Below are 288,358 nucleotides of genomic sequence, written 5' to 3'. Positions count from 1 at the left end.
TGACCCCTACACTACATAAACACCACTGCACTACCATAAACTCTAAAACACTACCCCAGCACAACTCCCTCACAACACAAACACCACTGGACTACCCTAAACCCTAAATCTACCCCAGCATGACCCCTACACTACCCAAACACCACTGCACTACCCTAAACTCTAAAACACTACCCCCAGAATGAACCCCTACACTACCCAAACACCACTGCACTATCCTAAACACTAAAACATTACCCAAGCACTACCCCCTACACTGCACAAACACCACTGCACTACCCTAAAACACTACCCCAGAACTACCCCCTACACTACCAAAATACCACTGCACTACTAAAAACTCTAAAACACTATCCCCAGCACAATCCCCTACACTACACAAACACAAATGTACTACCTTAAAGCCTAAAACAATACCCCCAAAACGACCCACTTCACTACCCAAACACAACTGCACTACCCTAAACCCCAAAAAACGACCCCCAGCACGACCCACTACAATACCAAAACACCACTGCACTACCCTAAACCATAAAACACGACCCCCTACACTACATAAATAACCACTGCACTACCCAAAACCCTAAAACACTACCCCAGCATGACCCCTACACTACACAAACACCACTGAACTACCCTACACCCTAAAACACTACCTCCAGCACGACTCACTACACTACCTAAACACTATTGCACTACACTAAACCCTAAATCTACCCCCATCATGACCTCTCACACTACACAAGCACCACTGCACTACCCTAAACACTAAAGCACTACCCCAGCACAAACCCCTACACTACCCAAACGCCACTGCACTACCCTAAACCCTAAAACACTAAACCCAGCATGACCCCCTACACTACCAAAAACCACTGCACTACCCTATACCCTAAAACATGACCCCCTACAATACACAAACGCCACTGCACTACCCTAAACCCTAAAACACTACCCACAGCATGACCCCTACACTACATAAACACCACTGCACTACCATAAACTCTAAAACACCACCCCAGCACAACTCCCTCACAACACAAACACCACTGGACTACCCTAAACCCTAAATCTACCCCAGCATGACCCCCTACACTACCCAAACACCACTGCACTACCCTAAACTCTAAAACACTACCCCCAGAATGAACCCCTACACTACCCAAACACCACTGCACTATCCTAAACACTAAAACATTACCCAAGCACTACCCCCTATACTGCACAAACACCACTGCACTACCCTAAAACACTACCCCAGAACTACCCCCTACACTACCAAAATACCACTGCACTACTATAAACTCTAAAACACTATCCCCAGCATAACCCCCTACACTACACTAACCCCAGTGCACTACTATAACCCTTAAACACTACCCCCAGTACAACTCCCTACACTACCCAAACACCACTGCACTACCCTAAACCCTAAAACACTACCCCTAGCATGACCCACTACACAAACACCACAGCACTACCCTAAACCCTAATACACTACCCCCAGCATGACCCCCTACACTACCAAAAACCACTGCACTACACCATACCCTAAAACATGACCCCCTACACTACACAAACACCACTGCACTACCCTAAACCCTAAAACACTACCCACAGCATGGCCCCCTACACTACATAAACACCACTACACTACCCTAAACCCTAAAACACTACCACCTACACTACACAAACACCACTGCACTACCATAAACTCTAAAACACTACCCCAGCACAACCCCCTCACAACACAAACCACTACACTACCCTAAACCCTAAATCTACCCCAGCATGACCCCCTACACTACCCAAACACCACTGCACTACCCTAAACTCTAAAACACTACCCCCAGAATGAACCCCTACACGACCTAAACACCACTGCACTATCCTAAACACTAAAACATAACCCAAGCACTCCCCCTACACTACACAAACACCACTGCACTACCCTAAAACACTACCCCAGAACTACCCCCAACACTACCCAAATACCACTGCACTACCATAAACTCTAAAACACTATCCCTAGCATAACCCCCTACACTACACTAACCCCAGTGCACTACCATAACCCTTAAACACTACCCCCAGTACAACTCCCTACACTACCCAAACTCCACTACACTACCCTAAACCCTAAAACACTACCACCTACACTACACAAACACCACTGCACTGCCATAAACTCTAAAACACTACCCCAGCACAACCCCCTCACAACACAAACCACTACACTACCCTAAACCCTAAATCTACCCCAGCATGACCCCCTACACTACCCAAACACCACTGCACTACCCTAAACTCTAAAACACTACCCCCAGAATGAACCCCTACATGACCTAAACACCACTGCACTATCCTAAACACTAAAACATAACCCAAGCACTCCCCCTACACTACACAAACACCACTGCACTACCCTAAAACACTACCCCAGAACTACCCCCTACACTACCCACATACCACTGCACTACCATAAACTCTAAAACACTATCCCCAGCATAACCCCCTACACTACACTAACCCCAGTGCACTACCATAACCCTTAAACACTACCCCCAGTACAACTCCCTACACTACCCAAACTCCACTGCACTACCCTAAGCACTAAATCTACCCACAGCACGACAACCTACACTACCAAAACACTACTGCAATACCGTAAATCCTAAAACACTACCCCTAGCATGACCCCCTACACTACACAAACACCACTGCACTACCCTAAACCCTAATACACTGCCCCCAGCATGACCCTCTACACCACCCAATCACAACTGCACTACCTTAAACCCTAAAACTCTACCCCAGCTTGACCCCCTACAATACCCATACACCACTACACTACCCTAAACTCTAAAACACTACCCCCAGCACAACCCCCTAACAACGCAAAGACCACTGCACTACCCTAAACCCTAAAACACTACCCTCAGTACAACTCCCTACACTACCCAAACTCCATTGCACTACCCTAAGCACTAAATCTACCCCCAGCGCAACCCCCTACACTACCCAAACACCACTGCACTACCCTAAACCTTAAAGCACTACCCCTAGCATGACCCCCTACACTATACAAACACCACTGCACTTCCCTAAACCCTAAAGCACTACCCCCAGCACGACCCCTTAAACTACTGCACTTCTCTAAACCCTAAAACAGCACCCATAGCATGACCCCCTATATTACACAAACACCACAGCACTACCCTAAACCCTAAAACGCTACACAGAGCAGTACCCCCTACACTACCCCAACAAGATTGTATTACCATAACCCCTAAAACACTACCCCCAGCACGACCTCCTACACTATACAAACACTACTGCACTACCCTACTGCTCTACCCAAAGCCCTAAAACACTACCCGCAGCATGACCGCCAGTACTACCCAAACACCAGTGCACTACCCTATACAATAAAACACTACCCCCAGAATGACCCCCTACACTACACAAGCACCACTGCACTACCCTAAACCCTAAAACACTACCCCAGCACTTCACCCTGCTCTACCCAAACATAACTGCACTACCCAAAACCCTAAAACACTACAACCAGCATGACTGCCTCCACTACCCAAACACCACTGCACTACCCTAAACCCTAAATCTACCCCCAGCACAACCCCCTACACTACACAAACACCACTGCACTACCTTAAACCCTAAATCACTACCCCCAGCACGACCCCTTTCAGTACACAAACACCACTGCACTGCTTTAAACCCTAAAACACTACCCTCAGCTCGACCCTTCACTACCCAAACACAACTGCACTACCCTAAACCCAAAAACACTACCCCAGCATGACCCCCTACACTAACCAAACTCCACTGCACTACCCTAAACCCTAAATCTACCCCCAACACAACTCCCTACACTACACAAACACCACTGCACTACCCTAAACCCTAAAATACTACCCCAAGCACGACCCCCTAGACTACACAAACCCCACTGTACTACCCTAAACCCTAAAACACTACCCCCAGCACGACCCCCCTCACAACACAAAGACCACTGCACTAACATAAAACCTAAATCTACCCTCAGCATGACCCCTACACTACCCATACACCACTGCACTACCATAAACCATAAAACACCACCCGCAGCATGACCCCCTACACTATACAAACACCACTGCACTACCCTAAACCCTAAAACAATACCCCCAGCATGAACCTCTACACTACCCAAACACCACTGCACTACCCTAAACCCTAAAGCACTATCCCCAGCACGACCCCATAAACTACTGCACTTCGATAAACCCTAAAACAGTACCCCTAGCATGACCCCCTATACTACACAAACACCACGGCACAACCCTAAACCCTAAAACACTACCCCGAGCAGTACCCCTACACTACCCAAATTAAGCTGCACTACCCAAACCCCTAAAACACTACCCCCAGCATGACTTCCTACACTACACAAACACTACTGCACTACCCTACTGCACTACCCAAAACCCTAAAACACTACCCGCAGCACGACCCCCTACACTACCCAAACACCACTGCACTACCCTAAACACTAAAACACAACCCCCAGCATGACCACCTGCACTACCCAAACACCACTGCACTACCCTAAACAATAAAACACTACCCCCAGCATGACTCCCAACACTACACAAGCACCACTGCACTACCCTAAACCCTAAAACACTACCCCAGCATGACACCCTGCACTACCAAAACATAACTGCACAACCCTAAACCCTAAAACACTACCACCAGCGTGACTGCCTATACTACCCAAACACCACTGCCCTACCCTAAGCCCTAAATCAACCCCCAGCACAACCCCCTACACTACACAAACACCACTGCACTATCCTAAACCCTAAAACACTATCCCCAGCTCCACCCCTTCAATACCCAAACACAACTGCACTACCCTAAACCCAAAAACACTACCCCCCAGCTTGACCCCCTACACTAACTAACCTACACTGCACTTCCCTAAACCCTAAATCTATTCCCGCACAACCCCTTATACTACACAAACAACACTGCACTACCCTAAACCCTAAAACACTATCCCCAGCATGACCCCCTTTACTACCCATACACAACTGTACTATCCTAAACCCTAAAACACTACCCGCAGCACGAACTCCTTCACTATCCAAACACAACTGCACTACCCTAAAACCAAAAACACTACCCTTTGCAAAACCCCCTACACTACACAAAAACCACTGCACTACCCTAAACCCTAAAACATGACCCCCTACACTACACAAACACCACTGCAGTACCCTAAACCCTAAAACACCACCCCCAGCACAACCCCCTACACTACACAAACTCTACTGCACTACCCTAAACCCTAAAACACTACCTCTACACTACACAAACACCACTGCACTACCCTAAACCCTGAATCACTACCCCCAGCATGACTCTCTTCACTACAGAAACACCAGTGCACTACCTTAAACCCTAAAATACTACCCCAAGCACGACCCCCTAGACTACAGAAACCCCACTGTACTGCCCTAAACCCTAAAACACTACCCCCAGCACGACCCCCGTCACAACACAAAGACCACTGCACTAACATAAACCCTAAATCTACCCTCAGCATGACCCCTACACTACCCATACACCACTGCACTACCATAAACCATAAAACACCACCCGCAGCATGACCCCCTACACTATACAAACACCACTGCACTACCCTAAACCCTAAAACAATACCCCCAGCATGAACCTCTACACTACCCAAACACCACTGCACTACCCTAAACCCTAAAGCACTACCCCCAGCACGACCCCATAAACTACTGCACTTCGATAAACCCTAAAACAGTACCCCTAGCATGACCCCCTGTACTACACCAACACCACGGCAAAACCCTAAACCGTATAACACTACCCCGAGCAGTACCCCTACACTACCCAAATTAAACTGCACTACCCAAACCCCTAAAACACTACCCCCAGCATGACTTCCTACACTACACAAACACTACTGCACTACCCTACTGCACTACCCAAAACCCTAAAACACTACCCGCAGCATGACCCCCTACACTACCCAAACACCACTGCACTACCCTAAACACTAAAACACAACCCCCAGCATGACCACCTGCACTACCCAAACACCACTGCACTACCCTAAACAATAAAACACTAACCCCAGCATGACTCCCAACACTACACAAGCACCACTGCACAACCCTAAACCCTAAAACACTACCCCAGCATGACACCCTGCACTACCAAAACATAACTGCACAACCCTAAACCCTAAAACACTACCACCAGCGCGACTGCCTATACTACCCAAACACCACTGCACTACCCTAAACCCTAAATCAACCCCCAGCACAACCCCCTACACTACACAAACACCACTGCACTATCCTAAACCCTAAAACACTACCCCCAGCTCGACCCCTTCAATACCCAAACACAACTGCACTACCCTAAACCCAAAAACACTACCCCCCAGCTTGACCCCCTACACTAACTAAACTACACTGCACTTCCCTAAACCCTAAATCTATTCCCGCACAACCCCTTATACTACACAAACAACACTGCACTACGCTAAACCCTAAAACACTACCCCCAGCACGACCCCCTTCACTACCCAAACACAACTGTACTATCCTAAACCCTAAAACACTACCCGCAGAACGAACTCCTTCACTATTCAAACACAACTGCACTACCCTAAAACCAAAAACACTACCCTTTGCAAAACCCCCTACACTACACAAACACCACTGCACTACCCTAAACCCTAAAACATGACCCCCTACACTACACAAACACCACTGCACTACCCTAAACCCTAAAACACTACCCCCAGCACAACCCCCTACACTACACAAACTGTACTGCACTACCCTAAACCCTAAAACACTACCTCTACACTACACAAACACCACTGCACTACCCTAAACCCTGAATCACTACCCCCAGCATGACTCTCTTCACTACACAAACACCAGTGCACTACCCTAAACCCAAAAACACTACCCCCAGCACGACCCCCTACACTACCCACACAACACTGCACTACCCTAAAACCTAAATCTACCCCCAGCACAACCCCCTACACTACACAAACACCACTGCACTACCCTAAGCCCTAAAACACTACCCCCCGCACAACACCCTACACTACCCATACATAACTGCACTGCCCTAAACCCTAAAACACTGCCACCAGCACGTCTCCCTACATCACCCAAACACACTGCACTACCCCAAACCCTAAATCTACGCCCAGCACAACCCTGTAGACTACACAAACACCACTGCACTACCCTTAACCCTAAAACTCTACCGCAGCACGACCCCTTCACTACTCAAACACCACTGTACTGCCTTAAACCCTAAAACACTAAGCCAGCACGACCCCTACACTACACAAACACCACTGCACTACCCTAAACCCTAAATCTACCCCCAGCACAACCCTGTAGACTACACAAACACCACTGCACTACCCTTAACCCTAAAACACTACCGCAGCACGACCCCTTCACTACTCAAACACCACTGTACTGCCTTAAACCCTAAAACACTAAGCCAGCACGACCCCTACACTACACAAACACCACTGCACTACCCTAAACCCTAAATCTACCCCCAGCATGACCCCCTACACAACACAATCACAACTGCACTACCCTAACCCTAAAACACTACCCAAAGCACGACCCACTTCACTACACAAACACCACTGTACTACCCTAAACCCTAAAACACTACCCCCAGCACGACCCCCTTCACTACTCAAACACAACTACACTAAGGTAAACCCCAAAACACTGCCCCCAGCACGACACCCTACACTACCCAAACACCACTGCACTACCCTAATCCCTAAAACACTACCCCCAGCATGACCCCCTACTCTACCCAAACAACACTGCACTACCATAAACCCTTAAACACTACCACCAAAATGACCCCCTACACTATACAAAGACCACTGCACTACCCTAAAAACTAAAAAACTACCCCAAGAATGACCCCCTACACTACACAAACACCACTGCACTACCCTAAACCCTAAAACACAACCCCCAGCATGACCCCCTACTCTACCCAAACAACACTGCACTACCATAAACCCTTAAACACTACCACCAAAATGACCCCTACACTATACAAACACCACTGCACTACCCTAAAAACTAAATCACTACCCCCAGCATGACCCCCTCACAACACAAACACCACTGCACTACCCTAAACCTTAAATCTACCCCAGCATAACCCCCTAAACTACACAAACACCACTGAACTACCCTAAACCCTAAAACACTACCCTCAGAATGAACCCCTACACTACCCAAACACCACTGCAATACCCTAAACCCTAAAATACTAACCCCAGCATGACCCCCTACACTACACCTGCACCACTGCACTACCCTAAGCCCTAAAACACTACCCCCAGCACGACACCCCACACTACCCATACATAACTGCACTGCCCTAAACCCTTAAACACTGCCACCAGCACGTCTCCCTACACCACCCAAACACACTACACTACCCTAAACCCTAAATCTACACCCAGCACAACCCCGTAGACTACACAAACACCACTGCACTACCCTTAACCCTAAAACACTACCCGCAGCACGACCCCTTCACTACTCAAACACCACTGTACTGCCTTAAACCCTAAAACACTAACCCAGCACGACCCCCTACACTACACAAACACCACTGCACTACTCTAAACCCTAAATCTACCCCCAGCATGACCCCCTACACAACACAAACACCACTGCACTACCCTAACCATAAAACACTACCCAAAGCAGGACCCCCTTCACTACACAAACACCACTGTACTACCCTAAACCCCAAAACACTACCCCCAGCACGACCCCCTACAGTACCCAGACACCACTGCACTACCCTAAACCTTAAAACACTACCCCAGCATGACCCCCTACTCTACCCAAACAACACTGCACTACCATAAACCCTTAAACACTACCACCAAAATGACCCCCTACACTATACAAACACCACTGCACTACCCTAAAAACGAAAACACTACCCCCAGCATGACCCCCTCACAACACAAACACCACTGCACTACCCTAAACCCTAAATCTACCCCCAGCATAACCCCCTAAACTACACAAACACCACTGAACTACCCTAAACCCTAAAACACTACCCCCAGAATGAACCCCTACACTACCCAAACACCACTGCAATACCCTAAACCCTAAAATACTAACCCCAGCATGACCCCCTACACTACACCTGCACCACAGCACTACCCTAAGCCCTAAAACACTACCCCCAGCACGACACCCTACACTACCCATACATAACTGCACTGCCCTAAACCCTAAATCACTGCCACCAGCACGTCTCCCTACACCACCCAAACACACTGCACTACCCTAAACCCTAAATCTACGCCCAGCACAACCCCGTAGACTACACAAACACCACTGCACTACCCTTAACCCTAAAACACTACCCGCAGCACGACCCCTTCACTACTCAAACACCACTGCACTGCCTTAAACCCTAAAACACTACTCCAGCACGACCCCCTACACCACACAAACACCACTGCACTACCCTAAACCCTAAATCTACCCCCAGCATGACCCCCTACACAACACAAACACCACTGCACTACCCTAACCCTAAAACACTACCCAAAGCACGACCCCCTTCACTACACAAACACCACTGTACTACCCTAAACCCTAAAACACTACCCCCAGCATGACCCCCTTCACTACTCAAACACAACTGCACTAAGGTAAACCCCAAAACACTACCCCCAGCACGACCCCCTACACTACCCAAACACAACTGCACTAAGCTAAACCCTAAAACACGATCCCCTACACTACATAAACACCACTTCAATACCCTAAACCCTTAACCACTGCACCAGCACAACCCCCTAGACTACACAAACACCACTGCACTACCCTAAACCCTAAATCTACCCCCAGCATAACCCCTAAACTACACAAACACCACTGAACTACCCTAAACCCTAAAACACTACCCCCAGAATGAACCCCTACACTACCCAAAAACCACTGCAATACTCTAAATCCTAAAATACTAACCCCAGCATGACCCCCTACACTACACCTGCACCACTGCACTACCCTAAGCCCTAAAACACTATCCCCAGCACGACACCCTACACTACCCATACATAACTGCACTGCACTGCCCTAAACCCTAAAACACTGCAACCAGCACGTCTCCCTACACCACCCAAACACACTGCACTACCCTAAACCCTAAATCTACGCCCAGCACAACCCCGTAGACTACACAAACACCACTGCACTACCCTTAACCCTAAAACACTACCCGCAGCACGACCCCTTCACTACTCAAACACCACTGTACTGCCTTAAACCCTAAAACACTACCCAGCACGACCCCCTACACTACACAAACACCACTGCACTACCCTAAACCCTAAATATACCCCCAGCATGACCCCTATACAACACAAACACCACTGCACTACCCTAACCCTAAAACACTACCCAAAGCACGACTCCCTTCACTACACAAACACCACTGTACTAACCTAAACCCTAAAACACTACCCCCAGCACGACCCCCTTCACTATTCAAACACGACTGCACTAAGGTAAACCCCAAAACACTACCCCCAGCACGACTCCCTACACTACCCAAACACAACTGCACTAAGCTAAACCCTAAAACACGATCCCCTACACTACATAAACACCACTTCAATACCTTAAACCCTTAAACACTACACCAGCACAACCCACTAGACTACACAAACACCACTGCACTACCCTAAACCCTAAAACACTACCCGCAGCATGATCCCCTTCACTACACAAACAACACTACACTGCTTTAAACCCTAAAACACTACCCCAGCAGGACCCCTGCACTACACAAACACCACTGCACTACCCTAAACCCTAAATCTACCCCCAGCATAACCCCCTACATTACCCAAACACCACTGCACTACCTTAAACCCTAAAAAACTACCCCAGCATGACCCCTATACTACCCACACACCACTGCACTATCCTAAACCCTAAAACACTACCCCCAGCATGACCCCCTATACTATACAAACACCACTGCACTACTCAAACCCCTAAAACACTACCCCCAGCACGACCCCCTTCACTACCCAAACACAACTGCACTACCCTAAACCCTAAAACACTACCTCCAGCATGAACCTCTACATTACCCAAACACCACTGCACTACCCTAAACCCTAAAGTACTACCCCCAGCACAACGCCATAAACTACTGCACTTCGAAAAACCCTAAAACAGTACCCCTAGCATGACCCCCTACACTACACAAACACCACCGCACTACCCTAAACCCTAGAACACTACCCCGTGCAGCACCCCTACACTACCCAAATTAAACTGCACTACCCCAACCACTAAAACACCACCCCCAGCATGTAATTTCTTTTGTCGAAGCACACGTGAAATCAGTAATAAATGTCTCTTGTAATAACCACGAAATAGAAAATAATTTGTGTGGGCTTCTCTTCTTCTTTATTTTCGAGTTGAATCTTCAAAAAATCTTTAATTTGTAAACATTCCTTCACTCCCCAACGCGTTTCGTCGATAAGGGATTAACCCATACGACTTCCTCATGGCTGGAAGTAATAAACAATGCAAATTGGAGTACAAAAACCTCCTTATTCCATTCTTAATAGCCCACATTACTTCCATGTGCAAAAGGAAATAAACATGCTGTGTGATTTCACACTCTTAGTAACCCATGTTTAACACGTTTTTATATTCTTTAACAATTTTACCTCAAAGATTAAATATTCATTACACCTGCTTAGCCACCATCATGAATGTGAGCATTGAACAATTTCAGTGATGGCACCAGACATGCGGCACATGCTATAATATCAAGCCTGAATAAATAGTCTGTACCCTATTTTCTTGTAACTTTCTCCTATAAAGAAACAACCACGTAAAACCGCATTACACACTGCGGAGCACATGATGCATAGGCTGGACTTATCACCACATTTGACAGCACAAACATACCTTCATATACTGTTTTATTATCTTCAGTAGTAATTGTTGATCATATCCAAATTGGGTTGTTGGCGCTAACCTGAAATATAATTCCACAATCTAAGTAAACTCCATCCTGTATTATTTTTTATCCAAGGTCAAGCAACAAAATTTCTAACCATCTCATAGTTACTACTTCTCACCTGATTCTTTGTCTTGTTTCTCTGATAAACCGCAATCGTATTCCCAATCTTTCACCATAAGCATTAGTCATTCAGTCCTCCACAATCCCTGCAGTACGGAGATCTAAAGGATTACATAATCAGAATTCTTCCATTCAAAACGTTCTTAATAGTCAGAGTCACATAAAAGCCGACACTGTCAAAGCTCTCCCACTTACTTTCAAAACACCATGGACCCCGGATACAGGAACACATCCGTGTTTGCTGTTACCGCGTTTGTTTAAACCAACTATGGAAACGAACAAGGTGACTTGCGTTATGGATAAGTTACCAGCGCCATTTTGGATAGGTCTTACACTAATGTATTTGAATCGGAAGAATATCAAACCATATTAATGACTGAGTAAAACACTTCGACCGTTCTGATCCTGCACCATAATTGTGGAAGGTATACTCCCGCTCGCTATCTATTGTATAAATCACCGTCCAAGACATGCCAATGAATTCATGCGCCTCCCGTTCGTTCACGATAAGAAACTAACGAAATAACTTGTTTTGGCATGCCCAGACGGGCGCCATTAAGGCCGAGTATAATATTTATATAATATTGAGGGAAGTTTCATAAAGCGATCATTATTCTTTCATTCTCTATGAACCACCAAATAAATGACAACTACTATTTATAATTAAATAAAGTTTCCAACGAATAATATCACAACAACAAAAGTAATTGCAGTCCAGCCTCCTCGGGCGGCATATTGATATCTTGTCGCCTCATAAAAGAATAATCATCCTTTAAACACAAAATTAATATTCAGCAACATAATACCCTGTTGTTTGGCCTTTCTCTAAAGCCATAAGCTGTAATATTCTTACAGACATTCTTTACGAACCTTAATCACCAATAATGCTAATCCACTCTCACTATACCATAACTACTACAAAGTTCTTCAACCTATGGTGTAACATATCTACACCATTCTTTTTTAAAGTAAGTAAACGTTTATTGTTTAGTTAATTAAAACCATAACAAACGATTAAAAGAAAAATTGTCCTTTACAATAAAACAGATAAAAATTATTTCCAGACGCAGTTTAAAAAAGCAGAATTTCTGAAAATACCATGAAATTTTAACAATTGTACATCAGTAATTCAGTCATTAATATAAAAGGCCTATTTGTTTAGATATTTCATATTGCTTTCAATCGCTTTTCAAAAGCTATCAGGAACTTTATCAGTTTGCAGTTAATTATGGGGGATGTTGAGTCCAAAGCACCAATAATGGCAGACCTACAGGTACGTAGTCTCTTGGCCCTGAAAATGTGCTTTAAAAAGTACGTACGTTCCTGATTCAGGGTCTTACAGTGGCATACAATGTGGATTAAATTTTCTTTTGTAGTGCCGCATAGACGACAGACAACTGAGTCTGGTCGTTTCCAGACCGGTTCGTCTGCAAGAGTTGGTAATTTACCGAATCTCACGGCCATTAGCCTCTTTTTGATGAAAACCGAATATGTTGTTTCTAAGTAGGCAGCCGGTGTGAGTGTTTTATAACTGTTAATCACGAACCAAGAATGGGAGCGGTCTGAAAAGATGGCTTTGTCAGTAATTAATGAATGAAATTTAGCCCCCTTTTTTAGTGCCTGTTTAAAGAAAATGTATGGCAGATCTTTATCCCATAGTTTGGCGGTGCATGTTTGCTCCAGAGCGCAAGTCAGATATTTATTAGTGGCTGAGTTTTGTTGGTTTTCTAATTCCTGCCACAAAAATCGGTTCATAGTATTATTTGTGGAATTCATTTTAATCCGGTACCATACTCTGATGCTTGTGTAAAGTCGTCCCAATGACTCATTCATTACGCCAAATTCTAGACGCACCTGAGCAGGTGAAGCTGAGCTCGGTAATTTTAGGACCTTCTTGTAGATTTTTGTGATGAGGTTGTTTAAAATAACTGCGTCCTTGCCATGCATTGCTACGCTAGCATACGCTAGGGTAGGAAGAACTTTGGTGGCCATCACTGTCAATAGGGGAGTAAACGAAGGACCTTCCAATTTTTTTGCAAGTATACTTAAAGCAAATATTAGGGCTCCTGCTCTTTGCGTCATGTATTTTTTTTGAGCGTTTAAATTCAGTTTGTCGTCGATGTAATAACCTAAATATTTGTAATTTGATACTCTTTCCAGGAGTTTTCCTTCAAGCGTGATATTAAGATGCGCAGATCTGCGGTTGGTTATTAACATTGTCTTTGTCTTGGACAGGTTAAAAGCTAGATTATTTGCCACCAGAAACTCCGATGTTACAGCTAGTAGTCTAGACAGGCCCACTTTGGTTAGGCTCAGAAGCACGATGTCATCGGCATAAGCCATATGAGTGAGTTGGAGGTTGCCAAGTTTCGGTGCATGAGCATTACAGTTGTTTAATTTGCCTGAGAGGTCAGAAATGAATAAGTTAAATAGTTGTGGTGCTAGGACACAACCCTGTTTTAGTCCGATCGATGTGTAGACTTTTCTTGATAGATGTGACCCGTTCCCTAGCTTGATTTGTGTCCAGGTCTCTGAGTAAAACAGGAGTAGGCCCCTAAGTATCTCTTCCGGTATGGCGTATCTTCTTAACTTCGCCCATAGTAGCTTACGGTCAACACTGTCAAATGCTGCCTGCAGGTCAATAAAGCAGAGGTTAAGATCCTGTTTAGCATGCAGGCATTTATCTGCTATCATGGTTATTGACATTATGTTTGACATAGTTCCAATTCCAACTCTAAATCCAGTCTGGTTAATTGGGATCATTGCTTTATCTTCTGCCCAATTTACCAGATCTTTTAAAAGGAGTGATGCGAAATATTTAGCTTCTATGTCCTGGAGTGTTATTAGACGATAATTTAGAGGATTAGCTCTATCTCCTCCTTTGTATATGGGGGTGATGATAGAGCCTTTCCAACTTTCAGGAATGCGATTACAGTTTTGAACATCTGCAAAAAGTTTTTCTAGCGATGGGGCCCAAAATTCTGGTGCTTGTTTAAAGGCGATTTGCTGGATACCGTTTGGTCCCGGTGCCCCATTACTTTTACCCTTTCTAATAGTGGTGATTATCTCCTCCACTGAGTAGGCGCCAACTATAGTCGTGGAGTGTACCGAATTCCTTGAGACCGTTGTCGTTGGGTAAATACGGCATTGATCTTTGCTATTATTCGTATAGGAATCCCCCGAAACGAATTGCTGCCCAAGTGCCTTCATTGGGTTTTCTTTAAATTTTAAAGACAAAAATGTTGCCCATTCGGATTCTTGGATATTTGATGTTAGTACGTTTCGTGGTCTTATTAGCTGGTTTATAGTTTTCCAAAATTTATTTGAGTCTTGAAGTTTAGTACTGGCCAATAAATTGATCCAGAATTCATTATTCGACTCCCTTTTATGGTCCCAAATCTATTTTTATATAACTTTCTTTGAGCGAGAAAGGTTTCCAGATAGCTCCGGTCGTTAATGTTTAGTTACAAGTTTTTTTGCCTTCTTCGCAATGCCCTTCTTAGTACTTGTAGCTCCAACGGCAAGATCTTTCTTGGGTTCTCTCTCTTAGCCCCTATTTTAAATGATTTCATTTTTGCCTGTAGCTTCTCTGTAAAAAGGGACCAGGCTTGGATTTTATCCGTTGTTACACTTTCCAGCTCTTTCAATATAACCTCAATTATTATAATCCAATGCTCCTCGTTCAAGCTATTCCAATATATACGCTTTAGGTTAAGTGTACCTAGTTGGCCCTGTAGGGAACAGGCAGGTTGAAGTGTTTCTGCAAAGGAGTTGAGTTTAAGATGTTGCTTCCCGTGATCACTCATTGGTGTATATTCTATGTAAAAGGTAAGTAAGTGGGGGATCAATTGAAGACTAACAATGGTAAAGTCCAATATTGATTGGGTGTTTGTCCCATAATATGTTTTTTTCGGGGGCTGGTCTTCCTCTGTCCTGCCATTCAAGACTCGCATGCCTAGGTACTTTTTTGTTTTTTCTGGTTTGTAAATATTGGATACAAGCTAGTACATGAAAGGGAGTCCTCTTTTTTTTTGTTTCTCGCTTTCCGTTCTTTTTTCTTTTGTCTTTTTGTTAATATTTGTTTTATCGGCTCAGCAATAATGGACTCCGTCGTTGATTTTTCCTTGATGTCGTTAGACTCTGTATTATTCACGGACTTAGATGGCTGTTCTTCACTCATTTTTGCGCAGGACTTGTTGCTGCCTGTTTGTAGACGCTCGGTTATGGTGATATTTGGGCCGTCTGTGTCTCTTTTGCGGATAATGGCTTGTTTATTTAAATTAATGATCTGTTCCAGGACCATTGGTAGAGTACTCATTTTGTCGAGAATAGGGCCACAAGGACAGGATGGTTGCAAGTCGATGGTGTTAGCTTGGGCTCTTTTGATTAAGGTGTTAAGATGATCTAATTTCGTGTTTATCCCAGCTATGTAGGAGGCGATTATGTTCATTAGATCAATTTGGATATCCAGCTTATCAGATTGCATAATTAACGTAGCCGTCGCTGTTTGTAGTGCTTGCAGGAGGGGAACGACAAGAATCGGGGACCCTTCGCCTTTATGTGAATTTGTGTCTGCTTCATGTATTGACGGTTTCATGTGCTCCATTTCGTTTTCTGATGAGGCATGTACTCCGGCAAGGTCCGTTAGTCCGGATAAGAATCTATTTTTGCTCAGATCTAGTGAGTGTAATGCCTCATTCTCCTTGAGCTTTGTGGACTCTATATTAGGTAGCCCCTGGTACGACCGATTGGCAAGGCCTTTTTCATCCAATAGATCTCTGACTTGAGATGGGCCTGTGTTCGACCGTAATTGAAAAGGCTCATCAAAGCTAGAGTGGAATAAATGGGTATGATTTTGTTGTAATATGTCCCCACTATCCGTACTTAATGTAGGAGGTCCACATATTTGGCTTTCTCGAGAGTTTTGTTGTTCGACGATGTCTAGGTCCTCATTGCTCGCTGTATGTATTAATGCTGATATCGTGGAGCTTGCTTCTCTTTTAGGCGAATTTTTTATGTGCTCATCGTTTTGTTGGTAGACCTGAGCTATAGTAACCGGACAGTCTTTGCTGGATAGTGCAGCTTGATTCACGAATGCTTCCACCGGCCAGTCGATTCCTTCAAGGTCTTTTGCTGGGACCATTGGGGTCAATAATCCCACAGCGTCTGCTATTGAAGAAAACAGTGCTGAGCCCGGATCTTTCAGGAACTGGAGTCGTAAGTCCTGTGAGGAGTTTTTGCTCGTTTTTGACTTTTCAAAGAAGGTGGTAATTGGTGAAATTAAGGGATTTTGTAAGGTGTTATTTGCCTTGTTTACAGTTGTTTTTTCAATTCTTCTCCTTTTGGCTGTACTTTTAAGAGTTGTTGACTTCTCGCCTGGGGCTTTTCTTACTTTGCCAGATCTCATGTTTAGGCCGGAGAGGGCTGGAGACACCTACGGCTAGGGTCTCACAGCTTCTCAACTATGCCCGGCGGCTTTCGCCCTGTATCTACACCATTCAGATCTTCATAAAACAACTAAAATGACCCGGTAACAGCTGAAAAAAATTTCTCAATGGGAGGTGTTAACGAAATCCCAAATGACCAATCACACATGATTCTACCTTACCTTTATTCTCTAACATTCAACTCAGAACCATTCGCTTAGTCACAGACCTGATCATTTACTCGCCTAGGAAGTACTGTAACTCTCGGTCATAATTAAGACCATCTTCCACGGCCCTCAAGCGCATGATCCATCTCGCCTCATGCCTCCGCAGTGTGAGTTCTCTATTACCTCCCCGCGCTTCCATCTTCACATGTTCAATACCACAGAATTGAAATGATTTATGTACATCTTGCGCTGTACAGTTATGTATATGTTCTGCAATGGGATACCTCTGATCATTATTCTTAACAGCTCTCCAGTGTTCACTAATCCTATCCTTAAGAGCCCTTATTGTGCTACCCACATATATTTTCTCACATTTACACATAATCACATACACAACATACTTTGTGCTACAGTTAATGTTGGACACAATATCATAGATTCGTTCTCCATTAAACTGAAATTGCTTCGTTTTGTCCTTAGCATGCTTACACATGCCACAATGGCCACACTTAAAGAAACCTTTACTAAAATGTGAAAGCCATTGTTCCTTCTTAACCTCTACTGGGTAGCTTGGACTCAGGATTGTGCCTAACGTTCTGCCTCTCCGATAAGTAATCTGTGGTTTATCTGACAGAAACTCTCGTAATGTCTTATCCGCCTTCAGGATATGCCAATGTTTAGACATACTTTTGTACAAAATAGTACTAATGGGAGTATAATCTGTAATCATTCTGATCATGAGTGACTTATTTCTAGGTTTTTGGGATTTTAAGGTGGATGCGCATTTTATCTTAAGTGCTCTCTGTGTTGCTAGCTCCAAATCTCTTTTACCATAACCCCTTTGAGTGAACCTCCTTTCCATATCTTCTACACATTCCCTGAATTGACTATCCTCACTACAGTTACGCCGTGCCCGTAACATTTCTCCATAAGGGATTGCCCTGATCTGATGCCTGGGGTGTGCACTGCCAGCATGTAAAATAGCATTACAGGAAGTGGGTTTCCGATACATCTTACTGCAAATTTTGTCATTGTGTATGAATAATTCTACATCTAGAAATACCACATTAGTGGAGCTCATGCATGAAGTAAATCTTATATTCATAGCATTGCTGTTCAAATAGTCAATGAATCCTCTCAATTTTTCTTCTGTTCCCGTCCATATCAGTATACAATCATCAATGTATCGTCCCCAATACAAGATGTCATCATTCCAGTGTTTACCAGCAGGGCCCCATATCACTGTCTCCTCCATCCAGCCCATAAATAGATTTGCAAATGCCGGAGAAAATCTTGAACCCATTGCTACTCCTTGGGTTTGCCTAAACCATTCCCCATTAAAAAATAATTATTAGACAATATTAAGTCTGTCATGGTTAATAACATCTGGGTGTGTCCCCATTGGCTTGCTGGCTTTTTCATAAGAAAATACTCAATGGCTTTAATCCCTAAATCATTAGGTATACTTGTATAAAGTGATATGACATCCAACGTTACTAATTTCATACCAGATTCCCGCGTGATATCACCCAGTATATTCAGGATGTGCTTGGTGTCCCTAATATACGATGGCAGATTCACTACCAACGACTGTAAGTACACATCGACATACTGAGACAAACGCTCTGTTGGTCCTCCTATTCCTGCCACAATGGGCCTCCCTGGTGGAAATGGGAGGTCCTTATTAGGCCTGGGCGAAAATTTCGTTCCGTTCGCGGAAATTGCGATAATTTGACATTTTCGCGTTCCGCGGAGAGCGCGAAAATGTCAAAATTTCCGGTTTCCGCAGCTTGGGGATAATTTGTTTCTTGCTCGCGCTGTAAATTAATACATTCTCGCGCTCGCGCGATCGCCTTACCTGAATCCCTGCGTTCGCCGACAAGTTTTCTTGATCCGGTCGCGTTCTCCATGAGATGTATTGTTTTTAGCCATTTGAGCTGTCTCGCGACAGTTCGCGCCCGCAATGACGTCATGCGTCGCGTGATCACGTCTTTCTTCTCGCGATCATGCACCGCGAGACAACTCAAAACAAGATGGCCGCGCCCGCAAGCAACCACATGGGTAAGATGGCGACCCACAACCATGCAGAAAATCTCGCGAACATGCTGGAAAAAAACTTCCACATCTTCGCGATATTTCCGCTTGTTTGCGATAATTTTAAACATTTTCGCGATAATTTGCGAAAGTTAATTTCGCAAATTCCGCCCACCCCTAGTCCTTATGAATTTTTGGCAATGTGTATAGACAAGGATATCGTGGACGGTTCACCTTTAAATAAAACAATTCTTCATCATCTAAGAGACCTTGATAATGCCAATTCTGTAACATTCCATTAATTTTTGTGATAAGAGAGAACATATGGTTGTGCGAAACTCTTTGATAGTTTTCTACATTATTCAATTGGGAATAAATCTCACGATCATAATCAATCTTATTCATTATAACAATGTTACCCACTTTATCTGCCTTTCTAATAATCAACCTGGGGTCTTCTACTAGTGTCTTGAGTGCCTGACGTTCATTTATTGATAAGTTATCCCCACGATGTTTAAAAGAAGGGCTTGACTTCCGCATACCAATCTCAAGATCATTAGTAACTAAAGTATCAAAAATCTCCACATTGTTACCACTGATTAAGTTCGGGGACCATCTTGACTTTTCTTTCAAACCACTTGTCACTGATAGATCTGGTCTTACATCTAAGTCCTCCAATACCTTCCCAATAGTAACTGGATCTTCCTCTAATTCCGTTATAGAGAGTAAAGTCACTGTATCCTGAATATCCGTGATCGTCAGTACATTTGACATTGGATCACAAATTTGTGAAATACACTCTTTATTAGGTTTAGGATTCAAGGCAAAATGTTTTTTCAACTTTAGTTTTCTAACAAACCGAAATAAATCTATCTTGGTGTCACAAATGTCTCCCTTATAATATGGACAGAAACCCAAACCTTTTTTCAAAAGCATTATCATATCATTTGTCAGGGTTTGATCTGAAAGATTGATAACTTCCACTTCTCCTACTTCTGATGTATTTAATCCTTCTTGTTCCAAGAGCGAGTCTTCATTCCTATTTTGTCCCCTTCCGTTCCTACTTCTCTTGCCCCTCCTTGTTTTCTTGTATTGTCTACTCTTTTGACCTGTTCCCTGTTCCCTCTCTTGATGCGATTCACTTCCTGTAGAAAGGAGGAATTTCCCAAAGGGCATGGTTGCCTATTAATAGTACTCGGTCCACCCTCCACATCACTACCACTCGTTGGTATTGTGCTCAGTGATGTATTACTAGAGCTGGTGGACGGCGTTTCTGTTATCTTTCTATTTTTGTCAGTTACAATCAGATGGTCATTATTTTTGGAGAAAGTAAAAACGCTCCCATTATTACAATCTACTTCGTCCCTCTTAAGCTTACGTGCCTTCCTTTGTTTAACATCATTTTGATGATTTATTAGAACCCCTTTTAAGATCTCATAATTCTTTGCTGTTACCTCGGGCATATTGAGAGATGCGATTTCACCCTCCAATTGAGCAATCTCCAGCTATAAACTTTTCACTTTTCTTTCCGCGTTTTCGATCAGAATTTCCATCAATTTAACTGAGCTAGATGTAAGCTCCTTCTCCCAAATTCCAAGGAGATCCTCGTCCAGATCATCGTAGGTTGGGATGATCTGGGAACGAAGAACCCTTGGGATCCTATTTAGTTTTAAATACTGTTTGAGCGTGGTGCCATCCCACCATTTTGACATTTCTGAACGCCTCAATCTCTCTAATCTTATAAATTTATTTCTCAACCCCTCATTCTTGGGTTGATTTGTTTCTCTTATATCTTCTGTTACTGTATTTCCTTTGCACAGATTATCAAACAACTCTGCAGCCAGTCTGTCTCTGTCCAGATTATCACTCATTTTGATAATTTAAAGTGTTTGTGGTGCTGCAACCCTTAATTGGTACAAATTAAAGTGGGTGTCAAGGGAAAGAACGCGCAACCTGCAAAATTACACAATCTTTAACTGTACGAACAACAATTTACAATACGGTGCATTCAAATTGAGGTTTAAACACCCCAAACCCTCAAAAAACAATCAAAGATTGATTCATGTAATTTCTTTTGTCGAAGCACACGTGAAATCAGTAATAAATTTCTCTTGTAATAACCACGAAATAGAAAATAATTTGTGTGGGCTTCTCTTCTTCTTTATTTTTGAGTTGAATCTTCAAAAATTCTTTAATTTGTAAACATTCCTCCACTCCCCAACGCGTTTCGTCGATAAGGGATTAACCCATACGACTTCCTCAGGGCTGGAAGTAATAAACCATACAAATTGGAGTACAAAAACCTCCTTATTCCATTCTTAATAGCCCACATTACTTCCATGTGCAAAAGGAAATAAACATGCTGTGTGACTTCACACTTTTAGTAACCCGTGTTTAACACGTTTTTATATTCTTTAACAATTTTACCTCAAAATTAAATATTCATTACACCTGCTTAGCCACCATCATGAATGTGAGCATTGAACAATTTCAGTGATGGCACCATTCCCAGACATGTATTATGCCACCCCTGGTCTGGCCTTCCAATCAGACACAACTGGCTGATCACTCAGCTGGGGCAAGGTCGTGTAATCACCCCTTGCTTAGATATAGTATGCCTATATCTACCCTTATATATAGACACATGTGTACCTATCAGTCACTCCTATGGCAGGCCTTGACAATCCTGGAGGCAGAGTGCTTGGTAACATGTGAGATGGTGCTATAGCATGAGCTGAGCCTGTCTGCAGCTTTCAGAACCATGTCCTTATAGCTGTTCTATGATATAGCCTACCATATACTCTTAAAGTGCCTTATAATCTTAAACGGTTATGGTAACTATGGTTTGGCTTTATCAAAACATGTCGTGTAAGGTGTCTAACACTTTGGAATAATACCCCCATACCATTTCTGGTGATGAGGATATTATTCCTCCCTTCTAGAGGGAGAGACATGTTAAAATCCTACTTTGCTGTTTAACTCTAACCAAAGCCTCAGCATCACAAAATGGATGCTGCTGCCACAGACACGAGTCTGACCTCCTGCTGCTGGGAGTGATCCCGGCAAGGGAGCTTTGGACAATAGGTTTCCTGCTTGGGGAGGTGCTAGCACCTCCCCAGACAGACTTTAGTGTATTGGGGCAGGGAGGGCTGAAAGGAATGAGACATGCCTGGGGCACACAAGGTGTCCCATGCATAGTCCAGTTCAAACCGGTGCTGGGGCACTCCAGCCCCAGTCCTGGCGCGAAACTGGACAAAGGGAAGGGGGTGTAACCCCCTCCCTCCCAGGTCCCACCCATAAGGCGTGACCTAGCAGGTATCCCAGCCCCCCAGATTAGTATAAGAGTGGGAGTTGGGCCTCAAGACTTTGGATTATCCTGAACCTGCAACTTGAACAGAAACTCTGGACCTTCGACATTCGACGAAAGAAGAAGACTGAAGAATCTCCCTTGTGGCCAAGGAGTGGCTACCCTGTGCAAACAGGCACCATCAAGAGACTACCCTTTGCTTTGCTGAAGTTCTACGAGGGACCGACTGCAGAGCCCGACCAGAGCCTTGACTTCCAGACTTCTCCGACCCTGATCCACATCCACAGCCGTGCTGAGATCCGTGGAGGCGACGAGAGACGTGGGACCGGCTACCTGGGAAAAGTGGCTAGTATCTTCAAGCGCAGCTTCTGAGGCACCCTCGAAGTTGTGCACCGGGGATTGAGAAGCCCCAACCCCAAGCACCATCTGCACCGAAGATCAGCCCCCCACACTCCACGAGTCCTGCGTGGGGCCCTTCTGCATTTTCCTGCTTGCCGCGTCTGTCCGGTTGCTTGCCCGCTGGCTAGTGGCCTTTGAGACGACGCACCCTGAAATCTTCAGTGCTGGTTTGGCTCCTCCAGACTGGCTCCCGCTTCTCTGCCAAGGAGAAGCACCCCAGACCTTCCTGGTCTGCACCAGAAGCAAGTCCTCCGTTCTTCGTGGGTTCCGCTTGCCAAGGCTTGGTGAGTCCTAGTCCAACTTCGACACTGCCGACAGCAAGAGCCTTTGTGGGACAGTTCGCCTCCTGGTCCTGGTTGTCCTCGACGTTTCCTGGTCCTCGTGGCTGCAGCGACAAGCTTCACCTTCACCTGCAATCTTCACGACATCGCCTGGTTCCTTCCTGGTTCCACGTGGTCACTGGCTAGTGACCTTGACTCTGTCCCTTCTGCTTGCAGGTCTCCTCTCCTCTTGATCCCAGCCTTGGGATCCACCGGACACTCTGCACTGACTGCCTGTCAGCAACTTTCCTTCAGGCATCCATAGAAGTCCACGACGAAACCCGACGCAAGTTCACACCTATGCACCCGCAGCCCATGGGCTAGGTAACTTGGGTACTTCGGTGCTCACAAGGGTAGTGACTATCCTAGGGTCTAGTTTCCGAGTCTCGACTTTCTAGCTATACCAGAAGTGTCCTAAAACTGCTTATTTCTAACTGCTAGTGATTCTATTGACTTTTACGCATTACACGTGAGTGTTTCCACTCTGCACCTGAATCCGGTGGGCCTCCCACTTCCCACCTGTTGCTAGTGTAGTGTAGCCCCAGCGATTCCCTAGGCCTAGGCCTATCCTATTTCCATGACAGTGGTCCTTATACCACTTACTTAGTATATGGTTTGCGTGGCCCCTAGGGCCTAACTGTATTACTTAACTGTGTGACTTAATGTATGCATAAATAAGACTGTGTTGTACTTACCTCTAATCTCATAAAGAGTGCTGAGGGTTTGACTAGAATAAATACACTTTATTTTATATATATATCTGTTGTGGTGTCCTTTCATTTGGTATTCAAGGGGTTATATATGGTATCACAGCTGGCTTCACATGCCATTCAGAGTTTAGCCTAAGACTGCTCTTGTCCATGCTACCACTAGGATAGCTGGTCTATAAGGTTGACTTTACAACCAATCACCATAAGGGTATTTGGACTGATATAAGGTGTACACTAGAACTAGTGACATCATACATCAGGCCAACTTTTCACAGGCTGGACTTATCACCACATTTGACAGCACAAACATACCTTCATATACTGTTTTATTATCTTCAGTAGTAATTGTTGATCATATCCAAATTGGGTTGTTGGCGCTAACCTGAAATATAATTCCACAATCTAAGTAAACTCCATCCTGTACTATTTTTTATCCAAGGTCAAGCAACAAAATTTCTAACCATCTCATAGTTACTACTTCTCACCTGATTCTTTGTCTTGTTTCTCTGATAAACCGCAATCGTAGTCCCAATCTTTCACCATAAGCATTAGTCATTCAGTCCTCCTCAATCCCTGCAGTACGGAGATCTAAAGGATTACATAATCAAAATTCTTCCATTCAATATGTTCTTAATAGTCAGAGTCACATAAAAGCCGACACTGTCAAAGCTCTCCCACTTACTTTCAAAACACCATGGCCCCCGGATACAGGAACACATCCGTGTTTGCTGTTACCGCGTTTGTTTAAACCAACTATGGAAACGAACAAGGTGACTTGCGTTATGGATAAGTTACCAGCGCCATTTTGGATAGGTCTTACACTAATGTATTTGAATCGGAAGAATATCAAACCGTATTAATGACTGAGTAAAACACTTCGACCGTTCTGATCCTGCACCATAATTGTGGAAGGTATACTCCCGCTCGCTATCTATTGTATAAATCACCGTCCAAGACATGCCAATGAATTCATGCGCCTCCCGTTCGTTCGCGATAAGAAACTAACGAAATAACTTGTTTTGGCATGCCAAGACGGGCGCCATTAAGGCTGAGTATAATATTTATATAATATTGAGGGAAGTTTCATAAAGCGATCATTATTCTTTCATTCTCTATGAACCACCAAATAAATGACGACTACTATTTATAATTAAATAAAGTTTCCAACGAATAATATCACAACAACAAAAGTAATTGCAGTCCAGCCTCCTCGGGCGGCATATTGATATCTTGTCGCCTCATAAAAGAATAATCATCTTTTAAACACAAAATTAATATTCAGCAACATAATACCCTGTTGTTTGGCATTTCTCTAAAGCCATAAGCTGTAATATTCTTACAGACATTCTTTACGAACCTTAATCACCAATAATGCTAATCCACTCTCACTATACCATAACTACTACAAAGTTCTTCAACCTATGGTGTAACATATCTACACCATTCAGATCTTCATAAAACAATAAAATGACCCGTTTACAGCTGAAAATTTTTTCTCAATGGGAGGTGTTAACGAAATCCCAAATGACCAATCACACATGATTCTACCTTACCTTTATTCTCTAACATTCAACTCAGAACCATTCGCTTAGTCACAGACCTGATCATTTACTCGCCTAGGAAGTACTGTAACTCTCGGTCATAATTAAGACCATCTTCCACGGCCCTCAAGCGCATGATCCATCTCGCCTCATGCCTCCGCAGTGTGAGTTCTCTATTACCTACCCCCAGCGTGACTTCCTACACTACTCAAACACTACTGCACGACCCTACTGCACTACCCAAAACCCTAAAACACTACCCGCAGCATGGCCCCCTACACTACCCAAACACCACTGCACTACCCTAAACACTAAAACACAACCCCCAGCATGACCACTGGCACTACCCAAACGCCACTGCACTACGCTAAACAATAATACACTGCCCCCAGCATGACCCCCAACACAACACAAGCATCACTGCACTACCCTAAACCCTAAAACACTACCCCAGCATGACACCCTGCACTACCCAAACATAACTGCACAACCCTAAACCCTAAAACACTACCACCAGCACGACTGCCTATACTACCCAAACACCACTGCACTACCCTACACCATAAATCAACCCCCAGCACAAACCCCTATGCTACACAAACACCACTGCACTATCCTAAACCCTAAAACCCTACACCCCGCTCGACCCCTTCAATACACAAACACAACTGTACTATCCTAAACCCAAAAACACTACACTCCAGCATGACCCCCTACACTAGCCAAACTCCACTGCACTTCCCTAAACACTAAATCTACCCCCAGCACAACACACTATACTACACAAACAACACTGCACTACCCTAAACCCTAAAACACTATCCCCAGCACGACCCCATCCACTACCCAAAAACACAACTGTACTACCCTAAACCCTAAAACACTACCCCAGCACGAACCCCTTCACTACACAAACACCACTGCACTACCCTAAACCCTAAAACACTACCCCAAGAATAACCCCCTACACTACACAAACACCACTGCACTACCCTAAACCCTAAAACACAACCCCCAGCATGACCCCCTTCTCTACCCAAACAACACTGCACTACCATAAACCCTTAAACACTACCACCAAAATGACCCCCTACACTATACAAACACCACTGCACTACCCTAAATCCTAAATCTACCCCAGCATAACCCCCTAAACTACACAATCACCACTGAACTACCCTAAACCCTAAAACACTACCCCCAGAATGAACCCCTACACTACCCAAACACCACTGCAATACCCTAAACCCTAAAATACTAACCCCAGCATGACCCCCTACACTACACCTGCACCACTGCACTACCCTAAGCCCTACAACACTACCCCCAGCACGACACCCTACACTACCCATACATAACTGCACTGCCCTAAACCCTAAAACACTGCCACCAGCATGTCTCCCTACACCACCCAAACACACTGCACTACCCTAAACCCTAAATCTACGCCCAGCACAACCCCGTAGACAACACAAACACCACTGCACTACCCTTAACCCTAAAACACTACCCGCAGCACGACCCCTTCACTACTCAAACACCACTGTACTGCCTTAAACCCTAAAACACTAAGCCAGCACGACCCCCTACACTACACAAACACCACTGCACTACCCTAAACCCTAAAGTTACCCCCAGCATGACCCCCTACACAACACAAACACCACTGCACTACCCTAACCCTAAAACACTACACAAAGCACGACCCCCTTCACTACACAAACACCACTGTACTACCCTAAACCCTAAAACACTACCCCAGCACGACCCCCTTCACTACTCAAACACAACTGCACTAAGGTAAACCCCAAAACACTACCCCCAGCACGACCCCCTACACTACCCAAACACCACTGCACTACCCTAAACCCTAAAACACTACCCCCAGCATGACCCCCTACTCTACCCGAACAACACTGCACTACCATAAATCCTTAAACACTACCACCAAAATGACCCCCTACACTATACAAACACCACTGCACTACCCTAAAAACTAAAACACTACCCCCAGCATGACCCCCTCACAACACAAACACCACTGCACTACCCTAAACCCTAAATCTACCCCCAGCATAACCCCCTAAACTACACAAACACCACTGAACTACCCTAAACCCTAAAACACTGCCCCCAGAATGAACCCCTACACTACTCAAACACAACTGCAATACCCTAAACCCTAAAATACTAACCCCAGCATGACCCCCTACACTACACCTGCACCACTGCACTACCCTAAGCCCTAAAACAATACCCCCAGCACGACACCCTACACTACCCATACATAACTGCACAGCCCTAAACCCTAAATCACTGCCACCAGTACGTCTCCCTACACCACCCAAACAAACTGCACTACCCTAAACACTAAATCTACGCCCAGCACAACCCCGTAGTCTACACAAACACCACTACACTACCCTTAACCCTAAAACAATACCCGCAGCACGACCCCTTCACTACTCAAACACCACTGTACTGCCTTAAACCCTAAAACACTACTCCAGCACGACCCCCTATACTACACAAACACCACTGCACTACCCTAAACCCTAAATATACCCCCAGCATGACCCCCTATACAACACAAACACCACTGCACTACCCTAACCCTAAAACACTACCCAAAGCACAACCCCCTTCACTACACAAACACCTCTGTACTACCCTAAACCCTAAAACACTACCCCCAGCACGACCCCCTTCACTACTCAAACACAACTGCACTAAGGTAAACCCCAAAACACTACCCCCAGCACGACCCCCTACACTACCCAAACACAACTGCACTAAGCTAAACCCTCAAACACGATCCCCTACACTACATAAACACCACTTCAATACCCTAAACCCTTAAACACTGCACCAGCACAACACCCTAGACTACACAAACACCACTGCACTACCCTAAACCCTAAACCTACCCCCAGCATAACTCCCTAAACTACACAAACACCACTGAACTACCCTAAACCCTAAAACACTACCCCCAGAATGAACCCCTACACTACCCAAACACCACTGCAATACCCTAAACCCTAAAATATTAACCCCAGCATGACCCCCTACACTACACCTGCACCACTGCACTACCCTAAGCCCTAAAACACTACCCCCAGCACAACACCCTACACTACCCATACATAACTGCACTGCCCTAAATCCTAAAACACTGCCACCAGCACATCTCCCTACACCACCCAAACACACTGCACTACCCTAAACCCTAAATCTACACCCAGCACAAACCCGTAGACTACACAAACACCACTGCACTACCCTTAACCCTAAAACACTACCCGCAGCACAACCCCTTCACTACTCAAACACCACTGTACTGCCTTAAACCCCAAAACACTACCCCCAGCATGACCCCCTACACTACCCAAACACAACTGCACTAAGCTAAACCCTCAAACACGATCCCCTATACTACATAAACACCACTTCAATACCCTAAACCCTTAAACACTGCACCAGCACAACACCCTAGACTACACAAACACCACTGCACTACCCTATACCCTAAATCTACCCCCAGCATAACCCCCTAAACTACACAAACACCACTGAACTACCCTAAACCCTAAAACACTACCCCCAGAATGAACCCCTACACTACCCAAACACCACTGCAATACCCTAAACCCAAAAATATTAACCCCAGCATGACCCCCTACACTACACCTGCACCAATGCACTACCCTAAGCCCTAAAACACTACCCCCAGCACAACACCCTACACTACTCATACATAACTGCACTGCCCTAAACCCTAAAACACTGCCACCAGCACATCTCCCTACACCACCCAAACACACTGCACTACCCTAAACCCTAAATCTACACCCAGCACAAACCCGTAGACTACACAAACACCACTGCACTACCCTTAACCCTAAAACACTACCCGCAGCACAACCCCTTCACTACTCAAACACCACTGTACTGCCTTAAACCCTAAAACACTACACCAGCACGACCCCCTACACTACACAAACACCACTGCACTACCCTAGACCCTAAATCTACCCCCAGCGTGACCCCCTATACAACACACACCACTGCACTACCCTAACCCTAAAACACTACCCAAAGCACGACCCCCTTCACTACACAAACACCACTGTACTACCCTAAACCCTAAAACACTACCCTCAGCACGACCCCCTTCACAATTCAAACACAACTGCACTAAGGTAAACCCCAAAACACTACCCCCAGCACGACCCCCTACACTACCCAAACACAACTGCACTAAGCTAAACCCTAAAACACGATCCCCTACACTACATAAACACCACTTCAATACCCTAAACCCTTAAACACTACCCCAGCACAACCCCCTAGACAACACAATCACCACTGCACTACCCTAAACCCTAAAACACTACCGCAGCATGATCCCCTTCACTACACAAACACCTCTACACTGCTTTAAACCCTAAAACACTACCCCAGCAGGACCCCTACACTACACAAACACCAATGCACTACCCTAAACCTTAAATCTACCCCCAGCATAACCCCCTACATTACCCAAACACCACTGCACTACCTTAAACCCTAAAACACTACCCCAGCACGACCCCCTATACTACCCACACACCACTGCACTATCCTAAACCCTAAAACACTATCCCCAGCATGACCCCCTACACTATACAAACACCACTGACCTACCCAAACCCCTAAAACACTAACCCCAGCACGACCCCCTCACAACACAAACAACACTGCACTACCCTAAACCCTACATCTACCCTCAGCATGACCCCCTACACTACCCATACACCACTGCACTACCATAAATCCTAAAACAATACCCCCAGCATCACCCCTACACTATATAAACACCACTGCACTACCCTAAACCCTAAAAAACGACCCCCAGTACAACTCCCTACACTACCCAAATTCCACTGCACTTCCCTAAGCACTAATTCTACCCCCAGCCCGACCCCCTACACTACCCAAACACCACTGCACTACCCTAAACCTTAAAACACTACCCCTAGCATGACCTCCTACATTACACAAACACCACTGCACTACCCTAAACCACTACCCCCAGCATGACCCTCTACACTACCCAAACACCACTGCACTACCCTAAAACCTAAAACACTACCAAAGCACGACCCCATATACTGTGCATACACCACTGCACTACCCTAAACCCTAAAGCACTACCCCAGCATGACCCTATATCCTACTGCACTTCCCTAAACCCTAAAACACTACCCCTACCATGACCCCCTATACTACACAAACACCACAGAACTACCCTAAACCCTAAAACACTACCCCCAGCATGACCCCGTACACTACCCTAAAACCACTGCACTACCCTAAACAATAAAACACTACCCCCAGCATGACCCCCTACATTACACAAGCACCACTGCACTACCCTAAACCCTAAAACACTACCCCAGCATGACACCCTGCACTACCGAAACATAACTGCACTACCGTAAACCCTGAAACACTACCACCAGCATGACTGCCTACACTACCCAAACACCACTGCACTATCCTAAACCCTAAATCTACTCACAGCAGAACCCCTACACTACACAAACACCACTGCACTACCCTAAACCTTAAATCACTACCCCCAGCATGACCCCTTTCACCACACAAACACCAATGCACTGCCTTAAGCCCTAAAACACTACCCCCAGTTCGACCCCTTCACTACCCAAACACAACTGTACTACTCTAAACCCTAAAACACTACCCCCACCATGACCCCCTACACTAACCAAACTCCACTGCAATACTCTAAACCCTAAATCTACCCCATCACAACCCCCTACACTACACAAACACCACTGCACTACCCTAAACCCTAAAACACTACCCCAAGCATGACCCCCTACACTACACAAACACCACTGTACTACCCTAAACCCTAAAACACTACCCCCAGCACTACCCCCTTCACTACCCAAACACAACTGCACTACCCTATACCCTAAAACACTACCCCAAGCACGACCCCCTACACTACACAAACACAACTGCACTACCCTAAAACCACAAACACTACCCTCAGCAAAACCCCCTACACTATACAAACACCAATGCACTACCCTAAACCCTAAAACACGACCCCCTACACTACACAAACACCACTGCACTACCCTAAACCCTAAAACACTACCTCTACACTACACAAACACGACTGAACTACCCTAAACCCTAAAACACTACCCCCAGCACAACCCCATACACTACACAAACACAACTGCACTACCCTAAACCCTAAATAACTACCCCCAGCACGACCATCTTCACTACACAAACACTAGTGTACTGCTTAAACCCTTAAACACTACCCCCATCACGACACCCTTTACTACACAAACACAACTGCACTACCCTAAACCCAAAAACACTACCCCAGCACAACCCCCTACACTACACAAACACAACTGCACTACGGTAAACCCCACAACACTAACCCCAGCACGACCCCCTACACTACCCAAACACAACTGCACTCAGCTAGACCCTTAAACACGATCCCCTACACTACACAAACACCACTTCACTACCCTAAACCATTAAACACTACACCAGCACAACCCCCAGACTACACAAACACCACTGCACTTCACTAAACCCTAAAACACTACCCGCAGCACGACCCCCTTCACTACACAAACACCACTAAACTGCCTTAAACCATAAAAAGCTAACCCAGCACGACCCCTACACTACACAAACACCACTGCACTACCCTAAACCCTAAATCTACCCCCACCATGACCCCCTATACTACCCAAACACCACTGCACTACCTTAAACCCTAAAACACTGCCCCTAGCATGCCCCCTACACTACACATACACCACTGCACTACCCTAAACCCTAAAGCACTACCCACAGCATGACCCCATAAACTACTGCACTTCCCTAAACCCTAAAACACTACATGCGGCATGAGCCCCTACACTACCCAAACACCACTGCACTACCCTAAACCCTAAAACACTATACTCAGCATGACCCCCTGCACTACCCAAACACCACTGCACTCCCCTAAACAATAAAACACTACCCCCACCATGACCCCTACACTACACAAGCACCACTGCACTACCCTAAACCCTAAAACACTACCGCAGCATGACACCCTGCACTACCCAAACATAACTGCACTACCCTAAACCCTAAAACACTACCACCAGTACGACTGCCTACACTACCCAAACACCACTGCACTACTCTAAACACTAAATCTACACCCAGCACAACCCCCAACACTACGCAAACACCACTGCACTACCCTAAACCCTTAAACACTACCCCCAGCACGACCCCCTACACTACCCAAACATCACTGCACTACGCTAAACCCTAAAACACTACCCCCAGCACAACTGCCTACACTGCCCAAACACCACTGCACTACCCTAAACCCTAAATCTACCCCAGCAAAACTCCATACGCTACACAAACATCACTGCACTACCCTAAACCCTAAATCACTACCCCCAGCACGACCCCCTTCACTACACAAACACCACTGCACTGCTAAAACCCTAAAACACTACCCCCAGCATGACCCCCTTCACTACCCAAACACAACTGCACTACCCTAAACCCAAAAACACTACCACAGCACAACCCCCTACACTACCCATACACCACTGCACTACCCTAAAACCTGAAACACTACCCCCAGCATGACCCTCTATACTATACAAACACCACTGCACTACCCTAAACCCTAAAACACTAACCCCAGCATGACCCCCTCACAACACAAACACCACTGCACTACCCTAAACCCAAAAACACTACCACAGCACAACCCCCTACACTACCCATACACCACTGCACTACCCTAATCCCTAAAACACTACCCCCATCATGACCCCTACACTATATAAACACCACTGCACTACCCTAAACCCTAAAACACTACCCCAGTTCAACTCCCTACACTACCCAAACTCCACTGCACTTCCCTAAGCACTAAATCTACCCCCAGCACGACCCCCGATACTACCCAAACACCACTGCACTACCCTAAACCTTAAAACACTACCGCTAGCATGTCCCCCAACACTACACAAACACCACTGCACTACCCTAAACCCTAAAACACTACCCCCAGCATGACCCTCTACACTACCCAAACACCACTGCACTACCCTAAACCCTAAAACACTACCAAAGCACGCCCCCTACACTACGCATACACCACTGCATTACCCTAAACCCTAAAGCACTACCCACAGCATGACCCCATAAACTACTGCACTTCCCTAAACCCTAAAACACTACACGCAGCATGACCCCCTACACTACCCAAACACCACTGCACTACCCTAAACCCTAAAAGACTATACCCAGCATGACCCCCTGCACTACCCAAACACCACTGCACTACCCTAAACAATAAAACACTACCCCCAGCATGACCCCTACACTACACAAGCACCACTGCACTACCCTAAACCCTAAAACACTACCCCAGTATGACACCCTGCACTACCCAAACATAACTGCACTACCCTAAACTTTAAAACACTACCACCAGCATGCCTACCTACACTACCCAAACACCACTGCACTACCCTAAACCCTAATCTACCCCCAGCACAACCCCCTAGACTACACAAACACCACTGCACTACCCTAAACCCTAAAACATTAACCCCAGCATGACCCCCTATAGTACACAAACACTACTGCACTACCCTATAACCTAAAACATGATGACCCTCTACACTACAAAAACAACACTGCACTACCCAAACCCTAAAACACTATCCTCAGAACGACCACCTACACTACACAATCACCACTGTACTACCCTAAACGCTAAAACACTGCCTCCAGCACGACCCCCTTCACAACCCAAACACAACTGCACTACCCTAAACCAAAAAACACTACCACAAGTACAACCCCCTACAGTACCCAAACACCACTGCACTACCCTAAACCCTAAAACATGACCCCCTACACTACACAAACACCACTGCACTACCCTAAACCCTAAAACACTACCACCAGCACGACCACCTACACTACAAATACACCATTGCACTACCCTAAACTGAAAAACACTACCCCCTACACTACACAAACACCACTGCACTACCCTAAAACCTAAAACACTACCCCGAACACAACCCCCTACACTACACAAATACCACTGCACTACCCTAAACCCTTAAACACTACCCCCAGCATGACCCCCTATACTATCCAAACATCACTGCACTACCCTAAACACTAAAACACTACCACCAGCACGACTCCCTACTCTACCCAAACACTACTGCAGTACCCTAAACCCTAAATCTACCCCCAGCACAACCCCCTACACTACCCAAACACCACTGCAATACCGTAAACTGTAAAACACTACCCCCAGCACGACCGCCTTCATTACACAAACACACTGCACTGCCTTAAACCCTAAAACTACCCCCAGATCGACCTACTACACTACACAAACACCACTGTACTACCATAAACACTAAATTTACACCCAGCATGACCGCCTACACTACACAAACACCACTGCACAACCCTAAACCCTAAAATACTACCGCAAGAACGAACCCCTACACTACACAAACACCACTGTACTACCCTAAACCCTAAAACACTACCCCTAGCACGACCCCCTTCACTACACAAATACAACTGCACTACCCTAAACCCTAAAACACTAACACCAGCATGACCTCCTACACTACCCAAACACCCAGCACTACCCTAAAACACTAACCCCAGCATGACCTCCACACTACCCAAACACCACTACACTACGCTATACCCTAAAACATGACATCCTACACTACACAAACACCACTGCACTAACCTGAACCCTAAACCCTACCCACAGCATGACCCCCTACACTACACAAACACGACTGCACTACCCTAAACCCTAAACCACTACCCCTACACTACACAAACACCACTGTACTACCCTAAACCCTAAAACACTACCCCCAGCATTACCCCATACACTACAAAAACACCATTGCACTACCCTAAACTCTAAAACACTACACCCGGCATGAGCCCCTACACTACCGAAACACCACTGCACTACCCTAAACCCTAAAACATTAACCCCAGCATGACCCCCTACACTACCCACACACTAATGCACTACCCTATAACCTAAAATATGACCCCCTACACTACAAAAACACCACTGCACTACCCTAAACCCTAAAACACTTACCCCAGCACGACCCCCTTCACAACCCAAACACAACTGCACTACCCTAAACCGAAAAACACTACATCTAGCACAACCCCCTACAGTAACCAAACACCACTGCACTACCCTAAGCCCTAAAACATGACACCCTACACTACACAAACACCACTGCACTACCCTAAACTCAAAAACACTACCCCCTACACTACACAAACACCACTGCACTACCCTAAAACCTAAAATACTACCCGAGCATAACCCCCTACACTACACAAACACCACTGCACAACCCTAAACCCTTAAACACTACCCCCAGCATGACCCCCTACACTATCCAAACATCACTGCACTACCCTAAACACTAAAACACTACCACCAGCACGACTCCCTACTCTACCCAATAACTACTGCACTACCCTAAACCCTACATCTACCCCCAGCACAACCCACTACTCTACCCAAACACCACTGCACTACCCTAAACTGTAAAACACTACCCCCAGCACGACCGTATTCATTACACAAACATACTGCACTGCCTTAAACCCTAAAACACAACCCCCAGCTCGACCTACTACACTACACAAACACCACTGTACTACCCTAAACCATAAATCTACACCCAGCATGACCCCTACACTACACAAACACCACTGCACAACCCTAAACCCTAAAACACTATCCCAAGCACAAACCCCTACACTACACAAACACCACTGTACTACAATAAACACAAAAATAACTACCCCCAGCATGACCCCCTTCACTACACAAACACAACTGCACTACCCTAAACCCAAAAACACCACCCTCAGCACGACCCCCTACACTACCCAAACACCACTGCACTACCCTAAACCCTAAAACACTATCCCCAACACTACCCAAACACAACTGCAGTATCCTAAACCTTTATACACTACCCCCAGCATGACCCCCACCACTACACAAGCACCACTGCCCTACCCTAAACCCTAAAACACTACCACCAGCATGACCTCCTACACTACCCAAACAACCGGCACTACCCTAAAACACTAACCACAGCATGACCCCAACACTACCCAAACACCACTACACTACCCTAAACCCTAAACCACTACCCCTATACCACACAAACACCACTGCACTACCTAAACCCTAAAACACTACGCCCAGCATGATCCCCTACACTACAAAAACACCACTGCACTACCCTAATCTCTAAAACACTACACTCAGCATGTCCCTCTAAACTACCCAAACACCACTGCACTACCCTAAACCCTAAAACACTACCCCCAGCATGACCCCCTACACTTCACAAACACCACTGCACAACCCTAAACCCTAAAACACTACCCCAAGCACGAACCCCTACACTACACAAACACCACTGTACTACTCTAAACCCTAAAACACTACCCCCAGCATGACCCCCACCACTACACAAGCACCACTGCACTACCCTAAACCCTAAAACACTACCACCAGCATGACCTCCTACACTACCCAAACAACCGGCACTACTCTAAAACACTAACCACAGCATGACCCCTACACCAACCAAACACCAGTACACTACCCTAAATCCTAAACCACTACCCCTACACCACACAAACACCACTGCCCTACCTAAACCCTAAAACACTACCCCCAGCATGACCCCCTCGCAACACAAACACCACTGCACTACACTAAGCTCTAAAACACTACACCCAGCATAACTCACTACACTACCCAAACAATACTGCACTACCCTAAACCCTAAAACACTACCCCAAGCACGACCCCCTACAAAACACAAGCACCACTGCACTACCCGAAACCCTAAAACACTACCCACTGCATGACCCCCTACACTACGCAAACACCACTGCACTACCTTAAACCCTAAAACACTATCCCTACACTGCCAAAACACCACTGCACTACCCTAAACCCTAAAACACTACCCCCAGCATGACCTCCTACACTACACAAACACCACTGCACAACCGTAAACAATAAAACACTACTCCCAGCATGAGCCCCTACACTACCCAAACACCACTGCACTACACTAAGGCTTAAAACACTACCCCCAGCATGACACCCTCACAACACAAACACCACTGCACTATCCCTAAACCCTAAATCTACCCCCAGCATGTCCCCTACACTACACAAGCACCACTGCACTACCCTAAACCCTAAAACAGTACCCCCAGCACAAATCTCTACACTATCCAAACATAACTGCACTACCCTAAACCCTAAAACACTACCACCAGCACGTCTCCCTACACTACCCAAACACCACTGCACTACCCTAAACCCTAATCTACCCCCAGCACAACCCCCTAGACTACACAAACACCACTGCACTACCCAAAACCCTAAAACACTAGCCCCAGCACGACCCCCTTCACCACCCAAACACAACTGCACTACGTTAAACCCAAAATCACTACCCCCAGCATGACCCCCTACACTACACAAACACCACTGTACTACCCTAAACCCTAAAACACTATCCCCAGTATGACCCCTACTATACACAAACACCACTGCACTACTCTAAACCCGAAAACACTACCCCAGCACAACCACCTATACTACCCAAACATCACTGCACTACCCTAAACCCTAAAATACTACCCCCAGCACGATCCCCTACACTACACAAACACCACTGCACTACCCTAAACCCTAAAACACTACCCCCAGTACTACCCCCTACTATACACAAACACCAATGCACTACCCTAAACCCTATAACACTACCACAGCACGACCCCCTACACGACACAAACACCACTGCACTACAGTGAACACTAAAACACTACCCCCAGCATGACCCCCTACAGTACCCAAACACCACTGCGCTACCCTAAACCCTACAACACTACCCCAAGCATGACCCCTTACAATATATAAACACCACTGCACTACCCTAAGCCTTAAAACACTACCCCCAGCATGACGCCCGATACTACACAAGCACCCCTGCACTACCCTACACCCTAAAACACTACCCCAGCACAAAACCCTACACTACCCAAACATAACGGCACTATCCTAAACCCTAAAAAACTACCACCAAAACGTCTCCCTACACTACCCAAATACCACTGCACTGCCCTAAACCCTAAATCTACCCCCAGCACAACCCCCTAGACTACACAAACACCACTGCACTAACCTAAACCCTAAAACACTATGCCCAGCATGACCCCCTTCACTACACTAAATCCTAAATCTACAACAGCATGACCCCCTACACTACACAAACACCACTGTACTACACTAAACCCTAAAACACTAGCCCCAGTACGACCCCCTTCGCCACCCAAACACAACTGCACTACCCTAAACCCTTAAACACTACGCCCAGCATGAGCCCATTCACTACACAATCACCACTGCACTACACTAAACCCTAAATCTACCCCCAGCATGACCCCCTACACTACACAAACACCACTGTACTACACTAAACCCTAAAACACTAGCCCCGGCACGACCCCCTTCATTACCCAAACACAACTGCACTATGCTAAACCCAAAAACACTACCCATAGCACGACCCCCTACACTACCCAAACACCACTGCACTACCCTAAACCCTAAAACACTACTCCATACACTACACAAACACCACTGTACTTCCCTTAACCCTAAAATACTACCCCCAGCATGATCCCCTACACTACACAAACACCACTGCACTACCCTAAAACCTAAAAACTACCACCTACACTACACAAACTCCACTGTACTACCCTAAACCCTAAAACACTACCCCAGTACGACCCCCTACTATACACAAACAGCACTACACTACCCTAAACCCTAAAACACTACCCCAGCACTCCCCCCTACACTACCCAAACACCACTACACTACCCTAAACCCTAAAACACTACCCCTAGCACGACCCCTACACTACCCAAACACGACTTCACTACCCTAAACCCTAAAACACTACCCCCAGCATGACTCCCTACACTCTACAAATACCACTGCACTACCCTAAAACACTACCCCAGTACGACTCCCTACACTACCCAAACTCCACTGCACTACAATAAACCTTAAATCTACCCCCAGCATGACCTTCCACTCTATACAAACACCACTGCACTACCCTAAACCCTAAAACACTTCCCAAGCACGAACCCCTACACTGCCCAAACACCACTGCACTATCATAAACCCTAAAAAACTAACCCCAGCATGACCCCCTACACTACCCAAACACCACTGCTCTACCCTATACCCCAAAACATGAACCGCTACACTACACAAACACCACTGCACTATCCTAACATTTAAAACACTACCCCAGCATGACCCTCTACACTATACAAACACCACTGCACTACCCTAAACCCTAAAACACTACCCTAAGCACGACCGCCTACACTACACAAACACCACTTTAATACACTAAACCATAAACACTACCCCAGCATGACCCATTCACTACCCAAACACAACTGCACTACGCTAAACCCAAAAACACTACCCCAGCACAAGCCCCTACACCACCCAAACACCACTGCACTACCCTATACCCTAAAACATGACTCCCTACACTACACAAACACCACTGCACTACCCTAATCCCTAAAACACTACACCCAGCACGACCCCCTATACTACACAAACACCACTGCACTGCCCTAAACCCTTAACACTACCCCATACACTACACAAACACCACTGCACTGCCCTAAACCCTAAAACACTAACCCCAGCATGACCCCATACACTTCCCAAACACCACTGCCCTATCCTAAACCTTAAAACACTATCCCCAGCATGACCCTCTACACTATACAAACATCACTGCAGTACCCTAAACCCTAAAACACAACGCTAAACACGACCCCCTACACTACACACACACCACTTTAATACACTAAACCCGAAAACACTACCCCAGCACGACCCATTCACTACCCAAACACAACTGCACTACGCTAAACCCAAAAACACCACCCCAGCACAAGCCCTTACACCACCCAAACACCACTGCACTACCCTATACCCTAAAACATGACTCTCTACACTACACACACACCACTGCACTACCCTAATCCCTAAAACACTACCCCCAGCAGGACCCCTACACTACACAAACACCACTGCACTACCCTAAACCCTAAAACACTACCCCCTATACTACACAAACACTAATGCACTAACCTAAACCCTAAAGAACTTACCCCAGCACGTCCCCCTACACCGCACAAACACCACTACACTACCCTAAACCCTAAAACACTACCCCAGCACGACCCATTCAATACCCAAACACAACTGCACTACGCTAAACCCAAAAACACCACCCCAGCACAAGCCCCTACACCACCCAAACACCACTGCACTACCCTATACCCCAAAACATGACCCGCTACACTACACAAACACCACTGCACTATCCTAAACCCTAAAACACTACCCACAGCATGACCCCCTACACTACACAAACACCACTGCAGTTCCCTAAACCCTAAACACTACCCCATACACTACACAAACACCACTGCACTGCCCTAAACCCTAAAACACTAACCCCAGCATGACCCCCTACACTTACCAAACACCACTGCACTATCCTAACCCTTAAAACACTACCCCAGCATGACCCTCTACACTATACAAACACCACTGCACTACCCTAAACCCTAAAACACTACCCTAATCACGACCGCCTACACTACACAAACACCACTTTAATACACTAAACCCTAAAACACTACCCCAGCACGACCCATTCACTACCCAAACACAACTGCACTACGCTAAACCCAAAAACACTACCCCAGCACAAGCCCCTACACCACCCAAACACCACTGCACTACCCTATACCCTAAAACATGACTCCCTACACTACACAAACACCACTGCACTACCCTAATCCCTAAAACACTACCCCCAGCACGACCCCCCACACTACAAAAACACCACTGCACTGCCCTAAACCCTTAACACTACCCCATACACTACACAAACACCACTGCACTGCCCTAAACCCTAAAACACTAACCCCAGCATGACCCCATACACTTCCCAAACACCACTGCCCTATCCTAAACCTTAAAACACTACCCCCAGCATGACCCTCTACACTATACAAACATCACTGCACTACCCTAAACCCTAAAACACTACGCTAAACACGACCCCTTACACTACACAAACACCACTTTAATACACTAAACCCTAAAACACTACCCCAGCAAGACCCATTCACTACCCAAACACAACTGCACTACGCTAAACCCAAAAACACCACCCCAGCACAATCCCCTACACCACCCAAACACCACTGCACTACCCTATACCCTAAAACATGACTCTCTGCACTACACAAACACCACTGCACTACCCTAATCCCTAAAACACTACCCCCAGCAGGACCCCTACACTACACAAACACCACTGCACTACCCTAATCCCTAAAACACTACCCCCAGCATGACCTCCTACACTACCCAAACACCACTGCACTACTCTAAACCCCAACACACTAACCCCTGCATGACCCCCTTCACTACCCAAACACCACTGCACTAGCCTATACCCTAAAACATGACCGCTACACTACAAAAACATCACAGCACTATCCTAAACCCTAAAACACTACCCCCCACCATGACCCCTACACTATACAAACACCACTGCACTACCCTAAACCCTAAAACACTACATCCTACACTACACAAACTTCACTGCACTATCCTAAACCCTAAAATACTACCCCCACCATGATCCCTACACTATACAAACACCACTGCACTCCCCTAAACCCTAAAACACTTCCCCAAGCATGACCCCCTCAAAACACAAACACCACTGCACTACCCTAAAACCTAAATCTACCTCCAGCACGACTTCCTACACTACCCAAACACCACTGCACTACCCTAAACCCTAAATCTACCCCCAGCACGACCCCCTACACTACCCAAACACCACTGCACTACCCTAAACCCTAAAACACTACCCCTAGCACGACCCCCTACACTACCCAAACACCACTGCACTACCATAAGCCCTAAAACACTACCCAATGCACAACTCCCTACATTACCCAAACACCACTGCCCTAAACCCTAAAACACTACCCCCAGCATGAACCCCTACACTACCCAAACACCACTGCACTACCCTAAACCCTACAAAAACGAAACCCCCACCCCATGCCCAATCCCCCTTACCTCTCACTCCTCATGGTTCCTCTCTCCTCGTGGTTCCTGCTTCACGTGGTCTCTGAGGGGCGGTGCACGTCGTTGTGAGGAAACAGAGCAGCACGTGGATCATCTACATGTTTTTTAGAATGCATGTTCATTTACTATACCTACCTTTTCAACAAAATTTGTGGTAATGCATGCGTTGTAATGGTATTGCGCAGTAAAAAGGTCATTGTAACGGCTGTTTACCGATTGAAGCTGGCCCCTGTTCTTCAGTGAGTCGTTTATTTGATAAATTAGGAGGAAGGAATGTGTTTTTTTTACCGAAAAGTGCATTCCCGGCTGTTGTATTGTGAAAGTGTCCGCGTGGCCTGGTTTCTCTTCCTGTGAGAGAGTGGAAGAGTCTGTTTGGATCTAAAGGAGTTCTGTTGTTGGAAGGGGCCGGCGCGACACGTCATCAGAAAACACAGCTAATGGAATGCATCCTCCCTGAAGTGTGGAGCAGTGCCATGAGAGGTCAACGAGTGTGCGTCCCACCGCAGTATGACCGTACCGCGTGACCCATGTGCCGCCTCCAGGGTACGGGAGGCAGAAGCGGCATCACAGGTTCTCTTGAAGACCATTTTAGCACTAATTCTACATTTTGGAACTAGCTAACTATAACACGCGCCCCCCCATGCATTCAGTAAGACACATTTAATCACTCACTTATACAGTCAGTCACGTACCTACTAAATCCTCCATACAGGCACTTATACACCCACTCATTCTTCAATACAGCTTGGCATATGTATAAAATAAATGTAAACTTTACAGAAACACACAGTCACTGGATAATATCATCAGTGATGTCATTTGACATGTCATCAGTGATGTCACTGACCATGTCATGCATAATGCAATATGTGACGTCATCAACAGTGCATTGCGGGGAAGCGAAGTTATAGTTAGCTGAACTAACTGTAACGCCGGAATTTCTATGGTTTTTGTGAGAAGTTGTCCTGGCATATGCTGGTCACTAGTTATAGTGGCCACCTTGCACCAGTCCAATTCGACCCTTATGGTAGATAGGTTTAAGACAACCTTTTAAAGAAAGCTATCCTAGTGGTAGCTGTGGAGAGCAGCCTTCAGGCTAAGTCTCAGAGGAATGTAAAGCAGCTTGTTTTACCTTATAATCTCTTGAATTACCAAATGAAAGGACACCACACAGGTATATATATCAAATATATATGTATTTATTTCTAGACACACTCTACTAATCCCTTTATGAGATTAGAAGCCAGGAACACATTCAAATATCAATGTTTCACAATAAGTTAAGCACAATTATGGATAGGGCCCTAGGGGCGTACCAGACCATATACTAAAAAAGAGGTTTAGGAAAGTCGACTTGCAGAATGACAATTCCTAGGGCCTGTAGAATCGCTGGGGCTTCACTAATGCAGCAAAAGCAGGTAAGTAAAAGACCCACGGGAGACGCGTGCAGTGTGAGAACACAGCCGCGGGTTCCCTATTGATTACAATGGAGCAAGTCGAGGTATGATTTTTAAAGTTTTAGGGTACTTCGAGGAAGTCTACAAGCAAGCCACTTACAAGGTAAGTAATTCGAGGGCCAACACACACTAGGGCACCGGAGTGCATGAGTTACCTCACCCAGGGAAGCCGGGTGCATAGGTGTCTTTTGGTGTCGGCTCGCGTCGCTGTTTTCTATGGAGACCAAAGAAGATTTGCTGCTTGCGGCGACTGAAGAAGTGTCCGGTGGAATCCAAGGCTGGATTCGAGATGTAGAAGACCTGAAAATTGAAGGGACAGTGTTCACAGTCACTTGCCAGTGACCCGGGGCCAGGAAGATGGATGCCCACAGATGTCGGGTGTTTTCAGGTGATCAAGGGTGTTTTGACTCTTCGCTCACGAGGTCCAGGAGAGATCGATGATAACCAGCAGCTGGGTTCAGAGTGAGCCACAAAGTCTGCAGCTGACTGCGGAGTCGGCAACCGGATTGGAGCCAACGAGCCTTGGCAACAGCAAGTCTTGTAGAAAGTGAATTTAGTAAATAGTGCAGACCAGCAAGGTCTGGGGGACTCACCCAGCAAGGGTGAGTGATGGCAGGCCTGGAGGAACCAGGGGAGACCTTTGACTTGATAAGAAAGTCTTCGGGGGACCCACAAGCCAACGGGCAAGGGATCGCAAAGACGCCTCTTGAGGAAATGCTTTACAGGAGCTGACGGTCACTCGGGATGGGGTAGGCCTCTCATTTTCACTGCGAAATCTGCTGGAGGCAAGGTCCACAAATGGTCCAAAGCACAAGTTTGTAGAGTGTCGTGAAGGGGTTGCACTCGACAATAGTGCACGGTTCCCAGGTATTGCGGTTTCTCGTCACTCGTGGGGTCCACTCGCCTCAGCTCTGCTGGGGACTCACAATGGCCATCGAGAAGTCAGGAAATCCACTTCCAGGGCTACAGGGACTTCGGACTCTGGCGGGAGCGGGAAAGTTTGCGACCGTTGATTCAAGTTTTGGTGCCTGCCAAGCAGGGGAGTCACTCCTTGACTCCAAGGGAAATTCTTCTGTCTTCCAAAGGTAGTGGAACGTCGAAGGACCAGGATTCTTCTTGTAAAGTGTCGTCCAGGGTTATCTAACTTGCAATGGCAAGGTGTTCCTATCTTATAGTAAAAGAAAGGGAGGGACTAGCTCTATGACAACTCCTCTAGGAGGGTCAGGGGGGTGGGTGGTTACAGCCACTTCCCTTTGTCCAGTTTCGCACCAGAGCAGTGGACTGGTAGCCCCTGAACCAGTTTGAGCTGGCATATGCACAGAGGAGCCTACTGCACCCCCAGTGCAGCACTTCAAAGCACTCTAAGAGTGCGCCCACCCAGCTCCAATACACTAAATCCTGTCTGGAAGGTGGTGACACCTCCCTGTGACAGGATGCCTATTGTTGGGCTTCCTCCACTGCGAGTTTCAGTCAGCAGCAGGAGGGCAGCCCAGTGTCTGTGCTGGTGGCATCCATTTTGTGGAGCCAGGGCTCTTTCAGATTTCTACCGTGTCTCCACAGTGGGTACATGTCATCCCCTCTAGAAGGGTGGGATCAGACGCCCACAGCAGGTACTGGTGTGGGGGTATGTTTCCAAGATGTTTGACACCAAACACGACATGTTTTGATGCAGTCATTCCAAAGTTAGCATTAACCGGGAGGTTATAATGCACTTAAGAGTATATGGTTTAACCGCATCCACAAACAGCCACAGGGAATAGACCCTGCCAGCTGCAGAGGGGCCCTGCTCAGGCAGAGGCACCCCCTCACATTGTAAACCAAGCACCCTGCCCTCAGGATTGATAGGACCTGCCATAAGGGTGACTGATTGGTTTATATGTGTGTGTATGGTGAGATATAGGAACCTATACATCTGTGAGAAGTGCTAACACTACCTCACCCAGGCTGCAGTAGCAGGCCTGAGGTGTCAGATTTAGTCTGCTTCCCAGGGGTGGCATAATACATGCTTCAGCCCCTGGTTGGCCTGTAAAGTACCTATGCCCTTGGTACCTAAGGTACCATATACTAGGGACTCATAAGGCACCACAGTAACCAATCACCAGTGCATCTAATATGCACTCCAAATCGTTTAGAGAGAACAGAGAGACTGGGGCCCTGATTAGCAGGGACCCAGTCTGACTATAGCCAGAAACCAGTGTTAACATCAGAAAAAAAGTGGGGGCAACATAAGTGCAGATCCTACTCTCCTACAGTTTTCATACAAGTGAAATGTCCAACTAACTATAACGTTCCTGAAACCTATGGATTTTCCAGTGAATATATATATATATATATATATATATATATATATATATATATATATATTGCACAACACTATTTTGCACTATTTTGTCACACTATGCACTTTTTTATTGTTATTTATTAGTACAGACTTAATTGTATACAGTTACATTGTAGGCATAAGGCCTGGCTTGAATGGATCGGAAATAGAATGTTGTTTTGGCAGTTACTATTATTGACCATCATTTGGCGAGAATTAGACCACATTTGCACTTGCAATGTAAATTTGGATAATTATTTGTGTCTATCTCTCATATTTCCTCACCAGTTGTTTTTTACATCGAAGATATTAGTTATTTATAGCATGTATACTGAACAAAGTGGATAGCAGAAGCAGCGTTACTCTTGAACCCAAAATTAGTAAGAGCTTAAGTCCTTTTTGTGCATCATTTTATTTTTATAAATTTGTAGAAAAAATATATATATCAATATTTACAATTGCATATTTTGAATTTGCTATTCATATAAAAATTAATCACAGTTCTTCAAATAGTTTGACATGTGTGGAAATATTTGACACAGTTAACATGGGAATTCTCCTCAATGTAAACAGAAATACAAAGGTTACACATGTGACAAGCAAATGTTAGGCAAAGGGTTGAGCGTTGCTATGGCCTTAGGATGTATGTGGATACATCCTAAGGCCATAGCAACGCTCAACCCTTTGCCTAACAGTCCTTGAACATTTGCTTGTCACATGTGTAACCTTTGTATTTCTGTTTACATTGAGGAGAATTCCCATGTTAACTGTGTCAAATATTTCCACACATGTCAAACTATTTGAAGAACTGTGATTAATTTTTATATGAATAGCAAATTCAAAATATGCAATTGTAAATATTGATATATATATTTTTTCTACAAATTTATAAAAATAAAATGATGCACAAAAAGCACTTAAGCTCTTACTAATTTTGGGTTCAAGAGTAACGCTGCTTCTGCTATCGAATCTATCTTCCTAAATCTATGTTTCTTCGCATTCAGTTCTTTCTTACCCTGATTTAGGAAAAACAATTAGGGGTAACCCTCTGTTCTTCACACATATACTGAACAAAGTGGATCATTGACAATTTGTACTGTCCTAGAATCAAGATAAACCCACTAGTGTCTTTATTTTGTTCATACGGTTTTGCGGTTGCTGATTTGCCATAGAGTTTAGGGCAGTGCAGTGGTGTTCGGGTATTGTAGGGGGTCATGCTGGGGGTTAAGTTTTATGGTTTAGGGTAGTGCAGCGGTGTTTGTGTAGTGTAATGGGTCATGCTGGGGGAAGTGTCTTAGGGTTTAGGGTAGCGCAGTGAAGTTCGGGTAGTGTGAGGGGTCGCGCTGAGGGTAGTGTTTTAGGGTTTAGGGTAGTGCAGTGGTGTTTGTGTAGTGAAGGGGTCGTGCTGGGGTAGATTTAGGGTTTAGGGTAGTGCACTGGTGTTTGGGTAGTGTAGGGGGTCATGCTCGGGGTAGATTTAGGGTTTAGGGTAGCGCAGTGGTGTTTGTGTAGTGTAGGGGGATGTGCTGGGATAGTGTTTTAGGGTTTAGGGTAGTGCAGTAGTTTTTGTGTAGTGTAGGGTGTCGTGCTGGGTGTAGATTTTTAGGATTTAGGGTAGTGCAGTGGTGTTCTGGTAGTCTAGGGGGTTGTGCTGGGGGTAGGATTTTAGGGGTTAGGGCAGTGCAGTGATGTTTGTGTAGTGTAATGGGTCATGCTGGGCGAAGAGTCTTAGGGTTTAGGGTAGCTCAGTGGTGTTCGGGTAGTGTAAGGGGTCGTGCTGGGGGTAGTGTTTTAGGGTATAGGGTAGCGCAGTGGTGTTTGTGTAGTGTAGCGGGTCATGTGGGTGTCGATTTAGGGTTTAGGGTAGTGCAGTGGTGTTTGGGTAGCGTAGGGGGTCGTGCTGGGGGTAGATTTAGGGTTTAGGGTAGTACAGGGGTGTTTGTGTAGTGTAGGGGTCATACCGGGGGTAGTGTTTTAGGGTTAAGGGTAGTGCAGTGGTGTTTATGTAGTGATGGGGGATGTGCTGGGATAGTGTTTTAGGGTTTAGGGTAGTGCAGTAGTTTTTGTGTAGTGTAGGGGGTCGTGCTGGGTGTAGATTTTTAGGATTTAGGGTAGTGCAGTGGTGTTCTGGTAGTCTAGGGGGTTGTGCTGGGGGTAGGATTTTAGGGGTTAGGGCAGTGCAGTGATATTTGTGTAGTGTAATGGGTCATGCTGGGGGAAGAGTCTTAGGGTTTAGGGTAGCTCAGTGGTGTTCGGGTAGTGTAAGGGGTCGTGCTGGGGGTAGTGTTTTAGGGTATAGGGTAGCGCAGTGGTGTTTGTGTAGTGTAGCGGGTCATGTGGGTGTCGATTTAGGGGTTAGGGTAGTGCAGTGGTGTTTGGGTAGCATAGGGGGTCGTGCTGGGGGTAGATTTTGGGTTTAGGGTAGCACAGGGGTGTTTGTGTAGGGTAGGGGTCATACTGGGTGTAGTGTTTTAGGGTTTAGGGTAGTGCAGTTGTGTTTGGGTAGTGTAGGGGTACTGCTGGGGGTAGTGTTTTAGGTTTTAGGGTAGTGCTGTGGTGTTTGTGTAGTGTAGGGGGTCATGCAGGGGTTAGTATTTTAGGGTTTAGGGTAGTGCAGTGGTGTTTGGGTAGTGTAGGGGGCACTGCTGGTGGTAGTGTTTTAGGGTTTAGGGTACTGCAGTGGTGTTTGTGTAGTATAGGGGGTAGTGCTGGGGATAGTGTTTTAGGGTTTAGGGTAGTGCAGTGGTGTTTGGGTACTCTAGGGCGTAGTGCTGGGGGTCGTTTTTTAGGGTTGAGGCTAGTGCAGTGGTGTTTGTGTAGTGTAGGGGGTAGTGTTTTAGGGTTTAGAGTAGTGCAGTGGTGTTTGTGTAGTGTAGGGGGTCATGCTGGGGGTAGTGTTTAAGGGTTTAGGGTAGTGCAGTGGTGTTTGTGAAGTGTAGGGGGTCGTGCTGGGGTTAGTGTTTTATGGTTTAGGGTAGTGCAGTGGTGTTTGTGTAGTGTAGGGGGTAGTGTTTTAGGGTTTAGAGTAGTGCAGTTGTGTTTGGGTAGTGTAGGGCGTAGTGCAGGGGGTAGGGTTTTAGGGTTAAGGCTAGTGCAGTTGTGTTTGGGTAGTGTAGGGAGTAGTGTTTTAGTGTTTAGAGTAGTGCAGTGGTGTTTTTGTATTGTAGGGGGTCGTGCTGGGGGTAGTGTTTTAGGTTTTAGGGTAGTGCAGTGGTGTTTGTGTAGTGTAGGAGGTCGTGTTTTAGGGTTTAGGGTAGTGCAGTGATGTTTGGGTAGTGTAGGGGGTCGTGCTGGGGATAGTGTTTTTGGGTTTAGGGTAGTGCAGTTGTGTTTGGGTTGTGAAGGGGGTCGTGCTGGAGCTAGTGTTTTAGGGGTTAGGGTAGTGCAGTGGTGTTTGTGTAGTGTAGGGGGTCATGCTGGGGGTAGTGCTTTAGGGTTTAGGGTAGTGCTGTGGTGTTTGTGTAGTGTAGGGGGTCGTGCTGGGGTAGTGTTTTAGGTGTTAGGGTTGTGCAGTGGTGTTTGTGTAGTGTAGGGGTTCGTGCTGGGTGTAGTGTTTTAGGGTGTAGGGTAGTGCAGTGGTGTTTGAGTAGTGTAAGGGGTCGTGCTGGGGGTAGTGTTGAAGGGTTTAGGGTAGTGCAGTGGTGTTGGTGTAATGTAGGGGGTCTTGCTGGGGGTAGTGTTTTAGGGATTAGGGTAGTGCAGTGGTGTTTGAGTAGAGTAGTGTGCCGTGCTGGGGGTAGTGTTTTTGGGTTTAGGGCAGTGCAGTACAGAGGTGTTTGGGTAGTGTAGAGGGTCAAACTGGGTAGTGTTTTAGGGTTTAGGGCAGTGCAGTGGTGTATATGTAGTGTCAGGGGTCATGCTGTGGGTGGTGTTTCAGGGTTTAGGGCATTACAGTGGTGTTTGGGTAGTGTAGGGGTTTGTGCTGGGGTAGATTTAGGGTTTAGGGTAGTGCAGTGGTGTTCAGGTAGTGTAGGGGGATGCTGGGGGTAGTGTTGTAGGGTTTAGGGTAGTGCAGTGGTGTTTTTGTAGTGTAATGGGTCATGCTGGGGAAAGTGTCTTAGGGTTTAGGGAAGCACAGTGGTGTTTGGGTACTATAAGGGGTCATGCTGGGGTTTGTGTTTTAGGGTAGCACAGTGGTGTTTGTGTAGTGTAAGGGGTCATTCTGGTGGTAGATTTTGGGTTTAGGGCAGTGCAGTGGTGTTTGCGTAGTGTAGGGGGTCGTGCTGGGGATAGTTTTAGGGTTTGGGGTAGCGAAGTGGTGTTTGTGTATTGTAGGGGATAGTGTTTTAGGGTAATGCAGTTATGTATCGGTAATGTATGGTGTCATGCTGGGGGTAGTGTTTTGGGGTTTTTGGTAGTGCAGTGGTGTTTGTGTAGTGCAGGGGGTCATGGTGGGGGTAGATTTAGGGTTTAGGGTAGTAAAGTTCTGTTTGTGTAGTGTAGATAGTCGAGCTGGGGGTAGTGTTTTAGGGTTTAAGGCAGTGCAGTGGTGTTTGTGTGGTGAAGGGGGTCAGGCTGGTGGTAGTGTTTTAGGGTTTAGGGTAGTGCAGAGGTGTTTGTGTAGTGTAGGGGGTAGAGTTTTAGGGTTTAGCATAGTGCAGTTGTGTTTGGGTAGTGAAGGGGGTCATGCTGGGGGTAGTGTTTTAGGGTTTGGAGTAGTGCAGTGGTGTTTGTGTAGTGTAGAGGGTAGTGCTGGGGTAGTGTTTTTGGGTATAGGGTAGTGCAGTGGTGTTTGTGTAGTGTAGGGGGTAGCTTTTTAGGGTTTAGCGTAGTGCAGTTGTATATGGCTAGTGAAGCGGGTCATGCTGGGGTTAGTGTTTTAGGGTTTAGGGTAGTACAGTGGTGTTTGTGTAGTGTAGGGGTAGTGCTTGGGGTAGAGTTTTAGGGTTTAGGGTAGTGCAGTGGTGTTTTTGTAGTGTAGGGGGTCGTGCTGGGGGTAGTGTTTTAGGTTTTAGCGTAGTGTAGTGGTGTTTGTGTAGTGTAGCAGGGTCGTGTTTTAGGGTTTAGGGTAGTGCAGTGGTGTTTTAATAGTGTAGGGGGTCGTGCTGGGGATAGTGTTTTTGGCTTTAGTGTAGTGCAGTTGTGTTTGGGTTGTGAAGGTGGTCGTGCTGGAGGTAGTGTTTTAGGGTTTAGGGTAGTGCAGTGGTGTTTGTGTAGTCTAGGGGGTCATGCTGGTGGTAGTGCTTTAGGGTTTAAGGTAGTGCTGTGGTGTTTGTGTAGTGTAGGGGGTCGTGCTGGGGTAGTGTTTTAGGTTTTAGGGTTGTGAAGTGGTGTTTGTGTAGTGTAGGGGTTCGTGCTGGGGGTAGTTCTTTGGGTGTAGGGTAGTGCAGTGTTGTTTGTGTAGTGTAGGGGTCATACTGGGGGTAGTGTTTTAGGGTTAAGGGTAGTGCAGTGGTGTTTATGTAGTGATGGGGGATGTGCTGGGATAGTGTTTTAGGGTTTAGGGTAGTGCAGTAGTTTTTGTGTAGTGTAGGGGGTCGTGCTGGGTGTAGATTTTTAGGATTTAGGGTAGTGCAGTGGTGTTCTGGTAGTCTAGGGGGTTGTGCTGGGGGTAGGATTTTAGGGGTTAGGGCAGTGCAGTGATATTTGTGTAGTGTAATGGGTCATGCTGGGGGAAGAGTCTTAGGGTTTAGGGTAGCTCAGTGGTGTTCGGGTAGTGTAAGGGGTCGTGCTGGGGGTAGTGTTTTAGGGTATAGGGTAGCGCAGTGGTGTTTGTGTAGTGTAGCGGGTCATGTGGGTGTCGATTTAGGGGTTAGGGTAGTGCAGTGGTGTTTGGGTAGCATAGGGGGTCGTGCTGGGGGTAGATTTTGGGTTTAGGGTAGCACAGGGGTGTTTGTGTAGTGTAGGGGTCATACTGGGGGTAGTGTTTTAGGGTTTAGGGTAGTGCAGTTGTGTTTGGGTAGTGTAGGGGTACTGCTGGGGGTAGTGTTTTAGGTTTTAGGGTAGTGCTGTGGTGTTTGTGTAGTGTAGGGGGTCATGCTGGGGGTAGTATTTTAGGGTTTAGGGTAGTGCAGTGGTGTTTGGGTAGTGTAGGGGGCACTGCTGGTGGTAGTGTTTTAGGGTTTAGGGTACTGCAGTGGTGTTTGTGTAGTATAGGGGGTAGTGCTGGGGATAGTGTTTTAGGGTTTAGGGTAGTGCAGTGGTGTTTGGGTACTCTAGGGCGTAGTGCTGGGGGTCGTTTTTTAGGGTTGAGGCTAGTGCAGTGGTGTTTGTGTAGTGTAGGGGGTAGTGTTTTAGGGTTTAGAGTAGTGCAGTGGTGTTTGTGTAGTGTAGGGGGTCATGCTGGGGGTAGTGTTTAAGGGTTTAGGGTAGTGCAGTGGTGTTTGTGAAGTGTAGGGGGTCGTGCTGGGGTTAGTGTTTTATGGTTTAGGGTAGTGCAGTGGTGTTTGTGTAGTGTAGGGGGTAGTGTTTTAGGGTTTAGAGTAGTGCAGTTGTGTTTGGGTAGTGTAGGGCGTAGTGCAGGGGGTAGGGTTTTAGGGTTAAGGCTAGTGCAGTTGTGTTTGGGTAGTGTAGGGAGTAGTGTTTTAGTGTTTAGAGTAGTGCAGTGGTGTTTTTGTATTGTAGGGGGTCGTGCTGGGGGTAGTGTTTTAGGTTTTAGGGTAGTGCAGTGGTGTTTGTGTAGTGTAGGAGGTCGTGTTTTAGGGTTTAGGGTAGTGCAGTGATGTTTGGGTAGTGTAGGGGGTCATGCTGGGGATAGTGTTTTTGGGTTTAGGGTAGTGCAGTTGTGTTTGGGTTGTGAAGGGGGTCGTGCTGGAGCTAGTGTTTTAGGGGTTAGGGTAGTGCAGTGGTGTTTGTGTAGTGTAGGGGGTCATGCTGGGGGTAGTGCTTTAGGGTTTAGGGTAGTGCTGTGGTGTTTGTGTAGTGTAGGGGGTCGTGCTGGGGTAGTGTTTTAGGTGTTAGGGTTGTGCAGTGGTGTTTGTGTAGTGTAGGGGTTCGTGCTGGGTGTAGTGTTTTAGGGTGTAGGGTAGTGCAGTGGTGTTTGAGTAGTGTAAGGGGTCGTGCTGGGGGTAGTGTTGAAGGGTTTAGGGTAGTGCAGTGGTGTTGGTGTAATGTAGGGGGTCTTGCTGGGGGTAGTGTTTTAGGGATTAGGGTAGTGCAGTGGTGTTTGAGTAGAGTAGTGTGCCGTGCTGGGGGTAGTGTTTTTGGGTTTAGGGCAGTGCAGTACAGAGGTGTTTGGGTAGTGTAGAGGGTCAAACTGGGTAGTGTTTTAGGGTTTAGGGCAGTGCAGTGGTGTATGTGTAGTGTCAGGGGTCATGCTGCGGGTGGTGTTTCAGGGTTTAGGGCATTACAGTGGTGTTTGGGTAGTGTAGGGGTTTGTGCTGGGGTAGATTTAGGGTTTAGGGTAGTGCAGTGGTGTTCAGGTAGTGTAGGGGGATGCTGGGGTAGTGTTGTAGGGTTTAGGGTAGTGCAGTGGTGTTTTTGTAGTGTAATGGGTCATGCTGGGGAAAGTGTCTTAGGGTTTAGGGAAGCACAGTGGTGTTTGGGTACTATAAGGGGTCATGCTGGGGTTAGTGTTTTAGGGTAGCACAGTGGTGTTTGTGTAGTGTAAGGGGTCATTCTGGTGGTAGATTGTGGGTTTAGGGCAGTGCAGTGGTGTTTGCGTAGTGTAGGGGGTCGTGCTGGGGATAGTTTTAGGGTTTGGGGTAGAGAAGTGGTGTTTGTGTATTGTAGGGGATAGTGTTTTAGGGTAATGCAGTTATGTTTCGGTAATGTATGGTGTCATGCTGGGGGTAGTGTTTTGGGGTTTTTGGTAGTGCAGTGGTGTTTGTGTAGTGCAGGGGGTCATGGTGGGGGTAGATTTAGGGTTTAGGGTAGTAAAGTTCTGTTTGTGTAGTGTAGATAGTCGAGCTGGGGGTAGTGTTTTGGGGTTTTTGGCAGTGCAGTGGTGTTTGTGTGGTGAAGGGGGTCAGGCTGGTGGTAGTGTTTTAGGGTTTAGGGTAGTGCAGAGGTGTTTGTGTAGTGTAGGGGGTAGAGTTTTAGGGTTTAGCATAGTGCAGTTGTGTTTGGGTAGTGAAGGGGGTCATGCTGGGGGTAGTGTTTTAGGGTTTGGAGTAGTGCAGTGGTGTTTGTGTAGTGTAGGGTCTCATGCTGGGGGTAGATTTTAGGTCGAGCCTACAGCAGCGCATGCGCTGTTGCTCGACTTTTGTAAGTGGGATTTAAAAGTGCTTCCCACCGGCATTTGTTGGCCTAATGCTTGCGTTCACGCTCGCGTGAACGTGCAATTACTTTCACTTTGGGCGCTGCTGCACGTGCAACACTCGCGTGTTTGCGCGCGTGCGCCCACGCCTCTCTCTCCCGCTGCAGGCCCCATCTTTGCATTCCCCGCGACGAATGCTTGTTCAAAATGTGCAATTGGCTGGCATGACATCATACCTGTATATTTGTTTGCTTTAATTTGGGGGCACCACTACCATGAAGTAAATATATTCTAGCAATGAAAAGGCCAAAAGTATATATACCTTTTATTACAAGATACAGAGACTGGGGTGATGTGTACAATGGTTGCATAATTACCTCTTTGGAGTCTGGAAACAGTTGCACAGCAGGAGAACGCAGAAAGCATCCCATGTCTTTATATATCATATAGATGCAGGTGCAAAGAGAATAGTGAGATGTTTTATGCTCTTGCTCAGAGTGACGTGGTGTCATGACTCTAAAGACTTAGGGGTATCAACTGATCCATATTATCTTAATATTGGCAATCAATGCGGTATCACACCAGCGCATTTGCATTTTTAGTGTGTTATGCAATCACAAGCTTTGCCTCTAGCCTCCAAGCTGTCTCTTCTCTCCGCACGGCAGACAGCTTTTCGTGCCTGGAAATTTAAAGGAAAAATAATCGACCTAAAGCTTAAAGTAGAAACCAAGAGAACTCCAGATTACCTTGCAACATTTTGTGGGTATTTTTGTATCATTCCTGGTCTGCGTTTCTTCTCGTTTTTCCAGAGCGAGGAATTATCTTTATTCTCTCGACATGTATTTGTGCATGTGTGTTCTGTGTTGTGCTTTCTGTCTCTGGTTGAGCTGCAGGCTATCATTAGGGAAAGCAGCAGGAGATGAATGAATTCCGTGAATCTTTGAGGTGTTGAACGATTCGATAGGTCCGTTGACTTGTCAGTCATTCTGACACATTATTCTACGGGTAGTACCTGCGCATTTAAACCTAGGCTAGTAGTGTCCTTTGTTTTACCTATGTAAGAATGTACTATGTCCAGTTCGATAAAACAGCTCAGTGGACTACAGCACCCACTGCAGAGGTCTCTGTAATCTGGAAAGCTCTGGGTCCACTCTTTACAAGGCTGAAAACAATGAAAATATTAGAATTGGGTAATGGTAACACCTACTACTGCAGGGGCCTGATATATATGTAATACAGCTCTAAACAACGACTCTGCTATTATTGTTATTATAATTAGCACCATGGTTTGGGCAATAACACTGGCATTTGCTCTGTATTACATTTGTTAGAGGTGTGTGTGATCTTTCGAAACTACCTACTTGTGTGTGTATTTTTTTTAAAAATACAAAATATTCTGCTGTGCAAATTGCTTAGCTGGAAAACATTTAAAAAAAACAAGCATTTGCAATGCAATAGGTCTCGCAATGACATTATTTTGAGCTATTGACATTGTAAATGGCAATGCCTTTGAAAAAATGAAAAGGCTTTGTTATTTACAATACCAAAAGCAACACCTATTGCATTGCATAGCACGGCGTCCGTGAAGACAGCGCCGCGCTTCTTAAAGTAAAAAAAAAACAAGTGTGTTGGGAAGGCAGAGAGCATTGGCATAGCCAATAGGGCTTGCTTTTGGGACCTTGTAAGCTTTTAGTTATGCAGCACAATATCCTTGGTGCAACAACATCAACCGTTGCATAGCTAAACACTTATAAGGTCCCAAAGGCGAGACCTATTGGCTATGCCAATGCTTGTTTAGGGTTGAGGCTAGTGCAGTGGTGTTTGTGTAGTGTAGGGGGTAGTGTTTTAGGGTTTAGAGTAGTGAAGTGCAGTTTGTGTAGTGTAGGGGGTCATGCTGGGGGTAGTATTTAAGGTTTTAGGGTAGTGCAGTGGTGTTTGTGTAGTGTAGGGGGTCATGCTGGGGTTAGTGTTTTATGGTTTAGGGTAGTTCAGTGGTGTTTGTGTAGTCTAGGAGTAGTGTTTTAGGGTTTAGAGTAGTGCAGTGGTGTTTGGGTAGTGTAGGGCGTAGTGCTGGGGGTAGGGTTTTAGGGTTGAGGCTAGTGCAGTGGTGTTTGGGTAGTGTAGGGGGTAGTGTTTTAGGGTTTAGGGTAGTGCAGTGTTGTTTGTGTAGTGTTGGGGTTCATGCTGGAGGTAGTGTTTTATGGTTTAGAGTAGTGCAGTGGTGTTTTTGTAGTGTAGGGGGTCGTGCTGGGGGTAGTGTTTTAGGTTTTAGCGTAATGCAGTGGTGTTTGTGTAGTGTAGGGGGTCGTGTTTTAGGGTTTAGGGTAGTGAAGTGGTGTTTGGGTAGTGTAGGGGGTCGTGCTGGGGATAGTGTTTTTGGGATTAGGAAAGTGCAGTTGTGTTTGGGTTGTGAAGGGGGTCGTGCTGGGGGTAGTGCTTTAGGGTTTTGGGTAGTGCTGTGGTGTTTGTGTAGTGTAGGGGGTCGTGCTGGGGAAGTGTTTTAGGTTTTAGGGTTGTGCAGTGGTGTTTGTGTAGTGTAGGGGTTGGTGCTGGGGGTAGTGTTTTAGGGTGTAGGTTAGTGCAGTGGTGTTTGGGTAGTGTAAGGGGTAGTGCTGGGGGTAGTGTTGTAGGGTTTTTGGTAGTGCAGTGGTGTTTGTGTAATGTAGGGGGTCTTGCTGGGGGTAGTGTTTTAGGGATTAGGGTAGTGCAGTGGTGTTTAGGTAGTGTAGGGCGTAGTGCTGGGGGTAGGGTTTTAGGGTTGAGGCTAGTGCAGTGGTGTTTGGGTAGTGTAGGGGGTAGTGTTTTATGGTTTAGAGTAGTGCAGTGGTGTTTTTGTAGTGTAGGGGGTCGTGCTGGGGGTAGTGTTTTAGGTTTCAGCATAATGCAGTGGTGTTTGTGTAGTGTAGGGGGTCGTGTTTTAGGGTTTAGGGTAGTGAAGTGGTGTTTGGGTAGTGTAGGGGGTCGTGCTGGGGATAGTTTTAGGGTTTGGGGTAGTGAAGTGGTGTTTGTGTAGTGTAGGGGATAGTGTTTTAGGGTAATGCAGTTAAGTTTGGGTAATGTATGGTGTCATGCTGCGGATTGTGTTTTTGTGTTTAGGGTAGTGCAGTGGTGCTTGTGTAATGTAGGGGTCCTGCGGGGGGTAGTGTTTTAGGGTTTTTGGTAGTGCAGTGGTGTTTGTGTAATGTAGGGGGTCTCGCTGGGGGTAGTGTTTTAGGGATTAGGGTAGTGCAGTGGTGTTTGAGTAGTGTAGGGGGCCGTGCTGGGTGTAGTGTTTTGTGGGTTTAGGGCAGTGCAGTGGTGTTTGCGTAGTGTAGGGGGTCGTGCTGGGGATAGTTTTAGGGTTTGGGGTAGTGAAGTGGTGTTTGTGTTGTGTAGGGGATAGTGTTTTAGGGTAATGCAGTTATGTTTGGGTAATGTATGGTGTCATGCTGCGGATTGTGTTTTTGTGTTTAGGGTAGTGCAGTGGTGCTTGTGTAATGTAGGGGTCCTGCTGGGGGTAGTGTTTTAGGGTTTAGGGTAGTGCATGGGTGTTTGGGTAGTGTAGGGGGTTGTGTTTTAGGGTTCAGGGTAGTGCAGTGGTGTTTGGGTAGTGTAGGGGGTCATGCTGGGGGTAGTGTTTTGGGGTTTTTGGTAGTGCAGTTGTGTTTGGGCAGTGAAGGGGGTTGTGCTGGGGGTAGTGTTTTAGGGTTTAGGGTAGTACAGTGGTGTTTGTGTAGTGCAGGGGGTCATGGTGGGGGTGGATTTAGGGTTTAGGGTAGTACAGTTGTGTTTGTGTAGTGTAGATGGTCGAGCTGGGGGTAGTGTTTTAGGGTTTAAGGCAGTGCAGTGGTGTTTGTGTAGTGAAGGGGGTCAGTTTTGGGGTAGTGTTATAGGGTTTAGGGTAGTGCAGTTGTGTATGGGTAGTGTAGGGAGTCGTGCTGGTGGTTGTGCTTTACAGTTTAGGGTAGTGTATGGATGTTTGGGTAGTGTATGGGGTCATGCTGGGGTAGTGTTTAAGGGTTTATGGTAGTGCAGTGGTGTTTGTGTAGTGTAGGGGGTCGTGCTGGATGTAATTTTAGGGTTTAGGGTAGTGCGGAGGTGTTTGTGTAGTGAAGGGGGTAGAGTTTTAGGGTTTAGCATAGTGCAGTTGTGTTTGGGTAGTGAAGGGGGTCATGCTGGGGGTAGTGTTTTAGGGTTTGGAGTAGTACAGTGGTGTTTGTGTAGTTTAGGGGGTCGTGCTGGGGTCGTGTTTTAGGGTTTAGGGTAGTGCAGAGGTGTTTGTGTAGTGTAGGGGGTAGTGTTTTAGGGTTTAGCGTAGTGCAGTTGTATTTGGCTAGTGAAGTGGGTCATGCTCGGGGTAGTGTATTAGGGTTTAGGGTAGTACAGTGGTGTTTGTGTAGTGTAGGGGGCAGTGCTTGGGGTAGAGATATAGGGTTTAGGGTAGTGCAGCGGTGTTTATGTAGTGTAGGGGGTCATGCTGGGGGTAGATTTAGGGTTTAGGGTAGGGCAGTGGTTTTTTTGTAGTGTAAGGGGTTGTGCTGTGGGTAGTGTTTTAGGGTTTAACTTGGCAGTGTGTAGTGAAGGGGGTTATTCTGGGGTAGAATTTTAGGGTTTAGGGTAGTGCAGTGGTGTTGATGTAGTCTAGGGGGTTGTGCTGGGGTAGATTTAGGGTTTTGGGTAGTGCAGTGGTGTTTGGGTATTGTAGGGAGTCGTGATGGTGGTATGTTTTAGGGTTTAGGGTAGTGTAGTTATGTTTGGTTAGTGTATGGTGTCGTGTGGGGATAGTGTTTTAGGGTTTATGGTAGTACAGTGGTGCTTGTGTAGTGTAGGGGGTCATGATGGGGTAATGTTTTAGGGTTTAGCGTAGTGCAGTGGTGTTTGGGTAGTGTAGGGGTTAATGCTGGGTAGTGTTTTAGGGTTTAGGGTAGTACAGTGGTGTTTGTGTAGTGAGGGGGGTCGTGTGTTAGGGTTTAGGGTAGTGCAGTGGTGTTTTGGTAGTGTAGGTGGTCATGCTGGGGGTAGTGTTTTAAGGTTTGGGGTAGTTCAGTGGTGTTTGTGTAGTGTAGAGAGTCATGCTGGGAGTAGTGTTTTAGGGTTTAGCGTAATGCAGTGGTGTTTGGGTAGTGTAGGGGGTCATGCTGTGGTTAGTGTATTAGGGTTTAGGGTAGTTCAGAGGTGTTTGGGTAGTGTAGGGGTTCATGCTGGGGGTAGTGTTTTAGTATTTAGGGTAGTGCATTGGTGTTTGTGTAGTGTGGGAGTTCATGCTGGGGGTAGATTTAGGGTTTAGGGTAGTGCAGTGGTGTTTTATGTAGTGTAGGGGGTCATGCAGTGGGTAGTGTTTTAGGGTTTAGGGTAGTGCAGTGGTGTTTGTGTAGTGTAGGGGGTCATGTTTTAGGATATAGGGCAGAGCAGTGGTGTTTGGGTAGTATAGGGGGTCATGCTGGGGTTAGTGTATTAGGGTTTAGGATAGGTCAGTGGTGTTTGAGTAGTGTAGGGGTTCGTTCTGGGGGTAGTGTTTTAATATTTAGAGTAGTGCATTGGTGTTTGTGTAGTGTGGGTGGTCGTGGTGCGGGTAGATTTAGGGTTTAGTGTAGTGCAGTGGTGTTTTGAAGTGTAGGGAGTCGTGCAGGCGGTAGTGTTTTAGGGTTTAGGGTAGTGCAGTGGTGTTTGTGTAGTGTAGGGGCTCGTGTTTTAGGGTTTAGGGTAGTGCAGTGGTGTTTGGGTAGTTTAGGGGGTCATGCTGACTGTAGTGTTTTTCGGTTTAGGGTAGTGCAGTTGTGTTTGGATAGAGAAGGGGGTCATTCTGGGGGTAGTGCTTTAGGGCAGTGCAGTGGTGTTTGTGTAGTGAAGGGGGTCATGCTGGGGGTTGTGTATTAGGGTTTAAGGTAGTGCAGTGGTGTTTGTGTAGTGTAGGGGGTTGTGCTGGGGGTAGATTTAGGGTTTAGGGTAGTGCAGTGGTGTTTCGGTATTTTTGGGAGTTGTGCTGGTGGTAGTGCTTTAGTATTTAGGGTAGTGCAGTGATGTTTGGGTAGAGTAGGGGTTGTGCGGGGGGTAGTGTTTAAGGGGTAAGGGTAGTGCAGTGGTGTTTGGGTTGTGAAGGGGGTCGTGCTGGGGTAGTGTTTTAGGGTTTAGGGTAGTACAGTGGTGTTTGTGTGGTGTAGGGGGTCTTGCTGAGGGTATTGTTTTAGGGTTTAGGGTTGTGCAGTTGTGTTTGGGTTGTGAAGGGGGTCATGCTGGGGGAAGTATCTTAGGGTTTAGGGAAGCACAGTGGTGTTCGGGTAGTGTAAGGGGTCGTGCTGGGGGTAGTGTTTTAGGGTTTAGGGTAGCGCAGTGGTGTTTGTGTAGTATAGGGGGTCATGCTGGGGGTAGATTTAGGGTTTAGGGTAGTGCCGTGGTGTTTGGGTAGTGTAGGTGATCGTGCTGGGGATAGTTTTAGGGTTTGGGTAGTTCAGTGGTGTTATTGTAGTGTAGGGGGTCTTGCTGGGGGAAGTGTTTTAGGGTTTAGGGTAGTGCAGTGTTGTTTTTGTAGAGTAGGGGGTCAAGCTGCGGGTAGTGTTTTAGGGTTTAGGGCAGTGCAGTGGTGTTTGTATAGTGTAGGGGGTCATGCTGCGGGTAAAGTTTCAGCGTTTAGGGTAGTACAGTGGTGTGTGGGCAGTGTAGGGGTTTGTGCTGTTGTAGTGGGTCATGTGTTAGGATATAGGGTAGAGCAGTGGTGTTTGGGTAGTGTAGGAGGTCATGCTGGGGTTAGTGTATCAGGGTTTAGGGTAGTTCAGTGGTGTTTGGGAAGTGTAGGGGTTCGTGCTGGGGGTAGTGTTTTAGTATTTAGGGTAGTGCATTGGTGTTTGCGTAGTGTGGGTGGTCGTGCTGGCGGTAGATTTAGGGTTTAGTGTAGTGCAGTGGTGTTTTTGAAGTGTAGGGAGTCGTGCTGGGGGTAGTGTTTTAGGGTTTAGGGTAGTGCAGTTGTGTTTTTGTGGTGTAGTGTGTCGTGTTTAGGGTTTAGAATAGTACAGTGGTGTTTGGGTAGTGTAGGTGGTTGTGTTGGCGGTAGTGTATTAGGGTTTAGGGTAGTACAGAGGTGTTTGTGTAGTGTAGGGGGTCGTGTTTTAGGGTTTAGGGAAGTGCAGTGGTGTTTGGGTAGTGTAGGGTGTCGTGCTGGTGGAAGTGTTTTGGGGTTTAGGTAAGTGCAGTTGTGTTTGGGTAGTGAAGGGGTTGTGCTGGGGTAGTGGTTTCGGTTTAAGGCAGTGCAGTGGTGTTTGTGTAGTGAAGGGGGTCGTGCTGGGGGCAGTGTTTTAGGGTTTAGGGTAGTGCAGTGGTGTTTGTGTAGTGTAGGGGGTTGTGCTGTGGGTAGACTTAGGGTTTAGGGTAGTGCAGTGGTGTTTGGGTAGTCCAGGGAGTCGTGCTGATGGTAGTGCTTTAGTGTTTAGGGTAGTGCAGTGATGATTGGGTAGTGTAGGGGGTCGTGCTGGGGGTAGTGTTTAAGGGTTTAGGGTCATGCAGTTGTGTTTGTGTAGTGTAAGGGGTCATGCTGGGGGTAGTGTTTTTGCATTTAGGGTAGTGCAGTGGATGTTTGTGTAGTGTAGGGGTCGTGTTTTAGGGTTTACGGTAGTGCAGTGGTGTTTGGGTAGTGTAGGGGGTCGTGCTGTGGGTAAACGTAGGGTTCAGGGTAGTGCAGTGGTGTCTGGGTAGTCCAGGGAGTCGTGCTGGTGGTAGTGCTTTAGTGTTTAGGGTAGTGCAGTGATGATTGGGTAGTGTAGGGGGTCGTGCTGAGGGTAGTGTTTAAGGGTTTAGGGTCATGCAGTGGTGTTTTTGTAGTGTAGGGGGTCGTGCTGGGGGTAGTGCTTTAAGGTTTAGGGTAGTGCAGTGGTGTTTGTGTAGTGTAGGGGTCGTGTTTTAGGGTTTACGGTAGTGCAGTGGTGTTTGGGTAGTGTAGGGGGTCGTGCTGGGGGTAGTATTGTATGGTTTGGGATAGTGCAGTGATGTTTGGATAGTGCAAGGGGTCGTGCTGGGAGTCGTTTTTTAGTGTTTAGTGTAGTGAAGTGGTGTTTGTGTAGTGTGATGGGTCATGCTGGGGGAAGTTTCTTAGGGTTTAGTGAAGCGCAGTGGTGTTCGGGTAGTGTAAGCGGTCGTGCTGGGGGTGGTGTTTTAGGGTTTAGGGTAGTGCAGTGGTATTTGTGTAGTGCAGGGGGTCTTGCTGGGGGAAGTGTTTTAGGGTTTAGGTTAGTTCCGTTTTGTTTTTGTAGTGTAGGGGTTCAAGCTGCGGGTAGTGTTTTAAGGTTTAGGGTAGTGAAGTCGTGTTTGTGTAGTGTAGGGGGTCGTGGTTGGGGTAGTGTTTTAGGGTTTAGGGTAGTGCAGTGGTGTTTGTGTAGTATAAGGGTTCGTGTTGGGGTAGTGTTTTAGGGTTTAGGGTAGTGCAGTGGTGTTTTGTAAGTGTAGGGGGTCTTGCTGGGCATAGTGTTTTAGGTTATAGGGTAGTGCAGTGGTGTTTGTGTAGTGTAGGGGGTCATGCCGGGGTTATTGTTTTAGGGTTTAGGGTAGTGCAGTGGTGATTGGGTAGTGTAGGGGGTCATGCTGGGGGTAGATTTAGGGTTTAGGGTAGTGCAGTGGTGTTTGCGTAGTGTAGGGGGTCACGCTGGTGGTAGTTTTTTAGGGTTTAGGGTAGTGCAGTGGTGTTTGTGTAGTATAGGGGTACGTGCTGGGGTAGTGTTTTAGGGTTTAGGGTAGCACAGTGGTGTTTGTGTAGTGTAGGGTGTCATACTGTGAGTAGATTTAGGGTTTAGGATAGTGCAGTGGTGATTGGATAGTGTAGGGGGTCGTGCTGGGTGTAGGATTTTAGGCTGTAAAGCAGTGCAGTGGTGTTTGGTTAGTGTAGCAGGCTCATGCTGGTGGAAGTGTTTTAGGGTTTAGGGCAGTGCAGTGGTGTTTGGACAGTGTAGGTGGCTTGTGCTGGTGGAAGTGTTTTAGGGTTTAGGGCAGTGCAGTGGTGTTTGTGTAGTGTAGGTGGTCGTGCTGAGGATAGTGTTTTAAGGTTAAGGGTATTGCAGTGGTTTTTGTATAGTATACTGGGTCGTGTTTTAGGGTTTAGGGTAGTGCAGTGGTGTTTCGATAGTGTAGGAGGTCGTGCTGGGAGTATTTTTTTAGTGTTTAGGGTAGTGAAGTGGTATTTGTGTAGTGTAATGGGTCATGCTGGGGGAAGTGTCTTAGGGTTTAGGGAAGCGCAGTGGTGTTCAAGGAAGTGTAAGTGGTCTTATGGGGTTAGTGTTTTAGGGAAGTGCAGTGGTGTTTGTGTAGTGTAGGGGGTCTTGCTGGGGGAAGTGTTTTAGGGTGAAGGGTAGTGCAGTGTTCTTTTTCTAGTGTAGGTGGTCAGGCAGGGGGGTAGTGGTTTAGGGTTTAGGGTAGTGCAGTGGTGTTTGTGTAGTGTAGGGGGACGTGCTGGGATAGTGTTTTGGGGTTTAGGGTAGTGCAGTGGTTTTTGTGTAGTGTAGGGGGTCGTGCTAGGAGTAGTTTTTTAGTGTTTAGGGTAGTGAAGTGGCGTTTGTATAGTGTGATGGGTCATGCTGGGGGAAGTGTCTTAGGGTTTAGGGAAGCGCAGTGTTGGTTGGGTAGTGTAAGCGGTCGTACTGGGGCAGTGTTTTAGGGTTTAGGGTAGTGAAGTGGTGTTTGTGTAGTGTAATGGGTCATGCTGGGGGAAGTGTCCTAGGGTTTAGGGAAGCGCAGTGGTGTTCAAGGAAGTGTAAGTGGTCTTACGGGGGAAGTATTTTAGGGAAGTGCAGTGGTGTTTGTGTAGTGTAGGGGGTTTTGCTGGGGGAAGTATTTTAGGGTATAGGGTAGTGCAGTGTTGTTTTTCTAGTGTAGGTGGTCAAGCAGGGGAGTAGTGGTTTAGGGTTTAGGGTGGTGCAGTGGTGTTTGTGTAGTGTAGGGGGACGTGCTGGGGTAGAATTTTAGGGTTTAGGGTAGTGCAGTGGTGTTTGTGTAGTGTAGGGGATCTTTCTGGGGGAAGTGTTTTAGGGTTTAGTGTTGTGCAGTGTTGTTTTTGTAGTGTAGGTGGTCAAGCAGGGGGTAGTGTTTTAGGGTTTAGGGTACTGCAGTGGTGTTTGTGTAGAGTAGGGGGCCGCACTGTGTGTAGATTTAGGGTTTAGGTTAGTGCAGTGGTGATTGGATAGTGTAGGGGGTCGTGCTGGGCGTAGTGTTTTAGGGCAGTGCAGAGGTGTTTGTGTAGTGTAGGTGGCCCTGCATTAGGGTTTAGGGTAGTGCACTGGTGTTTGGATAGTGTAGGGGGTCATGTTGGGAGTAGTTTTTTAGTGTGTAGGGCAGTGCAGTGGTGTTTGGATAGTGAAGGGGGCTCGTGCTGGTGGAAGATTTTTAGGATTTATTGCAGTGCAGTGGTGTTTGGGTAGGGCGGGGGCTCGTGCTGGGTGCAGTGTTTTAGGGCAGTGCAGAGGTGTTTGTGTAGTGTAAGAGGTCGTGCTGGGGGTAGTGTTTTAAGGTTTAAGGTATTGCAGTGGTGTTTGTGTAGCGTAGGTGGTCCTGCATTAGGGTTTAGGGTAGTGCACTGGTGTTTAGATAGTGTAAGGGGTCATGCTGGGAGTAGTTTTTTTGTGTGTAGGGTAGTGAAGTGGTGTTTGTGTAGTGTGATGGGTCATGCTGGGGGAAGTGTTTTAAGGTTTAGGGTAGTGCAGTGTTGTTTTTGTAGTGTAGGTCGTCAAGATGCGGGTAGTGTTTTAAGGTTTAGGTTAGTAAAGTTGTGTTTGTGTAGTTTAAGGGTTCGTGCTTGGGGTAGTGTTTTAGGGTTCAGGGTAGTGCAGTGGTATTTGTGTAGTATAGGGGTTCATGCTGGGGTAGTGTTTTAGGGTTTAGGGTAGTGTAGTGGTGTTTGTGTAGTATAGGTGTTCATGTTGGGGTAGTGTTTTTGGTTTTAGGGTAGTGCAGTGGTGTTTTGTTAGTGTAGGGGGTCTTGCTGGGGGTTGTATTTTAGGTTATAGGGTAGTGCAGTGGTGTTTGTGTAGTGTAGGGGGTCGTGCCGAGGTTATTGTTTTAGGTTTTAGGGCAGTGCAGCGGTGTTTGGGTATTGTAGGGGGTTGTGCTTTGGGTAGTGTTTTAGCATTTAGGGTAGTGTAATGGTGCTTGGGTATTGTAGGGGGTCGTGCTTGGGGTAGATTTAGGGTTTAGGGTAGTGCAGTGGTCTTTGTGAAGTGTAGGGGGTCACTCTGGTGGTAGTGTTTTAGGGTTTAGGGTAGTGCAGTGGTGTTTATGTAGTGTAGGGGGACGTGCTGGGGTAGTGTTTTAGGGTATAGGGTAGTGCAGTGGTGTTTGTGTAGTGTAGGGGGTCATAGTGTGAGTAGATTTAGGGTTTAGGATAGTGCAGTGGTGATTGGATAATGAGGAGGTCGTACTGGGTGTAGGATTTTAGGGTGTAAGACAGTTCAGTGGTGTTTGGTTTGTGTAGGGGCCTTGTGCTGGTGGAAGTGTTTTAGGGTTTAAGGCAGTGCAGTGGTGTTTGGACAGTGTAGGAGGCTTGTGCTGGAGGAAGTGTTTTAAGGTTTAGGGCAGTGCAGTGGTGTTTGGGTCGTGCGGGGGTCGTGCAGGTGCAGTGTTTTAGGGCAGTGCAGAGGTGTTTGTGTAGTGTAGGAGGTCGTGGTGCCAGTAGTGTTTTAAGGTTTAGGGTATTGCAGTGGTGTTTGTGTAGTGTAGGGGGTCGTGTTTTAGGGTTTAGGGTAGTGCAGTGGTGTATGGATAGTGTAGGGGGCCGTGCTGGGAGCAGTTTTTCAGTGTTTAGGGTAGTGAAGTGCTGTTTGTATTGTGTAATGGGTCATGCTGGGGGAATTGTCTTATGATTTAGGGAAGCGCAGTGGTGTGCAGGTAGTGTTAGGGGTCGTGCTGGGGGTAGTGTTTTAGGGTTTAGGGTAGTGCAGTGGTGTTTGTGTAGTGTAGGGGGTATTGCTGGGGGAAGTGTTTTAGGGTTTAGGGTAGTGCAGTGCTGTTTTTGTAGTGTAGGTGGTCAAGCAGGGGGTAGTGTTTTAGGGTTTTGGGTAGTGCAGTGGTGTTTGTGTAGTGTATGGGGACGTGCTGGGGTAGTCATTTAGGGTTTAGGGTAGTGCAGTGGTGTTTGTGTAGTGTAGTGGATCGTACTGTGTATAGATTTAGGGTTTAGGATAGTACAGTGGTGATTGGATAGTGTAGGGGGTAGTGCTGGGCATAGGATTTTAGGGTTTAGGGCAGTGCAGTGGTGTTTGGGTTGTGAAGGGGATCGTGCTGGTGGAAGTGTTTTAGGGTTTAGGGCAGTGCAGTGGAGTTTGGGTAGTGTAGGGGGTCCTGCTGGGTGCATTGCTTTAGGGCAGTGCAGAGGTGTTTGTGTAGTGTAGGGGGTCATGCTGGGGGTCGTGTTTTAGGGTTTAGGGTAGTGCAGTGGTGTTTGGATAGTGTAGGGGGTCATGCTGGGAGTAGTTTTATAGTGTTTAGGGTAGTGAAGTGGTGTTTGTATAGAGTGATGGGTCATGCTGGGGGAAGTGTCTTAGAGTTTAGGGAAGCGCAGTGTTGTTCGGGTAGTGTAAGGGGTCTTGCTGGGGGTAGTGTTTTAGGGTTTAGGGTAGTGCAGTGGTGTTTGTGTAGTGTAGGGGGTCTTGCTGGGGGAAGTGTTTTAGGGTTTAGGTTAGTGCAATGTAGTTTTTGTAGTGTAGGGGGTTAAGCTGCGGGTAGTGTTTTAAGGTTTAGGGTAGTGAAGTCGTGTTTGTGTAGTGTAGGGGGTCGTGCTTAGGGTAGTGTTTTAGGGTTTAGGGTTGTGCAATGGTGTTTGTGTAGTATAGGGGTTCGTGCTGGGGAAGTGTTTTAGCGTTTAGGGTAGTACAGTGGTGTTTGTGTAGTATAGGGGTTCGTGCTGGGGTAGTGTTTTAGGGTTTAAGGTAGTGCAGTGGCATTTTGTTAGTGTAGAGGGTCTTGCTGGGGGTAGTGTATTAGGGTATAGGGAAGTGCAGTGGTGTTTGGGTATTGTAGGGGGTAGAGCTGGGGGTAGTGTTTTAGCGTTTAGGGTAGTGCAGTAGTGTTTGATAAGTGTAGGGTGTTGTGCTGGGGGTAGTGTTATAGCGTTTATGGTAGTGCAGTGTTCTTTGTGTAGTGTAGAGGTTCTTGTTTTAGGGTTTAGGGTAGAGCAGTTTTGTTTGGGTAGTGTAGGGGGGTCCTGCTGGGGGTAGTATTTTAGGGTTCAAGGTAGTGCAGTAGGGTAGTGCCGTGGTGTTTGTGTAGTGTAGGGGGTCATGCTGGGGGAAGTTTTTAGGGTTTAGGGTAGTGCAGTTGTGTTTAGGTCGTGTAGGGGGTACTGCTGGGGGTAATGTTTTAGGGTTTAGGTTAGTGCCGTGTTGTTTGTGCAGTGCAGTTTGTTATGCTGGGGGTAGTGTTTTAGGGTTTAGAATAGTGCAGTGGTGTTTGGGTTGTGAAGGGGTCATGTTGGGGGTAGAATGTTATGATTTAGGGTAGTACAGTGGTGTTTGTTTGTGTATACGGGGTCATGCTGGGGGTATTGTTTTCGGGTTTAGGGTAGTGCAGTGGAGTTTGTGTAGTGTAGGGGGTTGTGCTGTGGGTAGTGTTTTAGGGTTTAGGCTAGTGTAGTGGTGTTTGTGTAGTGTAGGGGTTAGTGCTGGGGTAGTGTTTTAGGGTGTAGGGTAGTGCAGTACAGTGGTGTTTGGGTAGTGTAGGGGGTCGTGCTGGGAGTAGTGTTATAGGGTTTAGGGCAGTGCAGTGGTGTTTGTGTAGTGTAGGGGGTCATGCTGCGGGTAGTGTTTCAGGGTTTAGGGTAGTGCAGTGGTGTTTGGGTAGTGTAGGGGATGTGCGGGGGTAGATTTAGGGTTTAGTGTAGTGCAGTGGTGTTCAGGTAGTGTAGAGGGTCATGCTGGGGATAGTGTTTTAGGGTTTAGGGTAGTGCAGTGGTGTTTGTGTAGTGTAATGGGTCAAGCAGGGGGTAGTGTTTTAGGGTTTAGGGTAGTGCAGTGGTGTTTGTGTAGTGTAGGGGAACATGCTGGGGTAGTCATTTAGGGTTTAGGGTAGTGAAGTCGTGTTTGTGTAGTATAGGGGTTCGTGCTGGGGTAGTGTTTTAGGGTTTAAGGTAGTGCAGAGGTATTTTGTTAGTGTAGAGGGTCTTGCTGGGGGTAGTGTTTTAGGGTATAGGGAAGTGCAGTGGTGTTGGTGTAGTGTAGGGGGTCATGCCGGGGTCATTGTTTTAGGATTTAGGGCAGTGCAGTGGTGTTTGGGTGTTGTAGGGGGTTGTGCTGGGGGTAGTGTTTTAGCGTTTAGGGTAGTGCAGTCGTTTTTGGGCAGTGTAGGGTGTTGTGCTGGGGGTAGTGTTATAGTGTTTATGGTAGTGCAATGTTCTTTGTGGAGTGTAGATGGTCTTGTTTTAGGGTTTAGGGTAGTGCAGTGGTCTTTTGGTAGTGCAGGGGGTCGTTTTGGGGGTAGTGTTTTAGGGTTTAGGGTAGTGCAGTTGTTTTTGGGTAGTGTAGGGGGTCCTGCTGGGGGTAGTATTTTAGGGTTTAGGGTAGTGCAGTAGCGTACTGCAGTGTTGTTTGTGTAGTGAAGGAGTCATGCTGGGAGAAGTGTTTTAGGTTTTAGGGTAGTGCAGTTGTGTTTGGGTAGTGTAGGGGGTGCTGCTGGGGGTAGTGTTTTAGGGTTTAGGTTAGTGCCGTGTTGTTTGTGCAGTGCAGGGGGTCATGCTGGGGGTAGTGTATTAGGGTTTAGAGTAGTGCAGTGGTGTTGGGTAGTGTAGGGGGTACTGCTGGGGGTAGTGTTTTTGGGTTTAGGGTAGTGCAGTTGTGTTTGGGTTGTGAAGGGGTCGTGCTGGTGTAGAATTTCAGGATTTAAGGGTAGTACAGTGGTGTTTGTGTGGTGTACGGGGTCGTGCTGGGGTAGTGTTTTAGGATGTAGGGTAGTGCAGTACAGTGGTGTTTGGGTAGTGTAGGGGGTCGTGCTGGGGGTAGTGTTTTAAGGTTTAAGGTATTGCAGTGGTGTTTGTGTAGCGTAGGTGGTCGTGTATTAGCGTTTAGGGTAGTGCAGTGGTGTTTGGATAGTGTAGGGGTCATGCTGGGAGTAGTTTTTTAGTGTGTAGGGTAGTGAAGTGGTGTTTGTGTAGTGTGATGGGTCATGCTGGGGGAAGTGTTTTAAGGTTTAGGGTAGTGCAGTGTTGTTTTTGTAGTGTAGGGGGGTCAAGATGCGGGTAGTGTTTTAAGGTTTAGGGTAGTGAAGTTGTGTTTGTGTAGTGTAAGGGTTTGTGCTTGGGGTAGTGTTTTAGGGTTTAGGGTAGTGCAGTGGTATTTGTGCAGTATAGGGGATCATGCTGGGGTAGTGTTTTAGGGTTTAGGGTAGTGCAATGGTGTTTGTGTATTATAGGTGTTTGTGTTGGGGTAGTGTTTTAGGGTTTAGGGTAGTGCAGTGGTGTTTTGTTAGTGTAGGGGGTCTTGCTGGGGGTAGTATTTTAGGTTATAGGGTAGTGCAGTGGTGTTTGTGTAGTGTAGGGGGTCGTGCCGGGTTATTGTTTGAGGTTTTAGGGCAGTGCAGTTGTGTTTGGGTATTGGAGGGGGTTGTGCTGGGGGTAGTGTTTTAGCTTTTAGGGTAGTGTAATGGTGTTTGGGTAGTGTAGGGGGTCATGCTGGTGGTAGATTTAGGGTTTAGGGTAGTGCAGTGGTCTTTGTGTAGTATAGGGGGTCACGCTGGTGGTAGTGTTTTAGGGTTTAGGGTAGTGCAGTGGTGTTTGTGTAGTGTAGGGGGACGTGCTGGGGTAGTGTTTTAGGGTTTAGGGTAGTGCAGTGGTGTTTGTGTAGTGTAGGGGGTCGTACAGTGAGTAGATTTAGGGTTTAGGATAGTGCAGTGGTGATTGGATAGTGTAGGGGATCGTGCTGGTTGTAGGATTTTAGGGTGTAAGGCAGTGCAGTGGTGTTTGGTTAGTGGAGGGGCCTTGTGCTGGTGGAAGTGTTTTAGGGTTTAGGGCAGTGCAGTGGTGTTTGGGTAGTGTAGGAGGCTTGTGCTGGTGGAAGATTTTTAGGGTTTAGGGCAGTGCAGTAGTGTTTGGGAAGTGTATGGGTCGTGCTGGATGCAGTGTTTTAGGGCAGTGCAGAGGTGTTTGTGTAGTGTAGTGGGTAGTGCTGCGGGTAGTAATTTAAGGTTTAGGGTATTGCAGTGGTGTTTGTGTAGTGTAGGGGGTCGTGTTTTAGGGTTTAGGGTAGTGCAGTGGTGTTTGGATAGTGTAAGGGGTTGTGCTGGGAGTAGTTTTTTAGTGTTTAGGGTAGTGAAGTGGTGTTTGTGTAGTGTAATGGGTCATGCTGGGGGAATTGTCGTAGGGTTTAGTGAAGCGCAGTGGTGTGCAGGTAGTGTTAGGGCTCGTGCTGGGGGTAGTGATTTAGGGTTTAGGGTAGTGCAGTGGTGTTTGTGTAGTGTAGGGGGTATTGCTGGGGGAAGTGTTTTAGGGTTTAGGGTAGTGCAGTGTTGTTTTTATAGTGTAGGTGGTCAAGCAGGGGGTAGTGTTTTAGGGTTTAGGGTAGTGCAGTGGTGTTTGTGTAGTGTAGGGGGACGTGCTGGGGTAGTCATTTAGGGTTTAGGGTAGTGCAGTGTTGTTTGTGTAGTGTAGGGGGTCGTACTGTGTATAGATTTAGGGTTTAGGATAGTACAGTGGTGATTGGATAGTATTAGGGGGTCGTGCTGGGCGTAGGATTTTAGGGTTTAGGGCAGTGCAGTGGTGTTTGGTTAGTGAAGGGGATCGTGCTTGTGGAAATGTTTTAGGGTTTAGTGCAGTGCAGTGGAATTTGGGTAGTGAAGGGGGTCGTGCTGAGTGCATTATTTTAGGGCAGTGCAGAGGTGTTTGTGTAGTGTAGGGGATCGTGTTGGGGGTAGTGTTTTAAGGTTTAAGGTATTGCAGTGGTGTTTGGGTAGTGTAGGGGGTCGTGCTTGTGGAAATGTTTTAGGGTTTAGTGCAGTGCAGTGGAATTTGGGTAGTGAAGGGGGTCGTGCTGAGTGCATTGTTTTAGGGCAGTGCAGAGGTGTTTGTGTAGTGTAGGGGGTCGTGCTGGGGGTAGTGTTTTAAGGTTTAGGATAATGCAGTGGTGTTTGTGTAGTGTAGGGTGTCGTGTTTTAGGGTTTAGGGTAGTGCAGTGGTGTTTGGATAGTGTAGGGGGTCATGCTGGGAGTAGTTTTATAGGGTTTAGGGCAGTGAAGTGGTGTTTGTGTAGTGTGATTGGTCCTGCTGGGGGAAGTGTCTTAGAGTTTAGGGAAGTGCAGTGGTGTTCGGGTAGTGTTGCTGGGGGTAGTGTTTTAGGGTTTAGGGTGGTGCTGTGGTGTTTGTGTAGTGTAGGGGGTCTTGCTGGGGGAAATGTTTTAGGGTTTAGGGTAGTGCAGTGTTGTTTTTGTAGTGTAGGGGGTCAAGCTGCGGGTAGTGTTTTAAGGTTTAGGGTAGTGAAGTCGTGTTTGTGTAGTATAGGGGTTCGTGCTGGGGTAGTGTTTTGGGGTTTAAGGTAGTGCAGTGGTATTTTGTTAGTGTAGAGGGTCTTGCTGGGGGTAGTGTTTTAGGGTATAGGGAAGTGCAGTGGTGTTTGTGTAGTGTAGGGGGCCGTGCCTGGGTTATTGTTTTAGGATTTAGGGCAGTGCAGTGGTGTTTGGGTATTGTAGGGGGTTGTGCTGGGGGTAGTGTTTTAGCGTTTAGGTTAGTGCAGTAGTGTTTGGGTAGGGTAGGGGGTTGTGCTGGGGGTAGTGTTATAGTGTTTATGGTAGTGCAGTGTTCTTTGTGTAGTGTAGAGGGTCTTGTTTTAGGGTTTAGGGTAGTGCAGTGGTCTTTTGGTATTGCAGGGGGTCATGTTGGGGTAGTGTTTTAGGGTTTAGGGTAGTGCAGTTGTGTTTGGGTAGTGTAGGGGGTCCTGCTGGGGGTAGTATTTTAGGGTTTAGGGTAGTGCAGTAGGGTAGTGCAGTGGTGTTTGTGTAGTGAAGGGGGTCATGCTGGGGGAAGTGTTTTAGGGTTTAGGGTAGTGCAGTTGTGTTTGGGTAGTGTAGGGGGTACTGCTGGGGGTAGTGTTTTAGGGTTTAGGTTAGTGCCGTGTTGTTTGTGTAGTGCAGGGGGTCATGTTGGGGGTAGTGTTTTAGGGTTTAGAGTAGTGCAGTGGTGTTGGGTAGTGTAGGGGTACTGCTGGGGGTAGTGTTTTTGGGTTTAGGGTAGTGCAGTTGTGTTTGGGTTGTGAAGGGGTCGTGCTGAGGGTAGAATTTTAGGATTTAGGGTAGTACAGTGGTGTTTGTGTAGTGTACGGGGTCATGCTGGGGGTATTGTTTTAGGGTTTAGGGTAGTGCAGTGTAGTTTGTGTAGTGTAGGGGGTTGTGCTGGGGGTAGTGTTTGAGGTTTTAGAGTAGTGTAGTGGTGTTTGTGTAGTGTAGGGGGTCGTGCTGGGAGTAGTGTTTTAGGGTTTAGGGCAGTGCAGTGGTGTTTGTGTAGTGTAGGGGGTCATGCGGCGGGTAGTGTTTCAGGGTTTAGGGTAGTGCAGTGGTGTTTTGGTAGTGTAGGGGTTTGTGCTGGTGTAGATTTATGGTTTAGTGTAGTGCAGTGGTGTTCGGGTAGTGTAGAGGATCATGCTGGGGGTAGTGTTTTAGGGTTAAGGGTAGTGCAGTGGTGTTTGTGTTGTGTGATGGGTCATGCTGGGCGAAGTGTCTTAGGTTTTAGGGAAGCGCAGTGATGTTCGGGTTGTGTAAGAGGACGTGCTGGGGGTAGTGTTTTAGTGTTTAGGGCAGTGCAGTGGTGTTTGTGTAGTGTAGGGGGTCATGCTGGGGGTTTTGATTTAGGGTTTAGGGTAGTGCAGTGGTGTTTGTGTATTGTAGGGGGACATGCTGGGGTAGTGTTTTAGGGTTTAGGTTAGTGCAGTGTTGTTTCTGTAGTGTAGGGGATCGTACTGTGGGTAGATTTAGGGTTTAGGATAGTGCAGTGGTGATTGGATAGTGTAGCGGGTCATGCTGGGTGTAGGATTTTAGGGTTTAGAGCAGTGCAGTGGTTGCGTAGTGCAGGGGGCTCGTGCTGGTGGAAGTTTGTTAGGGTTTAGGGCAGTGCAGTGGTGCTTGGGTAGTATAGGGGGTCATGCTGTGGTTAGTGTTTTAATGCAGTGCAGAGGTGTTTGTGTAGTGTAGGGACTTGTGCTGGGGGTAGTTTTTTAAGGTTTAGGGTATTGCAGTGGTGTTTTTGTAGTGTAGGGGGTTTTGTTTTAGGGTTTAGGGTTGTGCAGTGCTGTTTGGGTATTGTAAAGGGTCATGCTGGGAGTAGTGTTTTACGGTTTATGGTAGTGATGTGGTGTTTGTATAGGGTAGGGGGTCGCGCTGGAGGTAGATTTAGGATTTTGGGTAGTGCAGTGGTGTTTGTGTAGTGTAGGTAGTCGTGTTTCAGGGTTTAGGGTAGGACAGTAGTGTTTGGGTAGTGTAGGGGGTTGTGCTGGGGTAGTGTTATAGTGTTTAGGATAGTGCAGTGTGCTTTGTGTAGTGTAGAGGGTCTTGTTTTAGGTTTGAAGGTAGTGCAGTGGTCTTTGGGTAGTGCAGGGGGTTGTGCTGGGGGTAGTGTTTTAGGGTTTAGTGTAGTGCAGTGGTGTTTGGGTTGTGTAGGATGTCCTGCTGGGGTTAGTATTTCATGGTTTAGGGTAGTGCAGTAGGGTAGTGCAGTGGTGTTTGTGTAGTGTAGGGGGTCGTGCTGGGAGAATTGTTTTAGGGTTTAGGGTAGTGCAGTTGTGTTTGGGTAATGTAGGGGGTACTGCTGGGGTCAGTGTTTTAGGATTTAGGGTAGTGCCGTGGTGTTTGTGTAGTATAGGGGGTCATGCTGGGCGTAGTGTTTTAGGGTTTAGAGTAGTGCAGTGGTGTTGGGTAGTTTAGGGGGTACTGCTGGGGTAGTGTTTTTGGGTTTAGGGCAGTGCAGTTGTGTTTGGGTTGTGAAGGGGGTCGTGCTGGGGTAGAGGTTTAGGATTTAGGGTAGTACAGTGGTGTTTGTGTAGTGTAGGGGGTCGTGCTGGGGGTATTGTTTTAGGGTTTAGGGTAGTGCAGTGGTGTTTGTGTAGTATAGGGGGTCGTGCTGGGGGTAGTGTTTCAGGGTTTAGGGTAGTGCAGTGTTGTTTGTGTAGTATAGGGGTTCATGCTGCGGGTAGTGTTTCAGGGTTTAGGGTAGTGCAGTGGTGTTTGGGTAGTGTAGAAGGTCATGCTGGGGATAGTTTTAGGGTTTAGGGTAGTGCAGTGGTGTTTATGTAGTGTAGGGGGTCTTGCTGGGGAAAGTGTTTAAGGGTTTAGGGTAGCGCAGTGGTGTCCCGGTAGTATAAGGGGTCATGCTAGGGGTAGTGTATTAGGGTTTAGCGTAGCGCAGTGATGTTTGTGTAGTGCAGGGGGTCATGCTGGTGGTAGGTTTAGGGTTTAGGGTAGTGCAGTGGAGTTTGGGTAGTGTATTGGTTTGTGAGGGGGGTAGATTTAGTGTTTAGGGTAGTGCAGTAGTGTTTGGGGAGTGTAGGGGGTCATTCTGGAGGTAGTGTTTTAGGGTTTAGGATAGTGCAGTGGTGTTTGTGTAGTGTAATGGGTCATGCTAGGGAAAGTGTCTTGGGGTTTAGGATAGGGCAGTGGTATCCGGGTAGTGTAAGGGGTCATGCTGGGGGTAGTGTTTTAGTGTTTAGTGTAGCACGGTGATGTTTGTGTAGTGTAGGGGGTCTTACTGGGGATAGTGTTTTAGGGTTTAGGGTAGTGCAGTGGTGTTTGTGTAGTATTGGGGGTAGTTCTGGGGGTAGTGTTTTAGGGTTTAGGGTTGTGCAGTGGTGTTTGGGTAGTGTAGGGGTAGTGCTGGGGGTAGTGTTTTAGGGTTTATGGTAGCTCAGTGGTGTTTGTGTAGTGTAGGGGTTCATGCTGGGGGTAGTGTTTTAGGGTTTAGGGTAGTGCAGTGGTGTTTGTGTAGTATAGGGTTTCGTGCTGGGGGTCATGTTTTACAGTTTAGGGAAGTGCAGTGGTGTTTGTGTGGTGAAGGGGTCGTGCTGGGGTTAGTGTTTTAGGGTTTAGTGTAGTGGAGTAGTGGTTGGGTAGTATAGGGGGTCGTGCTGGGGGTAGTGTTTTTGGGTTTAGGGTAGTGCAGCTGTGTTTGTGTGGTATAGGGGGTCGTGCTGGGGTAAGTGTTTTAGGGTTTAGGGTAGTGCAGTGGTGTTTGGGTAGCGTAGGGGGTCGTGCTAGGCATGGTGTTTTAGGGTTTAAGGTAGTGCAGTGGTGTTTGGGTAGTGTAGGGGGTCATGCTAGCGGTAATGTTTTAGGGTTTAGGGGAGTGCAGTGGTGTTTGTCTTTTGTAGTGGGTCGTGCTGGAGGTAGTTTTTTAGGGTTTAGGGTAGTGCAGTGATGTTTGGGTAGTGTAGGGGGTAGTGCTGGGGTAGTTTTTTAGAGTTTAGGGTAGTGCAGTGATATTTGGGTAGTGTAGGGGGTTGTGCTGGGGGTAGTGTTAAAGGCTTTAGGGTAGTGCAGTGGTGTTTGTGTTGTATAGGGGGTCGTGCTGGGGGTAGTGTTTTAGGGTTTAGGGTAGTGCAGTTGTGTTTGTGTTGTGTATGGGGTAGTGTTTTAGGGCTTAGGGTAGTGCTGTGGTGTTTGTGTAGTGTAGGGGGTCATGCTGGGGGTAGTGTTTTAGGGTTTAGAGTAGTGCAGTGGTGTTTGTGTGATAAATAGGGTCATGCTGGGGTAAGTGTTTTAGGGTTTAGTGCAGTAGTGTGGTGTTTGGGTAGTATGGGGGTCGTTCTGGGGGTAGTGTTTTAGGGTTTAGGGTAGTGCAGTGGTGTTTGGGTAGTTTAGGGGGTCGTGCTAGGGGTAGTGTTTTAGTGTTTAGGGTAGTGCAGTGATGTTTGGGTAGTGTAGGGGATCATGCTAGGGGTAATGTTTTAGGGTTTAAGGTAGGGCAGTGGTGTTTGTTTCATGTAGGGGGTCATGCTGGAGGTAGTGTTTTAGGGTTTCGGGTAGTGCAGTGGTGGTGGGTAGTGTAGGGGGTAGTGCTGGGTGTAGTGTTTTAGAGTTTAGGGTAGTGCAGTGATATTTGTGTATTGTAGGGGGTTGTGCTGGGGGTAGTGTTTAAGGGTTTAGGGTTGTACAGTGGTGTTTGTGTAGTATAGGGGGTCGTGCTGGGGTAGTGTTTTAGGGTTTAGGGTTGTGCAGTGGTGTTTGTGTAGTGTAGGGGATATCAAAGAGCGTTTTGAGGTATCAGAGGCTAACCAAATAGGTATACAAGCATCTTGCTCTGTACTAGCTCAGAAGCTGGACGAGGTTACGACTCGTACAAAAATTCTGGAGGAAGAAGTTAGTGCTGTTAAACAGGATGTTGTGAAAAACACAACTGAGATCTCTAATCTGGGTAAAGAAAACCAAATGCTAATAGATGATATAGAGAGAATTGAGAATCATTCTTGTAGGAATAATATAAGATTCTTAAAAATTCCTGGAAACGAAGAAGGGGCAGACATGAAGACTTTTATAATCGCCCTTCTTCGGAAAACGATTTTGAAGGATAAGGGGTAGATAAATCTTGAAAGCTAAATACAGAGGGTGCACAGAGAGCCGTTTCGACGTAACCCACAGTGAACCAAACCTAGAAAGATTTTGGTAAATTTCCTTTCCTATAACATCACGGAGGAGATACTTAGTACTGCTTTAAAAAATGGCCCGTATGTGGTTAATGGCTACTCCTTTCTGGCTAGGTCTGATGTTTTTAAGGTCACAGAACAAAAGCAGTGGGAGCTAGGCGGAAATATGGAAGAGCTTAGAAGGCTGGGAGCGAAAGTGCAGTTAAAAAACCCCTCTATGCTCTGTATAATGTGGAATAATAAAATGTATAACTACCGCTCAGTGGAGGATGTAGAGGGATTAATAAGTAGAATGAGCAATGAGAATGCGTCAAAGTAGAAAATAGCTCTCTTGCTCTCCAGCACTCTAGCAATGTATTAATAAGTAGTGCGTTATTTCCCCCGGATTGTACTCCTATAGGCATTATTATGCCTAGCAATGTAGGGAGGGTTCCTCAGGGGGCACAGTAGTGGAGGGGAGGGTGGTGGTGGTGGGGGAGCACGGGTTGGGAGCAATGGTGGAAAAAAAAAAAAAAAGTTCTCAACACCTTTCATGCAGGAATGTCTTTTCAGTACAGGACTGAAACTAGGAAGAGAATCTATTAAGAAAGATGACTTCGATTAGCATCCCGAGTATCAAAATTCTTACTTAGAATTTCATTTGAATGGCATGAGGTCTAAACCTAGGCAGAGGAGGATACTCGAGTATCTAAAAAATAGCCAGGCACAGGTAATATTGTTACAAGAAACGCACCTCATAGCAAATGAGAGTAAGGAGTTGTTTGGGAGGTGTGGCTGGGTCCAAAATGTTATTGCCTCAGATCAACTATTTTGCTGCAAGGGAGTGGCTAATTTGATTAAGACCGGTTGTGGAATAGAAATAAAAGAGTCAAGTACAGACAGTTCAGGTAGGTGGGCGTTAGCCCGGGTAAGGTGGGCTGACATGGATTTTTTATGTATCGGATATTATGGTCCTAATGAGGATAATCCTCAATACATTGTTAACCAAGAATTGAGGATGGCAGCAATTTCAGTTCCCGTAATCGTAGGTGGCGATTTCAATATTCTGTTAGACCCTGTGTTAGATCGGTCTACAAGAAGAGAGAGTATATATGTCCCTAGAATGAGGAACGCTCTGAAAAGCATGATATGCGATTTCAACTTACTTGATGTATGGAGGCATTTGAAGGGTAAGACAAGGCGTTACACGTACCATAGCAAAAAACATCACCACTTTTCAAGACTTGATTATTTTCTAGTTGATAGATCCTTTTCAGCAAATATTAAGAAGATCACTCACCAGTAAAGGTAACCATGCAAGCTCTCTGGAAAGCGAAAGTGGAAAGGTCAAAAATTATATAAAAGAGCTAAAAAGTGAAACAGGAGAAAAGCTTGATAGTTGGGATTCTATGCAGGAGCACATAGCTACAATATTTTCACAGCTATATACAGAAAATATCATTGCTGACCTCACAAAGACCAGATGTTGGCTTAGTACACTCGATCTTCCGTCACTGAGTGAAGAAGGAAAAGATATTCTAGAAGCCCCAACAACAAAAGAAGAGATAAAAGGAGCAATAAAAAAGTCTAAAAATGGGAAGGCGGCAGGGCTCGATGCTCTCCCGGCAGAAGTACACAAAAATGTAATGGGTCATGCTGGGGGAAGTGTCTTAGGGTTTAGAGTTGCGCAGTGGCGTCCGGGTAGTGTAAGGGGTCATGCTGGGGGTAGAGTTTTAGGGTTTAGGGTGGCACAGTGATGTTTGTGTAGTGCAGGGTGTCATGCTGGGGGTAGGTTTAGGGTTTAGGGTAGTGCAGTGGTGTTTGGGTAGTGTAGGGGTTTGAGTGGGGGTAGCTTTAGGGTTTAGGATAGTTCAGTGGTGTTCGGATAGTGTAAGGGTCATTCTGGGGGTAGTGTTTTAGGGTATAGGGTAGAGAAGTGGTGTTTGTGTAGTGTAATGGGTCATGCTGGGGGAAGTGTCTTACGGTTTAGGGTAGCACAGTGGTGTCCGGGTAGTGTAAGGGGTCATGCTGGGGTAGTGTTTTAGGGTTTAGGGTAGTGCAGTGATGTTTGTGCAGTGTAGGGGGTCATGCTGGGGGTAGATTTAGGGTTTAGGGTAGTGCAGTGGTGTTTGGGTAGTGTAGGGGGTCGTGCTCTGGGTAGATTTACGGTTTAGGGTGGTGCAGTGGTGTTTGGGTAGTGTAGGGGGTCATGCTGGGGGTAGTGTTTTAGGTTATAGGGCAGTGCAGTTGTGTTTGGGTAGTGTAGGGGGTACTGCTGGGGGTAGCATTTTAGGGATTAGGGTTGTGCCGTGGTGTTAGTGTAGTATTGGGGGTAGTTCTGGAGTAGTGTTTTAGGGTTTAGGGTAGTGCAGTGGTGTCTGGGTAGTGTAGGGGTAGTGCTGGGGGAAGTGTTTAAGGGTTTAGGGTAGTGCAGTGGTGTTTGGGTAGTGTAGGGGTTCATGCTGGGGGTAGTGTTTTAAGGTTTAGGGTAGAACAGTGGTGTTTGTTTAATATAGGGGTTCATGCTGGGGTAGTGTTTTAGGGTTTTGGGTAGTGCAGTGGTGTTTGTGTGGTGAAGGGGGTCGTGCTGTGGTAATTGTTTTAGGGTTTATTGTAGTGGAGTGGTGTTTGGATAGTATAGGGTGTCGTGCTGGGGGTAGTGTTTTAAGATTTAGGGTAGTGCAGTTGTGTTTTTGTGGTATAGGGGATCGTGCTGGGGTAAGTGATTTAGGGTTCAGGATAGTGCAGTGGTGTTTGGGTAGTGTAGGGGTCATGCTAGGGGTAGTGTTTTAGGGTATAGGGTAGTGCAGTGGTGATTGGGAAGTGTAGGGAGTCGTGCTAGGGTAATGTTTTTGGGTTTTGGGGAGTGCAGTGGTGTTTGTCTTGTAGGGGGTCGTGCTGGAGGTAGTGTTTAAGCGTTTGGGTTAGTGCAGTGGTGTTTGGGTAGTGTAGGGGGTTGTGCTGGGGGTAGAGTTAAAGGGATTAGGGTAGTGCTGTGGTGTTTGTGTAGTGTAGGGGGTCGTGCTGGGGGTAGTGTTTTAGGGATTAGGGTAGTGCAGTGGTGTTTGTGTGGTGAAGAGGGTCGTGCTGGGGTAAGTGTTTTAGGGTTTAGTGTAGCGGAGTGGTGTTTGGGTGGTATAACGGGTCTTGCTGGGGGTAGTGATTTAGGGTTTAGGGTAGTGCAGTGGTGTTTGGGTAGTGTAGGGGGTCGTGCTAGGGATAGTGTTTAAGGGTTTAGGGTAGTGCAGTGGTGTTTGGGTAGTGTAGGGGGTTGTGCTGGGGGTAGTGGTTTAAGGTTTAGGGTGGAGCAGTTATGTTTGTGTAGTGTAGGGTATCATGCTGGGGGTAGTGTTTTAGGGTTTAGGGTAGTGCAGTGGTGCTTGTGTAGTTTAGGAGGTCGAGCTGGGGGTAGTGTTTTAGGGTTTAGGTTAGTGCATTTGTGTTTGGGTAGTGTAGGGCTAGTGCTGGGGGAAGTGCTTTAGGGTTTAGGGTAGTGCAGTGATGATTGGGTAATGTAGGGGGTCATGCTCGGGGTAGTGTTTAAGGGTTTAGGATAGTCCAGTGGTGTTTGTGCATAGTAGGGAGTCATGCTGGGGGTAGTGTTTTAGGGTTTTTGGTAGTGCAGTGATGTTAGTGTAGTGTAGGGGGTGTGCTGGGGGTAGTGTTTTAGGGTTTAGGATAGTGCAGTGGTGTTTGTGTAGTGTAGGGGGTCGTGTTTTAGGGTTTAGGATAGTGCAGTGGTGTTTGTGTAGTGTAGGGGATCGTGTTTTAGGGTTTAGGGTAATGCAGTGGTGTTTGGTTAGTGTAGGGGGTTGTGCTGGGGTTAGTGTTTTTGGGTTTAGGTTAGTGAAGTTGTGTTTGTATAGTGAAGGGGCTCACGCTGGGGGTAGTGTTTTAGTGTTTAGGGTAGTACAGTGGTGTTTGTGTAGGGTGGGGGGGTCGTGCTGGGAGTAGTGTTTTAGGGTTTAGGGTAGTGCAGTGGTGTTTGTGTGGTGAAGGGGCTCGTGCTGGAGGAAGTGTTTTAGGGTTTAGTGTAGTGGAGTGATGTTTGTGTAGTGTAGGGTGTCGTGCTAGGGGTAGTGTTTTAGGGTTTAGGGTAGTGCAGTGGTGTTTGGGTAGTGTAGGGGGTCGTGCTAGTTGTAATGGTTTAGGGTTTAGGGTAGTGCAGTGCTGTTTGTCTCGTGTAGGGGGTTGTGCTGGAGGTAGTGTTTTAGGGTTTAGGGTAGTGCAGTGGTGTTAGTGTAGTGTAGGGGTGTGTGCTGGGGGTAGTGTTTTAGGATTTAGAATAGTGCAGTGGTGTTTGTGTAGTGTAGGGGGTCATGTTTTAGGGTTTAGGATAGTGCAGTGGTGTTTGGGTAGTGTAGGGGTCATGCTGGTGGTAGTGTTTTAGGGTTTAAGGAAGTGCAGTTGTGTTTGGGTAGTGTAGGGGTCATGCTGGTGGTAGTGTTTTAGGGTTTAAGGAAGTGCAGATGTGTTTGGGTAGTGTAGGGCATAGTGCTGGGGGTAGTGTTTTAGGTTTGAGGGTAGTGCAGTGGTGTTTGTGTAGTGTAGGGGGTAGTGTTTTAGGGTTTAGGGTAGTGCAGTGGTGTTTGTGTAGTGTAGTGCGTTGTGCTTGGGGTAGTGTTTTAGGGTTTAGGGTAGTGCAGCGGTATTTAGGTAGTGTATGGGGTCGTGTTGGGGGTAGTGTTTGAGGGTTTTGGGTAGTGCAGTGATGTTTGTGTAGTGTAGGGGGTAGTGTTTTAGGGAACAGGGTAGTGCTGTGGTGTTTATGTAGTGTAGGGGATCGTGTTTTAGGGTTCAGGGTAGTGCAGTGGTGTTTGGGTAGTGTAGGGGGTCGTGCTGGGGTTAGTGTTTTTGGGTTTAGGTTAGTGAAGTTGTGTTTGTATAGTAAAGGGGGTCACGCTGGGGGTAGTGTTTTAGTGTTTAGGGTAGTACAGTGGTTTTTGTGTAGGGTAGGGGGTCGTGCTGCAGGTAGTGTTTTAGGGTTTAGAGTAGTGCAGTGGTGTTTGTGTGGTGAAGGGGCTAGTGCTGGAGTAAGTGTTTAAGGGTTTAGTGTAATGGAGTGATGTTTGGGTAGTCTAGGGTGTCGTGCTAGGGGTAGTGTTTTAGGGTTTAGGGTAGTGCAGTGGTGTTTGGGTAGTGTAGGGGGTCGTGCTAGTTGTAATGTTTTAGGGTTTAGGGTAGTGCAGTGCTGTTTGTCTCGTGTAGGGGGTAGTGCTGGAGGTAGTGTTTTAGGGTTTAGGGTAGTGCAGTGGTATTTGGGTAGTATAGGGTGTCGTGCTAGGGGTAGTGTTTTAGGGTTTAGGGTAGTGCAGTAGTTTTTGGGTAGTATTGGGTGTCGTGCTAGGGGTAGTGTTTTAGGGCTTAGGGTAGTGCAGTGGTGTTTGGGTAGTGTAGGGGGTCGTGCTAGGGTTAATGTTTTATGGTTTAGGGTAGTGCAGTGCTGTTTGTCTCGTGTAGGGGGTCATGCTGGAGGTAGTGTTTTAAGGTTTAGGGTAGTGCAGTGGTGTTTGGGTATTGTAGGTTGTAGTGCTGGGGTAAGTGTTTCAGGGTTTAGTGTAGTGGAGTCTTGATTGGGTAGTATGGGTGTCATGCTGGGGGTAGTGTTTTAGGGTTTAGGGTAGTGCAGTGGTGTTTGTGTGGTGTAAGGGGTCGTGCTGGGGTAAGTGTTTTAGGGTTTAGGGTAGTGAAGTGGTGTTTGAGAAGTGTAGGGGTCATGCTAGGAATAGTATTTTAGGGTTTAGGATAGTGCACTGGGGTTTGTGTAGTATACGGGTAGTGTTTTAGTGCTTATGGTAGTGTTGTGGTGTTTGTGTAGTGTAGGAGTTCATGCTGGGGGTAGTGTTTTAGGGTTTAGGGTAGTGCAGTGGTGTTTGTGTAGTATGGGGGTTTGTGCTGGGGGTAGTGTTTTAGGGTTTAGGGTAGTGCAGTGGTGTTTGTGTAGGGTAGGGGTTTGTGCTGGGGGTAGTGTTTTAGGGTTTAGAATAGTGCAGTGGTGTTTGGGTAGTGTAGGGGGTCATCCTGGGGGTAGTCTTTGAAGGATTAGGATTGTGCAGTGGTGTTTGTGTAGTGTAGAGGGTCATGCTGGGGGTAGTGTTTTAGGGTTTAGGGTAGTGCAGTGGTGTTTGTGTAGTGTAAGGGGTCGTGCTTGGGTAGTGTTTTAGAGTTTTGGGTAGTGCAGTGGTGTTTGTGTAGTGTAGGGGGTAGTGTTTTAGGGAATAGGGTAGTACCGTGGTGTTTGTGTAGTGTAGGGGGTCGTACTGGGGTTAGTGTTTTATGGTTTAGGGTAGTGCAGTGGTGTTTGTGTAGTGTAGGGGGCTATGTTTTAGGGTTTAGGGTACTGCAGTGGTGTTTGGGTAGTGTAGGGGGTCATGCTGGGGGTAGTGTTCTTGGGTTTAGGGTAGTGCCATGGTGTTTGTGTAGTGTAGAGTGTCATGCTGGGGGTAGTTTTTAGGGTTTATGGCAGTGCAGTGGTGTCCGTGTAGTGTAGGGGGTCGTACTGGTGGTAGTGTTTTAGGGTTCAGGGTAGATCAGTTAGGTTTTTCTTGTGTAGGGAATCATGATGGGGTAGTGTTTTAGGGTTTAGGGTAGTGCAGTGGTTTTTCGGTAGTGTAGGGGGTACTGCTGGGGTAGTGTTTTAGGGTTTTGGGTTGTGCAGTGGTGTTTGGGTAGTGTAGGGGGTCATGCAGGGGGTAGTGTTTGAGGGTTTAGGGTAGTGCAGTGGTGTTTTTGTAGTGTATGGTGTCATGCAGAGGGTAGTGTTTTAGTGTTTAGGGACACGCGTGGCACTGACTTCCTTGTGTGATTGACTGACTGATGACTGCAATGACGTGGGATCGATACAACGCTTGACGTGGAGCGCGAAAGCGAGAGCGGACGAGACGAGAGCGGACGCGGATGCGAGCGTGAGCGCGAGAGCTGACTGAACGAAGCAGAAAGCGCAGAGGGCATGTGGTCCGCGAATCGCAGAGGAAACATTGTGAATAAGAGCTGAAATTGTGTGTGAAGCGAGGAGCCAACCCTGGGGGCAGCGCGAGTGTCAGCTGGTATTGCCGGTACCGCTAGGGAAGCGCTGTATGCAGCTGGGTGCCCGCGTGCCTTCCAATAGTCCTGTTTTTTGTGGAGCAGGTGGGTGTGCCTGGGTCCCTGGAGCAGCAGCGGTGAGGCATAGGGAAATCTCTAATCCCTCAAAAATCCCCGAGGAGACGCTTGCCTCAGGGGAAAGAGTGAGGACTGGGCAGGCGTGAGTAAAAGCTTTTTATTGGCAAGGACTCCATTGGCAAAGAGAATTAATCAGCCAGCGGCTAAACCAGCGCCAAGTAGAAAACTATGGTCGGTCAGTCAGCACACAAAAATTGTAAGTTCTTTTTTTTTTTTTTTTTTTTTTTTTTAAATTAATTTAAAAAAAAAAAAACTGTGGTTGAATATAGAAAGTCTCAGGAAAAGCAAGAAAAAGCGGGTAATGAAGGGTTAAAATGAACTGGTGCACCTGGAATTGTTTTGTGAAAGGAGGTAGAGCCATCAACCGGAGAGTTTATTCTGCTTAGTCGGACAAATCTAAGGAGTAGATGTAACTAATAAATATTACTGAATAGATAAGGAGGATTCCGGAATGGCGCCAAGAAAGATAAAACCAAGGAAAATTTGTAAAGACGCACCAAAACAAATCGAAGAGACTGAGGTGACGCTAGCAGATGAAGGGCCAGGAGCGGCGGCCATGAATACTCCAGTGAAAAATGATGAAAGAGAGTTGAGGAAAATCATAAAGAAACCAACTGCAGCTAATAAATCACAAGGTTGTGGGACAAAAAGTGGTTTAGTGTCCAAATCAATAAAGGACTTTGTGGGGAAGCACTTAAATAGGACACTTACTCCAGGAAAATCCCAAGACCAAGAGAGTAATATGGAGCTACCAAGTGTAGAGGAGATTGCGGAGATCGTCGATTCCTTCCGCACACACAGTGACTTAAGCCATATCATCCCCCCCATAGTACCATGACTTTCATCTTCGCCCCGGATTTTTTCCTCGTTAGAAGATGAGAATAAGATATTGGTAGGGAATGGGTCTATTGACGGGGGGGGCCCGCATTGATTTGTCAAATTCGTTTACAAGAACCACACTTGACAGAAGTACGGAACACCTAGGAAATCAAACCCAAAGCCTATAGTCTCCCTAAATGAAATCTTACGGAATGGTACGTTGGGCTTAGATATTACGACATCGCCTTCCGCCTCTATGCTGGACATTATGCTGATGTTACAAAAAATTTAGCAAGGGCTGTTAGAAGTCTCTGTGTTAAATAATACCCTATTAAATAATCATGAAATACAATTCAAAAAAATGATAGAAGAACTACAGGGGATAAGGGGACAGATACCTACAATGATTAGACCCGTACAAGACCCCTTAAATGAATGTCTTATTGAAGGGAACAGAGAGGCTACCATGGAGGGTTGTGCCCAGCATGATGTATATATTTCCAGATGGCCGATGCTGGTAAGGAGGCGGGGAGATTTCTATCGGCCAAATTACCAGAACTTTAGATACCCTCATAAAAGATCTACTTATAGATAAAGAAGAAAGAAGGGCCCAAAAAAAGAGAAGGGCAAGGAACTGCAGATTAGAGAACAAATTTATAAAAATGAAATGCCGCAAAATATGAAAAGGGAAAGAAGGCAAATAGCGAGGCTTTCTGACTATGGAGGAGTTGAAGCGGATGTAGAAGGGAAAAGGGAACCATGCAAATATATCCGTAATTCTTGTAGGGAGATGGGGTGCCCCAAAATGAATAGAAATAAGTTAGGATGGAAAGAATCCCCTAGTAGTCCAGTAGTTGGAGGAAGTAGAGTGAACATACTTCCAAGAAAGAATTAATATCAGGGAAGAGGTGATTGGGACTCAAAAACCGCAGGTAAGAGCAATAAGAATAAAATGTGGATATATTTTAAACCAACCGATCAAGTGACGGGGAGGAAAAAACAAAGGAAGATAGTCCCTCTAAACCGCTCCCAGCTCTTATTTTCTTTTTCAAAATGTCCAAGTCTAAAAGAAATTGGTACAAAGAATTTGAGACAGGTAGGGTTTAGCAGTAACATCAAAGGTATTGAATACACAAAGGTCCTAGTCTACTCAGGTGTTGTTAAGGCAGCTATTCAAGAAAGCTGAGAAGGTGATATTAAAAGAGGGTATAAGGATAATTTCTGAAGTAGAAGTCGAAGAAGGGAAACAGCGAGAGGGAGGTTTTCTGAGATTCCATGCAGAGTTGGGGGAAAGGCAGGTGAAGTTAGTAGCAGGGGGGCGTGGGGAGAAGGCTAATATTAACATAGCAGTAGAGAATCTAGAGCCTAATAAAAACTGGGGCAATTGGGGATCGGACAATAGTATCCTAAGTTCAGGCTCATGGGTTTGAATGAGTCAGGATGTCTTAGTGAGATCGACTAGGATACCGAGTTGCCGCATAGCCTGAGATTACTTTCATGGAATATAAATGGGTTGGTAGGACAAACAAAGGTGGATAGTCTAAATCACATTGCAAAATATGTTGATATCATCTGCTTACAGGAGACATGGCTATGCAGCAATACCCCAGTAGATGAAGGGTTTGCACAAATTTATAAACCAGCCAGCAAAATTAAAGAATTTGGACGTACTTCGGGCGGGATTATGACCCTCATGTCAACCAGGTTAGTGAAAGAGGTCAAGTCAATTAGTTCACTACGTAAATGGTTGTTGGTCTGTAAGGTATCTTATCCAGGCACTGAAGGCACCGAAGGGAAGGATGATTATTTAATCCTCATAAATATATATATACAATGGAGTTCCCAAAAAGGATACGAAACAGAAATGGGGCTCTTCAAAAAGGATATAACCTATTTAATAGAAATGTATGGGAAGGACATAATGGTGATAATGGGTGATTTTAACCACAAATTAAACTTTGGAAAGTTAGATCGTTGGTTTGAGGAAATTTTGAGCTCTTATAATATAGGGTCAGCAAAATACCCCACATGTCTAACCACCAATCAAGATGAAGCCATAGGGAAGTTTCTGGGCTCTAAGGGATTAATATGTTTAAATGGTAGGAAGGACCCAGATCGACCGGCTACACAGACTTTTAGAATGGGCAATCAACAGTGTCCTATAGATTATATTTTTGTTCAAGCCTGGTACTATGCAATGGTAAAAAAGTTCCGGGTAATTAAGCGTAGGGACAGCTACCACAATGCTTTGTATTGTGAATATTTAGGGGGGTCAATAAGTATATGTGAAAGGGTGATCCCCCAAAATGTGGAATATCCAAAGTGCCTGACTACAAAATTGACGGAAGAATATGTAGAGAAATTGGTAAGATTTCAACAAAATTTAATGAAGGATAGTGTTGAAGGTCATCAGGTAGCATGGTACGTGGAAAAAATCGCACAGGCTGTGCAATGTCTTAGAGTGTATTTAAAAGAAAAAAAACGGTTAAGGTAAAAACACAAGATAGTAAAGGAAGGCCGAGGTGGTTTAACCCTGTATGTCTGAATAAAAAAAGGTATAGTTATGTAGATCCAGGGAGCACTCCTTGTGAATGATTATTTCCGAAAACTGATATAATCAAGTTTTTTCGGCGGTGCTGCAGCTGAGCATTAGTTGTCCACTGATGCTGAGGATTAATGTAGTTATAAACAAGTATGAACTTGTATGCAGCTGTGCACTATTCACCTGGTGTTGATCCTAACACCTCTTGTTATGCCAAATAATACCAAATGAACATTATATAAATGCACAAATACTTAACATTGGCTTCTCAACAAAGCGATTGCTGTTGTTTATTTAACACGCAGTAATGATAAATAAAGTTTTCCAAATTGAATTGTTAAAAAAAATAGTGCATTCATTTTCCATAAATTTGGTGCTTTATACAAATATGTTAGTCATTCACATAAATGCATCTGTTATTTGCATGGCCAATGCATTTCGGAACCTTACGGTTCCTTCTTCAGGGGCCAATCTGCAATAGAAACATAAAACATTCCTGTCAGTTTTAATATCATGGTGGTTCTGGCTTTGTGTACGATTCTAATGTTTTGTTTGAAAGTCATACCTGAAAGGTCAGAAATTAGTGTGCCAATACCAAATGTTCTGAAAGAAAACATAAAGTAAATAATGTGAAGGTCATGGTGACCGCGTCAATAAAGTGCTCAGTAAGAACGAAAGAGATGAGGATCTGAAGTGCTGGGCTTACCTTCGCGTTGAGATCGATAATGTATTTAGAGAACCCTGCGTGGTGCAAATGAAAAAACGTACTGATGAATGGGAAATGACATGTATCTGACAAGAATGAATGTGTCTTAGATACCGTGAGGGAAATGAACGAAAAACGAAACAATCTTACCTCAAAGAGGTGTAGTTCAAGTTTGCTCTGCAAAAAAATGTAAAACAACGTGCGGTGAGCGGACGCTGTTAAAATCTCCAAGAGGATACAGATCTATGCTAAAGTGGCGAATGAAAAGCTTACCGGTAGTGATATTCGTAAACGGGGTGTCTAATTTCTGCCAAAAGCGTGGATGTCGATATGCCGCGATACGAGCTAATGAAGCCGTCAATGTGAAAAAACATGAAATAGAAAGCGGACTGAAACCGTCTCCCTGAAATTTCTATACTCAGGGCGCCATATTAGAGAGGGGATAAAACAAATGTGCTACTACAATATAGAACGAAAAAAACATCTCAATGACGGTGAGTGACCAGTACTAGCTAAGGATTTCAAAACATAGTTGTGAACGTCACAAGACACGTGCCAAACGGCACTTCTAATGCTGCTGATTCAAATTGCTAAATTAATGCGCCATCTTGGAGGGGAGTCAGATACTTTATAATACACGAGTGTGTGAAGCTTAATCAGATGGAACGAGACAGATAAAAAATAGTGTAACTGTGTGCTCTCAAATAGTGGCCTTAATCGATGATGACGAACACTAAAAAAAGCTGAAGATGATATTATGTGTAAAGAATGCTGATGCAGAACCTAGATAAAATGAAAGAAACGGAAAAAGTACACTTAAGGTCAAAATGGTGACCTACACTCACGTACAATAAAAATGAAGAAAAATGAAGAAAAAAGAGAATAGTATGTCAGTCAATACATCTGCAGCACACATATTGTTTGTACCGCATCGGTTAGTTATTGAACTTTCTCACACCTCCATTACAACAGGACAAGCTATGAAACACTTCATATACACCTTCAACATACCATTACACTATTCTCTTTTTTCTTCATTTTTCTTCATTTTTATTTCATCGGAATTAGTTCTTATAGTATTCTTCCCGTTCTTTATTGTACGTGAGTGTAGGTCACCATTTCGACCTTAAGTGTACTTTTTCCGGTTTTTTCATTTTATCTAGGTTCAGCATCAGCATTCTTTACACATAATATCATCTTCAGCTTTTTTTAGTGTTCGTCATCATCGATTAAGGCCACTATTTGAGAGCACACAGTTACACTATTTTTTATCTGTCTCGTTCCATCTGATTAAGCTTCACGCACTCTTGTGTATTATATAGTATCTGACTCCCCTCCAAGATGGCGCATTAATTTAGCAATTTGAATCAGCGGCATTAGACGTGCCGTTTGGCACGTGTCTTCGTTCACAACTATGTTTTGAAATCCTTAGCTAGTACTGGTCACTCACCGTCATTGAGATCTTTTTTTCTTTCTATATTGTAGCAGCACATTTGTTTTATCCCCTCTCTAATATGGCGCCCTGAGTATAGAAATTTCATGGAGACGGTTTCAGTCCGCTTTCTATTTCATGTTTTTTCACGTTGACGGCTTCATTAGCTCGTATCGCGGCATATCGACATCCACGCTTTTGGCAGAAATTAGACACCCCGTTTACGAATATCACTACCGGTAAGCTTTTCATTCGCCACTTTAGCATAGATCTGTATCCTCTTGGAGATTTTAACAGCGTCCGCTCACTGCACGTTGTTTTACATTTTTTTCCAGAGCAAACTTGAACTACACCTCTTTGAGGTAACATTGTTTCGTTTTTCGTTCATTTCCCTCACGGTATCTAAGACGCATTCATTCTTGTCAGATACATGTAATTTCCCATTCATCAGTACGTTTTTTCATTTGCACCACGCAGGGTTCTCTAAATACATTATCGATCTCAACGCGAAGGTAAGCCCAGCACTTCAGATCCTCTTCTCTTTCGTTCTTACTTAGCACTTTATTGACGCGGTCACCATGACCTTCACATTATTTACTTTATGTTTTCTTTCAGAACATTTGGTATTGGCACACTAATTTCTGACCTTTCAGGTATGACTTTCAAACAAAACATTAGAATCGTACACAAAGCCAGAATCAACATGATATTAAAACTGACAGGAATGTTTTATGTTTCTATTGCAGATTGGCCCCTGAAGAAGGAACCGTAAGGTTCCGAAATGCATTGGGCATGCAAATAACAGATGCATTTATGTGAATGACTAACATATTTGTATAAAGCACCAAATTTATGTAAAATGAATGCACTATTTTTTTGAACAATTCAATTTGGAAAACTTTATTTATCATTACTGCGTGTTAAATAAACAACAGCAATCGCTTTGTTGAGAAGCCAATGTTAAGTATTTGTGCATTTATATAATGTTCATTTGGTATTATTTGGCATAGCAAGAGGTGTTAGGATCAACACCAGGTGAATAGTGCACAGCTGCATACAAGTTCATACTTGTTTATAACTGAATAAAAAAAGGGCCATTCGTAAAATAGAGCGAGGTCAGAGGAAATGTTATGATCATGGGAACTTAGAGATCCTGCTCAACCTGAAGAAAGAATATAAATCCTTAGTAAGGAAGCAGAAAAGGATTTTCAAAGAAAAATGTTGGGCAAATTTACTCGAGACAATAGAAAATATTTGTGTTTGGGTAGTGAAGGGGGTCATGTTGGGGTAGTGTTTTAGAGTTTAGGGTAGTACAGTGGTATTTGGGTAGGATAGGGGGTCATGATGGGGGTAATGTTTTAGGGTTTAGGGTACTGCAGTGGTGTTTGTGTGGTGTAGGGGGTCGTGCTGGGGTAAGTGTTTTAGGGTTTAGGGTAGTGCAGTGATGTTTGGGTAGTGTAAGGGGTCGTGCTAGGGTTAGTGGTTTAGAGTTTAGGGCAGTGCAGTGCTGTTTGGGTAGTGTAGGGGTACTGCTGGGGGTAGTGTTTTAGGGTTTAGGTTAGTGCTAAAGTGTTTGTGTAGCGTAGGGGTAGTGCTGGAGATAGTGTTTTAGGGTTTAGGGTAGTGCAGTGGTGATTGGGTAGTGTAGGGTGTAGTGCTGGGTGTAGTGTTTTAGGTTTGAGGATAGTGCAGTGGTGATTGTGTAGTGTAGGGGAAGTGTTTTAGGGATAGGGTAGTGCAGTGGTGTTTGTGTAGTTTAGGGGGTTATGCTGGAGGTAGTGTTTTAGGGTTTAGGGTAGTGCAGTGGTGTTTGGGTAGTGTAGGGGGTCATGCTGGGATGGTGTTTGAGGGTTTATGGTAGTGCAGTGGTGTTTGTGTAGTTTAGGGGGTAATGCTGGAGGTAGTGTTTTAGGGTTTAGGGTAGTGCAGTGGTATTTGGGTAGTGAATGGGGTAGTGCTGAGGTAGAGTTTTAGGGTTTAGGGTAGTGCAGTGGTGTTTGTGTAGTGTAGGGGATAGTGTTTTAGGGAATAGGGAAGTACAGTGGTGTAGTGTGTTGGTAGTGCTGGGGGAAGTGTTTTAGGGTTCAGGGTAGTGTAGTTATGATTGGATAATGTAGGGGGTCATGCTGGGGGTAGTGTTTAAGGGTTTAGGGTAGTGCAGTTGTGTTTCTGTATTGTAGGGGGTCGTGTTTTAGGGTTTAGGGTAGTGCAGTGGTGTTTGGGTAGTGTAGGGGGTAGTGCTGGGGGTAGTGTTTTAGAGTTTAGGGTAGTGCGTCATATTTGGGTAGTGTAGAGGGTCATGCGGGGGTAGTGTTTTGGGGTTAAGGGTAGTTCAGTGGTGTTTGTGTAGTGTAGGGGGTCTTGATTGGGGTAGTGTTTTAAGGTTTAGGGTAGTGTAGTGAGTGGTGTTTGTCTAGTGTTGGGGTTCAAGCTGGGGTGGTGTTTTAGGGTTTAGGGTAGTGCAGTGGTGTTTGTGTAGTGTATGGGGTTGTGCCGGGCTACTGTTTTAGGGCTTAGGGTAGTGCAGTGGTGTTTGTGTAGTGTAGGGGTTTGTACTGGGAGTAGATTTAGGGTTTAGGATAGTGCAGTGGCGTTTGGATAGTTTAGGGGTCGTGCTGGGGGTAGGATTTTAGGGTTTAGGGTATTGCAGTGGTGTTTGGGTAGTGTATAGGGTCATGCTGGGGGTATTATTTTAGGGTTTAGGGTAGTGCAGCAGGGTAGTGCAGTGGTGTTTTTGTAGTGTAGGGGGCATGCTGGGGAGAGTGTTTTAGGGTTTAGGGTAGTGCAGTTTTGTTTGGGTAGTGTAGGTGGTACTGGTAGGGGTAGTGTTTTAGGGTTTAGGGTAGTGTCGTGGTGTTTGTGTAGTGTAGGAGGTCATACTGGGGGTAGTGTTTTAGGGTTTAGGATAGTGAAGTGGTATTGGGTAGTGTAGTGGGTGCTGCTGGGGGTAGTGTTTTAGGGTTTAGGGTAGTGCAGTGTTGTTTGTGTAGTATTTGGTTAGTTCTGGGGGTAGTGTTTTAGGGTTTAGGGTAGTGCAGTGGTGTTTGGTTAGTGTAGCGGTAGTGCTGGGGGTACTGTTTTAGGGTTTAGGGTAGTGCAGTGGTGTTTTTGCAGTGTAGGAGTTGTGCTGGGGTAAGTATTTTAGGGTAGTGGAGTGTTGTTTGGGTAGGATAGGGGGTCGTGCTGGGTGTAGTGTTGTAGGGTTTAGGATACTGTAGTGGTGTTTGTGTGGTATAGGGGGTCATGCTGGGGTAAGTGTTTTAGGGTTTAGGGCAGTGCAGTGGTGTTTGGGTAGTGTAGGGGGTCGTGCTAGGGGTAGTGTTTTAGGGTTTAGGGTAGTGCAGTGGTGTTTGGGTAGTGTAGGGGTTCATCCTGGGGGTAGTGTTTTAGAGTTTTGGGTAGTGCAGTCGGCTTTGTGTAGTGTAGGGGATAGTGTTTTAGGGAATATTGTAGTGCTGAGGTGTTTGTGTAGTGTAGGGGGTCGTACTGGGGGTAGTGTTTTAGAGTTTAGAGTAGTGCCATGGTGTTTATATAGTGTAGGGGATCATGCTGGGGATAGTGTTTTAGGGTTTAGGGTAGTGCAATGGTGTTTGTGTGGTGTAGGGGTTCATGCTGGGGGTACTGTTTTATGGTTTAGGGTAGTGCAGCGGTGTTTTTGTAGTATAGGGGTTCATGCTGGGATAGTGTTTAAGGGTTTAGGGTAGTGCAGTGGTGTTTTGTAAGTATATGGGCTCATGCTAGGGATAGTGTTTTAGGGTTTAGAGTAGTGCAAGGGTGTTTTAGTAGTGTTGGGTTTCATGCTGGGGGTAGTGTTATAGGGATTAGGGTAGTGCAGTTGTGTATGTGTATTATAGGGGTTCATGCTGGGGTAGTGTTTTAGGATTTAGGGTAGTGCAGTGGTGTTTTGTTAGTGTAGGGGGTCATGCTAGGGTTAGTGTTTTAGGGATAAGGGTAGTGCAGTGGTGTTTATGTAGTGTAGAGGGTCTTGCTGGGGGTAGTGTTTTAGGGTTTAGGGTAGTGCAGTGGTGTTTGTGTAGTATAGGGGTTCATGTTGGGGTAGTGTTTTAGGATTTAGGGTAGTGCAGTGGTGTTTTGTTAGTGTAGGGGGTCATGCTTGGGGTAGTGTGTTAGGGTTTAGGGCCATGCAGTGGTGTTTGTGTAGTGTAGAGTGTCATGCTGGGGTAGATGTAGGGTTTAGGGTAATGCCGTGGTGTTTGGGTAGTTTAGGGAGTTGTGCTGCAGGTAGTGTTTTAGGTTTTAGGGCAGATCAGTGGTTTTTGTTTAGTGTAGGGGGTTGTGCTGGGGGTAGATGTAGGGTTTAGGGCAGTGCAGTGGTGTTTTGGTAGTGTAGGGCGTTGTGCTAGGGGTAATTGTTTAGGGTTTAGTGTAGTGCAGTGGTATTTGGTTAGTGTAGGGGTCATGCTAGGGGTAGTGTTTTAGGGTTTAGGGTGTGCAGTGGTGTTTGGGTAGTATAGGGGTTCGTGCTGGGGGTAGTGTTTTAGAGTTGTGTGTAGTGCAATGGTGTTTGTGTAGTGTAGGGGTTCATGCTGGGGATAGAGTTTTAGGGTGTAGGGTAGTGCAGTGGTGTTTGTGTAGTATAGGGGTTCATGCTGGGGTAGTGTTTTAGGGTTTAGGGTAGTGCAGTGGTGTTTTGTTAATGTAGGGGGTCATGCTAGGGGTAGTGTTTTAGGGTTTAGAGTAGTGCAGTGGTGTTTGAGTAGTGTAGGGGTTCATGCTGGGGGTAGTGTTTTAGGATTTAGGGTAGTGCAGTGCTGTTTGGGTAGTGTAGGGTTTCATGCTGGGGGTAGTGTTTTAGAGTTTTGGGTAGCGCAGTCGTGTTTGTGTAGTGTAGGGGGTAGTGCTTTAGGGAATAGGGTAGTGCTGTGGTGTTTGTGTTGTGTAGGGGGTTATGCTGGGGGTAGTGTTTTAGGGTTTAGGGTAGTGCAATGGTGTTTTTGTAGTGTAGGGGTTCATGCTGGGGGTAGAGTTTTAGGGTTTTTTAGTAGTGCAGTGGTGTTTGTGTAGTATAGGGGTTCAGGCTGGGGTAGTGTTTTAGGGTTTAGGGTAGTGCAGTGGTGTTTTGTTAGTATAGGGGGCTATGCTAGGGGTAGTGTTTTAGGGTTAAGGGTAGTGCAGTCGTGTTTGTGTAGTGTAGGGGTTCTTGCTGTGGGTAGTGTTTTAGGGGTTAGAGTATTGCAATGGTGTTTGTGTAGTATAGGGGTTCATGCTGGGGTAGTGGTTAAGGATTTAGGGTTGTACAGTGGTGTTTTGTTAGTGTAGGGGGTCATGCTGGGGGTAGTGTTTTAGTGTTTAGGGTAATGCAGTGGTGTTTGGGTAGTGTAGGGGGTTGTGCTGTAGGTAGTGTTTTAGGTTTTAGGGTAGGTCAGTGGTTTTAGTGTAGGGGGTTGTGCTGGGGGTAGATGTAGGGTTTAGTGCAGTGCAGTGGTGTTTGGCTAATTTAGGGGGCCGTGCTAGGGGTAATGTTTTAGGGTTTAGGGTAGTGCAGTGGTGTTTGTGTAGTGTAGGGGGTCGTGCTTGTGGTAGTGTTTTAATGGTTTAGGGTAGTGCAGTGGTGTTTGTGTAGTGCAGGGAGTCATGCTGGAGGTAGATTAAGGGTTTAAAAGGGGGTGGTGATGGACGGACCATCAGAACCAATCAAACACTCACACCCAGTCATCAGATCTGGGTTTGATCCATCACCGTTCTTTAGCCCACTCTGCCACCCCAGTTCAGACATGGCCATATGCAAATCAGTCTGACCCTGTGCCCCCTTTTGTACAGATTTAGGGTTTAAGACAGTGCAGTGGTGTTTGTGTAGTGAAGGGGGTCGTGCTGGGGGTAATGTTTTATGGTTTAGGGTAGTGCAGTGGTGTTTGTGTAGTATAGGGGTTGTGCTTTAGGGAATATGGTAGTGCTGTGGTGTTTGTGTTGTGTAGGGGGTTATGCTGGGGGTAGTGTTTTAGGGTTTAGGGTAGTGCAATGGTGTTTTTGTAGTGTAGGGGTTCATGCTGGGGGTAGAGTTTTAGGGTTTTTAGTAGTGCAGTGGTGTTTGTGTAGTATAGGGGTTCATGCTGGGGTAGTGTTTTAGGGTTTATGGTAGTGCAGTGGTGTTTTGTTAGTGTAGGGGGCTATGCTAGGGGTAGTGTTTTAGGGTTAAGGGTAGTGCAGTCATGTTTGTGTAGTGTAGGGGTTCTTGCTGTGGGTAGTGTTTTAGGGGTTAGAGTAGTGCAATGGTGTTTGTGTAGTATAGGGGTTCATGCTGGGGTAGTGGTTAAGGATTTAGGGTTGTACAGTGGTGTTTTGTTAGTGTAGGGGGTCATGCTGGGGGTAGTGTTTTAGGGTTTAGGGTAATGCAGTGGTGTTTGGGTAGTGTAGGGGTTTGTGCTGCAGGTAGTGTTTTAGGTTTTAGGGCAGGTCAGTGGTTTTAGTGTAGGGGGTTGTGCTTGGGGTAGATGTAGGGTTTAGGGCAGTGCAGTGGTGTTTGGCTAATGTAGGGGGTCGTGCTAGGGGTAATGTTTTAGGGTTTAGGGTAGTGCAGTGGTGTTTGTGTAGTGTAGGGGGTCGTGCTTGTGGTAGTGCTTTAATGGTTTAGGGTAGTGCAGTGGTGTTTGTGTAGTGCAGGGGGTCATGCTGGAGGTAGATTTAGGGTTTAAAAGGGGGTGGTGATGGACGGAGCATCAGAACCAATCAAACACTCACACCCAGTCATCAGATCTGGGTTTGATCCATCACCGTTCTTTAGCCCACTCTGCCACCCCAGTTCAGACATGGCCATATGCAAATCAGTCTGACCCTGTGCCCCCTTTTGTACAGATTTAGGGTTTAAGACAGTGCAGTGGTGTTTGTGTAGTGAAGGGGGTCGTGCTGGGGGTAATGTTTTATGGTTTAGGGTAGTGCAGTGGTGTTTGTGTAGTATAGGGGGTTGTGCTGGTGCTAGAGTTTTAGTGTTTAGGGAAGTGCAGTGATGTTTGGGTAGTGTAGGGTGTCGTTCTGGGGGTAGTGTTTAAATGTTTAGGGTAGTGCAGTGGTGTTTGTGTAGTGTAGGGGGTCGTGCTGGTGGTAGTGTATTAGGGTTTAGGGTAGTGCAGTGGTGTTTGTGTAGTGTAGGGGGTAGTGTTTTAGGCTTTTGGGTAGTGCCGTGGTGTTTGTGTAGTGTAGGGTGACGTGCTGGGGGTAGTGTTTTTGGGTTTAGGGTAGTGCAGTTGTATTTGGGTAGTGAAGTGGATCGTGCTGGTGGTAGTGCTTTAGGGTTTAGGGTAGTACAGTGGTGTTTGTGAAGTGTAGAGGGTCGTGGTTGGGATAGTGTTTTAAGGTGTAGGGTAGTGCAGTGGTGTTTGTTGAGTGGAGGGGGTCAAGATGGGAGTAGTGTTTTAGGGTTTAGGGCAGTTCAGTGGTGTTTGTGTACTATAGGGGGTCATGCTAGGGGTAGTGTTTTAGGGTTAAGGGTAGTGCAGTTGTGTTTGTGTAGTGTAGGGGTTCTTGCTGGGGGTAGTGTTTTAGGGGTTAGGGTAGTGCAGTGGTGTTTGTGTAGTATAGGGGTTCATGCTGGGGTATTGTTTAAGGATTTAGGGTAGTACAGTGGTGTTTTGTTAGTGTAGGGGGTCATGCTGGGTGTAGTGTTTTAGGGTTTAGGGTAGTGCAGTGGTGTTTGTGTAGTGTAGGGTGTCAAGATGGGGTAGTGTTTTAGGGATTAGGGTAGTGCATTTATATTTGTGTAGTGTAGCGGGTCAAGCACTGGGTAGATTTAGGGTTTAGGGTAATGCAGTGGTGTTTGGGTAATGTAGGGGGTTGTGCTGCAGGTAGTGTTTTAGGTTTTAGGGCAGTTCAGTGGTTTTTATTTAGTGTAGGGGGTTGTGCTGGGGGTAGATGTAGGGTTTAGGGTTTAGGGCAGTGCAGTGGTGTTTGGGTAATGTAGGGGGTCGTGCTAGGGGTAATGTTTTAGGGTTTAGGATAATGCCATGGTGTTTGTATCGTGCAGGGGGTCATGCTGGAGGTAGATTTAGGGTTTAGGGTAGTACAGTGGTGTTAGTGTAGTGTAGAGTGTCAAGCTGGGGGTAGTGTTTTAGGGTTTAGGGTAGTGCAGTTATGTTTGGGTAGTGTAGGGTGATGTGCTGGGGGCAGTGTTTTAGGGTTTAGGGTAGTGCAGTGGTGTTTGTGTAGTGTAGGGGGTCGTGCTAAGGGTAGTGTTTTAGGGTTTAGGGTAGTGCAGTGGTGTTTGGGTTAGTGTAGGGGGTAGTGCTGGGGGTAGTGTGTTTGGGTTTAGGGTAGTGCAGTAATGTTTGGGTAGAGTAGGGGGTTGTGCTGGGGGTAGTATTTAAGGGTTTAGAGTAGTGCAGTGGTGTTTGTGTAGTGTAGGGGTAGTGTTTTAGGGTTTAGGGTAGTGTTGTGGTGTTTGTGTAGTGTAGGGGGTTATGCTGGGGATAGTGTTTTAGGGTTTAGGGTAGTGAAGTGGTATTGGTTTGTGTCGGGGGTACTGCTAGGGGTAGTGTTTTAGGGTTTAGGGTAGTGCAGTGTTGTTTGTGTAGTATTGGGGGTAGTTTTGGGGGTAGTTTTTTAGGGTTTAGGGTAGTGCAGTGGTGTTTGGTTAGTGTAGGGGTAGTGCTGGGGTTGTGCTTTAGGGTTTAGGGTAGTGCAGTGTTGTTTGTGTAGTGTAGGGGTTATGCTGGGGTAAGTGTTTTAGAGTTTTGGGTAGTGCAGTCGTGTTTGTGTAGTGTAGGGGGTAGTGTTTTAGGGAATAGGGTAGTTCTGTGGTGTTTGTGTAGTGTAGGGGGTCGTGCTGGGGGTAGTGTTTTAGGGTTTAAAGTAGTACAGTGGTGTTTGTGTAGTGTAGGGGGTCGTGTTTTAGGGTTTAGGGTAGTGTTGTAGTGTTTGTGTAGTGTAGGGGGTGCTGCTGGGGATAGTGTTTTAGGGTTTAGGGTAGTGCAATGGTGTTTGAGTAGTGTAGGTGTTCGTGCTGGGGGTAGTGTTTTAAGGTTTAGAGTAGTGCAGTGGTGTTTGAGTAGTGTAGGGGTTAATGCTTGGGGGTAGTGTATTAGGGTTTAGGGTAGTGCAGTGGTGTTTGTGTAGTATAGGGGTTCATGCTGGGGTAGTGTTTTAGGGTTTAGGGTAGTGCAGTGGTGTTTTGTTAGTGTAGCGGGTCATGCTAGGGATAGTGTTTTAGGGTTAAGGGTAGTGCAGTGGTGTTTGTGTAGTGTAGGGGGTTGTGCTGGGGTAGATGTAGGGTTTAGGGTAATGCCGTGGTGTTTGGGTAGTTTAGGGAGTTGTGCTGCAGGTAGTGTTTTAGGTTTTAGGGCAGATCAGTGGTTTTTGTTTAGTGTAGGGGGTTGTGCTGGGGGTAGATGTAGGGTTTAGGGCAGTGCAGTGGTGTTTTGGTTAGGGGTGGGCGACAATTTCCGTTCCGCTCCCGGAAATTGCGACAATTCGACATTTCCGCATTCCGACCGGAACGCGGAAATGCCGAATTGTCGCAATTTCCGGGAGGGAACGGAAATTGTTGCCTGGCCAAGCACTTACAGATATAAATAAAGCAGGTGCCCGAGTTGAAGCTCAAATTCAGTAACGCATTCATCGGCACAATACATTCGGGAGCTAGGTCGAGGCTGGGCAGGTGTGCTGTTCTCCCCATATCTACCGTCAAAAACTAGCTGTGGTCCTTACCTGTCGCGCAATCCCCGTGCAGTTCCTGACACCAGCTGCTCTGATCGGTCTCTGGCCCGCGGCGTCTCTGGCCCACGGCATGTGAACTGCATGGAAGCCCCGCCCCACACACCAGCGGTGGGCAACATCTTCCGCCCTTTCCCCCACTACGATGGACAGCTGACTCGAGGGACCCCAGGGACGTCGGCGCCGTGGCTGGCAACGTACACAACCTGTAGCGGGCGGCAGCGGCAGGCCGGAAGCACCAATTTCCGCGATCACGGAAATATCGCGTGATCGCGGAAATTGCTTGCATTCTCGCGAGAATTGGCGGAAGTGCCTTCCGCCAATTCCGCCCACCCCTAGTTTTGGTAGTGTAGGGCGTTGTGCTAGGGGTAATTGTTTAGGGTTTAGTGTAGTGCAGTGGTATTTGGTTAGTGTAGGGGTCATGCTAGGGGTGGTGTTTTAGGGTTTAGGGTAGTGCAGTGGTGTTTGGGTAGTGTAGGGGTTCGTGCTGGGGGTAGTGTTTTAGAGTTGTGTGTAGTGCAATGGCGTTTGTGTAGTGTAGGGGTTCATTATGGGGATAGAGTTTTAGGGTTTAGGGTAGTGCAGTGGTGTTTGTGTAGTATAGGGGTTCATGCTGGGGTAGTGTTTTAGGGTTTAGGGTAGTGCAGTGGTGTTTTGTTAGTGTAGGGGGCTATGCTAGGGGTAGTGTTTTAGGGTTAAGGGTAGTGCAGTCGTGTTTGTGTAGTGTAGGGGTTCTTGCTGTGGGTAGTGTTTTAGGGGTTAGAGTAGTGCAATGGTGTTTGTGTAGTATAGGGGTTCATGCTGGGGCAGTGGTTAAGGATTAAGGGTTGTACAGTGGTGTTTTGTTAGTGTAGGGCGTCATGCTGGGGGTAGTGTTTTAGGGTTTAGGGTAATGCAGTGGTGTTTGGGTAGTGTAGGGGGTTGTGCTGCAGGTAGTGTTTTAGGTTTTAGGGCAGTTCAGTGGTTTTAGTGTAGGGGGTTGTGCTGGGGGTAGATGTAGGGTTTAGGGCAGTGCAGTGGTGTTTGGCTAATGTAGGGGGTCGTGCTAGGGGTAATGTTTTAGGGTTTAGGGTAGTGCAGTGGTGTTTGTGTAGTGTAGGGGGTCGTGCTTGTGGTAGTGTTTTAATGGTTTAGGGTAGTGCAGTGGTGTTTGTGTAGTGCAGGGGGTCATGCTGGAGGTAGATTTAGGGTTTAAAAGGGGGTGGTGATGGACGGAGCATCAGAACCAATCAAACACTCACACCCAGTCATCAGATCTGGGTTTGATCCATCACCGTTCTTTAGCCCACTCTGCCACCCCAGTTCAGACATGGCCATATGCAAATCAGTCTGACCCTGTGCCCCCTTTTGTACAGATTTAGGGTTTAAGACAGTGCAGTGGTGTTTGTGTAGTGAAGGGGGTCATGCTGGGGGTAATGTTTTATGGTTTAGGGTAGTGCAGTGGTGTTTGTGTAGTATAGGGGGTTGTGCTGGGAGTAGATTTAGGGTAGTTCAGTGGTGTTTGTGTAGTGTAGGGAGTCGTGCTGGTGCTAGAGTTTTAGTGATTAGGGTAGTGCAGTGATGTTTGGGTAGTGTAGGGTGTCGTGCTGGGGGTAGTGTTTAAATGTTTAGGGTAGTGCAGTGGTGTTTGTGTAGTGTAGGGGGTCGTGCTGGTGGTAGTGTTTTAGGGTTTAGGGTAGTGTAGTGGTGTTTGTGTAGTGTAGGGGGTAGTGTTTTAGGCTTTTGGGTAGTGCCGTGGTGTTTGTGTAGTGTAGGGTGACGTGCTGGGGGTAGTGTTTTTGGGTTTAGGGTAGTGCAGTTGTATTTGGGTAGTGAAGTGGATCGTGCTGGTGGTAGTGCTTTAGGGTTTAGGGTAGTACAGTGGTGTTTGTGTAGTGTAGAGGGTCTTGGTTGGGATAGTGTTTTAAGGTGTAGGGTAGTGCAGTGGTGTTTGTTGAGTGGAGGGGGTCAAGATGGGAGTAGTGTTTTAGGGTTTAGGGCAGTTCAGTGGTGTTTGTGTACTAAAGGGGGTCATGCTAGGGGTAGTGTTTTAGGGTTAAGGGTAGTGCAGTTGTGTTTGTGTAGTGTAGGGGTTCTTGCTGGGGGTAGTGTTTTAGGGGTTAGGGTAGAGCAGTGGTGTTTGTGTAGTATAGGGGTTCATGCTGGGGTAGTGTTTAAGGATTTAGGGTAGTACAGTGGTGTTTTGTTAGTGTAGGGGGTCATGCTGGGTGTAGTGTTTTAGGGTTTAGGGCAGTGCAGTGATGTTTGTGTAGTGTAGGGTGTCAAGATGGGGTAGTGTTTTAGGGATTAGGGTAGTGCATTTATATTTGTGTAGTGTAGCGGGTCATGCACTGGGTAGATTTAGGGTTTAGGGTAATGCAGTGGTGTTTGGCTAGTGTAGGGGGTTGTGCTGCAGGTAGTGTTTTAGGTTTTAGGGCAGTTCAGTGGTTTTTGTTTAGTGTAGGGGGTTGTGCTGGGGTAGATGTAGGGTTTAGGGTTTAGGGCAGTGCAGTGGTGTTTGGGTAATGTAGGGGGTCGTGCTAGGGGTAATGTTTTAGGGTTTAGGGTAGTGCAGTGGTGTTTGTGTAGTGTAGGGGGTCGTGCTTGTGGTAGTGTTTTAATGGTTTAGGATAGTGCAGTGGTGTTTGTGTAGTGCAGGGGGTCATGCTGGAGGTAGATTTAGGGTTTAGGGTAGTACAGTGGTGTTAGTGTAGTATAGAGTGTCAAGCTGGGGGTAGTGTTTTAGGGTTTAGGGTAGTGCAGTTATGTTTGGGTAGTGTAGGGTGATGTGCTGGGGGCAGTGTTTTAGGGTTTAGGGTAGTGCAGTGGTGTTTGTGTAGTGTAGGGGGTCGTGCTAAGGGTAGTGTTTTAGGGTTTAGGGTAGTGCAGTGGTGTTTGGGTTAGTGTAGGGTGTCAAGATGGGGTAGTGTTTTAGGGATTAGGGTAGTGCATTTATATTTGTGTAGTGTAGCGGGTCATGCACTGGGTAGATTTAGGGTTTAGGGTAATGCAGTGGTGTTTGGGTAGTGTAGGGGGTTGTGCTGCACATAGTGTTTTAGGTTTTAGGGCAGTTCAGTGGTTTTTGTTTAGTGTAGGGGATTGTGCTGGGGGTAGATGTAGGGTTTAGGGTTTAGGGCAGTGCAGTGGTGTTTGGGTAATGTAGGGGGTCGTGCTAGGGGTAATGTTTTAGGGTTTAGGGTAGTGCAGTGGTGTTTGTGTAGTGTAGGGGGTTGTGCTTGTGGAAGTGTTTTAAGGGTTTAGGATAGTGCAGTGGTGTTTGTGTAGTGCAGGGGGTCATGCTGGAGGTAGATTTAGGGTTTAGGGTAGTACAGTGGTGTTAGTGTAGTGTAGAGTGTCAAGCTGGGGGTAGTGTTTTAGGGTTTAGGGTAGTGCAGTTATGTTTGGGTAGTGTAGGGTGATGTGCTGGGGGCAGTGTTTTAGGGTTTAGGGTAGTGCAGTGGTGTTTGTGTAGTGTAGGGGATCGTGCTAAGGGTAGTGTTTTAGGGTTTAGGGTAGTGCAGTGGTGTTTGGGTTAGTGTAGGGGGTAGTGCTGGGGGTAGTGTGTGTGGAAATTTAGTTTGTAACTGAACAGTATCTGCGCCATCTTGCCTCTCCCCAGCGCCACGCACAGCGAACGCACGGCCGCCATTTTAGGCACCCCACTCTCTCCCCCGTTCATTGCCGATCGCCAGCGCGTCCCCCTGGCGCTGCAAGCATCCCCCGCGCGCCGGCCACCCCCGCTCTCTCATACACGGGCCATAAACCCTCTCCTTCTGCGCGACCCTGCCATGGAACCACATCCCACGCCTGACCGACATCCCATACATGGTCATGCATCTCTTTGATAACCCCCTTCCTCTGCGCCCCATTGTCCGAACCGATCCCAGGCCATCACCTAGCCCTGCGGATGCAGTTTATTACCCCTACTGTAAGGGAAACACCCCACATCAAAGGGATTACAGTAGATCAAAGCCCCTACCCCCTGAGACCCGGCCGGTTGCACCCACCCCCGGGAATTGGCGGAATGTCCAGCTGTGTGATAGCCATCTCCTACTGTGGATGGGGTGGGGACTTCCACTGTAGATATGTGTGGGAACGAGCTCGAAGTGGGGATTCCGAGGATGTTCTTTTATGTTCCAAAACAATCTCAAGAATGTGCCATGTATGATAACTCTGCAATAAAGTCATAAACCTGTGTATAAGAGGCCAGGCCTCAGAGATGCAGTTAGAGCACCTCGTGACGATACCTTGCTGTCTGATCTGATGTGTTCTGCTCCGACGGAATAAAAACTTTGTTTCCTGCCTTCCAGTCTCCGGCGCCTGCCTCTTTCATTGGTAAATTATCGAATGGTATAAGAGGCGATTACCGCCGGGCAATACTTGAAGGGTTATCGACTGAAACTGCCGCTACCATTTAACAATTGGCGTCCCAAACGTGGGGCCCATCAGCGACACGTGGATCCAGTGGGAGAGGTCCCGACGACAGAGTGAACGACTGCAACGATCGGGAGAGCTCCTGCCCAATAGACCCTCGTCTGGCAGCCGATCATCCGAACTTCACTGGTTCCGAGCAGACCTCTCTCGAGTGATCTACGGTCCTGACTGGGAACCATCAGGAGTGCCGCGGCAAATACGGAAAGTAGAGGACGATCGGGCGCTGGAGGCGGAAGACGAGAAACTGTCCACGCGGTCCGGGTAAGGTCGTGAAACACGACAAATTGCGAAATAATTGATTGATTATCTGAAATACTAGTATTGCTCATTGATTGTTCTCTTTGAGATATTCGCTGTCTACAAACGGGGAGGAGTAGAAACTCTCTCTCTCTCCCTTTGCAGATAGTGAAGGGTAGGTAACGCAGACTTTTGTCCCCGTTGTAACCCGTCGTGCCTATCTTTATCTCCCCACTGATTGATTGTCCGAACATTGATTGTTTTGAAGAATAGTGCTCTTTGAGATATTCTCTGTTTGCAAATAACGTAGAATAGAAATATTCTGTCTAGTCTTTGCAAATAGTGAAGGGTAGGTAACGCAGACATTTGTCCCCGTTGAAACCCGTCGTGCCTATCTTTATCTCCCCATTGATTGATTGATTGATTGATTGTCCGAACACTAGTTGTTCGATATTGGTTCTTTGGAGGTATTCTCTGCTTACAAATAACGAGGAATAGAGATATTCTGTCTAGTCTTTGCAAGCAGTGAAAAGATAGGTAGTGCTGACTTTTGTCCCCGTTGAAACCCGTCATGCCTATCTTCTCCCCACTGATTGGTAGTTGGTTCTGCCCGGACCGCTTATTAGGGGTGAACCATCCGGCTCCTCTGGAAGGCACCCCTAATAAGGACATGTTCACTAAAATACGAACTAATCGCCGTAGTTTATAGCAAGCTACGGCATAAAATATACAAAGGGGGACCCCGAGAGTCAGTGGCCACTGGTAGGATCCTTTTTGACCCTACAAAACAAAAGAAACGCTAGGAAATAGCCCTTTGTAGGATATATGGAACTAGGGGAAGGAACCAAGCTCACGGTCAAAACGGCCACGAGGTAGCCCGGTCCCATCGCTCTCACTGCCTAAACATGTCTGCCCTACCACCCACCCCACCCAATAGACCCAACCGGAAGTCCGTTGATACCCACCATCAACGTCACCGAACTTGACTAGGATCACGCGCGTGTGTGTGTAGTGTAGGGGGTCGTGTTTTAGGGTTTAGGGTAGTGCAGTGGTGTTTGTGTAGTATAGGGGGTCATGCTAGAGGTAGTGTTTTAGGGTTTAGAGTAGTGCAGTGGTGTTTGAGTAGTGTAGGGGTTCAGGCTGCGGTAGTGTTTTAGGGTTTAGGGTAGTGCAGTGTTGTTTGTGTTGTATAGGGGTTCATGCTGGGGTAGTGTTATAGGGTTTTTTTTTTTTAATTTAACCTTTATTGAAATGTCGTGCGGTACATTAGTGTGATGATCAACCATCCTATCGTATTATACAAAGGTACATATACATATAACACCTTCCCGTACCAACATAACCATGGTTATAACCCCCCCCTCTCAATAACGTTGATGCAGGCCATGCTCTCTTTATACAGTCCAATCTGTAGCCGTCCATTATAGCACCATGTGGTGCAGACCTCGTTGTGCCATAGAAAGCGCAATTACGAGTCCTGATAACCTTCACAGCTACCACAGATATAACATCTCCCCAGTCTACCCGACCCCAGCTCTACCCCTCACAGACATTGTAGAAAGAGTCACACCCTGTTTCCAGCGCCCCCCCCCCGGCCCCGCACAGAACTCCCCCTCAATATTCCCTCCGCAATGTGCCAGAGCAGGGCATAACTATCTCTGCATTACTTGTCCCCTGAGCCCCCACACCATCCTCTTCCCCGTCCTCCGCCGCCCGTTCAAGCAAATATGAAGTGAGCGGTCTCCAAATGTCTTTTGGTCGTGACTTAGTGGGTAAGAGGTCAGCATAGTCTTGCATGTGTCCCTGCCGTGTAGTCATTGAATGAATCCACTTTTTAAATTTAGGAGCCCGATCCCTCCCCCACCGGCACACCACCTGCCTTTTGGTTAGCAGCAGTCCCATTGATAAGAATTTTTTGTATCGTGTGATAACCATTTGCGTCAGCCCCAGGAGGGCTAGCAGGGGACAGGGTGGTACCCGGATCCCTATCATGCTCAAGACACCTGCACCCAGTATTCCGCCACCAGGGGACATCTCCAGGCCAGGTGCAGGAAGTCTGCCCCTTCCTGCCCACAGCACACACAGCGATCACTTTCCCTAAGTTGGAACCTGTAAAGTTTGGCTGGAGAATAATACAACCGGTGCAGAAATTTGAAGTGTATAAGTCTTAATCTACTGTTGCCGGTGATGGCCTCTGTCTGTGTGCAGCTAAGCTCCCACTGTTCATCAGTCAATGGGGCAATCAAGTCCCTGTCCCACTCAGTACGTGCTCGAGTAGCAAGGGTGAGCTTAGCTTGCCACGTGCGCCTATAGAGGAGAGATATAGCATGCTGGGGGGGCGCCGCCTGTAAGAATGCATGTAAGGGAGCCAATGTAATGGGTTCTGCAGCAAACTCCGGGGTTACAGCCTTAACACTTTGGCGGAGCCGCGTATACAGGAATGTATCCATGACCGTGGGTGGGCGTATGCCAAAGAATTGCTCCTGTGTGCGGAACTGCCCTGCTATGTAAAGATCCCCCCACGAGGAGTACTCGAGGCTAGTCAGCATCTTACAACATATTCCCTCCTCCGTGACGCGTAGCATAGGGTTTCGCGGCAGAGGCATCTTGGGAGAGTATAACATAGGACTTCCCAGCTTGCGAGCTATCCGATGCCAAGCCAGTATAGTACAGTCCACCGTGGATGGGTTCCACTTGCGTTCCCTAACTGCTGTAAAGAGGCACCCTGATGGAGGGGTCGGGCCATATAGCCGTCCTCCACTGCCAAATGAGCCATAAACGGTGGTGGATGAAACCAATAAGTTGCGAAATGTGCCTGCGCACAGTAGTAATAAAATTCAAAATCAGGACCCTCGAACCCCCCCTGGTGATAGGGCAACATAAGCGTGGCTAGGTTAAGGCGTGCCTGCTTACCTCCCCATATAAGTCGTGTAAGTTGCGCCCTAAGTGTACTAAAGAAAAAACGCCCTGGATGGTATGGTATGTTGACAAACAGGTACAGGAGCTTTGGCAACAGTACCATCTTAATTAGTGATATTCGTCCCGCCATAGAGAGGGGAAGGCGTATCCATTTAGTAACATCATCAGTTATCTTATCCATGGCTGTCCCATAGTTGGCCCTCATTAACTCCTCCTTGTCCCTGGTAATATGGATGCCCAAATATTTCAATTCATGAGACTCCCATATGAGAGGGTACTCCAGCTGATACGGTAGGGTACTTTCCGTAAGGGGGAATACCTCTGATTTGGACCAGTTGATTTGCACACCCAATATAGCTCCAAATGTAGTTATTTCTCTCAATATGGGGTTCAAATTATCGCAGGGGTTCCTCACGTATAACGTCATATCGTCAGCATATAACGAGATTAGTAATTGTCTAGTGAGATAAATTAGCGCCTTGTCATTATGATGCTGTCGAAGCTTCGCCGCTAAGGGTTCTATAGCAAGCGCAAACAGAATCGGAGATAGGGGGCATCCCTGCCGCGTGCCTCTGGAGATGGCGAATGGGGAGGATCTGGAACCATTTAAGAGGACGGAGGCCCTCGGCTGGCTGTAAAGCAAACGTATCCAATTGAGGAAAGTGAAGGGCATCCCCATGCGTTCCAAAACCCCAAGTAAGTAATCCCATTCCAGGGAGTCGAACGCCTTAGTGGCGTCTAGAAATACCGCCACCGCCGAGCAGTGAGGGTCAATGTCCTGTAGCACCGCCGCGAGAGTGCGAAGGTTATGCGACGTAGCGCGTTTGGGAATGAACCCCGACTGGTCAGGAAGTACAAGCCTCTGCATTAACAAGACGAGTCGGGTCGCCAGTACTTTAACAAGTATCTTAGTGTCACAGTTTAGCAATGATAGGGGGCGATACGAGTCACAGGAGAGAGGGGACTTTCCAGGCTTCAACAACGAGGTAATTAGTGTTTCACGCATAGTACCAGGCAAGCCACCCTCCTCGAGCGCCGCGTAATATACCTCTTTCAGTATGGGGACAAGAATCATCACATAAGTTTTGTAAAATTCTATGGGTAACCCGTCCGACCCCGGAGCCCGACCAGACTGCATCTGCATAATAGCCTCTATAATTTCGTCAACCTCTAATTCTAAGTTTAGAAATTTCTGCTGATTCTCTCCCAGCCAGGCGAGTGCTGTATCCTCGAAATATTCAGGCAAGTCTAGGGGGACACCTCTCTGCGACGAATACAGAGTCTTGTAGAACTCACTGAAAGTGGATAATTGTGTTGGAAGATCTCTACATATATTGCCCTGCGCATCCCGAATCTCCGACACATAATTAGAGAATCTGGGGGGTTTGATTGTCGCAGCCAGCGCTTTCCCCAGTCTATCTCCCTCCCCATATCTTCTGGCCGCATGAGACTTCCCCCGAAATTTACATTCCCTATCTGCTAGTTCACCATATTCAGTTAGCATGGTAGCCCTAAGTGCATTATCATCAGCTCTGGCCGCAATATCCTGTTCTAATGTTTTAAGCTCCCCTTCCAGCTTGGAGAGATCCCTACGCAATGTTTTCAGGATGCCTCCCCCTTTGGATATACACCATCCACGAACCGTAACTTTAAATGCCTCCCACACTACAGTTATACTGGAAACTGAGTCAACATTGCGCTGAAAAAAATCACGAACGTCCTGTTCCAGCTCCTCTCTGAACACCGTGTCATGCAAGTGTGATGGGTTAAAACACCAGTTACTGTACGGGGTGTGCCGTAGTGGGGGATGAAGTTCCGCCACAACTGGAGAGTGGTCCGAATACGTTCTAGCCAAGTGAGACGCAGTGTGTAACCAGTGCGCCAGACCAACAGACATGAACAGGTAATCTAACCTGGCCCAGGACGAATGAACCGCTGAATAATGCGTACCCTCCCGTACCTGTGGATGTACATGGCGCCACAAATCTATTAAACGATTATCAGTTAATATATCCTTCAATGTCCTATGGGTGAGCGTAGAGTGGGCCAATGTAGCTCTAGACCTATCAAGCCGCGGTTGCATTGTCGTGTTAAAGTCTCCCCCCAAATAACATAAGCAGTGCCTATTTCTTTAATCTTATCCCATAATTGTAGGAGTGCTCGAGGGTCGTCGGTGTTGGGCCCATAATAGTTAGCAATCGTCACCTCATCAGACTGGAGTCTTCCCCAGACCAGGCAATACCTACTGTCCACGTCAATAACTGACCCGTTAGGATAAAAGGCACCCATCTCTTGATTATGATAGCAACACCGCGAGAATAACTGGAGTAGCCAGCGAAACAGCGGTGGGAGGCCCATCGGGATGCGAACAGAGGTGCAACACTAGGGCCAAGGTGTGTTTCCTGCAACAGAGCAATGGAAATATGATGTCTGTCCAAATACCCAAGTATCTGCCGCTTCTTTCTGGGGTTATTCAAGCCTCGCACATTCCACGTAGCAATCGTGATCCCAATAACATCAAGTGTGGTTCCTGCCAGCATGGCAACTAATACTATAAAGGCTCAGCCTTGCATCTAGAACTAACATATTGTGTACAGTCCTAAAAACTACAACTATACACCCCCCTCCCGCCTTCCACACCGGCTTCCCCAACATGCCGGGTACACTTTCCAACCTCACGCAAATAACCCGCAACATCACTCACTTATTACCCTCCGGTACCACAGAAATGGGGGTTTGCCCTCGAGTGGAAGCGCCAAGGGCCCACGACCTGTCCTCTCCCTCCCTATTCTCACCCACCCACCGCTCCGCTTGTAAGCGGGCAGTTACCGCGGGACAGGGAGGAGATGCCGAGCAGGACAGTCCATCAGAAGAAGAAAGAAATTTGAAATGGTTATATATCACCAACTACGAGTCGTTTAGCAAAATTGTGTCCGCAATCAGAGTCACATGAGAACCAATGTCGAATACAAGGCTTAATCCGGAGCCGATAAAGGGGAGTTAGACCTGGAGCACCGTCGTGCCCCCAGCTCCCCAGACGCTGTGTGCCGCCGTTGTTTAAGATAGTCCTCAGCCTGCTGCGGGGTCTGGAAGATATGCTGCTTACCCTGGTGCGTAAACTTCAACCTTGCCGGGTACAGCATGGCATAGGAAATGTCCTGCGACTGAAATGTTTTCTTGACAACAGAGAACTTACACCGGGCGTCTTGAACTGCTTGCGTGAAGTCCGGATAGAAGGCCAGCATAGAGTTTTCATAGTGCACCTGTTTTTTTCCCCGAGCCAGACGCAAAACCGCATCCCTGTCACGATAGTTCAAAAACAGGGCTATCACCGGTCTTGGTGGCGCCCCCGGAGGCGGACGGGCCCCCAGCGATCTGTGCGCTCTCTCCACCGTGAGATGCGCAGAGAAGGAGTCGCGGCCAAAAAGATCAACCACCAGCTTTTCAATTAAGTCCTCCATACGCCCCACATTGGTCGATTCTGCCAGGCCAAGGATACGGACATTGTTTCTTCGGGAGCGCGCTTCTAAATCTTCATTTTTATCAGCTATAATTTTGAGCAGCTTGTCCATCTGCGACAAGTGTCCCTTGACGCAGCTCCATCTTCAAGATCTGAGACTCTGGCCTCAGCCTCCTTCAGCCGCTGCTCGTTCTGATCCAGCTTGTTGTCCACCGCCTCCATGCGCATGTTCATGGTGTCGATCTTGGTGCCAATAGACGTGAGGCTTTGTTTCATATGCACCAGTAGGGCTTTCCAATTTTCAGCCGGGGTCTCCCCTGCATCCAGACCAGGAGGCTCCTGCCCGGACGGACCTGGGGGTTTTGCGCATTTCGAAAGGAAGCTTGGATTGTTTGGTGTCCGTACGCCCCATCGTACTACAGTAAAGACGAAGCACCGGAGCAGCCCAGGAGCACACGGGCAGCAGCAGCGGCACCCTTCACCCATCAATGAAGGGCAATAGAGCGACGGGCACGCCCCCAGGAGTAAGTTGCACCGGGCTCTGTGTGGCAAAGCGTGGCCCAGAGCTGCAGCAGGTGCCCCCCACGTCAGCAGTGTAGTGTCCGCCAGATATGTAGGCAGGGTGGAGTGGCAGTACTTCAAATCCGCGCCAACAAACAACTGCCCCAGATATCCAGATGCCCCCCCAGGTAAACCCCGCGCTCCTCCGGTAGACCTGAGGGGCAGAGCACCACAACTTCGGGCTTTCCAACCAATGGGGCAGTGTCTCCCCTGCAGCCAATGTAGCTTGTTTATCTTGCAGGACACACAAAATGGCTACCAGACCCAGCTCAGTCACAATGGGAGAAGCCCCTGCGCACCCTAAGGGCCCCGGGCCTACCAGGCATGCTGAAGGAAGAAGCAGACAGCAGCTCGCCGCTCCAGCCAGGACCCAGAGGCCTACACTTCAGCAACGGCCCACCAAATGTCCAAAGTCAGTTATTCGAAATGGCGGCCGCTCCATGCAGTGCCGGCGTACGCGCGGCGATACCAGCAGCAGTCAAAACCTAACAGGGAAGGTCGTGCAGCAGATGATAAATCCCAGATGCACCTTCTCTATCCCCGTGAGCGCCAATTCCTCTGCTCCTCTGCTAAGGGCAGTGTAGCATCGGCTCCTAACGCTGCTCGTCCCGCCACCGCAGCACTCGGGCGGGGGATCGACACAGCTCTTGCGCGGATCGCAGGCAAGGTCCAGAGCCGCGCACGTCTCTGCTCCAGCACCCACCTCCGTAACGCATTGGTCCGGTGTGCCTTCCAGGAGTCGCCCAGTCGCAGCGACCAGCGCACGAAAGTGCAGGCACGTTCACCGCCCTCACAGCCCCGGGCTCGACCAGCGCAGTCAGCCGCCTCCGGGCTCCAGAGCACAGCAGAGCGCCCCGCCCGCTGGATTCCGCATCTCTCTCTGGGCAATTTGCGGGCTCAGTTCACCAAACGTGGTATCCCCAGACTGAGCGGGGCATCGGCCAGCTGTCGGTGATGTCTGGGCACTATTTCGGCTATGAAGGATGGGGTAATAGTATCTTTTCCTGCTCGGCTGGACTTGAGCCTCACAGGCGTGCGGTCATCGCGGTCGTGCGCCACCTAGCGCCCCTTCGTGTTATAGGGTTTAGGGTTGTGCAGTGGTGTTTTGTTGGTGTAGTGGGTCATGCTAGGGGTAGTGTTTTAGGGTTAAGGGCAGTGCAGTGGTGTTTGTGTAGTGTAGGTGGTCTTACTGGGGGTAGTGTTTTAGGGTTTAGGGTAGTGCAGTGGTGTTTGTGTAGTATAGGGGCTCATGCTGTGGTAGTGTTTTAGGATTTAGGGTAGTGCAGTGGTGTTTTGTTAGTGTAGGGGGTCATGCTGGGGGTAGGGTTTTAGGGTTTAGGGTAGTGCAGTGGTGTTTGTGTAGTGTAGGGTGTCAAGATGGCGGTAGTGTTTTAAGGTTTAGTGTAGTGCATTTATATTTGTGTAGTGTAGCGGGTCATGCTGGGGGTAGTTTTAGGATTTAGGGTAATGCAGTGGTGTTTGGGTAGTGTATGGGGTTGTGCTGCAGGTTGTGTTTTAGGTTTTAGGGCAGTTCAGTGGTTTTTGTTTAGTGTAGGGGGTTGTGCTGGGGTATATGTAGGGTTTAGGGCAATGCAGTGGTGTTTGGGGAGTGTAGGGGGTCGTGCTAGGGGTAATGTTTTAGGGTTTAGGGTAGTGCAGTGGTGTTTGTGTAGTGCAGGGGGTCATGCTGGAGGTAGATTTAGGGTTTAGGGTAGTACAGTGGTGTTAGTGTAGTGCAGGGGTTCGTGCTGGGGGTTGTGTTTTAGGGTCTAAGGCAGTACAGTGGTGTTTGTGTAGTGAAAGGGGTTGTGATGGGGGTAATGTTTTATGGTTTAGGGTAGTGCTGTGGTGTTTGTGCAGTGTAGGGGGTTGTGCTGGGAGTAGATTTAGGGTTTAGGGTAGTGTAGTGGTGTTTGTGTAGTTTAGGGAGTCGTGCTGGTGCTAGTGTTTTAGTGTTTAGGGTAGTGCAGTGATGTTTGGGTAGTGTAGGGTGTCGTGCTGGGGGTAGTGTTTAAAGGTTTAGGGTAGTGCAGTGGTGTTTGTGTAGTGTAGGGGGACTTGCTGGGGGTAGTGTATTAGGGTTTAGGGTAGTGCAATGGTGTTTGTGTAGTGTAGGGGGTAGTGTTTTAGGGTTTAGGGTAGTGCCGTGGTGTTTGTGTAGTGTAGGGGTTCTCGCTGGAGGTAGTGTTTGAGTTTAGGGTAGTACAGTGGTGTTTGTGTAGTGTAGGGGGACGTGCTGGGGGTAGTGTTTTTGGGTTTAGGGGAGTGTAGTTGTGTTTGGGCAGTGAAGGGGGTCGTGCTGGGGGTAGTGCTTTAGGGTTTAGGGTAGTACAGTGGTGTAGGAGAGTAGGAGCTGCACTTATGTTGCCCCCACTTTTTTTGTGATGTAGACACTGGTTTCTGGCTATAGTCTGGCTGGGTCCCTGCTAATCAGGGCCCCAGTCTCTCTGTTCTCTCTAAACGACTTGGAGTGAATATTAGATACACTAGTGATTGGATACTGTGGTGCCTTATGAGCCCCTAGTATATGGTACCTTAGGTACCAAGGGCATAGGTACTTTACAGGCCTACCAGGGGCTGAAGCATGTATTATGCCACCCCTGGGAAGCAGACTAAATCTGACAACCCAGGCCTGCTACTGCAGCCTGTGTGAGGTAGTGTTAGCACTCCTCACTGAGGTATAGGTTCCTATATCTCACCATACACTCACATATAAACCTATCAGCCACCCCTATGGCAGGCCCTATCAATCCTGAGGGCAGGGTGCTTGGTTTACAATGTGAGGGGGTGCCTCTGCCTGAGCAGGGCCCCTCTGCAGCTGGCAGGGTCTATTCCCTGTGGCTGTTTGTGGATGCGGTTAAACCATATACTCTTAAGTGCATTATAACCTCCCGGTTAATGCTAACTTTGGAATGACTGCATAAAAACATGTTGTGTTTGGTGTTAAACAACTTGGAATCATACATCCACACCAGTAACTGGTGTGGGAGTATGATTCCACCCTTCTAGAAGGGACGACATGTACCCACTGTAGAAACACGGTAGAAATCTGAAAGAGCCCTGGCATCACAAAATGGATGCCACCAGCACAGACACTGGGCTGCCCTCCTGCTGCTGACTGAAATTTGCAGAGTGCTTTGAAGTCCTGGACTGGGGGAGCAGTAGGCTCCTTTGCGCATATGCCAGCTCAAACCGGCTCAGGGGCTACCAGCCCCTGCTCTGGCGTGAAACTGGACAAAGGGAATTGGGTGTAACTACCCACCCCCCTGACCCTCCTAGAGGAGTGGTCATAGAGCTAGTCCCTCCCTTTCTTTTACTATATGATAGGAACACCTTGCCATTGCAAGTTAGATAACCCTGGACGACGCTTTACAAGAAGAATCCTGGCCCTTCGAATTTCCACTAGCTTTGGAAGACGGAAGAATCTCCCTTGGAGTCAAGGAGTGACTCCCCTGCTTGGCAGGCACCTGAAACTCTAATCAACAGTTGCAAACTTTCCCTCTCCCGCCACAGTCTGAAGTCCCTGCGGCCCTTGAAGTAGATTTTCTGACTTCTCTATTGCCATTGTGAGTCCCCAGCAGAGCTGAGGCGAGTGGACCCCACGAGTGACGAGGAACCACAATACCTGGGAACGGTGCACTATTGTCGAGTGCAACCGTTCACGACATTCTAGGAACTTGTGCTTTGGTCCATTTGTGGCCCAAGCCTCCAGCAGGTATTGCAGCAAAAATCAGCGGCCTAGCCCATCCTGAGTGACCGTGGGCTCCTGTGAAGCATTTCCTCAAGAGGCGTCTTTGCAATCCTTTGCCCATTGGCTTATGGGTCCCCCGAAGACTTTCTTATCAACTCAAAGGGCTCCCCTGGTTGCTCCAGGCCTGCCCTCAGTTACCTTCACTGGGTGAGTCCCTCAGACCTTGCTGTTCTGCACCATCGACTTTCTTCACTCCACACGAGACTTGCTGTTGCCAAGGCTTATTGGCTCCAATCTGGTTGGCGACACCGCAGTCAGCTGCAGACTTCGTGGGATACTCTGAATCCAGCTGCTGGTCACCATCGATCTCTCCTGGACCTCGTGAGCAAAGAGTCAAAACACCATTGATCACCTGAAATCACCCGACGTCCGTGGGCATCCATCTTCCTGGCCCCGGGTCACTGGCAAGTAACTCTGAACACTCTCCCTTCAATTTTCAGGTCTTCTACATCTTGAATCCAGCCTTAGATTCCACTGTACACTTCTTCAGTCGCCGCAAGCAGTAAGTCTTCTTTGGTCTCCATAGAAAACAGCGGAGCGACCCGACACCAAAATACACCTATGCACCCGGCTTCCCTGGGTGAGGTAACTCGTGCACTCCGGTGCCCTAGTGTGTGTTGGCCCTCGAATTACTTACCTTGTAAGTGGCTTGCTTGTAGACTTCCTCGAAGTACCCTAAAACTTTAAAAATCACACCACGACTTACTCCATTGTAATCAATAGGGAACCCGCAGCTGTGTTGTCACACTGCATGCGTCTCCCGTGGGTCTGTTACTTACCTGCTATCACTGCAGTCGTGAAGCCCCAGCGATTCTACAGGCCCTAGGGCTTGTCATTCTGCATGTCGACCTAAACCTCTTTTTTAGTATATGGTCTGGTACGCCCCTAGGGCCCCAGCCATATTTGTGCTTAACTTATTGTGAAACGTTGATATTTGAATGTGTTCCTGGCTTCTAATCTCATAAAGACATTAGTAGAGAGTGTCTAGAAATAAATACATATATATTTGATATATATACCTGTGTGGTGTCCTTTCATTTGGTAATTCAAGAGAATATAAGGTAAAACAAGCTGCTTTACACATTTACCACTAGGATAGCTTTCTTTAAAAGGTTGTCTTAAACCTATCTACCATAAGAGTCGAATGGGACTGGTGCAAGGTGGCCACTATAACTAGTGACCAGCATAAGCCAGGCCAACTTCTCACAAGTGGTGTTTGTGTAGTGTAGGGAGTCGTGCTTGGGGTAGTGTTTTAGGGTTTAGGGTAGTGCAGTGGTGTTTGTGTAGTGTATGGGTTCTTGCTGGGGGTAGTGTTTTAGGGTTTAGGGTAGTACAGTGGTGCTTGTGTAGTGTAGGGTGTCAAGCTGGGGGTGGTGTTTTAGGGTTTAGGGCAGTGCAGTTATGTTTGGGTAGTGTAGGGTGATGTGCCTGGGTGTAGTGTTTTAGGGTTTAGGGTAGCGCAGTGGTGTTTGTGTAGTGTATGGGGTCGAGCTGGGGGTAGTGTTTTAGGGTTTAGGGTAGTGCAGTGGTGTTCGGGTAGTGTAGGGGGTAGTGCTGGGGGTCGTGTGCTTGGGTTTAGGGCAGTGCAGTGATGTTTAGGTAGTTAAGGGGGTTGTGATGGGGGTAGTATTTAAGAGTTTAGGGTAGTGTAGTGGTGTTTGTGAAGTGTAGGGGGTCATGCTGGGGGTAGTGGTTTAGGGTAGTGCAGTGGTGTTTGTGTAGTGTAGAGGGTAGTGTTTTAGGGTTTAGGGTAGTGCCGTGGTGTTTGTGTAGTGTAGGGGGTCGTGCTTGGGATAGTGTTTTAGGGTTTAGGGTAGTGCACTGGTGTTTGTGTAGATTAGGGGTTTATGCTGGGGGTAGTGTTTTAGGGTTTAGGGTAGTACAGTGGTGTTTGTGTAGTATAGGGGTTCATGCTGGGGTAGTGTTTTAGGGTTTAGGTTAGCTCAGTGTTGTTTTGTTAGTGTAGGGGGTCATGCTAGGGGTAACTTTATAGGGGTTTAGGGTAGTGCAGTGGTGTTTGTCTAGTGTAGAGGGTCATGCTGGGGGTAGTGTTTTAGGGTTTAGGGTAGTGCAGTGGTGTTTGTGTATTATAGGGGTTCATGCTGGGGTAGTGTTTTAGGTTTTAGGGCAGTTCAGTGGTTTTTGTTTAGTGTAGGGGGTTGTGCTGGGGGTAGATGTAGGGTTTAGGGCAGTGCAGTGGTGTTTGGGTAGTGTAGGGGGTCAATCAATCAATCAATCAATCACATCATTTGTAAAGTGCACTACTTACATGTGAAGGTTTCAAGGTGCTGAGGGGGGGCGGGGTGGGGTGTGCTACTGCTACTGGTCGAAGAGCCAGGTCTTGAGTCGTCTTCTGAAGGTCAGCAGGTCTTCGGTTTGTCGTAGGTTGAGGGGGAGGGTGTTCCAGGTCTTGGCAGCGCGGTGGGAGAAGGACATGCTTCCGGATGTGGTTCTGCGGATGCGCGGACCGTTGCCAGGGCGAGGTCAGCGGTGTGGAGTTTCCTGTTGGGTACGTAGAAGGAGAGTCGACTGTTGAGATAGGCTGGGCCGGTTTTGTGGAGTGCCTTGTGTGCGTGGACTAGAAGCTTGAAGGAGATTCTTCTGTCGATGGGGAGCCAGTGCATGTTCCTCAGGTGGGGGGTGATGTGGTCGCGGCGCGGGATGTCGAGGATTAGGCGTGCAGATGCGTTCTGGATTCTTTGCAGTCTGTTGATGAGCTTGGATGAGGCTCCGGCGTAGAAGGCGTTTCCGTAGTCGAGTGCTGCTGACTAGGGCCTGGGTGACTGTTTTCCTCGTGTTTGTCGGGATCCATCTGTAGATCTTGCGGAGCATGTAGAGGGTGTTGAAGCAGGTGGAGGAGACTGCATTGACTTGTTTGGTCATGGTGAGTTTTGAGTAGAGGATGACTCCAAGGTTGTGTGCGTGGTTGGTAGGGGCCGGGGGGTCCCCAGTGATGCGGGCCACCAGGAGACGTCCCACGCTGAGGGGTTGGGCCCGAGGATGAGGATCTCTGTCTTGTCTGAGTTCAGCTTAAGACGGCTTTCCTTTATCCAGTCGGCGACGGCCTTCATTCCCTGGTGGAGGTTGGAGTTGGCGGTGAGAGGGCCCTTGGTTAGGGAGAGGATCAGCTGCGTGTCGTCGGCGTAGGAGATTATGTTGAGGTCTTGCTGTCGGACGATGCGTGCTAGTGGTGCCATGTAGACGTTGAACAGCGTCGGGCTGAGGGAGGATCCTTGTGGGATGCCGTAGATGATCTCGGAGGCTTCGGATCAGAACGGGGGGAGGCGGACTTTCTGAGTTCTGCCGGTGAGGAAGGAGGTGGTCCAGTCCAAGGCCTTGTCACGGATCCCTGCGTCGTGGAAGCGTGTGCGTAGTGTGCGGTAGCAGACAGTGTCGAAGGCGGTGGAGCGATCCTGGAGGATGAGGGCCGCAGTCTCGCCATTGTTTAGTAGGATCCTGATGTCGTCTGTGGCTGCAATGAGGGCGGTCTAGGTGCTGTGGTTGCTGCGGAATCCTGATTGGGAGGGGTCCAGGATGTTGTTGTCTTCGAGGTGACGGGAGAGCTGGATGTTAACTATCTTCTCGATGACCTTTGCTGGGAACGGAAGCAGGGAGATGGGCTGGAAGTTCTTGAGGTCGCTCGGATCCGCCTTGGGTTTCTTCAGTAGAGCGTTGATCTCTGCGTGCTTCCATTTCTCAGGGAAGGTAGTGGTCTCGAAGGAGAGGTTGATGATGGTGCGCAGGTGGGGTGCGATGGACCTGCCGGCTTTGTTGAAGATGTGGTGTGGGAGAGGGTCGGACGGGGATCCGGAGTGGATTGTGCCCATAGTCTTGATTGTGTCCTCGATGCTCACGTTGGTCCAGGTTGTCAGGGAGTCGTGGTTGGTGGGTTTAGGTGGGTCCGGCGTGTCGAGACCTGTAGGGGTTGTCCGGGGGTTGAAGCTGTCATGGATGTCAGTGATCTTGCGGTGAAAGAAGGTGGCAAGGGAGTCGCACAGGGCTTGCGATAGCGGGATGTCGTTGGCGCTGGAGCTGGGGTAGGAGAGTTACTTCACGATGTTGAAGAGCTCCTTGCTGTTGTGTGCGTTGTTGTCAAGGCGGTCTGAGAAGGAGGTCCTTTTGGCGTTCCTGATGAGGTGGTGGTGGTTGCGGATGGCGTCTTTGTGGGCCGCGTGGCTGTCCAGCGTCTTGTTGCTGTGCCATATGTTTTCCAATTTCCGGCAGGTGCGCTTTGAAGCAAGGAGTTCCGGGTGAACCAGCTGGCTCTTTTGCTGGTGTCTCTGTTGGCGGGCATTTTCATCGGGGCTAAGGTGTTGGCGCAGTCGTTCATCCAACGTCCGAGGGTGAGTGCACCATCGTCGGGGTTGGTGGGGTTGGACGGTGGGTTGAGTGCGAGGCTTGTCTGTAGTTGTTCTTCAGTGACTTTGCCCCAGCAGCGGCAGGGGATCTGTAGGGTGCGGTGGTGTGTGAGGGGTTTTCGGAAGAAGTGGATGCAGTGGTGGTCTGTCCAGGTGAATTCGGAAGCGTGGCTGAAGGCGACGTGGGGGCTTGAGGTGAAGATGGCATCAAGTGTGTGACCGGCGATGTGGGTCGGTGTTGTGACGATCTGTTTAAGTCCGAGGTTGGCGAGGTTGTCGATCAGGGTGGAGGAGTTGTTATCGTTGTTGTTCTCCAGATGATAGTTCAGGTCTCCAAGGAGGATGTAGTCTGTGGAGGTCAGCGCGTGCGTGCTGATGAGGTCGGTGATGGAGTCGCAGAATTGTGGTCGGGGTCATGGTGGTCTGTAGACGAGGGTGCCTCTTAGGGTGGTCTTGGGGTCCGTGTGGATCTGGAAGTGCATGTGTTCGGTGGTGCTGAGAGGGTTGTTGGTGTTTGTTAAGACCCTGATGGTGTTTTTGTGGACAATGGCGATTCCTCCCCCGGCTCCGTTGGTGCGGTCTCTGCGGGTGATCTTGCACCCGTCGGGAATGGCTATGGCGATGTCTGGGGAGGAGGCTTCGTTCATCCAGGTCTCGGTCAGGAAGGCGACGTCCAGGGATGCGGTGTCGAGTAGGTCCCAGAGCTCGACTGCGTGTTTGCGTGCGGAGCAGGTGTTGATCAGGATGCATCTGAGCTGGTTGGGATCCGTAGTTGAGGGTGTCTTGGCGTCTTCGAGGCAGGAGAAGTTGCAGTTCCGGCAGGTGAAGGGACCGTGGGTGTGCTTCGGGGCGACCTTGCAGCAGGTGTGGGTTCTTCCTGGATTGAGAGCGACGAGGGTGTTGGCGTCGTAGCGGAGGCGGTCTTCCTGGCTGGTGTGGGGGACAGGGGTTCTGGCGCTGGGTGCGGTCCAGGCACAGACGAGCGCAGACGGGCTTGCCTTAGGTGGGACGCGTGTGTCGGGTGCAGCGAATGGGCGCGGAGGGGGCGACGCCACAGGGGAAGCAGCGGCGGGGACAGGGGAAGGAGACAGGCAAGGGGCACGGACTCAAGAAGGGGACACAGAAGTCAGCACAAGGGGCACAGAATAAAAGGGGGCACAGAAGTCAGCACAAGGGTTACAGAATAAAAGGGGGCACAGAAGCGAACGGCAAGAGGGGGCAGGGGGGCACAGAATTGGAGCAGGCAGACAGAGTTAAAGGCACAGAGCGGATACGAACCTAAGGCCACCACTGGCCACCAGGGATGACGCGCAGGTGGAAGCCTGCCGGTGGTGGAGGGCCTCGACTTCAACGGCGGAGCTGCAGCGGGGGGGAGCGACCTACCAGGGAAGGTCAAGGGTCGTGCTAGGGGTAATGTTTTAGGATTTAGGGAAGTGTAGTGGTGTTTGTGTAGTGTAGGGGGTCGTGCCGGGGATATTGTTTTAGGGTTTAGGGTAGTACACTGGTGTTTGTGTAGTGTAGGGTGTCGTGCTTGTGGTAGTGTTTGGGTTTAGGGTAGTGCAGTGGTGTTTGTGTAGTGTAAGGGGTCATCTTGGAGGTAGATTTAGGGTTTAGGGTGGTACAGTGGCGTTTGTGTAGTGTAGGGGGTTGTGCTAGGGGTAGTGTTTTAGTGTTTAAGGCAGTGCAGTTGTGTTTGTGTGGTGAAGGGGTCGTGCTGGGGTTAGTGTTTTATGGTTTAGGGTAGTGCAATGGTGTTAGGGAAGTTATGGGGTCGTACTGGGGTAGATTTAGGGTTTAGGGTAGTGCAGTGGTGTTTGTGTTGTGAGGGAGTCAGGCTAGGGTAGTGTGTTAGGGCTTAGGGTAGTGCAGTGGTGTTTGTATAGTATAGGGGGTCATGCTGGGGGTTGTGTTTTAGGGTTTAGGTTAGTGCAGTGGTGTTTGTGTAGTATAGGGGTTCATGCTGTGGTAGTTTTTTAGGGTTTAAGGTAGTGCAGTGGTGTTTTGTTAGTGTAGGTAATCATGCTGGGGGTATTGATTTAGGGTTTAGGGTAGTGAGGTGTTGTTTGGGTAGTGTAGGGGGTCGTACTTCAGGTAGTGTGTTAGGTTTTCGGGCAGTTCAGTGGTTTTTGTTTAGTGTAGGGTGTTGTGCTGGGGGTAGATGTTGGGTTTAGGGCAGTGCAATGGTGTCTGGGTAGTGTAGGGGGTCGTGCTAGGGGTAATGTTTTAGGGTTTAGGGTAGTGCAGTGGTGTTTGTGTAGTGTAGGGGGTCGTGCCGGGGATATTGTTTTAGGGTTTAAGGTAGTACACTGGTGTTTGTGTAGTGTAGCGGGTCGTGCTTGTGGTAGTGTTTTAGGGTTTCGGGTAGTACAGTGGTGTTTGTGTAGTGTAGGGGTTCGTGCTGGGGGTAGTGTTTTAGGGTTTAAGGCAGTGCAGTGGTGTTTGTGTAGTGAAGGGAGTCGTGCTGGGGGTAGTATTTTATGGTTTAGGGTAGTGCAGTGGTGTTTGTGTAGTGTAGGTGTTGTGCTGGGAGTAGATTTAGGGTTTAGGGTAGTGCAGTGATGTTTGGGTAGTGTAGGGTGTCGTGCTGGGGGTAGTGTTTAAAGGTTTAGGGTAGTTCAGTGGTGTTTTGTTAGTGTAGGTAGTCATGCTGGGGGTATTGATTTAGGGTTTAGGGTAGTGCAGTTGGGTTTGGGTTGTGAAGGGTGTCGTGCTGGGGGTAGTGTTTAAAGGTTTTGGGTAGTGCAGTGTTTTTTGGGTAGAGTAGGGGTTCATGTTGGGGTAGTGTTTTAGGGTGCAGGGTAGTGCAGCGGTGTTTTGGTAGTGTAGGATGTCGTGCTGGGGCTAGTGTTTTAGTGTTTAGGGGATTGCAGTGGTGTTTGTGTAGTGTAGGGGGTCTTGCTGGGGGTAGTGTTTTAGGGTTTAGGGTAGTGCAGTGGTGTTTAAGTAGTGTAGGGGGTCGTGCTGGGGGTAGTGTTTTTGGGTTTAGGGCAGTGCAGTGCAGTGCAGTGGTGTTTGGGTAGTGCAGGGGGTCGTGCTGGGGGTAGTGTTTTAGGGTTTCGGCAGTGCAGTGATGTTTGTGTAGTAGAGGGGGTTATGCTGCAGGTAGAGTGTCAGGGTTTAGGGAAGTGCAGTGGTGTTTGGGTAGTGTAGGGATTTGTGCTGGGGTAGATTTAGGGTTTAGAGTAGTGCAGTGGTGTTTGGGTAGTGTGGGACGTCATGCTGGGGGTAGTGTTTTAGGGTTTAGGGTAGTGCCATGGTGTTTGTGTAGTGTAATGGGTCATGCTGCTGGTAGTGCTTTTGGGTTTAGGGTAGTGCAGTGGTGTTTGGGTGGTGTAGGGGATCGTTTTGGGGGTAGTGTTTGAGGGTTTATGGTAGTGCAGTTGTGTTTGTGTAGTGTAGGGGGTCATACTGGGGGTAGATTTAGGGTTTAGGGTAGTGCAGTGGTGTTTGGGTAGTGGAGGAGGTCGTGCTGGGGATAGTTTTAGGTTAGCACAGTGGTAATTGTGTAGTGTAGGGGGTTATGCTGGAGGTAGTGTTTAAGGGTTTCTGGTAGTGCAGTGGTGTTTGGGCAGTGCAGGTGGTCATGCTGGGGGTAGTGATTTAGGGTTTAGGGTAGTGCAGTGGTGATTGGGTAGTGTAAGGGGTCATGCTGGGTGTATTGTTTTAGGGTTTAGGGTAGTGCAGTAGGGTAGAGTAGTGGTGTTTGTGTAGTGTAGGGTGTCATGCTGGGGGTAGTGTTTTAGGGTAGAGGGTAGTGACGTGGTGTTTGTGTATTGTAGGGAGTCGTGCTGGGGGTAGTGTTTTAGGATTTAGGGTAGTGTAGTGGTGTTTGTTTAGTGTAGGGGGTAGTGTTTTAGGGTTTAGGTTAGTGCAGTACTGTTTGTGTAGTGTAGGGGGTCATGCTGGGGGTAGGGTATTAGGGTTTCGGGTAGTGCAGTGGTTTTTGTGTAGTATAGGGGGTCGTGTTTTAGGTTTTAGGGTAGCGCAGTGGTGTTTGGGTTGTGTAGGGGGTCGTGCTGGGGATAGTGTTTTAGGGTTTAGGGTAGTGCAGTGGTGGTTGGGTAGTGTAGGGGTTTGTGCTGGGGTAGATTTAGGGTTTATGGTAGTGCAGTGGGGTTTGTGTAGTGTAGGGGGTCATGCTGGGGTAGATTTAGGGATTAGGGTAGTGCGGTGTTGTTTGGGTAGTGAAGGGGGTTGTGCTGGGGGTAGTGTTTTAGGGTTTAGGGTAGTGCACTGGTGTTTGTGTGGTGTAGGGGGTTGTGCTTGGGGTAGTGTTTTAGGGTTTAGGGTAGCACAGTGGTATTTGTGTAGTGTAGAGGGTCATGCTGGGGGTAGTGTTTCAGGGTTTGGGTAGTGCAGTGGGGTTTGGGTAGTGTAGGGGTTTGTGTGTGGGGTAGATTAAGGGTTTAGGGTAGCGCAGTGGTGTTTGTGTAGTGTAGGGGGTCGTGCTAGGGGTAGTGTTTTAGTGTTTAAGGCAGTGCAGTTGTGTTTGTGTAGTGAAGGGGCCGTGCTGGGGTTAGTGTTTTATGGTTTAGGGTAGTGCAATGGTGTTTGGGAAGTTATGGGGTCGTACTGGGGTAGATTTAGGGTTTAGGGTAGTGCAGTGGTGTTTGTGTTGTGAGGGAGTCAGGCTAGGGTAGTGTGTTAGGGCTTAGGGTAGTGCAGTGGTGTTTGTATAGTATAGGGGGTCATGCTGGGGGTTGTGTTTTAGGGTTTAGGTTAGTGCAGTGGTGTTTGTGTAGTATAGGGGTTCATGCTGTGGTAGTTTTTTAGGGTTTAGGGTAGTGCAGTGGTGTTTTGTTAGTGTAGGTAGTCATGCTGGGGATATTGATTTAGGGTTTAGGGTAGTGAGGTGTTGTTTGGGTAGTGTAGGGGGTCGTACTTCAGGTAGTGTGTTAGGTTTTAGGGCAGTTCAGTTGTTTTTGTTTAGTGTAGGGTGTTGTGCTGGGGGTAGATGTTGGGTTTAGGGCAGTGCAGTGGTGTTTGGGTAGTGTAGGGGGTCGTGCTAGGGGTAATGTTTTAGGGTTTAGGGTAGTGCAGTGGTGTTTGTGTAGTGTAGGGGGTCGTGCCGGGGATATTGTTTTAGGGTTTAGGGTAGTACACTGGTGTTTGTGTAGTGTAGGGGGTCATGCTTGTGGTAGTGTTTTAGGGTTTCGGGTAGTACAGTGGTGTTTGCGTAGTGTAGGGGTTCGTGCTGGGGGTAGTGTTTTAGGGTTTAAGGCAGTGCAGTGGTGTTTGTGTAGTGAAGGGAGTCGTGCTGGGGGTAGTATTTTATGGTTTAAGGTAGTGCAGTGGTGTTTGTGTAGTGTAGGTGTTGTGCTGGGAGTAGATTTAGGGTTTAGGGTAGTGCAGTGATGTTTGGGTAGTGTAGGGTGTCGTGCTGGGGGTAGTGTTTAAAGGTTTAGGGTAGTTCAGTGGTGTTTGTGTAGTGTAGGGGGTCGTGCTGGGGGTAGTGTATTAGGGTTTAGGGTAGTGCAGTGGTGTTTGTATAGTGTAGGGGATAGTATTTTAGGATTTAGGGTAGTGCAGTGGTGTTTTTGTAGTGTAGGGTGTCGTGCTAGAGGTAGTGTTTTAGGTTTTAGGGTAGTGCAGTGGTGTTTGTGTAGTGTAGGGGGTCGTGTTTTAGGGTTTAGGGTAGTGCAGTTGGGTTTGGGTTGTGAAGGGTGTCGTGCTGGGGGTAGTGTTTAAAGGTTTTGGGTAGTGCAGTCATTTTTGGGTAGAGTAGGGGTTCATTTTGGGGTAGTGTTTTAGGGTGTAGGGTAGTGCAGAGGTGTTTTGGTAGTGTAGGATGTCATGCTGGGGCTAGTGTTTTAGTGTTTAGGGGAGTGCAGTGGTGTTTGTGTAGTGTAGGGGATCTTGCTGGGGGTAGTGTTTTAGGGTTTAGGGTAGTGCAGTGGTGTTTAAGTAGTGTAGGGGGTCGTGCTGGGGGTAGTGTTTTTGGGTTTAGGGCAGTGCAGTGCAGTGCAGTGGTGTTTGGGTAGTGCAGGGGGTCGTGCTGGGGGTGATGTTTTAGGGTTTCAGCAGTGCAGTGATGTTTGTGTAGTAGAGGGGGTTATACTGCAGGTAGAGTGTCAGGGTTTAGAGAAGTACAGTGGTGTTTGCGTAGTGTAGGGATTTGTGCTGGGGTAGATTTAGGGTTTAGAGTAGTGCAGTGGTGTTTGGGTAGTGTGGGACGTCATGCTGGGGGTAGTGTTTTAGGGTTTAGGGTAGTGCCATGGTGTTTGTGTAGTGTAATGGGTCATGCTGGGGGAAGTGTCTTAGGGTTTAGCGAAGTGCGGGTGGTGTTAGGGTAGTATAAGGGGTCATGCTGGGGTGGTGTTTTAGGGATTAGGTTAGTGCAGTAGTGTTTGTGTAGTGTAGGGGGTCATGCTGGGGGTAGATTTAGGGTTTAAGGTAGTGCAGTGGTGTTTGGGTAGTGGAGGAGGTCGTGCTGGGTATAGTTTTAGGTTAGCACAGTGGTAATTGTGTAGTGTAGGGGGTTATGCTGGAGGTAGTGTTTAAGGGTTTCTGGTAGTGCAGTGGTGTTTGGGTAGTGCAGGTGGTCATGCTGGGGGTAGTGATTTAGGGTTTAGGGTAGTGCAGTGGTGATTGGGTAGTGGAAGGGGTCATGCTGGGGGTATTGTTTTAGGGTTTAGGGTAGTGCAGTACGGTAGTGCAGTGGTGTTTGTGTAGTGTAGGGTGTCATGCTGGGGGTAGTGTTTTAGGGTTTAGGGTAGTACACTGGTGTTTGTGTAGTGTAGGGGGTCATGCTTGTGGTAGTGTTTTAGGGTTTCGGGTAGTACAGTGGTGTTTGTGTAGTGTAGGGGGCCGTGCTGGGGGTAGTGTTTTAGGGTTTAAGGCAGTGCAGTGGTGTTTGTGTAGTGAAGGGAGTCGTGCTGGGGGTAGTATTTTATGGTTTAGGGTAGTGCAGTGGTGTTTGTGTAGTGTAGGTGTTGTGCTGGGAGTAGATTTAGGGTTTAGGGTAGTGCAGTGATGTTTGGGTAGTGTAGGGTGTCGTGCTGGGGGTAGTGTTTAAAGGTTTAGGGTAGTTCAGTGGTGTTTGTGTAGTGTAGGGGGTCGTGCTGGGGGTAGTGTATTAGGGTTTAGGGTAGTGCAGTGGTGCTTGTATAGTGTAGGGGGTAGTATTTTAGGATTTAGGGTAGTGCAGTGGTGTTTTTGTAGTGTAGGGTGTCGTGCTAGAGGTAGTGTTTTAGGTTTTAGGGTAGTGCAGTGGTGTTTGTGTAGTGTAGGGGGTCGTGTTTTAGGGTTTAGGGTAGTGCAGTTGGGTTTGGGTTTTGAAGGGTGTCGTGCTGGGGGTAGTGTTTAAAGGTTTTGGGTAGTGCAGTCGTTTTTGGGTAGAGTAGGGGTTCATGTTGGGGTAGTGTTTTAGGGTGTAGGGTAGTGCAGCGGTGTTTTGGTAGTGTAGGATGTCATGCTGGGGCTAGTGTTTTAGTGTTTAGGGGAGTGCAGTGGTGTTTGTGTAGTGTAGGGGGTCTTGCTGGGGGTAATGTTTTAGGGTTTAGGGTAGTGCAGTGGTGTTTAAGTAGTGTAGGGGGTCGTGCTGGTGTAGTGTTTTTGGGTTTATGGCAGTGCAGTGCAGTGGTGTTTGGGTAGTGCAGGGGGTCGTGCTGGGGGTAGTGTGCGTGGATTTAGGGTAGTGCAGTGTTGATTGGGTAGTGTAAGGGGTCATGCTGGGGGTATTTTTTTAGGGTTTAAGGTAGTGCAGTAGGGTAGTGCAGTGGTGTTTGTGTAGTGTAGGGTGTCATGCTGGGGGTAGTGTTTTAGGGTATAGGGTAGTGACGTGGTGTTTGTGTATTGTAGGGAGTCGTGCTGGGGGTAGTGTTTTAGGATTTAGGGTAGTGTAGTGGTGTTTGTTTAGTGTAGGGGGTACTGTTTTAGGGTTTAGGTTAGTGCAGTACTGTTTGTGTAGTGTAGGGGGTCATGCTGGGGGTAGGGTATTAGGGTTTCGGGAAGTGCAGTGGTGTTTGTGTAGTATAGGGGGTCGTGTTTTAGGTTTTAGGGTAGTGCAGTGGTGTTTGGGTTGTGTAAGGGGTCGAGCTGGGGATAGTGTTTTAGGGTTTAGGGTAGTGCAGTGGTGGTTGGGTAGTGTAGGGGTTTGTGCTGGGGTAGATTTAGGGTTTATGGTAGTGCAATGGTGTTTGTGTAGTGTAGGGGGTCATGCTGGGGTAGATTTAGGGTTTAGGGTAGTGCGGTGTTGTTTGGGTAGTGAAGGGGGTCGTGCTGGGGGTAGTGTTTTAGGGTTTAAGGTAGTGCACTGGTGTTTGTGTGGTGTAGGGGGTTGTGCTTGGGGTAGTGTTTTAGGGTTTAGGGTAGCGCAGTGGTATTTGTGTCGTGTAGGGGATCATGCTGGGGGTAGTGTTTCAGGGTTTGGGTAGTGCAGTGGGGTTTGGGTAGTGTAGGGGTTTGTGTGTGGGGTAGATTAAGGGTTTAGGGTAGCGCAGTGGTATTTGTGTAGTGTAGGGGGTCGTGCTAGGGGTAGTGTTTTAGTGTTTAAGGCAGTGCAGTTGTGTTTGTGTAGTGAAGGGGTCGTGCTGGGGTTAGTGTTTTATGGTTTAGGGTAGTGCAATGGTGTTTGGGAAGTTATGGGGTCGTACTGGGGTAGATTTAGGGTTTAGGGTAGTGCAGTGGTGTTTGTGTTGTGAGGGAGTCAGGCTAGGGTAGTGTGTTAGGGCTTAGGGTAGTGCAGTGGAGTTTTTATAGTATAGGGGGTCATGCTGGGGGTTGTGTTTTAGGGTTTAGGTTAGTGCAGTGGTGTTTGTGTAGTATAGGGGTTCATGCTGTGGTAGTTTTTTATGGTTTAGGGTAGTGCAGTGGTGTTTTGTTAGTGTAGGTAGTCATGCTGGGGATATTGATTTAGGGTTTAGGGTAGTGAGGTGTTGTTTGGGTAGTGTAGGGGGTCGTACTTCAGGTAGTGTGTTAGGTTTTAGGGCAGTTCAGTTGTTTTTGTTTAGTGTAGGGTGTTGTGCTGGGGGTAGATGTTGGTTTAGGGCAGTGCAGTGGTGTTTGGGTAGTGTATGTATGAAATCCGCTACTGGGAAATAGCAGCGCTCGCACTCTGCTGTTGGGCGAAGCCCATACCTGTGCAGTCTCTCAGGGGTGTAATAGACCCGCTGTAGGTACTTAAAATGTATCAGTCTATGCCTACCGTTTAAGGAAACCTTCTTGGTGCTAGAGCAGCAGTATTTCCACATCTCGTCCGTTATTTCCATTTGGAGGTCGGCCTGCCAGCCGCTCCGTGTCGCTGAACACTGGGGCGCCCGATGCTGATCCCCGAGTTTTTTGAGGGTCGTAACCAGTTTGGCCGGCGCCTCCGTTTTATTTACATAGGTAAGTTCCGGGATTTCCGGGGGTTCTTCCATGCCCGGCCCCAACAGGGCCGACAGTGCACTACGGACCCTGTGAAATTGAAAGCGCTGGAGCAGAGTAGCCTCAGGTCGAGTCGAGCCGAGCTGCTCTCATGTCTTAACCACCCCGTCCTGAAACAGGTCCGCCATCCTAACGACGCCCAAGGCGCCCAACGCCTGCCTCACCCCCGCTTCTCGCAGCGGGGGGAGCCAGATCGCCCACTCCACTCGCATCAGTGAGGAATACAGTAGGTCACGATCCTGCGCCCTCCGTAACGCGTGCCACGCATGGTTCGTGGCCTTAAGAGAATCCAACGTTCCCACCCTGCGGTCCACCGGCTGGAAGACAGTCGCCGGGAGAGGGAGCGGATCCGCGAACAGCCGCTCCATCAGCACGTGTGGTATATCCGAGTTGGCGTGGACCCACGTGTGCAGGTGGGCTGCCTGCGCTACCCTGTAATACCTTTCCAGGTCAGGGGCCCCAAGCCCGCCCATCTCATAAGGGAGCGTCAACACCTTCCACTGCACTCTAGGCTGCTTACCGCCCCAGGCCAGCCGAACAAGGGTCTGAGTCAACTGCGCAAAGAAGGCCCTAGAAAGCACTATAGGGATGTTATTGAAGAGGAACAAAAATCTCGGCAGGACCACCATTTTCATGATGGCCACTCTGCCCATCAGTGACAGGGGGAGTTTAATCCACACCTCCACGTCATCGACGAGGTTGGAGTAGGCCACCCCGTAGTTTGCCCGGAGCAGGACCTCTGGATCCTTGTGAAGCCGGATCCCCAAGTATCGGATTGAGTCTGTCATCCACTGTAGGGGGTATTCCATAGGGAACGGCTCTGTGACCGGAGTCAGCGGAAATGCCAGCGACTTGGTCCAGTTCACCTTGAGGCCCGACAGGGCCCCAAACCGGACCACCTCTCTCAATACTGAAGTGAGATTCTCCTCCGGGTTGCAGACATATAGCAGAGTATCATCTGCGTAGGTGGAAATGCAGATCCTATAGGAGGGAAAGTTAATACCCTCAAATTTGTGATACTCTCTCATTGAGCACGCCAGCGGTTCCGCCACCAGTGCATATAAGAGGGGGGAAAGGGGGCATCCCTGCCGGGTCCCCCTGGAGACCTCAAAGGCTTCCGTGACTCTGTCACCTATACGCAACCTGGCAGTAGGTCGGAAATACAGTGCGCCCACCATCTGCAGGAAAGGCTCTCCCAGCCCGAGTTTCCTCAAGACTCTCACCATGAAGGGCCATTCCACGGAGTCGAACGCATTCTCCATGTCGAGGAAGATAGCTAAGGCCTTACCCCCCGGGCGCACATGCTGCATGGCCCCAAGGACTGTACGAATGTTATATGTAAGGTTCCTGGACGGGATGAAACCCGTCTGTTCCGGGGCCACGAGCTCCTGCACCAGCAGCGCCAGGCGCGTAGCAAGGACCTTTGCATACAGCTTGGCATCTACAATTATCAGGGAAAGCGGCCTGTATGAACCGCACAGATTCGAGGGTCTCCCGGGCTTTAGAATGGTGACTAACAGCGCCTCTCGCATCGAGTCGGGCATGCTACCCTCCTGGCATATATCATCGAAGAGGGCCATGAGGTGCGGGAGAAGTTTATCCTGGAAGGCCTTGTAAAAAGCCACCGTCAGCCCATCCGAACCTGGGGCAGTACCCGCCCTCATGCACCCCAGAGCCTCCAAGATCTCATCCTTCTGTACAGGCAACGCCAGAAATTCCCTCTGTGAGTTAGACAAAAAAGGCATTTTTATATAGCTGAGGTAGTCATCTATTTCCTCTTCCATTTGGGAGGACTTAGATGTATAAAGTCCAGCATAATAGCCCCTGAATTCTTCTACAATCCCGGTCTCATCAGTAATTACCTTCCCGGAAGCAGTCACAAGTTCATCAATGACCAGGGGCCGCCTAGTGTTACGGAGTATCCCCGCTAGTAGGGAGCCCGGGCGTTCGCTCTCCCCGTAGGTACGAGCCGTGGCGTACTTGCCCATGTGCTGCACTTCCCTGTCCGCTTCGCTATTGTATTCTGATACCAGCGTCTGAATCTGGGCCGCCACCTCGGGGTCCATAGACCTCCCATGTCGCTCCTCCAACTGTGCTAATTGCGTCTCCAGGGCCCCCAGGCGCTGCCGAATGGATTTAAGGACACCGGAGTGCTTAGCCATAGCCACGCCGCGAATATAGGCCTTAAACAAGTCCCATACCGTTTGAAAACTCTGAACAGACCCCAGGTTGGTCGCGAAGAAAGCGTCTATGTCGTCCGCCAATTCCCCCCAGAACACCTCGTCTAACAGAGAGTATGGCGGCATCCTTCACGTGAACGGCGGTATTCGTTTGACTGGGGAAGCCAGGACCATGAGGAGGGGGGAGTGGTCCGACAGAGTACGTGGTAGGACCTCGCACCCCCTGGCAACCGCCAAAAGTGTCCGGGATGCCAGCCAATAGTCGATCCTGGTGTGCACATCGTGATATACAGAGTAATGCGTATATCCCGCCCTCCCAGGGCTTCTGTGCCTCCAGATATCAACCATGTCAAGTCTAGTCAGTTCCGCCTGCATATACAAGGCGGCCGCCGCCGGACGGCGGACCCGCCCCAAGTAGCGGTCCAAGTTTGGGTTGAATGTGAAATTAAGGTCGCCGCCCCACACCATACGAGCGTGCGGTAGTGTAGGGTGAGGTGTTGGAGGTATTGTTTTAGGGTTTAGGGTAGTGCAGTGGTGTTTGTGTTGTGTAGGTGGTAGTGCTGGGGGTAGTGTTTTAGGGTTTAGGGTAGTGCAGTGGTGTTTGGGTAGTGTATGGGGATGTGTTGGGGGTAGTATTTAAGGGTTTAGGGTAGTGTACTGGTGCTTGTGTAGTATAGGGGGTCGTGCTGGGCATAGTGTTTTAGGGTTTAGGGTAGTGCAGTGGTGTTTGTGTAGTGTAGGGTGTAGTGTTTTAGGGTTTAGGGTAGTGCCGTGGTGTTTGTGTAGTGTAGGGGTCTTGTTGGGGATAGTGTTTTAGGGTTTAGGGTAGTGCAGTGGTGTTTGTGCAGTGTAGGGGTTCATGCTGGGGTAGTGGTTTAGGGTTTATGGTAGTGCAGTGGTGTTTGTGTAGTGTGGGGGTCATGCCGGGGGTATTATTTTAGGGTTTAGGGAAGTGCAGTGGTGTTTTGGTACTGTAGGGGGTTGTCCTGGGGGTAGTATTGTAGCGTTTTGGGTAGTGCAGTGGTGTTTGGGTAGTGTAGGGCGTCATGCTGGGTTTAGATTTAGGGTTTAGAGTCATGCAGTGGTGTTTGTGTAGTGTAGGGGTTGCGCTGAGGGTAGTGTTGTAGGGTTTAAGGTAGTGCAGTGGTGTTTGGGTAGTGTAGGGGGTCACGCTGGGGTTAGTGTTTTAGGGTTTAGGGTAGTGCAGTGGTGTTTGTGTAGTGTACGAAGTCATGCGGGGGGTAGTGTTTTAGGGTTTAGGGTAGTGCAGTGTTTTTTGTGTAGTGTAGGGGCTCGTACTGAGGGCAGATTTAGGGTTTAGGATAGTGTAGTGGTGTTTGTGTAGTGTAGGGGGTCATGCTGGGTGTAGTGTTTTAGGGTTTAGGGTAGAGCAGTGGTGTTTGTGTAGTATAGGGGGTAGTGTCTTAGGGTTTAGGGTAGTGCCGTGGTGTTTGTGTAGTGTAGGGGGTCATGTTGGGGGTAGTGTTTTAGGGTTTAGGGTAGAGCAGTTATGTTTGGGTATTGTAGCCTGATGTGCTGGGGGTAGTGTTTTAGGGTTTAGGGTAGTGCGTTGGTGTTTGTGTAGTGTAGGGGGTCATGCTGGGGGTAATGTTTTAGGGTTTAGGGTAGTGCAGTGGTGTTTGGGTAGTGTAGGGGGTAGTGCTGGGGGCAGTGTGTTTGGGTTTAGGGTAGTGCTGTGATGTTTGGGTAGTGTAGGGGGTTGTACTGTGTGTAGTATTTAAGGGTTTAGGGTAGTTTAGTGGTGTTTGTGTCGTGTAGGGGGTCATGCTGGGGTAGTGTTTTAGGGTTTAGGTTAGTGCAGTGGTGTTTGTGTAGTGTAGGGGGTAGTGTTTTAGAGTATAGGGTAGTGCAGTGTTGTTTTTGTAGTGTAGGGGTCGTGCTGGGGATAGCGTTTTAGGGTAGTGCAGTGGTGATTTGTTAGTGTAGGTAGTCATGCTGGGGGTATTGTTTTAGGGTTTAGGGTTTAGGGTAGTGCAGTGTTGTTTGGGTAGTGTAGGTGGTCGTACTGCAGGTAGTGTTTTATGTTTTGGGGCAGTTCAGTGGTTTTTGTTTAGTGTAGGGGGTTGTGCTGGGGGTAGATGTAGGGTTTAGGGCAGTGCAGTGGTGTTTGGGTAGTGTAGGGGGTTGTGCTATGGGTAATGTTTTAGGGTTTAGGGTAGTGCAGTGGTGTTTGTATAGTGTAGGGGGTCGTGTGGGGGGTATTGTTTTAGGGTTTAGGGTAGTACACTGGTGTTTGTGTAGTGTAGGTGGTCGTGCCTTTTGTAGTGTTTTAGGGTTTAGGGTAGGACAGTGGTGTTTGTGTAGTGTAGGGGGCCGTGCTGGGGGTAGTGTTTTAGGATTTAAGGCAGTGCAGTGGTGTTTGTGTAGTGAAGGGGGTCGTGCTGGGGGTAGTGTTTTATGGTTTAGGGTAGTGCAGTGGTGCTTGTGTAGTGTAGGGGGTTGTGCTGGGAGTAGATTTAGGGTTTAGGGTAGTGCAGTGATGTTTGGGTAGTGTAGGGTGTCATGCTGGGGGTAGTGTTTAAAGGTTTAGGGTAGTTCAGTGGTGTTTGTGTAGTGTAGGGGATCATGCTGGGGGTAGTGTATTAGAGATTAGGGTAGTGCAGCGGTGTTTGTGTAGTGTAGGGGGTAGTGTTTTAGGGTTTAGGGTAGTGCAGTGGTGTTTGTGTAGTGTAGGGGGTTGTGTTTTAGGGTTTAGGGTAGTGCAGTTGTGTTTGGGTTGTGAAGGGGTCGTGCTGGGGGTAGTGTTTAAAGATTTTGGGTAGTGCAGTGTTGTTTGTGTAGTGTAGGGGATCGTGCTGGGGTAGTGTTTTAGGGTTTAGGGAAGTGCAGTGGTTTTTGGGTAGAGTATGGGTTCATGCTGGGGTAGTGTTTTAGGGTGTAAGGTAGTGCAGCGGTGTATGGGTCGTGTAGGATGTTGTGCTGGAGCTAGTGTTTTAGGGTTTAGGTTAGTGCAGTGGTGTTTGTGTAGTGTAGGGGGTCTTGCTGGAGGTAGTGTTTTAGGGTTTAGGGTAGTGCAGTGGTGTTTAAGTAGTGTAGGGGGTCGTGCTGGGGGTAGTGGTTTTGGGTTTAGGGCAGTGCAGTGGTGTTTGGGTAGTGTAGGGGGTCATGCTGGGGGTAGTGTTTTAGGGTTTAGCAGTGCAGTGGTGTTTGTGTAGTATTGGGGTTATGCTGCAGGTTGAGTTTCAGGGTATAGGGTAGTGCAGTGGTGTTTGGGTAGTGTAGGGGTTTGTGCTGGGGTAGATTTAGGGTTTAGGGTAGTGCAGTAGTGTTTGAGTAGTGGAGGAGGTCGTTTTGGGGTTAGTTTTAGGTTAGTGCAGTGGTGTTTGTGTAGTGTGGGGGGTCATGCTGGGAGTAGTGTTTTAGGGTTTAGGGTAGTGCCATGGTCTTTGTGTAGTGTAATTGGTCATGCTGGGGGAAGTGTCTTAGGGTTTGGGGAAGAGCAGTGCTGTTCGGGTAGTGTAAGGGGTCGTGCAGGGGTAGTGTTTTAGGGTTTAGGTTAGTGCAGTAGTGTTTGTGTAGTATAGGGAGTCATGCTGGGGGTAGTGTTTTAGGGTTTAGGGTAGAGCAGTGTTTCGGTAGTGTAGGGGGTCGTACTGCAGTTAGTGTTTTAGGTTTTAGGGCAGTTCAGTGGTTTAGGGTAGTGCAGTAGGGTAGTGCACTGGTGTTTGTGTAGGGTAGGGGTCATGCTGGGGGTAGTGTTTTAGGGTTTAGGGCAGTGCTGTGATGTTTGTGTATTGTAGGGGGTCGTGTTGGGGTAGTGTTTTAGGATTTTGGGTAGTGCAGCGGTGTTTGTGTAGTGTACGGGGTCGTGTTTTAGGGTTTAGGTTAGTGCAGTGGTGTTTGGGGAGTGTAGGGTGTAGTGCTGGGGGTAGTGTTTTAGGGTTGAGGGTTGTGCAGTAGTGTTTGTGTAGTGTAGGGGGTAGTGTTTTAGTGTTTAGGGTAGTGAAGTTGTGTTTGTGTAGTATAGGGGGTCATGCTGGGGTAGTGTTTTAGGGTTTAGGGTAGTGCAGTGGTGTTTGTGTAGTGTAGGGGGTAGTGTTTTATGGTTTAGGTAAGTGCAGTGGTGTTTGTGTAGTGTAGGGGGTCGTGCTGGGGGTAGGGTATTAGGGTTTCGGGTAGTGCAGCAGTGTTTGTGTAGTATAGGGGGTCGTGTTTTAGGGTTTTGGCTAGTGCAGTGGTGTTTGGGGAGTGTAGGGTGTAGTGCTGGTTGAAGTGTTTTAGGGTTGAGGGTTGTGCAGTGGTGTTTGTGTAGTGTAGGGGGTAGTGTTTTAGTGTTTAGGGTAGTGCACTGGTGTTTGTGTAGTACAGGGGGTCATGCTGGGGGTAGTGTTTTAGGGTTTAGGGTAGTACAGTGGTGTTTGGGTAGTGTAGGGGGTCGTGCTGGGGGTAGTGTTTTAGGGTTTAGGGTAGGGCAGTGGTGTTTGCGTAGTGTAGGGGTTCATGCTGGAGGTAGTGTTTTAGGGTTTAGGGTAGCACATTGGTGTTTGTGTAGTATAGGGGTCATGCTGGGGTAGTGTTTTAGGGTTTAGGGTAGTGCAGTGATGTTTTGGTAGTGTAGGGTGATGTGTTGGGGGTATTGTTTTAGGGTTTAGGGTAGTGCAGTGGTGTTTGTTTTGTGTAGGTGGTAGTGCTGGGGGTAGTGTTTTAGGGTTTAGGGTAGTGCAGTGGTGTTTGGGTAGTGTAGCGGAAGTTCTGGGGGTAGTGTGTTTGGGTTTAGGGTAGTGCAGTGCTGCTTGGGTAGTGTATGGGGATGTGTTGGGGGTAGTATTTAAGGGTTTAGGCTAGTGTACTGGTGCTTGTGTAGTATAGGGGGTTGTGCTGGGCGTAGTGTTTTAGGGTTTAGGGTAGTGCAGTGGTGTTTGTATAGTGTAGGGTGTAGTGTTTTAGGGTTTAGGGTAGTGCCGTGGTGTTTGTGTAGTGTAGGGGTCTTGCTGGGGATAGTGTTTTAGGGTTTAGGGTAGTGCAGTGGTGTTTGTGCAGTGTAGGGGTTCATGCTGGGGGTAGTGGTTTAGGGTTTATGGTAGTGAAGTGGTGTTTGTGTAGTGTGGCGGTAATGCCGGGGGTAATATTTTAGGGTTTAGGGAAGTGCAGTGATGTTTTGGTACTGTAGGGGGTTGTCCTGGGGGTAGTATTGTGGCGTTTTGGGTAGTGCAGTGGTGTTTGGGTAGTGTAGGGCGTCATGCTGGGTTTAGATTTAGGGTTTAGAGTCATGCAGTGGTGTTTGTGTAGTGTAGGGGTTGCGCTGAGGGTAGTGTTTTAGGATTTAAGGTAGTGCAGTGGTGTTTGGGTAGTGTAGGGGGTCACGCTGGGGGTAGTGTTTTAGGGTTTAGGGTAGTGCAGTGGTGTTTGTGTAGTGTAGGGGCTCGTACTGAGGGCAGATTTAGGGTTTAGGATAGTGTAGTGGTGTTTGTGTAGTGTAGGGGGTCATGCTGGGTGTAGTGTTTTAGGGTTTAGGGTAGAGCAGTGGTGTTTGTGTAGTATAGGGGGTAGTGTTTTAGGGTTTAGGGTAGTGCCGTGGTGTTTGTGTAGTGTAGGGGGTCATGTTGGGGGTAGTGTTTTAGGGTAGAGCAGTTATGTTTGGGTATTGTAGGCTGATGTGCTGGGGTAGTGTTTTAGGGTTTAGGGTAGTGCGTTGGTGTTTGTGTAGTGTAGGGGGTCATGCTGGGGGTAGTGTTTTAGGGTTGAGGGTTGTGCAGTGGTGTTTGTGTAGTGTAGGGGGTAGTGTTTTAGTGTTTAGGGTAGTGCACTGGTGTTTGTGTAGTACAGGGGGTCATGCTGGGGGTAGTGTTTTAGGGTTTAGGGTAGTACAGTGGTGTTTGGGTAGTGTAGGGGGTCGTGCTGGGGGTAGTGTTTTAGGGTTTAGGGTAGGGCAGTGGTGTTTGCGTAGTGTAGGGGTTCATGCTGGAGGTAGTGTTTTAGGGTTTAGGGTAGCACATTGGTGTTTGTGTAGTATAGGGGTCATGCTGGGGTAGTGTTTTAGGGTTTAGGGTAGTGCAGTGATGTTTTGGTAGTGTAGGGTGATGTGTTGGGGGTATTGTTTTAGGGTTTAGGGTAGTGCAGTGGTGTTTGGGTAGTGTAGCGGAAGTTCTGGGGGTAGTGTGTTTGGGTTTAGGGTAGTGCAGTGCTGCTTGGGTAGTGTATGGGGATGTGTTGGGGGTAGTATTTAAGGGTTTAGGCTAGTGTACTGGTGCTTGTGTAGTATAGGGGGTTGTGCTGGGCGTAGTGTTTTAGGGTTTAGGGTAGTGCAGTGGTGTTTGTATAGTGTAGGGTGTAGTGTTTTAGGGTTTAGGGTAGTGCCGTGGTGTTTGTGTAGTGTAGGGGTCTTGCTGGGGATAGTGTTTTAGGGTTTAGGGTAGTGCAGTGGTGTTTGTGCAGTGTAGGGGTTCATGCTGGGGGTAGTGGTTTAGGGTTTATGGTAGTGAAGTGGTGTTTGTGTAGTGTGGCGGTCATGCCGGGGGTAATATTTTAGGGTTTAGGGAAGTGCAGTGATGTTTTGGTACTGTAGGGGGTTGTCCTGGGGGTAGTATTGTGGCGTTTTGGGTAGTGCAGTGGTGTTTGGGTAGTGTAGGGCGTCATGCTGGGTTTAGATTTAGGGTTTAGAGTCATGCAGTGGTGTTTGTGTAGTGTAGGGGTTGCGCTGAGGGTAGTGTTTTAGGATTTAAGGTAGTGCAGTGGTGTTTGGGTAGTGTAGGGGGTCACGCTGGGGGTAGTGTTTTAGGGTTTAGGGTAGTGCAGTGGTGTTTGTGTAGTGTAGGGGCTCGTACTGAGGGCAGATTTAGGGTTTAGGATAGTGTAGTGGTGTTTGTGTAGTGTAGGGGGTCATGCTGGGTGTAGTGTTTTAGGGTTTAGGGTAGAGCAGTGGTGTTTGTGTAGTATAGGGGGTAGTGTTTTAGGGTTTAGGGTAGTGCCGTGGTGTTTGTGTAGTGTAGGGGGTCATGTTGGGGGTAGTGTTTTAGGGTAGAGCAGTTATGTTTGGGTATTGTAGGCTGATGTGCTGGGGTAGTGTTTTAGGGTTTAGGGTAGTGCGTTGGTGTTTGTGTAGTGTAGGGGGTCATGCTGGGGGTAGTGTTTTAGGGTTTAGGGTAGTGCAGTGATGTTTGGGTATTGTAGAGGGTAGTGCTGGGGGCAGTGTGTTTGGGTTTAGGGCAGTGCTGTGATGTTTGGGTAGTGTAGGGGGTTGTACTGTGTGTAGTATTTAAGGGTTTAGGGTAGTTTAGTGGTGTTTGTGTAGTGTAGGGGGTCATGCTGGGGGTAGTGTTTTAGGGTTTAGGCTAGTGCAGTGGTGTTTGTGTAGTGTAGGGGGTAGTGTTTTAGAGTATAGGGTAGTGCAGTGGTGTTTTTGTAGTGTAGGGGTCGTGCTGGGGATACTGTTTTAGGGTAGTGCAGTGGTGATTTGTTAGTGTAGGTAGTCATGCTGGGGGTATTGTTTTAGGGTTTAGGGTAGTGCAGTGTTGTTTGGGTAGTGTAGGGGGTCGTACTGCAGGTAGTGTTTTAGGTTTTAGGGCAGTTCAGTGGTTTTTGTTTAGTGTAGGGGGTTGTGCTGGGGGTAGATGTAGGGTTTAGGGCAGTGCAGTGGTGTTTGGGTAGTGTAGGGGGTAGTGCTAGGGGTAATGTTTTAGGGATAAGGGTAGTGCAGTGGTGTTTGTGTAGTGTAGGGGGTCGTGTGGGGGGTATTGTTTTAGGGTTTAGGGTAGTACACTGGTGTTTGTGTAGTATTGATGGCCGTGCTTGTTGTAGTGTTTTAGGGTTTAGGGTAGGACAGTGGTGTTTGTGTAGTGTAGGGGGTCGTGCTGGGGGTAGTGTTTTAGGGTTTAATGCAGTGCAGTGGTGTTTGTGTAGTGAAGGTGGTCGTGCTGGGGGTAGTGTTTTATGGTTTAGGGTAGTTCAGTGGTGCTTGTGTAGTGTAGGGGGTTGTGCTGGGAGTAGATTTAGGGTTTAGGGTAGTGCAGTGATGTTTGGGTAGTGTAGGGTGTCATGCTGGGGGTAGTGTTTAAAGGTTTAGGGTAGTTCAGTGGTGTTTGTGTAGTGTAGGGGATCATGCTGGGGGTAGTGTATTAGAGATTAGGGTAGTGCAGCGGTGTTTGTGTAGTGTAGGGGGTAGTGTTTTAGGGTTTAGGGTAGTGCAGTGGTGTTTGTGTAGTGTAGGGGTTGTGTTTTAGGGTTTAGGGTAGTGCAGTTGTGTTTGGGATGTGAAGGGGTCGTGCTGGGGGTAGTGTTTAAAGATTTTGGGTAGTGCAGTGGTGTTTGTGTAGTGTAGGGGGTCGTGCTGGGGGTAGGGTATTAAATGAAACGGATTTGTATAGCGCAACTAAGCCCAATGGGCGTCAAGGCGCCTAACCAAACAATACTGACTCGAAAATAAGCGGAACTTACTGGTAAGCCTTCATAAAACACCAGGTCTTAAGTGCTTTCCTAACAAGGACCAAGGAGGGACTTAATCTCTGAAGGGAGAGAATTCCAAAGTCGCGGAGCAATGATGGAAAACGCTCTACTACCCCATCTCACCTTCTTGGTTCGGGGGACTACCAATTGATTAGACTCTGAGGAGCGGAGACATCTACTGGGAATATAACGTGTCAAAAGAGACCCCAGAGCATCCGAAGGGCCAACAGAGAGGGCTCTGTATGTAAGACAAAGAAGTTTAAAAGAAATCCTGAAATGGATAGGGAGCCAATGTAAGTGCTTCCTAGCAGCTGTTGCAGAGGAGTCTATTGGGAGAGCCAAAACGAATTTAGCAGCAGCATTCTGCACCACCTGAAGGCGCTGGATGAGGTGTTTATTGGTCTCCGCATAAAGTGCATTACAGTAATCCAATCTCGAGCCAACAAGAGCAATCACAGTTTGCTTGCGTGCAAGTGGTGAGAGATAATGAAGAATTTTGTTTAGGGTCATAATGACTCCCCAACATGTGGATACCGTCCTGCTGACCTGGAGATTCATAGTCAACGAAGTGTCAAAGATGACTCCAAGGTTCCTAGCAGACTTGACAGGGGAAGGGCAAGTTCCTAAGGATGTAGGCCACCAATCACTAGACCAAATATCCTGGTCTTTACCGAAGACAAGGACCTCAGTTTTGTCGGCATTTAGATTTAAGGAGTTTAAAACCATCCAATCCGCCACCAACTGCATACAGGACCTGAAACTGGACGCCGAGACACTAACAGGGTGGGCTAGGGACACCATGATTTGTGTGTCGTCGGCATACGAGACTACCTCCATCCCCTGAGATCTTACTAGCCTAGCAAGGGGGCAACATAGATGTTGAATAAAGTTGGGCTTAAAGCAGACCCTTGAGGCACCCCACATTGCAAAGATTTAACAGGGGAGAGGAAGTCTCCAAGCATGACTCTTTGCTCTCTCGGATGTAAAAATGAGTCAAGGAGACCTAGAGCCGACCCAGCCACCCCTGCCTCCCTTAACCGAGAAATTAAGATAGAGGGAGGCAGGGTATCAAACGCTGCGGTAAGGTCCAAAAGGACCAGAATAGTTGTCTGACCCCCATCAACCTTGCAACGAATGTTATTTACCACCATCGTCAGAGCAGATTCAGTGCTGTGGAATTTCCTGAATCCATGCTGAGAACTATCAAGAAACTCAGAGGAGTCAAGAAAGGTGGATAGATGGAAATTGAGATGGGCTTCAAGCATCTTAGCAGGAGCAGGTAACAAAGAAATTGGTCTAAAATTCTTCAATACTCCAGGATCAAGGGAAGGCTTTTTAAGGAGAGGTTTAACTATAGCCTTTTTCCAAGCCGCGGGAAAACTACCCTGGGCTAGGGCCTCGTTCATAACTTCCAGCAATGGAGGCAAAAAGATCTCCCTGCACTCCTTTAAAACTCTTAAAGGAAAGGGATCAGCAGGAGAGGCAGACTTAGTCCTATCGAGTAGGACATTGAGACCCTCAAGGGAGAGCGGCAGAAAGAGGGTAAGGAACTTGTTGGGGTCCTTCCTCCAGGACTCTGCGGCCTTAACAACAAGGAGGGAACCATCATCTGATAGATTCCTCTGAGTTTCTAAGTCCTGATGAATATCCGAAATTTTCTTGTAAAAGAAATCGGAAATATTGTTGCATAACTCCTGCGAGTCCACAACTGGATCCGGTGACTGAAGAGAACACAGAGAGTCAACTATTTTAAATAATTCTTTGGACGAGGAGAGGGAAACCGTCAAATTAGAAAAATAGTCTTGTTTTTCCTTGATCACATTAAATTTATAAGTTCGTAGAAACAGTTTGTGATCATCTCTATCAGAAGGATCCCAAGACTTACGCCATTTCCTCTCCTTGGCTCTACAAGTTTGTCTGAGGAGTCTTAAAGACTCTGTGAACCAGGGCGCCAAGGGTTTACGACGAGCCACATATCGCAAAGAAGCGGGAGCAAGCACATCAACCGCTCTGCTAATGGAATCGGCAAACTCCTGAGCTTCCACGTTAACATCTCGTGAGGGCAAAACCCCAGAGCCTCCTATAAGAGGAGCGAGGGCTTGAGTGGTAATATTTTTATAGCTTCTTTTCCAGACTCTATTATTGATGGCACAACTACGGGGCTCTTCAATAGAGATTGTGAGTTCAAGGGGTACTGCCAGATAGTCCGACCAGGCCAAGGGAATGGGAGAGCCAGCTGAGAGTCTAGGGTCGTTGGTAAAAACCCCGTCTAGTGTATGGCCCGCTCGATGAGTAGGGCCTTTCACCAGCTGGCTAAGCTTGCAGGCTTCTAGCAAATTAATCAACTGAGATGTATCTCTTGCTCCAAGATCGTCCAGATGGAAGTTTAAATCCCCCAGAATAGTGAGCTGCGATTTACCAAAGTAAGGCTCTAAGATTCGAAGTAGATCGGAGCTAAAACTCGTTCTGGGACCAGGCGGTCTGTAAACGAGAATACCCGTGAAGGAAGCTGTAGGCGAAGAAAAGATACAGAAGTACATAGCCTCGAAAGAGTCCGAGGGCTCAGAAAGAGTCTTTATCACACAGGAAAATGGGGCTTTGCACAAAATTGCCAACCCTCCTCCTCTACGACCCACTCTATCCTGTCTATGAATCGTAAAGCCCTCCGGAATCGCCAATAATAAATCATGTCCGGAAGAGTCAGAGGCCCATGTTTCCGAGACAAAGACCCAGTCCGGTTGCCTATCAGTGACGAACTCATGGAACGCAATATTATTCTTGATAAGCGACCTGGCGTTGATCAAGAAGCCCTTTTTAGATTGTGTAGTAGTCCGACTAGCTAAAAGATTAGAAGAACCTCCCCCCACCCCTTTAGGTGGAAACAAAACCGCCCCACATAGGCGGCATGAAGATGAAAATCTCAGGTCCTCAGGGGAGAGAGAGAAATGGCACGCTAGAGGTCGAGGTCTGAGGGCAAGCAACTCACCTAATGAATAATTCCTCACTATATGTAACGGACAATGAGGAATCCGGTCGGCCAGCCCGCCCATCAGCACGTCCTCAGCGCGGACGGGCGCAGACGGGCTGAACTCAGGCGTAACTCTGGCGGAAGTCCGGCGATTCCGCTGCGCGAGTCCGCTGCGCGAAGGCATGACTCCCTTTTCAAGTGTCTATCGCCCTACGGAGAGCTAGAGAGTCCAAGCCACACGCTCACCACGTAGCACTCCTAAGATGGCGCCCTATCGTCTTCAATGAGACCGGGAGATGGACCCGCCCAACAGCGGTGAGCAATACAAATTATAGTGCAAGCAGGGGACCTAGAGAATAGGGTTTCGGGTAGTGCAGCAGTGTTTGTGTAGTATAGGGGGTCGTGTTTTAAGGTTTTGGGTAGTGCAGTGGTGTTTGGGGAGTGTAGGGTGTAGTGCTGGTTGAAGTGTTTTAGGGTTGAGGGTTGTGCAGTGGTGTTTGTGTAGTGTAGGGGGTAGTGTTTTAGTGTTTAGGGTAGTGCACTGGTGCTTGTGTAGTGTAGGGGGTTGTTCTGGGAGTAGATTTAGGGTTTAGGGTAGTGCAGTGATGTTTGGGTAGTGTAGGGGGTTGTGCTGGGGGTAGTGTTTTAGGGTTTAGGGTAGGGCAGTGGTGTTTGCGTAGGGTTGGGGTCGTGCTGGGGATAGTGTTTTAGAGATTAGGGTAGTGCAGCGGTGTTTGTGTAGTGTAGGGGGTAGTGTTTTAGGGTTTAGGGTAGTGCAGTGGTGTTTGTGTAGTATAGGGGGTTGTGTTTTAGGGTTTAGGGTAGTGCAGTTGTGTTTGGGCTGTGAAGGGGTCGTGCTGGGGGTAGTGTTTAAAGATTTTGGGTAGTGCAGTGGTGTTTGTGTAGTGGAGGGGGTCGTGCTGGGGGTAGGGTATTAGGGTTTCGGGTAGTGCAGCAGTGTTTGTGTAGTATAGGGGGTCGTGTTTTAGGGTTTTGGGTAGTGCAGTGGTGTTTGGGGAGTGTTGGGTGTAGTGCTGGTTGAAGTGTTTTAGGGTTGAGGGTTGTGCAGTGGTGTTTGTGTAGTGTAGGGGATAGTGTTTTAGTGTTTAGGGTAGTGCACTGGTGTTTGTGTAGTACAGGGGGTCATGCTGGGGGTAGTGTTTTAGGGTTTAGGGTAGTACAGTGGTGTTTGGGTAGTGTAGGGGGTCGTGCTGGGGGTAGTGTTTTAGGGTTTAGGGTAGGGCAGTGGTGTTTTTGTAGTGTAGGGGTCGTGCTGGGGATAGTGTTTTAGGGTAGTGCAGTGGTGATTTGTTAGTGTAGGTAGTCATGCTGGGGTATTGTTTTAGGGTTTAGGGTAGTGCAGTGTTGTTTGGGTAGTGTAGGGGGTCGTACTGCAGGTAGTGTTTTAGGTTTTAGGGCAGTTCAGTGGTTTTTGTTTAGTGTAGGGGGTTGTGCTGGGGGTAGATGTAGGGTTTAGGGCAGTGCAGTGGTGTTTGGGTAGTGTAGGGGGTAGTGCTAGGGGTAATGTTTTAGGGTTTAGGGTAGTGCAGTGGTGTTTGTGTAGTGTAGGGGGTCGTGTGGGGGGTATTGTTTTAGGGTTTAGGGTAGTACACTGGTGTTTGTGTAGTATAGGTGGTCGTGCTTGTTGTAGTGTTTTAGGGTTTAGGGTAGGACAGTGGTGTTTGTGTAGTGTAGGGGGTCATGCTGGGGGTAGTGTTTTAGGGTTTAAGGCAGTGCAGTGGTGTTTGTGTAGTGAAGGGGGTCGTGCTAGGGGTAGTGTTTTATGGTTTAGGGTAGTGCAGTGGTGCTTGTGTAGTGTAGGGGGTTGTGCTGAGAGTAGATTTAGGGTTTAGGGTAGTGCAGTGATGTTTGGGTAGTGTAGGGTGTCATGCTGGGGGTAATGTTTAAAGGTTTAGGGTAGTTCAGTGGTGTTTGTGTGGTGTAGGGGATCATGCTGGGGGTAGTGTATTAGAGATTAGGGTAGTGCAGCGGTGTTTGTGTAGTGTAGGGGGTAGTGTTTTAGGGTTTAGGGTAGTGCAGTGGTGTTTGTGTAGTGTAGGGGGTTGTGTTTTAGGGTTTAGGGTAGTGCAGTTGTGTTTGGGCTGTGAAGGGGTCGTGCTGGGGGTAGTGTTTAAAGATTTTGGGTAGTGCAGTGGTGTTTGTGTAGTGTAGGGGGTCGTGCTGGGGGTATGGTATTATGGTTTCGGGTAGTGCAGCAGTGTTTGTGTAGCATAGGGGGTCGTGTTTTAGGGTTTTGGGTAGTGCAGTGGTGTTTGGGGAGTGTAGGGTGTAGTGCTGGTTGAAGTGTTTTAGGGTTGAGGGTTGTGCAGTGGTGTTTGTGTAGTGTAGGGGGTAGTGTTTTAGTGTTTAGGGTAGTGCACTGGTGTTTGTGTAGTACAGGGGGTCATGCTGGGGGTAGTGTTTTAGGGTTTAGGGTAGTACAGTGGTGTTTGGGTAGTGTAGGGGGTCGTGCTGGGGGTAGTGTTTTAGGGTTTAGGGTAGGGCAGTGGTGTTTGCGTAGTGTAGGGGTTCATGCTGGAGGTAGTGTTTTAGGGTTTAGGGTAGCACATTGGTGTTTGTGTAGTATAGGGGTCATGCTGGGGTAGTGTTTTAGGGTTTAGGGGAGTGCAGTGATGTTTTGGTAGTGTAGGGTGATGTGTTGGGGGTATTGTTTTAGGGTTTAGGGTAGTGCAGTGGTGTTTGTGTTGTGTAGGTGGTAGTGCTGGGGGTAGTGTTTTAGGGTTTAGGGTAGTGCAGTGGTGTTTGGGTAGTGTAGCGGAAGTTCTGGGGGTAGTGTGTTTGGGTTTAGGGTAGTGCAGTGCTGCTTGGGTAGTGTATGGGGATGTGTTGGGGGTAGTATTTAAGGGTTTAGGGTAGTGTAGTGGTGCTTGTGTAGTATAGGGGATTGTGCTGGGCGTAGTGTTTTAGGGTTTAGGGTAGTGCAGTGGTGTTTGTATAGTGTAGGGTGTAGTGTTTTAGGGTTTAGGGTAGTGCCGTGGTGTTTGTGTAGTGTAGGGGTCTTGCTGGGGATAGTGTTTTAGGGTTTGGGGTAGTGCAGTTGTGTTTGTGCAGTGTAGGGGTTCATGCTGGGGGTAGTGGTTTAGGGTTTATGGTAGTGCAGTGGTGTTTGTGTAGTGTGGGGGTCATGCCGGGGGTATTATTTTAGGGTTTAGGGAAGTGGAGTGGTGTTTTGGTACTGTAGGGGGTTGTTCTTGGGATAGTATTGTAGCGTTTTGGGTAGTGCAGTGGTGTTTGGGTAGTGTAGGGCGTCATGCTGGGTTTAGATTTAGGGTTTAGAGTCATGCAGTGGTGTTTGTGTAGTGTAGGGGTTGCGCTGAGGGTAGTGTTGTAGGATTTAAGGTAGTGCAGTGGTGTTTGGGTAGTGTAGGGGGTCACGCTGGGGGTAGTGTTTTAGGGTTTAGGGTAGTGCAGTGGTGTTTGTGTAGTGTACGAAGTCATGCGGGTGGTAGTGTTTTAGGGTTTAGGGTAGTGCAGTGGTTTTTGTGTAGTGTAGGGGTTCGTACTGAGGGCAGATTTAGGGTTTAGGATAGTGTAGTGGTGTTTGTGTAGTGTAGGGGGTCATGCTGGGTGTAGTGTTTTAGGGTTTAGGGTAGAGCAGTGGTGTTTGTGTAGTATAGGGGGTAGTGTTTTAGGGTTTAGGGTAGTGCCGTGGTGTTTGTGTAGTGTAGGGGGTCATGTTGGGGGTAGTGTTTTAGGGTAGAGCAGTTATGTTTGGGTATTGTAGGCTGATGTGCTAGGGTAGTGTTTTAGGGTTTAGGGTAGTGCGTTGGTGTTTGTGTAGTGTAGGGGGTCATGCTGGGGGTTTATTTTTTAGGGTTTAGGGTAGTGCAGTGATGTTTGGGTAGTGTAGAGGGTAGTGCTGGGGGCAGTGTGTTTGGGTTTAGGGTAGTGCTGTGATGTTTGGGTAGTGTAGGGGGTTGTACTGTGTGTAGTATTTAAGGGTTTTGGGTAGTTTAGTGGTGTTTGTGTAGTGTAGGGGGTCATGCTGGGGGTAGTGTTTTAGGGTTTAGGCTAGTGCAGTGGTGTTTGTGTAGTGTAGGGGGTAGTGTTTTAGAGTATAGGGTAGTGCAGTGGGGTTTTTGAAGTGTAGGGGTCGTGCTGGGGATAGTGTTTTAGGGTAGTGCAGTGGTGATTTGTTAGTATAGGTAGTCATGCTGGGGGTATTGTTTTAGGGTTTAGGGTTTAGGGTAGTGCAGTGTTGTTTGGGTAGTGTAGGGGGTCGTACTGCAGGTAGTGTTTTAGGTTTTAGGGCAGTTCAGTGGTTTTTGTTTAGTGTAGGGGGTTGTGCTGGGGGTAGATGTAGGGTTTAGGGCAGTGCAGTGGTGTTTGGGTAGTGTAGGGGGTCGTGCTAGGGGTAATGTTTTAGGGTTTAGGGTAGTGCAGTGGTGTTTGTGTAGTGTAGGGGGTCGTGTGGGGGGTATTGTTTTAGGGTTTAGGGTAGTACACTGGTATTTGTGTAGTATAGGTGGTCGTGCTTGTTGTAGTGTTTTAGGGTTTAGGGTAGGACAGTGGTGTTTGTGTAGTGTAGGGGGTCGTGCTGGGGGTAGTGTTTTAGGGTTTAAGGCAGTGCAGTGGTGTTTGTGTAGTGAAGGGGGTCGTGCAGGGGGTAGTGTTTTATGGTTTAGGGTAGTGCAGTGGTGCTTGTGTAGTGTAGGGGGTTGTGCTGGGAGTAGATTTAGGGTTTAGGGTAGTGCAGTGATGACTGGGTAGTGTAGGGTGTCATGCTGGGGGTAGTGTTTAAAGGTTTAGGGTAGTTCAGTGGTGTTTGTGTAGTATAGGGGATCATGCTGGGGGTAGTGTATTAGAGATTAGGGTAGTGCAGCGGTGTTTGTGTAGTGTAGGGGGTAGTGTTTTAGGGTTTAGGGTAGTGCAGTGGTGTTTGTGTAGTGTAGGGGGTTGTGTTTTAGGGTTTAGGGTAGTGCAGTTGTGTTTGGGATGTGAAGGGGTCGTGCTGGGGGTAGTGTTTAAAGATTTTGGGTAGTGCAGTGGTGTTTGTGTTGTGTAGGGGATCGTGCTGGGGTAGTGTTTTAGGGTTTAGGGAAGTGCAGTGGTTTTTGGGTAGAGTATGGGTTCATGCTGGGGTAGTGTTTTAGGGTGTAAGGTAGTGCAGCGGTGTATGGGTAGTGTAGGATGTTGTGCTGGAGCTAGTGTTTTAGGGTTTAGGTTAGTGCAGTGGTGTTTGTGTAGTGTAGGGGGTCTTGCTGGAGGTAGTGTTTTAGGGTTTAGGGTAGTGCAGTGCTGTTTAAGTAGTGTAGGGGGTCGTGCTGGGGGTAGTGGTTTTGGGTTCAGGGCAGTGCAGTGGTGTTTGGATAGTGTAGGGGGTCATGCTGGGGGTAGTGTTTTAGGGTTTAGCAGTGCAGTGGTGTTTGTGTAGTATTGGGGGTTATGCTGCAGGTTGAGTTTCAGGGAATAGGGTAGTGCAGTGGTGTTTGGGTAGTGTAGGGGTTTGTGCTGGGGTAGATTTAGGGTTTAGGGGAGTGCAGTAGTGTTTGAGTAGTGGAGGAGGTCGTGTTGGGGATAGTTTTAGGTTAGTGCAGTGGTGTTTGTGTAGTGTGGGGGGTCATGCTGGGAGTAGTGTTTTAGGGTTTAGGGTAGTGCCATGGTCTTGGTGTAGTGTAATGCGTCATGCTGGGGGAAGTGTCTTAGGGTTTGGGGAAGAGCAGTGCTGTTCGGGTAGTATAAGGGGTCGTGCTGGGGGCAGTGTTTTAGGGTTTATGGTAGCGCAGTAGTGTTTGTGTAGTGTAGGGGGTCATGCTGGGGTAGATTTAGGGTTTTGGGTATTGCAGTAGTGTTTGAGTAGTGAATGAGGTCATGTTGGGGATAGTTTTAGGTTAGCGCAGTGGTGTTTGTATAGTGTAGGGAGTTATGTTGGGGGTAGTGTTTAAGGGTTTCGGGTAGTACAGTGGTGTTTGGGCAGTGCAGGCGGTCATGCTGGGGGTAGTGTTTTAGGGTTTAGGGTAGTGCGGTGGTGTTTGGGTAGTGTAAGGGGTCATGCTGGGGGTAGTGTTTTAGGGATTAGGATAGTGCAGTAGGGTAGTGCAGTGGTGTTTGTGTAGTGTAGGGGGTCATGCAGGGGGTAGTGTTTTAGGGTTTAGGGCAGTGCTGTGGTGTTTGTGTATTGTAGGGGGTCGTGCTGGGGGTAGTGTGTTAGGATTTCGGGTAGTGCTGCGGTGTTTGTGTAGTATAGGGGGTCGTGTTTTAGGGTTTAGGGAAGTGAAGTGGTGTTTGGGGAGTGTAGGGTGTAGTGCTGGGGGTAGTGTTTTAGGGTTGAGGGTTGTGCAGTGATGTTAGTGTAGTGTAGGGGGTAGTGTTTTAGTGTTTAGGGTAGTGCAGTGGTGTTTGTGTAGTATAGGGGGTCATGCTGGGGATAGTGTTTTAGCGTTTAGGGTAGTGCAGTGGTGTTTGTGTAGTGCAGGGTGTAGTGTTTAGGTAAGTGCAGTGGTGTTTGTGTAGTGTAGGGGTCGTGCTGGGGTAGGGTTTTAGGGTTTTGGGTACTGCAGCAGTGTTTTCGTAGTATAGGGGTCGTGTTTTTGGGTTTAGGGTAGTGCAGTGGTGTTTGGGGAGTGTAGGGTGTAGTGCTGGGTGTAGTGTTTTAGGGTTGAGGGTTGTGCAGTGGTGTTTGTGTAGTGTAGTGTTGCAGGGATTCTGCTCATGCACAGAACTATGCGCAGGAAACCCGGACCTCAGTGAATTGCGGTGTACCAAAAACTCACCTCAGTACCCAGAACCCCAATCCGACTAGCTTCAGTGTACCATTCGTTATCCGTATTCTCTCGGAGCTCCCAATGTATAGACAACCCAGAACAAGCGACTTAGAGTACTCTCAGGAATGGTGGGAATCAGAAATACCTGTTCGTTATTATTCTCATATCAGTCCACAACAAGAGTAATCAGAGACACGGTAAAGTTTAAAATGTTTATGTGATAAACTACATGTCCTAAGATGCAGTACTTTGGCTAACATAAGCAGACAAATGATTAAGATTAAAACCATCAGCATTGTTACAATACCATAGAAAATGAAGGGAGAAATCATGTTACAAATGACAGTGGAATACAACCACCTTCCCTTCGCTAATAGGCTAGTATTATTATACTAATAGAAGGTCTCTAGGTTTGAACGGGGAACCCCATACCGTAAAGATCAGCTTAGTTGAATCACATCACAGGATCAGCTTTGCTCTGCGCCTGGAAAAGTTCTTCTCCAGAATGTGTTTCTAATGTATGCAAACTGCAATATTAAAGGCTCTCGACTTTCAGGTATTTGCAGCTGTGTGCGTGTTATGGCTAGAGAGTGGGTCGATCAACCTGAACTCAAAAACATACATTGTTTGGTGGCTCAGACTGTTATTGCACACAATGTTCAGACCAAGGTCGCAGTGCACGTCTAGGGATGTGAACAACGGACAGTTCTCATGTGAAGAAAAGGCAAGCAAGCAGTTTTCAAATAATAACATGTATTTGCAGTGTCATCTGCAAAAGCAGCAAAAGTGTCAAGATGGCGTTTCTACGTCCAACGCGCTTATGCTAACATAGCAATGTATGTATCTAAATCGCTGCCTTCACTACACCCCCCCCTTGATCAGACTACGAACAAAAAAGGGATACAATGAGGGAACGCAAAGTTCAAGTTCGATAGAACGGAACTAGGGGCCTGTAATGGAAATCCAAATAAAGGAGAGTGAATGTTCGAAGAAAAAAACGGAAAAAAAACAAAATGAAGGAGAAAAAAGGAAAAATAGACAGTCGTTACATTTTGCAAAAGCCTCAACGAGCCCAAATGTCGAATCATCCAAAAAAACAATGTGTGTGTGACGACATCCAAGTCAATCCATTAACGTGTAAGCACAGTAAGTAGCTACAGCTTCCAAGAGAAAGTCATTGGAACGTTCTGCAAATGTGTCTGCCATCCAGTCTAATAAGGTTAACGAACATACATGTTCTTCGACCACTGGAGCCTCTAGCACATTCAGAGGGCAACTGGCGTGTTCATCAAGATAACTTCTTGCCAAGAAGTCATACGCTGCCGTTCCAATGTCCCAATTCCCTAGGACTCCATGTGCCGCTCCACAGGCCATAGTCCTGGCACCAGAACAGTCCAACTCATGAGCCACTAATGGACACATCGGTCGATCATAATCCGGGGCAGGAGACACCGGGTTTGACAAGCACAAATCCAGAGCCCATTCGAAAGGACAATCTAGGCAATGAAACACAGGTTGCACGCATGTAAAGTAGGAAAACCGGAAGGACAATCCATAGGCTATGCTCAGGGTTGCCAGTGGTAAAGTTCCATAATATTCAAGCATCCGGTTACGAAGATGGAGCAGCCGGGACAGGCTGTCACATGACACAAACTGTGCAGCCATTGCGCAGTAAGCAGATTAATAACAGTACTCCAGCCGTGAGGGCGAGAATCAACGGGAGCCCGCCAAAGACGCTGGAAAAAATAGAATGAAAAAATGCCGGTATCACACCAAAAATAGTTTGGAAGGAGGTCACGAGGCCGGAGCCCACAATTTTGAAAAAATGCGCCAAGCCAGTTGTTGACGAGGCATTAAATATAGTTTGAATCAGGGCACCAAAATGAAGTGGGAGATCAGTATTTAAAATCGCCTGCACCTCGGTGCGGGTGTTGGCTACGTGAAGGACAAATGTTTCACGGGACGAAGTCAGAGCGACTTCTTTTTGAGACAAAAGAGCCCTTATTTTGCTCATCTTGTTGAACTCTGCTTTCAAGGTTGGAATGGAAGGCCAAATGGATACATCCAGCTGCCCATGCAGGGGTGGGAAAAGGACATTTTTGCAGCAGACTACTCTCTGTGATACAGTCACAATGTAGGGTATTACCACTAACATCCCGCAGCAAGCCTCGTTATTTAAAAGCAAATAACTACCGTTAGCTAGCAACGTGAAAGAGGGTGTAATAGCTGGCACTGGAATCCCTTTCAGGACGCATGCTAAATTAGGCGCACGTGCCATGCAATTGGATGTGATCAGGTGTGGAAGAGCATTCCTCACCCTTCAAATAAACTTCTTTACCTTCTCTCATGAACCTGTATGTAAATTGGAGTGACCAAACTTCATGCAGGAAAGCAGTACCCAACGGTTCGTATCTGCCTAGGGCATAATGTTTCATGCACAAACTGAATTTAAACAAAGAAAATGGTAATGTGATTAACCTGTGGATAAGCCACACAGCTGAGTTCAATTCGGCCACAGAGAAAGGCAAAGGTTCTAATTTTTCAATATGCAGTAATGAATATGTTGCATCTTTCATGGTCAAGAATTGTTGTTTCGCAGTGAGATTAAAGGGAAGGAACAAAGATGAAGTATTCATGTAGTCCCAGGGGACCTTCCCAGCCGTTAACGTTTGCAAAGTCCATGCAAACTGCATTATAGAACGTAATTGATTTTGACCATGATATAAAACAGACATATCATCCTGCACAATATCAACAATAGACGAAACAATATTATCTAATGTGCAAATTCTGGAAGAAAGGGTGTTAATGCTATTATCGATAACAGCCAGAAATTTTTCCAAATTGGCTTGGTCAATGGCTCTCAATCTGAAAGCCGCTTCAATTTGAGATAATTTCCAAACCTCGTTATAAATAGCATACACCCATCTTTTGGACCTGCCACCCTCAGGACCCTTAACAAAATCATTCAAATCTATTTTGTCATGGAATTTAGATAAATTAAGTTTAACAGATGCCAAGGTGGAATGTTGCAGCCAAGATTGACATAACTTCCCAACAGAGTAGGTAGTAACAGAATGAGAAGATTCAAAGCGGGGGTCTACGCGAACCTGCGTATACCCAGGCTGCAGCCCCAAAAAACGATGTTGACAGGAATCTGAGCTTGTCTGCCAAGTTAACCATCCTTCAGAATTTAATTTGGAAATGTTGAATGATGTGTTAGTAATGTATGACTGCAATGCATCAAGGGACGGATCTGTATGATTATCCCAATTTGGATAAGCACCCAGATCTGGAATAGAGGGGGAATTCAGCTTTTTAGAAGTAGCCAACCCAAAACAGGTGGTCTGGAAAATAGTTGAATTCAAAAATACCATGTGGTTCGGGATGAGGCAAGCACGATGCAAAGCTTCTTTTCCTTGTACCTTCCATTGTTTAGAACCCCAAACAGATTTAAGATCAATAGTAGCTTTCCACAGTTCATAACCCCTGACCGCCAAATCATCCATAAAGGATTTGGAATACAATAATTTAGTGTTTATCAGCCTAACCTTCGAGGCAGACTCCGCTGCCACTTTAAAATAAAAGGAGGCTGGTTTTGAAACACTGAAATCAGTAAAATACGCAAATTTGTTCACTAATGTGCTGGAGCTGCCCAGCATTGGCGTTGGACAATGTTCCCATTGCGTATAATTCACAAAATTATGATATGTATTGGCTTTATGTAGAAAATGATTGCCATAATGTTGATAGCAATACAGCTCCCCGTAATTAGCAGTATCTAAATACAAATCTTCAGCATCAAAAGTGGCATAATATTTCAAATCAGAAAACAGTGCTTCTATGGCCTGAACGTCCCAATCATCAGAGCGGATGTTTTGTCTAACCACTTCACCCATAGAAACACAAAATACATTCGGAACATTAATAACTTCAGTGGGTCCATGAATTTGAAATTTAACAGCATCCCACGCAATCCCATCTAACACAGGCCAGGCAGTAATATTCACAAAAGTCTGGTCTCTCTTCATGATGTGTGATGAGGAGTGGGGGGCCAAAGTTCCATCAATTAGTCTAATTGTCAATCTTTCTTTTAGGTAGTGTCCATTCACAAGACGAAAAAATACCACCACAAATCCGATGGACGTAAACAAAAAAACACTTATGAGCATCAGCCAAATGTAAGTCCAAGGGGGAGTCAAAAATGTCTTTTAAACCAGACAGCAAAAATAGAAACCTTTGATGGGGCTTTGGAAGTCATAGAGTTAGTATCAAAGGAGAAACGTGACTTGGTTACTGCAAAACAGACAATGTTACATCTGCAGGTTAAGCATACTCAGTATCTTCAGGTAGACCACCAGCTGGTGGTAGCAACAAAGGAGCAGTAAGTGTATGCATCTTGATAGCAATATCAGGCATGGTGGTAGAAGCCGGAGCCAAAACAGAATTTCTCAGCATCGCAGGGCAAGAGACTGCTGGAGTCATGCTAAGAAGAATCGGCCACTCGCTGTAGTTTGACATTGTCAATGGAGATGTACCTGTTATTCTTGCGACCAGGAAGTGGAGGTAAAATGACTGTTCTTGTACCCTGCATGCCAAGCACTGGAACCGGGGCACGATAAGAGGGGCCAAACTCCTTCTTGTTCTCCACCTTCTCATGGACCAGGTCACCAACTCGAGGTAGCCAGCCGACTACCGGAATCTGAAGCACAGCATCAGATGTGGAGGGCAAGTGTTCCTTCACGAGACTGTCTCTGGTCTCTTGTAGACTCTGTAATACAGCACAGTGATCATCTACGTCAAAGGGTGTGGCAGACGCAGCCATGTCTAGACCATCAAGGTCCGGGACAAACATCTTTATGCCAAAGAGCATCATGTATGGGGTCCGCCCACCCAGTGCCTTAAACCCTGGCTGTCAAGGATTGCTTTAAGTCATGGTTCATTCGCTCCCCTACACTATTACCCTCAGGTCGGTATGGAGACGATAATTTGACTTGGACCCCCAATGATTTCATGGCTTCTTTGTACGCCTTAGAGGCGAACGCAGGGCCCTGATCAGAATGAAAGGTACCACACGCAAAACTTCCCACAAAGACACGCAAATCCCTGATGACAGTACAGGCATCAGCACTCCTTTGTGGCCATACTGAAAGAAAACGTGTGCACAAATCCACTGCAACTAAGATATACTTGTACGCAGTATCAGAGGAGAAAGGACCGCAGTGATCTAGATAAACACAAACAAGTGGCTTATTAGATATGTACAACTGAGTTTGTGGTGGGCGCGCAGCAGTTGAAGGTTTAATCTGCTGTCAAATGTCACAATCAAGAACATAAGTGCGAGCCTGTTTATATAACCCGCGCCACCAGTAACGTTGTTGTAACAGAGTAACAGTTGCTGCAACGCCGGCATGGGCAGAGGCCATACCCTTGTGAGCCGCTGTTATCAAGGATGGTCTGCAGTCCGTGTTGGGAATCAATCTGTCACCAACGTCGTTAATTCTCTCTAATGGGAAGTTATCAGGACTTAAGTGATAATGGTAACGAGAAGGGAAACCTCTCGGGTAATTACCTCCCTTCTCTGTTGCAGCAATAGCTGCCAAGATGTCATCATCGATCTTACTTTTGAATATTGTAACTGCTGCTACTAGATATGTCGCCACCGCTGTTTTCGCTGCCTCGTCAGCCAAGCTGTTGCCGACAGTGTGAACACCAACTCGCTGGTGACCAAGAGTGTGAATTACATTCACGAGAGGCAGATTTTCTTTAAGTTCTGCCACTCGAACCCAAAGCATTTTATGCTTAATTGTGCTACCTTTGGAATCACAATATTCATTTTGAGACCAAAAGAATAGATTGTCGTTAAAAGACTGAACACAGTAAAACGAGTCACTCACTATAAGAGTAGTAACCCGAGGATCAGCAAACTCCAGTGCAAGCACCAGAGCTCTGCCAACTGTGCGGTACAATCACCTAATGACTAATGCACGACATCAGATTGGAATTCGCCATTCACGAAAGTACCCGTCACAATTGCGCAGGCCGCAGAATAGGCATGCTTCGATTCCGTCGTCGGTTGCGCCGAACCGTCAGTATAAATGACACAATGGTAAACTTCGAGCGGGCGCAAAGACAGAGGAGACGGATGAACAAATTCATATTGCAAGTACTCCTGCGTCTGCAATGAGGCATCAAAGATATAGGTGACATCTGGCGATGTCAGAGAAGTGGCCCATTGTATCCAACGTGGATGCAAAGCTTTTGAATTGGGTACACTGGCTTTCGTCACTGCCTCTAGGGCAGGATACGGTGTGACCACCAACATGCGTTTTCCTTGTGACAGCGCCCGTTCTTTAAGAAGCGCCATATGCACTGCAGTCAAAACATTTTCGACTGAGGAAAAGCGCAGTGCAGCCGAAGTGTACAGGTGTGATTTGTAGGCAATGGGGACTGTGTCACCCTCATTGAACGTTAAGTACGTGAAACCCACTGCGCCTGGCACAATTCTTATTACCAGGTTGGTGTGGTTATCGCGTGTCAGTAAGTATTTAGAAGCAAGAAGATCAGCCTGCAAAGATTGCAAAATAGCTCAATGCTCTGGCAGCCAGCTCGATTTGGAAAAAGTAGGTTGTACCAAGGCATAAAGCGGCTTGATACGCTGGGCATAATCGGGAATGTAAGTACGACCGAAATTCAGAAAGCCCAGCAAAGACTGTAATTTTTTCAGTGTTGTTGGAGCACGCAGACATGCGCACTTCTCTAGGAAGTGAGGAGCTAACCCTCGACCTTCATTGTTGAGCTTGTAGCCCAAGAACAGCACTGTATACTCTGCAATGTGAGACTTCGCAAAGTTGAATTGGTAACCTAAGTCTGCAAACATAACAATGATGCGATCAACGTGACACAGATGCGGCCACAACTCGTCGTCTGTGAGATAGATATCATCAACATACGAGTACGCATCAGGGTCAATTCTCTCTCACAGAGAGACTACACACGCGGCAAAGACGCCAGGGCTGTTTTTATAGCCCATGGCCAATCTCTTAAACTGCTTTTTTTTGCCGCCAGAGGTAAACGCTGTCCACTGACTACTAATAGAGGTCAGGTTATGGCTGTAAAAGCCATTGGAAATGTCAAGTGTGGTTTTAAACCTTTTTCTCACAAGACTATAAACGGGAGCAGAACTGTGGGTATTCTGCACCGCACACGTTCGGCAATGAGAGTTCAAATGCCGGTAAACCAAAACTAGGCGGTACGACCCATCAGGCTTCGTTACAGTGAATAAAGGGTTATTCATTGGTGACACACATGTTTCAATAACACCCTGATATTCCAATTGATCAAGGATTTCTGCGACGTGAGATCTAGCTTCGTGGCGCATGGGATACTGGGGCTGTGGCTGTGGCTGTGGCATGGACCGTAAAGGAATCTCATGGCTTGGAGACAATTTATCCCACCCAACCTGAGTACGGTACAACGCCGGAGCAAGCACCTGAGCCCACTCCTCGGCAAACCTTTCAGCGTGCTCCAGTGTGTGCAAAGGACGGGAGGATTACCTCCTCCCCTCTCGGAGCATCCAAAATGAAAGCCGGGAGCCAGTCTGCCTCAGCTAAGAGAATGTCATAGGAAGAGGTCAGATTATCCCCAAAAATTCCTTGTATTGTATGTTGTATGTCACCTTTAATTAAAAGGACTATGTCATATAGTCTGTCAGGGGGAGCCACTCTAGTGTCAGCAGTTTCAACAGTAATGAACGTGTCAGTTGCTGTCGCCTCCAGATATGGACGCAGTGCTTGCCGCACTACTGTAACCTCCTCTGCGCTGTCGAGCAGCGTTAGTGCCCATGTCAGGTTCCGAAGCTACGTTCTCACTATCTGTGGCATACCTCGCTGTTAGCGCAGCACCTTCTTCTTCTGAAACGGGGGACGTTGACGTGCAAACTCGTCCTGTTTGCCTTTACCGTCAGTCTGACGGGGTTCCTCACGTCCTTGTTGGGCACCCCGACCTTTGCCACGTTCTCCGCCACCGGACTGTGAGGCCGATGTTTCCTGTGAAGAACGAGGAGAACATTGTTCAGTAACGTGAAATCTATCAGGTGACCTAATACTAGTGCGATCGCGCAAATAGTATTTGCGTTCACCAGTCGCCTGTACGGGAGAGGCAGGACGAGACCCCTGTTTCTGTTGCTGCTTCCCCTGTTTCTTTGTTCGCCAATTTTGCTTTGGAAAAGTTGGACGATCGTCTTTAACAGACGAGCTCACCTTAGTTTGCTGTTAAGTCAGGAATTACTATAGTCGGTTTAATCCCTAAACTACTGCGGCCAATAGTTCTATAAGCTTCCGCAATAATTTTAGGCAACTCTTTGGGCTTGTCAAGCTCATCGACGCGGGCCAAGCCATTAGCCACTTGGAATTGCACCGCATCTCCCTTGAGATTAACAAGGACGAGAGAGGCAACTACGTCGAACACAACGACAAGCCGCATTCCCAACTCTACAGCCGCCTCCGGACCGTGGTTATCATGAACACGTTTAATGACGGAGGGCAGCACAGCCATAGACGGTGTGCCAAAGCACTTCGAGTAGACTGCGGCAAAGACCTTACCCCAGTTGTCACAATCGGACACCTCTGGGACTACGTCCTTCTGCAAACTAATGGTGAGGATCCTGTGTTTCTCCACAGGGGTAGAATGCGGAAATACCGCTTCCAGTTGGTCAAATTTCTCAGCAAGCCAAAACAGGCAAATCATCCTTATTCTGGGGGCGCTTGCCCATTACCGAATTAACCATGATGGGACTAATAACAACCGCGGCTTGGCCAGCTGGTTGTCCCGCAACAGCAGGTGCCCCACCTGCACGTTGCATGAAACGTATTGCACTAAAGCCCTATATACCGTAATAAGGGCTGTATGGAGTACACGCAACTCATCCACCGCAACAGTCAGATAGCGGGGATGAGGCATAAATCCGGGCAGCACCGGCCATGTGGCCCCTGGAATTAACAAAGCGCCCATTCTAGCAGGTGTAACCGCATGGGGAAGGGCGCCATTAAACCAAATGCAATGCTGCCAGGCCGAAAGGGGAATCTCCTGCGTCCAATACGGCGTATAATTTGATGGGACCCACGTGTGAGTATAGGAGTGAAACGTATTATCATCCGCATTCACTGCCGGCAGGGTCACCCAAGAGTAAAACAACTCGTAGGGGTAAGACGCATCGGCACTCACCACAAAAATAACGGCCATCCCATCGTACGGCACCCCATAATGCATCAAATGACGCCGTAGAGGTGTACGGCTTTGCGCTGCAATATCGACCGCCATAAGGACACAGAGAAGAACAACAATGGATTTTACAGTAGCACAAGGGTTCAGAAAAAAACCTTTTTAATTAACAAGCTTGAGAGAAACTATCATACTAATAGGTAGGCTATATCCGTCACTCCCGCTATCCAGAAACAAGAGTGAGGGTGTCGTGGACTAGTATAAGCACTACTAAGGCGTTCCAAATCAGAAGACCAAACGTTAGGTGCGCCATGTTGCAGGGATTCTGCTCATGCACAGAACTATGTGCAGGAAACCAGGACCTCAGTGAATTGCGGTGTACCAAAAACTCACCTCAATACCCAGAACCCCAATCCGGCTAGCATCAGTGTCCCATTCGTTATCCGTATTCTCTCGGAGCTCCCAATGTATAGACAACCCAGAACAAGCGACTTAGAGTACTCTCAGGAATGGTGGGAATCAGAAATACCTGTTCGTTATTATTCCCATATCAGTCCACAACAAGAGTAATCAGAGACACAGTAAAGTTTAAAATGTTTATTTTATAAACTACGTGCCATAAGATGTAGTACTTTGGCTAACATAAGCAGACAAATGATTAAGATTAAAACCATCAACATTGTTACAATACCATAGAAAATGGAGGGAGAAATTATGTTACAAATGACAGTGGAATACAACCACCTTCCCTTCGCTAATAGGCTAGTATTATTATACTAATAGAAGGTCTCTAGGTTTGAATGGGGAAACCCATACCGTAAAGATCAGCTTAGGTGAATCACATCACAGGATCAGCTTTGCACTGCGCCTGGAAAAGTTCTTCTCCAGAATGTGTTTCTAATGCATGCAAACTGCAATATTAACCCCTTCCATGCGGCGCGGATTCCCCCGCGGTGCTGACCGTTGCTTGCGCGGGCGTGGTCATGACGGAACGGTTCCGTCATGAGCACAGCTCAACCGACGCTCATGACGGAACCGTTCCGTCATGAGCACCGAAGGGGTTAAAGGCTCTCGACTTTCAGGTATTTGCAGCTGTGTGCGTGTTATGGCTAGAGAGTGGGCCGATCAACCTGAACTCAAAAACATACATTGTTTGGTGGCTCAGACTGTTATTGCACAATGTTCAGCCCAAGGTCGCAGTGCACGTCTAGGGATGTGAACAACAGACAGTTCTCATGCGAAGAAAAGGCAAGCAAGCAGTTTTCAAATAATAACATGTATCTGCAGTGTCATGTGCAAAAGCAGTAAAAGTGGCAAGATGGCGTTTCTACGTCTAACGCGCTTATGCTAACATAGCAATGTATGTATCTAAATCGCTGCCTTCACTACAGTAGGGGGTAGTGTTTTAGTGTTTAGATTAGTGCAGTGGTGTTTGTGTAGTATAGGGGGTCATGCTGGGGTAGTGTTTTAGGGTTTAGGGTAGTACAGTGGTGTTTGGGTAGTGTAGGGGGTCGTGCTGGGGGTAGTGTTTTAGGGTTTAGGATAGGCCAGTGTTGTTTGCGTAGTGTAGGGGTTCATGCTGGGGGTAGTGTTTTAGGGTTTAGAGTAGTGAATTGGTGTTTGTGTAGTATAGGGGTTCATGCTGGGGTAGTGTTTTCGGGTGTAAGGTAGTGCAGTGGTGTTTTGGTAGTGTAGGGTGATGTGTTGGGGGTATTGTTTTAGGGTTTAGAGTAGTGCAGTTGTGTTTGTGTTGTGTAGGGTGTCGTGCTGGGGGTAGAGTTTTAGGGATTAAGGGTAGTGCAGTGGTGTTAGGGTAGTGTAGGGGGAAGTGCTGGGGGTAGTGTGTTTGGGTTTAGGGTAGTGCAGTGATGTTTGGGTAGTGTAGGGGATGTGCTGGGGGTAGTATTTAAAGGTTTAAGGTAGTGTAGTGGTGTTTGTGTAGTGTAGGGGGTCGTGCTGGGGGTAGTGTTTTAGGGTTTAGGGTAGTACAGTGGTGTTTGTGTAGTGTAGGGTGCAGTGTTATAGGGTTTAGGGTAGTGCCGTGGTGTTTGTGTAGTTTAGGGGGTCTTGCTGGGGATAGTGTTTTAGGGTTTAGGGTAGTGCAGTGGTGTTTGTGTAGTGTAGGGGTTCATGCTGGGGGTAGTGGTTTAGGGTTTAGGGTAGTGCAGTGGTGTCTGTGTAGTGTGGGGGTCATGCCGGGGGATTGTTTTAGGGTTTAGGGCAGTGCAGTAGTGTTTTGGTATTGTAGGGGGTTGTCCTGGGGGTAGTATTTTAGCGTTTTGGGTAGTGCAGTGGTATTTGTGTAGTGTAGGGGTTGCGCTGGGGTAGTGTTGTAGGGTTTAGGGTAGTGCAGTGGTGTTTGGGTAGTGTAGGGGGTCACACTGGGGGTAGTGTTTCAGGGTTTAGGGTAGTGCAGTGGTGTTTGTGTAGTGTACGAAGTCATGCTGGGCGTAGTGTTTTAGGGTTTAGAGTAGTGCAGTGGTGTTTTGGTATTGTGGGGGGTTGTCCTGGGGGTAGTATTTTAGCATTTTGGGTAGTGCAGTGGTGTTTGGGTAGTGTAGGGGGTCATGCTGGGGGTAGATTTAGGGTTTAGAGTCATGCAGTGGTATTTGTGTAGTGTAGGGGTTGCGCTGGGGTAGTGTTGTAGGGTTTAGGGTAGTTCAGTGGTGTTTGGGTAGTGTAGGGGGTCACGCTGGGGGTAGTGTTTTAGGGTTTAGGGTAGTGCAGTGGTGTTTGTGTAGTATAGGGGGGCGTGCTGGGGTAGTGTTTTAGGATTTAGGGTAGTGCAGTGGTATTTGTGTAGTGTAGGGGCTCGTACTGGGGGCAGATTTAGGGTTTAGGATAGTGTAGTGGTGATTGTATAGTGTAGGGGGTTGTGCTGGGGGTAGTGTTTTAGGGTTTAAGGTAGAGTAGTGGTGTTTGTGTAGTATAGGGGGTAGTATTTTAGGGTTTAGGGTAGTGCCGTGGTGTTTGTGTAGTGTAGGGGGTCATGCTGGGGGTAGTGTTTTAGGGTTGAGGGTAGTGCAGTTATGTTTGGGTAGTGTAGGCTGATGTGCTGGGGGTAGTGTTTTAGGGTTTAGGGTAGTGCGTTGGTGTTTGTGTAGTGTAGGGGGTCGTGCTGGGGATAGTGTTGTAGGGTTTAGGGTAATGCAGTGGTGTTTGGGTTGTGTAGAGGGTAGTGCTGGGGGCAGTGTGTTTGGGTTTAGGGTAGTGCTGTGATGTTTGGGTTGTGTAGGGGGTTGTGCTGGGTGTCGTATTTAAGGGTTTAGGGTAGTGTAGTGGTGTTTGTGTAGTGTAGGGGGTCATGCTGGGGGTAGTGTTTTAGGGTTTAGGCTAGTGCAGTGGTGTTTGTGTAGTGTAGGGGGTAGTGTTTTAGAGTTTAGGGTAGTGCAGTGGTGTTTGTGTAGTGTAGGGGTTCATGCTGTTGTAGTTTTTTAGGGTTTAGGGTAGTGCAGTGGTGTTTTGTTAGTGTAGGTAGTCATGCTGGGGGTATTGTTTTAGGGTTTAGGGTAGTGCAGTGGTGTTTTTGTAGTGTAGGAGGTCGTTCTGGGGATAGTGTTTTAGGGTTTAGGTTAGTGCAGTGGTGTTTGTGTAGTATAGGGGTTCATGCTGTTGTAGTTTTTTAGGGTTTAGGGTAGTGCAGTGGTGTTTTGTTAGTGTAGGTAGTCATGCTGGGGGTATTGTTTTAGGGTTTAGGGTAGTGCAGTGTTGTTTGGGTAGTGTAGGGGGTCGTACTGCAGGTAGTGTTTTAGGTTTTGGGGCAGTTCACTGGTTTTTGTTTAGTGTAGAGGGTTGTGATGGGGTAGATGTAGGGATTAGGGCACTGCAGTGGTGTTTGGGAAGTGTAGGGGGTCGTGCTAGGGGCAATGTTTTAGGGTTTATGGTAGTGCAGTGGTGTTTGTGTAGTGTAGGGGGTCGTGCCGGGGGTATTGTTTTAGGGTAGTGCAGTGGTGTTTTGGTATTGTAGGGGGTTGACCTGGGGGTAGTATTTTAGCGTTTTGGGTAGTGCAGTGGTGTAGGGGGTCATGCTGGGGGTAGATTTAGGGTTTAGGATTGTGTAGTGGTGATTGTATAGTGTAGGGGGTTGTGCTGGGGGTAGTGTTTTAGGGTTTAGGGTAGTGCCGTGGTGTTTGTGTAGTGTAGGGGGTCATGCTGGGGGTAGTGTTTTAGGGTTGAGGGTAGTGCAGTTATGTTTGGGTAGTGTAGGCTGATGTGCTGGGGGTGGTGTTTTAGGGTTTAGGGTAGTGCGTTGGTGTTTGTGTAGTGTAGGGGGTCGTGCTGGGGGTAGTGTTTTAGGGTTTAGGGTAATGCAGTGGTGTTTGGGTAGTGTAGAGGGTAGTGCTGGGGGCAGTGTGTTTGGGTTTAGGGTAGTGCTGTGATGTTTGGGTTGTGTAGGGGGTTGTGCTGGGTGTAGTATTTAAGGGTTTAGGCTAGTGTAGTGGTGTTTGTGTAGTGTAGGGGGTCATGCTGGGGGTAGTGTTTTAGGGTTTTGGCTAGTGCAGTGGTGTTTGTGTAGTGTAGGGGGTAGTGTTTTAGAGTTTAGGGTAGTGCAGTGGTGTTTTTGTAGTGTAGGGGGTCGTTCTGGGGATAGTGTTTTAGGGTTTTGGGTAGTGCAGTGGTGTTTGTGTAGTATAGGGGTTCATGCTGTTGTAGTTTTTTAGGGTTTAGGGTAGTGCAGTGGTGTTTTGTTAGTGTAGGTAGTCATGCTGGGGGTATTGTTTTAGGGTTTAGGGTAGTGCAGTGTAGTTTTGGGTAGTGTAGGGGGTGGTACTGCAGGTAGTGTTTTAGGTTTTGGGGCAGTTCAGTGGTTTTTGTTTAGTGTAGAGGGTTGTGATGGGGTAGATGTAGGGTTTAGGGCACTGCAGTGGTGTTTGGGAAGTGTAGGGGGTCGTGCTAGGGGTATTGTTTTAGGGTTTAGGGTAGTACACTTGTGTTTGTGTAGTGTAGGGGGTTGTGCTTGTAGTAGTGTTTTAGGGTTTATGGTAGTGCAGTGGTGTTTGTGTAGTGTAGGGGGTCGTGCCGGGGGTATTGTTTTAGGGTTTAGGGTAGTACACTTGTGTTTGTGTAGTGTAGGGGGTTGTGCTTGTGGTAGTGTTTTAGGGTTTAGGGTAGTACAGTGGTGTTTGTGTAGTGTAGGGGGTCGTGCTGGTGGTAGTGTTTTAGGGTTTAAGGCAGTGCAGTGGTGTTTGTGTAGTGAAGGGGGTCGTGTTGGGGGTAGTGTTTTATGGTTTAGGGTAGTACAGTGGTGTTTGTGTAGTGTAGGGGGTTGTGCTGGGAGCAGATTTGGGGTTTAGGGTAGTGCAGTGATGTTTGGGTAGTGTAGGGTGTCGTGCTGGGGGTAGTGTTTAAAGGTTTAGGGTAGTTCAGTGGTGTTTGTGTAGTGTAGGGGGTCGTGCTGGTGGTAGTGTATTAGGGTTTAGGGTAGTGCAGTGGTGTTTGTATAGTGTAGGGGGTGTGTTTTAGTATTTAGGGTAGTGCATTGGTGTTTTTGTAGTGTAGGGTGTCGTGCTGGTGGTAGTGTTTTACGTTTTATGGTAGTGCAGTGGTGTTTGTGTAGTGTAGGGGGTCGTGTTTTAGGGTTTAGGGTAGTGCAGTTGTTTTTGGGTTGTGAAGGGGGTCGTACTGGGGGTAGTGTTTAAAGGTTTTGGTTAGTGCAGTGGTGTTTGTGTAGTGTAGAGGATTGTGCTGGGGTAGTGTTTTAAGGTTTTGGGTAGTGCAGTGGTTTTTGGGTAGAGTAGGGGTTCATGCTGGGGTAGTGTTTTAGGGTGTAGGGTAGTGCAGCGGTGTTTGGGTAGTGTTGGATGGTGTGCTGGGGCTAGTGTTTTAGGGTTTAGGGGAGTGCAGTGGTGTTTGTGTAGTGTAGGGGGTCTTGCTGGGGGTAGTGTTTTAGGGTTTAGGGTAGTGCAGTGGTGTTTAAGTAGTGTAGGGGGTCGTGCTGGGGGTAGTGTTTTTGGGTTTTGCGCAGTGCAGTGCAGTGGTGTTTGGGTAGTGTAGGGGGTCGTGCTGCGGGTAGTCTTTTAGGGTTTCAGCAGTGCAGTGGTGTTTATGTAGTATAGGGGGTTATGCTGCGGGTAGAGTTTCAGGGTTTAGGGAAGTGCAGTGGTGTTTGGTAGTGTAGGGATTTGTGTTGGGGTAGGTTTAGGGTTTAAAGTAGTGCATTGGTGTTTGGGTAGTGTGGGGCTTCATGCTGGGGGTAGTGTTTTAGGGTTTAGGGTAGTGCCATGGTGTTTGTGTAGTGTAATGGGTCATGCTGGTGGAAGTGTCTTAGGGTTTAGTGAAGCGCAGTGGTGTTTGGGTAGTGTAAGGGGTCATGCTGGGGGTAGTGTTTTAGGGTTTAGGGTAGCACAGTAGTGTTTGTGTAGTGTAGGGGGTCATGCTGGGGATAGATATAGGGTTTAGGGTAGTGCAGTGGTGTTTGGGTAGTGAAGGAGGTTGTGCTGGGGATAGTTTTAGGTTAACCCAGTGGTGTTTGTGTAGTGTAGGGGTTTATGCTGGGGGTAGTGTTCAAGGGTTTCGGGTAGTGCAGTGGTGTTTGGGCAGTGCAGGCGTTCATGCTAGGGGTAGTGATTTAGGGTTTAGGGTAGTGCAGTGGTGTTTTGTAGTGTAAGGGGTCATGCTGGGGGTAGTGTTTTAGGGTTTAGGGTAGTGCAGTAGGGTAGTGCAGTGGTGTTTGTGTAGTGTAGGGGGTCATGCTGGAGGTAGTGTTTTAGGGTATAGGGTAGTGCCGTGGTGTTTGTGAATTGTAGGGGGTCGTGCTGGAGGTAGTGTTTTAGGATTTAGGGTAGTGTAGTGGTGTTTGTGTAGTGTAGGGGGTAGTGTTTTAGGGTTTAGGTTAGTGCAGTGGTGTTAGTGTAGTGTAGGAGGTCATGCTGGGGGTAGGGTATTAGGGTTTCGGGTAGTGCAGTGGTGTTTGTGTAGTATAGGGGGTCGTGTTTTAGGGTTAGGGTAGTGCAGTGGTGTTTGGTTTGTGTAGGGGGTCATGCTGGGGATGGATTTAGGGTTTAGGGTAGTGCGGTGGTATTCCGGTAGTGTAGCGGGTCATGCTGGGGTAGTGTTTAAGGTTTTAGGGTAGTACACTGGTGTTTGTGTGGTGTAGGGGGTCGAGCTTGGGGTAGTGTTTTATGGTTTAGGGTAGCGCAGTGGTGTTTGTGTAGTGTAGGGGGTCATGCTTGGGGTAGTGTTTCAGGGTTTAGGGTAGTGCACTGGTGTTTGGGAAGTGTAGGGGTTTGTGTCTGTGGTAGATTTAGGGTTTAGGGTAGCGCAGTTGTGTTTGTGTAGTGTAATGGGTCATGCTGGGGGATGTTTCATAGGGTTTAGGGTAGCGCAGTGGTGTTTATGTAGTGTAGGGGGTCATGCTGGGGGTAGATTTAGTGTTTAGAGCAGTGCAGAGGTGTTTGGGTAGTGTAGGGGGTCGTGCTGGGGTAGATTTAGGGTTTAGGGTGGCGCAGTGGTGTTTGTGTAGTGTAGGGGATCGTGCTGGGGTAGTGTTTTAGGGTTTCGGATAGCATAGTGGTGTTTGGGTAGTGCAGGGGGTCATACTGGGGTTAGTGTTTTAGGGTTTAGGGTAGTGCAGTTGTGTTTGGGTAGTGTAGGGGGTCATGCTGGGGTAGTGTTTTAGGGTTTAGGGTAGTGGAGTAGGGTAGTGCAGTAGTGTTTGTGTAGTGTAGGGGGTCATGCTGGGGGTAGTGTTTTAGGGTTTAGGGTAGTGCAGTTGTGTTTGGGTAGTGTAGGGGGTACTGCTGGGGGTAGTGTTTTAGGAATTAGGGTAGTGCCGTGGTGTTTGTGTAGTATAGGGGGTCGTGTTTTAGGGTGTAGGGTAGTGCAGTGGTGTTTGAGTAGTGTATGGAGTCGTGTTTTAGGGTTTAGTGTAGCGCAGTGGTGTTTGTGTAGTGTAGGCGGTTATGCTGGGGTAGATTTAGGGTTTAGGGTAGTGCAGTGGTGTTTGGGTAGTGTAGGGGGTCATGCTGGGGGTAGTATTTTAGGGTTTAGCGTAGTGCAGTGGTGTTTGTGTAGTGTAATGGGTCATGCTGGGGGATGTTTCATAGGGTTTAGGGTTGCGCAGTGGTGTTTGGGTAGTGTATGGGGTCTTGCTGGGGGTAGATATAGGGTTTAGGGTGGCGCAGTGGTGTTTGTGTAGTGTAGGGGATCATGCTGGGGTAGTGTTTTAGGGTTTCGGATAGCGCAGTGGTGTTTGGGTAGTATAGGGGTTCATACTGGGGTTAGTGTTTTAGGGTTTAGGGTAGTGGAGTAGGGTAATGCAGTAGTGTTTGTGTAGTGTAGTGGGTCATGCTGGGGGTAGTGTTTTAGGGTGTAGGGTAGTGCAGTTGTGTTTGGGTAGTGTATGGGGTACTGCTGGGGGTAGTGTTCTAGGAATTAGGGTAGTGCCGTGGTGTTTGTGTAGTATAGGGGTCATGTTTCAGGGTATAGGGTAGTGCAGTGGTGATTGGGAAGTGTATGGGGTTGTGTTTTAGGGTTTAGTGTAGTGCAGTGGTGTTTGGGTAGTGTAGGGGGTCATACTGCGGGTAGTGTTTCAGGGTATGAGGTAGTGCAGTGGTGTTTGGGTAGTGTAGGGGTTTGTGCTGGGGTAGATTTAGTGTTTAGGGTAGTGCAGTGGTATTTGTGTAGTGTAGGGGGTCATGCTGTTGATAGATTTAGGGTTTAGGGTAGTGCAGTGGTATTCGGGTAGTGTAGCGGGTCATGCTGGGGGTAGTGTTTTAGGGTAGTACAGTGGTGTTTGTGTGGTGTAGGGGGTCATGCTTGGGGTAGTGTTTTAGGGTTTAGAGTAGCGCAGTGGTGTTTGTGTAGTGTAGGGGGTCTTGCTGGGGGTAGTGTTTCAGGGTTTAGGGTAGTGCAGTAGTGTTTGGGTAGTGTAGGGGTTTGTGTCTGGGGTAGATTTAGGGTTTAGGGTAGTGCAGTGGTGTTCGGGTAGTGTAGGGGGTCATGCTGGGGGTAGTGTTTTAGGGTTTAGGATAGTGCAGTTGTGTTTGGGTAGTGTAGGGGGTACTGCTGGGGGTAGTGTTTTAGGAATTAGGGTAGTGCCTTGGTGTTTGTGTAGTGTAATATGTCATGCTGGGGGATGTTTTGTAGGGTTTAGGGTAGCGCAGTGGTGTTTATGTAGTGTAGGGGGTCATGCTTGGGGTAGATTTAGTGTTTAGAGTAGTGCAGAGGTGTTTGGGTAGTTTAGTGGGTCGTGCTGGAGGTAGATTTAGGGTTTAGGGTGGCGCAGTGGTGTTTGTGTAGTGTAGGGGATTGTGCTGGGGTAATGTTTTAGGGTTTCGGATAGCGCAATGGTGTTTGGGTAGTGCAGGGGTCGTACTGGGGTTAGGGTAGTGCAGTAGTGTTTGTGTAGTGTGGGGGGTCATGCTGGGGGTAGAGTTTTAGGGTTTAGGGTAGTGCAGTTGTGTTTGGGAAGTGTAGGGGGTACTGCTGGCGGTAGTGTTTTAGGAATTAGGGTAGTGCTGTGGTGTTTGTGTAGTATAGGGGGTCGTGTTTTAGGGTATAGGGTAGTGCAGTGGTGTTTGGGTAGTGTATGGGGTCGTATTTTAGGGTTTAGTATAGTGCAGTGCTGTTTGTGTAGTGTAGGGGGTCATGCTGGGGTAGATTTAGGGTTTAGGGTAGGGCAGTGGTGTTCGGGTAGTGTAGGAGGTCATGCTGAGGGTAGTGTTTTAGGGTTTAAGGTAGCGCAGTGGTGTTTGGGTAGTGTAGGGGTTTGTGTCTGGGGTATATTTAGGGTTTAGGGCAGTGCAGTGGTGTTCGGGTAGTGTAGGGGGTCATGCTGGGGGTAGTGTTTTAGGGTTTAGGATAGTGCAGTGGTGTTTGGATAGTGAAGGGGGTAATGCTGGGGTAGTGTTTTAGGGTTTAGGGTAGTGGAGTAGGTTAGTGAAGTAGGGTTTGTGTAGTGTAAGGGGTCATGCTTGGGGGTAGTGTTTTAGGGTTTAGGGTAGTGCTGTTGTGTTTGGGTAGTGTATGGGGTACTGTTGGGGGTAGTGTTTTAGGAATTAGGGTAGTGCCGTGGTGTTTGTGTAGTATAGGGGGTCATGCTGGGTGTAGTGTTTTAGGGGTTCGGGTTGTGCAGCGGTGTTTAAGTAGTGTAGGGGGCACTGCTGGTGGTAGTGTTTTAGGGTTTAGGGTAGTGCAGTGGTGTTTGTGTAGTAATGTGTAGTATTTGGAGTATTTCTGGGTGTAGTGTTTTATGGTTTTGGGCAGTGTAGGGGTAGGGCTGGGGTAGTGTGTTAGTGCTGTGTAGGGGGTCATGCTGGGGGCAGTGTTTTAGGTTTTAGGGTAGCACAGTGGTGTTTGTGTAGGATAGGGGTTCGGGCTGGGGAAGTGTTTTAGGGTTTAGGGTAGTGCAGTGGTGTTTATGTAGTGTAGGGGGTCATGCTGGGGGTAGATTTAGTGTTTAGAGCAGTGCAGAGGTGTTTGGGTAGTGTTGGGGGTCATGCTGGGGGTAGATTTAGGGTTTAGAGTAGCACAGTGGTGTTTGTGTAGTGTAGGCAGTCGTGCTTGGGGTAGTGTTTTAGGGTTTAGGGTAATGCAATGGTGTTTGTGCAGTGTAGGGGGTCTTGCTGAGGGTAGTGTTTTAGGGTTTAGGGCAGTGCATTGGTTTTTGTGTAGTGTAGGAGGTCAAGCTTGGGGGTAGTGTTTTATGGTTTAGGGTAATGCACTGGTGTTTGTGTAGTGTAGGGGGTCATGCTGGGGGTAGATTTAGGTTTTAGGGTAATGCTGTGGTGTTTTGGTAGTGTAGGGGGTCGTGCTGCAGATAGTGTTTAAGGGTTTAGGGCAGTGCAGTGGTGTTTGTGTAGTGTGGGGGTCATGCTGGAGGTAGTGTTTTAGGGTTTAGGGCAGTGCAGTGGTATGTGTGTAGTATAGAGGGTAGTGCCGGGGGTAGTGTTTTAGGGTTTAAGGCAGTGCAGTGGTGTTTGTATAGTGTAGGGGGTCATGCTGGGGTTAGTGTTTTAGGGTAGTGCAGAGTTGTTTGTGTATTGTAGGGGGATGTGCTGGTGTAATGTTTTAGGGTATAGGATAGTGCAGTGGTGTTTGGGTAGTGTAGGGGGTCATGCTGGGTGTAGGGTTTTAGGGTTTAGGGCAGTGCAGTGGTGTTTGGGTAGTGTAGGAGGATTGAACTGGTGGAAGTGTTTTAGGGTTTAGGGCAGTGCAGTGGTGTTTGGGTAGTGTAGGGGGTTGTGCTGGGGGTAGTGTTTTAGGGCAGTGCAGAGGTATATGTGTAGTGTGGGGGTCATGCTGGGGGTAGTGTTTTAGGGTTTAGGGTAGTGCAGTGGTGTTTCTGTAGTGTAGGGGCCACTGTTTTAGGGTTTAGGGTAGTGCGGTGGTGTTTGGATAGTGTAGGGGGTCTTGCTGGGGTAGATTCAGGGTTTAGGGTAGTGCAGTGGTGTTTTGGTAGTGTAGGGAGTTTTGTGCAGTGCAGGTGTATTTGTGTAGTGTAGGGGCTCATGCTGGGGGTAGTATTTTAGGGTTTAGGGAAGTGCAGAGGTGCTTGTGTAATGTAGGTGGTCATTCTGGGGGTAGTGTTTTAGGGTTTAGGGCAGTGCATTGGTTTTTGTGTAGTGTAGGATGTCAAGCTTGGGGTAGTGTTTTATGGTTTAGGGTAATGCAATGGTGTTTGTGCAGTGTAGGGGGTCTTGCTGAGGGTAGTGTTTTAGGGTTTAGGGCAGTGCATTGGTTTGTGTGTAGTGTAGGAGGTCAAGCTTGGGGGTAGTGTTTTATGGTTTAGGGTAATGCAATGGTGTTTGTGTAGTGTAGGGGGTCATGCTGGGGGTAGATTTAGGTTTTAGGGTTATGCTGTGGTGTTTTGGTAGTGTAGGGGTTCGTGCTGCAGATAGTGTTTAAGGGTTTAGGGCAGTGCAGTGGTGTTTGTGTAGTGTGGGGGGTCATGCTGGAGGTAGTGTTTTAGGGATTAGGGCAGTGCAGTGGTGTGTGTGTAGTATAGAGGGTAGTGCCGGTGGTAGTGTTTTAGGGTTTAAGGCAGTGCAGTGGTGTTTGTATAGTGTAGGGGGTCATGCTGGGGGTAGTATTTTAGGGTAGTGCAGAGTTGTTTGTGTATTGTAGGGGGATGTGCTGGGGTAGTGTTTTAGGGTATAGGATAGTGCAGTGGTGTTTGGGTAGTGTAGGGGGTCGTGCTGGGTGTAGGGGTTTAGGGTTTAGGGCAGTGCAGTGGTATTTGGGTAGTGTAGGAGGATTGAACTGGTGGAAGTGTTTTAGGGTTTAGGGCAGTGCAGTTTGTGTTTGGGTAGTATAGGGGGTCGTGCTGGGGGTAGTGTTTTAGGGCAGTGCAGAGGTGTATGTGTAGTGTGGGGGTTGTGCTGGGGGTAGTGTTTTAGGGTTTAGGATAGTGCAGTGGTGTTTCTGTAGTGTAGGGGCTCGTGTTTTAGGGTTTAGGGTAGTGCGGTGGTGTTTGGGTAGTGTAGGGGGTCGTGCTGGGGTAGATTCAGGGTTTAGGGTAGTGCAGTGGTGTTTTGGTAGTGTAGGGGGTTTTGTGCAGTGCAGGGGTATTTATGTAGTGTAGGGGCTCAAGCTGGGGGTAGTATTTTAGGGTTTAGGGAAGTGCAGAGGTGCTTGTGTAATGTAGGTGGTCTTTCTGGGGGTAGTGTTTTAGGGTTTAGGGTAGTGCAGTGGTGTTTGGGTAGTGTAGGGGGTCGTGCTGGGGGTAGTGTTTTTGGGTTCAGGGTAGTGCAGTTGTGTTTGTGTATTGTAGGGGTTCATGATGGGGGTAGTGTTATAGGGTTTAGGGTAGTGCAGTGGTGTTGGTGTAGTATAGGGGTTCGTGCTGTGGATATTGTTTTAGGGTTTAGGGTAGTGCAGTGGTGTTTGTGGAGTGTATGGGGTCAAGCTGGGGGTAGTGTTTTAGGGTTTAGGATAGTGCAGTGGTGTTTTGGCATTGTAGGGGGTCGTGCTGGGGGTAGTGTTTTAGGGTTTAGGGTAGTGCAGTGGTGTTTGTGTAGTGTAGGGGATCTTGCTGGGGGTAGTGTTTTAGGGTTTAGGGTAGTGCAGTCATGTTTGTGTAGTGTAGGGGGTCAAGCTGGGGGTAGAGTTTTAGGGTTTAGTGTGGTGCAGTGGTGTTTGTTTAGTGTTGGCGCTCATGCTGGGGGTAGTGTTTTAGGGTTTAGGGTAGTGCAGTGGTGTTTGGGTAGTGTAGGGGGTCGTGCTGGGGGTAGTGTTTAAGGGTTTAGGGTAGTGCAGTGGTGTTTTGTTACTGTAGTGGTCATGCTGGGGGTAGTGTTTTAGGGTTTATGGTAGTGCAGTGGTGTTTGTGTGGTGTAGGGGTTCATGCTGGGGTAATTGTCTTAGGGTTTAGGGTAGCGGAGTGGTGTTTGGGTAGTATAGGGGGTCGTACTGGGGATAGATTTAGGGTTTAGGATAGTGCAGTGGTGTTTGGGTAGTGTAGGGGGTCGTGCTGGGGGTAGGGTTTTAGAAATTAAGGCAGTGCAGTGGTGTTTGGGTAGTGTAGTAGGATTGTGCTGGTGGAAATGTTTTAGGGTTTAAGGCAGTGCAGTGGTGTTTTGGTAGTGTGGGGGTCATGTTTTAGGGTTTAGGGTAGTGCAGTGGTGTTTGGGTAGTGTAGGGGGTCATGCAGGGGGTAGATTTAGGGTTTATGGTAGTGCAGTGGTGTTTGTAAAGTGTATGGGGTCATGCTGGAGGTAGTGTTTTTAGGTTTAGGGCAGTGCAGTGGTATTTGAGTAATGTAGGGGATCATGCTAGGGTAGTTTGTTAAGGTTTAGGGCAGTGCAGTGGTGTTTGGGTAGTGTAGGGGGTTGTAATGGGGGTAGTGTTTTAGGATTTAGGGCAGTGCAGTGTTGTTTGTCTAGGGTAGGTGGTCATGCTGGGGTTAGTGTTTTAGGGTTTAGGGTTGTGCAGTGGTGTTTGTGTAGTGTAGGGGTTTGTGCTGGTGGTAGTGTTTTAGATTTTAGGGTAGTACAGTGGTGTTTGTGTAGTGGAGGGTGTCGTGTTTAAGGGTATTGTAGTGATGTTTGGGTTGTGTAGGGGGTCATGCTGGGTGTAGTGTTTTAGGGTTTAGTGTAGTGCAGTGGTGTTTGCGTAGTGTAGGGTGTAATGCTGGGGGTAGTGTTTTAGGGTTTAGGGTAGTGCAGTGGTGTTTGTGTAGTGTAGGGTGTCATTCTGGAGGTATTGTTTTAGGGTTTAGGGTAGTGCAGTGGTGTTTGTGTAGTGTAGCTTGTCGTGCTGGGGTAGTTTTTTAGGGTTTATGATAGTGCAGTGGTGTTTGTGTAATGTAGCGGGTTGTGTTTTAAGGTAGTGCAGTGGTATTTGGGTAGTGTAGGGGTTCATGCTGGGGGTAGTTTTTTAAGGTTTAGGGTAGTGCAGTGGTGTTTACGTAGTGTAGGGGGTCGTGCTGGGGGTAGTGTTGTAGGGTTTAGGTTAGTGCAGTGTTGTTTGGGTAGATCGACAACAATAGATCTCGCCAAGCGGGCAGCGCATGTGCTGCGTAGCTAGGCTAGACCTAAAAGCATTGCACCAAGATGGCTCACAACACTTCCTGGGTTGAAGTGTTGTCAGCCAATTAGAGCCAAGCTCGTGCTTGTGTAGTTAGGTCCCGCCCAGATTTATAAATACATTTTTTCCTTTAATATCTCAAAAACTAATGAACGGATTTACACCATTTAAAAAAAAGTTCTCTTTCTGTACCAAGGGCTTCCTTTTCTCCAAATTTAGTGTAATTCCGTTCAGCAGTTTCAGCTGTAACCGTGTCTAAAGTTTCCTATGGGAAATTGATTTTCCAACCTCTAGTTTTTAATTTCTCAGGACCTACTGAACGTATTTACTCCATTTAATTCAGCAGTTCAAGCTGTAGCTCTGTCTAAAGTTTTCTATGGGAAATTGATTTTCCAACCTCTAGTTTTTAATTTCTCAGGACCTACTGAACGTATTTACTCCATTTAATTCAGCAGTTCAAGCTGTAGCTCTGTCTAAAGTTTTCTATGGGAATTAACATGGAGAAAACAAATTTTGGGACCCCCTTTTTTTCGGCCCCTGCTTGGCGAATCACCCCAAAACTTTCATGATAGGAGCTGACGGGAGCGTCCCAAAAGTTTTGAAAATTTCGCGAAGATTCGTCATCCGGCGCCAAAGTTATTAGGAAAACAAAAAATGCTTTTCCTATGGAAACTAGGTCCTAACTATAACTATCTACTGGCGACCGCTCATGGGAGTACCAACGGCTTGGCATATATATATATATATATATATATATATATATATATATATAAAGAACACCTAGGAGTTACTAGGGAAAGACTCCAAATCCACCAGAAGCATCAACGAATTATTAATTTGCAATTCTGAATTTACCATATACTGTCTGGAGTGCCCATGTAAAAAAATATAGGCAGCACTATAATTCCCACCAAGAAACGTGTGCTAGAACACATGCGGGCGATTGTCAAAAAAGATTATCCTGTGGCTCGCCATTTCGAAGACTGCCATATGAGCAATCGTGACCTTTTGGCCTTTTACTGCTCGGACCAGTTCCCTAAAAATGAGAGAGGGGGAGAAAGGGTTAAGAGATTACGTTCCCTAGATTCTAGGTACATCATTGAACTTGGTACCATGGCCCCTCAAGGCCTGAATAATGATGAGGAATTATAGGCCCATTTAGAATGAGGTCCATGCTCCTTAGGCTGCCAGACCATGAGTCATACTATGAATTGTTTATAGGATATGACAATATTTGATTTACGATCTATACAGTTAAAGAAACTTCTAACAACTTAGATAGATGGTTGCTCAGATGGGATAAAGATAGATGTTTGTTGTCACTCATTGATATCCTTCTTTTGTATACAATTGTGACTATAATTTGACCAGGTTGGTTCTTCTCTTTTAACTTTGCTTTTTGTTTTTCAGTTTTCCTACACAATTTAGACCCTTGTTTCTATGAGGAACTAGTGTTTTTCTGTATGCCTTTTGTCCTACTTTTTTAGATCAGTCATGTAACGAATAGATATAACTGTATGTTCAATTGTGAACTGAGGGTGACATAGCCTCCTTTCTTGCACTCTTCTCCTTCACCGGAGAATCTTTCGTTTTGGATCATGAATGCCCATTCAGGGCTTGATGCCATAATTCCAAAGAAAACTGTGAAGCATAATCATTAACGAAGATGACTTCGCACATGACATTAATATTCAAAAAGATTGAAAGAATATATAAAAGAGAGAAAATATATTTGCTTTCTCTTTAAATACTGTCTGCATTAATAATGCATATTGTCAAGATTTTGGAATTAAGATACCTTGTTCTAGATACATAGAGGCTGAGTAAACTGTTTACTATTTCTTTTAATAATGCTATAACAAATGTTAAGATGGCCGACACAAAAACAAGGCATTATGCATGTGTTGAGCTGTCTTTTATGTTTACCATTTTTATTTTCACTTGCACTTTTTCACTTTAAAAAGGGTGGTACTTTGTTAAACAAACTGACATTGACAAAGCCAGAGTGGCGAAATGCGTCTGTCAGCGATGAGGTGGGATCTATATGAATTAAAATACATTTCACGGACTTTAGTGTGCTCCTGTTTTGTGTCGGCTGACACAATTTTGGTCTTTGACCGTTTGTGCTGTGAAACGCGGCTCACCAGCGCTTAAGGAGGCACCCAGGGCGTGTGCCTGCAACGACGGTGAACTTCCGTTTCTTCATTATATATATTGTTACTAGGGCAGGACGTTGGGGACCCGAGGGGACACAGGACATTGATAGCATTTGGACTCTACCGTCTACACGATACCCCCTTTAACGAGGCACAACAGCACTCAATATGAGGATTATTTGGCCACGTCGGAGATACTTACCCGATTGCGATGCATGTTGGGAGCTGCAGTCCAACATGAGGAAATGCAGCTGAAATCACTGGTCAACTAATTGGAGCCAGCTGAACTCCCGCGAATGGGAGTGCCGCAGGATATTTAAAGGAGGTTGGGAGTGTGAGCCCGATGGTAAAGGCATCTGAGGAAGGCAACACTTGCGAAATGCATTATGCCGTACATTTCAATTAAAAAGACTCCCAGAAATTTCCCCACTGTGTCTTCTGGTTATTTTTGAAGAGGTGATCTTCATGTGTGAGATATATATATATTCGCGAAATTTTCCAAACTTTGGGCCAGCTCCGGTCCGCTCCTATCCTGAAAGTTTCACGGTGATTCTTTAAGCGGGGGCCGAGAATAAAGGGGGGTCCCAAAACGCGTTTTCCCCATGCATTTTCCCATGGGACCTTTAGCCGCAGCTACAGCCCGAACTGCTGAACGGAATTAAAAGCAAACAGAAAGAGGGTGTAGGCTATATATACCGCACCTGACAGATGAATAGTGTCCCTATTAGAAATTCATATAGTGCTACGAACCAAGGAGCACTCCCCTCTAAGCTCCCCAATCAGGAACAAGTCCAATCACAAAGTTCAGCACAAATGGGTTCAGCACTGTTCACAAAGTAAATGAGAATTATAAACAAATGTCCAAGACGTAGATGGAATTTTCTTTGAAAAATTATTTTCTTTATTTCATTTTTTCATGTGCATGAAGAATCATAACCAACGCGTTTCGTCTCCTAAACAGAGACTTCTTCAGGGCTTCAAATATCGATGTAAATTAGTTCTCTGTATGATTCAAACTAATAGCTGAAAGTTCCAGTGTTTCAAAGGCCTTCTTGTAAAGTAAATTTTATCAATGTAGCGTGGTGGCCCGTAATAGTGGTCTCATGGTTTACGAATAGTCAAACGGACTACAGAACGTAGGTATATTTAAATTCCCCGCTCTGCAAGATGCATCACCAGAGGGGCATGGTGGCCCGTGCTTCTCAGTGTCGTCAGTTCCAAGTAATAAAGAACTGAACTGAACGGAATTACACCAAATTTGGCAAAGAGGTAGTCCTCAGTTCAGAATCGTGCCTTTTGCTTAAATGGTGTAAATCCGTTCAGTAGATCAGAGTTAAAAGTACATATATATCTATGGCCTCGGAGGATCCGCGCACCCTATGCGCACCCATCGCGCACCCTTCCGTGCACGAGCTGTATTCTAATTGGCTGTCAACACTCCAGATCAGGAAGTGTTGGCAGCCATCTTGTACCTCGGTAGAACCGAGGCACAAGAAACCTAAAAAACAAACACGAAAAATGCAAAAAGGGGGCAGGGTACAAACACCCTGACCCCCTAGGCCTGCTCAGGGGGTCTCACAAGGACCCCCAGGGCCAAAAAAAAATCAAAAAAAAAAAAATCTGTGAGATTTGTGCACCCTGCACGAATTTCGGACGAAAAAAAAAATATCCACCGCGGGCTCCCGCTCTGAATATGCTAATTTGCCCCCGGGTGCCAAATCCCGGGGGCATAATAAAAAAAAGTGTGGGGTGTCCCAATCCACCACCCCCCGGGGCCCGAACATAGTATATGCGGGGGGCTCATGGCCCCCCTGCAGCCCCAGGGACTGCCACCCCCCGGGGCTTCTTGAACATGGGTGGGGGACCGCCACCCCACGGGGCTTGAAATAATTTGGGGTGGGGGGCTCTCAGGCCCCCCCAGCCCCGGGGCAACTTGTGAATGTGGGAGGGGGACCATGCGGACCCCCTCCTGGAGCCTTGTATAGGCCCTGGGGACCACCACCCACCAGGGCCGGCTCCTGCAGTGTCCCGGGGCGCCCACCCCCGGGACACTGCTGTTTGCAATAGCAGGGTGGGAGCTTCGCGGCTCCCACCCTGCCATTGCAAACTGCTTTGCTTCATTGAAGCGAGAGCAGGGAAACCTGCTCCGGCTTCAATGAAGCAAAGCTTATTGCTTTTCCACATGGGGAGCAGCATGTTAGCTGCTCCCCATGTGGAAAAGCATTGCCGGCTCCCGCAAGACACGGGGAGCCGGCTGGGACCGTGGGGGGATTGGCCCACAGCCCCCAACGAGAGGCCAGGCCCCGGGGGATGGGGTCCCCGGGGCCATAAGTGGCCTGTGAGGGGGGCCACGCGGCCCCCCTCCACCATAATTTTTTTTTTTTAAATTGCAGGCCCCGGGGGATGGGGTCCCCGGGGCCTTAAAGTGGGCAGAGGAGGGTGGCTATGCAGCCCGCCTCCATAAAAATATCCCCTTATTGAAAAAATAGGGACATGCCTCGGGGGATAGGGTCCCGGGGCAAATTATGGCCTGGGGAGGGGGGCCACATGGCCCCCTTCCCGATTAAAAAAAAAAAAAAAAGAAATTGGAGGCAGGCCCTGGGGCATGGGGTCCCCAGGGCCAAAAAATAGAAAAAGAAGGGGGGATACACAGCCCCCTTTCTAAAACAAACAAAAAAAAAAGACGCGATTGGGCCGGAGGCCGTGCCCCTCCTTACTCCACTCTGCAAATGCGACCCCTGGCGCGTTTGCAGAGGGGGAACTAATTCCCCTTGAATACTGGGGGCCCCTGGGGGCCAACTAGCCCACCAGGAACCTCCAGTATGCGCCAGGGGGCTGCGTTGCAGAGAGGTGTAATGAGGTCATGCCCCTTTTTACACCTCTCTGCAACGCAGCTCCGTGGTGCTTACTGGAGGCACCTGGTGGCCTAGTTGGCCGTCAGGGGACCTCAGGATTCAAGGTGACTTAATCCCCCAACTTAAAATGCGCCACCGGGCGTGTTTGCACAGTGGTGAAGGTTGGGGGCGGGGCCTGAGGTGATACTGTGCAAACACGCCCTGTGGTGCATTTTAATTTGGGGAATTCATTCCTCTTCAATCCAGAGGTCCCCTAGGGGCCAACTAGCCCACCAGGTACCTCCAGTAAGCACCACGGAGCTGCGTTGCAGAGTGTTGTAAAAAGGGGCATGGCCTCTGAACACCTCTCTGCAACGCAGCTCCCTGGCGCATACTGGAGGTACCTGGTGAGCTAATTGGCCACCAGGGAACCTCAGGATTCAAGGGGACTTAATCCCCCAACTTAAAACACGCCACGGGGAGCGTTTGCACAGTGGTGAAGGTAGGGGGCGGGGCCTGAGGTGATGTGTGCAAACACGCCCTGTGGCACGTTTTAAGTTGGGGAATTAATTCCTCTTCAATCCAGAGGTCCCCTAGGGGCCAACTAGCCCACCAGGTACCTCCAGTAAGCACCACGGAGCTGCGTTGCAGACTGTTGTAAAAAGGGGCGTGGCCTCTGAACACCTCTCTGCAACGCAGCTCCCTGGCGCAAACTGGAGGTACCTGGTGGGCTAGTTGGCCTCTGGGGGACCGCAGGATTGAAGAGGAATTAATTCCCCAACTTAAAACGCTCCACAGGGCGTGTTTGCACACGTCACCTCAGGCCCCGCCCCCTTACTTCACCATTATACAAATATTCCTCTAAAATCAGCCGAACTACGAATTCCGATTTACTCACCTGTTATCAGGAGAGAACCCAGTGCTGCATCTTTTAGACCAGCACTGACCTGGAAAAGTAATTCTAAGCGTACTTACCAGTAACTTGTATTTCCTTCCATAGGAATCCATTGTGTGGTTTTCACCAGAAAAGTTTCTAAAAGTGTCCATTTTTGAAATGTACAAATATTCCTCTAAAATCAGCCGAACTACGAATTCCGATTTACTCACCTGTTATCAGGAGAGAACCCAGTGCTGCATCTTATAGACCAGCACTGACCCTGAAAAGTAATTCTAAGCGTACTTACCAGTAACTTGTATTTCTTTCCATGGGAATCCATTGTGTGCATTTAAGCAGAAAAGTTTCTAAGTGTCTATTTTCACAAACTAAAAATATTCCTAAAAAATCATCTGTATGACTTAAAGACATTTTTTCAACTGTTTACAGGAGATTCACCTGTGCTGGATCCAGGTTCCATCACTGAGTAAGAAAAAGTAACGATAACACTACTTATCTGCTAAATGAATGTTCTGCCATAGGATAACATTGGTGATTCTATGTGAAATATTTTCTAAGTGTCAACTTTTAAAATACAATAATAATCCTTAAAAATCACTACTGTAACCAAAACGCTTTTACACAACTGTTTACAGGAGATGTCCAAGGACTGAATCTAGGATCCAGTCCTGTGGTTAGAAAAGTAATCCATAATGTAACTAATTGCATTTGACTAGAAATTCACATTGAGCTCAATGTTGCTTTGTGTTTGAAATTGTGTTATCCATTGCAACAACTGTAACTACTGTACTTAAAAGTCTATTGCCTATTTGCAAAGTATTTAAACAAAAGTAATTCATTCTGAGAAAGTATATTTTGTATTGTAATGTATGATGTAATTAAAAAAATAAAATATCTAAAAACAAACAGTTTAAAAAATGTAGTAAATCAGTATAAAAAAAATCAGTATAACAATTAATACATTAAAAATTGTCATTTACAAACCCTTTGAAATTCACTGAAAAAACCATAGGTTTCTGGCCTGACATAGTTAGGAATTAGCATTTAAAAAACCTTTGAAATTCACTGAAAAAAACATAGGTTTCAGGCCTGATATAGTTAGGAATTAGCATTTTAAAACACCTTTGAAATTCACTGAAAGAACCATAGGTTTCAGGGGTGTTATAGTTAGCGGGACATTTCACTTGAACAAAACCATTGAAATTTCTCCGATGTAGTTAGTTGTACTAACTACATCTCGCGCTACCGCAATCCACTGCTGATGATGTGACATATTACATCATTCATCATGTCATCAGTGATGTCATTTGAGATGTCATCAGTGATGTCTCTGACCATGTCATGAATGATGTAATATGTGACATCATCAGCAGTGGATTGCGGGCGCGCGAGATGTAGTTAGTACAAATAACTATATCAAAGGAATTTCAATGGTTTTGTTCGAGTGAAATGTCCAGCTAACTATAACACCCCTAAAACCTTTTGTTTTTTCAGTGAATTTGTAAGGTTTTTTAAATGCTAATACCTAACTATATCAGGCCTGAAACCTATGTTTTTTTCAGTGAATATATATATATATATATATATATATATATATATATATATATATATATATATATATGAATGAAGTTCGCCACCAACACCAGTCATTCAAGGACCAAAGGACGAAAGCGGACCACCAAAGTTTGTGCAATTTCCAATTTATTCCAAGCCAAGCAAATCCGCCATTACGCGTTTCAACCCCCAATCGGGTCTTGATCACATGACGAATTGCGTAATCAAATCACGACATTTAAAGGGAAAGGTACGTGGATATGACGACACAAGATCAAAGTGCAAATGCATGACAACTGAAAAGTTACTACTAGCAGCAATAATAGTTAAGCACACATAAAGACACTAGCAATGAATAAAGTGCAATATGAATAAATATATAAATATAAATGAATATATATACACAACGCTATTAAATACTTAAAAACATTTGCTGATAAAATCACAATATGTTAAAAAAGCGAAAAAAGCTAGCTGTGCATGTAAATAAAGTTGGTTGACAGATTGAAAAAAAGGGGGTTCCTTATATATTCGTGACTAAAAGACAAAACATAAGCAATAGGAATCTTTTAAAATATTGCCAAATGGTTTTCAATATAGTTGAAATTGCTCGCTTACTAATTTTGTAAGAACATTTTGTTGTGTCTTGATTCGTCTCAACCAACTGTTTATGCGTGTGATATATTTTTGCTGTTTATAATGCTGCAAGACATAGTAATAATGCCCAAGTGGGCTTTTTCAATAGGTGTGTGTCATATAATTTCACAATGTATCCAATCCCTCAAGTCAAATTTGAATAAATGCAAATATATAAATAATAATGTGCAAAACAAGAATTGTTTAACAAACAATGTTTCAAAAAATATTTAAAAGAGAATCAGTCTTATAATTGCGACGTTCCATGCCAAAGATTTTTCCATCATTGTGTGTATGGTTAATCATAGATGTTTTTGGTCATTGCTGTACATGTAATTAAAAATTGTGAGCCCACATTCTAAATTACAGTGTCATAAAGACACTATTGAGACAGTCATTAACTCACTAACACACCCATGCACACACTCATCCACCCATACAGTCCTGCACACATGCTGTCTTCAACACATACAAACAGTGAGTCACTAATTCATGCACCTATGCACTACGTAATACCCCCCACCGAACCATACAGACACTCAGACACTCATACTGATACTCAAAAAACCAACTAATAACCTACATAGACACTCATGTAGCTACTCACCAACCCATGCAGCCACTTATACACAAAGTGAGAGACTGATACAGATATTTACATATTTAAACATTACTCACTAAGCCATGTATTCACTAAGATACACTTAAATAGTCAGTTATACAATCATTTTTTCAAAAACAAATCATCCATTTAGACACTTATATACCCATTTCATCTTCCATCGACCTTCAGATATACATATATAAAAACATATGTAATTTTCAGAAAAACACACATTCACTGGATGATGTCATCAGTGATGTCATCAGTGGTGTCATTTGAGATGTCATCAGGGATGTCATGAGTGATGTCACTGACCATGTCATGAGTGATGTAATATGTGACCTTATCAGCAGTGCATTGCAGGCGCGCGAATTATAGTTAGCTGAACTAACTATAATGGGGGAATTTCAGTGGTTTTGTACAAGTGAAAAGTCCAGCTAACTATAACGCCCCTGAAACCTATGGTTTTTTTCAGTGAATTTCTAAGGTTTTTTAAATTCTAATTCCTAACTATAACGTGCCTGAAACCTATGGTTTTTTCAGTGTATATATATATATATATATGTATATATATATATATATATGTATATATATATTCACTGAAAAAACCATAGGTTTCACACATGTTATAGTTAGCTGTACATTTCACTCGTAAAAAACCAATGAAATTCCCGCGTTATAGTTAGTGCAGGCAATTATAACTCACGCGACCGCAATCCTCTGCTGATGCTAATACTGTATTTCGACACTTATTTGCCCATGTCTTCTTCCATTAAATTTTAGCTATACATATATTACAAATATTTTTTTTTCATAAAGACACATATGTCATCAGCAGAAGATTGCGGTCGCGTGAGTTATAGTTGCCTGCACTAACTATAACGCGGGAATTTCATTGGTTTTTTACGAGTGAAATGTACAGCTAACTATAACATGTGTGAAACCTATGGTTTTTTCAGTGAATTTGCAAGGTTTTTTTATGCTAATTCCTAACTATAACGTGTGTGAAACCTATGGTTTTTTCAGTGAATTTGTACGGTTTTTTAAATGCTAAGTTACTTTATGCCATTCGTGGCGTGCGTGCCCAGTTAACGCAGTTAATTCCGTGCGCGCACGGTGCGCTTACGCAGTTAGTGCCGTGCACGCACGGTGGTCACGCGGTGCGCTGTGCGCACCGCGTGCCCACGTTAAGCGGGATGGGCCATGTACGCACGATGCGCTTCGCGCACCGTGCGCACATGGGGGACATATTATGCGCATCTTTGTGAAATGTATTCTTTGTTAAATTCATAGCTGTAATATGACATGCACAAATGGTGCCCTTCGGGCACCGTTTGCACACGGGGTGGGGAGAATGTGGATAATTTTTTTTTTTATAAATTTTTACCGTACGCGTACGGTAAGCGTAATCGGCGATTTTCCGAAAAAAAAAAAATTTTTTTTTTTGGGCTTGGGGGTGGTTAGGGGACCCCTGTATCAATGCTGGGTGGTTAGGATCTCATGAAACTGCCTCTTTACACATTTTTGGGGTTCGTTTTTGCTGCCCAACTCAGGGAGCGAGAGAGAAAATGGCGGCCGCCGCTTCCTGGTTTCGACCGATTCGAATGTTTACTAAGAGCTAAGAGCCAATCAAAATCGCGCTCGCGCACGCCACCGTACGCGTACGGTAAGCGCACCGTAAGCGCACCGTAAGCTGGCTCAGATATATATATTGATTTAAAGGCTATTTTCTCAGAATCTACTGAACAGATTTACACCAAACCTACAAAAGGCACTTCCTTGACCTGAGGACTACCTCTCTGCCAAATTTCAAGTAATTCTGTTCAGCCGTTCGGGCTGTAGCTGTGTCTAAAGGTCCTATGGAAAAATGCATGGGAAAAACGCGTTTTGGGACCCCCCTTTTATCTCAGCCCCCGCTTCACGAATCCCCCCGAGACTTTCAGGGTAGGAGCGGAGCGTAGCGCCCCACCTATTTTGAAAAATTCGCAAGGATTCGTCGACCGGCGCCAAAGTTATTCAAAATAGAATGTTGCGGATTTCCTATGGTGGTCCTAACTATAACTACCTACTGGCGACCGCCAGTAGGTAATATATATATATATATATATATATATTATCTACTGGCGGTCGCCAGTAGATAGTTATAGTTAGGACCGTGTTTCCATAGGAAATCTGCAACATTCTATTTGGAATAACTTTGGCGCCGGTTGACGAATCCTCGCAAAATTTTCAAAATAGGTGGGGCGCTCCGCTCCTACTCTGAAAGTCTCGGGGTGATTCGTCAAGCGGGGGCCGAGAAAAAAGGGGGGTCCTAAAACGCGTTTTCCCCATGCATTTTTCCATAGGACCTTTAGTCGAAGGTACAGCCCGAACGGCTGAACAGAATTACTTGAAATTTGGCAGAGAGGTAGTCCTCAGGTCAGGGAAGTGCCTTTTGCAGGTCTGGTGTCAATCTGTTCGGTAGTTCCTGAGAAAATCAAAAGTAAAATCATATATATATGTGGGCGGAGCCTAACCACACATCTCATCCTGAGATCTGATTGGCTGTCAGCACTTCATTCAAGAAGTGTTGGCAGCCATCTTGGGACCAATATACATGATAGCACCTGTTGGACTTGGCCCTTCTGGCAGGTTCACCCCTGAACTTTTTTTGCTTTTATTGATGACATGGTGTAGCGATTTTGGGGTTTCTGCGCACGTTACCGCTGTGTCCCAGGGTAAAGTTCGTGCGTGTGTTGAGGTTGGCCTGCCCTCCCATAGGAATGCATGGGGGAATGTATGTGTCCCAGTAGTTCCTGATGCGTGGGGTGTGCAGGCCCGTGTTTGGTATGTGCGGACTCGTGTGAGTGAATGCTGCGCGTTGATGTGTGCGGCGTGCATGTACCTGGTGTGGAAGTGCCACTTCTAGAAGTGGGCACTTCAGTGTGCAGTCTGAAATGTGTGGCTTGTCTGGCGATTGGCTGGTGAGGTCAGGTGACGGACTAGGGAATTCCCCAGAGTCAGGATGAGTCACCCAGTGGTGAATGGGGAGATCAACAGCTAGATGGGTGGGAGGAGTACACCTGGGTCCTGAATAGGACAGGGTTTTCCACACACAATGCTGGCCCCGCCCCCTGCGGTGCGACTGACGACCCTAGCCCTGCCAATGAATAGAGTGAGGGGCTGAGCACATCAAGGGTGCTCCCCAACCAGCTGCGACTGGTTTTCCCCCTCACCCTGAGCCCAGAACAAAGGGATGTGGTGTATAAAAAGGGGCTGTGTCCCCTTACAAAATGTTCTTGTTCTAACTCGAATCTACCAGGGGCGTGCTGCTGCTGGGGCCCAGGGGAAGGCTTGCCTCCCTGGGCCCTGCCCAGCCCCTGGATGCCAGATGGACTTACTGGACCTTTTTCCTTTGCTGGGAGCTGCTGTGCTCCAGCTTCTGATGCCCAGGACTGCTTACAACTTATCCCTTTGCCAAGGCTTGTTACAGCCTGCCTAGCGCTTGGGGAGCGCTGTGTCTCCAAACTGCTGAGGAGCGCTTATGATTATGGAGGAGCGCTTCCCTGGTTTCCCCGAGCGCCCCTCTGCCGCCTGCGGTGCTGCGAAGTCCTTGGAGGGAATCCCCGGCGTAGGGATTCCCCCTCGTCGTGTCCTGTCACGGGTGCCCACCCCGCTAGTTGTGAGCCAACGCGGGTGCCACCCCACTTATGTTCATATTATTTCGGGTGCCCACCCCGCTGAACTGCTTTGTTTTATTGCGGGTGCCCACCCCGCGATTCTTGAAGATCACCGCTGCGGCCCGAGTCGCGGCCAAAAACGGAAGTCAGGCGAGAATGTGCCTGGCGGCGGGCGGGACTTCCGGTTTTGCGAAGGAAGTCCCGCGCACGCCGCCGCCTGAGAAGCTGCCCGGAGTGAAGGTGAAGGTGCCTGCCTGTGCGGGGCTCCCATGGCTGAGGGAGAGCCCCGCGGGCACCAGCAAGTGGAGACTGAAGGCGGAGGGGGCTCGAGGCACATTGCCGGTGCCTGCCCCCACCGCGTGCGAAGAGCGGAGACCGGAGTCCTGCCGCTGAAGAGCCCAGGTGAGTTGGGCTCGCATTCAAGGGTGCCTGGCAGAGGCACACGGTCAGAGCGGCCCCGTTTGCGCAGCGGGCCGCTCCAACGTGGGGGACTGATTTGTTTTAGAGCGCTCCTGCGCTCCAACGACGGGTGCCAGTTCCTCGTGTGGGAACATGATTATTCTAGAGCCCAGAGAGGCTCCAATTTGGGGACATGCTTAGTTTAAAGCGCCCGTGCGCTCTACGTTTCAGGGGGCCATTTGATAGTTAGAAGTCCCAGGGGGACTTGGGGACATGTTGTTTCTAGAGCCTAGAGGGCTCCCACGTTGTGACATTGTGTCATGGGCCATTTGAGAGCCCAGGCCCCTATCTACCTTCCACAGCTGCGCAGCACTTAGTGCCAGCTGCAGCGTTTAGGCCCTGCTTTGTCCCCAGCTGCCCAGCAAGTAGTGGGCAGCTGCTACGTTTAGGTTCTGGTGCGTCCTGGACTCTAATGTGATTGAGGTGTTATTGCGATTCATGCTAATGTGCTTTTGGGTGCTAGGAAATGTATTGTATATAACATGTTTTGCGCACCCTGTGTCTGATACCTCTAAATGTGGTTATTTCTGCCTAGAAGGTTGTTTTACCTGCTTAGGTTGATGGTAGGGAGAATGTACTTCCCTGTGCGATGTGCGCCCCTAGTAGAGTTATAGCTAGGTGGTTAGGTCTAATGAGTTAGACCAATGAGAATTGCATAATGTGATTTATGCCCCTGTGATAGATACAGGATAGGTTTTATACCTGATGCTAGTGTGATGACGCGGAGGTCATTGTTGCGCCAGTAGAGACTGGTTGTGCTCTACAGTTACTTTGTGTTATGTTCTACGTTTACCATTGGTGATTTGTGCTATGTTCTAAGTGCTAATTCCTGACAGTGGTCCATGTGGCCCTGTCCCCTGTATATATAATCCCTTGTAAATTCTGCCCGTGCCTGTTGGCACATTGTAAAGTGTGTGTTTTTATCTAATGTGTTGTGTATAATACAAAGGCTATTTTTATAGAATACCTTGTGTGGAGTTTCCTTTGTGGTGGGCCTTGGGTGTTGTTGCTGGGTGCGCGCGCAAACGCTTTACACATCGCCTCAGGGATAAGCCTGTCTGCTCGTGCCAAGCTACCAAGGGGGTGAGCAGGGGTTATCTTTGGCGTGTAACTTCCTTGCCCTGACTAGAGTGGTGGTTTCTGCCTGACTTTGGCGCAAGCCTTAGCCAACCAGAAATCCCATTTCTAACAGCACCTCATTAAAAAGCATTGCAGTTAATAGAAGGTTTTAAGACTTTAGTTACATTATAAATCATTTGTTGATGGTACCATACTCATTTTAGGAATTGTGGTATGTTCTAAGGTGATTTCACTATGTGAGAAAGCCTTCTGCTGGGATATCATGATTGAGAGAAAAATATTTTCTCATGCTTTTCCCACAGAGGTTTGGAAGGTGATCTATAAGCTAAACTGAGAGCTTATTTTCTGTAAATTCACATTATCTTTCTCAGTCATGTGAGAATGAAGTCTGACATTCTCAGTAAAACATGTACATCCAACAAGGGCAGAGACTGTCAGTTGATTCCTTTGTGTTCTACTTCAGCTTCCCAGAGTGTTCCAAAGAACAACTAGAGCGCTAACAGTCCTACTTATGATAAACGTATGGCACACCTGAAGCCATCTTGCTTGGATTAAAGTGGTAACTCTTAAAACATTTAATTTAAAAAGGAACAAAATGAGGGGGTTCATTTTTCCATAAAAAGTATGAGTAGTGCTGCAGAAAGAAAAATTAGGGCACATTTTGAGGGACTTCTCAAATCCTCTTCTATTTCATTAAAAACTTCTGACATGCAGACTGAAACATGCACTTTCAATACCAGCAGCAGTTTTCCCTGGTGAGCAGTAGCTTTACTACAGTGATCTAATGAGCAAAAAGAGTGCTAACATTCTGAATTTATGGCAAATGTGTGACACATCTGAATGCCTTCTTGATGGAATCAAAGTAAAAAACTGAAAGTATTTCCTACTGAGGAGACTGCAGTAAATGAGGAAATTAGGAAACTTCATAACAAATAAGTCTCCCAAAATGGCCACCAGAGACAAAAGAGCCCAAATGTAGCCCAAATATCACCCAGATGTAGCCCAAGTTTAGCCCAATGACAGAATGTCCCAGAGTGTTCTTAAGAACAACTAGAGCGCTTACTGTCTTCATTATGACAAAAGTATGGCACACCTGAAGCCATCTTGATTGGAATAAACTGGTAACACTTAAAACATTTAATTTAAAAAGGAACACAATGAGGGGGATCATTTTGCCATAGAAATTATGATTAATGCTGAAGAAAGAAAATGAGGGCACATTTTGAGTGACTTCTCAAATTCTCTTCTAATTCATTAAAATTTCTGACATGCAGACTGAAACATGCACTTTTAATACCAGGAGCAGATTTCCATGGTGAACAGTAGTTTTACTACAGTGATCTAATGAGCAACTAGAGTGCTAACATTCAGAATTCATGGCAAATGTGTGACATATCTGAATACCTTCATGATGGAATCAAAGTAAAAAACTGAAAGCATTTCCTACTGAGGAGACTGCAGTACATGAGGAAATTATGAAACTTCATAACAAATAAATCTCCCAAGATGGCCACCGGAGACAAAAGAGCCCAAATGTAGCCCAAAATCACCCAGATGTAGCCCAAATATAGCCCAATGACAGAAGTGTGCAAAACACTTATTATTTTGTGTTTTTGCAGTGTTATATAGTGCAGACTTGTCAGGTATTGGAGTGCTTTACATGAGCATTGGTTACATAACACAAGAACAAATTCATTTTGGTTGTAGACATGGGGAGACTAAGTGATTTGACCAGAATCACAGAATGTCGAGCTGAAGCAGAAACTCCAACCTGGTTCCCCAGTTGCAAAGTCTGAAGTTCTGGAAGTAACACCACATCCTCTCCCCTAAGTGCAACATTTAATCAAGTGGTCAACTGGATAAAAAAACATAAAGATAACAGATAATTTAAAAGTGCTTTGTCGCTATTTGAAAGCTCCGAATATATGTCCTTATTTTAGTCTTTTAGAGCACTAACCATAATTTTGATGCCAATAAGACCCTCTCATATATGTAATTTCTAAAGGAAATGCTCTAGGTATTACAGTTTTGATTACATCAAGATGACGTCAGGCGTTCCACACTTTTGTAATAAATATAGAATGTTAGCAATCTAGTTGTTCATTAGGATATTGTTGAGAGGCAGAGGCCAGGGGCACGGACTCTGAAAATTGAAGGCAGGTAGGAGGGTGCAAAGGCAACAATTTAACCACACTGAGCAGGCAGGAAGGGCTGTGGCAGCACAACAGACTATGGAGGGCAGTGGAAAGGGGGGCAGGGGCAACAAACCAACAATACAGGACTTTCAAGAGAGGCTGTGGCAATGTAATAGACCATTGTGGGCAGAAGGAAGAGGCAATGGTAGTACAACCATACATGCCAACAGACCCGATTCAGCCAGGAAACGTCCAATGTTTTTAAGCTCAAATGGGCTTTATTTGATCTGTCTCCTGTCTACAATCTCCTCTTTTTCAATGTAACTCAAAGAGGAAAATCAATACCCCAGTTCTTTTTCAAAATCTCCCTCTTACCAAGTTCAAAATGTTCGCAAGTATAGTACATTGGATCATAGAAGGAAATGGGGTAGGGACATGGACTTGGATAACAGAGGACAGGAGGGACATGGAGAGGTGCACCAAACTGACCCTGCAGGGCAGGCATCAGGGTTTGCAGCAGCACAATACACCACACAGGGCATGCGGGACGGGAGTGCAGCACAACAATCCATAGAAAGCAAGAGGGAGGGGACAGGACCATGCACATGGACAACAGAGAACAGAGGGGCAAGAGGCAATGGTAGCTAGCTGACCATAATGGACAGACAGGAGAGAAAGCTGCAGCATAACAGACCATAAAGGGCAGGAGGGACGGATCAGGGGCATTACAATGGAACAGACAAGCCAGGAGGGAGGGAGTAGGGGTCTGCACATGTAAACAGAGGGCTGGGGGCAAGGGGGCAGGGCAGGAGCCGCAAGATAGCCATGGAGGTCAGGCAGGATGGGTACTAGAAGCAAGACACACCATGAAGAGCAACACTGAGATTGTGATGGCATACACACAGATCATGGAGGGAAGGTGGGAGGGGGTCAGGGGCAGCTAACTGACCACACAGGGAAGGTGGGAGGGGCCATGGCAGCACAGAAGACCATGCATGGCAAGTGGGAGGGTTAGTGGCAGCACAATGGCTATGATGGGCAAGAAGGAGGGTGCAGGGGCATGCACAAAGGACGATGGAGGATAGAAGGGAGGGTCAGGACCTGTGCACAGACAAGAAAGTTCAGGGGAAGGGGCTTCACAACAGACCGCACTGGGCAGGCAGGAGGAGCAGTTGCAGCACAACAGACCAGGTAGGGCAGAAGGGTGTGGCAGTACAATGGACCATGTAGGACATGAGGAAGAGGCTAGGGGCATGGCATGTGGACAGGCAGGGTGGAGGTGGCAGGGACAGGTTACAGTCATCTGACAATGCTAGGCAGGTGGGAGGGGAGTGGCAGCTCAACAGAACACTCAGAGTAGATAGGAGTGGCAGGTCCATGGAACATTGTGGGCAAAAAGGATGGAGCAGGGGCATGCACAAAGACATCGGAGGGCAGGGGGAAGGAGAATAGGGGCAGCAAGCTAAGCACAGAGTTTAAGCAGGAGGTCAATGATGGGACATAGAATTGGGCAATGGAGGGCAGGAGGAGTGGACTGGTACATCATACTAAATTGAGGGCAGTGGCAGCACATCAGACCATGCATGGCAGGAGGGAGGAGGCTAGTCCATGGATTCACACAACAGAGGATAGGGAGGAGGGGGATGGGGCAGCAAGCTAACTGTTCAGAGAAGGCGGGTATTAGGAACTTTATTGTTTTTAAAACGTGTGTCTGTGCGAACTACTTAAAATATGAACAAGTATGCGGCATAATCTCACTTTTATTCAGGAAGAAGAGGACGTTTGTGACTGTGACTCCGGGCTCACTTGGCAGAAACACCCCCTGACCCTCCACCCCCTATCGCAAAATGTAATGCCCGTGAAAAGGGTAGGTGAACACAGTGTTATATAGAACATAGTCCTGAGAGCACGATTGAAAATGAAAACTAGATATAGTGTATGGTATAAACTATGTACCAAAAAGTGTGATATAAGATGAACCGGGTGTGAAATATAATATGCAATACATTGTTCAGCAATTACAGATTCATTGGAGAGCGCGAGATAGCACAGGCACTAGCGCGTGCTATGTGATATGCGCCTTGGAGTGTAATATGTACAGGGCAGTGTTGTGTAACCTAACTAGTCTCTAAAGTTGTAATATAAAATATGTGCTGGGGAGTGTAACGTTGCATATGCACTGTGACAAAGATATGGATCCCAGATTGTAATATGTATGGCATAGCACTGTGCGTTATAACATAGGCATCGAGGAAGGCACATTAGATGGGGCAATATAACCCGTGCGAAGACAAGTGTGGCATGACATATTCACGGGGTGGTGTTACAGTGCACATGGGCTAGAGAGTGTCATAGCATATGCACTAGCTCGTGGAATACAACACAGAGGTGTGTGGCACTCAGCAGGCAATGGTGGGTGTAACACAGCATTGGGCTCTGCCAGGAGCGCGCTGTGACTCTCAAGTGATGTTCGTCCCCTTTCCAGAGAGTAAAATAAAAAGTATTACACATCCGGCAGTGGATGTGTGTTTTATTAACCGTGAGGGGGGTTTCTTGCATAGTTTTGGTCGAATTTTTGTCGAATCCCCTTTGAATGGCTTGGTGTGCATATGTATTAAATGTGCCCGTCAATAGCTACCCATGTTTGTATAAATAAACGACAAGGGTGTCTACCGGGATTAGGCACGGTAGGGCATCAGACATGTCAGAGCTTCACTAGTAGTGTAAATACATTCCACGTGGATTCATTGTATGCATAGTCGCCTTTTAATGAATATCACGCAAATCGTCATGGTGATAGGTACGTACGGTTTGTCCAGCATGTCCTAGGTGTGTCTATAAATATATATTTTTTAAAAATAATAAAAAACAGTGGCCGGCCCTGGGGATTGAGGTCAAAAAAATATAATTAGGAGACAGGCCCTGGGGGATGGGGTCGTCAGGGCCAATAAATTAGAATAAGAAGGGGAACCACACAGCCCCCCTTCTTAAAAAATTAAAATAAATAAAAGACTGGCATCGTGCCGGAGGCCACGCCCCCTCCTTGCAGCACTCTGCAAATGCGCCCCCTGGCGAGTTGTAAGTTGGGGAATTAATTCCTCTTCAATACTGAGGGTCCCTGAGGGCCAACTAGCCCAACAGGCATCTCCAGTATGCGCCAGGGAGCTGCGCTGCAGACAGGTGTTCTGAGGCCAAGCCCCTTTTTACACCTCTCAGCAACGCAGCTCTGTGGCGCTTACTGGAGGTACCTAGTGGTCTAGTTTGACCCTAGGGACCCTTAGGATTCAAGGGGACTTAATCTCTCAACTTAGAACAGCCACAGGGCGCGTTTACACAGTGGTGAAGGGAGGGGACGGGACCTGAGGTGACGTGTGCAAACACGCACTATGGCACGTTTTAAATTGGGGATATAATTTCCCTTCAATACTGAGGGCCCCTGGAGGCTAACTAGCCCACCAAGTGCTTCCAGTAAGCGCCACTGAGCTGCATTGCAGAGAGGTGGTCCAGGCCGTGCCACTTTTTACACCTCTCTGCAACGCAGCTCTGTGGCACTTACTGGAGGTACCTAGTGGGCTAGTTGGACCCTAGGGACCCTCAGGATTCAAATGAACTTAATCTCCCAACTAAAAACGGACACAGGGCGTGTTTACACAGTGGTGAAGGGAGGGGATGGGGCCTGAGTTAACGTGTGCAAAAACGCACTGTGGCCTGTTTTAAGAGGTAGTTTTAATCCCCCTGCCCTATTATATACTAGGGGCTTACAGAGGAGGTCATGCTAATCACAGGGGGACCCCAACGCATAATGATCCCTAGTGTATGTAGGTGTTTTCACTGTATTCTAAGTGTCTTTTAACATAGCACTGGCTCTAGGACTGGTTAGTCAGACTCAGTTACCACCAGTATCGTCTGAAAAAGTTGAGGGTACAGGATGATTTTGCAACAAGGCTTCTTTCTGCTCTTCTTTTTGTTCTTTCTGCATGTTATCCTTCTTCCTGCACTTTTCTTCGCCTTTGAGGACTTCTGTTGCTTCTTTCTGCACTTCTTTTTTTTCTTTCTGTGCATTTTTTCTTCTTTCTTCACATGTCCTATCTCTGTAGGCATAGTTAGAAATTTGCATTTAAAAAACCTTTGAAATTCACAGAAAAAACCATAGGTTTCAGGCACGTTATAGTTAGGAATTAGCATTTAAAAAACCTCCGAAATTCACTGAAAAAACCATAGGTTTCAGGGGTGTTATAGTTAGCTGGACTTTTCACTTGTACAAAACCATTGAAATTCCCCCGTTATAGTTAGTTCAGCTAACTATAACTCGAGCGCCCGCAATGCACTGCTGATGACGTCACATATTACATCACTCATGACATGGTCAGTGACATCACTCATGACATCACTCATGACATCTCAAATGACATCACTGATGACATCACGGATTACGTCATCCTTGTGATAGAGTGGCAGACCTCCTCTCACCCTAATATAACCTTTGATACACACATTCAAAAATAGAGACTACAATTTTCAAAACAATGGACATACCAATACCAGTTACAACAACCTCTTCAGTAATTCTAAGATCCACATACACATCCACTCATTCACCAACAGTCCTATACAGTCACTCATACATGTACTCACTCATCATATGTACTCATACACCTATACATCCTGTTACACAATGCCACTCATCCATAGAGTTACTCACACACATAGTCACTCATGCTAATAAAGAATCAAACATACATTTACTTGTATATACAGTTATACACACACCACCACACTTACTTCTACAGAAACTTACACATACTTAGTCTTTTAAACAATCACTTATAGAAACACATACTTATTCATACAGGAACTCTTTCAATCTCTCACTCTCACATATACTCACTTATATACACCAATAGTCACATATACTAGTTTAAAACATATGTAGTTACTCATAAAGACACTATTGAGACAGTCATTCACTCACTAACACACCCATACACACACTCATCCACCCATACAGTCCTGCACACATGCTGTCTTCAACACATACAAACAGTGAGTCACTCATTCATGCACCTATGCACTACGTAATACCCCCCATCGAACCATGCAGACACTCAGACTGATACTCAAAAAACCAACTAATAACCTATATAGACACCCATGTAGCTACTCACCAACCCATGCAGCCACTTATACACAAAGTGAGAGACTGATACAGATATTTACATATTTAAACATTACTCACTAAGCCATGTATTCACTATGATACACTTAATCAGTCAGTTACACAATCAATTTTTCAAAAACAAATCATCCATTTAGACACTTATATACCCATTTATTCTTCCATCGACCTTGAGATATACATATATAAAACATATTTAATTTTCAGAAAAACACACATTCACTGGATGATGTCATCAGTGATGTCATCAGTGATGTCATTAGAGATGTCATCAGTGATGTCATGAGTGATGTCACTGACCATGTCATGAGTGATGTAATATGTGACGTCATCAGCAGTGCATTGCGGGCGCGCGAGTTATAGTTAGCTGAACTAACTATAACGGGGGAATTTCAATGGTTTTGTACAAGTGAAAAGTCCAGCTAACTAAACACCCCTGAAACCTATGTTTTTTTCAGTGAATTTCTGAGGTTTTTTAAATGCTAATTCCTAACTATAACGTGCCTGAAACCTATGGTTTTTTCTGTGAATATATATATGTATATATCACTGAAAAAGCCATAGGTTTCAGGCACGTTATAGTTAGGAATTAGCATTTAAAAAACCTTAGAAATTCACTGAAAAAACCATAGGTTTCAGGGGCATTATAGTTAGCTGGACTTTTCACTTGTACAAAACCATTGAAATTCCCCCGTAATAGTTAGTTCAGCTAACTATAACTCGCTCGCCCGCAATGCACTGCTGATGACGTCACATATTATATCACTCATGACATGGTTACATCACTCATGACATGGTCAGTGACATCACTCATGACATCACTGATGACATCTCAAATGACATCGCTGATGACATCACTAATGACATCATCCTTATGATAGAGTGGCAGATCTCCTCTCCCCCTAATATAACCTTTGATACACACATTCAAAAATAGAAACTAAAATTTTCAAAACAATGGACATACCAATACCAGTTACAACAACCTATTCAGTAATTCTAAGATCCACATACACATCCACTCATTCACCAACAGTCCTATACAGTCACTCATACATGTACTCACTCATCATATGTACTCATACACCTATACATCCTGTTACACAACGCCACTCATCCATAGAGTTACTCACACACAGAGTCACTCATGCTAATAAAGAATCAAACATCCATTTACTTGCATATACAGTTATACACACACCACCACACTTACTTCTACAGAAACTTACACATACTTAGTCTTTTAAACAATCACTTATAGAATCACTTACTTATTCATACAGGAACTCTTTCAATCTCTCACTCTCACATATACTCACTTATATACATCAATAGTCACATATACTAGTTTAAAACATATGTAGTTACTCATAAAGACACTATTGAGACAGTCATTAACTCACTAACACACCCATGCACACACTCATCCACCCATACAGTCCTGCACACATGCTGTCTTCAACACATACAAACAGTGAGTCACTAATTCATGCACCTATGCACTACGTAATACCCCCCACCGAACCATACAGACACTCAGACACTCATACTGATACTCAAAAAACCAACTAATAACCTACATAGACACTCATGTAGCTACTCACCAACCCATGCAGCCACTTATACACAAAGTGAGAGACTGATACAGATATTTACATATTTAAACATTACTCACTAAGCCATGTATTCACTAAGATACACTTAAATAGTCAGTTATACAATCATTTTTTCAAAAACAAATCATCCATTTAGACACTTATATACCCATTTCATCTTCCATCGACCTTCAGATATACATATATAAAAACATATGTAATTTTCAGAAAAACACACATTCACTGGATGATGTCATCAGTGATGTCATCAGTGGTGTCATTTGAGATGTCATCAGGGATGTCATGAGTGATGTCACTGACCATGTCATGAGTGATGTAATATGTGACCTTATCAGCAGTGCATTGCAGGCGCGCGAATTATAGTTAGCTGAACTAACTATAATGGGGGAATTTCAGTGGTTTTGTACAAGTGAAAAGTCCAGCTAACTATAACGCCCCTGAAACCTATGGTTTTTTTCAGTGAATTTCTAAGGTTTTTTAAATTCTAATTCCTAACTATAACGTGCCTGAAACCTATGGTTTTTTCAGTGTATATATATATATATATATATATATATATATATATATATATATATATATTTTCACTTAAAAAACCATAGGTTTCACACATGTTATAGTTAGGTGGATATTTCACTCGTAAAAATCCAATGAAATTCCACCGTTATAGTTAGTTCAGATAACTATAACTCGCGCGCCCGCAATCTTCTGCTCATGACGTCACATATTACATCACTCATGACATGGTCAGTGGCATCCCTCTTGACATCACTCATGACATCATCCTTGTGATATAGTGGCGGTCGCGCGAGTTATAGTTATCTGAACTAACTATAACGGTGGAATTTCATTGGTTTTTTACAAGTGAAATATCCACCTAACTATAACATGTGTGAAACCTATGGTTTTTTAAGTGAATTTGCAAGGTTTTTTAAATGCTAATTCCTAACTATAACGTGTATGAAACCTATGGTTTTTTCAGTGAATTTGTACGGTTTTTTAAATGCTAAGTTATGTATGTATTATTATTTTTTTTATATATTTATTTTTCAAAAAAATACGTATTAAATTTTTTTTATTTTTCTATGGTTTTTCACTGTGCGCGCACGGTGCGCGGACCCCCGCGATTTAAAAAACAAAAAAATTACATGTTTTTTTCTTCCTTCGGGGTCCTTCAGGGACCCCCTGACAAAGGCTAGGGGGTCAGGAACTCTCTACCCTGCCCCCTTTTCACGTTCGCCACCTTCCTTTTCCACTCTCGCACTGAAAACAAACAAAATGGCGGCCGACACTTCCTGATTTCGACCGATTCGAACGTTGACTGACATGTAACAACCAATCAGAATTATTATTTTTTTTTTTAAACTTTATTTGTGGTTTTAAGCAATTATTTAACAAAGTAATGTTACAATGCCAGCAGGTTCAAAGGATCAATGACTATGAGAGGTACACAATCCAGAATACAAATATACAAATAGCTTCACTTGTACAATTGTATAGTCCGATCAATAGCTCGGGCAGGAGTGAAAAAAAATAAACCCATCAAGACACAGACCCCATACATGCAGTGCAGACCAACCCTGTCCATGTACTAATCCCCACCCACTCCTGAACCTCTACGGAACCCATGCGGTCTCCGCCGGGCAAGAGAGTGCAGCTATACAACGAGAGAAGGTAGCAGCGCCAATCACTCCTCGCCCGTATTTCCAGCCGCACTGAGCGTAGTAGCGCCCCCTGCAGGATCATGTGTCAGAAGGTATCCCACCAACGGCCCCCATATCTCCCTGGGCTGGGAGGCCCGCGGCAAAAGTTCAGCATAGGTGGTGCTCTGTTCTTGGCAAAATATCATGTCAGCCAGCCATTCCTTGAACTTCGGGGCCCGACCCCTACCCCATCTACAGGCCACTTTCCATTTCGCTAGCAGCATTGCGATGGCAACATATTTTTTATGTGTCGGAGGTATGTGAGCCGTGTGCCCCAGGAGCGCAAGCAGCGGGTCTCCTTCCAGCTGAGCCCCAATCATGTTCCCCAGTGCCGTGAACACCTGCTCCCAATAATCACGCACCGCGACACAGCTCCAAGCAAGATGCAAAAACCCCACTCCCGGCTACCCGCATCTCCCACAGCGATCATTGTCAGCTAGCCTGAAGCGCAGCTTCTTAACCGGCTTGTAGTATATCTGATGCAAGAACTTAAAGTGTATGACATGGAACCTACTTCTAGCCGATATCTGTGCCGTCTGGCGAGAACAATATCGCCATTGCTCATCAGTGAGTTCGCTCCCTAACTCCCCCTCCCAGCGGCTCCGGGATAAGCTGTCACCCCCCACATCTCCCTCCCGTATTGAGGCATATAGTCTGGACACCAAGTGCCCACCGTCCGTCGAGCCCAATATCCGATGCAACGGTTCGAAACATTCAGGTTCACAGGGGAAAGAAGGAAGTAGCGATCTCATACCCTGCCGCAACCGCACATATAGAAAAACATCGAGCGGTGTGCTTGCCGTTTCCTGCAAGAATTGTTCAGTGGTGCGAAAGGTTCCTCTTCGGAAGAGGTCTCCCCAGGTTACGACCTTCGCTCGGGCGCATAGATCCTGAAATCCCTTCTCCTGCAGCAATGTCAAGCTCGGATGATATGTGAGTGGTAGTCTGGGGGAAAATAGGAACGGGGCTCCCAAAAGTGCTGCCAAGCGATGCCACACCTCCACCGTGCTGGTGATTGTGGTAAGCGCCGCAACCGGCATGTCCTTGTAGCCATGTATGAGGCCATTGAGGGGTATGGGGTCAGACAGCCAGGCCTCCACCGCTATTTGCAGCATGTACCGTGGTGGGTGCATCCAATAATAGGCGTAATGTGCCTGAGCGCATAAATAGTACAGTTCAAGGTCCGGAACATCGAACCCTCCCTGAGCATACGGCCTGGTGAGGATAGACCATTTCAAACGCGACTGTTTGCCCCCCCACACCAGTCGTATGGGCTCCGAGCGCAGCATGACGAAGAACACCCGCCCCGGGTAATAGGGTATGTTTAGAAATAGGTACAAAAACTGCGGAAGTATCTTCATTTTAATGAGTGACACGCGGCCCGCCATCGATAGGGGCAGCGCAATCCACCGCGTTACATTGGTTCTGAGTCGTTCCACAGCAGTGCCATAGTTTGCCCTGATAGTCTCCTCCCTACTGCGGGCCACCTGAATCCCAAGATATCTGAAGTCCTCCTGATACCACTCTAGCGGGAAGTCAAGTAGAAAGGGAGTCACCGCCGAAGTAAGCAGGAACACCATAGACTTTCCCCAGTTAATACCCACTCCGGAGAGCCTCCCAAACCGTATAAACTCCCGCAATATGGGGTTAATGTTGTTTTGCGGGTCCCTTATATATAGTGTTATGTCATCCGCGTATAACGATATCAATATCTGCCGCAGGCAGCAGCGGAATGCCTTGTCATTGTGTACCTGTCGGAGTCTGGCAGCCAGCGGCTCCACAGCAAGCGCAAATAACAGGGGCGACAGTGGGCACCCCTGTCGGGAGCCTCTCGAAACAGTTATCTGGGAGGACACATGCCCATTTATAAGTATTCGGGCTGTCGGCTGGGTATGCAGTAATTGAAGCCAGGAGATATACAGCTGGGGGAAACCCATCCGCCGAAGGACGCCAAATAAATAGTCCCATTCCACCGAGTCGAATGCCTTTGTAGCATCCAGAAATACAGCAGCAAGTGGGAACTCCTGATCTACTATTTGCACCAGGGAAAATAGTGTCCGAAGCTTATGGGAGGTCGACCTCCCGGGTACAAACCCCGCCTGGTCCGGCAGGACGAGCTTGTCCATCAACCATGTAAGACGGTTCGCGAGCACCTTAGCCAGTATCTTGGCATCGCAATTAATTAGTGAGAGCGGCCTATAAGAATCGCAGGAGTCAGGGGCCTTTCCGGGCTTCAGCAACGATGTAACCATCGCTTCCCTCATCGAGGGTGGCAATACACCCACTTCCAGGGATTCCTCATACACCTCCCTGAGGACTGGCGCCATAATATCAATGTAGCTTTTATAAAATTCAGCCGGCAGCCAATCAGAGCCCGGCGCCTTCCCGTTTTTTAACTGCATAATCGCCTCGCGCACCTCATCAAGCTCAAACGGTGACATAAAAATTCCCGCTGCGTGTCCCCAAGCCATCCCAATGCTATATCTCCCAGAAAGTCATCCATCTCGAGTGTCCCCGACCTGTGGGATGTGTAGAGCGTGCGATAGTGCTCGACAAAAGTATCGAGTATGGCGAGCGAGTCTCGGTGAACTGCATGATCAGGGCTACGTACCTCTAATATGTGGGTGCCAAAACGTGGAGGGCGCGTCGCTTCCGCAAGAGCCCTCCCAGGGCGCTCTCCCTCACCATATCTGCGGGCCACCCAGTATTTCCCCCGGAACTTCAGCTCGCGTTGTGCTTCAGCCTCATATTTGGTCAGTGTTGCCCGCAATGCACTATGCGCTGTCCCTATCTGTCCTTGGCCCATCTGACATTCCAACTCCTTCAATTCCTTTTCTAGGCGGTGTAGAGTGCGCTGTATATCTGTAAACACTCCACAGCTTTTAGAGAGGCAATATCCTCTTATTGTCACCTTAAAGGCCTCCCATATCGCCTCTACGCTTCTGACCGAGTCCTTATTTCTCACGAAAAAATCTGGGATTTCCTCCTCGAGTTCCTTCTGAAACACGGCATCTAGCAGAGCCATGGGCTGTAATCTCCAGCGCGGCCTAGGAGCAGTATACCCCGGCAGAGCAATCGACAGCCTCACCGGACAGTGGTCTGAGTACGTTCTGGCCAAGTGTGTCACTGCTTGTATACCTGAAGCCAACCCCCGGGACACTAGACAATAGTCAATTCTCGCCCAGCTGCCCATATGAGACGTAAAATGTGAGCCTTCCCTCCCCAGTGGATGCGAATACCGCCAGCTATCAAGCAGCCCCCCATCTCAAGTATACCAGACAATGCCTCCCTAGATTTAGTGTAGTGATGCGACATGGGGTGAGATCTGTCCTGATCTGGCCTTAGGGCCACATTGAAGTCCCCCCCCCATATTATGTGTGCGGATCCAATTGTCATTATTTTACCCCAGACGTCATTGAAAAATTCCGGGCTATCAGTATTTGGGCCATAGCAGTTAGCTACCGTTATGGAATCCCCCCCCAGCCGACCCCATGTAATCACATAGCGACCCTGTGGGTCTGAATTCGTACCTGCTAGTTCATAATGCAGTTGCTTCTTAAAGAGGATTGCCGTACCACGGGCATAGGAGGAGTAGGAGGAGAACAGGCGATGTCCCGCCCACCTACATGCGAAGGTGCTATCCGCCCTAGGGTCTAGATGGGTCTCCTGCAATAGTGCCACATGGATCTGCTGCCTGTCTAAGTACGCCAAGATCTTCCTGCGTTTCCTCGGGTCTCCCAGTCCCCTCACATTCCATGTCAGTATGTTAATCACATTGTTACCCTCCCGTGCCATCGACACCACGAAAACGAGCTAGTCCTGCACATTGATTCTCTGCACACCTCTGCCAGCACTCTCCCAATGTTACCTGCATACTAAATACCCTATAAATGACCTCCCCCCTCCCACTGAAGCAGCCCCAACTTGCCAGAATCCCGATTCCCTCCCCCTCCACACCAAAAAACAACAACTGCAGAAACGTAGGTTTGACCATGCTTAAAGAAACCGAAGGGTGTTACCCGTTGGGGGAAATCTCTAGGCGGCGAACCGGGTCCACCCCTCCCCCAGAGCCCGCAAGTGATGAGATAGACTAGCCCTGTGTGGGTTTGGGGGAGGTGCCCAGCGCAACCCTGAATGTCTTGCCCACTGGTGTGTTCCATACAAAGCCCAGCGCAGCAGTAGTATAACCAAAACAGACATTGCAAAGTCCACCAGCAACCCGCCACACCCTCCCAGCAACTCAGCTTACTGTCTCTCAGGTAGGCCGCAGCCGGTGGTGGTGTATATTAGTCCGTTGGGGTGGGTCGGCTCGAGGTGGATGGTGACCCGGAGCCGCCACCAGAGCGCTTGAGGTGTTTTAGGAAGTCCTCCACTTGCTGTGGGTTGGTAAAGAAACTCTGCTTGCCCTGGTGGGTGACCCGGAGGCGTGCCGGGTACAGCAATGCGTAGTCCACCTGTGCCTGTCGCAGCTTATTTTTGACCGCCATGAATTTACGCCTGTCCTCCTGAACCGCGGCTGTAAAGTCCGGATAGATTGAGAAGGTGACTCCTTCATAGTTAAGCTGTTGGTTGCTTCTGGCTACACGAAGTATTGTGTCGCGATCCCTATAATTGAGGAGCCTGGCGATTATGGGGCGAGGCGGGCCTCCTGGTGGCGGGCGGGGGCCCAGGGACTGATGGGCCCGCTCCACAATGAACTGGGAGGAGAGTTGTTCCTTTCCGATAGTTGAGGCCAGCAGTCTCTCCATATAGTCCTCCATTCGGCCAGTGTTTGTGGTCTCCGGTACCCCAAGAACGCGGATGTTGTTGCGTCGACTCCTCGCTTCCAGGTCTTCATTCTTGGCCGCAATCAGTTTCAGGAGCTTGTCCATTTGAGCAACCTGTGTGGAAACCCGAGTGGTAGCGTCCTCAGTATCCGATATGCGACGTTCCGCCTCCCGGAGTCGATCCTCATGATTGTCTAGTTTATGCACAATGGTATCCATGCGCGTAGACATGCTATCCATTTTTTCCCCCATTGTGGCAAATCCTTGCCGGACCTCCTGGAGAAGCGATGCCAGCTCCCCCGCATTCTCAGTGGGACCAGCAGCTGGGTCTGGTTCGCCCGACTCCGCTCGCGCGTCTGGTGGGGTGCGGCCCGTCTTCTTTGCCTCGAACGTGAGGCGGGACTGCTTGGCATCGGTCTTCCCCATCGTCGGCCGCAATCGAGGGGGGCCACGCAGAGCACTATGAGATCAATCTCCCAGGAGATGGCGACAGTGGATGCGGTCGTCTCCCCCCACCGCGCCGGGCTGTCCGAGCCGCAAATCAGCCTCACTATACAACCCTTGTTCGTGGGCTTTCCTCGCTGGCAGGCCTCTACTGGCGCCCGTCCCTACCTCTTCCGTGGCCAAGTGGGGCACAAGAGGATCGCTCCCAGGACCCCCTCGCTCTTCGTTCACGCGAGTTCGATATGCCGCGTAAACTGTGGCGGTTAGCGAGATATCTAGGAGCACTCCACGCCTCCGCTGCCCAATGGTTGCGAATGTAGCTCCCTGCCGTCTGCGACTGGTTTCGCAGAGAGTGTCGCTCAAGGATCGACTCCCGTGCACGGTGTGGCTAAGCATTAGGCCTGGGCAAAAATTTCGTTCCGTTCGCGGAAATTGCGATAATTTGCCATTTTTGCGTTCCGCGGAGAGCGCGAAAATGTCAAAAATTCCGGTTTCCGCAGCTTGGCGATAATTTGTTTCTTGCTCGCGCTGTAAAATGATACATTCTCGCGCGCGCGCGATCGCCTTACCTGAATCCCTGCGTTCGCCGACAAGTTTTCTTGATCCGGTCGCGTTCTCCATGAGATGTTGTATTGTTTTTAGCCATTTGCGCTGTCTCGCGACAGTTCGCGCCCGCAGTGACGTCATGCGTCGCGCGATCACGTCTTTCTTCTCGCGATCATGCACCGCGAGAACAACTCAAAACAAGATGGCCGCGCCCGCAAGCAACCACATGGGTAAGTTGGCGACCCGCAACCATGCAGAAAATCTCGCGAACATGCCGGAAAAAAACTTCCGCATCTTTGCGATATTTCTGCTTGTTTGCGATAATTTTAAACATTCTCGCGATAATTTGCGAAGGTTAATTCCGCAAATTCCGCCCACCCCTACTAAGCATGCACCCTGGCCCTCCAAGTTAGTAGCATGTGAAGCAAGTGCATGGGAAGAAGATGGCACTTCAGCGCGAGCAGCGGTGCGCAGCACTTCTCCCTGCGCGCAAAAGGAACTCCGTGCTGTCCCCTCGCCAGGCCTGCAGTCATAGACAGAGAATAGCTGGATGGCCTCACCAGCTCAGCCACGGGGTCAGCAGTGTCCTCCGCGGGACCTCCCGTCAAGGCGGCAGCTGTCTCTCGAGTGTCCTGCAACTGCTATCTACGGGTCTCCCTCAGCCCGGCGGCTGGGCCTGCACTCACCCGGCCTCGCAGTCTGTCTCTGGTCTTAGTGGACAGCATGGGCACCGCAGCTTCCTCACCTTCCGGCAGCACTCGTTGGCGCCCGGGGCCCCCCCGGGGGCATCCGCCGGCCTTCTCTGATGCGCCTCGTGGTCAGCCGCGGGCTCCCGTAGGTCGCCTGCCGGGTCTCCTGCCTGCCGCGGTCCCGCTGACACAGCCGCTCCGCGGTCGCAGCTCCTCCGCGGCGGCCCGAGCCTTCCGAGCCGCTGAAAGTGGGCACGGGGGAAGTGGGCAGGTTCAGGGCAGACGGACCATCTCAGGCAGGACTCCGCAATCACCATGGGCAGGATAAATAGCAAATCTGTGCGCCGGGTGGCAGGAGCCTCACATACGTGCGGCCATCTTGCACGGCGCCACCTAGCGCCCCCTTCAACAACCAATCAGAATTAAGCTCGCGCACGGTAGGGTACGCGCACGGTGCACGCACGGTAGGGTGCGCGCACGGTGCGCGCACGGTGCGCGGCTATAGATATGTATGTGCTTTTAACTGCAATTTTCTCAGGAACTACTGAACAGATTGACTCCATATATGCAAAAGGCACATCCCTGACCTGAGGACTACCTCTCTGCCAAATTTCAAGTATTTCTTTTCAGCCGTTCGGGCTGTACCTTCGACTAAAGGTCCTATGGGAAAATGCATGGGGAAAACACGTTTTGGGACCCCCCTTTTTTCTCGGCCCCCACTTGACGAATCCCCCCAAGACTTTCAGGGTAGGAGCTGAGCGGAGCGCCCCTTTAGTTTTGAAAATTTCGCGAAGATTCGTCAACCGGCGCCAAAGTTAATTAAAATAGAATTTTGAGATTTCCTATGGAAACACGGTCCTAACTATAACTATCTACTGGCGACTGCCAGTAGATAATATATATATATATATATTCACCGAAAAAACCATAGGTTTCTGGGGCGTTCTAGTTAGCTGGACTTTTCACTCGTACAAAACCATTGAAATTCACCCGTTATAGTTAGCTCAGCTAATAACTCGCGCGCCCGCAATGCACTGCTGATGACGTCACATATTACATCACTCATTACATGGTCAGTGACATCACTCATGACATCACTGATGACATCTCAAATGACATCACTGATGACATCATCCTTGTGATAGTGGCAGACCTCCTCTCCCCCTAATATAACCTTTGATACACACATTCAAAAATAGAAACTAAAATTTTCAAAACAAAACCAATATCAGTTACAACCACCTATTCAGTAATTCTAAGATCCACATACACATCCACTCATTCACCAACAGTCCTATACAGTCACTCATACATGTACTCACTCATCATATGTACTCATACACCTATACATTCTGTTACACAACACCACTCATCCATAGAGTTACTCACACACATAGTAACTCATGCTAATAAAGAATCAAACATCCATTTACTTGCATATACAGTTATACACACACCACCACACTTACTTCTACAGAAACTTACACATACTTAGTCTTTTAAACAATCACTTATAGAAACACATGCTTATTCATACAGGAACTCGTTCAATCTCTCACTCTCACATATACTCACTTATATACACCAATAGTCACACATACTAGTTTAAAACATATGTAGTTACTAATAAAGACACTATTGAGACAGTCATTCACTCACTAACACACCCATGCACACACTCATCCACCCATCCAGTCCTGCACACATGCTGTCTTCAACACATACATAAAGCAGCTCTGCTGATTTGGTTCTCTGGCTCTAGAGTAGCTCTGCTGACCTGGTTCTCTGGCTCTAAAGCAGCTCTGCTAACCTGGTTCTCTGGCTCTAAAGCAGCTCTGCTGACCTGGTTCTCTGACTCTAGAGCAGCTCTGCTGACCTGGTTCTCTGGCTCTACAGCAGCTCTGCTGACCTGGTTTTCTGCACTCACGACGCACGCATCCGACTTCGCGAAAATATATTTAAAAATAATATAAGTTTCTTAGAAGTACAAATATATTATTTTGATGAATATCTTATATAATCTCTTGCCTTAATATGTATATTAAAGACACATACATATGATTTTGGAACATAATTTTTTTTTGCGGGAGTCGCGCACCCAGCGCACCCCAGCACGTATATGATGTCATGCGGGACCCGCAAGCGTGCAAACATCTCGTACCGTAATGCGCATGTGTCGCGCATGCGCGGGAGCAGGAGTCGCAGACTGGTCGCATACCAATCGCGCATATCACGTGATATTAAATGTATATGATGTAACTGTAAAACACGCAGCCGTCGCACACCATACACGGATCCTTCATGACTTTTCTAAAATGGCGGCTAGAATGCGCGCACCCACCGTGATGTGTACACTTTGAGTGCGCGACTGCGAAAAAAATTGCATTTTTTTTTAAAGAAAATGATATAAATATATTAAAATAAAAAATGAAAACAAGAAAATTAATCAATATTTCTGTTTTAATTAAAAAATGTTTTTTTGCAATTTTCAGAAAAATATATAATGTTATTTAATGAATAAAATAATCATAAATAAACAGTTTAAAAACTGTAGAAAATCAGTACAAAAAATAGATATAACTACTATCACACTTAAAAGTTAAGTTGTCATCAGTGATGTCATCAGTGATGTCACTGACCATGTCATGAATGATGCAATATGTGACATCATCAGCAGTGCATTGCGGGCGCGTGAGTTATAGTTAGCAGAACTAACTATAACGGAGGAATTTCTTAGGTTTTGTACGAGTGAAATGGGCAGCTAACTATAACACCCCTGAAACCTATGGTTTTTTCTGTGAATATATATATATATGTATAATGTATGTATATATATATATATATATATATATATATATATATATATATATATATATATATATATATATATTCCAGACAACGAAGTTGCTCCTTCTGGATTACCGGGACCCTTGAAGGTTGGCATACACTCCGGCGGAGCCAGCCGGCGTTTCAATATCCAATTAAAGCAAAAGTCCAGTATGCTCTCAGTAAAGTGAGACACCAATCCCAAACGTAATAGAAGGTCTAGTGATTTATTTCACACAACGCGTTTCGGCACGCAGCCTTGTTCACGTGTGAAAGGGAATGCTGACAGAAGTATACATATATTGTTACGGTCATGCAGGTGAAATCAAAATAGGACTAATACAACAAGACAAGTAAAAACGAACCGCAATCGGCGGCCATCTTAGACTGTGCAAGAGATAAACATTGTCTAGGTTAAGGCAATACTTAAAATATATCATGCGCAAAGCAAGAATAAATGAAGTTGCACTAAGTCATGTCATGCAGAGGAAATCAGAATAGGACTAATACAACAGGACAAGCAAAAACGAACCGCAATCGGCGGCCATCTTAGACTGTGCAAAGTCAGTGCCTAACAAGAGATACACATTCTCTAAGTTAAGGCAATACAAGAAATGCGCAAAGCAAAAGATAAATGAAGTTGCACTAAGTCATGTAAGATCCATAATGGATATACGAGTCTCTGCATCAAATCAAAAGCATACTGCATATAAATATAAATAGACCGCTAAGACAACATAAATGTCAAGGATGTGCAACACTTGCAAAGTATTAAAGCTCCTGATGTTACGAGCGCGTGTCTGACAGTGATCATGTTTACAGTATAGCTAGTGGGTCAGTGTGGTTATAACCAAGGTCTACAGTGCAATTAAGCTAAAAGCATAGTGCGCGTGTAAATACAGTACAAAGCACTAATCAGGCATGTGAATGGCAAATGCACCGTGGGATAATCTGATCAGTGCCCAAGTGGGCTTTGACAAGCATCCTCAGCTTGGTAACACTACTGTAGCAGAGTAATGCTATTGACGTGAATAAAAGATAATTCGATAACCAAATCACTGTCAAGAAGATACTAATAGGGTGTCACACATAAGACTATTGAAAAAACTGCTGAGCGAAAATGCAAACCGTGAAACGTATGGAGAGTGCATCTAAAGTCAGAGGAAAAGGGTAGGATGCCCGTGCAGGTGCTGTCAAGTGGTTGGGCCCCTTCCTTCTCTCCTGTAAGAAATACAAAAAAGAGAGATAAAAAACTTAATTAAAACCGTGAAATACAAAATTGAATTGTACATTCTGAATAGGAGGCTGAACATATTATCATATATATCTGCAGCTAAGAGTTAGAGGTATTGAGAAGGTTAGCATGGTTCAAATCATCCCAAATACAGATACATAACATGCATATATTCTGAGAAGGAGACTAAGATTCAGTTTTGAGGTGAATAGACATTTCCTCATCCATGTTGAGCCCTCCAGGGGTCTTGGTTTGGAACTCTATGATGTATCTAGACTCTCTTTGTCTTAGGGCCAGTACTCTATCCCCACCACGTGGTTTTTTTGGAATGTGTTCCAAAATCAAATAACTAATTTCTGCTATATTGGAGTAATGTTGATCATAGAAGTGACGAGCAACAGGATATTTGGGATCATTATTAGTGATTGCTCTCTGATGTTCTAATATCCTCTTCTTTGTTGCACATGTGGTGCTGCCAATATGCCATAGATCGCATGTACATACAATAGCATAAATTACAAAGTTAGTACTGCATGTCAGAAATTGAAAAATCTTTTTGGTCACCCCTCTGTAATCCAATGATATTTTGTATTTTCTGTACTTGCAAGCTTTACAATGGCCGCATGGGAAGAATCCCACGAGGCCATGGTCAGTGGTGGTAGGATAGTTCATGATATCATTTCTCACAACCCAGTCTCGTATGTTCTTATCTCTTCTGTAGGTGATAGTAGGTCTATCAGTGATAAGATCCCCTAATGTGTTGTCCGCTTTGAGAATATTCCAGTATCTAGACACTATACGTTTTATTTTTTGAGAATCATTGTTGTAAGTGAGGATGAGATGGGTCCCTGTCTCTCCTTTTTTCACATCTTCCACGGTGGTATCCCGTAGAGTATCATTGCGTTCAACTTTGTCTGCCCGATCTCTTGCTTTCTTGAGGACCCAACTTGGGTAACCCCGATTAAGAAACCTGGCAGTGATGTTATCTCTTTCCTCAAAGTAAGACTCAGGGCTATTACAATTACGTTTGGCCCTCAGTAGCTCACCATAGGGTATACTCCACTTGAGTGCCTCTGGATGGCTACTGAGGGCGTGTAAGACACTGTTGCCTGCAGTGGCTTTGCGAAACAGGGTAGTGTCCACCCTTCCATGTTCTATTTTGAGGCTAACGTCCAAAAACTCTTCTTAGCATCAATACTACCAGACAAGATGATGTTGTAATCATTGTCATTGAGTTTGTCAATAAAGATGGCAGCTTCTTCTTTGCTGCCATCCCAGACAATGAACAAGTCATCTATGTAGCGGAGCCACACGATGACTTTGGGGAGATGTTCCTGCAATGAGCTCTTGCTAAGGTTCTCACGCTCCCAGTATCCCATAAAGAGATTAGCAAAACTGGGAGCAAAGCAAGAACCCATTGCAGTACCGTTCACTTGCCTGTAGAGGGCGCCGTTGAATGAAAAAATATTATTTTGGAGACAGTATTTGATCATCTCCAAAATCATGAGACTATGGTCACGATATTTCAAAGGTCTCTGTTTAAGGAAAAATTCACAAGCATTGAGACCTTGAACATGGTCAATTATGGTGTAGAGTGATTGTACATCTAGAACAATAAAAAGATAGCTGGATTGCCATGTCAAATCATCAATTTTACCCAAGAAGTCTTTGGTATCTCTTAGGTAACTGGGCAGTGATACCACAAATTCCCTCAGGAAATGGTCAAAGTATTTTGAGATGTTTTCAGTGATACACCCAATGGAAGACACGATGGGGCGCCCAGGAGGTTTGGTACTATTTTTGTGTAGTTTGGGTAAGAGGTATAAAATGGGTACCCTGGGATGATCTTTTTTCAGGTAACAAAACTCTTCCCACTCTAAGAGCCCCTTGTCTTTCCATGTGACCAGTTTATCCCAGATGGTGGTTATACTTTGGTGATAGATGTTCCAGTTTACATGTATATAGAAATTGGTGTCTTCAAGTTGGCGTAGCCCCTCCTGAATGTATTCCTCTCTGTCCATAATCACTACGTTCCCACCTTTGTCTGCAGGGCGTATAATTATTTCAGTGTCTGAGGCTAGGGATTTAAGTGCCTGTCTTTGCGCCCAAGATAAGTTATTGGCCTTGATAGAGTATTTTTTGTTTTTACTAAATCTGAGTTCCGTCAGTGATTTGATGATACATTCTTGAAAAGTATCAATGTTGTCATGTGGCAGAGTGGGTACAAATGTAGACTTGGTTTTAAAAGGGGTTTTGGCTATGGCACCTGTATTAATTTCCATATCATCAAGTGCCTGTGTCACATTAATCTCTGTTTGTTCATCAATATCATTACAGGCTAATTCAGTCATGGTAATCAGAGTATCAATGTCCCCAATAATCAGATTTTCATTGTTGGACACTGTATTGTGTCTGTTGATATTATTAAATCTTTGTCTCTTCAATATGTGCCACTTTTTAAGTTTCAATTTACGCACATATTTGAATAGGTCTATTCTTGTTTCAGTGTACTTAAAAGAAGAGGAGGGACAGAAGGACAAACCCAGACATAAAGTTCTCTTTTCAATGTCACTCATGGGTCTTTTAGAGAGGTTAACTACTGTCAAATTTACCGTTGTCATATCCAATAGTAGTTCCTGTTTGAGCGGGTTCTGCGGTTTCCCATGATACCCCTTCCTCTGTCTGTTGAGCCATCGTTGTGCGAGTCTCTTTTTTCTTTTCCTGCGTTTCCCCTGCCTCTTCCTCGTCCGCGTCCTCTTGTTCTTGGTGGTTGGTTCTCCCGTGTTGTTTGACGATCCTTCTGCAGGACCCGAAATTCGTCTAAAAAATTGACTTGTTTTAAATTACGTACTTCTCCTGATGTATTTCCTCCTGAAATGTCAGATTCAGTGTCACTTATCAGAGTGTTATCATTGGTTGAATTCGTGGGATTGCAGGAATTGCTGGTTATCGGTGTGTTGAGTACCTTGGATGTTTCCTGTGCTTTGTACAGATGATCGTATTTCTTACTGAAGGTAAGAATTCTCCCGCTTTCGTAGTCAGCGTAATCACGATTCATCTTTCTGGCCTTCCTCGCTTTTATTTCTTCCTCGTGTCTGCCAAGACGTTCTTTCATAGATTCAAGGATTTTGTTAAGGGCATTACTTTCCATTAGTTGTTGTAATTCTGCCATGAGTGATTGGATCTGTTTGAGTAAATCATCTCTATCCTGCCATGCATATTTTATCAGTATTTCCATCATTCCTTTCGAACTCAACGCTGAATGCTGTGACCATTCCTCCAACATTTTGGGATTCGGGGCTTCATAGGTGGGAGTCAAAAAGATCCGTAATCCTCTAGGTGCCATGTTTTGGTCTACATAGTTCTGAAGGGATATGGCCTCCCACCATTTGGATATTTCCGCTCTCTTAATTTTTTCCAATTTTTTTATTTTTTCTTCCAAAGCTAGTGTTGGTGTATAATTAATGTTGGTCATATCCTGTCTGTTAGTCGATGTATTTTTTCTGCTAAATAGCGTGAGTGCTGCTGCTCTGCTGTCCGCCTCCTCCTCCATACTTGCTCACACTAGACCAGAAATTCTCAAAATAAGGGACTGTCTCACGATACCCTTCCTATGAATGCGGAAGTTACCTTTGCGGCCATAAAGTTACTGCCGAGACGAGAGGACCCGGAGTGTTATTTAACGCGCTACGGGTGTAGAATAGTAACTGTTTAGTTGGCCATGATAACGGAAGTCCTCTGTAATGAATAGCCAATTACAGTATATTCGTGACTCTCCCAGTGCTCTGTGCTACGATACATTCAAATCGCTAAAACCATTCGGCAAAGTCACCCCGCTAGTCGTTTACCCGAGGTGGTATACTGCAGTTACACGCCCTCCGGCGTCAAAAAACTGCAGTCCCTCACCTGACAGGACGAACCTGCGATGGGTAGGCTTACCTCTGGCTCAGCTGTGGAACGATCTCTCACACGTTGGGAATCCGCACTGTGGTACTGTATCCTCTGTGGCTGCCGGTCCAAATTGTAATCCTCAATTAATATTCCAGACAACGAAGTTGCTCCTTCTGGATTACCGGGACCCTTGAAGGTTGGCATACACTCCGGCGGATCCATAATGGATATACGAGTCTCTGCATCAAATCAAAAGCACACTGCATATAAATATAAATAGACCGCTAAGACAACATAAATGTCAAGGATGTGCAACACTTGCAAAGTATTAAAGCTCCTGATGTTACGAGCGCGTGTCTGACAGTGATCATGTTTACAGTATAGCTAGTGGGTCAGTGTGGTTATAACCAAGGTCTACAGTGCAATTAAGCTAAAAGCTTAAGTTTTTTATCTCTCTTTTTTGTATTTCTTACAGGAGAGAAGGAAGGGGCCCAACCACTTGACAGCACCTGCACGGGCATCCTACCCTTTTCCTCTGACTTTAGATGCACTCTCCATACGTTTCACGGTTTGCATTTTCGCTCAGCAGTTTTTTCAATAGTCTTATGTGTGACACCCTATTAGTATCTTCTTGACAGTGATTTGGTTATCGAATTATCTTTTATTCACGTCAATAGCATTACTCTGCTACAGTAGTGTTACCAAGCTGAGGATGCTTGTCAAAGCCCACTTGGGCACTGATCAGATTATCCCACGGTGCATTTGCCATTCACATGCCTGATTAGTGCTTTGTACTGTATTTACACGCGCACTATGCTTTTAGCTTAATTGCACTGTAGACCTTGGTTATAACCACACTGACCCACTAGCTATACTGTAAACATGATCACTGTCAGACACGCGCTCGTAACATCAGGAGCTTTAATACTTTGCAAGTGTTGCACATCCTTGACATTTATGTTGTCTTAGCGGTCTATTTATATTTATATGCAGTATGCTTTTGATTTGATGCAGAGACTCGTATATCCATTATGGATCTTACATGACCTAGTGCAACTTCATTTATCTTTTGCTTTGCGCATTTCTTGTATTGCCTTAACTTAGAGAATGTGTATCTCTTGTTAGGCACTGACTTTGCACAGTCTAAGATGGCCGCCGATTGCGGTTCGTTTTTGCTTGTCCTGTTGTATTAGTTCTATTCTGATTTCATCTGCATGACATGACTTAGTGCAACTTCATTTATTCTTGCTTTGCGCATGATATATTTTAAGTATTGCCTTAACCTAGACAATGTTTATCTCTTGCACAGTCTAAGAGGGCCGCCGATTGCGGTTCGTTTTTACTTGTCCTGTTGTATTAGTCCTATTTTGATTTCACCGGCATGACCGTAACAATATATGTATACTGCTGTCAGCATTCCCTTTCACACGTGAACAAGGCTGCGTGCCGAAACGCGTTGTGTGAAATAAATCACTAGACCTTCTATTACGTTTGGGATTGGTGTCTCACTTTACTGAGAGCATACTGGACTTTTGCTTTAATTGGATATATATATATATATATATATATATATACATATATATATATATATATAAATATATATATATATATATATTACCTACTGGCGGTCGCCAGTAGGTAGTTATAGTTAGGACCACGTTTCCATAGGAAATCCGCAACATTCTATTTTGAATAACTTTGGCGCCGGTTGACGAATCCTCGCGAATTTTTCAAAATAGGTGGGGCGCTACGCTCCGCTCCTACCCTGAAAGTCTCGGGGGGATTTGTCAAGCGGGGGCTGAGATAAAAGGGGGGTCCCAAAACGCATTTTTCCCATGCATTTTTCCATAGGACCTTTAGACACAGCTACAGCCCGAACGGCTGAACAGAATTACTTGAAATTTGGCAGAGAGGTAGTCCTCAGGTCAAGGAAGTGCCTTTTGTAGGTTTGGTGTAAATCTGTTCAGTAGATTCTGAGAAAATAGCCTTTAAATCAATATATATATCTGAGCCAGCTTACGGTGCGCTTACGGTGCGCTTACCGTACGCGTACGGTGGCGTGCGCGAGCGCGATTCTGATTGGCCCTTAGATCTTAGTAAACATTCGAATCGGTCGAAACCAGGAAGCAGCGGCCACCATTTTCTCTCTCGCACTCTGACAGGGGGTTGAAAAACAAAGTGCAAAAACATGTAAAGGGGCTGTTTACACAGCTCCCAAGCACCTAGCCATGTCGAGGGAGTCCCCAACGATCCCCCAAGTGAAAAAAGGCAATTTTAATTTTTCCAAAAATTTCGCCGATTACGCTTACCGTACGCGTACGGTAAGAAATAATAATAAAAAAAAAAAAATATCCACATTCTCCCCACCCCGTGTGCAAAAGGTGCCCGAAGAGCTAAACAAAACATATATTTTACCTGTCACAACGATGCTCATCATATGTCCTCCATGTGCGCACGGTGCGCGAAGCGCATCGTGCGTTCATGGCCCATCTGGCGTAACGTGGGGCGCACCGCTTGCTCACCGTGCGCGCACGGAACGAACTGCGTTAAGTGGGCGCGCACGCCACAAATGGCGTAAAGTAACTTAGCATTTAAAAAACCGTACAAATTCACTGAAAAAACCATAGGTTTCACACACGTTATAGTTAGGAATTAGCATTTAAAAAACCTTGCAAATTCACTGAAAAAACCATAGGTTTCACACATGTTATAGTTAGCTGGACATTTTACTGATAAAAAACCAATGAAATTCCCCCGTTATAGTTACTGTAGGCAAGTATAACTCACGCGACCGTAATCCTCTGCTGATGACATATGTGTCTTTATGAAAAAAAAATATTTGTAATATATGTATAGCTAAAATTTAATGGAAGAAGACATGGGCAAATAAGTGTCTAAATACAGTATTAGCATCAGCAGAGGATTACGGTCGCGTGAGTTATAGTTGCCTACAGTAACTATAACGGGGGAATTTCATTGGTTTTTTATCAGTAAAATGTCCAGCTAACTATAACATGTGTGAAACCTATGGTTTTTTCAGTGAATTTGCAAGGTTTTTTAAATGCTAATTCCTAACTATAACGTGTGTGAAACCTATGGTTTTTTCAGTGAATATATATATATATATATATATATATATATATATATATATATATATATATATATATATATATATATATATATATATATATTGCCTACTGGCAGTCACCAGCAGGAAGTTATAGTTAGGACCTATTTTCCATAGGAAATCCTCAACATTCTATTTGGAATAACGTTGGTGTCGATTGATGAATCTTCGTGAAATTTTCCAAACTTTTGGCCAGCTCTGGTCCGCTCCTATCCTGAAAATTTCACGGTGATTCGTCAAGCGGGGGCCGAAAAAAAGGGGGTCCCAAAACGCATTTTCCCAATGTATTTTTCCATAGGACCTGTTGACGCAGCTACAGCCCGAAGTGCTGAACGGAATTACACCAAATTTGGCAAAGAGGTAGTCCTCAGTTCAGACTCATGCCTTTTGCTTAAATGGTGTAAATCCGTTCAGTAGTTCCTGAGAAAATAAAAAGTAAAATCACATATATATCTGGGCGGAGCCTAACCACACATCTCATCGTGAGATCTGATTGGCTGTCAGCACTTCATCCAAGAAGTGTTGGCAGCCATCTTGGGACCAATATACATGATAGCACCTCATTAAAAAGCATTCCAGCTAATAGAAGGTTTTAAGACTTTAGTTACATTGTAAATCATTTGTTGATGGTACCATACTCATTTTAGGAATTGTGGTGTGTTCTAAGGTGATTTTACCATGTGAAAAAGCCTTCTGCTGTGATATCATGAATCATGTTTGAGAGAAAACTATTTTCTCATGCTTTTCCCACAGAGGTTTGGAAGGTGATCTATAAGCTAAACTGAGAGCATTATTTTCTGTAAATTCACATTATCTTTCTCAATCATGTGAGAATGAAGTCTGACATTCTCAGTAAAACATGTACATCCAACAAGGCAGAGACTGTCAGTTGATTCCTTTGTGTTCTACTGCAGCTTCCCAGAGTGTTCTAAAGAACAACTAGAGCGCTAACAGTCCTACTTATGACAAACGTATGGCACACCTGAAGCCATCTTGGTTGGAATAAAGTGGTAACTCTTAAAACATTTAATTTAAAAAGGAACAAAATGAGGGGGTTCATTTTGCCATAGAAAGTATGATTAGTGCTGCAGAAAGAAAAATTAGGGCACATTTTGACTGACTTCTCAAATCCTCTTCTATTTCATTAAAAAATTCTGACATGCAGACTGAAACATGCACTTTCAATACCAGCAGCAGACTTTCCTAGTGAGCTGTAGCTTTACTACAGTGATCTAATAAGCAACTAGAGTGCTAACATTCTGAATTTATGGCAAATGTGTGACACATCTGAATGCCTTCTTGATGGAATCAAAGTAAAAAACTGAAAGTATTTCCTACTGAGGAGACTGTAGTAAATGAGGAAATTAGGAAACATCATAACAAATAAGTCTCCCAAAATGGCCACCAGAGACAAAAGAGCCCAAATGTAGCCCAAATATCACCCAGATGTAGCCCAAGTATAGTCCAATGACAGAATGTCCCAGAGTGTTCTAACGAACAAATAGAGCGCTAACAGTCCTACTTATGACAAAAGTATGGCACACCTGAAGCCATCTTGAATGGAAAAAAGTGGTAACACTTAAAACATTTAATCTACAAAGGAACAAAATGAGGGGGTTCATTTTGCCATAGAAATTATGATTAGTGCTGCAGAAAGAAAAATTAGGGTACATTTTGACTTCTCAAATCCTCTTCTATTTCATAAAACAATTCTGACATGCAGACTGAAACATGCACTTTGAATACCAGCAGCAGACTTCCCTGGTGAGCTTTACTACAGTGATCTAATTAGCAACTAGAGTGCTAACATTCCGAATTTATGGCAAATGTGTGACACATCTGAATGCCTTCTTGATGGAATCAAAGTAAAAAACTGCAAGTATTTCCTACTGAGGAGACTGCAGTAAATGAGGAAATTAGGAAACTTCATAACAAATAAATCTCCCAAGATGGCCACCAGAGACAAAAGAGCCCAAATGTAGCCCAAATATCACCCAGATGTAGCCCAAGTATATCCCAATGACAGAATGTCCCAGAGTGTTCTAACGAACAACTAGAGCGCTAACAGTCTTACTTATGACAAAAGTATGGCACACCTGAAGCCATCTTGATTGGAATAAAGTGGTAACACTTAAAACATTTAATTTACAAAGGAACAAAATAAGGGGATTCATTTTGCCATAGAAATTATGATTAGTCCTGCAGAAAGAAAAATGAGGGCACATTTTGACTTCTCAAATCCTCTTCTATTTCATAAACAAATTCCGACATGCAGACTGAAACATGCACTTTGAATACCAGCAGCAGACTTCCCTGGTGAGCAGTAGTTTTAGTAAAGCGATCTAATGAGCAACTAGAGTGCTAACATTCAGAATTTATGGCAAATGTGTGACACATCTGAATGCCTTCTTGATGGAACCAAAATAAAAAACTGAAAGTATTCCCACTGAGGAGACTGCAGTAAATGAGGAAATTAGGAAACTTCATAACAAATACATCTCCCAAGATGGCCACCAGAGACAAAAGAGCCCAAATGTAGCCCAAATATCACCCAGATGTACCCAAGTATAGCCTAATGACAGAATGTCCCAGAGTGTTCTTAAGAACAACTAGAGCGCTTACTGTCTTACTTATGACAAAAGTATGGCACACCTGAAGCCATCTTGATTGGAATAAACTGGTAACACTTAAAACATTTAATTTAAAAAGGAACACAATGAGGGGGTTCATTTTGCCATAGAAATTATGATTAGTGCTGAAGAAAGAAAAATTAGGGCACATTTTGAGTGACTTCTCAAATCCTCTTCTATTTCATTAAAAAATTCTGATATGCAGACTGAAACATGCACTTTTAATACCAGCAGCAGACTTCTGTGGTGAGCAGTAGCTTTACTACAGTGATCTAATGAGCAACTAGAGTGGTAACATTCAGAATTTATGGCAAATGTGTGACATATCTGAATACCTTCTTGATGGAAACAAAGTAAAAAACTGAAAGCATTTCCTACTGAGGAGACAGCAGTAAATGAGGAAATTAGGAAACTTCATAACAAATAAATCTCCCAAGATGGCCACCAGACACAAAAGAGCCTAAATGCAGCACAAATATCACCCAGATGTAGCCCACATGTAGCCCAATGACAGAAGTGTGCAAAACACTTATTGTTTGTGTATTTGCAGTTTTATATAGTGCAGACTTGTCAGGTATTGGAATGCTTTACATGAGCATTGGTTACATCACACAAGATCAAATTCATTTTGGTTGTAGACATGGGGAGATTAAGTGATTTGACCACAATCACAGAATGTTGAGCTGAAGCAGAAACTCCAACCTGGTTCCCCAGTTGCAAAGTCTGCAGCTCTGGAAGTAACACCACATCCTCTCGCCAAGGTGCAACATTTAATCAAGTTGTCAACTGGATAAAAAAACATAAAGATTACAAATAATTTAAAAGTTCTTTGTCGCTATTTGAAAACTCAGAAAATATGTCCTCATTTTAGTTTTTTAGAGCACTAAACATAATTTTGATGCAATTAAGACCCTCTCATATATGTAATTTCTAAAGGAAATACTCTAGGTATTACAGTTTTGATGACATCAAGATGACGTCAGGCGTTCCACACTTTTGTAATAAATATAGAATGTTAGCAAGCTAGTTGTTCATTGGGATACTGTTGAGAGGCAGAGGCCAGGGGCACGGACTCTGAAAATTGAAGGCAGGTAGGAGAGTGCAGAGGCAACAATTTGACCACACTGGGCAGGCAGGAAGGGCAGTGGCAGCACAACAGACTATGGAGGGCAGTGGAAAGGGGGGCAGGGGCAACAAACCAACAATACAGGACTGGCAATAGAGGCTGTGGCAATATAATAGACCATTGTGGGCAGAAGGAAGAGGCAGTGGTAGTACAACCATACATGCCAACAAACCCGTTTCAGCCAGGAAACGTCCAATGTTTTTAAGCTCACATGGGCTTTATTTGATCTGTCTCCTGTCTACAATCTCCTCTTTTTCAATGTAACTCAAAGGGGAAAATCAATACCCCATTTTTTTTTCAAAATCTCCCTCTTACCAAGTTCAAAATGTTCACAAGTATGGTACATTGGATCATGGTAGGCAGGAGGAATTGGGGTAGGGACATGGACTCGGATAACAGAGGACAGGAGGGACATGGAGAGGTGCACCAAACTGACCCTACAGGGCAGGCATCAGGGTTTGCAGCAGCACAATACACTACACAGCGCATGCGGGACGGGAGTGCAGCACAACAATCCATAGAAAGCAATAGGGAGGGGACAGGACCATGCACATGGACAACAGAGAACAGATGGGAAAGAGGCAATGGTAGCTAGCTGACCATAATGGACAGACAGGAGAGAAAGCTGCAGCATAACAGACCATAAAGGGCAGGAGGGACGGATCAGGGGCATTACAATGGAACAGACAAGCCAGGAGGGAGGGAATAGGGGGTCTGCACATGGAAACAGAGGGTTGGGGGCAAGGTGGCAGGGCAGGAGCAGCAAGATGACCATGGAGGTCAGGCAGGATGGGCCCTAGAAACAAGACACACCATGGAGAGCAACAATGAGACTATGGTGGCATACACACAGACCATGGAGGGAAGGTGGGAGGGGGTCAGGGGCAGCTAGCTGACCACACAGGGAAGGTGGGAGGGGCCATGGCAGCACAGAAGACCATGCATGGCAAGCGGGAGGGTTAGTGGCAGCACAATGGCTATGATGGGCAAGAAGGAGGGTGCAGGGGCATGCACAAAGGACCATGGAGGATAGAAGGGAGGGTCAGGACCTGGGCACAGACAAGAGAGTTCAGGGGAAGGGGCCTCACAACAGACCGCACGGGGCAGGCAGGAGGAGCAGTTGGAGCACAACAGATCAGGGAGGGCAGAAGGGCATGGCAGTAAAATGGATCATGGAGGACAGGAGGAAGGGGATAGGGGCATGGTATGTGGACAGGCAGGGTGGAGGTGGCAGGGACAGGTTACAGTCATCTGACAATGCTAGGCAGGTGGGAGGGGAGTGGCAGCTCAACAGAACACTCAGAGTAGATAGGAGTGGCAGGTCCATGGAACATAGTGGGCAAAAAGGATGGAGCAGGGGCATGCACAAAGACATCAGAGGGCAGGGGGAAGGAGAATAGGGGCAGCAAGCTAAGCACAGAGGCTAAGCAGGAGGTCAATGATGGGCCATAGAATTGGGCAATGGAGGGCAGGAGGAGTGGACTGGTACATCATGCTAAATGGAGGGCAGTGGCAGCACATCAGACCATGCATGGCAGGAGGGAGGAGGCTAGTCCATGGATTCAGACAACAGAGGATAGGGAGGAGGTGGATGGGGCAGCAAGCTAACTGTTCAGAGAAGGTGGGTATTAGGAACGTTATTGTTTTTAAAATGTGTGTGTGTGCGAACTACTTAAAATATTCAGGAAGAAGAGGACGTTTGTGACTGTGACTCCAGGCTCACTTGGCAGAAACACCCCCTGACCCTCCACCCCCATCGCAAAATGTAATGCCCGTGAAAAGGGTAGGTGGACGCAGTGTTATATAGAACATTGTCCTGAGAGCACGATTGAAAATGAAAACTAGATATAGTATATGGTTTAAACTATGCACCAAAAAGTGTGATATAAGATGAACCGGGGCGTGAAATATAATATGCAATACACTGTGCGCAATGACAGATTCATTGGAGAGGGCGAGAAAGCACAGGCACTAGCGCATGCTATGCGATATGGGCCTTGGAGTGTAATATGCACAGGGCAGTGTTGTGTAACATAACTAGTCTCCAAAGTTGTAATATAAAATATGTGCTGGGGAGTGTAACGTTGCATATGCACTGTGACAAAAATATGGATCCCAGATTGTAATATGTATGGCATAGCGCTGTGCGTTATAACATACACATCGAGGAAGGCACGTTAGATGGGGCAATATAACCCGTGCGAAGGCAAGTGTGGCATGACATATTCACGGGGTGGTGTTACAGTGCACATGGGCTAGAGAGTTTCATAGCATACGCACTAGCTGGTGGAATACAACACAGAGGTGTGAGGCAATCGGCGGGCACTGGTGGGTGTAACACAGCATTAGGCTCAGCCAGGAGTACGCTCTGACTCTCAAGTGAGGTTTGTCTCCTTTCCAGAGAGTAAAATAAAAAGTTTTACACATCCGGCGGTGGATGTGTTTTTTATTAACCGTGAGGGGGGTTTCTTGCATAGTTTGGTCGAATTTTTGTCGAATCCCCTTTGAATGGCTTGGTCTGCGTGTATATTAAATGTGCCCGTCAATAGCTACCCATGTTTGTATAAATAAACAACAAGGGTGTCTACTTGGAGAGTACCCACCGGCGGGGGCGCCGGGATTAGGCACGGTAGGGCATCAGACACGTCAGAACTTCACTAGCGGTGTAAATACATTCCATGTGGATTCATTCTATGCATATTCGCCTTTTAATGAATATCACGCAAATCGTCATGGTGATAGGTACATACAGTTTGTCCAGCATGTCCTAGGTGTTTCTATAAATATATATATTTTTAAAATAATAAAAAACAAAGGCCGGCCCCGGGGGATGGGGTCCCCGGAGCCATAAGTGGCCTGAGGAGGGGGGCAACGCAGCCCCCTCCTAAAGAATTTAAATAAAAAAAAGGCCATGACCTGGGGGTTGGGGTCCCAGGGGCCGATTAAGGCCTTGGGAGGGCCAAATTAATTTTTTGCAACAATAAAAAATTAGGGTGCAGGCCCTGAGGGATGGGGTCCCCAGGGCCAGTAAATTAGAAAAAGAAGGGGGGCCACACAGCCCTCCTTCTTAAAAAAATAAAATAAATAAAAGACCGGCATCGCGCTGGAGGCCACGCCCCCTGCTTGCAGCACTCTGCAAACGCGCCCCCTGGCCAGTTGTAAGTTGGGGAATTAATTCCCCTTCAATACTGAGGGTCCCTGAGGGCCAACTAGCCCAACAGGTATCTCCAGTGTGCGCCAGGGAGCTGCGTTGCAGACAGGTGTTCTGAGGCCACGCCCCTTTTTACACCTCTATGCAACGCAGCTCTGTGGCGCTTGCTGGAGGTACCTAGTGGGCTAGTTTGACCCTAGGGACCCTTAGGATTCAAGGGGACTTAATCTCTCAACTTAGAACGGCCACAGGGCGCGTTTACACAGTGGTGAAGGGAGGGGACGGGGCCTGAGGTGACGTATGCAAACACGCCCTGTGGCGCGTTTTAATTTGGGGAAATAATTCCCCTTCAATCCTGAGGGCCACTGGGGGCTAACTAGCCCATCAGGTGCTTCCGGTAAGCACCACTGAGCTGCGTTGCAGAGAGGTGGTCCAGGCCGTGCCACTTTTTACACCTCTCTGCAACGCAGCTCTGTGGCGCTTACTGGAGGTACCTAGTGGGGTAGTTGGACCCTCAGGATTAAAATGAACTTAGTCTCCCAACTAAAAACGGCCACAGGGCGTGTTTACACAGTGGTGAAGGGAAGGGACGGGGCCTGAGTTAACGTGTGCAAACAAGCCCTGTGGCAGGTTTTAAGTTGGGGAAATAATTCCCCTTCGATTCTGAAGGACCCTGGGGGCCAACTAGCCCACCAGGTGCTTCCAGTAAGCGCCACTGCGCTGCGTTGCAGAGAGGTGGTCTAGGCCGTGCCCCTTTTTACATCTCTCTGCAACGCAGCTCTGTGGCGCTTACTGGAGGTACCTAGTGGTTTAGTTGGAACCTAGGGACCCTCAGGATTCAAGGGGACTTAATCTCCCAACTTAAAACGGCCACAGGGCGTGTTTGCACAGTGGGGAAGTGAGGGGATGGGGCCTGAGGTGACGTGTGCAAACACGCCCTGTGGCGCGTTTTAAGAGGTAGTTTTAATCCCCTGCCCTATTATATACTAGGGGCTTACAGAGGAGGTCATGCTGATCACAGGGGGACCCCAACGCATAGTGTTCCCTAGTGTATGTAGGTGTTTTCACTGTATTCTGAGTGTCTTTTAACATAGCACTGGCTCTAGGACTGGTTAGTCAGTTACCACCAGTATCCGTCTGAAAAAGTTGAGGGTACAGGATGATTTTGCAACAAGGCTTCTTTCTGCTCTTCTGTTTGTTCTTTCTGCATGTTATCCTTCTTCCTGCACTTTTTTGCGTCTTTGAGGACTTCCCGTTGCTTCTTTCTGCATTTCTTTTTTTTCTTTCTGTGCGTTTTTTCTTCTTTCTTCACATGTCCTATCTCTGTAGGCATAGTTAGAAATTAGCATTTAAAAAACCTTAGAAATTCACTGAAAAAACCATAGGTTTCAGGGGCGTTATAGTTAGCTGGACTTTTCACTCGCACAAAACCATTGAAATTCACCCGTTATAGTTAGTTCAGCTAACTATAACTCGCGCGCCCGCAATGCACTGCTGATGACGTCACATATTACATCACTCATTACATGGTCAGTGACATCACTCATGACATCACTGATGACATCTCAAATGACATCACTGATGACATCATCCTTGTGATAGAGTGGCAGACCTCCTCTTCCCCTAATATAACCTTTGATACACACATTCAAAAATAGAAACTAAAATGTTCAAAACAATGGACATACCAATATCAGTTACAACAACCTATTCAGTAATTCTAAGATCCACATACACATCCACTCATTCACCAACAGTCCTATACAGTCACTCATACATGTACTCACTCATCATATGTACTCATACACCTATACATTCTGTTACACAACGCCACTCATCCATAGAGTTACTCTCACACATAGTCACTCATGCTAATAAAGAATCAAACATCCATTTACTTGCATATACAGTTATACACACACCACCACACTTACTTCTACAGAAACTTACACATACTTAGTCTTTTAAACAATCACTTATAGAAACACATACTTATTCATACAGGAACTCTTTCAATCTCTCACTCTCACATATACTCACTTATATACACCAATAGTCACATATACTAGTTTAAAAAATATGTAGTTACTCATAAAGATACTATTGAGACAGTCATTCACTCACTAACACACCCATGCACACATTCATCCACCCATACAGTCCTGCACACATGCTGTCTTCAACACATACAAACAGTGAGTCACTCATTCATGCACCTATGCACTATGTAATGCCCCCCACCGAACCATACAGACACTCAGACACTCATACTGATACTCAAAAAACCAACTAATAACCTTTATAGACACTCATGTAGCTACTCACCAACCAATGCAGCCACTTATACACAAAGTGAGAGACTGATACAGATATTTACATATTTAAACATTACTCACTAAGCCATGTATTCACTAAGATACACTTAATCAGTCAGTTATATAATCAATTTTTCAAAAACAAATCATCCATTTAGACACTTATATACCCATTTATTCTTCCATCGACCTTGAGATATACATATATAAAAACATATGTAATTTTCAGAAAAACACACATTCACTGGATGATGTCATCAGTGATGTCATCAGTGATGTCATTTGAGATGACATCAGTGATGTCATGAGTGATGTCACTGACCATGTCATGAGTGATGTAATAAGTGACGTCATCAGCAGTGCATTGCGGGCGCGCGAGTTATAGTTAGCTGAACTAACTATAACGGGTGAATTTCAATGGTTTTGTGCGAGTGAAAAGTCCAGATAACTATAACGCCCCTGAAACCTATGGTTTTTTCAGTGAATTTCTAAGGTTTTTTAAATGCTAATTCCTAACTCTAACGTGCCTGAAACCAATGGTTTTTTCAGTGAATATATATATATGTATATATATATATATTTCAGGCACGTTTTAGTTAGAAATTAGCATTTTAAAAAACCGTGGAAATTCACTGAAAAAACCATAGGTTGCAGGAACGTTATAGTTAGTTGGACATTTCACTTATATAAACCATAGAAATTCCGGGGTTATAGTTAGTTCAGCTAACTATAACTCATGCCCCCGCAATGCACTGCTGATGACATCACATACTACATCATTCATGGCATGGTCAGTGACATCACTGATGATATCACTGATGGCATCATCCAGTGACTGTGTGTTTCTGTAAACTTTAAATTTGTTTTAATATATGCCAAGCTGTATTGAAGAATGAGTGGGTGTATAAGTGTCTGTATGGAGGATTTAGTAGGTACTTGACTGACTGTATAAGTGAGTGATTAAATGTGTCTTACTGAATGCATGGGTTAGTGAATAAACTGAGTGAAAGTCTGTATCAGTCTGTCTGTTGTGTAAGCTACTCCATGGGTTGGTGAGTAGTTGCATGAGTGTCTATATGGGTTGTTGATTGCTTGCCTGAGTATTTGTATGGCTGCCTGAGTGTGTGTGTGGATGGGTGGGAGGTGTGTGACTCTGTGCATAGATGTGTGAGTGGTTGATTAACTGGGTGTATGGGTTCAAGAGTGTATGTGGAAACAGCTGTATGGGTGGGTCAGTGCGTGTATGGGTGTGTTGGTGAGTGAATGGATGTCTCAGTGGTACATGTGCACGTAACTACATATGTAAAAGGCAGTATATGTGAGTGATGGTGTATATAAATAACTATATGTGAGAGTCAGTAATTATGAGAGTGGCTGCATGGATGAGTGTGTATTTGTATCAGTGAGTCTATAGGAGAGTAATCATGTGTTAGTATCCATATGAATAAGTGAGGTGGTGTCTGTATAACTATAGGTGAGTAAATGGAAGTATGATTGATTCTTTGCATGACTGACTAGGTGTGTGAGTAACTCTGGATATGCGGCAGTGTGTGAGTGTCTGTATAGGTGTATGAGTGCATATGATAGTGTTATCTTGATAAGTGACTGCATGTATGAGTAACGGTATGGGTGAATGAGTGGATGTGTGTGCAGACCTAGGAATTAGTCAGTGCGTATTTAGTAACTGGTATTGATGTGTCTATTTCTTCAAAAATGGTAGTCTGTATTTTACAGTGGGTGTATCAAAGGTTATATTGAGGTGTGAGGAGGTGCATCAGATTTTCACGTGGATCATGTCATCAGTGATGTCATCAGTGATGTCATTTGACATGTCATCAGTGATGTCATCAGTGATGTCACTGACTATGTCATGAATGATGTAATATGTGACGTCATCAGCAGTGCATTGCGGGGACGCGAGTTATAGTTAGCTGAACTAACTATAACGCCAGAATTTCTATAGTTTTATAGAAGTGAAATGTCCAACTAACTATAACGTTCCTGAAACCTATGTTATTTTCAGTGAATTTCTATGGTTTTTTAAATGTTAATTTCTAGCTATAACGTGCCTGAAACCTATGTTTTTTTCAGTGAATTTCAAAGGTTTTTTAAATGAAAATTTGTAAGTCAAATGTGCCTCAATCCCATGTTTTTTTAATTTTATATATATATATATATATTCACCTAAAAAACCATAGGTTTCACACATGTTATAGTTAGCTGGACATTTCACTCGTAAAAAACCAATGAAATTCCCCCGTTATAGTTAGTGCAGGCAACTATAACTCACGCGACCGCAATCCTCTTCTGATGACGTCAGATATTACATCACTGTATTTAGACACTTATTTACCCATGTCTTCTTTGATTAATCTTTAGCTATACATATATTACAAATATTTATTTTTCATAAAGACACATATGTCATCAGTGATGTAATTTTGAGATTTCCTATGGAAACTAGGCGACCGCCAGTAGATAATATATATATATATATATATATATATATATATATATCACCTACTGGCAGTCGCCAGTAGGTAGTTATAGTTAGGACCTATTTTCCAAAGGAAATCCGCAACATTCTATTCCCAATAAGTCTGGCGACGGTTGACGAATCTTCACGAAATTTTCCAAACTTTTGGCCAGCTCCGGTCCGCTCCTATCCTGAAAGTTTCGTGGTGATTTGTCAAGCGGGGGCCAAGAAAAAAGGGGGGGCCCAAAACACGTTTTCCCCATGCAATTTCCCATAGGACCTGTTGACGCAGCTACAGCCCGAACTGCTAAACGGAATTACACCAAATTTGGCAAAGAGGTAGTCCTCAGTTCAGAATCAGGCCTTTGCATAAATGGTGTAAATCCGTTCAGTAGTTCCTGAGAAAATGAGAGTTAAAAAGATAGATATATCTATGGCCTCGGAGGATCCCTATCCGCACCCTGAGCGCACCCTCTGCGAACCGAGCGTGCACCCTCAAGATCATGCGCTGAATGCTAATTGGCTGTTAAGTGTCTGTCTACATTCGAAACCAGGAACTGTTGGCAGCCATTTTATGCCTTGGTAGAAGCAAGGTTGATTAAGTAAGGGAAATAAGTGTGTGAAAGATGTAAAGGGGGCAGGGTAGAAATACTCTGACCCTCTAGTGTTGCTTAGGGGGTCCCAGAAGGACCACCCGGGCCCCCTTTTTTTTTTTTTTAAACGGCAAAATGCGCGCAGGGTGCGTGGATCCGGCCGGAAAAAAAAAAACAACCCGAAGCGCGGACTTCTACGCTTCCTTAATAATTAGCCCCCGGGGGGGGCAAATCCCGGGGGCAAAATGCATAAAAATTTAAAAGGGGGGGCAACAATATTGCTTTTCCACATGGGGAGCTGCATGTCAGCAGCTCCCCATGTGGAAAAGCAATGCCGGCTCCTGAAGGACACCGGTAGCTGGCTGGGGCCGTGGGGGCGTTAGGGCTCCCACCACGGTCCCCAACGTTTTTTAATAAACCCCGGGGGATGGGGTCCCCGGGGATAATGAAAATTAGTGATAGGGGCTATTTTTTTTTTACGGTAAAATTAGGAGTCGCGCATCCTAACGCGTTGGGTACATGATTTCTCTCGCGTAGGGTGCGCAGATCCTAGTGCATTGGGTGCGCGACTCCAAGGAAAAAATTGTAAAAAAAAAAATAAAGTATTAAAAATATAGTTTAAAAAATATTTTAAAAAATATTTAAAATTGTTTTAAAAACATTGCAATAAAAAAAAACAAATCATTAAAAACAAATAATATTTTTTAATTTTTAAAAGAATTAATTGAAAAAAAAAACTTTTAAAAATGGTGAAAAACAATATAAAAAAACATATTTAAAGGAATTGATACACTGAAATATAAAGATTTAGAAATACTATGAAAATCATTAAACATCATAGCTTTAGAGATAAGTTATAGATAGGAATTAGCATTTCAAAAACCTTTGAAATTCACTTAAAAAACCATAGGTTTCAGGCACGTTATAGTTAGGAATTAGCATTTAAAAAACCTTTGAAATTCACTGAAAAAATCATATGTTTCAGGCACGTTATAGTTAGGAATTAGCATTTAAAAAACCTTAGAAATTCACTTAAAAAACCATAGGTTTCAGGGGCATTATAATTAGCTGGACATTTCCCTCGTACAAAACCCTAGAAATTCCCCCGTTATAGTTAGTTCAGCTAACTATAACTCGCGCCCCCGCAATACACTGCTGATGACGTCACATATTACATCACTCATGACATGGTCAGTGACATCACTGATGACATCACTGATGCCATCTCAAATGACATTACCAATGACATCACTGATGACGTCATTCATGTGATCATTTGATGCTTCTTGTCATACCCTAATATAACCTTTGATACACCCACTCTAAATTACATACTGCCACTCTCAAAACCATAGACACTCCAACACCAATAAGTACATACCCCATCACAGAGTCTTAGGTCTAAACACCCATCCACTCACTCACCCGTACAGTCACTCATTCTTATGGTCACTCAGTACAGGACTATCATATGCACTCATACACCTATATAGACACTCCCACACCTCTACTCATCCATAGAGTTACTCACACACATACTTAGTCATGCAAGTAATTAATCACACTGCCATTTACTCACCTATACAGTTATACACACACAAGGTCAATTACTCATACAAATACTAGCACATTCTTATGGTCTTATACAATCAATGATACACGCACACACTCATCCATACAGCACTCACACTGTCATACACTCTCAGTTAAAGTCATTTCTGCACTCCAACATACATATATACTGCCGTTCACATATGTAGTTAATTACACATGTACTAATGAAATATATATTCACACACTAACACAACCATACAGATATTCACCCACCCGTACAGTCCATTACAGACCCAGTGTTGAAACCATGCACCCAGTGAACCACCCACTGACACATCTATGCACAGAGTCACACACATCCCACCCACACAAACACTCAGGTACCCATACAGATACTCAGACACTCAGACAACCAATCAATAACTTATATAGACGGACGGGGAAAACATGGCGGCCAGCTAGGAGTCTGGTCAGGAGTGCTGCAAGGTGGCGTGCTGGATGAGAGCGACTTGAGCGGCGAAATAGCTTTTTAGATTGTTTAGAGAAGCTTCCAGTATCTTTGTACAAGCGTCCTTACATTATCGGATTAAAATTTCAAGAAAACATTAGTGAAACTGAGCGGCGGTGTATGGCGAACGCGAACGCTATGGACGAGCAACACTCACCTGAGAACCCGGCTGCCACGCAGGCGGGGCTCCCGGAGGAGTTGTCGAAGGAACACACCATAGCGGCAAGCGGAGCTAGTGGAGCAGCAGGGTCCGGACGCTGGAATCGTGCTGTTATCGAACGAGGTAGAGGGAGGCGGGCGGCTTCTAGAATCCAGTTTAGTGCGGGTGGGGCACTAGGAAGGGGAGCAGCCAGCGAGCAAGGAGTAAACCCACCCTCCTCCACGGAACTTCAAGCTGATTCATTATTGTTAGGTAGCGGGACCCCAACTCTTTCTAGTATTTTTGCTAGTAAAAAAGAGGTAAAAGGTGGGGAGCCTGATATTTTCCCTAAATTAAAGCCGAAATTAGCGCAAAAACCAAGTAAACGCTACGCGCTTAGAAGCATAGTTCAGCCAAAAGGGGGAGATGGTGGGGATGCACAAATAATTAGCAAACTTCCTAGTAACACGAAAAAACATACCCGGCAAGCTCATAAATTGGGGGCACTAAGTAAGAAGACAACTTTTAACCCTTCCCTAAATGCATACTTTAAACCAGTCCCTAAGACCCTTATACTCTCGAGAGGCCAGAGTTTAGTAGATTTAGCAGATTTGGCTGGTGTCGAAAAAACAAAAAATAATCCAGATTCAGCGGATTCTAAAGGTAGTTTAGACGATTGGGCTGATTACCTCTCCCCTAATAGATATAACCCTCTGGAGATGGAGGCAGGTAATTTGGATCTGGGAGTAAACGAGGAGCTGGGGGTCCCAACAGACATTTGTGGACAGAGTGATTCAACCGGTATGGCTGTTAGTTCCGATTCACAGGATAATTCTTCGAGGGCTATAGATATGCCGGATGAGGCCCACACAGATACAGTTGTTATCGCCTTGTTAAAAAAGCTTGACTTAGACATGCATAGAGGTTTTGAGGAGTCTAAGGTTAAACAAGATGGAATTAGGGAGGCAGTCGGCCTGTTGGAAGCTAAGTTTGATGAGCTGAATCTGCGTACAGCTTCTCTTGAGACGGAGGTTAGGGTGATTCATGATAAACTTGAGGAGAATTGTAAGGAGCTAACGCAGGTTAAAGTTAGAGAAAAGGTTTATGAGGAGCGGTTGGAAAGATTGGAGAATATGCAGCGAAGAAATAACTTAAAAATTTTGAGGCTTCCAGAAGGAAAGGAAGGGGACGATTTAAAGGGTTTTATTGTACACTTATTAAAAACGGAGTTACAGCTGAAGGAAACTGAAGAAGAGTTATTGTTGGATATACAGAGGATACATCGCGACCCTTTTAGATTGAATCCCAATCGCTCGAAACCTAGGAAGATTCTGATGAATTTTTTGACCTATGGGTTAAAAGAGAAAATTCTAGCGACTGCTTTAAAGAAGGGTCTTTTGACTGTTGGCGAAGCAAGAATTGAGATTAGGTCAGATCTCTCGGCGGTAACTGCGAACAGACAATGGGAGTTGGGTAAGAGGATTGAATCTTTCAGAAAGCTGGGAGCTACGGTGCAGCTAAAATTTCCGGCGTTTTTGAAAGTTATGTGGAACAACAAGATGCACATATTTAGAGAAGTGGAAGATGCTGATAGCTTTTTGGAATTGTGTCAAGCCGGTGATCAGTCCGGAGGTTTATAAAATAACGCCGCTACAGACTATTGATGTGATAAATTAGGTGATAGCTCCAGCACGTCCACCGTCCTGGCACTCGGCAGGCCTAGGTTGGGCCTAATGTTTGTGGGTGGGTTTTCCCGGGAGAGGGTTCAGGGTTTAGGGGGTAGGAGGTTGGGAGGGTTAGGGTTGGGGGTAGGGAAGTTGAGGGGGTGGGAGGGGGCATTAAACATTAAAATAGTTCTCATGAGTTACCTTAGCATCTGGGTGTTGGAGACAGCAAAAAGGAGTGACGTTGATTATGGGTAGGACAGACCAAATTATTTGGATGTCATGGAATGTAAATGGCCTAAGGGTTAAATCTAGGAGAGATAGGATCTTGAGATACTTGGAAGACTCTCCGGCAAACATTATTATTCTCCAAGAGTCTCACCTAACTGAGGCAGAGAGTATAAAATTTGTTGGTGTACTTCGTTGGCTAGATTTTGTCCTTTACACACCACAGACATTTTTAACAAGGGGCATTTTAGTGTTGGTTAGGAAGGGATTAAAGTGTCAGATTGAAGGAAAACAGGCAGACACTAAGGGTAGGTGGTTGATAGTGAATATCAAGATTGCTGGTTTATTATATAATGTTATTGGGTATTATGGCCCAAATCAAGATGATGTGAATCCATTAGACAACTTAGCTAAGGAGATGATGTCTCTTACGGGTTTTATAGTCTTTGCCGGAGATTTCAATACGGTCTTAAACCCCAGATTAGATCGGTCGGTGAGCAGCAGAGCTCATGTAAACAGCAAAATGGCTTCTAAATTAAGAGGCTTGATGGAGCAATTTGGCTTGTGTGACGTATGGCGATTGAGGGCAGGTCAGAATCTTGGATTTACTTTCTTTAATAAAAAATATCGCCATAAATCTAGAATTGATTACTTTTTAATTGATGCAAGATTATTGGGTAAAGTAAAAAGAAGTATGCATGTTGGAGTACACTTTTCTGACCACTCGGCGGTTATTTTAGAGCTTGCGACTGGAATTTGTGAATCGGAGTCAATATGGAGGTTGGATCGTACAGTTTTATATGATCAGGAGGCAATGCAGTTTCTTCAGTACGAACTTGGAATTTTTATTGAACAAAATCTAGGCACGGCTAGATTAGATATTGTTTGGGAAACGACTAAGGCTTTTTTGCGAGGGAGATTAGGTGCTATTGGGGCCAGCAAAAGAAGGAAATATTTTTTTGAGGTTGAAAGTTTAGAACAAGAAATTAGGCAAGGGGAAGCAGCTACTGCCAACAGTCATAGGGATAGTTTACAAAAGGATGAGAATATTCAAAAACTGCTGGATTTGAAAGAGAAATTAACTCTAGTTGTTAACAATTGGGTAAAAGAGAAATGGGTAGCTAGTAGATTAGCTCATTTTCAGTACGGGGAGGGAACAGGTAAACTACTTGCCTGGAAAGCCAGGACAGATAGGACTAGGAATATAATTAAAGAAGTGAAAGTAGAATCATCAGGCGACATAGTTACAGAAACTAAGGACATAGTGGATGCCTTCTTTAATTACTACGCAGAGGTGTACAGGGAAGATATGGTCCCCGATATGAAGGAGATTGATGAATGGTTAAACTGTTTACAACCTGTGACTGACGATGTACAAAATATGTTGGATCAGGAGATCACTCAGGGGGAACTAGATTTGGTTATTAGATCAGCTAAGAGGGGCAAAGCACCTGGCCCAGATGGCACCCGGTGGAGGTGTATAAAATGATATCTGGTAGCTTGGCACCGTTATTATTAAAGTTATTTAATGGGGTTTTTCTAGGCAATGTAGTGCTCCCGGCCTCTTGGAATCAGGCTAATATTATTGTTATCCCTAAACCTGGGAAATCACCGAGGTATATGGATTCATACAGACCAATTTCAATTTTGAATAGTGATTATAAACTTTATGCTAAGATCTTAGCAGACAGGTTGGCGAAGGTGACCCCAGGAATAGTGCATGAAGATCAAAAGGGGTTCATTAAGGGTAGGTTTCTTAAAGATTTAACCTTTTCTCTTATAACAAGTATTGACGTTGCTATCGACCGAAAGCTTCCTTTAGCGATTGTTGCTTTAGACGCCGCTAAGGCGTTTGATCGTGTTAATTGGTCCTTCTTGAAGGCTGTAATTATGCACTTTAGATTGGGAAAAATTTTTAGTCAATCTTTGTTGTCTCTCTATCAATCTCCTACTTCAAGGGTATTAGTGAACGGAGTTCTAACCAAAAATATTAAGGTAATGAGGGGAACGAGGCAGGGTTGTCCTCTATCCCCTCTTTTGTTCGATTTATATATTGAACCGTTGGCCTGCAGAATCAGGGAGACAGATGATATTCCTCCCTTTAGGTTTCAGAGTTGGGTTGGGAAGATCGGTCTTTATGCTGATGATATTGTCATTTTAACATCAGACTTGAACCAAACTCTGCCCAAGATAGAAACAATTATAAACAACTTCGGATCGGTCTCAGGCTACCGTTTGAATGCTGACAAAACGGAAATCATGTTGTGGAATATGGAAACAGACCTTATAATTCCGAAAACGCAGAATAGATACTTGGGGGTTCAAATAACACAGGATATCTCACAAATTGCAACAACTAACTTGGCTAAAATCAGGAAGGATATCTCTAGTCTAATGAAGGGATGGAGACATCTTCCTCTCACTATTTTTGGCCGAGTAAATCTGATTAAGATGACAGTGCTTCCTAAGTTAACTTTTTTATTTGACTCTATCCCTTTGATGTTCAAAAAGAAGGGGTTAGCAAAGTTGCAAAGCGAGATTCGGTCATTTATTTGGTCTTCTAGGGGGTCTAGGTTATCATGGAAAAAGATAAGGAGAAAACACGTTAAGGGAGGATTGGCAGCTCCGGACTTTCAGATCTATTCCTGGGCTTTTCTGCTCAAAAATTACAGAATGCTCTTGAGTAGTCCAGGAAATTCAGTGATTGGGGAACTACTTTCAACTTTGTTAAGTATTGAGGGGGTCAAACAGCTTGGTTTTATGTATAAATTTTCAGACCCAAAATTCTTTAAAAAAGTAAGATTGAAGGTTTTAAGAGACTTGGCTACGGTGTGGTATCGCGTCAGAAGGGCCACAAAAATTCCCTACTTTAGTGTGAATGCACCAATTTGGGAATCTCCGGGCGCTCCAAGCTGGACAAATGATGCTCTGGCAATGACTTTAAAATCAGAGGGTCCTCAGAAATGGGGGGAGTTATTTGTTGATGGCTCCTTGTTGCCATGGTCTGAGTGCGATTTATGTTGGGGTCCTAAGTTTTCCAAATTTAAATATCTTCAGATTCAAAGTTGGGCTATTGGGAAAAACCATCTTATTGGTCGCCCTAGTGACTTTGAGGCAAAATTGGAACTGGAAGCCTGTTTTAAAAAAGAAGTGGCAACATGGTATTGGGCTATAATCGATTTGGAAGATGGCCCTTTTCTACTGCCGGAGAGACTCTGGGGAGAGAGCTTGCCAAGGCTTGCGACAGAAGATCAATGGCAAGTAACTATGTCGATACTATATAAGTTGGTTAAACCTGCGAATTTAAGAAGAAACCACTTGTTCACTCTCCACAGGGCGTATTGGACTCCAAAGCGGCTGGCAAAATTTAAAGAAGGTGGTAATGTAAGATGCCCCAAATGTAATAGTCCAAATGAGGATGATATTCACATGTTTGCAACATTTCCGGTGATCAAGATCTTCTGGGATGCTGTAAGTAACTGCTTGTCAGTCATTCTCAAGCAAAAGATTGAGGTAAGCCCTGAGAATATTATTACAGGTAGAATGGATTTACAAGGTAAGGGCTTCGACGACAGAGCAAAACTGGTGTTTTATGCTATTTTGTTGGCCCGCAGGGAAATTTGTAAACTTTGGGTTTCTCCTGACTCCCCTGCAGATCTGATGTGGATTAGAGCTATGAGAGACATTGGTAAACTGGACATGGTAGTTCCCCTGAAAAAGAAGCACAGATTTTGGTTGTTATTTTTTGATTATTATGGGTGATGGGTTGGGTGAGGATCTCCTCAGTATTGAAGTATTGTATTGATGGAAAATTCCAGTCCTATGATTAAGTTGCTTTTTTATCTTTTGGAGAATTTTGCGGTGGAAAGTCGGAGTGAGGATCTTGCATCCTCTTTTCTCTAGCTTTCTGTTTAGCAGGCCTCCTTAAATATAAGATAATCTACACCCTTGGGCGCTACAAAGATAGAACGGGTGGAAAGCAGCACATGAGGACAAAAAAAATAAATTGAAAAAAAATAACTTATATAGACATTCATGTGCCTATTCACAAAACCATGCATCCGGTTTCACACCAACAGACAGACGCAGACAGTCATTCACACAGTTTAGTCATTAACTCATGCATTCAGTAAAATACATTTAATGACTCACTTATAGAGTCAGTCACGCACCTACAAAATCATCCATTCACACTTATACACTCACTCATTCTTCAATATGCCTTTCCCTATATATAATAAACATATTTAAAGTTTATAGAAAAAACACAGACACTGGATGATGTCATCAGTGCTGTCATCAGTGATGTCATCAGTGCTGTCATCAGTGATGTCATCAGTGATGTCACTGACCATGTCATGAGTGATCTAATATGTGACGTCATCAGCAGTGCATTGCGGGGGCGCGAGTTATAGTTAGCTGAACTAACTATAACGGGGGAATGTCTAGGGTTCTGTACGAGGGAAATGTCCAGCTAACTATAACACCCCTGAAACCAATGGTTTTTTAAGTGAATTTATAAGATTTTTTAAATGGTAATTCCTAACTATAACGTGCCTGAAACCTATGGTTTTTTCAGTGAATATATATATAACTATATATATATATATATATATATATATATATATATATATATATATATATATATATATATATATATATATATATATTACCTACTGGCGGTTGCCTGTAGGTAGTTATAGTTAGGACCTATTTTCCATAGGAAATCCGCAACATTCTATTCCCAATAAGTCTGGCGCCGGTTGACAAATCCTCACAACATTTTCCAAACCTTTGGCCAGCTCCGCTCCTACCCTGAAAGTTTTGTGGTGATTCGTCAAGCGGGGGCTGAGAAAAGAGGGGGGTCCCAAAACACCTTTTCCCCATGCAATTTCCTATAAGATCTGTTGTCGCAGCTACAGCCCAAACCGCTGAACGGAATGACACCAAATTTGGCAAAGAGGTAGTCCTCAGTTCAGACTCATGCCGTTTGCATAAATGGTGTGAATCCATTCAGTAGTTCCTGAGAAAATTAGAATTAAAAGTACAGAAATATCTATGGCCGGGGAGGATCCGCGGACCCTACCCGCACCGTAAGCGCACCCTCCCCGAACCGAGCGCGCATCCTCCCGATCGCACGCTGAATGCTAATTGACTGTCGAGTGTCTGTCTACATTCAAAATCAGGAACTGTTGGCGGCCATTTTCTGCCTCGGTAGAAGCGAGGCTGAAGAAGCAAGGGGAATAAGTGTGTAAAACATATAAAGGGGGCAGAGTGGAAATACTCTGACTCTCTAGAGGTGCTTAGGGGGTCCTACAAGGACCCCCTGGGGTCCCATTTTTTTTTTTTTTAAACAGCGGAATGCGCGCACGGTGCACGCATCCTACCGCGTTGGGTGCACGGATTCTCTCGCGTTGGGTGCGCGGATCCACGGAATTTTTGGGGGAAAAAAGACAAGAAATCATTGGTTGTATGACTACTTTCTACACTGAAAGGTAGGGTGTATATTTCTGTTTTTTAAAGGTATGATTCTTATTGGTTGACAAAAACAGATTATAAGGAACATTATATATGATAAGCTGATATGTTGAAAAGTCAAGCACACTTCCTGTCTTGTTTAGCAACATTGTGTGCTGAACTTGTGAGCTCAGTGCAGTGTTCCATGAGCTGTTTCTATGGTAACAGGTAGAAGGCAGATTGGGGGAAGGGTTGAAATGTATTTCAGTTGGAAAGGGTTGAAATGCTTAACCAATAGAAATGTGTGTTTGCTTTTGAGTTTATGTGTGAAGGATTGTGATTTGATGTTTACATGTATATGTGTGGAAAATGAAAGGGAAACTTTTCCATTCTTTGTTTTTGCTGAGAGGTGCACAGTGCAGAGATTCTGTAAAAGAAAATATGGTGAGTGACTGATATACTTTTTAATCTACAAAACAATTTGAAAGGTGAGTTATTTAATTGTGAGGGGATGTATGTAGACTATTTTTATTTTAATCAGACTAATGTATTTCTCCTGCTAAAGTGTAGGGAGTACTTTTTTTCTCTACAATCTTATTGACAGTGTGTGTGCATGTAGAAACCATTCTTTGATAATCATTTGTGTTTTTCATGTGTTTGCAGACAGATAACTGTGCTGTTCTTACATTTTGGTAGAATTAGAAACCAGTCATTGTTTATGAATTTGTGAAATGAGTTATGTTATGTATCTATACTAAAATGTAGTACTTCTTCTAGATGAAGAAATGTGTTTTGGTATAGTGCAAGGGATAGTGTTGTTTGTCTAGAATCACACAGTGAGTATGTGTGCATTTGGGAACCACTGTGAGAAAGCATTTGGTAACATTGTGTATTTGCTGATGGATAACTGTTTAAAAACCTGTCATGTTGTCAAGTTTTAGTAGCCTTAGAAGCCAGTGTTTGCTTATGCATTGATAAAATAAGTCATGCTTTGAGACTAATGTGCTGTACTTTAATATGTAGATTGTGTGTAGTCTCCTTACCCCTTGCACAGTAGTGAAGGAGTTTTGGTAAGCTGCTAGGGATAGTGTTGCTTGTCTAGAATCACACTGTGAGTCTGTGTGCATTTGGGAACCACTGTGAGAGAAGTATGTGGTAATATCGTGTATTTGCTGACAGATAACTGTTTTAAAACCTGTCTTGTTGTCAAGTTTTAGTAGCATTAGAAGGCAGTTTTTGCTTATGCTTTGATTAAATGAGTCAGGCTTTGACACAAAAGTGCCGTCCTGAAATATGTAGATTGTGTGCAGTTCCCTTACCACTTGCACTGTAGTGAATGAGTTTTGGTAAATTCCTAGGGATAGTGGTGCTTCTCTAGAAGCACACTGTGAGTTAGTGTGTATTTGGGAACCACTGTGAGAGAAGCATTTGGTAACATCGTGTATTTTCTGACAGATAACTTTTTAAAAACCTGTCATGTTGTCAAGTTTTAGTAGAATTAGAAGCCAGTTTTTGATTATGCTTTTATTAAATGAGTCAGGCTTTGACAGAAAGGTGCAGTCCTGAAATATGTAGATTGTGTGCAGTTCCCTTATCAGTTCCACAGTAGTGAATGATTTTTGGTAAAGTGCTAGGTATAGTGGTTGTTGTCGAGAATCACACTGTGAGTCTGTGTGCATTTGGGAACCACTGTGAGAGAAGCATTTGGTAACATCGTGTATTTTTTAGCAGATAACTCTTTTAAAACCTGTCATGTTGTCAAGTTTTAGTAGCATTAGAAGCCAGTCTTTGCTTATGCGTTGATTAAATGAGTCATGCTTTGACACTAATATGCCGTACTTAAATATGGAGATTGTGTGCAGTACCATTACCTCTTCTAGACTAGTGAATGAGTTTTGGTAAACTGCTAGGGATAGTGTTGCTTGTCTAAAATCACACTGTCAGTCTGTGTACATTTGGGTAAGGATTGTGAGAGAAGCATTTGGTAACATAGTGTATTTGATGGCAGATAACTGTTTTAAAATCGGTCATGTTGTCAAGTTTTAGTAGGTTTAGAAGCTATTCTTTGCTTATGCATTGATAAAATGAGTCAGGGTTTGACACTAAAGTGCAGTACCATGTACCATTCTCTTCACTGTGCCAGAACTGAAAATTTAAAAGTTTTACCCAGGCACTAAGCTAGCAGTAGTCTGATGATTTAGTCAGTTTCCAAGTACTCATGTTGTGAACCATACATTACCACATAGATTGTTTGAAATGTCTATGTAGTATGCATGCAGTCTTCTAACATACTACACACTTGTCTTTCACATTTTCAATTCGCTAGTCAGTATCCATACACTTCCAGGAAACACCCTGTAACTCCCTTTGCATTCCTCCAGTGACCCATTCAGCATCATGTACTAATCCATTCACTGTGCCAAAACCCAAACACTTATAAATTCACCAAGATACTATCTTTGGAGTGCTCTAATCATTCAATCAGTGCCTACGTATTCATGCACTGAGCCAGGCCTTAGCACATGGACTGCTTCATACCCCTATCCACTATGTATGCAGTCTTCTAACCACCTAGACACTTGTCTTTCACACGTTCAGTTCCCTAGTCAGTATCCATACATGTGGAAATTTAGCTTGCGAACTGAACATTATCTGCGCCATCTTGTCTCTCCCCAGCGCGACACATAGGAAAGCGCACGGCAGCCATTTTAGGCACCCTGGTCTCTCCCTGCTCATTGCCGATCACCAGCGCGTCCCCCTGGCGCTGCAAGCATTCCCCCGCGCGCCGGCCACCCCCGCTCTCTCATACACGGGCCATAAACCCTCTCCTTCTGCGCGACCCTGCCATGGAACCACATCCCACGCCTGACCGACATCCCATACATGGTCATGCATCTCTTTGATAACCCCCTTCCTCTGCGCCCCATTGTCCGAACCGATCCCAGGCCATCACCTAGCCCTGCGGATGCAGTTTATTGCCCCTACTGTAAGGGAAACACCCCACATCAAAGGGATTACAGTAGATCAAGGCCCCCCCACCCCCTGAGACCCGACCGGTCGCACACACCCCCGGGAATTGGCGGAATGTCCAGCTGTGTGATAGCCATCTCCTACTGTGGGTGGGGTGGGGACTTCCACTGTAAGATATGTGTGGGAACGAGCTTGAAGTGGGGATTCTGAGGATGTTCTTTCAGATATCAAAGCGATCTCAAGAATGTGCCATGTATGATAAACCTGCAATAAAGTCATAAACCTGTGTATAAGAGGCCAGGCCTCAGAGATGCAGTTAGAGCACCTCGTGACGATACTTCGCTGTCTGATCTGATGTGTTCCACTCCGACGGAATAAAACTTTGTTTCCTGCCTTCCAGTCTCCGGCGCCTGCCTCTTTATTGGTTTAGCATCGAATGGTATAAGAGGCGATTACCGCCGGGCAATACTTGAAAGGTTATCGACTACGACTGCCGCTACCATTTAACAATTGGCGTCCCAAACGTGGGGCCCATCAGCGACACGTGGATCCAGTGGGAGAGGTCCCGACGACAGAGTGAACGACTGCAACGATCGGGAGAGCTCCTGCCCGATAGACCCTCGTCTGGCAGCTGATCATCCGAACTTCACTGGTTCCGAGCAGACCTCTCTCTCGAGTGATCTACGGTCCTAACTGCGAACCATCAGGAGTGCCGCGGCAAATACGGAGAGTAGAGGACGATCGGGCGCTGGAGGCGGAAGACGAGAAACTGTCCACGCGGTCCGGGTAAGGTCGTGAAACACGACAAATTGCGAAACGATTGATTGATTGATTGAAAAATACTAGTATTGCTTATTGATTGTTCTCTTTGAGATATTCGCTGTCTACAAACGGGGAGGAGTAGAAATACTCTCTCTCTCCCTTTGCAGATAGTGAAGGGTAGGTAACGCAGACTTTTGTCCCCGTTGTAACCCGTCGTGCCTATCTTTATCTCCCCATTGATTGATTGTCCGAACATTGATTGTTTTGAAGGATAGTGCTCTTTGAGATATTCTCTGTTTGCAAATAACGTATTCTGTCTAGTCTTTGCAAATAGTGAAGGGTAGGTAACGCAGACTTTTGTCCCCATTGTAACCCGTCGTGCCTATCTTTATCTCCCCATTGATTGATTGATTGTCAGAACACTAGTTGTTCGATATTGGTTCTTTGGAGGTATTCTCTGCTTACAAATAACGAGGAATAGAGATATTCTGTCTAGTCTTTGCAAGCAGTGAAAAGATAGGTAGTGCTGACTTTTGTCCCCGTTGTAACCCGTCATGCCTATCTTCTCCCCACTGATTGGTAGTTGGTTCTGCCCGAACCGCTTCTTAGAGGTGGACCATCCGGCTCCACTGGATGGCACCCCTAATAAGGACATGTTCACTAAATATGGACTAGTCGCCGTAGCTTATAGCAAGCTATGGCATAAATATACAAGGAAGGACCCCGAGAGTCAGTGGCCACTGATGGGATCCTTCGACGACCATAAGATAGACATGCGTAGCAATAAAACGACGCCTACTATGCTTGACAGTATCGGCATGTGGCGCAAAGAAGCAACACAACGGAAAAAGAGGGAAGAAGTAAAAGCAGAAAAGGAATTACAAAAGGCAGCTCACCTTGCCGCTAGAAAGTTAGAAGAAGAAATAAAGGAGAGAAGGGAAACTAAACTAAGACAGGAGCCCGAAACATCAGGCCAGTACCCTGTTAGGACCCCCTCTATGCTCTACCCTGAGTTGTCTTCTAAGCAACGAACGAATGACGAATTACTATTAGGTCCCCCGATCATTTACATGCCCCCTCCATACGCACCCTCCCAATCGGTAGTGCAACACCCACAACCCCCAAACACAAGCGAAAGCAGTACAGGGGCCTCGGTCCTCACGGCCTCCGCGCCGGCCGAGCCTCTTGTACTGAACACAACGTTGGCAATAACGTTGGATGACCCTGAGATGAGAAAGAAAGATCCCACCAGAATGAATCGACTAACAAGGGATGAACGAGCAGGAATCGACAAGATAGTAGGGACACTGGTGGAGCGAAAGGAAAGTGAGTAGTATATAACAGACGTGTATAACTCGTATGCCGACAACCGCAGACGACACTTTGTCGTACGACTTTGTTATCACGCCCTGAATACATATGAGGATAGGTACCACGATAAAGGTCCCGAAGGCTTAGCGGCCCTATATAGGAAGGTAGACATTGGGGAAGAAGGAGAGGGCGATGTGATGAACCTCTTCACTCGTACACTCGAGGTCTATCGACACCTTAAAGAGCACAGACAGACAACCAAAGCAGAAACTCCCATAGCGACTAAGCCCCAGGCAGGAAGGACTGATACCATGATGCCCATCAAAGAGGCCGCCCCCTACTGGGTCCCCCCACGAGGTCAGGGAACACATGACGACATCAACCACCAAGATGCGAAGGGAAGGGTTGTATATAATTGGGTCTACCAGCCATGGGACCGACAAGACATTTTGACCTTTAGAAAAACTCTACCCGATTTAAGAAAGGACCCGACTGCCTTCTACACCGAACTAGGTACAGCCTTAGGTTCAACAATAATGACTTTAGCAGATATCGACTTGTTCTTCGGGTTATGTCTGCGGCTGATGTGTGGAAGCAAATCCGGAAAGTTGACCACGCTGAGCCGTTCGGATATACCTGGGTACAACTCGATACCATAGATAAACAGCGAGAACCGGGACAGAAACCCCCGAAAGCCATATTGGAGCTCCCAGACAAGATTGTACAGAAGTTGAAGACTCTAATCCCAGAAAGAAAGGTAGACTGGTCGATAGTGACGGCTTGTCGCCAGAAACCCCAGGAGGATGTGTCTGAATACTTGTCTCGATTCGAGACTGTGTTTTCCGATTATAGTGGCCAGGACATGACCACCGCAACCGGACATCACCTCCTTGTCCAGAATTATGTGAAGGGTCTGTCACAAGAAGTCTCCCAGAAGCTGCAGACCAGCGAGAGTAGTTGGGCAGCCTCCAAACCCGCAGCAATCCTCCAGATGGCCCAATACTACGAAAACCAAAAGAATGAGTACGATAGGGCGTCAGAGAGGAAGAAAAAGGAACTGAAGGAGAGGGTAATGATAGCACAGTTGCAAGGGGTGACCATAGGAAGGGAACACCCAAAAGCTACCCCCTAGAGACCATACACCTGCACCCTACAACGGACGGAGAGACTTAGATGGGAACCAATGTGCGTTCTGTAGAGGGTTCGGACACTGGAAATCCCAGTGCCCGGTCCTTCTGGAATTGAACAAAAATAGGGACCCCAGAGACACAGCATATGACCCCAGAAATGGAGGACAGGGACGAGGGTACATGAACGACGCCATCAACGACAGGCAGGCAGACCAAACACCTTTGATCGCCCCCGACAAAACCAGTGTCAGCAGTCCGACTATGAAAGCACCCATGACTTCGCATAGGACCGCCAGGGGCAAGGGAGGGATCCAGTCGAACTCCGTGTTGACCAGCAAGGTCCTTACGTCACTGCTAAGGTCTTGGGCACAAAGTCTCCATTCCTGGTAGATACTGGGGCGACACGTAGTGCGTTATCTAAACGACTGATTCCTAGGGCACCCTTGTCTGGCTCACACGTAACCTCAATAGGCTTCGATGGAACGCCCTCCACTAACCCCTTATCAGCACCAATCTCCTTTGACTTAGAAGATAACGCCACTGACACAACCTTTCTGCTCTCCTCCAACACCCCCGATGCTATTATGGGACTTGATTTGCTAAAACATTTCCGAGCTACCATCAGATGCTCCCCAGACGGAGTGCAGACCTGTTCAGACCTTGTCACACATGACGTATGCTCTCTATAACTGATGCTGACCTGTCCCTACTCGACACGTTACCCTCACATCTATGGGCTAAAACCGACTCAGATGTAGGGCGCATGGTGATCGACCCAGTACACATAACCGTCCGACCGGACGCAGTGCTACCAAAGCTTCCACAGTATCGAATATCGCCCGAAGGTGAGAAGGCATTGGTGGAAATCATCCAGTCCCTAGTCAATGCAGGAGTAGTAGAAGAAGTAGTCAGTAATGTTTGCAACAGCCCTATCCTACCCATTGTAAAGAAGCAAGGCGAGGGAGATGAGAAAGCATACCGCTTCATTGTTGACTTACGAGAAGTCAACAAAGTAGTCATACCTCAGTACCCCGTGGTCTCAGACATCACCACCATCCTCACCCTAATTCCGTCCACTGCCACCACCTTTACTGTTATTGATCTCAAGAACGCATTCTTCTCCATCCCCATCCACCCAGACAGCCGCAACCTGTTCGGCTTCACTTTGAAAGCCCGGTCGTACAGATTCTGTAGGGCACCCCAAGGCTACACTGAGAGTCCCAGCATTTATAGCCAAGCCCTCAAGAGACAACTAGATGCAGTCCAATTGCCCGATGGAGTGGTGTTAATACAGTACGTCGATGACATCCTTTTGGCGGCCGACACCACCCCACTTGCTGTCACGGCCACCCTTAACCTCCTCCACTTCCTCGCGGAGAACGGTCACAAGGTCTCCAGGAAGAAGTTGCAGTTCTGCCAACCCCAAGTGACATACCTAGGCCACCTCCTATCCAAGGATGGGAGGAAACTTACCCCTGACCGAATTCAGACCATCCTAGAAACCCCTGTTCCCAAAACTCAGAAGCAAGTGCGGTCTCTAGTAGGCCTCACCTCCTTTTGTCGACAATGGTTGCCAAACTTCAGTCTTATTGTAAAACCTCTGCTTTCCCTGCTGGCTAAAGATGTCCCCTTCCCCCTCCCCTGGACACCCGAATGCCAATCCTCCTTCAAAGAATTACGAGACGCCCTCTGCTCGGCCCCAGTCCTAGGAACCCCAGACTACACTAAACCTTTCTCCCTCTACACCCACGAAAGGGAGGGATGTGCGTTGTCTGTCCTAACCCAGTCCATAGGCCCTAAACAACGCCCTTGTGCCTACTTCTCTGCCACTCTTGACCCTGTAGCCAGAGCATTGCCCGCCTGCCTTCGAGCAGTAGCCGCCGCTGCTGTCTCTATCCGGCAAAGTGAGGGGATCGTGCTCTCGAACCCCCTCACTGTATTGGTACCCCATGCGGTTGACACCCTCCTGAACCAGACCAAGACTCAACACCTAACTAGCGCACGACTGACTGGCTATGAACTGACTCTGCTTGCACCCCACATCACATTGAAATGATGCACCACTCTGAATCCAGCCACTCTACTACCTCTCCCTGACACTGACCCCAATGCGCCCCCCATACATGACTGCGTGACTCTCACCGACGAACAGACCAAGAGTAGGGTTGACCTTCGAGATACTGCCTTCCCGGACCCTGACGGAGAACTATGGGTGGATGGCTCATGCATCAAGCTCCCCGATGGCACCACTTCTGCTGCCTATGCAGTCACCACAGCCCGAACAGTTGTTGAGACAGCCCGCATCACACAGCGATCTGCACAGGCGGCTGAACTGATTGCTCTCACACGAGCATGCATCCTGGCAGCAGGGACAACCGCAAACATTTACACAGACAGCCAATACGCCTTCGGGGTAGTTCACCACTTTGGGCTCCTTTGGAAGGAGAGGGGATTCCTGACTTCCCATGGCACACCCATCCTGCATGGAGATCTAGTCTCTGCCCTGACCGAAGCAGTCCTCCTCCCCACACGGCTGGCTGTGATCAAATGCCAGGCACACAAGAAAGTGACAGACATTATAGGACAGGGAAATGCACTAGCTGACATTACTGCCCGAACCACAGCCGAAAATAGGTCCACGACCCGTATGTACGTAACCAGGTCACAAACTGAGAAATGGAAGGATGCTAGGGAAACGATTAGGGACATCCAATTAGCCAGTACACCACACGAATTAACTGAATGGGCCCGGGTGGGATTGAAGGACGATGACGGTTGCTGGCGAACTAAAGACTCGAACAAATGGTTGCTAACTGACTCATACTTGATCCCCATGCTAACCATGGCACACTCCCCCGCACACATAGGGTCTGCTCCCATGATCGAACTCATCTCCAAAGTCTGGCACAACAACAAAATCTCAGACTCAGCCAAACGTCTGGTCCAACAATGCCTGGTCTGCCTCCAACACAACCCTGGGAAAGGAACTGCTGTACCCCGGGGAGGGTTTGGGGTTCCCAATCACCCCTTTGAAGTCCTACAAATGGACTACGTCCAGTTAGAAAGGTGCCAAGGTTTGAAGTACGTACTTGTCGTTGTGTGTGCCTTCAGCAAGTGGGTGGAAGCCTACCCAACCCACGACAACACCGCTATGACTACCGCAAAAGTACTACTGAAAGAATTCTTCCCCCGATACGGCCTTTGTCGAATTTTGTGGAGCGACAACGGCCCCCACTTTGTAGCCGAGGTTATCCAACTCATCTTAAAGGGGCTGGGTGTAAAACAGAAGTTCCATGCGGTCTTCCATCCCCAATCTGCAGGCTTGGTTGAGCGACATAATGCCACATTGAAGCTTAAGATAGCAAAAATAGTTGCCACCACAGGACTGAAATGGCCAGACGCTCTCCTGCTAGCATTGCTATCAATGCGTTCCACCCCCACCAAACACCACTTAACCCCCTACGAGGTCGTCTTCGGGCGGCCCATGAACCTTTGGACTGCACCGAAGCCAACATCCATCCACGACGTCCCGGACGTACTCATGTCTGACTATTTGTATAACCTAACTAAAACGTTGTCTGTTATCCATCAGCAGGTGCTGCAAGCCATTCCTGACGTTTCCAGAGGCCCCGGGCACGACATCCAACCGGGTGACTTTGTCTTAGTGCGAAACTTCCAGCGCACCAAGAGTCTGGAGCCCCGGTGGACGGGCCCTCTGCAAGTCCTGATCACCACCCGAACAGCTCTTCGAGTGGAGGGGAAGCGCAATTGGCTGCATGCACACCACTGCAAGAAGGTATCATCGACCCTGATGACCACGGACAACATCACCGCCCAAGAGGAACTACTGGACACAGACCGACCATCCCTGAGCCACTGCCCGGATACAGAGACACTTGAATTAACGAAATATCCCGATCCTACTGTCCCATCCAAAGAAGGGTATAACCTACGACGAAAGGAGGGAACTTCGGCTAAGCAGACCACAAACTAAGTTGAAATCTCAAGAGCGGTTGCCTAGCCACCTCAAAGGCCACCAGGAGAGAAACTAAACAAAGTCTGTGGTTCTGCCCGCTACCGAGTCCCTTGAAGGTGATGGAAGCATCCGACATGAAGATGATGGAAGCAACCGGACGTCCGAAGATCCACTACAAAAACCCAAAGACTGACAGAATGCACAGCTCAAAGACTATTGCACTTTTCATTACCCTTCTCTTTTGCCTTCTCCTCATGGTCACCTTCTGGATCATGGAGGAGAGCACACCCACTCATAAGACATTGCTGACCACCGTTCAACCTATCACCATGAAAGAACACCATCTGATCTCACTTTCACCCCAACTCCGAGAAAGGCGTAAGGAGTTCTGGAATAACTCTTTTGTGCAGTTGCTCCACCAACACAATCTTGCCGCCAATGCCACTAACTGCTGGATCTGTGGATTGCTACCACATGCCACTGGACACTCTATCCCTTTCATCCCTTCACCTTTTTCTGTCCATGGTTCCTGCCTCGCCTGGCTAATCCTCCTGCAAGAAAGCTACAAGGACAATGCCACTTCCGGCAGAACTATGTCACACTTCTACCATGGGTTCTGGCTGAACAAAACTGGAAGAACTTCTGCCCCCTTCTGTCCTCTGAGATCAAACACTTCCTTTCACATGGACATCCCTGCCAAAGAACGAGTTGAAATGCAAGTGTTCAACAACCCAGCCAGACCCACCTTCTCTTACCTCAGGAAACGAACGGCCGCCACCCTAACAGTGGCCCTATCCATCATCAACATCACTGGATTTGTGTGCCTCGAAGGCCTGGGGGCGCAGCTGGTGGGCCACAGCTCCTGCCTCATCACCCGAACATTGGACTCAGTTGATCCACCCTCCTTTGTTGCCTCCCCGAATATGTACTTCGTCTGTGGTACTAAGGCCTACACCTGGCTTCCGAAAGGTTGGGCAGGCATCTGCTACATCGCCTTTGTCCTTCCTCCGACATATGTGGCTCCAGCAAACCATCACCGACAGAAACGTGCCAAAGACATTGTGCAAGCCGACTCCACCGGAGCACAGTTCATGGACACAGTAAAAGGTCTTGTTCCACTCTGGGGTCCAATGGCAAACAGCCGTGCCATCCGCCACTTAACCCAGGCAGTCGAAACGGCGATGAACATTACGGCTGGCATCCTCGCCAACAACACCGCCGAGCTTCAGGCCGCCCGCCTGGTGGCTCTTCAGAACCGCCTCGTTCTAGATGTGGTTCTGGCTGATCGTGGAGGAGCATGCCGCATCATTGGGTCCAGCTGTTGTACCTACGTACCGGATAACTCACCCTCAGTCTACAAAGCAATTGAACACCTCCACAGACTTTCCGCAGAGGTTCATCAGGAGCAAGAAGAATGGTCACTGGGAAGTTGGTTTTGGGACACTATTAGAAGTTGGGGATGGAGGCTGTTTTCAGTTATCCTAATACCAATTGTGATACTATGTGGATGTTGCTTGGGGATTCAGTGTCTGCCACCTTTATGTTCGCTTTTTATGAACTGCATCTGCCCTAAGACTTTGAACTTTGAAGCGGAGTGAATGAAAGCTTTGTATGAGGTGGAAGTTCGTAGTATTATGGGGATAGACCCGAACTAAACAAGCTGGCGAGATATGTTAAAAGAGAGGACTGTGGAAATTTAGCTTGCGAACTGAACATTATCTGCGCCATCTTGTCTCTCCCCAGCGCGACACATAGGAAAGCACACGGCAGCCATTTTAGGCACCCTGGTCTCTCCCTGCTCATTGCCGATCACCAGCGCGTCCCCCTGGCGCTGCTAGCATTCCCCCGCGCGCCGGCCACCCCCGCTCTCTCATACACGGGCCATAAACCCTCTCCTTCTGCGCGACCCTGCCATGGAACCACATCCCACGCCTGACCGACATCCCATACATGGTCATGCATCTCTTTGATAACCCCCTTCCTCTGCGCCCCATTGTCCGAACCGATCCCAGGCCATCAACTAGCCCTGCGGATGCAGTTTATTGCCGCTACTGTAAGGGAAACACCCCACATCAAAGGGATTACAGTAGATCAAGGCCCCCCCACCCCCTGAGACCCGACCGGTCGCACACACCCCCGGGAATTGGCGGAATGTCCAGCTGTGTGATAGCCATCTCCTACTGTGGGTGGGGTGGGGACTTCCACTGTAAGATATGTGTGGGAACGAGCTTGAAGTGGGGATTCTGAGGATGTTCTTTCAGATATCAAAGCGATCTCAAGAATGTGCCATGTATGATAAACCTGCAATAAAGTCATAAACCTGTGTATAAGAGACCAGGCCTCAGAGATGCAGTTAGAGCACCTCGTGACGATACTTCGCTGTCTGATCTGATGTGTTCCACTCCGACGGAATAAAACTTTGTTTCCTGCCTTCCAGTCTCCGGCGCCTGCCTCTTTATTGGTTTAGCATCGAATGGTATAAGAGGCGATTACCGCCGGGCAATACTTGAAAGGTTATCGACTACGACTGCCGCTACCATTTAACATACAGTCCAACAAACATCCTGTCACTCCCTTTGCACTCCTCTAGTGACCCATTCAGTACCAAGTACTAATCCATTCACTGTGCGAAAAGCCTACCACTTATAAATTCACCTAGGCATTCTCCTTGCTGTACTCTAATCATTCAGTCAGCACCCAAGTAGTCATGCAGTGAGCCAGGCCTTAGCAAATGGGCTGCTTTAGATGCCTATGCAGTATGGATGCAGTCCTCTAATCACCTACACAGTTGTCTTTCACACCTTCAATTCCCTAGTTAGTATTCAAACACTTCTAGCAAACACCCTGTCACTCACCCAGTGTGTCTCCTTATAGTACTGTAATCATTTAGTCAGTTAGCATGTAGTCTTTTAGTGAGGTAGGCTTTAGGGCATGAACTGCTTCGAAGTAGTATGCACTATGCATGTAGTGTTTTAACCATCGTCACACTTGTGGTTCAGGGCTATAGTTTCTTAGTCAGTTTTTATATAAAATGTGTTTGTACAGTAATGGAATAGTATAAATTTGAAAGTTATTAATATACATTCGGGTGCCGATTCCGATCCTGTAAAAATTTTCCCCGTACGAATCGTATCCGGATTTTTGTCCGTACGAATCGTACAAGTAGCGTACAAACTGCCAAGTACGATTCGTATGGGAAAAAGTCCATACGAATCACATTGGGAAAATTTCCCCACACGTCCTCGGGTCGGAAAATGTGCCCGACACATCCCCGGACGATTTAACGTACGAATCGGAAAAATGAAGTCCGACCGCGCAAGTACGATCCGTCCCATCCTTCCGATTTTACAACCGTATGGAAAAAACACCGTACGGACCGAACTCCTATAGCAACCATGGAGATATGTGCCCGCATACGTGCCGAACACCCCACCCCAGACCTCGTATGTACGCGCAGAACACCCCCCCAGCCCTTGTATGTACGCGCCGAACACCCCCCCAGCCCCCGTATGTACGCGCCAAACGCCCCCCCGGCCGCGGATGTACGCGCCGAACCCCCACCAGTGTATGTACGGAGCGTACCCCCACCCGTGTATGTACGGAGCGTACCCCCACCGTGTATGTATGGAGCGTACCCCCACCGTGTATGTATGGAGCGTACCCCCACCCGTGTATGTACGGAGCGTACCCCCACCGTGTATGTATGGAGCGTACCCACACCCCACCAGTGTATGTACGGAGCGTACCCCCACCCGTGTATGAATGGAGCATACCAACACCCCACCAGTGTATGTACGGAGCGTACCCCCACCCATGTATGCACGGAGCGTACCCCCACCATGTATATATGGAGTGTACAAGCACCCCACCAGTTTATGTACGGAGCGTACCCCCACCCATGTATGTACGGAGCGTACCCCCACTGTGTATGTATGGAGCATACCCCCACCCGTGTATGTACGGAGCGTACCCCCACCGTGTATGTATGGAGCGTACCCCCACCCATGTATGTACGGAGCATACCCCCACCGTGTATGTATGGAGCATACCAACACCCCACCAGTGTATGTACGGAGCGTACCCCCACCCGTGTATGTACGGAGCGTACCCCCACCATGTATGTATGGAGCGTACCCCCACCCGTGTATGTACAGAGCGTACCCCCACCGTGTATGTATGGAGCGTACCCCCACCCGTGTATGTACGGAGCCTACCCCCACCCGTGTATGTATGGAGCGTACCCCCCCACCACCCATGTATGTATGGAGCGTACCCCCACCCGTGTATGTACGGAGCGTACACCCAGCCCCCCCTGTATGTACGGTGCGAAACACCACCACCTATGGACGGTGCGGACCAACACCCTGCCTGTGTCTGTACGCACCCTACCCCAGGCCCCTACACCAGCACCCTCACCCAACATCACGCAAGTACGAGTCGTACTAAGCCATAGCAAAGGTCAGCACTGTACAACAACATGGCCCATGTACGCACCGTACAGACGCCAAAAACACTCGTACTGAACCAGGACAAAGCAAAACAACACAAGGAGAGTCAATTCAATTCGCACAACACCACAAAACATGTCCAACAAGCCCAAATACATCCTATACACTGACCTGCAACTGCCAAACAGCTAAACAGAGGCCCAAAACACAACCACTCCTTATAACACACCCACCCAAAGTTCAAACACAGCCACACAGACAAATGGACCAATAAAAAGGCCCAACACACACAAACCATGATCCTTTGCAACAGATCCACTACTGCCAGACCACAGAAACAACGCACTGCACCATACTACATCCATCAATACACCTTACACTTCTACTCCTTCACACAACCACCATCACAAACACCCCCTCATCACATTCACACACACACACCTTCACAACCACACTCACACACCCACAACCATCCACACCCACACCCCCACAACCATCCACACCCACACCCCACACCATGCCCACTAACATGAATCCAAAGTTCACAAGGATGAGCTGGAGATCCTTGTCGACGAAATCATCAGAGTCGAGCCACAGCTCTTTGGAACATTGGTCAGACAGACCAGCATATCCCAAAAATCAGCCATGTGGCAGAGGATTGTCAATTCTGTGAATGCTGTTGGGGCCACCAGAAGGACCAGGCATGAGTGCCAAGCCAGGTGGTACGATCTGCGGAGGACGGTCCGCCGCAAAATGACGGACGATCACAACCAGGGGAACATCACTGGAGGAGGGCCGCCCCGCAGACGGCTACAATACCATCCCTGGGAGGAGAAGGTGATGGCCATGCTGCCGCCGGTGGGAGTACACGGACTAGAAGGAGTCTGAGACCCTGGTGAGTACACAAACAACTCACCTCACATGGGGGGAACGCCATACACAACCAAAATCCCAATCATGCACGCAACCCCCCCAAAGCCAGCATCGGACACAACCACACTCCAAAAACACACACATGCCACTAGCGCCTCCATGCCCCATGCACCAAGCAAGGCCATGCCAAGTCACAGGCCACACAAAACACCAACACAAGACAGGATGTCCCCGATGCCGGGAGTGTGGGCCTCAAAACTAACATTGAGCAACTCAAAAGCACACAACAATGCCCTCAGCCCATATGGCCTAGGTCACAGCCACACAAACAGTGTGTCTCCACACAGTACTGTGTTGCCTGCAAATGGTGGCCGCGTTGCAGGATGACATGGGTATGAAGGCACAATTTGCACATAACAGCAGCTAATGAAGACGCATCACTCTGAAAGAGTGTCAGCACACACCTCCACAGCAGCAGCGCAGACTCAGACACTCCACCCAATGGGTGCCCAGAGATTAGAAACAAACCCACATGAACAAGCCAATGGCCTTTGAAAGACCTGCAAACTGTGTGTGCCCAGGAAGCTGGGATGAGGTGACAGAGGGTGACACACAGAGGGAGGGAGAGGGGGAGAGAGAGGGAGGAAGACAGAGGGGGACACAGGGAGACAGACAGAGGGAGGGAGGAGGGTGACAGAGGGAGGGAGAAAGGGAGACAGAGGGAGGAGGGTGACAGAGGGAGGGAGAAAGGGAGACAGAGGGAGACGGACAGAGGGAGGAGGCTGACAGAGGGAGAAAGGGAGACAGAGGGAGACGGACAGAGGGAGGAGGCTGACAGAGGGAGGGAGAAAGGGAGACAGAGGGAGACGGACAGAGGGAGGAGGCTGACAGAGGGAGGGAGAAAGGGAGACAGAGGGAGACGGACAGAGGGAGGAGGCTGACAGAGGGAGGGAGAAAGGGAGACAGAGGGAGACGGACAGAGGGAGGAGGCTGACAGAGGGAGGTAGAAAGGGAGACAGAGGGAGACGGACAGAGGGAGGAGGCTGACAGAGGGAGGGAGAAAGGGAGACAGAGGGAGACCAAATCACCCTTGGGTGGTGTGGCCATGTCCGCTCGTCAGCAGGTGGACTGTGTGCATGTAGACAAGGTTTGGCAGTGCCTTAACCCCCCCTTTTTCCTCTGATAAACACTGGGCCATGTGTCAATCTGTGCACAAGTACATCCGTGCTGCAGGCTAGGGGTGGGCGGAATTTGCGAAATCCACTTTCTCAAATTATCGCGAAAATGTTAAAAATTATCGCAAACACGAGGAAATATCGCAAAGATGCGGAAGTTTTTTTCCCACATGTTCGCGAGATTTTCTGCATGGTTGCGGCTCGCCAACTTACCCATGTGGTTGCTCGCGGGCGCGGCCATCTTGTTTTCAGTTGTCTCGCGGTGCATGATCGAGAAGAAAGACGTGATCGCGCGACGCATGACGTCACTGCGGGCGTGAACTGTCGCGAGACAGCGCAAATGGCTAAAAACAATACAACATCTCATGGAGAACGCGACCAGATCAAGAAAAATTGTTGGCGAACGCAGGGATTCAGGTAAGGCGATCGCGCGCGCGCGAGAATGTATTATTTTACAGCGCGAGCAAGAACCAAATTATCGCTAAGCTGCGGAATGCGGAAATTTTGACATTTTCGCGCTTTCCGCGGAACGTGAAAATGTCAAACTATCGCAATTTCCGCGAACGGAGCGAAATTTTAGCCCAGGCCTACTGCAGGCACAAACCTAACCTTACACCCAGTATACCCACCCACTGTGTTTGTTAGAACCCTGTCACAAATGCTTAAGTTACCTACCTGCATTCTCAAATAGCATGGAAAAAACACCATTTGGCCACATACAGTGCAACACGTAAGGCGGCTCTGCATGGCTCGCTACGCCCGCTCACTACACTGCTAACTGCGTTCCAAAAAGATGCATCAACTAAGATTGTGTCACACATAGGTAAAGTGTCGAAAGCTGTGGCCAAGGGACATACCCATGCACAAGTGCACTGTGAGAGGAATGCAAGACATATCCAACTACCCAGAGTAACTGTGCCAACTCAAAAATGAATGAAACATGGATGTCGCATGTAACACAATTAACATTGTCTCTCTCACACACAGGTCAACGTCGTCGATCTCCCTCCAACACTGGGGGGGAAGACTCACAGGACCAGGCTCTGCGTGAAGAGGACCCCACCGGCAGCGACGACTCTCACCACTCCGTGGATGACCCAGACCAACCTGGCCCCTCTGGTGTCCAACCACCTGCAGCACCTGCGTCAGGTACAACCGTGCCAACCACCACCCCCATTCCTGCCACATCCCAGGAGACACCCAGGAGCCCTGCCCGCACACGACAACACAGCCAGGCTGACCAGGAGGGACAAGGTTCTACGGGCACCCAGGAGGAGGCAGGGGACACCGCAAATGCCATCCCTCAGGGGTCCCGGAGACCCGATGTGCCCACAACGGCAGGCCAGGTGCAAGTGGGCAGGGGTGGTGGGAGTGAAGGACGGCGGAGGCGCGAACCTGACCAGTTGGCTCAGGAACCGGTAATGTCACACGTCACCAACATCCTGGACACATACCGGCGTGACACCAGGGGCGTGGGCCAGGTTGCGTCCACCCTCACAGACATCAAGGGGACCCTCGAGGAGATGAAGAACATCACCAGCCACAGGGAGGGATCAGGAGGAGCAGGATTCATCTGATGGAGCATCACAAGCATCATCACGGCCTGCTTCTGAGGGTCCCCGCAGGAAGGTGGGTCGTCCACGCAAAAGACCGTGAGAGTCAGAGGAACATCACCATCTCCCAGGTCACCTGGCCTGGCACCTGGCCCTCTGGCCCAACAGCAGCACATCATCACATGACATTCTCTGGCACATGGACTTGCTGGTCACTGTCTGACCAATGTTGACAAAGACTGTGGCATAGACTCTGATGACTTCCAATGGCAAGGATACCAACTCCCCCAGTGAACTTTGGATTCTACACTCCCGCCAAGCACCTCTTGTCATCCCCTCAAACACATACCCCACCACAAATAAAAATCATCACAATCACGAGACGATGCCGTCATTTTGCATGATTCCACTACATGTGTGTGTTGTAAAGTCAAACCATGCCTGATTTTAGAAGTAACTCCAACCATCCATTCCCTGGGGTCTGAGTCTGGCACAGGACACACATGGGTCACAATGTATCATCCAATATAGACATGGAGCACCATACTCACCCGTGATGGGCCCAACCAGCTGAGGGGGTGCCCGCACAACTGTGCCTACAGACCTATTTAAAATAGCAACTGTCATGCGCAGAGGTCAGGGATCATGTGGAGTGTCCTGGGGTGCTACTCCCAGGTATGTGTAGACAGTTGGCAGAACCATGTCCTGCATGCTTGAGTCAGGTGGATGTGGAGAATGGTGGGCCGCCCAAGGTTGGATGCATGGAGATGGCACAATGGGGTCTTGGATCACAGTGCCACAAGGTTGTGTTGGGGTTGTGGGCTGCATCCTGAGTGTGTGCGTGGATTGAGAAGGTCATCCTGCAGCTGGCAGTGATCCATTCCCCCCATCTCTGTTGGACGTTGATGTGGCTTGGTCGCCGGATGTAGAAGCAGAGCTGTGCAGATGCACCCTGGATGTGGACAAGTATCATGGGAGTTGTAACGCACATGTCCGTAGAGTGCAGGGTAGGATTAGACACGGATGTTGTAGTTGACCTGGGGGATGGTCACTCTTGCCTTGAGGTGGATGGAACTGGGGATCTTGTGCATAATGCAGAGTGTGCTGCAGCATGAGGCACAGATGCTGCTGATCAGCATAGCACATGTCAGCAAGCAATCCATGATGTACACCAGCTTGTTTGCGTGGACACTGGGTGCCCTTGCTGCAGGGCCTGCAGCAGCATGCGCCATGTCAAGAAAACAATGCCACAAGTTGCACACAAAGACAAGGATCTCAGGAAGGAACTATGCAAAAGGTGTATGTCAAGGAAGGAATGTCTGGTTCAACATGGCACACACACACACAATGGATGCACATGCAGCACAGTGGCCGTCGTGGAGACTGACATGCCACGATACCTACACAGCCATGGACATCATGCAGAATACAGATTCTAATCCCTGACAAACAGCTTGCATCTTGCTACTCTACACATAGACTCATATGCACTATCTCTGATAACTATGCCAGACATGCCGCATGCACAGTGGCAACAGACCACCATTGACAGAGATGAGGCACCTTGGAGGCAGAGGGACACCTTTATTAGTCATGTGTGTCGGAATGCTAATGCAACTCTGTCAACACATACACAGGTCATGTGGATGAATATGTGTGACCGACACTGGCACCCCCCTTTGCACCACAGGTGCTGGAAATCCATAGAACTGGCACACAAGTGACGGGTTACAGCTAAACACCCCCTGCTGCTCACGGAGAGGCTGCTATACACCATTAAGCCTCTAATGGGGAATTCACACACCATGTCAACCCGGTGCAACCCGTATGTTTCCGAGGGCAGTGTTACACACATTGATGGCTTCATCACAATCCACAATCCCATTACAGATGACTGTCACCAAGTCTGGCCATCAATTCAGGTGAATTCAGCTCCATGTCATGTGCCCCATGGTGATTCTACATGTATGCAAAGTAACCAAACATGAACAGGAGCAGTGCACACACATTCAAAACAAATACCACACCCAAAAAGCCGTGCTGCATCTCTTACCCTAAGGAGATTTTCAAACTTGTCCGTGCATGTAACGCTGATTCAGCACATGTTGCTGTGTTCATGAGGAATAGCAGGAGCACAACAATGCCACCAGCAGACAGCAAGCGCAAGTACCTGTGGATGAGAGACACACAAGAAGTCAGCCAAAAGAAGCACATCCGCATGCATATGCATGTACTCGACACGTATAAGGTTGTCAACATGCTAGGTGACAATGATGACTCTGGAAAAACATTCTTCTATTGCACCATCACTCGAGTGACACATCCAAACACACCTCTGACTCACTTGGCAGACATGCAGATGGACACACACATTGCAACACATGCCACACACGGCCCAATGCGTGCACACTCAGACACTGGAACTCACCACTAAGCAAAGAAGTCGCGTATGAGCCGACTCCGGATGTCCTCTACCGCCTCCTTCTCCTCCACATCACTTGCCTCGTCACCAAGCCCTTCATCCTCCACGGGTGGATGGTCCTGCTCATCCGGATCCAGGATCAGTGGCACAGCTTTCTCCACTGCCATGTTGTGCAGCATGCAGCACACGAGGAAGATCTTGCAGACCTTCACCGGTGCATATGGGAGTGCGCCGCCGGTCTTGTGGAGGCAACGGAATCGGCTCTTCAGGAGGCCAAACGTCCTCTCTATCACTCGCCTGGTCCGCCCATGGGCGTTGTTGTAGCGGTGCTCGGCAGCCGTGCTGGGGTTGCGGAGAGGCGTGATCAGCCATGGCATGTTGGGATAGCCAGCGTCCCCTACATGGAAACATCATGGACAAAAGTGGGTCAGGAGAAGCAGTAAGACAGGAAGATGACGCTAAATACAGGACTGCTAGAGCATACCCACCAACAATACATGCACATTCGTTGCGCAGCTGCAGCATCATTTCAGGCACCCTGCTACGCCTCATGATGTAGGCATCGTGTGCTGATCCTGGAAAACGAGCACAGACATGTGAAATCACTATGTTGGCAAGACACACCACAAGGGCATTAATGGAGTGGTAATGCTTGCGGTTCCTATACGCTACTTCCTGTGCCTGTGGTGGTACCAAAGCCACATGTGTTCCATCTATGGACCCAATGACATGGGGCATCCCTCCCAGGGCATAGAACTCACGCTTGACACCTGTCAACTGCTCAGGAGTTGGGAATTTAATGAACTCATCCAGGTGATCCAACATGGCCTCTAAAAAATCATGCAGAACACGGCTGAACATGGTTTGGGACATGTCACCAACATGAGCAATGGTATATTGAAAGGTACCCGTGGCAAAGAAATGTAGGGCTGCCATCACCTTCATCTTGGGTGTCAGTGCAGTAGGATACCTGTGTAACGGTTGGAGGTGGGGTGCCAGCCGTGTCGTCAAGTCCTCAATCAACTGTTGGGGGAAGCGGTAGCGGCGTATACAGTCATGTTCCCTCAGGTCAGCCAAGTCCGGAATTGGTCGAGGGAGAGGCGGAGCCTGTAGTAAATGTGAAGGGACAACGAAGAGTGAGTACAGTACACCACCAATGTCAATGTACTGAGCACATGTTCAACAGGCAATACACATATGCTACATACAGAGTCAGGTCTGTGCAATATGCCCTGGATACGCATGCCAGGCAGGTGACACTCCTACCAAGAGCCAGCTACAAACGTCGATTCTCAACCTCAACCCCATGCCATGAAACTAGCTGTGGGCCAGTGTAAGTGAACAGGCAGACGCATCACAGGAGTTACAGACATCCACATATGTGCAGAAGAAGGATGATTATCATACAGACAGGTTGCGGAACACTAGATGTACAGGTCACATGTCATAGAAAAAGGACAGACCACACACCTTGCCATGAAGCAGTACATGTCAAGACTGATCACACATACATTGAGAGTATGCAGATATGTCCTTGTTTTGAAACTCCGTGTCGATGCATACATACACACCTTACGTCGGATTACACATGTGGGCTGGTGTGCGTAACAGTGTGCCATGCCCATCTACACACAGACACATGTTGGTTGCAGCAACTGCAGATGCATTTGACCAAACACCTACAGCAAACCTATGGGAACACATGACACACACATGACATAGTTACAGCGTGAAACGCGGGCATTCACATGTCAGGTGTAATATTCCATGTACCTGGCATCAGGGGACAGTTGCGGGTGTCGGTGACTGTGCCATTCCAGTGACGCATGGCTCAACAAGTCTGTACTACATGCACACATGTCAAAGGAGTGAAGGGGATGTGTGGCACATAGTGCACCATCACACATGACGTGTACATAGCTCATCATACATTTATTTGCTTCACACCTCAGGAGTAATGTGCCACATCACAGCCTGACACACCTGTGCCCGACACATGTAGTACTGCACAGACAATGCCTTGATGTCCAGCCTTGGCCAAGTATGACAGCTCTATTCCTGTCTGTGTGCCGCCTGTCACCACTGTCAGGTGTGAAACGCACAGTACATACGCTCTGAGGGCGTGTGTAGGGTCCCTATCACAATGGGAGTGCTGGCGTATGCGTACGCCATAGTAATACGGACCGTACACGCGTGTGCAGGCTCCCTATTACTATGGGAGTGCTGGAGTATGCGTACCCCATAGTAATATGGACCGTACACGCGTGTGTGGGCTCCCTATCACTATGGGAGTGCTGGCGTATGCGTACGCCATAGTAATACGGACCATACACGAGTGTGTAGGCTCCCTATCACTATGGGAGTGCTGGCGTATGTGTACGCCATAGTAATACGGACCGTACACGTGTGTGTAGGCTCCCTATCACTATGGGAGTGCTGGCGTATGCGTACGCCATAGTAATACGAATCATACACGCGTGTGTACGGTCCGTATTACTATGGTGTACGCATACACCAGCACTCCCATAGTGATAGGGACCGTACATACGCCTGTACGGTCCGTTTCACTGCATTTGGGGTGCCCTAGGGCCGTGGTACGCACCATACCTGTGTGTAAATATTGAAATAACATAGGAGACACATGAGGGACAAGTATAAGGGCCTAAATGCATGCTGGTTGTCATGAAGACCGAGTTTAAAGTTTGAATTTTTGCATCAGGTGGCCAGCAGAAGTCGGTTGGAAACAATATACTTTGTTGCAAAGTGGTTATTGACTTGACATCATGCTCAATTTTGAAACCATGCAAAGCCACTCACTGGGGTAGGTTTAAAGGGATTGGAGGAAACGTAGGATGCTAATGTGACTGACCAATCACTCTGTACTCCTGTAAATGAAACAGGCCAGCAAGGCAGATATAAGGCAGCCAGGTCCCATGAGAGAGCACTTGCCTGCACATCCTTTCATTCCACAACACTGCTGCTGCTCGTGATTCCTCTGGCACCATGTCCAGGTCTGTGGAGAGGGCCCAGCCATTCACAATGGAGGAGAATATGGCGTTGGTGGATGTGATCCTCCCACAGTACACCATGCTGTATGGTCGACCAGGGGAGCAGGTGAGTGCAGACTCCACTAGCTTAGACTGTGCCCCTTTTTTGTGACTGTGACTTCTGGCATTGTGTCTATGTGTGACAGACATGCAATGTTGTTGAGAGTGGGTCCCAGGGTGGGGAATGCCTCATGTCTCCCATGCAGAGCATGCTGTAGTTCCTGTGTGCACTCATAACTTGCATAGTGCTTACTGTGACAATCAATGCATGGGGCATGCCACATTCTGCCTGGCTACTCCTCCTGGGAATGTTGTCTCTACAGTCCTGATGTGATTCTGTGGTCCCCCCAGTGTGACAGGTTACAGTACCCATAGATGTGTGTTTGTTTAGTGTACCTGTGCTGTGAGTGTCCAAATGATGTGTTCGTCCCCTGGACATTGGTGTGTGTGTGTAAGTCCCCTGTCATGTGGGTGAGTGCATATGGGGAGTGTTGCACACCAGCTGCATGAGGGATGGATATACCCTGCCCATCTGATGTGAGCAGGGAGCAGTGCTGTGTGACTGCGGTGCTGAGCCAGCCCCACACCTGTGACACTTCCCAGTCTAGTGGCACATGGGCAGAGTGAGGTTTGTACCCACAGTTGGCAATGGCAGGTGATTGTCCTGTGCCTCTGTGTGTCTGTGTACTCTGCTGAGGTTGCGTCAGTGGGCTGGGGCATGTGACTGCTTTGAGGTGCTGTGCATAATCCTGGTGTAGCTTGTGATGCACAGTGTGATCCAGGATCATTGATTGTGTGGCACCCCTCATGCCACCTGTGTACTTTCAATGCCACGTAGTGCATTTGGCCTTCCCCAGAGGATAATGTCCCTATGAAAAAAGGTGCAATGAGTTGCCTGCATACCATGGCCTGTTCAAACAAGAAAAATTATTAATATGTGTGTCTCTGTGTCATTGCTCAGGTGTATTAAAGTATTCTCACTTTTGCATCCTCACAGGTAGGCGTCCATGCCAAGGGGGAGATATGGAAGCAAGCCGTCAGTGCCGTGAGGAAGACGGAGGGTCAGAAGCGGCGCCTAGCCCAGGTGAGGAAACGCTGGCAGGATATCCGGTGCTGGACGAGGAGGATCACACGGGTCCTGCTGGGGGACTCACCTGAGAGCCACAAGAACCGTGGGCGCCGGCGTCTGACCCACATCCATAAGCGTGTGCTGGCGGTGGTCTTCCCCGACTTGGATAGGCGCCTGGCGGAGAAGCAGCAGCAGGAAGGGGGTAGGTACATGTGTGTTTGTTGTGTGTCACCAGGTTTTGGAAGTGTGCAGTTGCATGGATACACTGCCAGGGTTTAAATGTGCAGTGCATAACCTGTTCCCCAAAGTAAACCGGTGCTGTTCTTCCTCCCTTCCCCTCCTTGCCATGTGTTCCCTGGTCTGTGTGTAGTCACTCTTGCACAAGGTTATCTAGGCTGGCAGTTAATCCAAGTGCCTAATGCTTGCAGCATCATGTGTGGGGGTGGTGTGTCACAGGTTTTGGGACCTTGCCTGTGCCCTGGCCAGTACAGTCATTGTGGGGTCCATGTCAGTTGGCACTGATGGTGAGTCCCGACATAGGAGTGTGTCTTAAAAGTGTACTGCCTTACAGCATGCATGTCCAATGTTGTGCCCTCTGACATGATGTGCATGAGTGGGAGTAATGCATAGTGCAGGGACGGTTGCTTCAGTTGCAGTCATATCCATCCAGGACCATGGAGGAGTGTGGCCACTACCGTGCCCTGGGGCACCTTTTCCTAGGTATCATGTGTGTCATCCAACAATGTGGACATTCTCTGTGTCTTCGGCATAGGTTGGGCTCTGTGGCATTGTACCCTGGCCTCATCTGTGTTTACGTAAACTGTGCTACATGTGTCCACTGTACAGTGTGACCCAATTTTGCTTGTGCATACTCACAGTGGGCAGTGCCTGTGTGTCTTGGTACGACAATCTGATGATGGTTGATTGTCAATGATATATGTGGACAGGCGCACCAGGGGTAGTTTGTGTACAATCAGGATTTAGTGCAGGCCATGTGTTTTCATCCCAGAGTAAGAGGTGTAAGTACTTCCTCTGTCTCTATCACATTGTCTCAGGTAGGGGGTGGTTTGTGCGGGCAAGGCCTACATGTCAAAATATGAAGTCTCCTTGCTAGGTCTGGCCTGTGTGTGATGTTTGTCTGCACATACACTCAAGGTGCAGTGACCCAGTCATGTTGGGCATGGTTTAATGTATTAGCTTTGCAGCATGTGCAAAAAGTTAATATACATGGTTCCTGCTCATCCCTTTTTTGGCAACGCTGTGTGGTGCAGATGCTGTGCATGATTGTACCCAGAGCCTGGCTCCTCTGTCCAATTTGATATCAAGTAATTTGCTGTTGTGTCATGCTCTCCATTGTTTCTCAGTGGCATGGTGGGTCAACCAATTGTTGTGTTGCCGGTTCGCGTCAACATCCACTTCCGTTGTGGCGGACGCATGCGTTGCTGGACACGCCCCCACCCCCTCGAAGTGACCAGGCCCTGAAGGTCAGGTATGTCCTGGGCATGTATGATTTGTGACTTGGGTGGGGGTTATGTGTCCTGCCCCTGCCCCCCCTTTGCCCCTGGTGTTGTTCTGACCTTCTGCGGCGTCTGCGTCGGTTCCTGTAGAGCAGGTGGACTGCTATGAGGGCTGGGATGACACGTAGGTTCGGGTCCATGGCTGTCCGTCGTGTACAGGTGCTCCTTGTGCGCGTCGTCCTGATTTCCCGGCAGTTTTTGGCAGCCGGAAAATATAATCCGTGCGGGGTGACGTCGGTACGGATTGTACTTCCTAGTTCGTGAAACGCAGCCTGAATGCGTCCCGACGTCACGTCGGCGCTTTCCCGGATCACATTTGTATGTATATTTTCGTCGGTCGGTGTTTTGTACGATTCGTACGGAAATAGTGTTTCCATACGAATTGTACTTGCATTTTTGTAATGTTATTTAACCGGGTACGAGTCAGACGGAGAAAATGCTCCGTCTGACGGTTCGTACCCGGTTTCTCCAGGATCGGAATCAGCCCCTTATTTGTGATTCTCTTTTACAGATACAGAACAGGAGTGTTTCTCATCTGTTTGCACTCTTCTCGTGCAAGATTGTTTGGATGAAGGGTCCTTAGGTGTTTCATCATACTTGCTGTGCCGCACAAGTATTTTTTGTTAGGATCCCCTTGTAACAGAACTCTTTTGCAAATCTTGCGCGTGACGAAGGTGGCATTGGTCTTTGTTTGCTCCTCGAGAAAAGTAGAAAATTTCCACATCATTGAAGGAAAACGTTGTGGGCGTGGTGCATCCTCCAAAAATTCATCCTTCAATTCGGTGAATATTTTAAAGTGACAACATTTACAGTTTTTGTAAGTTAAACTTATAAAATTTTGTTAGCTGTGTGCATTTTTTATATCTGTGATTTGGATCTTGTTTTTATTTTGAGAATAGCATGTTGTGTTTTTTTTAACAATCTTTGAGATTGTTTTTTTTTTGCCCGCAGTTAAGTGATGAGTACGATTGAAATCACTGTTTTTAGTGAAATTGTTATATTCTGAGATCAGCAAAAAAGGCAAAAAAACTACTTTGTGGAAATTATGCTGTGTTGTAAAAAATGTATTATTACATGATATAATTTTTTTTTTCCTTTTCTTTCACAGATCCAAATTTTAAAATAAGCAATTTTTATGAATTTAGATTGAAATGAAAATGTGAGAAAAATGTGTACCATTTTTAGGTCTCGCGTGTGGCAGCGCATGCGCTGCATGCGCTGTCTCAGCGAGACTTAAAGTAATTTATATATTGGCTTCACCTCCGTGTAATTTCTCCTGCCCCTCGTGATTGGTTTAAATTTAGCATTGCTGTTGTTTTCTTGATTTCTGTTGGCTGTTGGCCCTATTGTCACTTCCGTGTAGTCCCGAGGCAGCGGCGCCTAACTACAGTTTTCTTCCGCTTCTGCTCGCACTTAATTGCCTGCAGTGTGCCATCTGGTTGGGGGAGGGGTGCCTACTCTCCCTCGTTCCGGCCGCTTGTCTTTGCAGCCTACTGTTTCTTTGTATCAGAAGATACTTCACTTCCATTCAGCCTGCCTAAGATTCTTACCTCGTGGATGCGCATTTCCTTTCACTTTGTCCTACCTTTTAACTTATATTGGGCAAACTGCAGGTTTGTTCTTTGCTTCCTGCCGCAATTACATATTCACTGCTGAAGCCACACAGGAGGCTGCTCAGAGGATTTACAGTGCAAAACCTTTCGTATTATTCAAAATAGCCAGCTATTTACATTGCAAATGCAAATTTTTATTTCATTTCAAAGTATGCCAGTATTAGTATAAACAAAGAAATTATTTTCACGAAGAAAAGGGTGCAGTACCACAGGCTGTCCCTAGGTGTCCCTGGTCCTGCACCCTTTCCTTCGTGAAAGACATTTCTTTGCGTACTGGTGGCATACTTTGAAATGGAAACCAGCTATTGACATTGCAAATGCTAATTTTTATTTCATTTCAAAGTATGCCAGGATTAGCATAAACAAAGAAATTATTTTCACGAAGAAAAGGGTGCCATACCACAGGCTGTCCCTAGGTGTCCCTGGTCCTGCACCCTTTCCTTCGCCAGAGAAATTTCATTGCGTACTGCTGGCATACTTTGAAATGGAAACCAGCTATTGACATTGCAAATGCTAATTTTTATTTCATTTCAAAGTATACCAGTATTAGCATAAACAAAGAAATTATTTTCACGAAGAAAAGGGTGCAGTACCACAGGCTGTCCCTAGGTGTCCCTGGTCCTGCACCCTTTCCTTCGTGAAAGAAATTTCTTTGCGTACTGCTGGCATACTTTGAAATGGAAAACAACTAATTAGCATCTGCAACGCCAATCGCTCACATTTACACAATGCTTCATTTAGGATTCATCTCCACCGAGGGAGCATGTCTTTCTCTCCACTAATTAACCTCTGGAGTTCCATTATTTTACGATTATTTCCCGTTGTCTGCATGTTGGGATCTCTGATCACACAAGCCATCCATCTGCTCCCTATGTTTGCGGTTTCCTTTTCTTCCCTGGATTATCTAAATGTATTTGATCATAACCGCTAATCCTAAAGAAAAAAATAATGATACGCAAAGAAATTCCTTTCACGAAGAAATGGGCGCAGTACCACAGGTTGTCCCTAGGTGTCCCTGGTCCCGCACCCTTTCCTTCGCCAAAGAAATTTCATTGCGTACTGCTGGCATACTTTGAAATGGAAACCAGCTATTGACATTGCAAATGCTAATTTTTATTTCATTTCAAAGTATGCCAGTATTAGCATAAACAAAGAAATTATTTTCACGAAGAAAAGGGTGCAGTACCACAGGCTGTCCCTAGGTGTCCCTGGTCCTGCACCCTTTCCTTCGTGAAAGAAATTTCTTTGCGTACTGCTGGCATACTTTGAAATGGAAAACAACTAATTAGCATCTGCAACGCCAATCGCTCACATTTACACAATGCTTCATTTAGGATTCATCTCCACTGAGGGAGCATGTCTTTCTCTCCGCTAATTAACCTCTGGAGTTCCATTATTTTACGATTATTTCCCGTTGTCTGCATGTTGGGATCTCTGATCACACAAGCCATCCATCTGCTCCCTATGTTTGCGGTTTCCTTTTCCTCCCTGGATTATCTAAACGTATTTGATCATAACCGCTAATCCTAAAAAAAAAAAATAATAATACGCAAAGAAATTCCTTTCACGAAGAAATGGGCGCAGTACCACAGGCTGTTACTAGGTGTCCCTGGTCCTGCACCCTTCCTTCGTGAAAGAAATATCTTTGTGTATTATGCTACTGCTGGCATAATTTGAAACGGAAACAAGCATTTGCAATGCAAAAGGTCTCGCAATTACCCTAGTTTGAGCAATTGGCATTGTAAATCACAATGCCTTTTATTTATGTTTTGGTTTTTGAAACATAAATGAAACACAAAGCCATTTACAATACCAATAGCTTAAACTTGCATAAATGCGAGACCTATTGCATTGCAAATGCTTGTTTATTCCTGTTACTGTGAAGGTAAGTTTAACTAAGTCTCAATATGCAGAATGAGGAGGTCTGCAAGAAGCTACAAAGTTGAAACATGTTTCTAAAAACACTCTGTTTATACCTTTGTAGTTTTGAAATCTGACCATAATCAGATATCAAGTGACCTGCTAAAAAAGAGATTTGAGGGGTTCATAATATTTCCTATTTTAGCTATTGAAGGACCGCAATTATTTCAATCATTCTTCTTTAAACCACTTTGCAGACAAAACTCTGTGCTTACCTTTTATCTTTCTCAAGGAATTTTAAAACTGGAAATATGTCACTTTTTGAAACATAGTTATTGTGTAAGATACTCTTTCATATTTACAAAGAGAGGAAAAGGCACTCTGTGCACTTTTTATACTCCATGTAAATACAACCTCATCATGCAGACCACTTTGTGTTGAAAGTTAAGTGTTGTTGTGCATGATTGCACTTAATACTCATAGAACAAGACACATGTCTAGATTTATCAGTAATCATAAATCTCGATATGTGTGTGAATGGTGCACCATTCTAAAATTGGTGTAGGAAAGCACAACAAGGAGAATTGTTTTAATTTCTCCACATTTTTATATCTTCAATGCATGCTGAAATGTTCAGCATACATTGAAGGAGAAAAATGCATTTTCTCATTGTTTTTGTGCAGGAAGGTGTGTCTTCCTGTAGAAATACAAACAGCACATGACACAGATATCCTTGCACTATGGTGCAAGGGTGCCGTTGTCACCACATGGCTGCAGTTTAAGTAGCCGTGCAGACAGAAGCATAGATTTGCAACATATTTATGTACATATGTTGCATCCCTGTGCTTCGGAAGTACTACAGCACACTGCAGTTAAAGAGGTTACTGTGTGATGCTGCAGCACTTCCTCATAGTTCTGCACTTGTACATTCACCATACGCTACTAATGCATTCATTCAGTCAATTACGTACTACACATTCATTCATCTAAATTAACACTAACAAAGAAATTTAGCTCTTTTTTTAAACCAGGAAAGTTAGTTCTTACAAGAATTATTTTTTTTGTTCTTTTATCATTTTTTTGAGTTTTCTGAACAATTTTTAAATTTTGGGGGTTTTTCTGCAATAAAAAAAAAAAACAGGAGAAACCAAACAATGAACTTCAGAAAACAATAAAAAAAGAAAAAAAACTAGCAAATGTGACTTTCTTGCCGGCGGCTGATCAGATCGATCGACTGCTCACCATAGCACAAAGTCGCATTGCACTTAGTGCAGAGCACTTTTAAAAATTAAAATTGAGGACGGATGTCCAAGGTTTAAGCTGATAGATGCACTCTTGAGGTGCTCGGCTGCGATGAGGTGGATGGCGCAGGAGCAGGAGTGTTTCTCATCCGTCGGCACTCTTCTCGTGCAAGATTGTTTGGATGAAGGGTCCTCATGTGCTTCATCATACTTGCCATGCCGCACGAGTATTTCTTGTTAGGATCCCCTCGCGACAGGACTCTTTTGCAAATCTTGCACGTGACCAAGGTGGCATTGGTCTTATTCTGCCCCTCGGGAAAAGTAAAAAATTTCCACGCCACTGAAGAAAAATGTTCTTTCGGTGGTGCCTCCACCAAAAATTCATCCACAGAAGTATGAGGTGATGCAGGTAATGCCTGCTGCCCTGAAGCCATTTTTGGTTGAAAAACGTTAGAGCTAAGTGTAAACTTAGTCTAAAAAATCTTCTTCTCTCCAAAGAGATGGTGCTCTAAAGAAGGTCAAAGAAGAATGCTTGAAATGGTTGGGGTCTTTCAATAGTTAGAAGAGAAAGTGTAATGAACCAATCAAATCTCTTTTTTTGCAGGTCACATGGGATCCGCGCACCCTTTGCTTACGCAGCACGCACCCAGCGCGCATCCGCGAAATTGAATTAAACAAAATTATAGGATTAGATGTGAAAATATATTAGTTTTAAGACTAGTTTAGAGTTTGTCTTCAATTAATATTCACATGAAATACATATATATATGTTTTTTTAAATGTTAAATATTTTGCGGGATCCGCGCACCTACCGCGTCATAGACGCAGATGACGCATCGCGGAAGCGCATAAACATCGCGTTACGTACATCAAACGTGTCGTGTATAGGCTGGGAGTCGTGTACCGGTCGCATTGCAATCGCGCACTAAACACGCACCATGCGCAGATGCTATCGCGTAGGGATTGAGAACGGTGCGCTTAGGGTGCGCGGATCCAAAAACATTGAAAAAATATATATAAAATAAAGTTTTGAACATATAGTTAAAAAAATATGTTTGAAAAACCCAATAAGTTCAAATAATATTTTTAATTTTTAAACAAATTAATTGAAAAAGTAAGTTTAAAAAATGGTGATACACCAACTCAAAATTTCAGACGTCCATTCTCAAAATCATAGATACTCCAATACCAATAGCTACATACCCACTCATTAACTCTTAGGTCTACATACACCTCCACTCACTCACCTGTACAGTCACTCATACTTACAATCACTCCGTACAAGACTATCATATGCATTTATACACCTATATAGACACTCACAGACCGCCAATCATTCATTGAGGTACTGACACACCTAGTCAGTCGTGCAAGTAATTAAACACAGTCCAATTTACTCACCTATACAGTTAAAAACACTCAAGTTCACTTACTCATAAAAATAGTACCACATTCTTACGCTCTTATACAATCATTGATACAAGCACACACTCATCCATACAGCCACTCTGACAATTACACACTCTCACATATACCCACTTATATACTCTTACACGCATATATACTGGCTTTCACATATGTAGTTAGTCACACATGTACCACCGAGATATATATTCAATCCCTAACACACCCATACATACACTCACCCAACCATACAGTTGATCACAGATGCACTCTTAAAACCATGCACCCATAGAATCACCCACTCACACATCTATGCATAGAGTCACACACACCCTACCCACACAAATACTCAGGCACCCATACAGATACTCAGACAACCAATCAATAACCCATATAGACACTCATATAGCTATTCACAAAACCATGCAGCCACTTATACACCTACACACAGACACATACAGACATTCACACAGTTTAGTCACTAGTCCGCAGTAAGATAATTGTAATGACTCACTTATAGAGTCAGTTACGCTCATAGAAAATCATCCATTCACACACTTGTACACCCACTCATTCTTCCACCGGCCTTTCACTATAAATATATAAAATATATTTAAACTTTACAGAAACACACAGTCACTGGATGACGTCATCAGTGATGTCATCAGTGATGTCATTAGAGATGTCATCAGTGATGTCATGAGTGATGTCACTGACCATGTCATGAGTGATGTAACATGTGACGTAATCAGCAGTGCATTGCGGGGGCGCGAGTTATAGTTAGCTGAACTAACTATAACAGGGGAATTTCTAGGGTTTTGTACAAGGGAAATGTCCAGCTAACAATAACACCCCTGAAACCTATGGTTTTTTCAGTGAATTTCTAAGGTTTTTTAAATGTCAATTCCTAACTATAACGCCCCTGAAACCTTTGTTTTTTTCAGTGAATTTCAAAGGTTTTTTAAATGCCAATTTCTAACTATAACGTGCATGAAACCTATGATTTTTTCAGTGAATATATATATATATATATATATATATATATATATATATATATATATATATATATATATATATATATATATTCACTGGGAAGAAAAGTTACAGGGATGGTATAGTTAGGAAATAGAATTAAAAAAACATAGAAATTCACTGAGGAAACCAAAGGTTACAGGGATGTTGCAATTAGGCTCAGGTTTCACTCATGCAAAACCATTTAAATTTAGCAGTTATAGTTACCTGAGCTAACTATAACTTATTCCCTCGCAATGCACTGCTTATGACCTCCCATGTATCACTACTCATGGCATAGTCCATGACATCACTAATTACATCATTCACAGAACCATTCATATACTCACTCACACCCCCATAGAACCTCTCATACACCCACTCCAACACAACCACTCACATACCCTTTCACAGACCCATACACATACTCACACATACACTCACTGATCCATAGAGCCACTCACATATCCACTCACTCATACAGCCACTCACACATACAACCACTCACACAACCAGTCACTTGCTCATACCACTTCTCATACAACTGACACAGCTATACAATCACTCACACATCCAATCACACACCCACTTAATCAACCATACAATCACTCAAACAGCCAGTCACTCTCACATACAACATGTCAACAGACCCATTCACATACCCATACAACTACTCACACACCCACTTACTCTCACAATCACTTGCATTTCCATTCACTCATCCCCACAAGCGATTTGACGACTACTCACTCACTCATACACCACTCACACAGACATTCACTCTCCAATACCGCCACTCATATAACCACTCAGTTAACTAAACAGCCACTCACTTTCCCATTCAGCCATCTACAGATCCACTCACTGAACCATATGGCCATGCACACAACCACTTAATCACCCATACAGCCACTGACATACCCACACACACACCCGTACAGCCACTCACTCGCCCATACAGCTACTCACTCACCCATACAGCCATTCACACACCCACTCACTCACTGAACCATACAGCCACTCACACAACCACTCACTCACCAATATGGAAACACACTCCCTCATCCATAGAGCCACTCACACACTGACTCACTCACCCATATAGCCAATAACACAGCCTTTCACTCACCCATTCAGCCACTCACACACCCACTCACTCATCAATACCGTCAGTCACACAGCAACTCCCACACCCGTACAGGTACTCACACACATACTGATTTACCCATACAACCTCTCTCTCACACACATGGCTATACAGCCACTCAGACACCATTCACACACAGATACACAGTCACAGAACCACTCACATAATATATGTTAGAAATAGTATCACTCATTAGTAGTACACAAAGTATAGTAATTTAACTTTTGTAGTACTCTAGTATATATGTTTAACACTCATAAACATTTAGAAAACACAATGACTAGATGATATCATCAGTGATGTCATTTGAGTTGTCATTAGGCCTGGGCTAAATTTCCGTTCCGCTCGCGGAAATTGCGATAATTTGACATTTTCGCGTTCTGCGGAGAGCGCGAAAATGTCAAAATTTCCGCATTCCGCAGTTTAGCGATAATTTGGTTCTTGCTCGCGCTGTAAAATAATACATTCTCGCGCGCGCGCGATCGCCTTACCTGAATCGCGGGGTTCGCCGACAAGTTTTCCCGATCCGGTCGCGTTCTCCACGAGATGTTGGATTGTTGGTAGCCATTTGCGCTGTCTCGCGACAGTTCTCGCCCGCAGTAACGTCATGTGTCGCCCGATCACGTCTTTCTTCTCGCGATCATGCACCGCGAGAACAGTGAGAACAAGATGGCCGCGCCCGCAAGCAACCGCATGGGTAAGTTGGCGAGCCGCGAACACGCAGAAAATACCGCGAACGGGCGGGAAAAAAACTTCCGCATCTTCGCGATATTTCCGCGTGTTTGCGGAGATTTGTAACATTTTCGCGATAATTTGCGAAAGTCGCTTTCGCAAATTCCGCCCACCCCTAGTTGTCATCAGTGATGTCATGAGAGATGTCACTTGTCATGTCATGAGTGATGTAATATGTGATGTCATAAGAAGTGCTTTGTGGGGTCGTAAGTTATAGTTAGTTCAGGTAATCATAACAGCTGAATTTCACTGGTTTTGTAAGAGTGAAATTGGAGCCTGACTATAACTTCCCTGTAACCTTTGTTTTTTTCAGTGAATTTCTAGGTTTTTTTAATGTCAAGTAAGATGTCCATCGCAATCCATGGTGGAGGGGTTGAACACAGGGCCTGGTCTAGCATTGTGCTGCCCCCTCACAAGCTTGCTGCACCTTCCCTCCCTCCTCCTAGCCATCTATTGTCTAAGTCCATGACCCTGTTCTCTCATTACAGCTGCGTATGGACATTGTTCTGCCACTGCCATTCCTGCCTGCCCTAAACAGTTATCTTGCTGCCCAATCCACCTCCTTCCTATCCTCTGTTGTCCAAGTCCATGCACCAGCCCCCTTCTGCCCTGCATGGTCCAATGTGCTGCCACTGCCTTCCATTTAACTGGATGTCCTTGACCATGCCTCTTGCCCTCCGTTGCCCTATTCTATGCCCGATTGTTGCCCTTCTGCTTTACCTCTGAGCTTGGCTTGCTGCCCCTACTCTCCTTCCCCCACCTGCCAATGTCTGTGTGCATGCCCCTGCTCCCTCCTTTTTGCCTACCATGTTCCATGGACCTGACACTGTCCCTCCTATCTACTCTTGAGTGTTCTGCTGAGCTGCCACTGCTCCTCCTCTCACCTACCTAGCATGGTCAGAAGGCAGCCACCTGTCCCTATCACCTCCACCCCTCCTTTTCAAGTGCCATGCCCCTATCCCATCCCTCCTATCCTCCATGGTCCATTTGGTGCTACTCCCTTCTGCCCTCCATACTCTGTTGTGCTGCAATTGCTCTCCTGCCTGCCCTGCACGGTCTGCTGTGAAGACCCTTCCCCTGCCCTCTTTTGTCTGTGTCCAGCCCCTAACCCCTCCCTTCTGTCCTCCATGGTCCTCTGTGAATGCCCCTGCCCCCTCCCTCTTGCCCACCATGGCTGTTGTGCTGCCACTGCCCCTCTGACTTGACATGCATGGTCTTCTGTGCTGCCACACTTCATCCTATCTGCCCTGTGTGGTCAGCTTGCCGCCCCTGACCCCCTCCCACCTTCTTTCCGATGTCTGTGTGTATGCCATTATAGTCTCACTGATGCTCTCCATGGTGTGATGTGCTTCCAGTGCCCATCCTGCCTGCCGTTTATGCTCAGCTTGGTGCTCATGCCCTGCCCCCTTGCCCCCTGCTCTTTGTTTTCCATGTGCAGGGCCCTATTCCCTCCCTCCTGCCTTGTCTGGTCCATTGTCATGCCCCTGCCCCTCATGGTCTGTTATGCTGCAACTGTTCCTCCTATCTGTCCGGTATGGTCAGCGTGCTGCCCTTGCCTCTTTCCCCTCTGCTCTCTGTTGTCCATGTGCATGGCCCTGTCCCCTCTGATTGCTAACCATGGTCCATTGTGTTGCACTGCCATCCCACTTGCTCTGTGTGGTGTATTGTGCTGCTGCAACCCCTGACGCCTGTCCTGTAATGTCAGTTTGGTACCCCTACCCATCTCCCTCCTCCCCTCTGTATCTGAGTCCATGTTCCTACTCCATTCCTCCTGCCTCCGTGATCCAATGTACCTTACTTACCAACATTTTGAACTTGGTAAGAGGGAGATTTAGGAAAACAAAACACGGAGAGTTGATTTTCCCTATTGACTTACATTGAAAAAAAGGAGATGTGAGGCAGGTGACAGATAAAATAAAGCCAATTTGGGCTTAAAAACATCAGGAGTCTCCTGCCTGAATCGGGTCTGTTAGCATATATGGTTGCACTGCCACTGCCTTGTCCTTCTGTCCTCACTGGTCTTTTATATTGTCACTGCCTCTCTTGCCTATTCTGCATGGTTGGTTTGTTGCACCTGCCAACTTTTTCTCTGCCCTTCATGGTCCGTTGTGTTGCCACTGCCCCTCCTGCCTGCCCAGCGTGTTCAACTTGTTGCCTCAGCACCCTCCTCCATGAGAGAATCTTATTTTCATATAAATTATGGTTAGTGCTCTAAACAAGTAAAATGAGGACATTTTTTCTGAGTTCTCAAATGGCGACATAGCACTTTTAAATAATGTGCTATCTTTATGTTTTTTTATCCAGTTGATCACTTGATTATATGTTACACTTAAGGGAGAGGATGTGGCCTTACAGCCAGAGCTGCAGACTTTGCAACTGGGGAACCATGTTTGAGTTTCAGAGCCAGCTCGACATCTTGTGATTCTGGGCAAATCACTTAATCTCCCCATGCCTAAAACCAAAATGAATGTGTCCTTGTGTAATGCAACTGATTCTCATGTAAAGCACTCCATTACCTACGGGTAAAGTCTGCATTATATAAAACTGCAAAAAAAAAAAAAAAGAATTTTGTGGTTTGCACACTTCTGTGATTGGATTATACTTTTATTCTATTTTTATTTTTTTATAGAAGCTTATAAAGTGCACTTCTACCCAAGGGTGTCCTGGCGCTACACTCTGACTCACAGGAAACAAACGGGGGCCCATCCCGAGAATAACCATGTCTTCAGCCCCTTTCTAAAAGAAAGGAGCTCCGAGGCATTCCTGAGATGCGCCAGGCAGACTGTTCCAGGCTTTCGCCGCACAATAGGAAAAGCTGTTGCCTCCCCAACTAGCTTTTTTTATTCGGGGCACAGCTACTAGTCTTCCTTCTGAGGAGCGCAACGCTCTACCCAGAACATACCATTCAAAGTATCTGCTCAGAAATTCCGGGCCACTGCCCCTAGGTGCCTTAAAAACAGTGCACAGTGCTTTTAATTGTGCTCGTCTTGTTACTGGCAGCCAGTGCAGTTGCCGGAGTCCATCTCGAGCAGAGCCAAACCTTGGTATGCCTATTAGCAGTCTCGCCGCTGCATTTTGTACTAGTTGTAGTCTGTACAGATGTTTTTTTTTCAAGTTCAGGTACAAACTATTACAATAATCCAGGCTCGACAAAATGAGGGCTGAGACTGCTGTCCTGAAACCATCGGCTGGAAGGAAAATTTAAATTTTTCTCAATATCCTGAGGATATCGAAGCAAGTAGATACCCCTCCGCTGACCTGGTCGCCAAAATCAAGTTTATGATCCATGATCACACCCACATTTTTGGCTTTACCTGAGGGAGCTGGGATATTTCCCATTACTTCAGGCCACATGTCAGGTGTCCAGATATTGGGATTGTTCCCAAATATAATGACCTTGGTCTTGCCTGCATTCAATTTCAGGCAATTGGAGGCCATCCAGGCAGAGATCTCTTTCAGGCAGTCATGACATCTCGAGGCCATAGCATCTTTGGCACTCTTTGAATGGAGAAACACAATTTGTGTGTTGTCAGCATAAGATGTTAGTTGCAGTCCGAAAGATCTTATCAATGCCACCAATGGGCTGACAGAAATATTAAAAAGCGTGGGGCTCAGGGAAGACCCCTGAGGCACTCCGCATGGAAGGGCAGAATGCTTTGATTTGTCCCGCCCCAGATCTACTGTTTGGATTCTGTCAGCCAAGAAAGATTTCAGGAGGCTTCAGGCCCTGCCTTTCACCCCCGCCTTCGACAGTCGGTCCATCAGCACATTGTGATGGACCATATCGAAGGCCGCAGACTAATCCAGTAAAATCAGGACCGCCACCCCTCCCTGATTGACCGCAGCTCTAACCTCCTCCGTGGCCTTGATAAGGGTCAGCTCTGTGCTATGTCCTGCACGAAACCCAAACTGCGTGGGGTCGAGTGCTTTAGTGCTCTGAAAGAAGGAGCTAAGTTGCCTATTGATGGCCTTCTCCAGCATCTTGGCCGACAACGGGAGTCGAGATATAGGTCTGTAGTTGTTGGGATAATTTTTATCCAGATTAGGTTTTTTATTAGGGGGAGTATTGAGGCAGATTTCCACATCCTGGGATATTCGCCTAAGTCTATGATGGTATTAAACAAGGGCACAAGGGTAGTTGCAACGACCTCAGAAATATTTTTAAGTACCGCCACTGGGCAGGGGTACTTTGGAGAGCCAGACCGAGATGCCCGCAGAAGGCTTATGACCTCTAAGGTCTGTAGCGGATTAAAACCCTCTAGTCTATCTGATGCCGACATCACCCTAGAGTCAAGGCTGGCTACCTCATCACCCATCTCTCCTTGAGCCTTGGAAAAGGAAAAAAGAGGCTAGCGAATCACAAAGTGCAGAGCTACTGTGTGAGGTGGGTTTAGTAGGCTTCGTCAGATTAGAGATAGTCCTAAACAGTTCTCTGGAAGATTAATTGGCCTCCTTTATCTGCTCCACGAAGTACGCTTTCTTGGTTTCTAAGAGTAATTTCTTATAAATACTGAGGCTTTCCTTAAACTTTTCTTTATTTTTGATGCTGTACCCTTTCCTCCACGCCCCCTCTAGTCTCTTGCAATCTGTTTTATGCTTTTGCAATTTAGCTGAAAACTAAGGTGCTGAGGGCTGGACTCGCTTGGGTGTGAATAGCATAACAGGTGCAAATTTGTCACAGGCATTCTCGATCCACCTAGAGTGCAGCTCCACTGCCTTGTCTACTTTAGCTGGAAGAATTGGCGTATTTAAGGTCAGAAATGTACCCATCTCGGTGCTATCTATATTTTTCCAGGCCCGGATGGAAATACTCTCCCTGGGTTTGGGATTAGACTGTTTTGGAGGCGTTTGAAGGAGCGTAAAGATAATGGCCGCATGATCCGACCACGGGAGAGGCAGAATTTCTGATATGGCCAGGCCGGTATTGTTCGAGAATATGCCGTCCAGGGTATGCCCTGCAGCATGCGAAGGGCCAACCACCTGTTGTTCTAATCCCCCTCCGCTCATAAGTTCCATAAGTCTCCTATTGTCTAGGTCTAATGCATCTCCCCAATAAAAATTGAAGTCTCCCATGATCGTGAAGGAGTTCGCACACAGCCCCTCTACTTGGCTACATTTGGGTGATATTTTTGCTATATTTTGGCTCTTTGACTCTGGTGGCCATCTTGGGAGACTTATTTGTTATGAAGCTCCCTAATTTCCTGATTTACTGAGTATTCTCCATAGAAAATGCTTTCATTTTTCCACTTTGATTCCATCAAGATGGCGTGTAGATGTGCCACACTTTTGGCATAACTTCAGAATGTTAACATTCAATCAATCAATCAATCAATCAGGGAATTATAAGTGCACTACTCACCTGTGAAGGTCTCAAGGTGCTGAGGGGGGGTACGTAAGCTCCGTTCAGCCGAAGAGCCAGGTCTTGAGAGTTTTCCTGAAGGTGTTCAGGGAGGAGGCGTGTCTGAAGTCTGCCGGTAGCTCATTCCAGGTCTTGGCTGCAATGTGAGAGAACGATCTTCCGTCTGCCCTGGCTCTGTGGATGCACGGGGTTACAGCTAGGGCGAGGTTGGACAATCGCAGGTTTCGTTTGGGTATGTGGATGTCTATCCTGTCATTGAGGTATTTGGGTCCGTTGTTGTGTAGTCATTTGTAGGCGTCGGTGAGGATTTTGAAGGTAACTCTCTTCTCCACAGGGAGCCAGTGGAGTCTCCACAGGTGTTGGCTTATGTGTTCGTGCCGGGGATGCCGAGGACGAGTCTAGCCACGGTGTTCTGTATTGTTTGGAGTTTGTGGAGTAGGGACTTGTTGATGCCGGCGTGGAGTGCGTTGCCATAGTCCAGTCTGCTGGTGATGAGTGCGTGGGTGACTGTCTTCCTTGACTCGGGGGGTATTTATTTGAAGGTCTTGCGGAGGATGCAAAGGGTGTGGATACAGCTGGAGGTGATAGCATTGACCTGTTGGTTCATGGAGAGTGATGAGTCGAGTACGATGCCGAGGTTTTTGGAATGCTCTGAGGGGGTAAGGGGCTTCCAAGGGCGGTGGGCCACCAGGTGTTGTCCCAGGCTGAATGAGCGGTTCCAAGGACGAGGACTTCTGTCTTCTCGGCGTTGAGTTTTAGGTAGCTGTTGGTCATCCAGACTGCCACTTCTTGCATTCCTCTCTGGAAGTTGAGTTTTGCGGTTGTGGGGTCTCTGGTGAGGGAGAGGATGAGCTGGGTGTCGTTGGCATAGGATACGATGCTAAGGCCGTGTTGCCGGACGATGGCTGCGAGGGGGACCATGTTGATGTTGAAGAGGGTCGGGCTCAGTTATGAACCCTGTGGGACTCCGCAGGTGATTTTCATGGGGGCAAAGAGGCAGGGCGGTAGTCTGATCCTTTGGCTTCTTCCGGTGAGGAACGAACGGATCCAGTCGAGGGCTATTCCTTGTATGCCGGTGTCGTGTAGTCTGGCGACTAGTGTGTGGTGAGAGACGGTGTCGAAGGCTGCAGACAGGTTGAGGAGGATGAGGGCTGCGGAGTGGCCTAGGACAGGATGGTGCAGATGTCGTCTGTGGCGGCGAGTAGGGCTGTCTCGGTGCTGTGGTTGCTTTGGAATCCGGATTGGGATGGATCGAGGATGGCGTGCTCTTCAATGAATCATGTCTGTTCCCTGTTGTCTGTTTTCTCTGCCACTTTGGCAGCGAAGGGGAGATGCGAGATGGGCCTGTAATTTTTTAGGTCGGTGGGGTCGGCCGTGGGCTTCTTAAACAGGGGCCTGACTTTTGTACGCTTCCAGTCGTCTGGGAAGGTGCCTGTTTTGAAGATGGTGTTGATGGTCTGTTGCAGTTTGGGTGTGATGGTGTCTGTGGCTCTGTGGTAGATGTGCGGGAGGCAGGGGTTGTTAGGGGCCCAGAGTGGATGCCTTTCATGGTCGTGGCGGTGTCCTCAGTTGTGATTAGTGTCCAGTTGGAGATGGAGGGTTGGCTGGTGTCTTAGGTAGGTGGGGGCTGTGGCATCTTGTGGGTTGTCGATGAAGTTGTCGTAGGGTGTTCTGATCTTGAGGTGGAAGTAGGTTTGAAGTTTGTCGCAGAGGTCTTCTTGTTGCTCATTTAAACACTGTAGTAATGCTGCTTATCACCAGGGAATTAACTGGCAGTCTGCTGCTGGTGTTAAAAATGCATGTTTCAGTCTGCATGTCAGAATGTTTTAATGAAATAGAGGAGGAAGATATTCTCGAACGCACTTAAAATGTACCCTAATTTTTCTTTCTACATTTTACCATTTTGATTCAATCAAGATGGCTTCAGGTGGGCCATACGTTTGTATAAGTAAGACTGTCAGCGCTCTAGATGTTCTTTAGAACACTCCGGGAGGCTGCAGTAGAACACAAGGGAATCAACTGACAGATGCTGCTCTTGCTGGAGGTACATGATTTACTGAGAATGTCAGCCTTCATTTACATATGGCTGAGAAAGATAGTATGAGACTACAGAAAATATGCGCTCGTTTTAGCTTCTGGAGCACCTTTCATAACCACTGTGGTAAAATAATGAGAAAACAGTTTTCTCTCAAACATGAATGATGAAATACTAGCAGAAGGCTTTTCACAGGGTAAAATCACATTAGTAGAACACACCACAAGTCCTAAAATGAGTATGGTACCAACAACAAATGATTTATATTGTAACTAAAATCTGTTATCACCCTTTATACATGCTCCTTTATGTGACCCTCAAAACCTACCATTCACTACAATGCATTTCAATGGGGTGCTATCATGTACATTGGTCCCAAGATGGCTGCCAACACTTCCTGGTTGAAGTGCTGACAGCCAATCAGATCCCACCATGAGATCTATGCTTATGTTTTGGCTCTGCCCAGATATACACATTTGGATTTCCTTTACTATCTTGCAAGCTACTACATGGATTTAAACCAAAGAACAAAAAGCATAATCTGCAGACCAAAAGCTAACTTTCTGCCAAATTTGGTGTAATTCCGTCCTTTGATTTGGGCTGCAGGTGTGTCTAAAAACTCAATGGAGATTAACATGGGAAACACAATTTTTTTGCCTTGCCCTTTTTATCGGGCCTCTTCTGACGAATCACCCCAAAAACTTTCCATGCACAACTAGAATCACTGAGGCACTTTTGGGGGAAAATTTTGTGAAGATTTGTCAAACTGCGCCAAAGTAACATACCAGTCAAAAAAAACACTTTTTCTATGGAAACATGGTCCTAACTATAACTATATGCTTTGTTTGCCCTAAGTTGGCAGGGTATGCCCAGACGTGGGTCCCCTGCTCACTTTGCCTCTGGATTCAAGGTAGCCTGGCTGATGAGGGGTGTTACCCCGAAACCGGTCCCACGATGCTTGTTTCTGGTTCATGGAAGACCTGGCTTGGCAGTTTGGGCTGAGCTGTTCCTATGAGGCACACGGTCAAGACTGATTTGCATACAGCTGGTTCTGAACTGAAGTGGCAAAGTGAGTTTAAGAACAATGATGGATTCAACCCAGATCTGTGACTGGGGGTGAGTGCCTGAAACGTTTTGGCACTCCGTCCATCATCTCCTTGTGTTTGCTTTGTTTGCCCTAAGTTGGCATGGTATGCCCAGACATGGGTCCCTTTCTCACTTTGCCACTGGATTCAAGCTAGCCTTGCTGATGAGGTGTGTTACCCCGAAACCAGTCCCAGGATGCTTGTTTCTGGTTCATGGAAGACCTCGCTTGGCAGTTTGGGCTGGACTGTTCCCATGAGGTACAAGGTCAAGACTGATTTGCATTTAGCTGGTTCTGAACTGAGATGGCGAAGTGAGTTTAAGAACGATGATGGATTTAACCCAGATCTGTGACTGGGGGTGAGTGTCTGAACAGTTGTGGCAGGGCCAGTGATGTGGGTCTTGCAGGGGTGGTGAGTACTATTACCAAATATATTGATGCCTGTGTGTGCATTTCGAATGCATATGTGTTGGATGCACACATATGCATGATATATGTGGGACAATACCATATACTTATTACCGGGGATGGGTCCAGATTTGGGCTGTCATGACAATGGGTATATTGTACGTAAAGGACTCACCTGTAGATCGCTGCACTCAGGGTCATAATCCTCGAGGTGAAGATCCTGCTGTGAAGGCAGGACATGGACAAAGGGATCCATGTTGGAATCTGCCCTGGAAATAGAATAAAGGGATGAGTACGCACACCAAATCCTTCGTCAATGCCACCTTGAAGCAGGCAATCGGACCACAGTGGTCCACTCGTGGAACATGCAACTTGTAATATGCATGGCAGTGTAGCTCCCCTGTCCCACCCTATTGCGGCTGCCTTTACCAGATCGCAAGCCTGGCGGTATGCTGGCGGTATCAAGGGTCCAGCGGCAGTCTTTTCAAAGCTGATCCGCCCAACTCGTAATGTGGCAGTCAGACTACTGAGCTCACCGCACTTGGACCGCCGATATATCAGTCCACGGGACTGCCAAACTCATAATAAGGCCCTTACTGTTTGTTCTCACTTCCTCCAAGCGAGAGCAAACTGTAATGTCCCGGGTGTGGCAACCCGGGACAAAGGGAGCCAGCCGTAGGGGGTGGCGGTCCCCAGGACCATTAATGGCTCCAGGAGGGGGAGCATGTGACCCTCCCCCTTTGTTATTCTAGGGCCTGGCCCGCAGGGTGGTGGTCCTTGTGGTCATAAAGGGCCCTGGAGGGGATCCATGCGGCCATCAAAATTTCTTGGCCATGTCCTAGGGAGATGGTGGTCCCTGGGGCCTTAAAAGACCAACGGAGGGGTCCGTGTGGCCTCCTCCTTATGTTTGCCTGCACCCAGGGAGGTGGCAGTCCCCAGGGCCCATATCGGCTGCAGGGAAGCGGGCCGCATGTGCCCTCCTTCCCAGAATATAGCTTTGACTATGCCCCCAGAACCTTGCCCACTCAGTGGCTGAAATACAAAGAAGTGTGGAAAAGCACTGGGGTCACCAGGCATAGAGGGTCAGGGTATTCCTATGGAGGGTCCTTGCCTCTAGATATACAAATTTGGTGTTCCTTAAATATCTCAAAAACTACTGAATGGATTGACACCAATCAAAGAAAAGGATCCTTTCTGGGCCAAGATCTAGGTTTCTGCTAAATGTGGTGTAATTCCGTTCAGTGGTTCGGGATGGAGTTGTGTCTAAAATCTGTATGGGAAGTTGCATAGATAAATTTGTTTTTGAATCCCCCATTTTTCTCGGCCCCCACTTGAAGAATCATCCAGACAGCAGCTGAAGTTAAGTGCATACTAGTTTGGAAAATTGTGCGAAGATTCGTCAAACTGAGCCAAAGTTATTAGCAAAACAATAAAAAACTTTTCCTATGGAACCTTGGTTCTGGCTACAACTATCTACAGTGATGTAATTGACCAAGTTATCAGTGATGTAATATGTGAGGCCAAAAGCAGCGCATTGCGGTGGCGCGAGTTATAGTTAGCTCAGCTAACTATAACTGCTGAATTTCTCTGGTTTTGTGTTTGTGACATCTGATCCTGCCTATAACGTCCCTGTAACTTTTGTTTTTTTCAGTGAATTTCTTAAGTTTTTTAAATGTTAATTCCTAACTATAACGTCTCTGTAACCTTTGTTTTTTTAGTGAATTTCTATGGTTTTAAAGTAGCAATGGTGTTTGCAGAGTGGTGGGGAAGGGAGGAGGGCTCGCTGACCAGCCCACAGAAATCCCGCAGTGTTGGACTTATAGAAAGTACCAGGAGGACTTCTTGGTCTCCGAGGTCCCTTAGCCTCGAAGAGAACTTCATTCCCCAACCAGTAGTGTGCCAGGTGACACTTTTGCAGAAAGGGGGCGTGGCCTTCGAAGGCCTCTTACCAAACTGACTGTGTGGGACTTGCTGGAGGTAATAGGAGGGGTAGGTGGCCCACAACGACCCTCAATAGCCAAGGGGACTTCATCCCCCAAATAGTACTGTGCCAGGAGGCACCTTTGCAGAGTGGTGGAAAAAGGACATCCTTCATGATTGCACAGGTAGTGCCTGTGTGATTCTATGAGTGCCAATGCGAAGGACATACTGTGAATACCGGGTGTTTTTGACAAAGTGTAAAACACATATATAGACATATTTTACATAAAGTTTCAGTGTAGCTGTTTAGTATGATACTAATTAAACTTACCCCTTTGTATACATGTGTCTAAATAACTACATCAAAAATGAATTTTCCTTCTTCACAGCAACACTGAAGGTCACAATAACATCAGTAGTCACAAATACAAATAACAAATTGTAAAACAGATATTTAAACATATTTTACACAAAGTTTGAGTCTAGATGTTTAGTAACATAATTGTTTAACTTTATTTTAACAACACATTTACCAAAAAACAACAATTTCAAAACAGAACTTTCAACATCTGAACTCACGAACAAAACATAATTACACCCATACAACTACCCATTCTTACCCAATCTCAACAGGAATCAAAAACTGCTCCAAAACTAGTACAATGCACACTCTGTGAAAAGATTCATTCTAGAGGGACAAATAAAAAATATTTATGTGGGATGACATCCATGGTCTATCATCTTAAAACCTAACATAGAAAACATCTCTAACTGGAAATCAAGTTTAAGGAAGCTGGAGGACCAGTTACATCAGTGGCACCATCAACAATTCTCACCCAGAAAGTCCTTTGAGTGGTGCAACAGATATGGCTCCAAACTTTTCAAGAATGGCCACATACAAAAGCACGAAACAACTAAAATAAAAAACAAAACAGAAAATCATGTCACTGAGAAATAAAGGAATATCATTGTATAATACACTTGTCAACTAAAAAAATTAAAAACCTCGCCCATGTATCCATCTTGAAAATTCTTCAAGAGGAGTTCATAGTGAGCAGATTTGCACAATGCACAATATGTCACAAGACATTGTCAAGGGGTACAAACAAAAAATATTTTTGCAAGACTATGTCCATGCTTTACCATCGAAAAACATACCAAAGCAATAGTGTAAAAACAGCAAGAAGGCAACGCAAGGCTGAAGGACCCTGAACTTCAATACCAGCCTAACAACACTGGGGAAGAGAGTTCCTACAGAGGTCCTATCTCAACTTCCAGATTAGGCTCCACAGTATTCCTGGATGGCATCATACTGCATGGATTGTAGAGTTGCAGTGAGTTCAGGAGAACAGTCCTTCGCAATGATGCAAAGAATCATAAATGTAAATGTTTTTTTATTTGTGGCCCTTCATAGTTTTTCTACATTAGAAGGCATTTTATTGTCTAACAAAATGGTATCTAATATCTATGTGATGTTCATTTTATTAACTTCTAATATATAGTCACACTAGTTACATATAACTTGCTGAATGGACAAGTCAAAGCATTCCTCTACAAATAAATACACAGCTAATTTTTTCTAGTTATCATTTTTTTACTTTTTCAATACAAGTCAACTGTCTGTCTGTATTTAAATCTTCTGAGTGAATCAACAACATATACAAACCAACTCTGTTTTTTAAGACCACACCGTGTACAATTTTGAAATTTATAAGTGTTTGGGTTTTGGCGCAGTGAATGGATTAGTAGATGGTGCTGAATGGGTCACTAGAGGAGTGCAAGGGGAGTGACAGGGTGTTTGCTGGAAGTGTATGGATACTGACTGGGGAATTGAAGGTGTGAAAGACAAGTGTGTAGGTGGTTAGAGGACTGCATGCATAGTCGATAGGCATTTGAAGCAGTCCATGTGCTAAGACCTGGCTCACTGCATGAGTACTTGGTACTGACTGAATGATTAGAGTACTGCAAGGAGAGTGCCTGGGTGAATTTATAAGTGTTTGGGTTTTGGCGCAGTGAATGGATTAGTAGATGTGCTGAATGGGTCACTAGAGGAGTGCAAGGGGAGTGACAGAGTGTTTGCTGGAAGTGTATGGATACTGACTGGGGAATTGAAGGTGTGAAAGACAAGTGTGTAGGTGGTTAGAAGACTGCATGCATAGTGGATATGGGTTTGAAGCAGTCCATGTGCTAAGGGCTGGCTCACTGGATGAGTACTTGGGTACTGACTGAATGACTAGAGTACTGCAAGGAGAGTGCCTGGGTGAATTTATAAGTGTTTGGGTTTTGGCATAGTGAATGGATTAGTACATAGTGCTGAATGGGTCACTAGAGGAGTGCAAGGTGAGTGACAGGGTGTTTGCTGGAAGTGTATGGATTCTGACTGGGGAATTGAAGGTGTGAAAGACAAATCTGTAGGTGGTTAGAGGGCTGCATGCATAGTGGATAGGCGTTTGAAGCAGTCCATGTGCTAAGGCCTGGCTTACTGCATGAGTACTTGGTACTGACTGAATGATTAGAGTACTGCAAGAAGAGTACCTGGGTGAATATATAAGTGGTTGGGTTTTGTCGCAGTGAATGGATTAGTACATGGTGCTGAATGGGTCACTGGAGGAGGTCAAGGGAAGTGACAGGGTGTTTGCTGGAGTGTGTAGATACTGACTGGGGAGTTGAAGGTGTGAAAGACAAGTGTGTAAGTGGTTAAAAGACTGCATGCATAGTGGATAGGGGTTTGAAGCAGTCCATGTGCTAATGCCTGGGTCACTGGATGAGAACATGGGTACTGACGAAATGATTAGAGTACTGCAAGGAGAGTGCCTGGGTGAATTTATAAGTGTTTGGGTTTTGGCACAGTGAATGGATTAGTACATGGTGCTGAATGGGTCACTAGAGGAGTGCAAGGAGAGTGACAGTGTGTTTGCTGGAAGTGTGAGGATGCTGACTTGGGAATTGAAGGTGTGAAAGACACGTGTGTAGGTGGTTAGAGGACTGCATGCATAGTGAACAAGCGTTTGAAGCAGTCCATGTGCTTAGGCCTGGCTCACTGCATGAGTACTTGGGTACTGACTGAATGATTAGAGTACTGCAAGGAGAGTGCCTGGGTGAATTTATAAGTGATTGGGCTTTGGCGCAGTGAATGGATTAGTACATGGTGCTGATTGGGTCACTGAGGGAGTGCAAGGGGAGTGACAGGGTGTTTGCTGGAGTCTACAGATACTGACTGGGGAATTGAAAGTGTGAAAGACAAGTGTGTAGGTGGTTAGAGGACTGCATGCATAGTGTATAGGCGTTTGAAGCAGTCCATGTACTAAGGCCTGGCTCAGTGCATGAGTACTTGGGTACTGACTGAATGATTAGAGTACTGCAAGGAGAGTGCCTGGGTGAATTTATAGGTCTTTGGGGTTTGGCGCAGTGAATGGATAAGTATATGGTGCTGAATGGGTCACTATAGGAGTGCAATGGGAGTGACAGGGTGTTTGCTGGAATTGTATGGATACTGACTGGAGAATTGAAGGTGTGAAAGACAAGTGTGTATGCTGTTAGAAGACTGCATGCATAGTGGATAGGGGTTTGAAGCAGTCCATGTGCTAAGGCCTGGGTCACTGGATGAGTACTTGGGTACTGACTGAATGATTAGAGTACTGCAAGGAGAATGCCTGGGTGAATTTATATGTGTTTGGGTTTTCACGCAGTGAATGGATTAGAACATGGTGCTGAATGGGTCAATAGAGGAGTGCAAGGTGAGTGACAGGGTGTTTGCTGGAAGTGTATGGATACTGACTGGGGAATTGAAGGCATGAAAGACAAGTGTGTAGATGATTAGAAAGCTGCATGCATAGTGGATAGGCGTTTGAAGCAGTCCATGTGCTAAGGCCTGGCTCAGTGCATGAGTACTTGTGTACTGACTGAATGAATAGATAGTGCAAGGAGAGTGCCTGGGTGAATTTAAAAGTGTTTGGGTTTTGGTGCAGTGAATTTGATTAGTACATGGTGCTGAATGGGTCACTAGAGGAGTGCAAGTGGAGTGACAGGGTATTTGCTGGAAGTGTATGCATACTGACTGGGGAATTGAAGGTGTGAAAGACAAGTGTGTAGGTGGTTAGAGGACTGCATGTATAGTGTATAGGCATTTGAAGCTGTCCATTTACTGAGGCCTGGCTCAGTGCATGAGTACTTGGGTACTGACTGAATGATTAGAGTACTGCAAGGAGAGTGCCTGGGTTAATTTATAAGTGGTTGGGTTTTGACGCAGTGAATGGATTAGTGCATGGTGCTGAATGGGTCACTGGAGGCGTGCAAGGGGAGTGACAGTGTGTTTGCTGGAGTGTATAGATACTGACTGGGGAATTGAAGGGGTGAAAGACAAGTGTGTAAGTGGTTAGAGGGCTGCATGCATAGTGGATAGGGGTTTAAAACAGTCCATATGCTACGGCCTGGTCACTGGATGAGTACTTGGGTACTGACTGAATGATTAAAGTAATGCAAGGAGAGTGCCTGGGTGAATTTATATGTGTTTGGGTTTTCGCGCAGTGAATGGATTAGTACATGGTGCTGAATGGGTTAATAGAGGAGTGCAAGGGGAGTGACAGTGTGTTTGCTGAAAGTGTATGGATACTGACTGGGGAATTGAGTGTGTGAAAGACAATTGTGTAGGTGGTTACAGGACTGCATGCATAGTGAATAGGCATTTGAAGCAGTCCATGTGCTAAGGCCTGGCTAACTGCATGAGTACTTGGTACTGACTGAATGATTAGAGTACTGCAAAGAGAGTGCCTGGGTGAATTTATAAGTGTTTGGGTTTTGGCGCAGTGAATGGATTAGTAGATGGTGCTGAATGGGTCACTAGAGGAGTGCAAGGGGAGTGACAGGGTGTTTGCTGGAAGTGTATGGATACTGACTGGGGAATTGAAGGTGTGAAAGACAAGTGTGTAGGTGGTTAGAAGACTACATGCATAGTGGATAGGGGTTTGAAGCAGCCCATGTGCTAAGGGCTGGCTCACTGGATGAGTACTCGGGTACTGACTGAATGACTAGAGTACTGCAAGGAGAGTGCTTGGGTGAATTTATA

The 288,358-nt window shown here is 46.7% G+C and overlaps 1 long non-coding RNA gene across 1 annotated transcript in view; it reads right to left on the bottom strand.

The window, feature by feature from the left end:
- Nucleotides 1-12,511, bottom strand: part of LOC146870964 (uncharacterized) — a 370,126-nt gene extending 357,615 nt beyond the window's left edge. Inside the window, exons 1-3 of the long non-coding RNA XR_014959485.1 lie at nucleotides 12,448-12,511; nucleotides 12,251-12,353; nucleotides 12,078-12,147 (exon numbers count right to left, since the gene is read on the bottom strand). This is a non-coding gene — a long non-coding RNA (uncharacterized LOC146870964). The remainder of the gene's footprint in view (nucleotides 1-12,077; nucleotides 12,148-12,250; nucleotides 12,354-12,447) is intronic.
- Nucleotides 12,512-288,358: the final 275,847 nt, after the last annotated feature.

This window comes from Triturus cristatus, chromosome 1_1, assembly GCF_964204655.1.
Source record: "Triturus cristatus chromosome 1_1, aTriCri1.1, whole genome shotgun sequence".
In the NCBI taxonomy this organism is placed as follows: domain Eukaryota; kingdom Metazoa; phylum Chordata; class Amphibia; order Caudata; family Salamandridae; genus Triturus; species Triturus cristatus.
The sequence above is the reverse complement of the archived record's forward strand: the minus strand, read 5'-3'. Positions and strand labels throughout refer to the sequence as shown.